Source organism: Chroicocephalus ridibundus, chromosome 8 (assembly GCF_963924245.1).
Source record: "Chroicocephalus ridibundus chromosome 8, bChrRid1.1, whole genome shotgun sequence".
Lineage (NCBI taxonomy): Eukaryota > Metazoa > Chordata > Aves > Charadriiformes > Laridae > Chroicocephalus > Chroicocephalus ridibundus.
In genome coordinates this window covers 30575788-30864145 of record NC_086291.1, presented here as the reverse complement: position 1 = coordinate 30864145, position 288358 = coordinate 30575788, and the positions used below count along the sequence as shown (strand labels likewise).

Genomic DNA, 288358 nt, shown 5'->3' with positions numbered 1-288358 from the left:
TTTCATTTTCAGATGTTTCTGCACTTCTCAGTTCCGACAAGAGCATCAAAGGGTTGAAGGATAATTCCTTTTTTCTTTTTCCTGCAAATATTCTAAGCCATAAGAAGCTGAAAAAATATTACTTCTGTTCACTTCTGCACAGCCAGAACATGTTAGAGGTATGATTCTGCCTCCCATTACGTTACAGTAAATGAGAAGCAGCTCTCTTGGCTTAATAGTAATGTGCTGCAGCAAGTGGGTTTAAGAAGCCACCCACATGGCTTACACCTTTTCAGTAATCATAGGGAAGCTAAACAAATTGAAGTTATTACACTGTCATTTGTGTTTTACCTCTCAGTAAAAAAAAAAAAAAAAAAAATACGAACTGGATACACTGTAGTTGCCATTTTATTTCTAGTGGCAATTCAAGGAATTTAGCATTTTCTAGATAATGACAATGAATTTGAGAATGAAGCAGTCATTTCAAAAAGACTGTACTAAAATATGCTTTTCAATGCTTACGTGATGAAGGAGCAAGTCTTTTGTTTTCAAATTTAAAGTGGTTTTAGAAGCATAAAAATATTAAATGAATGAACAAAATGGAAAGCACCGATTCTAGTATTTTTTGAAGCTTACACACTGCAAAACCATAAAATTCTCTGAGCTATATACAGGTTTTATCTACAGATGTGATGGAACATATTCGTATTATATCTGAGAATGGCAACTACAGATGTTTTTGAGCTCTTATTAAAAGCGTCCCTAGGTTTTTTTTGTATTGCGACGTAAACAAACAATTTTGAAACAATATTAGTTCAATACATACTATCACCAGTGAATAAACATAGAGTCAAACATGCTATATGGACATACCTAAGCAATACTGAGGAAGACTCACAATGTTAATAAAAATAATTTTACTAAGATCCTGCTAATTCTGTGGCATTAGTCCCTGCTGGGTGGTTTGTCAAATGAGAATTGGCAAGGCGGAGTTTGAAATATTGAGCCCCCTTGTGGAAGACTTGCCTCAAACTCATCTGATTCTGAAACTTAGATAGAAATCCTTCTGATGTATGTGTGAAATAGTACAAAACCATCCAGGTCACATCACCATTCATAACTGATTGCAAATAGCTTGCTTATATTTAAAGACTCAGATAGGTAACATTCGGAGAAAATTATTACCGTATTTTTAATCACTTATCTCTATGCTGGTAAGCAGACTATTTTAAGCATTAGCACTGTTATCTCATAAACCAGAATGATATAGAAGCAAGATGAAAACAAAATAATCAACCTTCATTAACTAAATTACTCATTCTTTCTAAGCTTTGAAATAAAAAAGTAGATTATATTTACTTATTTCTATGAGGCACTACACTTTAGAAGTCTGAAAAAAGAAATTAATTGCTAAACCCGAACACTAACAAAAAAGAAGTTCCCATGTTTCCAGCACATTCACATTCTCAGTCAACTCCTGCCTCAGGGGTCTGGGTACTCGGGGAACAACTGGTACTACTAATACAGACGGAGGCAAAGGCGGCAGTAAGTACCTCAGCCTTTTCCTCATCCTTGGTCACTCTGTTTCCATCCCCATCTAATAAAGGATGGAGATTCTCCTTAGTCCTCCTTTCATTACTAAAGTATTTATAGAAACTTTTAAAATTGTCCTTAACATCCAAAGCCAGGTTAAGTTCCAGTTGGGCTTTGGCCCTTCTAATTTTCTCCCTGTATAGCCTGACAACATCTTTGTGGTCTTCACGAGTGGCCTGCCCCTTCTTCCAAATGCCATAAACTCTCCTTTTTTTCCCCTGAGTTGCAACCATATCTCTTTGTTCAGCCAGGCCGGTCTTTTTCCTCGATAGCTCACTTTTCGGTACATGGGGACAGCCTGCTTCTGCACCTTAAAGACTTCCTTCTTGGAAAATATCCAGCCTTCCTGGACTCCTTTGCCCTTCAGGACTGCCTCCCAAGGGACTCTGTCAAGCAAGCTCCTGAAAACCTCAAGTCTGTCCTCTGGAAGTCCATGGTGGCAGTTCTGCTGACCCCCCTCCTTGCTTCTCCAAGAATCGAAAACTCTAGCATTTCATGGTCACTATGCCCAAGACGGCCTCCAACCACCACATCCCCCACAAATCCTTCTCTGTTCACAAACAACAGATCCAGCAAGGCACCTTCCCTGGTTGGCTCCCTCACCAGCTGTGCCAGGAAGTTATCCCCAGCATGCTCCAGGAGCCTCCTAGACTGTTCCCTCTCAGCTGTGTTGTGTTCCCAGCTGATATCTGGTAGGTTGAAGTCCCCCACATGGACAAGGGCCAGCAATATTAAGACTGATTGAGAATTGATTACCAGTATCAATCTTAGGATTTAAGAGTCACTACATGAAACGTGAAGGATATTATACATATTTGACAAAAAAATCTGTGCAACCTCACCAAAATAATTTTGTTGAGAGCATTTAAAAATATTAGCCAAGCTTTACTGCTATTAAGGTTACTATTCAAGTAGTAGTAACTACTTGACAATATTCAACTATTCAAATCCCGTGGGAGAGGCAGAAAGACACTGCTAATTTTCTTTTGCAAAATCTATCCAAAACTGTGTTTATAATCTTAACTCTGATGAGCATCTAAAGAATTGTGTGTCTCAGAAATATGAGTTCCATTACTGCTTGAAAACAATACGTACCAAAGGCAAAATAATTACGAGAATATTTAGATCTATTTGCCAAACTTTGGATATTTTATTATAAAAAAACCAAGAAATTGATGAGATTATAGAATTAAATCTCTGATGTGCTCAGATGCTTTTCCATGCACTTTAATTTTATTAGTGGGTGTTTTCTAATGAATTTCCTTTATGCCATTGATGCTAGCAAAGCTGTTAGATATCTTGGTAGATTTATGATTAACTAGGTGAACTGCTATACAAAACCACCAAAAGAAGAAACATAGCTCATTTGCTTTTCATAAAACATCAATTTAAGTTTCAAGGAAAGCCAAGTAGTAGCTCAGGCAAGGGACAGAAAATTGCAAGCAGTCACGTTAGTGAAATAGGCAACTCAGTTCACCAGATGAAATTGTAGCTGGAAGCAACTCTGGCATAAAATACTTTCATATAAAGTACCTTAAACGTTGGCAAGAATGGTAAACACCTTAAATTTTCATTATGGCAACTGAGCTGACAAGCAGTTGTTCAAATTTGTGTAGCTCCATCACTTGTTGTAATCCACTTACTTATATCTTCAACTCTGCCATAAAGAGCATACAAAGTATTCGGAACAGAATTTGTCTTGGGTTTGGTCGTTTGTTGCTGTTTTTTGGGCTTTTTTTAAGTGGTGCAGAAGCAAACAAATTTTTTGCTCGGATTAAGAATTTCAAGTAGTGTAAACTGGTATAGCACTGCAGAAATCAAGAGAGCTACAAACAAATATATCTGCCTGGTAACTCCCCCATCTTATTCTCATCTCATATTAATTGTAATCAGGGCAATTCCACAGAAGTTATCGTGAAGCAAAATGCAGATCTCTTTGGATGAATGGTTCCTTCTGCTCCTTCATTCCCTCATATAGGATGGAGCTCAAAATTTGCCTGATTCTTTCAATTCTTTTATTCATGTAATAAAAAAAGTCCAACTGTGAGAAAAGTCAGGTCTTCTACAAGTACATCACATTTTTCCACTTTAAAATACCACAGGAGCTTTAAATGCATTGTCTTTAGGTGGAAATAAAGTCAGAAGTACTGAGAAATGTAAGCTCTACGTTCTATAATTTATCAATAGAGTTTCACCCTATCATTGTTTACTAGAATGGGTATTTATGACTTTTTTTTACAACTAAGTTTCTCCCTTACTTGTATCTGAAATAATAGTAGGTAACTAGTGAAGGACATCTCTCACTTTTTAGTTTGGATAAACCTCATGCATAAGTTGAAGTTATTGAGTTATACTTTCAGCTGAAAACTGAAGAAAAAACAATCATTGAAACTGATTATATTCCATTATTCTATGCTATTGTAATGTAAGTTACTATATTTATAGCTATACACCACTTAGGGATTTATTAAGCTGTTATTAGTGTTACAAAGTTACAAAATGCTTATAGAGTGCCAATGGTCATGTTATTCTAATGTAAGCACCATGGGTACGCGTCTTACCTGCACCTCGCTCAGTGCACTTTTACTTCTCTGGGTCAACAGGCTTCTGCTTTGCCTTCACAACAAATAATGGATACTGTTTTTAGAGTAATGTCCGAAACGATCCAAAGGCAGGAGTATATGAAATTAAAAGTGAGCGGAAACCCTTTAATTACTAATAAAGCCTTATTTGTTTGTTTAATAGGTTTCGTTGAAAAGGAAACCGTGAAAAGAAAATTGGAAAATCTTAAAGTTCTCAATAACCTAGCCAAAAAATAAAACCTGGTTTTTTTTTGGCGTGAGTGAGTGGCTAATCTTAATTTGTATTTATTTGAGATACTAGAAGATTGGAATGATAGAGATCAGTCCTTTATGATTTATATGAAGAATGAAACAGAGAAAAAAAATTATTTTGGAGGAACACCTGCTAGTATTACAGACCAAGAAATAAAAAAGAATAGCTGCGCCAAATCAGGTTTCATATTCCAGCCCAAAAAACCCCCACTTTTCTCCTCATCTGAGTCTTTTGAAACAACCTAAAATTTGGAAGCTTACAAATATTAAGAAAGGTTTCACTGTTTGGAGGAAGGAAGCATCGCTTACTGGAGAAGGTGATGGTTATCTAACATAATAAAAAAGTCTCCAGCATTTGAAAAAAGAAAGCAGAAAAATCAAATGGAATGTTGTGTTTGGAATGAAGGATGCAGAGAAGCTGGAAAAAACCAAATGTTTCTTCTTAAGGAGTAGGTCTTAAGGAATATATTAAACGTGTGATCAAAATGCAGTTTTTCCTGAGCTTCAGAAAAAAATAGGGCATGTCCACAGTGAAATTCAGGTTGACACTGTGTTTGATTATGACTTGCTGACACACAACTGAAGTCAGAAAAAATACATCATAGATAAAATATGTGGCATGTTTACCTATTATCTACTGTGATGTGTTCAATCCTTCCATTAGACAAGTACAAGCCACAGAAATTAGGTGAGCAAGTACAGTACACACTACGTTACTTCATACTTCCAACACGTGTTACGTGATCAAATAAGAATACTAATGGTATGTAAACTATGCAGCTTGTCATCAGTAAGGTAATTTTAAATAGTTATGTGTATTACTTACTGGCAGAATTATTTTATCTACGGAGCTTCTTTTCCTCCCAATTTAAACTGCTGCTATTTTCTTTCCTGTCTCTTAAGTTTTATGACCACTATGGTTCATGCTGGACATAACAGCTGAGAAATTTTAATTAGGTGCTACCTTAATGGGAATATATGCTAAATGTTAATCTTATGTTCCAAATCTTATGTTCCAAACCTCAAGAAAAATGAGATCATTAACCTCTTCAAACAGTCTGATGGAGAATGGTCTTTAACATTATAAAGGTTGTTCCAGGCAGAACATTTTAGCTTTCTAGCTACCCTGAAAACAGGTGCTTTATAACATACACGAGCTTAACCCAAGCAGAAATGGTAGCAAGCTGCTACGCCACTTACACACAGAGAAGCCTATGGAGCCAGATGACATCTAGGACAAGGGTACTGAGGGAGCTGGTGGAAGTGCTCACCAAGCCACTTTCAAGTATTTATCAGCAGTTCTGGCCAACCAGGGATGGGGAATATCCAACAGGTCGGGGAATATCCATCCTTAGACATATTCAGAACTCAGCTGGACAAGGCTGTGAGGATGACTGGAAACTAACAACTAGAACAGGTTGCCCAGACAGATTGTGAACTCGCTGTTCTTGGAGATATCTAAACCCTGACTGAGCAAAGTCCTGGAAAATGGAATCAAGTTGATTCTGCTTTTAGCAGGGCGGCTAGTGTTGGCAATCTCTAGATGCCCCTTCCAACCTCAACTATTCTGTGGTTCTGTTATGCCGACATGAATATTGTTTCTGTTGTTGTTGTTGTATAATTTTATTCTTTTCCTACTTCTTTTTCACTCCAGGTTGACCTGCAGGTGCACTTTAGGAGATGTCTTTGGCAGAAAAACACCCTGAGAGATTCATTTCAGAATTATCCAAATTACTGTTTGTCCAGAAGTGAAAGACTTCATAATATTTTTCTATTAAATTTTCACTTACCTTCTTTTAGTGGTTTACATCCCATTCAAATTAGAAGTATTATCCCAAATTGAAATCAAAGTATTTGTAACAGATACTGAACTCAGCTTTTTTTTTTTTTTTTTTTTTTTTTTGAAAGCCTTCTCCTTTTTGGAAGAAATCTTTATTGAATGCTACCTTAATCCATAGGCACCCTCCAGATTGTTGGTTTTGGTTTTGTTGGGTTTTTTTTGTTTCGGTTTTTTTTCAGAAAAAAAAAAATGTATATCTTAAAAAGTGAACACTTGAGTTATAAAAACAGAGCCCAGAATTTAGTGCGAATATTTCTAAAGACTGGATGAGATAATGACTATGTTCTTGCAAACCATATCCTTACAATTTTGACATTATATTGTATCATAAAGTATTACGTTCTTTTACAGCAAGAGACTTGAAGATAGGCCTGCTTAGGCAGACATGATTTAGACACTGGTAATAATGCATATTCAGGACCTGAATCGTTATCTTTCCCTTTTGTCAATGTATTAAAGTTTCCATTGACATTTGTCTTTTAGTTATTTCTATTACATAGCATACATTATAAAAAATGGGAAAGAATTTAGTAAAGAAAAATGCTTCCAGTATATAATAATACAGTTGGCTGTGTTGGGTCAAGCAATCAGTAATATATAATCCTGGCTAGATATAAAATATGCATTAAAGTAATAGAAAAACTAAGTTAAATGCATCTGATATGAAAATGGTTCATTTAGTGAACAATTTCCTAAAATATTAAAGCGGTTGTAATCTGTGCGAGGACATTGAACCATCAATTGATAGCAAGGGTCAAATTTAACTGAGATTTCCTTCAACTGGCGGAGTCCAATTTCAACTTAAATAACTTGCGTGTCATCATGTAAAATGGTAGAAATCTAAAGCTGATATTTTGAGCCAGAACTGAAGAGAGATCTGGAAACCAGAACATAGTTAGCCTTTGGATGTGGAATTTATTAATATGAGCTATCTCCATAACTTTTGAAGCTGTCAAGACACCTAGTTCTATCGGTATTTGGCGACAAAAGTGAAAATGTTCCAAGGAGACTCATAGAAGTAGAGCCCAACAGTTTTTTTTAAACCTCTCCACAGCATCTCTCTAGGTTAGATTCTCCAGGACAAAGACCTGTGCGTTGTTGTAAGCATACCTGTTTAGGTGCTAAACTTATGTCTTCTGGATTTTTCCTGTCTATAAACGTCAATTCTGCTTTTTCACTCTGTATTCTGAATACTTCTGTCAAGGAAAATGGGGTAAAGCAAGAAGGACCATTAACAAAAACCTCTTACTATTTCCAGATAGGTTGTTTGTATTATATTACATTGACTTTTGGTAGGGTCTTGAATTAGAGTCAATACAAATCAGTTTTAAGATATAGCACCCTGCACAGATCTATTAGTAAACGTCTTGAAAACGGTTAGGTAGCTGGTAAGTAATCATACCGCGGAATACATAAACCCCATTTTGTACAGGTCTGCAAAGTCTACCTTTTAGGAATTAAATTTTAATTCAGAAGAAGGTATCTTTCTGAAGTTAAATAAAAGTGAATATACAATTGATTTTTACATCGTGTTCTTAGTTTAGCTTAATTTTAACTTCTAGTCTAGCCAGAAGCAGCAAACTGAAGAAGTGCTGTGCCTCCTACCAGCCAGCTCTCCATTACGTTTTTCCTGGTTTGAGGTAAAACAGAACCAATTTTCTTTTCAGCAATTTTACCTTTCAGTTAAGCCTTTTCTAACTAACTGAAATTAATGGCATATTCTTCAAACAGCGTGCCTTTGTTCAGTGCAAGATTCAGAGTTTTCAGAGACTAAAAAACCCTTCCTGCACCAGACACAGGCATTTGAACTCTGAAGGTGAGCCCTTAGCCCCATTTACGTCGCTCTTCCTCAAACAGGAAATTTCAACAGAACATTTCAGCTTCATTCCACAACAGAACACAAATTATAGTCTCATTGTATGTTTCACACAGGAAAAATGCATAGTTTAAACAATTATGGCATTCAGTATTTTTTTCTGAATATTTTTTCCTGAATATTTTTCCAGCATCCATTTGTAAAAACAAACATTGTTTCCACTTCTTTTTAACTAAGTATTAAGATCACATTACTGCAAACTGATAACACAAATGCAGCTCTCTTATTAGAGATTAATCCAAGTGTGCCATTTCATGGACTTGTCATTAGAAGGCTTTTAATGTACTTAAAAGCTCATTGATTTTTTTTTTTTTCATTAATTGCTAATGCAAGCTTCCTTGAATTTTGAGTCGTTCACATAGTTCTTTAATGGATGAATAAACAGTACGAAGCACGCTGATGGGATGGATATTAGGAAAAATTTTTTCACCGAAAGGGTTGTCAAGCACTGGAACAGGCTGCCCAGGGAAGTGGTTGAGTCACCACCCCTGGAGGGATTTAAAGGACGTGTAAATGTGGTGCTGAGGGACATGGGTTAGTGGTGGGTTTTGTCAGAGTTAGGTTAATGATTGGACTCGATGATCCTAAAGGTCCTTTCCAACCTGGGCAATTCTATGGTTCTAAAAGAAGGCACTGTCTTTAAAGAATGTACTTTGAAGAAAAAAAAAAAAAAAAAAAACCCACACACAACAGAAAGAAGTGATGATTCTACTGACACCAGTACTCTAAAGTCACAATCTTTACACAGGAATGGTTAAAACAGACACATATATGTATTTACATGGTAATGTTTATACATAGATACCCTGATCATTTATTCATTTATATACACATAAAAAAAATTAATGTGTGCACTTCCCTCTTTCGGTCTTGCTAATGTCATTCCTTTATTTACATGATCAAATTGCTCTGTGACCTACTTTTATACTTTTTAATATTTTAGAGGTACTGAACAGCATATTAAAAAGAATATATAGTTGTATCACTAAAGCAGTATTTAGGAAGAATATTATTACATTCATTAGTTTAATAAAACAAAAGTTATTAAACTATAAATTGCAATTATTTATAGACTACATTATACTATAATAAATATAATATAATTGGGATAAATTATATTAAAATCTGAATTTTAAAACTCTTGTTACTATTTCAAGTTATATTCACCGTGCTTTAGTAGAGCTGCAGGACAGAAAAAGCTTGACTTCGGCAGTAAAAAGGTAATTGTAAAAATATATCCCAAGAACTGGCTTTGACAGGAAGTAGATATTTTAGTTCTACCAAGTGAAGAAATTTTTTGGCTCTTTTTTAATTGCTTTACCGTACGCCCTTCACATAGAGTATACAACTAGCCACTGTGCTTGAATGTGTTCCTTATATCTGCTGTTATTAGTATTTTCAGTTGCCAGGGAGCACTGCAACATCAGCTGAACGCGGTGTGGTCCGTATGTTCTTTTTAGAGCTTCTCTTCTCGGTAACTTTACTGATCCGTGCACACATCTGGCATCACTGGCCTCCCAGGATTCCCCACTAAATACACATCGCTTGTGCTACTTTGATTCTTTTTAAATTGTATACGACTTTCTCATGTTATCACCGTAGCTACTAGTGCTGAAAGATTGTCTTTGCTGCAGGATGACAGAAATCTGGCTGTATGGGACTAGAAAGATCCCACCTCTGCTCTTACTGCTCTCTGCGTTCTCTGGGATTTCAAAGGTATTCGAGCACAGTCAAAAATGAGAGAGAACATAACTTGACAAAGGCTCAAATTTCACTTACATGAATTAGTGGAATAGTTCATCGTTTTCTGAATTGATTTGATCACATTCATTTCAATGTAAGTGTCACAAATCTATTAGCATGCACTTCACCTACCTGCAGGAGAAACAGATGGCGAATGTACACTCTAGTTTGTGAAAAATTTGCGATTCTAATAAACAGAAGTAATACTTATGTTATATAGATGTTGCATTAAAGAAACTGCACCTTCCAAATACTCAGTACAGTAAAATATTACATTCCACGGTTTTGGTGGTTTTCCATGCATAAATAATTGTAGTATTTTTTAACATATGACATTCTTATTCAAGTAAATCAAAATTATTTTCAATCAATTGCTCTCAGCCAATTTTTTTTTTACTAAAAAAACCTTACAAAACTAGAAGTGCAATGCTCAAATACAGATGCAAGTCTGCAACCAAAGTTTAGCGCAATCCGCTCCTTTTGCTGGAACATTTAGAGGACATGCTGATTCCACAGAACTGCAGCTCGTGGCCTCATTTTTATCATCATCCCTATTCCCCCAAATCCTTAATTAATACTGAAGTTATTAACAAAAAGAGGCAAGAAAAACTTATGGTTGCAACAGGCTTGTGAACAAATGTTGAATTCACCATGAAAATACTAATTAAGAAAAAAATTTAATTAAAATATACAATAATAGCGAAAGTACATTTTGAGTTGAGTCAGGAGTTAGAGCTCATTAAAAGGGATCTGGTGGAAAACAACCCCACAAGTCAATGGAAACTAAGAACAGAGATAAAGGAGATGGTTGTTTCGTCTGTCCCTCTGTGTTTGTTTTTTTCCAAAAGAGCTGGAGGAATTTATCACAATTGTATAATGTCAGAGATCTGTTCCTAAGGTTTAGTTTTCCACTCTCAGAAACCATACAAAATTCTGAATCTCAGGTCTTTATTGAAGAAAACATAAAGCCTGCAAAGACATAAAAGCCAAGCAGATCCTTTTTTCCTTTCAGTGGGGATTTTATTGTCTTCACTTCTTGAGTTTTTAATTGGTTCAGTGTGAAACCTGATACAAGCCGTGCAATTTCTTCTTAAACTCTAGAGCCACACAGAAGTTTGGATTGGATTTTACCGCCTTCTGGCAATTTTCTCTGTGATTATTCTTACTTCAGCTGGATGGTTCTTTCCACTAAGTGTAGCGTGAGGCAGGGATGTTTGACTGTAGAGCCAATGACACCAAAATTACAGTTTATTCTATCTTCTATATGCTGTTTTCTTCCTCAGGACAAGCTGCAGAACTGCTTTCCCATTTATCTGTTATTAGACTACGTGTACTGACTATTCGGATAGTTGTAAATAGTACTGGGAAACACAACAGGCAGAGTGTCTGCATTAAGCTTCATTTGATTTTGTAGTCTTTTAACTTTTCCCACTTTACATCCGGCAATTACCAATTTGAGAACATGCAGTCTGCCTTCTCGTTTTGACTGAGTACTGATTAAGATATGATTTCAATCATCAGCAATCTTTGAGAAACTTAGAAATTACTTAAAAGGCTTACACTCATTATTAGTTATGAATGAAAGTACATCCTGCCTATATAAACTAAATTTATGCATCGGAGACTGGTTCTCTATTTGCATAAACTTAAATATCTTTGAGTTCAGAAGAATTAGCTCAGTTCGCCCTCACTGGGGTTCAATCCATAAATTTATTGCATAGAAGTGATTTAAGATAGAAGGGTGCCATTGAGTGTATGGGAACAAATCAGTGAGTTTCTGCTAAATAATGACCGGTTTCAGCACTGAAAGAATTTTTTTTTTGTCTGTAATTCTCCTCATCATGCAACAACAGCTGTGCCTTAATTTTGACAGGATGCTCACAGAAAATCAAGTAATCATTTAAGATATGTACACATTGGAATGTAAATACTCGTCTGTTTTGTTCATCTTCTTATTTATGCAATTAGAGTACCAGGCTGACTAGCAAGTTTTGACAGGGAATTACGTAAATTCATTTTATCCATAAACCTCCTGTCCTAAACAAGAAGTCAGGCAATCGTTTTATCAGGCTTTTATATCATTAGAACTTTGGAAGCCCCTTCTTCGGTATGCCCTTTATTTCTTCACTTCTCCATCCTTGAATATTGAAATGTACTTCTGTACTCAGCACCAGTGAGGTGGCACCTTTGTCACAGAATCATAGACTGTGTTGGGTTGGAAGGGACCTCTAAAGGCCATCTAGTCCAACCCCCCTGCAGCGAGCAGGGACATCTTCAACTAGATCAGGTTGCTCAGAGCCTCATCAAGCCTGGCCTTGAACGTCTCCAGGGATGGGGCCTCCACCACCTCTCTGGGCAACCTGGGCCAGTGTCTCACCACCCTCAGTGTAAAGAACTTCTTCCTAATGTCTCATCTAAACCCGCCCTGCTCTAGTTTCAAACCATTGCTCCTCGTCCCATCGCTACATGCCCTTGCAAACAGCCCCTCCCAGCTTTCTTATAGGCCCCCTTCAGTTTTGGGCCCCTCACTTTGGGCTCAAAGATCTTAAAGGACTCTTCCAACCAAAATGATTCTATGAAACCAGCAATAGATTATTCTGCCCTCTAGTCAGCAAATATTCAATATCAAGGACCCGTTCTGCTAGTCCATAGTTACATTCTTACATAATTGATTTTGGCGCACTTCCATTGATGTGAAACCAATATACAAAAAAAATTAACCAAGATTTCCATTTTGACCATTTCACACCTACAGCAGCCTGCCAGAACTTTCCTTTTCAAGTGTGCAACATTCTTTTTTTTATTAAAGAGGCTACAGGGAAAAAAAACCAAACAACCACCACAATCTATTGTAATTTTGCTTCCAAAGTAAAAACTTAAGGTAGAAGTTATGCAAAGTGAAGCTTTTCCAAAGACTGTTCGATGCTGTGGAGCTGCTCTGCAATGTGCGTGGAAGGAGAGCAAGTGGCATTTTACAGCTCCCTGTTGCCAACCTGCCTATTTTCAACATTTTTTTAAGAAGGTTCTAAGCACTCCTTTAACACTTTGCGTATAAAAACAAACTCCAAACAAATCAGTAATAAATGGATCAAAATAAGAATATAAGTCACCTATTTAATGACCTTACTTAAAGATGAAAGACCCCAACTCAAACTACAGTTACAGAGAGCAAGAGAACAGAAAATAAAACTTTTAGAGGGAACACATGGCTGAACCATAAAAAGCTTAGACTAGTGAATGGAAGCAAAATACACGCTCAGATGACAGTGAGCTTTACCTATTAAGGCAGCAGGTAATGAATGTTTTAGGGGAGCGGTTTTGGATTTTGTTTGTTTGGGTTTTATTGGTCTGTGCATGCCCACCCTCAGATGAATTCTTGCCTCTCTTGGTGTTAGAATTTAAATCATAATTTCATAGCAACAATCACAGTAGTAAAACAATGATGTAATAAGAGTATATTTTGAACAAGTGTAACAAAAATACACAAAGTGTATATTTTGAAGTGTATATTCTAAAACTTTGTTTCAGAAAGTTTGTGATCTAAATAACATTAAGCAGGAAAAGTAACTTTCAGCTATGTTTGCTATGTCAGACTTTCTCACACCTCAAGAATGTCAGGCACACCATGAATTGCAACAGTTAATTTTACTGTGGAATGTTTTATATAGCAATAGTTCCCAAGAACATCTGTGTCTTAAAAAGAAGTTTGAAGACATCGAAAATACTGTATCGGCACCTCTAAATTATTTGCTATCTAAGGACTGAACTGTAGTTTAACAGCCTAAAGAAAAGTCATGAACCATTAAAGTGTTCTCAGAGATGTTTAATTATTCTTTAGTCATTAACTCACAACAATTGTTCTATCAAAATAAGTTTTTCACTTACACTGGAATTTGTTTTCCTTTCACTAGTGTAATCACAGAATCACAGAATTGTAGGGATTGGAAGGGACCTTCAGAGATCATCTAGTCCAATATAGTTTCTATTTGGAAATATAGTGAGTTTTTAATATATTTAAATCTGAAAATATTCCCCCCCCCCAAAAAAAAGATACTAAAAATATAATACATTATTAAAACTTATTTAAACAGTAATTTTTTCATGGCCATGTCATCCTAAATGCATGGAGCACCATCTCAATGGGCTATCTAGTGAATTAATGAAGTATATTTCAGACCATCACTTAAATCTCTTCCTGTAGGCACCATGCTCATAACTGTCTGTTTCTCATCACCAGTACCAGGTAACGTGCTAGATTTCTGCTTTTCGCCATTTGTTGTAGAAGTGTATCATCTTTGATGATGATTTACACTGCGTGTAAATGAAGGAAATCATGCACAATAATTTATTTTCATTTGCAAATCTGAGGTCTTTTCTGTCTGCTTTCCAGGCCAATATTCCCTATGGAATAATGATCCACAAAAGCAGGAAACTGTAATAATCAATAAAAGTCAGCCATCTTTTTAGGTTATGTTGATCCCCACAAATATTTCAAATATAATTCAATCATCTTATGCTATAAAATCTTAGTGACCGTGGCAAACAACAAAGCAGATCCCTAGTTGTTGGGGTCACGCTGTATTTAATGACATTGGGCTGGGATGTTGGGTGAATAGCAATTAATTCCTCTTCCTGTCTCAACATTTATTCTACTGAATAGTCTTTACAGTCTGATATAGTAGAATTAGGAATCTCTCTATTGTTCTATTCCACTTATCACAGAAAAATGTGTTTATTTTCTTTGCTCAGATCTACTGATATATTCAGTATGCTTGGTTTAGAATGTGACCAGTATCCTGTCAGATCCTTTTTATTTTGTCCCCCAACTAATAATCTTTCCAACCTTTCTGAATTGTTGTTGTTTTTCCCTACAGACTATCATTGATCTAGTTGACATTTTTGCATTCTGTCTCCTACAGTTTAATGGATTCGGGCCTTTTTCTCGTGTTCTACTTTTCACGAATTCAGATTTAGTTTTCTTTATTGTCAGCTTTAGGTTGGTTTATAATCTTCCATGACATTTTTACCATGTTCTCCCTCTGTTCACCTGGTTTGTCATGATATTTCGTTCTAGAATTTCCACTAACTCCCGCATAGGCTCCATGGTTATCATCTGTTCCTTCAGGCACAGGCATGAGTCCTACGCAAAGTGATGTTACTTCCACTTCACCTACTTTAACGTTTTCACTTCTTCCTTGGAAACATATGGTTTTGTTCATGTCAAACAAAGGTTTGTAGTAGATGGACAATGTGACTTTTCCACACAGCAAGTTCCATTTTTCATGTGTATACAACCAGCACATCAACGGCTGGTTCAGACCAGCCCAAAACTAACTGTTTGTTTCAGCATGATACTAACACTTGTAATTTAAGCAGACAAACAAACCAACCAACGAAACCTATGGAAGAATGGCCCAGATTATTTTTTTTATTATTTTTAAATTTTAGGTCTTTTTAAACCAAACTAAAGTAGATTCTCAGATAGATCTTCAGTTATGAATTATATCTATAGATCACATGCTAATGTAATTGCAAGTGCATAAGCAGAAATACAGGAAAATGGTGCTTTTAAGGTTTTCTACTATTTTGCTTATACTTCCTCTGATTTAGTCTTGATGTATTCTGTTTCCACCAGAATAAGGATCAAAATCCCTCTCTTTCCACACAATAAATAATTTTCCTTTATGTCAAAACTTCAAAGTTTCCTAAATCAGAAGGGAATATTAACCAGCAAATGCCTGCACAGAAGTCCATTAAGACTTGGTTCCACAACAGGATATCCCACAGCTGTATCAATTGCCCTGAGGTTTCTAGTACGGGAAAGGTGTTGGAAATTCAGGCACGATTCACTCAATAAATCAGAAACCCACTTACACAAAAAAAACACAAAGAGCAACAACAACAAAACAAGGTTGAGACCTGTGGATTTGGGCATTTTTGTTTGTTTATTATAATGAATTTACCTTTCCTAATAAAAAAAAGGCATCAGAAAATTTCCAGAAATCTGTGCTCCGTACTCTAGCTAACAATCTCTGACAGAAAATTATTAATATTATTATATCCTACTGTAGTAAGACTGGAGCAGGTGTGTGTTGACATATTCTACAAGCATACAGTTAAAAAAAAAAAAGAAAAAAAAAAGAGACAGATGTTTGGGGAACACCTAAGAATAAACGTCTGATGTTATTACACACAGAACTCTACTGGCCCAAGGCAGAAAACACCTTAAAAAGCTTCTGAGAAGAGTACACTTTAGGTCAGTTAATTGTTATATAGGTCTTTAAAAGCGTCCATCTGATACCAAGTATCTATCTATGTTGAAGAAACAGTTACATTGCAAAAAAAAAAAAAAAAAAAAAAAAAAAATCAGGGCTGGTCCTTTTTTCCTGTTCCAGCAGATTTATTTAATTTTTTTTTGCATTGTAAATGTGAGCTAAATGTGAACATGAGCTAAAGTCTACCACTACCATTGATCTTCAAAGCAGAGTTTAATATAAATAAAGCTCCCTGGTAAATGGATATTGCTGTCTTTTACCTTCCAAGGAAGCGTTAAAAGCTCCTGGAAAACATCAAGCAGTATGCTATATGTTCACTAGTGCAGTTTTACTCTTCTCAATCACTGTGTTACAGATGTTATTTAAGCTTCTTCCCCTCCCCTTGCTGCTCTTACATATCATGCCCCATCTTATGTTTTTCCTCCAGAAAAATAGGTGAATATTTATTTTTTTTAATATTTCACTAGAGTGTTCCAAAGGACCTGGAACTTTTCCAGGTCTTTGTTTTGCTTCTACACTTTTGGCAAAAGAAATATAAAGGGGAAAAATTATGGTGGAACAATGCCAGGATTAGCCCATTCAATCAAAATCACGTCCTGGTGCAGAGACTATTAGTCAGTAATATCCACATTCTATCTAAATAATTAACTTGTAACACAGAAATTCTTAATTACTGGAATATCCTTGAATTGTTCATGGAGTTTGCTGCTCACATTGACTGGAGAAAAACCAAACCTATTTTTAAAAAATTCTAATGACACTGCATCAAAATCTAAAATAGTCTACATAGTGCCTTATCTGGAGATGAAAAAAAATAATTCATTTCAGTTGTGCTAATTTTTCTTCCAAGTACCACTCTGAATAATTCTATATGCAATGCAGTCATGAAAACTGATAAGAACCTCCTCTTTCCTATACAGGAATTGCAAAGACCATAGGATCAATCAATAGAAAATACCCAGCAAATAAGAAATGAAAATAAAAGAATTATCCATCGTAACAAAGGCTTTGATGTCTTACCATCTTCTGATAAGCATGAATGTAGAGAGAATATATAATCTCTAAGGGGCAAGCAGAGGCTAATGTTATAGTCACGCAAATGAGGTATGGAAAAAATTGGCACGTTGTAAAATCTGCAAGATAAGAACAAGGGCTGGCATGCAAGCAGGTAAGGTATCTGACGGAACCAGAAGGGACGCTGCAGAGTAAGCAAGAAAGATGTCTAGCAAAACCAGAACAGTTTCTAATCCTCAAAATAGGAAAAACGATGTTGAGACCAGATGAGATCACCTCTTTCCTTTTTAGAAGGTGGCCAAGCAGCATAAAATAACAATGATGAGAAGGAGAGATGGGGAAGAAAGAAAATGGCCGCTTGGATTCCACCTCCCTTTGACCAAGAGATCTCCAGCCTGATCACTTTGATCTTGGTGATTAAGACCATCGAGGACTATAGCAGTGTTAACAGCATCAGCTCCCTGGTATTGTATGCTCAAAGGTGATTTTGGGTAAGCTTGGTAAGTGTTTCATGTGGTGATAATGAGTAAGAACTAATAGTTTATGATGTGTATACTTAATTAATATGGATTTAGTAAAGTGCTGTTTTGAAGTTTGAAACTGGCCTGGGTTTTTTATTTTTCTAAAAACTCCATGACTGCAGTCTCTAATTCTCCGATACAAAAGAGGCCAACCCCCCAAAAAACCAAACCCACCCCCCACACACACACATATATTATGTACGTGTTTATGTATGTGTATTCAGTTGGAACACAATACTGTGCAGAATATAGTATCATTTCCTGAAAAAAAATAACATTCTGCTAGAAGTGCATTTCCACATTCCCATTTTCATTGCAGCAGAAGAATAAGAGGAGAAAATGGAAAACACATTAAAGGTAACTGTGAGGTCTTTTAAATGTAATGACATCATAAAAGCATTCGACATCAGGGATGTTCAACACACTGTTAACGACAGAGAAGGGGAAATCACCAAAATTAACATTGCCATGTCATTCTATACCTGATACTACTTTCTCTGCAGCAAGTAAGTGAATTCTTCTCTATTATCACTAAAAAATTTACCATACATTACATCAATCTTCACAGAGTTTAATACGGTTCCTTGCATATTTTCATATGCACTTAAACTGTTCTTCAACTCTTAAGTGTTACAAGCAGAACAATTGAGTTGAAGAGTATGTATCACCATATGCTGTCGCCACAGCATGGTAAATGCCTGGTACAAATTCTGTAATAATGCCCGATAAGAGACTCCTAAGTGATTGTTAAATAATAGCAGTTGCAAATGCCTTGTTTAACTATAAGAACTTCTCATTTGTTTTGGAGAACAAACTCTAATTTAATATGATTAAACATTTGTTTCTATTGCAGAATAATCTCCCAAACTGTGAAAATAGAGACATCATGGTTCAAATAGCTCTATAAATTAGAAAGGAAACCAGATTTGCTTCCATATATAAAGAGAGTTTAATTTGTTTTGTTTCGTTTCTTCAACACTATCATTCTAAAACACCCATCAAAGAGCAAGTTGTTCAGATCCCTAACTTATTCAGATATATATCAGCTTCAATTTTATGCATGATCACAATTTTTAGAACTATAGTGCAGATTAAAGAGATATACATTTTAAAAATTATATATGAGTTCTAATGTCAAACTTTATCATTGCTTAATTTCTTAAAACAATATCATTTTAAAAGACCCATCAAAGAGCAAGTCGTTCAGATCCCTAACTTATTCAGATATAGATCTAGTGGAATTTTCTAAGTTATCTTTGCTTCTTGGATACTTATATGTGACAGTTTCAATGTGGATTCCATAAACACTTTTGGTACTCTCGTGGGATTTAAAACTTTTTTTCTTTCTGACATCCAAAGGTTTTTGAACACCTTGTCTATAAATACCATAGCTTTCATAATTTCAAAAGGAAAGTTCTCTGTCATAATTTTAAATTAAGCAGATGATTACTAAATAATTATATATATATAGCTACAACAGGATCCAGGAGCAGCTGTTCCAAGCTGTTTTGTAGGCGGACGCCAATAATCCTTTCTTCTTGCCACAACCCTTGGTGCTGCTCTTTTTTCTCTTCCACGTCTGGCTCCTGCCTCTCCCCCAGACATAGCTTCAATTTTATGCATGATCACAGTTTTTAGAACTAGAGCGCAGATTAAGAAGATGTATATTTTAAAAATTATATATGAGTTCTAATGTTAAACTTTATCATTGCCTAATTTCTAAGGAACAAGCTACACCTGGATAACTGGTGGGTGTCCTCACCTTCAACCTTATGTTGACAATGAATCAACACAAAGCTTTTCAACACACTCAGCTTTCTCATTGTTTACCTGTGATATAGGTCATGCAGAGAGGCACATATCCTCTCCCAGTTTCTAAACATGCAGTTGTTGCTCACTATCTTTTTCATTTTAACCCATGGGTTTTGTTGCTACTCTTTCCCTAAGCTACTCGTCATAAAACAGCAGCTAAATCACAGTCAATCTTGTAACACATTTTCACTGGAACCTATTTCTTTCCAACCAAAAGTTCATACCAAAGCTTCATAATGCTAGCACTCTGGTCTTTCCCTTCTCATGTCCGAGCACAAGGTTTTTTGAACTTCTCCTTACTGTCACACAAGCTCCCAACACAATCAAGCATCCAGTAAACCTTTGCTTATGCCACAGTGATAAGATTATTTCAGTACAGGAATAGATATAAATCATGTAGTCAGTATCATCCCAGAGTCAACACAAGGAATTACATCATTTCACCTATCCAAAAATTTTTAGGATAGCAAAATTATTTTTTACAGTACCAGCACAGAAGGTTTCAGGAGAGGAGAGGAGAGAAGAGGCAAGAAAGGCTGAGGAAAGTCAATAAAGAGGCTGTGGCACAAAGATGACATGAGGAGAGGCCTGAAGATGAAGAAATGGTTTTCCCCCCACCCTACCCTGCCTTCTCCTCTGGAGTCATGTTACTCTCTTAAGCTTCTAGTGTGTAAGACATCCTACCTCTCCTTTTCCACTTCCACAAGCTGGATGTGATCTCAGAGCCGTCCTAGCACTTTCTGCCACAAGTCCACATTAATAAGCTACTAAGAAGATGCAGCTGGAGGGTATTCTCCAAAGCTGCTGCTTAAAGGGATAGTCTCCGAAATAACAACTGTTTCCTGCACGTATCTCAGCCCTTCACTCAATAGCAAACCCACCACCACCAGCAGGACTAAACAATTCAGGCTCAACCATCTCTTCAGCCGCAGGATATGGCCACGTTATTCTCCAGGTAGCTATGTTGGTAAATGCCTATCCATAGGACTTATAGGAAGTCTCCATACAGTGGAACATTTCTTAATGGTACACAAACAAATCAAAATCTAGGTACAGCAAAATCTAGGTTTTGCTTTTGATGATGGAGCAATGCTCCCTCTGTACGTATGCACCATAGGACACAAAACCCTGAAATGGTTCCAGGAAAATAACAGCCCGTGCACCTACCACACACTGTCAGCGGATTTGGCCAGTTTTGCTCTGGGGAATGAAGGAGGCAGTGAGGCAGAGTCCTGAAAACTCAAATTATGTTCTGAGCTTCTGCCAACTACTAATAAAGGTCAAGGTAAAAAAGGCAAGAATGTGACTAAAACAATGTCACTGCATTTTCACTCCTCCTTTACGCACTGAGAAAAAAGGTCTCTTTATAAAAAGGTCTCTTTATAAATCTACCGGTTACTGGAAATCAGGATGAAGATTCCCCAAAATTGTGACATTGTCTTTAAAGTAATACAATTTCTCGTCAAGCTTCCAAACCTTTTAGAATCATACCAGTATTTCTCTTCAATTAGGGGAGTGAAAAGTGCGCTTTTTAAAGGAAAAGCTGAGATTCTCAATTGTCACGCACTCTGGAATTCATGGATTTAAAATATCAGCTAACCTGCCACATTCAAGAGTTCGTACCAGTTTCTGTAGACATGCCATTAGCTGTGATACTCTCAGTAGTTTTCGGAATCATAGTTTTCAGTCACATCTATTTTTGAGTGATATACCAACAACATAGTGCAGCAAAAACCTTTTCATTCTCTCTCAGAGCCTGGGTTCGGCTTGTGTTCTTTCAGATGCTTGCAACATCCCCAAGATGGCACTATGCCATAGAAATATTGAGAGAGCGGGCACTGAAGTTAAAATTAAATTATGGAAAACAAAAAGAACTACAACATTTTGTCATGGTGACAAAAATAGAATTGAATGTGCATATTTAAACCGGGGCATACAATGGTAAAGCATCGGTAATATCATTTAATTAATGTAAATCATCAAAAGGTATTTTTACTTAGATTTATTTTTTTCTGAATATACTGTAGGAAGACTATTTTATTATCATGAATATTGAAACTATAGATCACTTAAAGAAAGGCCCCTGCCAGTGCACCTCACATTTCTCTGGGTCATCATTGTAATAGACTAATCAATGTTAACTACTAATTTGATCAAAAATATATCTTTCTGGACAATTTTCTCCATGTCACATCATGTATGTGCCTACCTGGCCAATTTATTCCGAGTGGATAAATTATATCCTGAAGTTAGTTATGAATTATTTAAAACCTGATTGTGGTCTATATGAAGGCATACTTTCCGTTAAAATTTTTGCTATATGAACTACGTAACGAAAAATGTGTTTATAGGTTTCTGTGATCTATTTTTAGTTTTTGACTGGTCACAAAATGACATGCACGTGAATTAAAACGTGTCTTTCAAAACAGAAAAATGATAAAGATTTTTATAAGTATAACAAAATGATTAATTTCTGCCCTGAATTGTTTATGGTAAGAATTACTGATGAATCTTTAAGCATAGATGCATTTGCAAATGCAGATCATAAAAATGGGTATAAAAATGCAGATGAGCAGAGTAATGACAACCACCTTCTCCATGAAACAAAAGCAGAACGATGTCACTCTGCTTACTCATTACAACCTGGTTCAACGAGCTACTTAAGCGAGCATGCAATTTCATTGCTTTCATCCACAGGAATACCCACCTGTTTCAAATAATATACTGGCGAGGAAAAAATTATTATTTAAACTACGTTTCTTAAACCTCAAGTGCTCTACTTTGCCTAGAACCATCTAGAACTTCCCTAGAAAGCCATAATCAACATTCCTAGAATAAAATATTTTAATATTGAGCAGCTACCTGTAAAAACAGGAAACCAGATCAGATGTTGTTTATATAAAGGCGAGAAGTTCAGAGAAACAGAAGTGGCTATCACACTTTTTAGCTGGTGGGATCCCAGCACACTTTTTGTTTTGTTGTGTCTTTCTTTTCCTGACGTGTCACAATGCCAAGCTTGGTAACAGTACTGCGTGCTATCACTGCTTAGTGCAAGAGGGAAACAAAATCTTTCTGAGCCTTAACAAGAGTTATGAAGCCACTTGTCCTCAGTGCAAGCGCTACCCCTGCAATGAGATCAAATACATCATTTCACGTGAGTTCAGGATACTCTTAAAGAACATAGGTACCATACAAACAAAGGAGCAGCAAGCTGGCACAGTACTGTTGAGATAGTTTCTCCTTTCTGGATTTTACTTGATAAAACGTAGGTAATTATTCACTACTGGCAATGACAAGACGTCACATGGAATTTGAATTACCCACTCAATGAAAGGCTTTGTGATAAAAACAGACAAGCAGAAAAAATATCGGCATGTCACAGTAGACAGCTCAATGGTAATCTATGGTCAGCGATACTCCAGTGATTTGTCCAGAACACATTTTATCTGCTTATTTGGAGGATGAAGGACATAATACCCACACAATACCCATACAATACCCAAATACAGCAACATAGTCTTCTTACATAGTCTAAGTAAAACTGAAAGATGAGGCAAGGGGTTTATGTTAACAGTGTTTTCACCTCCCAGGGTTAGCTAAATTTCGGTTTGGTACTGCCGTGGTTTAGCCCCAGCCAGCAGCTAGGACCACACAGCCGCTTGCACAGTTCTCCTGCTTCCTCCCCAGGAAGGGTTGGGAGAAGAGGGAGAAGAGGGGAAAGGAAAAAACCCCACAACTTGTCAGTTGAGTTAAAGACAGTTTAATAGAACAATAACAGAAAAAGGAGAACAATAACAACAATAATGGTAAAAGAATATACAAGATAAAATAATACAACACAAGTCACTCTCACCACTTGGTGACCATCTGAAAGAATAGTATAAACATCACCTAGCAACAACTAAACCAACATGCGTTATTGACATTCCTTTGATACCAAATTTGAAACACAGCAACCACTAGAAAGAAAATTAACTCTATCCCAGCTGAAACCAGGACAGGTACTGAAATTCACACAAGGAAGGAAAGGCAAAAGAGTCTCTACACCAGTCTAGCTCAAAACCAATATATAGCTAGTCCAGGGCCAAGTAAGAAACCACAGTCTATGCGCCATAGAAAGCACAAGCACGGGTTTTAAGTATATAATTTTTCTTACAAAAACCTCTAACAAGCTTAAGAATACGCATTTTATCTTAATGTTGATTCCTCCTGAAAGAAAAAAAAAAAGTCACTTACCACTCCCTAAATTTACACTGATTATGGAATGTAAAATTTCACATTCAGCATGAGACTTTAATTGTACAGATTTGGCTCAAAAATCTGCAGAGCCGGTTTAAGATCTTTTAGCAGCTTATTACAGTTATGAAAGTCAAACCAAGCTTTTAGCAATGACAGATATTCAGTAGCTTTTATTTTGCTGTATCTGTGAATCATGAACCTGCCCATTGTCAGAACTGTAATAAATATTTTCAAATAGTCTAAAATCTTAGAACATTTCATTCGAGAGTTGCCGAGTTGGTAACAATATTTTTTAATACTATTACAGTATTTTAAATGGCTCCCTTACTAAAATCTGTGGAGAAATAAATTACAAAAGCCCAAAACAGTGTGTAGGTAATATGTTCTAAGAAATACAAAAGCTGGAAATGCATTAGAAGACTAAAAACCCTTTTTCTTCTCTTCGGAAAGTGACAGTGTGCTATAGACTCTAATAAATACTTGATGTTTTGAGGAACACAATTCCTTCATTATTTTGACATCCACCATTTCCTTTTTATATTTTTCCTGTCATAACAATTAAATGGGATGTCGTGGTTTAACTCCAGATGGCAACAAAGAACCATGCGGCTGCTTCCTCCCCCCCCACCCCAGCTGTGGGATGGGAGGGGGAGAACCAGAAAAAAAAGGCAAAACTTGTGGGTCGAGTAAAGGCAGTTTAACAGAACAGCGTGTGTACAACAGTAAGCGTGTAGCATGTACAACAGTACAGGTTTACATCTTGGCCAAACTTTTTTTCCCTTTTTATAAATAAGAGAACAGAAAAAAAAAATTAAACTTCCAACTGAGGAATATTTATTCCTTGTTAAAGCATCTCGTTTTAAAATATTTCTCTTGCTTTGTTTTTATCTTTTGCACAGCCGGCCCGTACAGTACACATACAAACATTAAAAAAAACCCAAAACTAGCAAATAAAGCAGACCTTTCAAAGTTATTTAAGGCAGTAAGGACACAACTGTAGCGATTGTTCTAATTAGCTGGATCCAGGCTCAAGTTCCCAATTTTCATTCGTAATGCAGACTTTAAAAAATCCCAGGCAGTCCCAGGCAAATCCACATTATTTTGAGGATGAGCATCCTTAAGATCACATAGCAGAAGCAACACACCCCTTTACAGCTTCCTGTAATATACCGCAAAGCACTGCCCTCGTGCTTTGCCTTACGATGCCGCCTCATTTTCTCCAGGACTGCGAATTCACCAGCCACCCCAAGCAGATCTTACCCACACACTTTCACCATCTTTGCACACTCCAGAATTAGGCCTCTCTGTCCTGCTCTGCCTGTACCCTTCCCCATCCTCTGTAGATTGCCCTGCACCAATGATGGTCGCATCCTTTCCAACTGTGACTTTTAGAAAGGTATTTCTTTCACATATACCTGTGAGCTATGGCAGTGAGGCGACTGATGTATGAGAAATAGGTTAGTATTTCTTGCACGTCTTTTTTTAAAAAAAGGAAAACACACAAATTCATAAATAATAATAATAATCATAAAAATCCCTAAAACCACTGACAGACACATAAGCATTTAGTCCCACCCTACTGAGTGGTATAGAACTTATAGCAGGTTGAAACTCACCTTCTGTTTTGTGGGAAATCAGTATTTTTACATTTGTTTTGCTTCTGAACTGGCGTCTTTAATTTTATGAAGATGACAGTTAAAAGGATTTCATTTGAGAATGTAAAACTTCATTCAAAATATTATTTGTCATTTTAGTATTTTTCCATTACGGCATGTCAGGTCAGCAATACGAGCACATGAACCGTTTGACACATTTTACCCATCAGTGTCAAAATTTCAAACCTATTTATTACAATCCGCAATCTGCAAAGACAGTTTGAAAAGAAAACAAAAACAACTTTTAAATCAGGAGGGAGAGTCTATTGACTTTACTGATATTCTGGAAGCTCTTTACAAAGAAATTTAAAATAAAATATTTCAACTCACATATTAGGACATATCAGGAGTCGCTCCACATAATGCTGGCACTAACATCATACAAAGTTCTTTAAACGTAGTAGCCTATAAAGATTCTCTAGAATGTAAAACGTTTTAAACTAGCGAAAAAGCCTTTCAACTATTTTCCCTTTTACAATTCCATGAAAGCATGCTGATTTCAATTAAAACAGAAATAAATAGTTCAAGTTAAACCAACTTTTTCCCAGTCAGAAAAAAAATAATCTATTTTTATCAAGATTTTCCCAAGTACTTATATCTATGTGTAGCTGAATGCTTTTCATTTTATAAAGAATATGTACAAGGTTTCCTTTGAAGAGGAAACAGAATCTGTGCGAGTGTGTGGGGAATTGGACCTTCTGGCTATTAACTATAAGAAGGTACTGGGAATCTGCAGGTGTTCATTAACCTTTTGTAAGTGTCTAGAATTGGTGTTTATCTGTTGTATTGCTGATAGTGATCGTGGTTGCATAGTTCCTGCTTGCTGGTTAATGGTATGTTGTTACGAAATCAGTAAACCACTAATCCCGATTTAGCATAAACTACATGAATTGAGTGGCTTTTACCTGGAAGAATGTCAAAGTCTTAACATTGACTGAAATTATGACATAGTTGGCAGGAGAAATTGAGGCAATTCACATGAAAAAGCATTTTTTGTTTAGGTGCAACTAACAGAAAACAAGTGATACAGACGAGGAGGTGCCAGTCCTGTATCACCGTCAGGGGTCTTCCAGCTCTGGCTCCTTTTCTAACACAAGAAACAAAATACTATCAAATCTCCCTGAGCAACCCCCATTCAGTGTTTCTTAAAACATATATTTTTGTCCTGAGGGGAAAAGAAAGTCAAACAGACAAAACAGATTTCCAACACTCAGAAAAAAAATTACGTATATTTAAAACGTCTCCCTAAGTGATGATAGTATATATTTCCCTGCAAGACTTTAAGAAGGATAAAAACATAAACACCTACAGGTAGTCAGGAGAGCCATGACTGACAGTGTTATTATTTGAATTTATCTCGCGTGTAAGAGCTCAATTTATGAATGAAAAATCCAGCGTGGTTTATATACAACAACATCCCGTCATCTATCATCCTATTTTTATTTATTTATTTTAATCACAAAGGAAAAAAAAAAGTCTGTTCAATTTTCTAGATAGGCCTTGCCATCTTGAAAGGAGCCAACAGTCTAAGGTGTCACCCTGTGTAATCCCCATGCGTTTCCTGTGTTCGAAAAATCTGCCTGCTGGGCTTCTCAAAGACCATGGCTCTGCTGTGCTGACTGCACGGGCAAGGATCCACTGAGCTCCATCTTCCTAAATAATCTAGAACTACTGTATTTACTTAGAGAGGATGTAGTCAATAAACGTGTCCCGCTCCGTGAGAGAGGAGAAATCCTGATTCTGATAATGGAGAGATACGTAACTGCTGAGCTCTCAGAGCATCGTTAGGTCACTCATAACTCCTTTTCCCAAAGCATTAACATGCTCCACGTTAGGATTGCAATTTTCTTGCACCAGATTTTTTTTAACTAGAATGTCTCTGCAAAAGCTGCTTCCATAATCCTACAAGGGGTAGAAGATGGAGAAAACTAGAACTTGTTATAAACATTGACATAGGGAAGAGGAATTTGGAATTAGATGCATATCAGTCAGAAATGGAGATACCTCATTCCCTGTTTGTTGTATTTTTACAAGATTAGTTTTGGCTACAATAGAATTTTGAGCTAATTTTAAGAAGAGAGAGACTCTGCTACTGTGACGGAACAAGAAACCTACTCTGTAAAGCTCAGACTACTTAGGATAAAACGACAGTATATTGCGGTGTTGTATAGGAATGCTGAGCTGGATTTATTAGAGCTATTTCAGGTAACAGAAGCAGCTTATGCGTCAAGCATGGAATTCAGAAGATTAATATGCATGTTCTTCTCCATGGGTCTATTAAACTTCCATAGGCACTGGATTATGTATTAAAATTAAAAAAAAAATAGCGAATGAGTTCACACTGAGATCCATGCTCTGAGATAATGCTTGCAAAACCCAGGGGGTAGGCTGTAGTACGCATATGTCCCTATATGCAGAAAGCATCTTAAAATCTTCTTGGGAAGGCAGTTTTCCACATTCAGAATCCTGCTGGTTAACTATTAAACCTTATTGGCTTCATCTCTGTATTTCATAAAGAATTTTCACAAGAACGTAAAACATTTGAGATTATAAGATATTTAGTTTCCCATATTGCAGTATTTTTACCTGTGACAGAACTAACCTGATTTATATTGGGCTCTGAAAAAATTCTGTTGGGATAACCATAAAAATCACAGGGTTAGGATGCTCATCTGTTATCATATCGGAACTTATTGTAATGTGGTGAAGAATACAATTAATTCAAAAGCCTTTGACTGCTTTCTGTGCACTAGAGGCTTGAGTCTATTAAACCTACATAAGAACTGGTCATTTATTAGGAATTAATTTCATAATTGTACAAAGCCATTTTTTAATATAAATAGCAGAAAGCACCAGGCCAGATTAATGACTAAAGGAATTGCCTGCCAAATTTCTTATTTAATTAAAACTTTGTCTTTTTCACTCTAAAAAAAAGAGAAGAAAACTATCAGAAACTAATCAAAAGCTGTTTTCATATTGTGCAAAAATAGTTGCGTTTTAGTAATTCGAACGAATAAAAAAGGTTTTCTGCTTTACGTGTGAACCATTTTAAAAAGTAGGATATCTTGTGCAATAGAATATAAGGCTCAAATTCCATCACAGAAAAATTACTCATTTTCTGATAAATAGAAGGCCTATAAATTATTATTACATTACATTAAAATAAGTAATTTTTTTACACTTATTTGCTTAGGCCTCATGCAGGCCACGATTTCAGTGTTCCAGCAGCTATGCATAAACATCTGAAAATGCAACACTTCCCTAACAATGTTAGGATCTAAATACATGCAAAATTGTAGAAGTAGGATTTTATCCCCATTCTACAGACACCTATTGCACATGTAGCGTCTCAAAGGAGATTTTTGACACCTTTAAAACATCCAGTCTGACACATTGATCTGAAGATCACAGCACACAGTGACAAAGAGCAAGTCCTGATTTTGGACAATACAGATTTCAGAGGAATCACCCCAACATTATGAAGTTTTTCTGGTTTCTTAACATTTTTCCCAAGTCAACACAGTGGAACTAAGGAACTTTAAATAAAAAACAGAACCCTGAAAGTCTGCATTAATGACAAGTGTTTCTTTTGGGGAGCAAATAAAATAACGCAATTCCTTGCTCACTTCTAATCAAGCCTTAGGCTGTTTGGAAGAGCCAAAGGCTCAATCTCCCTTCAATACGAAAAGGTCTTTTTTAACAGGTCTGGCAAGGACTCCAGTATGTCACGCAGTCTAGTCCCTTCCCAAAGGAGTTTCAGGCAGAGCCTCCCTCAGGTGCAGGCAGCTGTTCCGGCCTGAACAATGCTCCATCTGCTACACCATGAGGCATAAGGATGTACAAGAGAACAGCAAGAAGTGACACCTCCCTCAGCAACAGGAGAGGTGGAATCTTCTGATCTCTTCTTCAGTTCCTCTCCCAGCGTACGGTCGAAATCCACCGTGCTAAAACTTACAATTGTTTTTTACAATTCTTCTAATGAACCCTGACACGCTGGTGGTAATCCCAGGCAAGCCACCCCCAGGAAGACGGGTAACAGGGGGTGTTCTTCATTCTTTGAAGTTCAGCATACTTTGACAAGGAAAGTTAAGTATCAATAAGATTCCCTAATGGCAGGAACTCTCCTGCAGGACACCTTCAAAACCATTTCAAATGTAGGACAATTTCACAAGCGCGGAACAGAAAGGGCAGTTTTTCTCACATTTAACGTGATTCCTTTTGGGTTTTGCCCTCCTCCCCAAAATAAAACATTTTGCAAATGTTCAGCTGCACTACAGACGTGCTTCTATAAATGACAGCTTGGGTTTTGTCCTGGTGGACCAGTACAAGGACATTTTTCAGTTCTAAGGGGAACATCACTCAAGGGGAGTCAACGCGTTATAGCTTAGGAATTTGAAGATCAGGTCGTTCTCTTCATGTTAAATCTCTATCCTCAGCTACTTATGAGGTGATCTCAACTTGCCTAAGGACCTGTGAATACACTTTGTTTCTCAGTAAGCCATAATACTACAGGAGCTAAAGCTTTAAAACAGTGTTTCAGTAAAATTAATCTAGCTGGCACGCATGACTTAGCTCATGTTACTATGTGATAAAATTCTCCTTTGTCTCAATGAGCTGCTCAGGTGACAGGTCTCATCTTTCTCAAGAGCTGACCCAGACTTACAACCATGATGAGACCTTCCTTGGTACAAGCTACCTCTATCTCTAATTGTGACAATGCAACAGGTTCAGTGGAGCTTAACGCTGAATTAATTCACTTTTCAGAGACAGTATAGAGTGAGCTGTTTAAAGCGATTAACAGACATTTTCTACAAACTGGATTATTTTTATTCTTTCATCTAAAAAGGTGCAAGACAAGCAGAGGAAATGTATTGGTAAAAATAAAAAAAGTTTTCTGTATATTTCTCCTAAACCTTTATCTTTCCTGACATGGTTTAATAACGTGTTTTTAGCCTGGTGACCTCAGTCTCTGGGTTGTGAGGGACAGCTTGCACTGTTGAAGCATGTTCCTTGTCTCAAAGTCAGTGGCATCCTTGACATCTCAATCAACTACTTATCCCCTACCTCTACTCACTGCCAAGCTTTGACTAGTATTTTTAAGGCTCTCTTATGCCCTTTGATCATCAAATCCCAGATCTTTAGTTTGATTCATTATAAATGAACCTACCAGGTCTCAAGGCAGAAGCATTTCTAACGACATTTGATATTCATCCCATCAGGGAACTTATATCTGCCACCTGCATTTGCCCTCTTACATCTCCTTTGATTTAATTTCAGGCATTTTGGTATATCAGAATGATATATCTGAACATCATACAGATAAACTGAGAGACATACTTACTACACAAAACACTCGTAACGCCTCTGTTCCTAATAGCTTACTTGATGTTGTGATTATTCTATTTCATTAGAGACATGCACCCTTCGCTCCTCCACCTCTCCCTGCCATTTTCAGAAAATCATACAATCACTGGGGTTGGAAGGGACCTCAGAAGGTCCCTAGTGCAGTTCAGACCAAGTTGCTTGTGGCTTTGTCAAATTAGGGCTTGAAAACCCAGGTCAGATTTAAATCTATTTGGGCTTTATCTTTCCTAACCTGATCTCTGGCTGCTTGGACAGTTTCTCTGTATTCCTCCCAGGCTACCCGTCCTGCTTCCACCCTCTGTAGGCTCCCTTTTTGCTTTTGAGTGTGTCCAGGAGCCCCTTGTTCATCCATGCAGGCCTCCTGGCATTTTTACCTGGCTTCCTCTTTGTTGAGATGGGTACGTCCTGAGCTTGGAGGAGGTGATCCTTGAATACTAACCAGCTTCCTCGGCCCCCTCTCCTAGTGCTTTATCCCATGCTACCCTACCAAGCAGATCCCTCAAAAGGCCAAAGTACTGATCTATGTAAAGCCAAGGCAATTCTTTTGTAGACCCAGCCCAACTATTTTAAATTACATTACATGGCACTTTTGAAAAATTCTCTGGCCAAGACAGCCTCAAATTACTGCCTCCTGTCATGTCTGTTTGCATTTCGCCTGTCATTTACTCCTCTACTCAGTATATTTAAGAACAAGCATTGTTAATGGAGAGTGGAGAAATGGTTTTGAAAAACTGATAAAGGCTGAGTAAGCTTCCTATGCCTGTTTGCTCATTCATACATTGGATAATGAATCAGCACCAATTCAATGTGTAGTTGTATGAATTTCACGTGAGATGCAACAAAACATGCATGCTGTACCAGAGATATTTAATTAAACAGCATCTCTGTGTTAGTGAAGTCTTCAGTGATATGCTGCTGATATTTAATTAAGTGGCTTTTCCATCCATTATAAGCTCCACGGATTACTAGTGTTCGACATAAACATTACAGTAGTCAGTATCACAGATACAGAATCATTAATGCAATAACATTTTTTATTGTCACTCTAATACTTTTCAAGAAAGAAGTTCATAACTAAATAATGAGTTAACTTCACTTGGTAATCAGTCTTAGAAGAATTTCAGTATTAATACCTGTACAAATTTTAAATCTGTCTCCTTAAATTTTTAAAATCTTTAAGTCATGTACTTTTGCAGTGGGAAAAAATTAACTTGTTCCTTTCCAGTGACAGACAGTATTTTGTATTTTCCAAGTTATTTTTATGAGTATGAGTGATAAAAGCTGTTCCTGTCAATAATGATTTAACATCCAGAGATGGGTTGAACTCCGTTTTAAATAAGGAAGTCACCCTCACCTCTTCTTCAGGTTTGTGGCAGAATTTTGGTAATACAGGCTCTCATCAGCAAGGCAGTATATGATTTATTGTATGTAGAATACAAGTAAGTACCACACTGTTTTCCAGGTTAGAATATACACTATAATAGCACTGTAAGATTAATAGAGATGGGTGTTTTTTTGAAAACAAGGTACACAAGGAATAACTGCTTGCTGTAAATTTCACAATAACCATATATTTTCCTTTCTAATAAATACTTCTATAAATCATTGCAGTCTTGAAAAGTGAAAACCAGCCTGACGTGTCATTCAGTAACTGGGTTGACTTGTCTGCTAAGAATGTGAATAGTTACGTTAAAGCATATCACACTTAGAAATACTGAGAAAGATAGACCGAAGTTGGACTACATGATCTGAAACAACTTAATTAACTGATACCAATTGATGTACACCTTGTGTAGGGTAGCTCTAAGCAATATCATTCCCTTGCATACCTAATATTTTCAAAAGCAAAAAGGTGTATGAACCTTCACTGAAAAGACAAGCAAAAATGTGAGTCTGTGTGTATTTTTATACACCAGACAAAACAACTTTGTTCGTCTTAGAAGGCTTTGTTTTCAAAAGAATATTGGTTTTCTTTCCCAAACCAAAAAGAAGTCTTTATTCAGGCTCACAGTTCAAAGCCCACCTACATTCAGAAGAGCACATAAGCCCGCACCTAGGCTCATTCACTTTAGGGAAACTTTAAAAAAATGCTGGAAAGATCTCCTGAACTATAGCCTTCATGATTTTTCACCTCTCTTTCTCTCCCTTTAGCAAATTCACTCTTGTGTCACACACCTACTTTCTCTTCTTCTGAGTGATAATTGTTAAGTATTTTATGGACTGAGACATAATAGGACAAATGGGCTCATGCTGAGCAGTTAAAAAAAAAGGACAGAAGTTATAAGAGAAAGTTTCCTCATAGAGAGATTTTAACTGCCAAATAATTTCCCAAGGGAAGTAACAGAATTCCGTTACTGAAGCTATTGGAAACTAGCCATGGCAAACTCCTGGCACACATATCTATCTTTTGGATAGAGATGAGAATTTAACCCATACTGTGGCATTACATTGAAAACGTGAAAAAATAAATTAATAATCATAACAATGTCTCCTGACATTTTTGAGCTTCAAAGTTAGTGTTGCATTGCAGTGAGCAAGATAGTTAACTGTATACATGTTGTGTATATATATATATACTGCGTACTGTACACAAACATACACTGTTTATACACGTATAAAATGTCAGTTTGCCACGCAGCCAGAATCTACTGAAGATGATGAGGACTTGCTCTTACAGAATTCTACATCCTGAAATTTGCCTTTTAAACCTCTTTCTTGAGCCAAATGATTTGTAAAAATCTCTCAGGGTTGGTGCTTTTACCTATACTATCTAATATATATAACAATCATATTTTGGCTTGCGCCAGAAGAGAAAAAAGGACAAACCCCTTTTGCTCCATCAGTTTAAAAAAAAAAAAACCACCACCACAACAAAAACCTCTGGCTGGCTAGAGTTTACACTAAAACTGGGAGGGAAAACTTGTTATATCATTTTGATTTCTGCATTGTTAAGAACTTATTAACCATTATCTCAGCTTTCTCTGAAAACGTGCAGTGGATTAATCTTGGTAAACCTTGTTTAAAATATTAATTCAGATTTTTTTTTAAGACAGGAAAGAAAAGAGGCAGAGGTCTAATTAATCCAAGTGACACCCAGCTTGCGTTTGTGTTTTTACAAGTAGGTAACTGTTTTCACCGAAACAAGAGTAGAAGAGAAGGAATATTTAATCCTAATGACATCCAGGGTGCAGCAATATTTTTCTGGATTGTTGTATCTAACAGAGACAGATAATGTTATTTTACCTACTAATGGAAAACTGCAGAAAGATAAAAGGCAATTGGAAAAAAAAATTCTTTTCAGGAAGTGATGACTTTAACTCTCTTTGAAATATAGATAATTCTCTTAGTAACTCCTTAAGAGGAATGATCATGTTTTTTCTGCTGCACTGACAATGCAAGGTAATCCTGGGGTATTATATTTTAGCAAAACATTAATCACATAGTTCAATATCTTAAACTGCATGGTAAACACAGAAGCTGAGCCAAACAACACAAAACTGTCACTGCTTACTTGCCTTGGAAAGCTGATAGCATTTTTTTCCCCAGGAGAGATTAAAGTTGGGGTTTTTTTCAGATATTAATCGTGAAGCCGTGATATCTGAGATCAATAGCAAACATACAAATTTAAGGGTATTCCAACAGATTTTCCCCAATTCAACTGTGATAAACTGAATCCACATCAAATATGCCTTTCAAGACAAGTGTAGCACATCATTAACAGATAAAAAAGAGTGGGAATATATTTACACCTTTTGTTATAATTAGGGTTTACTTGGCCTATCCCAGTAGTACCTTTAAGTGTTGATAAGTGGATGAAGATCCATAAAATGTCACAGACACAGAAATGAATCTTAATAGAAAAACATTACAAATAAGGAGACAGACTGAGTGAGATGAAATTAAAAGGTGTGTTATATGCCTCAATGACTGTACTGAGATAATTTGTGCTAAAATATAACAAGATGAAATTAGAAATTAATGGCATGATTTAATGTATCTGATGGGAGGCTCAACCGATGCACAGAAAAAAACCCAGGTGCATTACTAATACCTGTTTTCTCAACCTGTGCAACTGTAGGACTGCAATCATGTTGGGATCATGGACACGTGGTGGGATGTCTCCTATGACCTGCGCTTTACAATGGAGAGATACAGGCTCTTTAGGAAGTACAGGATGGGAAGAGGAGAAGGATTTGCCCTTGATGTGAGAGAACAGCTGGAGTGCAGAGAGCTCTGCCTGGGGATGGGTGAGGAACCAACTGAGAGCTTATAGGTTAGGGTTAAAGAGAGGACAGGTAACGGGGACATTGTAGTGGGTGTCTGCTATAAGCTGCCTGACCGGGAAGAAGAGAGGCCCTCTACAGATAGATAGAAGCAGCCTGATGTTTGAAGGCCCCGATCTTCATGCGGGACTTTGACCACCACGACAGCTGCAGGAGGGACAACAGAAGGACATAAGCAATCCAGGATGTTCCTGGAGTGCACTGAAGACAACTTCCTCATCCAAGTGATAGAGGAGACAACAAGGAGACATCCTCTATGGGACCTCATACTGACCAACGAGGGCCTTGCTAGGGATGTGAAGGTCAAAGGCAGCCTTGGCTGCAGTGACCATGAGATGGTGGAGTTCAGGATCCTGAGGAAAGCAGGGAGGGTAAAAAGCAAGATCACAGCTCTGGACTTCATGAGAGCAGATTTTAGTATCTTCAAAAATCTGCTTGGAAGAATCCTGTGTGATAGAGTCCTAGAGAGAAGAGGGGCCTAAAAAAACTGGCTGATATTCAGGGATCACCTAGTTCAAGCTCAAATGCAGTCCATACCACCAGTGAGAGGTGAGAAAAAATGCTAGGAGCCTGCATGGATGAACAAGGATCTCCTGGCCAAACTCAAACACAAAAATAAAGCATACGGAGCGTAGAAGCAAGGACGACTAGCTTGGGAAAAATACAGAGACATTGCCTGATTACCCACTCCCAATGATCTTTTTTTCTTCTACATGCTGAGAGATGACATCCAGAATGAACTGTTCCACCACCTTTCCAGCGATGGAGGTGAGGCTGACTGGCCTGTAGTTTCCTGGGTCCTCCTTCTTGCCCTTTTTGAAGACTAGTGTGACATTAGTTTTCCTCCAGTCCTCAGGCACCTCACCTTTTCTCCATGACCTTTCAAAGATGATGGAGAGCGGCTTTGCAATGACATATGCCAGCTCCAAATGTTGTTGTTGTTATATTTTTAAAGGGAAAAGTAGTTTAAAGATGTAAAATTTTGAGCTGTCGAAACATTCTCTGCGGCATAGAAAAGGTAGATAATGGTGAAATGTAAGCAAAACACAAAAATAGAGAAATAAATCTTTGATGCCTTTAACACTATATCGTCCTCCAAATTGTTAATGATAGCCAAGTACCAGAAACAAAACAAAGTACTAGAGAAATCTCAAGACATTAGAGATGCAATGCAAACAGGCTAGTATGACCTTTTTATAAATCACAAGAAATAAGACACTAGGTGCCTAAATTAGCTACAGCTACTCAGAGCGTTCGCTAATTCCAGTCAGCTGCAGGTGAATCTTAATTTACAGCATATCTAAGTGCAAGCGACAAATTCTTGGAAAACCCTAATGTTTAACTTATTCTTCAATTTTATTTTTGGAAAACCAAGCTCTAAAGTTCATACAGGAGATGACAGCTTACAAAAATCCAAAGTTTAAAATTAAGCATTTTTTATTCCTAGGTCTTCACAATTAATTCATTTTTTCAAGTTCTGTATAATTTATAAGAACAGCAATCAGAAGACGCTGAAATGCAGTTTTGTGATTAGGAAAACAATGATATATTTACAATCCTGCATGTTTATTTATGGCTTTGTTTGTAACAGTCCGACCCACCCCAAAATATGCACCAAAATTAAACATTGGTTTTTTCAAGAGAAAAAAAAAGATAATAAAGTATCATACTGTAGGTAAGGTTTAAAAATGGCAGTCTGCTTCCATTAAACTTTAAGTTTGAAAGAGAATACAGTCATCATTTGAATTTTCTGAATGTAGAAAAAAATGCACCTCCTCTCCATTTGAGTAAGGATTTTTGGTAACACATAAGAGAACACAGTGAGAACTGTGTGCTTTCTTCAGACACTTTTAAAAATGCTCCTGTGTACTTCTTTCACGTCCTATACAATTTTCTTTCGTCTGAGTGCAGAACAAATAGAAACAGTTATGACGAAATCTTTTTATGTAAAGAAAACAAAAGTCAAAATTAGTAACAGATTTCTCTCAGAAACAGCAATACTAGCGATTTCTTCCAGAATTGGTTCAAACATGTCTGAAGTTCACAGCTAACTAGTGATCAGTATTGTTTGATGGATATAGTTTATATAGGCTTTGATGCAGCAAGATGAGGCCAAGAAGCATGACAGCCTGTGAGTTCTGACCTCAGCTACAGCGAATATTCCATACCTTCAGGTGTGACATCTGGCTCCACCTGAATCTCTGCTGATTTGCTTTGGGAATAGAAAACCCAAACCTCCATCCTTTGTTGTGGCCTTGGGTATGGTTCAACTCAAATCGCCAAATTACCCTCAGAGCTAATGTTCTCCTTTCTCTTCCTATTGTTACTATGTCAGGCTCTGGTTTAATTGTGGGTAGCGAAAAGAAGCAATCTGACGTCTGACGTTAGATATAGATGAACAGGAGGTCACTGAAAAATATGTGGATATGACTATTAGATAGAAACTCTTCATGTTTTAGTACTTGAGTACTTTCCTAAAGGATTTCAGAGAGGACATGAAAGGCTGAACAGGCCTAGAAATCCAACAGACCCATTATCCACTAGAAGCAGACTCACTGGCTTAAATTTGAGGCACAGCGTCATGTGTTGCCAGGCTTAGTTTGAGGATGCACTGAATTGCCTCAGGGTCTTTTCTCCTTTTGAGAATATATATAGAGAAGTTCTATAATCAGTTTCTGCTGCATTTGAACCACTTAACAGATGCACAGACTGTGCTGGCTCCAGATCTTATCATCAATTCCCCCTCTCCCCTAAAGAGAGGACAAGCACCTCATTTCAGCCTGCATTAGTGACCATGCCATGGTCATTACTTGTCCCAGTTTGTCAGCAATCCAGATTCCCTTCTGACTTGCTGCTCTTCCCATTTAGTTTTGGATGAGTTTCCTTCACTTTTCTAATTCAGAATGAATTACGCTGACAGTAGTATATATATATGTTAACAAAATAATGCATACGGGAATTAGAGGTAAGCCATATGCCAAATTCTGGCTATAATTCTTCAGTACTGCACACGAGATGACATTCAGTCTCTTCTCCAGCCATTTAATATACTGCTTGATTTACCTTTGTTCACTGTTTTGGATACAGAAAAAAGCATCTTAAAGGGAAGGTGGAGAGAGAGAAAGCAATTTCAAATGTTTTATAACTCTGAAAATGTACTATTCAGCCTCTAACACGTCAGTTACAGTAGGAAAAGATTCATTTCTATTTTGCTTAAGGTAATTTTAGCTCTTGCAGGTGTATTTTCATGTGGTTATATACAGTGTTTTATAAGATGGCATTCATTTAGGGAACACAGGACACGGAAGCTGGAGATGACTGTGCAATGAGGATTCTAGAAGTCATAAAAAGAGAAGGTTTGCTAAAATCACGAATGTGCGCTTTCTGGCAACAATAGACAGATGCCAATGATGAGCAAAACTGCCATATATTGATCTACGAAAGAATATTTGGACCTTACTTCTTTGTGGGAACTAGCAACTGATAAATTTAGCCCCAGACAAGATGAAAATAAATTATCTACTCAACATACAACACTCATGTCCCTTTAATTGGGCCCACTTTTCTGTACAATATTTAAAAAAAAAATCATTGGAGTGGTAGTGCTGCTACTCTAGCTCTGAGTCTTTTTTGGTCACACTCAAAAAGAAAAAGACCTCTGCCAGAGAGAAGAGCTCAATGAGACAAGTGACACCCTAAATGGGTATGGCTCAATTTTAGTTGTTTCCAGCCACAAATACTTAATGGGTGAGTAAAAGGCTCATTCAGGTCTTGCACTGGGAGGGAGAGGACAGAATAAGCAATAAGGAATAAGAAGTCATTGGACCGTTTATTTATTCCCTCTTGCATGGACACAGACACACTTTTAGAGATTTTCCTTATTGACAGTCAGGCAGCAATTCCTTCAATACTTTTAACATGAATATTTGTGTCTATAACCCTGAAACTGAACACCAAATCCATTGAAAGATGTCAAATCTGGATCTAAACTTTCTATCTCAGATATATTATTAGATTAACATGCTCATACTTTAAAATTTCCTTAAAAAAAACCCTTAGGCCGATCTATCTAAAGTAAAGTAATCCAAACAGGATTACCAGGTCTAAAAGGACTGACATACTGCACCACAGGTTGACATATTCTTGTTAAAAAGCAGATACAGTTTTCTCAAAGGAAAATTTATATTTGAAGCAATGGAATAGGGAGACATCATAAAGTTTTTAATAGAATTACTGGATGCCTTGTGATCTGGAGTTACAATGAAAATGACATCTAAAAATAAATCAATATTTTGATCTCTCTGTCATTTTCCATAATCTTTAATATAGCCAGCTGAAATCATAATTTATCTAAAAACTTAGAATAGATAATAAAATATATCTTCCAAGTAGATAAGGGCCTAAGATATAAACCCAACACCTACATTTGGATCTTCACGCAGCTGTTGAAACCTATGCTATTTTCTGTTTTACTTCTGAAGTCAAAATCGGCTATAAGGCCCCAACTATACAAACCATATAAGCACATCTGAGCTGACAAATATGAACAATCTCGTAACTTTAATTGGGCCACTGGTAAGCTGACTGTTAAGCAACAATTAACTATTTACTAGATCAAAGTCTAACTTCAGCGTAAAAGCGTAATCTCAAGTTTGGAAAACGTTAGGATCCATACTTTTGGTCTTGAGCCATTTCTTTTTTAAGAGTTAAAAACTTGATCCAGCAACACCCAGTTCCCATTTTTAGTGGATTCCACCCAAAATACAAGAATAAACAAAGGTTAAAACAAAGTTAAAAAGTGCATGTCCATAATACAAATGCTCACAAAATTGCCTGTGACGCCAATTTCACAATTAGCAGACACAGTGATCATCCTGAGCAAACTAATCTGATTTGCCTTGAAATCTCACAGTCCTCCTAGTTTAATCTTATTACAGGTTTTGGTTTTTTTCAATATTCGTATCTATTGTTTTATGATTATGTTGCTAAGCTACATTTGGGGATTCAGTAAATTATTTCTGTTTAGAACAAGATTAGCATCTCTGCTGTTACTTATTTATTAATGTATTTTTTGATATTGCATCAGTCTCATAATCACTGCATACTTTTGTCTCAGGACTTTTTTCTCAAAGGAAACGATAGCCAAGATATTGAACTGTCTTAGTGACTATTCCCCTTCATCATTATATTGTGGAAGTGGTATCTAGTGAAAACTGTTTCTTAAGCGCAACTTAGGTAGAAAATGTAGACCTTTATAGCATGTCTGAGGGTAAGAAAAGGGGAAAACATTTTAAAAGCATAAATATACCTAAATAAACCTCAGACTAAGGAAGTCCTGGCCAATACATTCCTCAAGAATTCTTCACTAACAAGCTGATGAAGTTTTCCAAAGTGCTTGAATTATTTGGGTGTCTCGTATAAAGGCTTTGGAAGTCATGTTATTTTGTGTACTCAGGGACTTAAATGAAGTTACAAGTACCTACGTTAGCTGTTTGTTTCATTCTCATTTTACTTGTCCTTTCTTGAATTAATTCAACAGTGGAAGTGCATACACTTCTATTCTGAGAGGACTATTTATTGACTGATTGGTCATTTGAGTTGTTAATCTACTTATCAATATCCCATGCACAACAGATATGTAATATTTTTCTTTATCTCTTCTCTCTTTTTTACTCAGTCACTTTTCTTATCTACTTCAAAAACCACCATAGTCTGGAAGTAGAATAAAATTAAAGCTATATTCTTGGCCAGTCCTCAGTATGAAAACACAGCATGAGAACAAACTGTTGCAGAAGTTATTTTTCCTTACTTTATTACCTCTCCTTTGCAATAAGAATCATAGAAACACAGAATAGTTTGGGTTGGAAGGGACCTTTAAAGATCACCTAGTCCAACCCCCCTGCCCTGGGCAGGAACATCTTTCACCAGACCAGGCTGCTCAAAGCCCCATCCAGCCTGGCCTTGAACACCTCCAGGGATGGGGCAGCCACAACTCCTCTGGGAAACCTGTTTCAGTGTCTCACCACTCTCATTGTAAAAAAAAAAGTATTCCTTATATCCAAGCTAAACCCACCCTCTTTCAGTTTAAAACCTTTGCCCCTTGTCCTGTCACAGCAGACCTTGGTAAAAAGTCTCTCTGCATCCTTTCTTATAAAGCCCTTTATGTATCAAAAAGGCCACAGAAAGTGTTCCCTGGAGCCTTCTCTTCTCCAGTCGGAACAACCCCAACCCTTTCTGCCTGTCTTCATAGGAGACGCTTTCCAACTTTCTGATCATTTTAATGGTGTTCCTCTGGACCTGCTCTAACAGTTCCATGTCTTTCTTGTACTGGGGACCCCAGAGCTGGAGGCAGCACTGCAGGTGAGGTCTCACCAGAGTGGAGCAGAGGGGCAGAATCACCTCCCTCAATCAGCCCATGCTTCCTTTTATGCAGCCCAGGATACAATTTGCTTTCTGGGCTGCAAGTGCAGATTGCTGGCTCAGGTCTAATTTTTCATTGGCTAATATCCCCAAGCCCTTCTCCTTAAGACAGTGGGTTAATTAATTCATTTACTAAAGAACAAAATCACAACAAAAATTGGAGTCCTTCAGCGTCAGATGACATATTTCCCAGGTGTTGAGGTGCTGGAGAAGTTGGAAGAAGTTATTTCCTAGCAGGTTTATCAAGTTACTAAGTTAGTACAAAGCAACTGCAGTTACCTTTTCTTTAGGCTTTTGGTATGTCAGTAACACAGCCATTGATATCGTGATAACATCAAACTTCGGTTTGATCCTCAGTACATCACTTGGACAAATCTGCAGTCAGTCCATACTTTAAGAATTAATGTTGGCTCTAATGAGACCAAGTCAAACATGGACAGCTTCCAGGAAAGCTATTTCCTATTTCCATATAGTGGGCATTATTTACAGCTCCAACATGTTATACACAATCAGAATAGTAAATCTGCTTATTCACATAAAGAATAATGGGTGCCAAGTAAATAGGAATACTTATGGCTAAGTATTATAAGAGCATTACTTTTCTTGGAACACTAAGGTTAGGTATTAATAAACATGTTCTAATAAACTGGTTTGCTGAAAAATGAACAGAGGATTAAATGGTAAATCTAGATAAAATGCCTGATTTTCAGCCTGATTGATTTCCCTTGTGTTTTAATTGTTCGTTACTTTCAAAGAATTGAGCAGCAGTAACAGTGGCATACTGTTGCCTTTCATTAACAACACATTTTGGTTGTAGGTATAACTGTTTCCTTTCTTCCTCTCACCCAGTTTTCAACTTTTTTCATTCTTAGAAACACAAAATCATGCAATAGTTGACATTGGAAGGGACCTTTGGAGATTGTCCAGTTCGACTCCCTTGACTAACCAGGTTGCCCAGGGCCATGGCCAATAAGGTTTTGAATGACTCCAAAGGCTGTTTTTCTTGGCAACCTGTTCCAATGTTTGACTGCTTTAGCAGGGGGAAAAAAAAAAAAAAGTATTTCCTTATGTTTAGATGGAATTTCTCATATTTCAGTTTGTGCCCAATATCTATTTTATTTATCTTATCATTACTGATCAAGGTGTATTAATTGATGTAGAAGCTATCCTATGGAAGGTGGCTCCACAGGACAAATATCTTCCTGGGGCAGCTAGATGAAAAGCAAGTGGTCTTTAACACCCATTAAATAAAATGATGGAACTCTTTCATGTCCCACAGTGCTTTTTTAAAGAAGGATATATCTGAAATAAAATAAAAGCAAATTTAAGCTACACAATGATAGGAATTTATAGGGATTTTTCTTCTCTCCTTCTCCTCCCCCCACCCCTTTTTTGCTGGGGGAAGATGTTGAAAATAAGGAGAAAAATGGTAAACACAGTGAGGTCTACACATACTTCAGTACGTGTTACTTCTAGATTTTCCTATTTCACTGTAGCAGCAGGAGAAAAACATCCTACCCAGTTTGGTGAGGAACTTGTCTACAGAATTAAGTGTCATTTGCTTTTTTTTTTTTTTTTGAACTGAAAACAAATTAAGTTTTATATGGTATATTGCTAATACAAGTGAACTTTGTCCTGTCTCTGAGTGAGACTGAAAAGTTTGCAAAAGGCTATGTTAAACACATCTGTCTGCAGCTAACATACTGCAGGTTTTCCAGTTAAGTTTTCAGGCCAGGTAGAAAAATAAAAGTGCTCTGTTGATGCTGTTAAATTATTCTCCCCACCCAGCACTAAAGAAACCTGTTCATTTACACTCAGCCAAAACAGTGGCATTTGGTACAGTAAGTCAGAAGCACACCAATTTTGCCCATAGAGGAGAGGTCCGAGTCCAGTAAATCATGTGTTTCAGATGTTTTCTTGGTGACCCAGAAAGAGTGATAACACCTTTGTCACCAAATACGGTGTTCTTATCAAAGTCAATTTTTCTTCCATATAGTATTTACATGCTATTTCACAGAAAAATAAGACATCGGAATGAAATATCGAAACAGCTATCATTCCTTACTTCTCCTAATCCCCCTCTTCCCTTTTAATTACTATCACTATCATATTAGGAAACATTTCTTCACTGAAAGGGTTATTAAACATTGGAATAGGCTGCCCAGGAAGGTGGTGGATTCACCATCCCTGGCGGTGTTTAAAAAAAGGGTAGATGTGGTACTTAGGGACACAGTTTAGAAGTGGTTTTTGTCAGGGTAGGTTAATGGTTGGACTTGATGATCTTAAAGGTCCCTTCCAACCTCAGCGATTCTATGATTCTGTGATTCTAAGATTAAGTACAACAAAGTTGATTTTCCACAAAAAAAACATGCAGTACATTCATAATATATATTTTGTGACAGGCGAAGCTGTTATCCTTTTTCCTCCAAACATTTCTGAATGTTCTTGCTTAATTTTAACTTTAATAATCAGAGATCCCATAATGACTCTTTTATAGTTTAGAATTACAATTCATTTAAACAAAAGAAAGTCTACCTGCCAACCACCAAGGTTTCTTTTTAACAGACTGTCAAGAAAAAAAAAAAAAAAAAAAGAGAGATTTCTCTAAAACCAGAAAACATTCCACTTTATGCAGTCTTTAAGGAAAGGTTACAAAAATAATTGGCCATCACTAACCAAAGCATAGGTTCAATGCCAAATGACGATCCATCATTTCTGATTAAGTGACTGACTGCTGATGAACCGTAATAGTCTACTGTGCCATTATAGAAAAGCAGATGTAGGAAAGCACAAGATGTCCTTGGGATAAATTCAAAGTTGAAATAAATAATGGTATGAATTGGTCTTCATCTGAAATGAAATAAAACCAACCAACTGTGATCCAATTGTTTGGATGGCTTTACCTTTTCAGTTTAGTTTCAAAAAAAGAAAATCATACTCAGGAGGGCAGCAACTTATGTGTTTTGATGGTGAATCTCCAAAAATGTTTGTTATTTATAATTTTCACAAGGAACAACTCTCTATGGATTTCAGGAGCTATGGTCAGCATTCATGACCACAAAGCCTGTGATTAGCCATTAGCTTCTAGTGTAAAGATAATGTACTTCTCCAGCACCTTTCCCTTGTAAACTTCTGAAGAATAATAAAATGCAACTGTGAAATAAACAACAGATACTCAGGGCTAAAGCTATTTATTTCTGCAGTTATCCAGTATTGTGGCTATTATATCATGTTCCAAGGTGATTTCAGCAAAAGCACTTTGCCACCGGAGATGTGCTGCAGGTAGTCTGAGCTGCCATTGTTAGTACAAATATGTCAAGCATATTTATATAGTACTATTCTAATTCAACAGAAAAACACATTTAAAAAAAAATCAAACTGTAAGTCTGACATAATAGACTTTCAGAAAAACTGATGTAACCAAACTTGGCTGAAAGAAAATCACATTAAAGGTGTAAGAAATGGATCAGGGAGAGATCTCAAGAAATCACCATGCTGAATGCTTGTCCCAAAATAGGATTTGGTTATAAAATACAGTCAACAAATATTTGTCCCAATTTAATATTTAAAAAAAGACAAAGACTCTAATATCAAAAAATTGTTTGAGTAGTTAGAAGACCTAATCAATAGACTGCCACCCTATTGTAGAATGTAACTTTTCATCTATTTAATAATTCAGTGCTATAATATATCAAAAACAAAGTAGAAAAAAATAACCTTAAAACAGTGAGCATAATGACAAAACCGCCAAAACATTAAAAATCCCCAGAGCTTTTTTTGTTCTTTAGAGCACCATCTTATCAAAGGGTGAATAGAAGACCACTTCCAAAAATCTTGCAGAACCATTGATATCTTTTTCCTAACTCATTAGTATGATTTAACTTAATTTTATGGATCTAAAACCATGGGCCTACCTAAACTTCAATAAAATGTCAGCTTCTGATATATTGGAACTATTAGGATGCAAAGTTAAAAACTGGAGAATTTCACAGGCACTAGATGCTGATTTTATTCATCTAAAATGTTTAGCTACAGAGATACCACATCATTCAAAAGAGAGTAGATTTAGACCAGATATAAAGAAGAAATCTTTTAATATGATGCTGGTGAAACACTGGGCCAGGTTGCCCAGAGAGATGGTGGAGGCCCCATCCCTGGAGACATTCAAGGTCAGGTTGGACGAGGCTCTGAGCAACCTGATCTAGTTGAAGGTGTCCCTGCTCACTGCAGGGGGGCTGGACTAGATGGCCTTTAGAGGTCCCTTCCAACTCAAACTATTCTATGATACTATGATTTTATTTACACTGCAATGAGGCTGTCAATGCACATTTAAAAGTGGCTGCTCTCCAAATCTGAAACAGATATAAAACTAAGGAAAAATAGTATAAACAATCTCTTTTGTGTGTTCCATCATCCATCCCTTATCAGGACACTGGATTGACTGTTGTATCTCAATCTCTCCCTACTGATTCAGGTTACTGTTGGAGAAGGTGAATCAGTTACTCATTTTCATTGTGCCTTCTACCTTGGTCCTTCCCCAAATCTTATTTAAATACAAGCACTGACCTGCAGATTCACATACAATCAGTAGTTTTTGTGACCATGGATGTTCAATTAGATATAATTGCCAAACTGTAAACTGTTGTCAGTGTTTGTTTGTTCTTTCTTTTCTTCCTTCCTTCCTCACTACTTTCCTTCTTCAGTCCCGTTCCCCACCCCTTGCTGTCCCTCCCCCCCAATCCCACCACCTGAGAGTCTCATTTTAATGAAACAAAAACCAGTTAAGTTTTCAACAAATAGCAATGTTAGCAAACTGTATCTTCTATCAGGTATCTAGATTAGAAAGTGCATACAAGGGACTAACTTCTAGGGAAAAGATGACTTTGCAAAGTGACATTACAGATGCAGTATTTTTAATCTCTTCTGTTTGCCTGTCACAAGGCAAGCAGAAATGTAAGTTTACATTGTAGTAAATTTCCTTCCATTTAAAAGAAAGTGAACGTCATCTGTAATATTCAAAGCTGACACTTGGATCCTAAACAAAGAGAATAACAGAACTTCTTTCGAGTTTATCTGTCATTATTCAACCAGTAGAAAGATACAGACTTACTGTATTTGGAACTCAATTCTCCACCCACTTCATTCATCTGGAATAACAGCTTTTTACGCATCCCAGTATATTCCTGACAGCTGTAGAGCAGTGAAGTGTGCAAGAAAAAAATCAAGATGTTCCAAGCAAACAAATTGTGAAAGATCTGCCTAATTCCACATAACTTGCCTACAGCACAGCTTTGTTGCAGCTGAATACAACCTCAACAACAACCCATCCTGGGCAAGCTGCTCTAGGTGGCCTCCTTGAAAAGAAGAGGTGGACAACAGGATCTCAAGAGGTCCTTCCAACCTCATCCCTTCTTTGTTTTTGTGAATGAATCCATACATCAGTTAGGGACTTAGAGATCAGTGGGACAGAAGTGTTTATAAGATTGATAAATCAGATCCATTTCAAACTTAAGGATTTTACTAGATTTATGTTCATGAACAACACACATCACCAAGGGCTGGTTCTTACTCTATAATAATCCTTAGCACTACAGACTTAAACAACTGATAACGAGCCTGCTTCTTGCCTTGCTCTGCAAAAGCAAAGGGGATGATATTATTGGCCTGTTCTACATCCTTTGTTTGTATCTTGCAGATTTTACTGCTCGAAGGTGATTTCCTGAACCCCATTTGTGCAACTCCATCCCAAGTCTTTGTTTGACCTCTTGCAAGTGCGTATTATTTATACATCTATGATTGTCTGTGTTACAAAATGCTTGTTAGTGATCATGTTGTTAGTAAAGTTACAATGTTACAAAGTCCTGTCACTGGTCATGCTGGTTTAGTATACTTCCTTTTGGTTCTAAAGCAAGAAAACAGTAATTGCATCTTGTTTATTCTGCTGCCACTTCATGGGTGCTATAGGCCTCTGCTTTTGCTGTAGGCTGATAGTAAGAATTTAACAACTTCTAAAATGATACGCTGGAATATATTATTAACCTTTTCATAGTTGGATGCACGTCCTCTTCTAAGCGAGAGTCTTGCTGTCACTGCGTAAATATCATATTTATAGATCATCTATATCTACGACTCACACATAAAACTCGTGGGGACAGAAGTCAGGTAAAAGTACAAGTCCTCATTTATTTATTTTTTCCTGTAGAAAAAGTGGTTAGTTCCATTGTAGTCTATACGATTTGAGTAAATACCCTGTAAATCTTCAAGGATACATATGCAAACAATGATGGGCCAGACTCTGCTTCCATTAGCATTTTCAAAGGTATATCATTAACTGGGTATTAAATGTGTTAAAATTTATAGCCTACGGTATTCAAGTACAAGTAGAAATCAATTATTGTTTCCTATTAAAGAAGGAGTTATGGACTATTAAGCAATGTCTCAAATGGACCAAGGTTATTACTGAAAAAAATTAATGGAAAACATTCTAACTCAATATGCTCATGAGTTCTCATAGAAAAAGCCTTAATCGTCAGTATTTCAAAATGATGTAGCATTACTAATCAATACAGAGGTAAGAACGACCATCAGATTGTATCAGACCTCTGTGTAATGAAAACTAATGAAGTTTAGAGAGAAGTGACACATGTTCACACACTTGGAGATAGGCTAAAATAAATGAATTTGCTTCACAATAATATGTAATTAACTAGCAAGTCCCAGACTACATAAGACTTTCATTGCACAGCTCAGCTGCTTCGATATGATGCACTTCATATAGGTCTCCAGTGCTCTCTAACAATTGATACAGCTTTCAGAGAAACAGCAGAATTTAGAAATGAAGATGGTCATTTAGCACATTTTCAAACCTCAATACAGTTCACATGAAAGCTAATTTAAATTAAATTTTCAATTAAGATTTTGAGACCCGGTAATACATGTATTGCTAAGATTCAAATATAATAAATATACTACACTTACTCTGTCCACTAATTATGATTTTTTTTTAAATGAAATTAGGTTTGTTCATATAAATCTACCAATGCTGTAATTATTCTTTCAGTTTTAATCCAAATCCCACTTAAGGCAATTGAAAAATTCCCAACGCCTTCGATGGAACAGCATCAGGTTCTTCTGTTTTTCAGTTTAGTTTTGCCTGGGAAAGAACACTGATACCTAGTTAAGTGGAGGCAAAATGAATCACTACTGCTCAATTTTAATATATAAAGCCTTTATCTATGTAAAATATTGTGTAATACAGGTCCATGTACAGATAATTGCAGGGAGATAAGGAAAAGCTAAAATTTTCTTGCAAGATGACAAGTTTAATTGTGTTCAAAGACCTGTCTGTATTAAATACAGTATTAAAAGAATTTGCTATACTGGCTAGTTAAGCAGCCCTCTTACATCCCTTCCACTGATCAATGGAAGACAGGATTCAGAAAAACACATCACCTTTCAGTTCAAAAGGTAAGAAAAAGGTCATGTTATTTTAGTGAGCAAATGAGAAAAAGAAGTTAGGTGAAAGGAATGACAATTATTATGAGGATAGGGTAGTTCTCTTTTAGCCTGTAAACTGCAATATTCTAATACTAGAAAAAGGTAAGCTTGGAAAGACCTGCCTTAAGTTATCTGAAAATTCTGGGAGTAGTTTATTTTTATCCTGAAGTTCAAGTGTTTAATTCAGAGGAGGGACAAATGAATATGCAAATATGCAGAAAGCCCCTCCCCAACACCCTACTAAAAAGTACAGGGTGGCTGTATGGACTCTTGGTGCACTGACACTCATCCTTTCTGACTATTTCAGTCCTCTTTTTCCAAGACCTTCTGTCCTAAGGCACTGTAAAGGACTCTTCAATTGCAGATGTGCACTGCAAAGGCATTGTGAATTGACTTCCTCAATTTTGCCAGGCCTGTAGTATAATAATATTAGATACTCATATAATTAGATACTTATATAATTATATGCTTTTATAAGTACATAATTATAGTGTAATTGTCCACTGCTTTAAGAGTTCTCCTCACTCAAGAGAAAAAGATGATAGGAAACTAGATTTTCAGAACAGTTTAAAGAAATTAGATGTTAACTCCTTCAAATCAAATAAATGGTGCCTCGCAGAAGACCTGTGGGATTTTTCAGACACACGTTCCACATGCTTACTTATATGGAACCCCTCCAACAACACTGGTCAACTGCTTTAAAATTATTTTCCCCCTTTAAATGCAAAGATTATGAGAGGAGAAGGAAACACAGGCATAGTAATGTTTCATGGTGTGGAATAATTATAAGCATACTGGCTGTTTGTTCTACAGGGTTGAAAAAGGTTCTGTCTCATAGGTTCAGCAAAAAGATAAAGTTAAATCCACTTTGCAGTGAAATAATTTTGAACAAAAAAATTTGGTCAATCCTATTACATATTTCAAGGAGAACTAGTCTTTACCATGCTCTCTTGAGGCCTCCATAGGCCTGGCAGCTCAGTGGTATCGGTGGATAATCTTGCAGTTGTTCTCCTGTTACTCAAACACCCAACTAGGTGGATTCAAGTGACAATCAGTTACGTTTTATTGAGAGCAGCAAAATGAAGCAACATGGTTAAATTTGTCAAATGCAGGGGAACCACCCAATTCACAAGCACACACACGCTCACTTTTTTTTTATATATAAATATATATATGTATGTATGTGTGTATATATATATGTATGTATACACACACACACTGGTCCTGGGTGCATGCCAAGCTGAATCCCTGCTGGAAGCAGCTGGGATCAAACACCCCCAGCCCCAATCCATATTACATCCAACATAGACCAGACCTTCAGATGTCACAGAGGTAGCATAGTCCAAGGAAGTCATCCCAGTTCCTATCAGCTGAGTTTATTTCTTAGTAGAAGTGCAAGATCCAGCACGCAAGAATATTACCGTGCATAAGGGGATAAAACAAAGATTACACAAAAAAAGGTAGAAATTGTATACTAATATAGAAGAATCAACTCATGTCCTATCCTCATTTAATCTTATTTAATCTCATATTAAGTAAATAATTCAATGTTGTACCATATTTTAAGATTTCTCTGCATAATAGTTAAAGCTTTCTTACCTAAATGTGCTGTTGTGGGGAAAGGCTGTAAATCAAGATCAGAATTCAAAATGATGTTGATATGTAAAAAAAAAAAAGGTCTAAAAAAACCTCAAATGAAATGCAATTTAACAAGCACATATGCAAAACGCTACACTTACATGCAGACTACAATGCAAATATTAAAAGGAGGATTACTGAAAGGTCTGCAAAGAAGGGTCTGAGGTTTAAAGAGTCTTACAAACACGCATAAATCAATAGTACATTTCTGCTGTAAACAGAAGAAAATGTGCAATATGTGCTAAGGAATACCACATATCAAATACATAAAACAATCCTTCCACACTATTCAGCCCTGCTGCACCAAGGACCAAACACCTTCTCTGGGGTGTTTAACCTCTGAATGATAGCCTGGTGCCAACATGGTAAGTCCTTTGATTATTTCTGTTAATACGTACATTGTAAAACCCTTGTCAGCAAACTGGATGCTAATAGAAGCAAAGGAAAATCCTAACAAAGGCAGATCCATCCAGTGGACTACGCTTAACTTTGGTACGAGCTGAAGATTGAGTTTACTGTTTTGCTAGAAACACAGATGCTAGTGCTTCATCATGAGTCCCTTTTACCCAGGGGTGAGAGAGAGAGTGGGATGATTGTGAATAGCAGCAGATGGCACTTCTGACCATTTTAAAGCAGCAGTATTACAGATGAAACTGAGAAAAACTTTTTTTTTTTATGTGTAATTTTGGAGAGTTTTGTCAGCTGATTTTGCCATATTGTGAGAAACAGTAATTATAATTGTTGGATATTTCTAGCTCTAAGGTGGTCCCTTTGCTGAATTCTGATACTATGAGAAGAGACACAAAGGACAGGCAATTCTGGACTTCTTTAAGGAATGTCTTAAGTTGGCGCAGGGTGTCAAGCAGCCGAGAACAAGGCACACAGTTTCAAATTTCTTCTTTAGCTCCTCCCCCTGACATTCTAAATTTAACATTTCTTAAGGTTTTCACCAGTAAATATCATGTCAAAATGTATGAATCCAACAACTCAGGGTAAACTATGACTACAAGTTTTTCAGAAAATATCTTTTGTAGAGAGGAATTTAGAAAGACAGCCCTACAGTCCATGAAAATGTTAATGCAAAATGGTTTGGGGGTCTTAGCTGGGAAAAGGCCCATAAAAGGCCGAAAAAAGAAAGTGTTAACAAAACATCGTTAAGTTTCTCCTCTAAAAAAAAGAAATAATAATATTTAATAAATATAATATTATTTAATTTCAGATTGGATAAAGCATTTTCATCACAAAGTTCAGCTCACATTATTATTATTTTTGCTGTTCTTATTTTAATCAGTCACCTGGAACGTACTTTGTCCAAGTACAAAGCTACGCTGCCCTAAGATTAGTCCAGGGAATGCGCTAAGGCTTTAAGATTTAGTTGTTCTTGCTTTCTGTCCTGCTTAATTAGGTGTGCAAAGAAGAACCGACAGCTTGTTAATACATGACTAAGAGCATGCTTTTTTCTTCTAGCTTACTCACTTGCACATGCTAGCAAATGCTGTGCCCCAGAAAGCGTAGGTCAGATCACGTAATGTATGTCTGCATATACTTGAGCAAGGGAAAGCAACACAAATAGCTCTCTCAGGAATATAAGCAGGCATTTTATGTTCCAAGAGAAACAGACTTTGATACTACACCTGTACTGACTTATAGCCCATTATACAGAAAAACCTGAGAAACAAATTTGCAGGCATTCACACATCCCTCAAACCACTCAGCTCTGAGGTGCTTTACTCAGCGGTATCTTCCTTCCATTAATCGACAAGTCTACTGAAGGCAAAAGCACATAAGAAATTTAAGGTGCATAGTTGGAAAGTAGGAGGGACGGTTGAAGGTTTTTGGCATCATTATACAGGCATACGGACCCTTGAGCTGTGTGCCAGGGCTCCATACCAATGGGCCCAGAAAGAGTAGCACCGTGCAACAGAGTAGATGCACACAGCCTAGAGCAGTCAATACGAAAGCCCAGAGCTCACATAAAGGACCACGTGATATTTTAACCTGCCGTTCACCACCTCGCCATTGAGCTGAGCCTGACATGCCCATTTCTTCATCCTATTGAGTGAGGCAGATTTTTAGTAGTAAAAAAGGAGTAATGTGTGTTTGTAGCAGCAGTGGTTGTCTTAAGACTTTTATATCTTCAGAAAAAGAAAATCAGGAAATTGAGTGCCACAGAATACTAAAGATTTTTGCATTTGAAATGTTCACATGAAAAAGGGCCTTTGCTCCAACACAGAAATACGGGAATCATAAATCTGAGAATTCATATAAATACCTAGCAGAGAGGCTGCAAGAAATGAGAACCTAATAGATAACCTAACAAATGAAATAGAGAACCCAAGTAAAAGTTCTCACAAACGGAAAGAGTAAAAGTTTTAAAAAGAGCTTAAAAACCCATGGTATCTATTTCCTCACAACTGCTTTTATCTGTAACTGAAACAAATCAGAGCCCACACAATTTGGCAAACAAATTTCAATATTAACCATTTCCTTTTATTATTTTTTCTTTTATTTTAAATTCCTCCCATTTCAATTCTAGATCAGAAAACTATGAAGCATCTTTATGGCTCTCTTGTATTTGTTTATTAATGTCAGTGACTGTTTAAATCTTCTCAGGGGAGTGAGTATTTTGTTATTTTCTGATGTGTAAATGAAGCACAAAATTGGTACATCTGTCCTTTCATATCCTTTTTTGGTCAAAGACAACTAATAGAGTTTAACAGTCTGCAGAGCAAATAAAAGATTGGAATATATCCTTAAAGCTGATATTTATTGCTAGTATTTCTCAGCCTGTCAGTATATAAGGAGATAAACATAGTTTGACATTGCTGCGTTTCCATACAGTTCATGGTTAATCAGGTTATCAGTATCACCAACAAAGCTAAATGCTGCCCTTTTAGCAAGAACCCCAAGGTTTCCAGTAATTACTGCATTTGGGTAAGGACACTAGTCTGCACAGAAGTATGGGTAGAATTGAAATAAACGCTACTTTTCAAAATCTATTGTATCCTTTACTTCAGTACTCTGACATGTTCTGTTGCTCTACAAAATGATGATATAATGATATATTTGAAAGAACAAAGAAAGCAGTAGCTGCATTTTTATCTGGATGCTACATATACTATCTACCTGAAATACTGAGAGCAATTGAAAATTTAAAGATTTCTGAATTAAAACTAGCTATCTCCTGGTCTTCTACAGATGTTAGATCTTCCACTAAAATTTTAAGCTGTCTTGTATACAAGTGCTTGTTGTGTGCTGTCTTTCTTTAGCTCATAATACCAGTCTCCAGAGAAGAATCAATCCAGAAGGCGATGTCTTACTGAACATTTTGCCAGACCAAACTACAGCATGTACATTCAGATCAAGAGAGTCAAGTTTTTCTTCCCTCATAATTTTGCTAAGACAGTAAGTTTTAAAACACAACAGCAGTATTTTCTCTTGTCTCAACCCACACATTTATTTTGTAGAGCCTAAAAAATTCATCCTGAAAAGACTGTGCTGTCTTGAAATTCCTCTGTGTAAGAATTTACAAATTGTAAGTAAACATTTTATCCCAGTCCTTTTCTTCCATGGAGAAACCCATCAGAAAAAAAGAAGCTTCATACCAAATAAGCTTAAAAGTCTCTTGATATAAGGACAGCAAAAGGGCCAAAAGAGAAGTTCCTGACCCAACATTACCTCTAGGTGACCTATTTCCTATAGCAAAACTTGAGAAAGATACGGTTCAGCACTGGTTTATGCCATTGATTGCAGAACTCCAGTCATGTGATTCATCACCCCAAGTGTCAGTCATAGTGATCAGATCATAGCTTTCCAACTGCGCAGCGGCTTCCAGCTCCTCCTCCTGTTCATTACCCAGAAGCAGTCCAGAGCTTCATCTTGACAAAGCAGAGTAGACTACGAGACCCTCCATCCTCCCTCAGACTTTTAGTAACGAGATGCAAATTGAATCTCTATGTAATCAGAAGAAAATGCTATTACTATCTGAAAGGTGACTCAAGGCTATGTCCAACTGAAGGTTAAACTGTACGACATCTCTTGTTATGAATTTTGTTGTGTGCACGTTATTTGGCTACCGGTATTGTCTCACACCTTCTCTGCACTGCAACTGAGCTCTCGGATGTGAGCATGGGCTTTAGCAGGTCTTTGGGTTTTTTTAATCCTGATTCCTCAGTGCCCAGTCAAGGTCAAGACTGTGAAAGAAGCTAGAATAACCATAATTTCTCAGTTGCCTTCTTTCCTCTTACTGTCCAGATGCTTCGTGTTCCGTATTTTAAATATATAAGGATGATACGAGAAACCTGCTTCCTCCATGGCAATGACTGGGTCACAGAAGTTAATGCTATCCAAGATGAACAGGCCTGACGGTCTGTTTTCAATTGTTTGATACAAAGGTGGAAGTTGCTGAAAAGACTGCCAACGATTTTTTGCTTTAAGAGCTGATCCAGATCCAGTAACAATCACACTTTCTGCATCTTGTCTATGTAATAAAGTGAGCTTTTCTGCCTCTAAAATAGAACTGTTGTATTTAGTTTCAATTGAACAGTCACAGCACTGTCTGAGTACCCGTGAATGAATTTCAGAAGGGCACAGAAATAGATCTCTAGTTGCAACTGTATTGAATCGTTCAAATTCTGCTACTGAAAGAATAAGATCAAGCCCCAGCATTTGAGTCTAACACATAAACAATGTTTTACCCAGACGCAACTTTTGTCAGCTTAAAAAAAAGAAAATAAATGTTTGCTTCTTCCCTATTCCAGTTTTCCCACTGCCAAATTTCACATCTCAGTGGGATATGTTACCAATGAAAGAAACACTACTTTGTCTCCTAGTACTGTGTATGTTGGAGACTTCAGGAGGACAGAGGCAGGAGGCATTTGCAATAAACATTTCTAGCAACAGCCTTTCCAAACCTCTGCAGCCTTCCAGTTCTACAGACACAAGCTATAACCCTACTTCTAACTGCTGAGTGGGAATAGAGATGATGCAGTTAGTGGAAGACTTCCCCAGTAACAGCCGAGTATTTATTTTCAGTGGCCACTACAGCTTTGGCAGGGAAAAGTTATTTGCTATTGATTTAGGTAGAAACATAATTTCATCTTTAAAGTGAAGTGAAAATTTGTATGTGTAGTCTAACAACTGAGCGTCCTAATTTTGACCAGCGAGTAGTGCAAATCTTGAGGATTTAGTCTTCATAGTCTGTGTCTCCCTCACCCTGTTAGCATACATTAACATCTATTGATACATAAATAGATCTCACTTATTAGAAGACTGCTTTATGATCTTATGGCATACAGTAGCAGATGGTACTACTTGTTACTGATGCTGATCACATTTGTTTTCTAGTAGAAGATGTAACACTATCGACATAACAATAAATTTAATATGTGAAAATAAAATGAGTTCCTGCATTCCGCATAGGAAGAGACCCAGGAGAACTGGCTTTGTCTGACAAGGTACAACCTCAGATACACTTTTTTTTTTACAGTTATATTGCCCAAAAATGTTTTACCATGGCTTTCGTCTTAAAATCTCAACTTTTCTTTCCCCCACAATTCCTTTGCAAAGGAAGGCTATCAGAGATCAGAGATAATCACTTTGGGAATTCCACCTTTTCTTTCTAATCTTTGTCCCCACCCCATAAGTAATGCATTTATTCTATAAATCCAACAAAGGATCAATCTTTTATTTTTCTGTTTACATGAGCAGTATTTCAAGTGGACCTGAGGCTTCCCACTGCCTTAACCATAGAGATGTCTTTTGTGGGCCATGCCTATATTTAGGTATTTCAAACTTACATAGAAGAAAAAGGTATAAATCAGAATTTCACAGAAGCCAGAAGATAACAATTTACATCCAAGATGGTAGGACAAGTCCAGAGAGTATCAATTTACCTGTAAAAAGTTAAGACGGTTGACAGTACTCCATGGTGCCAGGGATCAGCTGTTGTAGCTTCATCATCTCCTAATTACTACTTCCTCTGCTGCTGGAAGGAGGGTTGTGTTTTGTAGGGGTTGTGCTTCCAGGGACAGTTGTTATGTAAAGAAAAGGGAGAAAAGGGAAAGTGCTGCCCTTCTGCTTCTCTCATCCTGTCTAGAACCTTCTCTCCTATCTCTGCAAAGTTTGCCAACAGAGATGCAGAGCTGAGAGTCAGTTCTGCCCGGATAAACTATAACAGAGGAAACCAGCAATCTAACATTGCTTTCTCTCAAAGTACTCTTTCTTACTGAGAACAGGAAGCTTTTATTCTATCCCTTTTCCTTAATGCCTATTCCACTAGTTACTGATCTTGGATTAGAAATTGTAAGACCTGACAAAAAACCTAAGAAATTACTCCACTTGGAAATTAATTCCTCTTAAAAGGGAGGGCAGATCTCCAACTGTTTCCCTTTCAAGATCTGTAAAATCTCTCCTAAAAAAAAAAAAGTGGATTTTCCCATCAAGATAGTTTTGTTCTGTGCAGCAGTAGCTGCAGAAAAGTAGTCTATAAGAATAATGATGTTCTGCTTTGGGACTATCTCTACGCCATAAATGTTTGCATAGAGGTTCCAGGAGAAGTTTCCTTTTCTATCGCATCTTGTAAAGTTCAATTATTCTTCCCCCATCATCATTATCCCTTTCATTAAGTTTTATTGCAAAAGTATCTTGTAAAACAGGTCCTAAAATTTTTGTTGGGGATGGATTTTACTGTTGAACTGCAGATTAAGTCACACGCATGCTCTGCATCACCAAAGTCAAATCAAATCCATTCCAGAGGAGACCAATCACTTTTTGAACCCATTAGCATGGATAGGTTATCTACAAGAAAAATTTGTTTACTTTCCTGAAGTTCTTTCATGAGCATAACCTGGTTATGATTAGTTAGTTAAGTACTCCTTTCAGTTGATTATCTTTTTTATTTTACAGCACGCAACAGTTATTTGTGCATGTCCTAATTCTGTCCAAATTACTTCAGGCTACTAATCTCTACCTTCATTTAAACTCTTACATGTTTGTTTTTCAATCAGCTGTTATTGTATTTAAATGCCTTGCACTGGCATCTGTCTCTCCCTTTTAGGGTATTTTAGATCCTTGATTTTTCTCCAGGGTCTCAGTTTCCTTTGTGCATACTGACAGAGTATGGTTTTGAATTCCTTATAAAGCATTTCCTTTGTTTCTAATGTTAGTTTAAGTACCCTCTGTCGCAGCTTTTTGATCTTTTCCAGCTTCATATAGTCTTCATATAATATGCTGAAAAGAAAAGCTCAGAATATACCAAATAAGACTTTGTTATTGCCTTAAATGTCAATATTTAACTTCCGATGTATACATCTCACTTCTAGAGACATAACACATTCCAAGACAGGCCAAGACTCTGTTTACCTTCTTGCTCCTACCAGACATTGTGCAGATGGCTAATGCATTACCCTTAATTGCTCTCAGGTCTTGCTACTGCTCTGTTTTGTAGATGAGAATTTTTATTTATGCTGTACAATTTGCATCATGTGGTTCTGGTCTCGATCTCCACTTTTCCTCACACAAGGGATAATCATATCCTATTGAATCAGACTAGAATTTAGGAGCAAGGCATAGGGATGCTTTGCAAGATGGTTGCTTCCTTAGAACTGCAAAAAAGAATTGCAAATGCTGTTTCTGCATTTTATACTCTCTATTTTTTCCCCCCTTTTTTCATTCAGGGAAATAGGATGAGTCACTCCAGTTGATGACTCAGAAATCAAGTGGCTAGAGATGTTTGGGAATGTATTCTATATCCAGTAATATAAAAGATAGATATTTTATAGGTAATAACAGGCCTTATTAGACCAAGTAGTGCCAGACGCCAGAAGTCCACAGTATATTTATAAGCCCAAACACTAGTTGACAGGCTGAGATGCATAAAGAAGCCCCGCTGGAGTGCCTGTGTCTGTGTCCTGTATGGTTTAATATCAAGTTTCTACACACAGGAGCTATCACAACATCTTTGTTCCCCTCCTCATAACGTATTTTCTTACACAGAAGGATATCAAACACGGATTTAAGTAATACTCTGTACAAGCTGAACTCTGAACTTTAGGTCCCTGAATGCTCTCCCTTAAAGAGCCCCGCGAGCAGCCCTGTAGCTGCTGTGGGCATGAGAATTGAGTGACGGTTTGTTATTTGTGTGCCTAAAATAATTCCAAAATTCCAGTTCTCAAACTCATTTGCTTGTCAATGAGGTTTCAGTTCCTCTGACTGAGGGGGTAGGCAGGAAGCAAGAGCAGCTCAAGCACAAAAAGGGAGAATAAGTAAATCTTCCTGTTTAAATGGCAGCCTGCTAATTTGTAGCGCTCTTTCAGAAGCACCAACATCACTAGAAGAAATCTTCATTTCCACTTGAGTTCAGACAGAACAAAACAAACCATTTGGGAACAGCATGTGAATTGGCTGAGCTGTTAGGTCACAAAAAACATCATTGCAAAACATCCATTCAGAAGCTCATTACTCTAAATGAGCTCCACCTGCACTCCATTATCACAGCTATTTTTCGTTTTTTCTTTTTTTTTTTCTTGAGCATAGGAAAATTTCGCCTTATCTAGAATCAAGTCTGTGAAACTGTAGACAACAGTGTTAGATGGGCAAAGTTTAAATTAAGTTTTAGCTTGGTGGATGAAACATGTAATTGAGAGCAAAAAAGCTGTACATAAAATACTGCCTCATTATAAGTAATAGGGTCAGAGGCACATTTGCTGTCTAAGTGTCTTCTGACCTTGCTCAGCTCTCAGGCTATAGAGACTTTTATAAGTGAAATGTATTATTCAAGTTTTTGCCAGGAAACAAAAATACTTTCTCTCTTTAATGAGAAACTGATTCCTTTCCTCTGATTCCTTAAATAAAGGACAGTGAACAGGAACAACAAAGATAGAGACAGGAACCACAAGGGGCAAATACGACACCCTCTTTGAGGAAGTCATTGTTATGCTAGAAATTTTGAAGTATAGAAGGTTGATATTTTGAATTTCAACAAATAGTCCATTAATGAAAATCATCAGCTTTCCTCTCATCCCACCTCATTTACTAAACACTTGTAGAGGAGCTTAAGACAGTGTTGGGAGAGACTGAAAGGATTTTCATTATGCCCTGTCCTCTGATTCTGCGTTTTCCAACCAGCTTTTCTTCCAACAAGCTACCCAGACCCAAAGGACTGTTTTAATGTACTACCTGAAGAATATTCTTGTCTTTCAACTTTCCACTTATTGCTTACCCTCAGGAAGTTTGCCCTTTCAGTAGGCCTTGCTTGTTGCAGTGTTTTGCTCCTACTCATTCATGCCTGTTTACAAATCGGTCATGCTATTTTCATGAAAACAAAGCCAGTCATGACAGTCTCTAAGGTTTCAGAGCAGCACCTACACACTGCAAGGCTTAAGCGTTGCTTCTTCTGGGGAGTTTTTCAATACATTATCCTCTTTTCTTTAAGATTTTCAAGAAATGGCATGTGATATTTTTGTATCCCACTTAAACCACCAGAACCAATTTCAGTTTCGCATCCCATGTCAAAGTCATTCATTCCCTTCAAAAGTTATCCCACATAACCCTCCAAGCTATGCACGAAGCACTATACCCTGAAAAAAAATGGAGATTTCCTGATTTTGTTCATCACTTAAATGAAACCAAGAACTCTTGGGGTGTAAAGGAAAAAGTAACTAGTTGACAGGCTAGTAATCTTGTCACACAGATTACAAATGAGAACCATGTTTCTGTTCTGCCTGATTAAGACTACTGGCTTGAATATAATTTCATACAGCCCTCAATACTATCTGGCTAGCAAGCTATTAGTTATTCTCTGATCATGAAGTCATACAGAGACCCCCTCCAAGATCTTTCATTGTGCAAGTTTAGTCAGAGCCAGTACATTCCCACTGGGACGTTTCAGTCTTGGATAAATAAACATTTTATAGAGGGCAGCATCACCATACCGACAAAGGATTCCTATGCAGCTAACCTGAATGTAATCACATCTGAAGGGCTTGTGTAAGTGAGGGAAAGAGGCTGCTCTCAGAGAAGATGGATAGGCATTGGCTAGTCAGTTTACTGAGGACTTTTGATTATTAGCAAAATTTTTTAAGTTGTTTTCCTTAAACCTGGAGTCATACCTAGTTTTTAGAATCTTTCAGTGCAGGAGAAATTAAATTTTTGTTCATCCAAATACAGCTTTCCCTGTATTTTACTAATAAGATTTTTAACCTAGTCTGTCTGAACCACTTATATTACATATGCAGAAATTCGTTAACACAGGTTCACTTTAAACCTGCCAATCAATGCAAATTATATCAAATTATATATGGTGGTTTATATATTTGGATTACAGCCACCACCAAATGAAAAAACATTCTACTTCAAAGCAGAGGTGACCCATAACAGAATAATACAAAAAGAGCCAAAGGGTTTATTAAATCTGACACCTAAACTTTCCATCAAGCTTGTAAAAATAAGACTGTTCTGCAATAGTGGCCTAGAGCATTAAAGAAGTGCTACTGCAAGTAGCATTCTGAGCCACTGCTGTAAAAATACTGTTCTAATATAAATGGTGAGAAGCTAGTTCTTATTTATTTTGTGATACAATCATGTAGTTATCATGGACCACACTGCAAAGCTGTTGCACTTAGGAAGTCTGGGAAGATGGCTAAAAACATAATTGGAAGGTACTTCAGCTAAAAGCAAGAGGCCAGTGCAGTGGCATTAAGCGTTGTGTCACTGCTTTAAAACATGTAACGATAAAAGATACAACCTTCCAAAGTGCCAGGCTCATTAGCCTCGTAACAGTGGCTCAATTGTTTAATGGCTATACAAAGTGCAAAACAGTACCACATACTCAACTCATCCACTCAAAGGTTCTAGAAATACATTTAACATCAAGAAGGCTCCACGGTTATGGATTCCTCTCTGCAATAATGCAGTCACGGAGAAAAAAAAATGTTACCTAGACCCTGTTACCCTCGAATCAGGATGTCTTTTGTCCCTTCTTGCATGATGAGCCTAATCACAGAAGTTCCTATTGCTTAGCTTGGTTGAATTACTTGACAGAAAGAGGACAAATGCACATTGACTAGGCACTGGTCTGTTCTCCTTTCCAAATGCCTCAGTCACTCTAAGATTCCACTCCAAGAGCAGTCCTAGGCAGCGCGTTCCCATCTTGGAGCTCAGACCGCTGATCAAACCGTAACAATTAAACTTGTACGCAGGGAGAAAAACTCCATGGATAACACTAAGTTCTGGTTTTAGTCACATTAATCTTTTAACTGCCTAATAGCCCAAATTTTCTACTTGCTACAGGAAAACCTCATTAACAACACAATGAAAACTATTATACAGAAAAAGATGTTCCTAGTACTTACTGCTTTGCTTTAGCACTATGCCCAGCCTCTCAATGTTTCTCTGTATCCCAAGGTTGACAGCTCTGGTCTTCCTCAAGGGTTCGGGAACGGGAGGTTCACCATGTGCAATTACCACCCTGAGACATTTTCTGGCAAGATCATAGTGCCTATGTTGAAGGTTTTGTTCTCCTCAGACTTGGGGTATGCCTAAGGCTTTTATTAGTAATGGTAAACATCATATTTATTGGGTTACAAACTGATGAATAAGTTTAACTGCCTAGTTTCAACTCACAACACTTTTACAAAAAGCTGAGCTTTTGCCATACTGTTCAGCACACTGATCCCATGGTATTGTAAATGTTTTAGTGAATTTAAATTGGTGAGGTTTTTAAGATTTTAATTTCGGTACCCCAAGTGGGCCAGATGCTTAGTCAGTTTGATCCATGTACTTCTGTCCAAGTCAATTAATCTGATAGAATACCAGTGCAGGATTGTATCCACTACACTTCTATCAACCTGTGATCAGGGAAAAAACATCAACTATTTTTGCTGAGGATGGAGATAAGACATTCATTTCAAAGGCTTTCTATTTTTAACTGTGGCTCTCTTATTTTCTTCCCTCTTCATGGCTGAATTTTATGAGCTGCTGGATCTGTCAGTGGAAATGACAAACTTCTAACTCAGTCTCTGCTAATTTCTTGAGATAGCTGTATGCATAAAATAATGCATGTAAATACACAAATTACAGATTTAGCAAGTTTGATTGCTATGCTTTTCCTGTTCTAACTTCTTTTTCTACCATTCCTGCAGCATACACGTCCTATATATTAATTTTTATATCCTTGAACAACTATTGTACAACCTTAATGTTGACACCTAATAGAGAATCTGTTTACCTAGGTTCCTTACAAAAGGAACATAGTTTTAATTGACAATTTGCACTCTTCGTCAGTTTACAAATAAACTGGATTTTTTAACTAAACAAACAGCTATTTTTTATGTGAAACCATTGATAGTAGAGATAAGAGCTTAAGTGGCTATGTTCATTGTAGTCAGCAAAAGCATCTTCCTGGTAGTAGCTGAAATCTTTTTCTCCAGTAGAAGGTTGCAACAAAAATACACGTTTGCCTTGATAGCATGAAGAGGCCACATTAATTCTAAAGCAACTACAGTGAAAGGAAAGTCAGGTAAATAAATAGTTGTGCAAATCAAAGATATAGTTGTAGTGCTTGAAACAAAGAATTTGTATATCTTATGTTTCAAATACTTCCTTTGAGAAACTAACATAAATGAAATTATTGCTTTCGTATCCTGTTAATAGGGATATTAACAGGTCTATATGGGTATATGCAGGTCTACCTGGTTTAGAAAAGCAACACAAATTTCAGATCAGAATGGAAATCTGAATAGCTATACTTCTGCTGAAGATGGAGACAAGACACCCATTGCAAAGAAACAATTGTTGTTTGTGACACTTTTACTTGTCTTTTATAGTATGCAGTTCCTATACAGCTGGCTCCCCACAAGAAGCCTCAGTTTCCACTCTGCTGTCCCATTTCCCCTGAACCAACTAATCCTAATGGCCAACCTACTCATGACAGAAATGTTCGGATGAGAAACTTGGGAAAAATTATCCTAAGCTTATTCAGGATAGTAAAATAGTTCTTATAGTGCAGCACAGGGAATACTACAAGATTACTGGAGGGTATTATTTGTCAAGTTATACCAATAAAGGGGAGAAAGAAAATTTGTAATGTTGAAATTGATCCAAACAACTAGTTTGAAGAACATATTTATGTTACAGACAGCACTGTGGCTTTAACCTTATTGAAGTTCAGTGTAATGTAATGTAATGTACAGGCTCCATTACATGTTCTAAACTCTGGGCTATGAAACTGTCCACAGCAAAGCCAAAAGACTGAAGAAAATGGGGAACAGCATGCTTATATGCTTTTACTTAAGCAACAAATCCTTTCTGAATGGAGATGAAGTGGTTAAAACATTTCCATAACTTCCAGAAAATGTGTCTGTGACTAGAAAGATGATATTGCTGTTTAAAAAAAAGTTTTGGAGAACAGTTTTGGAGAACAGATTTATTTAAAAAATACAGAATGTGAAATTAAAGCAATGAGTGTCATGGTAACTCTCCCCTGTCATTTTGGTTTGCTTCTTGGTTTCCCCCCTCCCTACCCCCCCTCAAGAGCCCCAGCCTCCTGACTGTCAATGCTGCTTGCCTGCTGTTCACTGCCTGCTGTTCATTGCCTGCTGCCTTGCAGAAAGAATTCTTTTGCTAAATCTTACCAGAAGGAATCTGGATATGATCGATCCAGGACTGAGCCAGGTGAGTGCAAACTCTAGCAACCCTGTTTCCCACACCCCAGGAAGCCACCGCAAACGCTGTCACAATGACTCTGTACAAGTCTTCCTGCCACATTCCTTTCGCTCACATACTTGCTGAGCATCATGCTATTCAATGTCATTCTCATGAACTGTGGCATTGGCTGCTTATAGTATCAGGTACTCTGAATTGGGAAATCTCAAAATAATAACATGTTATAACCAAAGCTGGGATTTCAAGGAAAGTCTAGATAAAAGCTATGGGCCAAGCAGTCATGGGATGTCAAAGTTTTGGCAGTGCAAATGAGATACTTACTAGGTCCATAAAGACAGGTAAGCAAGACATACTATTAAACTCTCGTCATATTGTTATCTGGAATATCATTGAAACAAAGATTCTAAAAGACCAGGAACTTCTTCCAGAGAGGGGCTGCTTTCTGGATCATGTTTGATCCAGCTCAGTGCAAAACCAGAGTAAAGAACAACAATGATGACCATTTGACTTGCAGGTTTTTCTCTCTGAAGATTTCCTTATATATTGTGTATTATATATGCTCAGTATGACACTGGAAAGCACAAAGTAGATGAACGTGTAGGAACCCTTTCTGTGAATTGCAGCGTTCTCTCAGAGCATCAGACGGTTTCCAGCCATAAGATGTCCATCACTAATACTAGACCTCTTAATGAAACAAGCCTAGTTTTAAGCTTCTTTGCAGAACCCAGCTCAGCACAACTCTGAACAACCCCAACAAAGCCCCTAAGGGTCTGCACCCCTCCATTAAAAATTCTGTATGGTATACTGCTAGTCCTAAGGTAATTGCTCCACATAATCCAAAACCAGAAGTTGGGAAGACAGAATGCCAGCTGCTATACAAGATGGAAAGGTGATAATGACATCATGATTGATTGTGAAAAAGCCAGAGGTAAATCAAGCACGGACAAGACTGACAGCGAACTCTCGGATGTGTCTGTCCATACAGGATTCTTACACGTACAGTGCCTCGAGAAAACATTTTGTAAAGAACAATATACACATAAAGCTATTCTGATGAATATGCATTATTATCCCTGGAGGAAAAAAAACAATATAAAAACCTTAACAGAAGTGTAGAAAACCAAAGATTTGGGAAAAAATAATGAAAGAGATCTGTAGTTGGTTGGCAGCACTTGTTTTATGAACTTGCCAGGGTTCCAAAGGTCAGGTTTCTCTGATCAGTCTGTGCTTACTGTGCCTCCCAGGACTGGAATTTCTCATGGTCAGATGCTCTCAGTTCATACCGCTTTTGCTGACATCTAGATTCAATGAATAGGTGTCGTAACTGCTTTTTATGCTTTAACTAAATAAAACAAGGGGTTAGCATTTGAATTCAAAACAGGAGTGTGCTTTTAGAGTGAGTCTGATCATTATGGCCACTTACTGCATTTTTTCCACTGTCGAGCAATCGTGGACCTCCCAAACTGGAATCTTCATTAATAAAAATCAAACCAAGAGACTCATCATAACTGTGTTGCCTGTCTAAAGTAACCTTATCCCTCTTCCTGAAATATGCACGGTGAGGCTTGCAGGTCCTTAATGCTAACTCTTGCATTCTACAGATCCTCTCTGATTGCACTACACCTTTTGGTAATACAAAGATTAGGACCTTCCAACCCTAAATGGGGCACTAGTTTGGGATTCAGATGACTCCAAACTACAAGTCCAACAATGACTACTCAAGAGATGTCGGAAGACAGATTTGATGCCTTTGCTGACTACGATCTGTCACTCACCAGCGTGATCTTGCTCTATACAACTGAAAACAGTATATGTTGCATCTCCAAATCTTGACTCTGCACTTGAAGCTCAGTAGTTGCCATTTTGTGGCTCTGTTCAGATCCAGATTGCCAGAGAGAATTATGGCCCAGACCCTCAAATGGAGTGAAGCAGCACCACATGCCATTTGAGAGTCAACATACCGAACCAAGCTTGTGTTCTTCTGAGCCTAAACTCTGTGTCAAGACAGAGACCATCTTGTTTTTCCCTTGGACCAACAGTTCCCAAACTACAAATCATACTTCTGGAAGTGTGACTGCAAATGCTGTTATGAATCCAACCACAAAGATATGAAATGTGATATGTTAAAAACATTAATTAATATAGGCACTATTAAAATGGTTCTATACCCCTCAAAGACAGTCCCCTTACTGTAGAGGAAATTTGCAGAGGTCAAGGCATGATTTTCCACTTTGTATTGCTCTGTAATTTTCTCCTCTCTTTTGAGACTTTTATTTGTTGGTAGTGTTTGGGGTTTTTTTAAGTAGGGAGTGGAAGTTACTCTCCAGTCTGAAATTAAAACAGTCTTGACTACCACCTCCCCCAAAGCCCCAGACTACCCAAACTGCTGTGATTTGCATACAAAGGGAAAATATTAGATTTTCATTTCATGTACTCCCAGTGTACCTCCTTCTCTCAAAAGCAGACTCGGAAAGAAACTTGAGCCTGCTTTGTATCTTTTTCAGTACACCATGCTGCAATACATTTCTATTTTTTCCACTGTATCTGCCCTGTGAGTATTTGGTCTTTTATCCTTATAGTAATTGCCTTGTTATTTCCTTGTAGTTTCACTGTACTTAGGCACTGGATAGAAATTATCTTGTGCTCTTATGCTGATCTTTCTTTCAAAAGGATTTCAGAAAAGAGGCAAATTAACAAAGCTGATAAAGTCCTAGTGAAAATTCTATTGTGCCTCCTATAATGAGAGCCGAAGAAGCTGGCATACAAAGAGAAGGACTGCTTCTGTCTTGACTTTGTATTTAGTTCATTGCCTACTTTGACAACTTCTGAAATGTGCTTGCCAATTTTTTTACCCCAATAATATCTTTAAAATAAACTAGAACAGACTCTTTCATTTATGTATAGATTTTGGCCATGGCTCAGGAAAGCACTCAGGCATATTTTTGGATCCATTTCTCTTCAAGACAGCCTATATAAGCACCTGAGCAAAGATAAACACACAGGTAAGTGTTTTGAGAAGCATTACATAAACTCAAAACCTGAACTGAACAAAGGTCTCTCTTCATTAGCTGTCAGTTCATCTGGAAAGTCAATTCCACTTCTGTTTTCCTCTTGCTCTTCCTTCAAAGAAAAGGCATGGACAAAGCTGCCTCTCAGTGACGGTGGTGGTGTCTCTGTGAAAACATATGTAAGAAAGGGCAAAAATGCTGGACAGGCAGAGGAGCGAGTGGAAAAAAGGTATGAGAAACAACCCTGAAGAAACCAAGGTCAGTGAAGAAGGAGTGGGAGGCGGTGCTTTGCCAGAGCAAAGATTCCCTCGCAGCCCATGGAGAAGATTACGGTAGAGCAGAGGAAAAGTGTGAGGAGGATAGAGCGGCAGAGAGGAGCTGTTATGAACTGACCATAACCCCCATTGCCCATCTTGCTGTGCTGCTCAGGGGTGGGGGAAGATGTAGAGAAGATGGGAATGAAAGAGTGAATTTGAGTCTGGAAGAAAGCAGGGGGAGAAGATGCTATTTTAATTTTCTGTCTTTTTTTCTGATTTCCTAATTGCATTTTAACTGGCAATAAATTAATTTCCCCAAGTCAAGTATGTTTGGTCCGGGATGGTAACAGGTAAGTGATCTCCCTGTCCTTATCTCAACCCATGAGCTCTTTCATCTTATTTTGTATATCTTGTTGAGGGGGGGAAGGAGAGAGTGGCCGGGTGGGCATCTGACAGCCAGTCAAGGTCAACCCACCACAAGTACAAATTATTTCTATCACAGGAGGTACATAGAGCACTTTCTGCATGGTTCATGTACAATTTCTACCAGCTTCAATGGTTAAGAGTTAGGTTATCGTGAATATACTTAGAAAGCTTACCTCAATGATGATACATTAGCAAAATAAAGTATTAAAGAAACTTTTCTCAAGCTACTTAGACATTGAAGTTTAAATATTTGTGATTGCTGAGGAAAGGGAGAGCTTATATATTACCTCCAGGAAAGGTTTTCTGTGACCAAAATAAAACTGTATTTAAGACTACCAGAGACATTGGTCATTGTCATGATATGCTTTGAGACAGGATTCCTTAAATAATACTGGAGAGCGTCCAAGTAAGATGAGAGTAACTTTGGGTGGAAGAGTAGATTTTCATGAAGAAGCTAGTAGGATCATTCTGCATGTCCTTTAGTAACTTGAATGAAAAATCCTATAGAAAATTTGTTAGCATAATGGTTTTAATTTTCTAGCACTGCAAGACGTTGCAGGTGATGATACAGTAATTACTGTGCAACAAGCACATTAAGAAACAGCATAATTTAAAATGACTTCGTTGTTCCAATTGCTGATTTGAGAATGGAAAATACTCCCAGTACTATTATAAACAGTGGATACATTGGCAAACTTTGCAAAAGAGTTGTTCTTTGCTGCTTGCCAAACTTACAGCCCTACAGGAAGAGAAATTGTTTAACTAAGCCACTGTAAAACGCACCACAGTTACCTGTGACAAGCATAAAATATTACTTTATTTATTAGGCACCTTTTTATCGACTGTTGCATATGCTACCTTGCAGAATAAGATCATTTACATGCAAACATATGAGATGAACAAAATGTAGTGCTGAAAGAATGGGACGTTAAAAAAATATTGTGTAAAGGAGTATGGAATATTAGTGGTCCCGTTTAAATAAGATTCATTGCTTAGAGTTAATCACTAGTGGAGGGCCACATCGGCATACTATTTATATAGAACTCGCTTCGCATTAATAGCTGAAGTTGCTGAAGCCTTAGGCCACAAGCTGTGAACTTTCATCTAGATAAGTTGAACTTGTTTTGAACTTCCACTTAGTTACATAAAGGAAGGCCTTGAGACATACACAAACTGGGAGATAAAGAAGCTACAACCATCAGTAGAAGCTGTAACCTGGCAAGATAAGAAGAGTTAATGGCCTGCCTAGGGACATAGAAAGAATCCAATGAGGAATAAGACGACCCCAGACCATAAATTACCATTGGACGAAGGGGTGCATGCAAGGTACATGAAGAGCACGTGAAGGGTAGATGCACAGATTGTAGGGGTGTAATTGCCCAGGAATTCCTTTGTTCTAAGTGTCTCTCCAGAGGCATCTGTCTTGGGCCATCCTTGCTGCTGTACTATTTTAGTAAATTATTTTTGGGGGATTTTTGCCTGATACTTTGCTGTGGGAAACCTAGGGCAAAGAAACTTCTTTTTTAACAGTTTGGCACCCCAGATGGGACCCTAGGCTACCACCTTTGGATCCTCTCGTCTCCAATTATCCAACTGCCAGCATTGGGTGAGTTCACCTGGGGCCTCTGGAGCAGGAGGTACCAAAGGTGAGTATTAAAATTCTCTAAGCATATTTGGTGAAAATACTCTTGGGGGGGTTGAGTCTCTCTCAGTATCAGGGTGGGTTTGAGTCTGTCCTCTGCTGCAGCTTGTAACGTGCGTGCAGCCTGACCAGTGTTAGGGCACATAGAAGCAGGTTCAAGTCCCTCTTAGTGATGGAAAATAAACCCAGCACAGAGAAAGGGATGCCACTGGCCCAAGTACTACAAAACTGGGAAAGAATTTATGGTACAGCAAGTCTATCTAAAAAGCACACAGCTACCCTTTGCTGAGAAGGCTGTCCATTCATAACTAGAGATAGAAACCTGGCAGAACGGTGGCCACCGCAAGGGATGCAGACATTTACCTTTTGACATCACCTAGAGGTTAGGTTCCCAGGACAAATGGATTACTGATATGTTCGGGATGACTAGGTATGGGAGAGGAAACACCCAAGTTGGAGGTATGCGATGAAAGAGGCATCACCAAAATAACACTTGCAGTAGCGGAGGCAACTACCCCAGACAAAGCCTCAGACAATGCCTCAATCACGTCTGCTCTACCTTATATACTGCTCCTTCTCTTTCTTCTGATTCTGCTCTGATGGCTGCTGGACTCTATCCTATGGTTCCTAAAGTCATACCCAATCCTGCTGTTATGCAATCAAGAGGGCATGGGTCCCCCTCTTCATTACAAGTGTTCACTAATCACCCTTGTAATTCTCACGACTTAGCTTTATGGGGGAGTGAAATGCCGAGACTGAGGGAGGATGCTGAAAAATGTGCTCAGTTGTTTTCTAATATATGCACAGGGTATAACCCAAGTTGGGGAGATACTCAAATACTTTTTAAGAAAATTGTTTTGGCCAGATGAGCAGGAAAAGATAATTAATAAAGATGCAGAACTAGCACAACAAGCTGGGGGAGGTAGAAACCCCTGACCGGCAAATGATCCAAATTGGGATTATAATAATGTAGGAGAGAGTGCCACTTGCCAAACTGGACTCCAAAATTTATTAGAAGCAATTAGAGCATGCAGAGAATTGGGGATAAATTGGACTAAAGTACAGGAGTGCAGACAAAGGCTAGATGAACATCCTAGTGATTTCTGGGGACAAGTGCAACAAGCCTTGCTGAAATATGGGGGAATGACCACACAAAATTTTAATGACATGCTCGCAATTAGCATCTTTGTGGATCAGGTGGCCCCCCCCAATATGTGGAAATACTTTAAAGAAGACATGCCTGGATGGCAGGAGAAGAATTTGCAAAAAAACTTTGAGTGTTGCTGTGTTTGTATATGATGTATGCAAGGAAAGGCAGAAAGCTGAGCAGATTAAAGCAAGAAAGCAAGCAAAAGAACAGGATGCAAGTTTTCTGGCCTCAGCTTTGGCAAGGAACTTGCAGGAGAGAAACAAGGGTGTAGGGGGAAGACCAGATACAGGATCTGGACTAAAAGCAGAAAGAAGGGATGGAATGATGGAAGAGAGTGTTACTATTGAGGGAACTTAGGATACATGCAGAGGGGATGCCCACTCCAGCTATGGGGATGGACAAGAGGAGGAAACTATCACGATGGAGAACTGCCCTGAGAGGATTTGCAATCACAATAACTGCAGGATTTTGGAGCCCTGTGGATTTTGGGGTGGGGCTGGAAGAATTAGAAGTTTTTACTATGTAGGAAACCCAATTAGACCAGCAGGAACATACTACAGGTAAAATGGAAGGCTGCAAAGTTGAATTCTTGGTGGACATGGGAGCTACGTTATCCCTTTTGAATTTTGCCCTAAACATCTGCTTGTAATAGTAGATCAAGCTACACAGAAGGAGTAGTAGAAGCTTTATTGAAAGAAGTTATACCTAGATATTGGGTTCCAGAGTAAATTGAGTCATCCAGGATGTTCATTTTACAGCAAATAGAATCAACCAACCATACAAATTGCTAGGAATAGCAAGAAACCTACATACACCATTATCATCCACAGTCTTTGGGAGAAGTAGAGAGGATGAACAGAACATTAAGAGAAAAGATAACAAAAGTATATACACACACTCACTTAAAATGGCCAGAAGCACTGAACTTAGTTCTATGGGATGTCTGGAACACTCTGTGACAGTCTGTAGGACTAACACCAGCAGAGATTTCCTTTGGGAGGCACTTAGCTATACCAGGGACTCACATTCCAGCTAAGACCAGCCTGTTGGACAGAGATGAATGGTTGACGCAGTACATTTTGTATATGCAACAAGGGTTTGAAGAGAAAAGGATATATGCTCAACGCTATCAACCTACACCACCTGAGATACAGCAACATGACATACAAACTGGAGATAAAGTGTTAATTAAAGTATTTTCATGAAACTCCGCAACTTAGAACCTAAATGGAGCCATATACTGTCTTACTGTGTTCTTACTTTTTTGTTAAGGTTTTAGAAGAAAATTGGATACACCATTCTCCTGTCAAATGATTGATGGATAGCCAACCAGTTGACAAATGACTGAAAAGGCTGAATAATCCTTACACTGAAAAAAAAATATCAAGTGGAACATCTCACTGCTCTAAAATTGGTGACCATCAGTACATATTGCTGAGTTCATTTCTTCACAGGCTTCTAAAAATGAAAGGGGCTTCTAATAAGAATAAGGCATTTTGGAAAAACTAGAAGATCTAAGTATGGGTTTTTAGTTTAATGGCATGTTTATATTACATGCAGTTAAAACGCAGTCCTTAAAATACATTTATATTTATAATGGAAGCTGCTTGCAAGTTGTCAGAGAAATGCTTGGCAAATTTTGTCAGAAATTGACCTATAAAAAGTGAAGATTAAACAGAGTCAACTTCCTCAGATCTAGAGTGAAATTTTTAGCTAGCAGACTTACTTCAGTTAGCCAGCAATCTGCAAGGCAGAGTACAAAGGATCTGATCCAGCAATAAGTGTCTGCCCCATGTCGTTCACAAAAGAGAAGTATTCAGTAACCTAAATATCCATTGACAACTGAAATGATCTAGTGCCTGATCTATTAGCTACTTTTTGACACAGAAATTGTTCTAATTAAAGCCTTGTATGTTTTGGATTACTTCTAATTTTCAAGCAAATCAGGAACAATTTTACAATCTTCTTTTGCTGACATTATGAAAAAATACGTATTTCCATGGCAGCTTGTTTTTTCACCTGTTTTAATAATTCTTTAAATACAAAACACATAAAATAGTTTGCAAGTTATAAACAGTTGACCTTACAGGTGTAATCAATCTCTATGTGATAGCATTCCACAGATCAGCAGCACGTCCGCCTCTTCTGCCACACTGTCATACTACCATGCAGTATTGGAGTCCTGCAGGGGCCATGTGCGCAAACTTAGAATAAACCAGAATTCTTTAACCAAAAAAGTTCCAGTGTCACTAGAATCAAAGCATAACAAGCAAGCATAAGAGATAAGAGGTTGTAGTGAGGTGGGGATTGGTCTCTTCTCCCAAGTGACAGGCAATAGAACAGCCCCAAGTTGCACCAGGGGAGGTTTAGATGGGATATTAGGAAAGATTTTTTTACACTGAAAGGGCTGTTAAGCATTGGAACAGGCTGCCCAGGGAAGTGGTTGAGTTGCCATCCCTGGATGTATTTAAAAGATGTGTAGATGTAGTTCTGAGTGACTTGTTTTAGTGGTAACTTAACACTGCTACGTTAACAGTTGGACTTGATGATCTTAAGTCTCTTCCAACCAAAATGATTCTATGATCTCCAGAATGGAATTTTTCCGACTTATCAGTTATGTGCCTAAGTGGATGATGAAGCCGCAGTCTATCTACAACCAAAGCAAGCTGGCTTCTGCACAGTCACAGCCACATCACATGGCATATGCATGGGATCCCACAGGCTCTTACTAACAGGTACTAAAGCCTTTTAGGTTCCCAAATAAATCTCCACCTGCCTTATGTAAGGCTTTAGCTTCACTTAAGATGTCAGATACCAATAAATACTAATATCCACCTCCAGCAGGGGCTCTACCTAACCCCTGCTGGGTTCACTGATCCCATACATACTTTACAGCAAAATCACAGAGTAAGATGAGTCCATCAGAGCATCCATGTTTCTGTGAATAGCTTATTTCTGTGTGTATTCAGCCACAAGTAGAGTAGCAAGAAAAATGCAAACCATGTTCAGTTCTCAAGGAACTAAATGACCAAATGAAGTGACAAACACAAACAAAACTCACCTAGTAGAGAAACATGATGGTGATTGACAGCTACTTAGAGAATAAAACATTGCAGCAAAAGACAGCTTAATAAAATTAGTACTATTTTATGAGAATGTTCTCCCACCTTAAGTTTTTGTCCTTATTTTCTATGCTTTCCTACATTTATTAGGACCATAGATAAGTATTCATTTAATAGAATTTGAGATCAGTAAAAAAGGAAAGCTGCATGGAGCTACAGCATTGGGCAGACAAAACCATTCTTTGTTTCAAAAACTACGCAACTGCTGAGGCAAAACAATTTCTCCATTTCCAGAACTGGTCTTGGAGACTGTGGTGAGTTAACTAACTGGGTAGGTAGCTAAGCCTCCACCCAGCCGCTTGCTTGCTCACTCCCTCCCTCCCCACAGCAGGATAGGGGAAGAGAACAGGAAGGGCAAAAGTGAGTTGAGACAAAGCCAGATTAATAAGTGTAAAAAAAGCCCACCCCAAAATAACAACAACAAAACCCACAAAACCAAAAAAAAACCCAACCAATGCCAAAGCAATCACTCACCACCTCCCACCAGCAGACTGATGCCTGCCTGTTAATCAGGCTACCTTGGAAAAACAGCCCTCAGTTTGTTGCCGAGTGTGATTTTATATAGTATGGAGAATCTCGGGTCAATTCAGGTCAGCTGGACCTGGTGTGTCCCCTCCCAAACTCTTGCCCACTCCCAGCCTACTGGCTTTTGGATTCGAGGTGTGTGTGGGGGGACAGCCTTGATGCTGTGTGAGCGCTGCTCAGTAATAGCTAAAACATTGGTGTGTCATCAACGCTGTTTTAGGCACAAATCTAAACCAGCACCGTACAGGCTGCTGTTAAGAATATTAACTCCATCACAGCCAGACCCGGTACAGAAGCCTACAGAAAACTAAATATTCTTAAGCAACAGGTTTGACTATTCTATAACAAACTAAACTACATGATGAGTCAGTATATTTTTCCACATTTTTAGTGAGTAATTTTTTTTTGAAGGTGTGGTAGTAGAGCTTTTTTTGTTATGCTTCATTGACCTTTTTTTTTCTCTTATTGTGAAAGGAAAATTCATATTCGAGAATTCCTTTTATTTTTGTGAGCAGTTAAATATCCTTGTCCTTGCTTTCTCATTTTTAATTATACAGAGAAAATTGGTTTACTCATTCAGAAACCAGAGAATCTGTAAATGTTTTCTTCATGTACTCATAATTGTTTTGGGGTTTTTTTGCTATTTATGCAATTCTTTGCACTAGCATGGCAATAGTGCTGACTACTGAATTTGAAAAAAAAATCATGCTATGCTTATTTCTTAAGAGTAGACAACATATTAACTGTAACTTAGAGTTGTAAAGTATAGATTTATTAACTCCATACCAACCATATTTTGATTAATACACATGTCAGCTTTGAGCTACAAAATTTATTCAGGCTCTAACAGTGCTTAATTGTCTCAAAAAAGCAAGTGCCATTATATTTATATACTGACAATGAATTGTCCAATAAATTCCAGTAGTTGGTTGAGAAGATCTTCTGTTGCCTCTAGACAGTCCAAACAGTGCTCAATGAGAACTTTATCTTAGGGGTTTTATGTTGTGGATTTTTTTTTTACCTAGCCATGTACAATGCACAACTAATGGGGACATCGAGATTATCCTGTTAATATATTTTGTCAGCGTTGCTTTTCATGTCTTTATCTAAAAAAACCAAGAAAACAGATGTCTGAGCTCCTAATGTTCAAAACAGGAACACGACTTAGTGTTCTGCTATGTCAGAGAATTCTGCCAAGAAGTTAATGTTATTTCTAAGGTTGAGCAAAATCAAGGCACAAACAAAAAACTCAAAACTGGATGCACATGCTTTTTGAAACAGGCCCTAAGATTTTATTCATTTTCCCTTCAATGCCATTTAAAGAAGTGCAACTGAAAACATGGCTTTCTGTAAAGATATTTGCACCACCTTAAATGTATAAATCACTGCTGCCCTGTGATTTGGCAAAAGACATCTTAGAGTGTAATCAAAGACATAAAGCCATCCTTGTTTGTTGAAGTTTTTAAGCGCATGCTTAAAACCAAGCAGATTCCAGAGTGCTTCATAAAATACATTTGGGCTTTGTGCTCCACTGCTTTGACAAATGGAGAACGTAATCAAATAAATGATGTAAGAGACAACTTTTTTACTGCCTCTTTTCCTTTGTGACTGAGAACAGAACCTGCCATCTTCCTAGTATTAGTTCCCCGCAAGTCGGGAAGACGTGGAAATGTCACAAGGGTGACAGCTGCTGCTGAGAAGAACACATACCTGTTGTGCACCGTAATGACCCAACCCCAGCTGTCGCAAGACAAGAACTGAAAAAAAAGGGGGGAAAAAAAGAAAAAAAAAAGAGAGACTTTATACATATATTACTTATTTTTCATACCTTTATGTTTGAGTTGGAAATTAGGTAAATGGAGTTCATCCATCCAAATTCTTCATGCTTTTTCTATCTCATTAGCTCCATAGCCCAGGCAAATGATAAATGCTTGTAATATTGCTGTATTTTAAGTGCATGCTAGAGACTGGAAATGCGTTGAATAGACTGTTCAAGAAACCGTATTGTTCTTGTTCATTGTCATTAGTGGCCCATGTATTTTGATTCTTATGAGGTAATGACATATAATAACAAAGGTTATTTTCAAATCTTACTACAGATCTTTTGCTCAGCTCATTTCTATGGGAGATAACCACATCTATTGAGATAATGCACCAGATGTTATTCAGGGAATGACTATCAATTTGAAACAATATCTGTAAAATAATCTATTTTCCAAATGCAAATTGCTTTCTCTACATCCCCTTTTCTTCCCAGCATAACCACCCTGCAAAACTCTGCCTTTCTAGTGTGTAATTCCTTGACACTGCAAAGTGTGAACAGAGAATTTCACTGATACCTGCCTGTTGTTCCCTTTTCGGTCCATGACAAATTTCTTCTATACATTCTGGGAAATATATATTTTACTCCTGCAAACATTCGTACATAGATTCTAATCAGGATCTCTTACACCTTGAATACAGAATTGCTTTTGCTAGAACTCATGGTAAGTCTGTCTTTTGTACCAGGCATGAGGCATAACAGAACTTCATTTGACTCCATCACCCTTCCAAAAACTCATCTTGTATGAAAGTGGGTCTTGCTCTTTTACATGCACCACAGAAAATGCATTGAGGAGTCTTCTATTAATTTCAACATTTCTTCTGTCCTCCATCATTAATTCAAATGCATTTCAGCCTCTGTCCTCTCTGGGACAGAGACTTTCAGTGTTAATACCTTGCCTAGTTTGCAAGGGACTCAATTCTGACCACCCAGAAGTATCAAAACACTAAGAGCTAGATTTTATTTAATCTGTGTAACAATACTAAAATCAGGTGGGGATAGAAGCTCGATAGAAGATGCATGGCTTCTTTATTTAAACAGAAACACATTAAAAACACACCTCCATCCCTCCACAAATCTGCTGAAGTGTTAGGCCGGCACTTCTCACACTGCTTGTGAAGTCAGTGCTTGTGGGATGGAAACCTCCGTTTCCATCATATCAACTACTGGAAGTACATATTGCACTACTTTCATAGGACATTCCTTCTGGTACTGGACTACTACAGACACTGAGAACAAATTTTCCCTAAGAAAAGCAGGCATTTGATGCACAGGACTCTCCACCACAATGCTTCAACATGATTTAAAATGCATCTCCTCCTTTACCTTCTCTATAATTTTCTTTATTTCTTGAAAGCAACAGAGTCTCTTGTGATTTTCTAAAGTCCAGCTAGCAAGAAAAAGGGAATACCTGAATACATCAGAGGTTGTTTTAAAAATGCCGAGCCCATATTTTTGCCCGCATGGACATTGGTCATGGAAACATCGCCAAAATATGCTTTAACTTAAAAAAAAAAAAGAAAAAAAAAGTCAGTAACAGTATTGTAGCACATTATTATTGTAATTGTCCCGTGGCTTTGAAGATAATTACTTCATTTTCTGTGCCCCCTTCAGTTCTAATGTCAAGATTGGGAACACTTTATAGTCATCTGATTTTACCTATCATGCTGTGTGATAGCAGTCATCATTTGCTTTACGTGCTAAGGAGAATTTACAATGGTAAACAGTGCCTATCACAGTACAACCATTTAATCCCTCTGTTCATTCAAAGACAGCTTCTGGTTCAAGCTACTGTGTGTGTTTGCAGTGCAAGGAGACAACCTTGTAGCACCCTACGTAGCACAGATGATAACAGCTGTGAAGACCCTACAGAATAGACTTCAATCTTCCAAGAAAAGGGGGCAGTAGATTGCCAACCCCTAGAGAAGTTCATGCCTCCACATCTCAAGTGCTATTGCATCCCTTCTAGACATGTGTGTCTAGCTATGTCTAGTGAGTTCATGTGAGCTTTCAGATCTTGCAATTAATATCTTCTGAAAGCAGGAGAGAAATACATCTCTTCAAAGAGGCTATCCTATCTCAGAAGACTGGTGTTTTAATGATAGCAAGAGCCTGGAAAAAAAAAATACCCTTTAAGTTTGTCCTCTGCTGCCAAAGGACAGGGCAAGTGAGTACGCAATCATTGGTAATGCTGTATTTCTTTGATCTAGTTTTTTGTGAGAAATTAAAGAAATTCTACAGTACTAGTTCATTCCCTGTAAGTGAAATGGTAGAAAATCCTAAAAATAATCTCCTCTTAAAGAAAAGGTCAGCAGATATAATTTTATTCAACTGAGTCATGTCTCTATTAAAAAGCAAAAATGTATAGGTCGAAATATGTTGTTGGTGGACAACAAGCTGAACATGAGCCAGCAGTGTGCCACTGCAGCAACAAAGGCAAATGGGGTCCTGGGTTGCATCTGCAGGGACTACTAAGAGAGACAGAGATATGATCACCCCATTCTACTCGTTGCTTGTCATGCTGCACCTGGAGTACTGTGTCCAGTTCTGGTCCCTGCAATTCAAGAAAGAAGCAGTTCTTGAAGTTCCTCTTCACAAGGAACTACATGGAGAAGACAAGGGGCAACAGGTACAAGCTGCAGTGGGAGAAGTTTAATCTCAACACAAGAAAGAATTTTTTTTAAAGTAAGAACAATCATTCACTAGAACAACCTCCCAAAAGTCTCCATTGATGGATGTGACTGGACAAGGTGCTAGATAATTTAATCTAGGCTCCCTTCCCCACGAAAGCTTGGACCAACTGATCTTTTGAAGTCCCTTCCAAACCTGGGCTGTTTGGTGATTCCATGTTTCTCTGATATGTGTATAAAGCAAAATTCTAAATACAGCATATTTGTTTCTATAATGAGCAAATACAGGACTTGTTTAGATATGCAGTTCAATTTATGGATGCAAATAGTAACTGGAAACGAAACCCAGAAATATGTGACACGTTGTTTTCAAAGCAAAATATGAACACTGGACATGGGCAATTAAGCATTCCCTATGTTTTCTAGCTGAATATGCAAATTTGAAATTCAAATTGGACTTCTAAAAAAAACTCACAGAAGCAAAAACACTAAGAACATAAGGAGCCCAAAGTTTAAGCCTTTTTGCTCTGACTTTAATTATTTCGCCATAATTTCGGTTAAGGGCAAGGCACTTTAGTAGGTTATCATTTTGCTCCTCCCAACTGCTTCAAAGGTCAAGTACAGTTTCCCCTGACAAAACATGCAGTGAATGGAATTTTTAGATGGAGAATTTACAGCAGAGTAGCATGCAGAGAATTCATTATAACGAGGAGAAGGAAGGCACTTAAGAACGTGACAGTATTGTTTGTATAATAGGTTTGCCTGTTGCAAACTAAGGGTAACTGCTGAACTGACTTAATAAATTACATACATTTTTCAGTAGCTAAAGAGAAGCGTGCAGCAGGTTCTGGAAGAAAAAGGGTCAAAAGGCTGATTATATGAAGTTAAAAAAAAATACGTTATGGGATATGCTGTTAAAATGTGTATTTACCAACACAGATATACACTGCTATTTAATGCAGATTTACAGGACAAAGGAATCTAATGGCCTGTAATTCAGGGCCACAAGGCTTTTAGGATAGGAAGACTTGATGTGCCTCTCCCCTCGCACAGGATGCTGTGCAGCTCCTCAGTTAAGACTGGGTCCCAAGTTTGGATTTAGCATTTTCAGTGGGTGGTATAAGTCTCTGCCCCATTCACGTGCAGTTTGTTCCATTGTTTACAATTTCATTATTCTGCCCTATGATGAGATTTTGTAATATTATATTCTGAGGCCATAGGTTATTAACACTACTGAACAAAAGGCATCATAGTTCTCTACAACACTTTACCTCTGCTGCAGGACTATTTTTAGGACTAAAATGGAACTGTGGTGGCAATTAGGTCTTGGAATTGACCACAGTGGAAGATCTGTGTTGTTACTGCAGGGTAACTCTTTTTAATGTTTAGGTATTGGACATATATACACAAGTGAATAATACCAGAAGATGTTTATTACATTTAAAGTGGGAAAGGACCAGAAAAGGTGATACTAGTTGAGGAAACAAAGTTGTACTGCTCTCTAGATTAAAGAAGTTGGCAGGGTGGGAAAGGGAGCACAGTGAGATAAAGATCAGACTATGTCCACTGCACCTGTGGATGCTATGAAATGAAACTTGAACCTAATTGTGAAGGGTCTGAGCCAAAGCCTAGTGAAGTCAACCTCTTCTCGTTTATTGGGAGGGTCGGGTTGGTCAGACTCAAAATTCTTCTTGTCTGATTTAAGCTACCTTTGGTGTGAAGCAGCCACAGAACAATTTAAGCCTAGGTCACCATTAGGGCTAGCAAGAAACCTAAAGAGAAGAGCAGAAAAACATTAGCTTATCAGCAAATCTCTTTTTGTGTATTCAACACACACAAACACACATAAAGGTACATTGGATCTTGCTAGCATTTGCAGTAAGAAACACTGCTATGAAGATATTGCTGCCCACGTGCACCCTGGCACTGTTGATCTATCCCATCCACACACGCTGTTTCTTTGTCTTTTGTTTTCTCTGGGATTTTATCAGTTCTAGAAAATGGACAGTGCCCTTATTGTCTTGAATCCAAAAGTATATTTGATAGTCATTGCAGGCTTGATGTGCAGCAGTCTTTGTTAAGAAACACAGTGATCTTTACATAAACAGGCTGACCTTTGTAACTGGCAGTTTGTCAGGATGGGCTGAAGGCAGAGGGGAAGAGAAGAGGGGGAGAGGAGCTTGAGCTACTTGTTGCTGGAAGATAAATTGTATTCTGAGGCAAAGAGGCAAGATGGTATGCCTTTCACTTCTATAACTGCATAATGAATCATACATATGCCTACATATTTAAGAACTACTACACTTGAAATGGACACTGCATTTTTTTTCTTTACTAAACATAACATCCTTCCTTCACTCCTTTTCTTCCCTCCTCTCTAAAGAAAAAGACAATAAAAACCAGAGCAGGCTAAATCATTGCTAAGATCAGATCACTCCCTAATTCTTTAGTATAGAAATGATTAAACATGCTGACAGGAACAAACCAATGTGATGCCAGAGGAATCCTGGGTTTCTGCAGTTGCTGAACCTCTTGCAACCAATTGTGAAAACATAAAGCTGCCATACTGGCAAATGTACCTGAACACTTCACACTGGTGCTTAGAGAGACAATTGAGAGAAGACAGAAACCTTCTTGATCAAAAAGCTCAACAGAAATGACAGTCTCTTTTGAGGACTGCGTGTAGCACATTGGAAAAGTGCTGGTGCAATACTGGTGGTCACTCCATATTGTCCAATGTATACATCAGATGGTCTATATGGTCACTGCTTATTGATCCTGGGAAGCATGGTGTGAACACAGCCAGGCTACCTTCCTTGCCTGCAGGGATGCCAAAGCTTCTTGTTGCTCTGCAGGCTGTTCCCTGCCATGGACTGGCTTTCAGTTTACTGGTACCAAATTAGTTATGCCTACCTATACACAGGGAAATACGTTTTTATTAGCCATAAACGTGCGTGTCTGCTTACAGCACATATGTAGGAGCGGGACCAGGAGAGGTGGGGGGGGGTACGACGACACTAAGCTGCATAAATGCTGGCGCTGCCTCCTCCTCCCACACACACCTTGAAATTCAGCACACACTCTGAGCCGCTATGCGAGGACAAGGGATATTTTTCCACCGAGCCCAGGCTCGTGATTTCCATACAGAGAGCTTAGAAGCGCCGGGAAGGGGAGGATGAAGGGGGGATGCTTCGCTTACCGAGAGCAGGGAGGGGGGCACGGGTGATCAGCAGGAACATTTCCGCCCATTCCTCTGCCACCACCCCGCAACTGTTTATCACCGCGATGTCCTCCTCCCCGCCTCGGTCCGAGAAGCCGGTTCCCCGCGCAAGGGCTCTCGACGCCGCCTTTCCCCGCCGGGGACAGTCAGCGAGCCCCGGCCAGGACCGGGGAGGATGAGGGGGCCACGGCCGGGCGAGCAGGCAGGCGCCGGCTGGGAGAGACAGCTCCGGGGAAACCTGTCTGCGCAAAAAAAAAAAAAAAAAAAAAAAAATCTGAAACAAAGGCTTAGCCGCGGGTAGGGGGAGAGGCTGGGAGCGGGGGTCCTCTTACCCGGTCGATACCGCCGCTGTGGCTCGCTGGATTGCGGGTGGAGAAGGAGGAGGAGGAGGAGGAGGAGGAGCGGGTGCCGCGCAATCCAGCAGCCCCCCCCCCCGCCCCCCCTCCGGGTCGTGCCGTGCGCCCCCGGCTGTGTCGCGTACCCCGGCGAAGCCGCCGCCGTCCGCCCCCTGCTTCGCGGCCCCCCGCAGGCGGTTCCCCTCCTCTCCCGCCCTCCTCCAACACCCCACCCCCCCCCCTACCCCCGAGGGAGACTGGCCAAGTCCTGCAAATCCCGAGCCCGGCGCAGGGAGCTCTGTGGAGCGGGCAGCCCCGGGACTCGGCCGGTGTCCCCTCCCCGGAGCCCCGGCCCGCCCCTCCGCCGCGGCTGGTGGGATGAGCGCCTCTCCCGTCCCTCTCCGGACCGCCTCGGCTCGCTACAGCCTCCCACTTCCCGGTGCAGCCTCGTCTCTCCTCCACATGGCTTGGCAAAACCCCTCTCCTGCCGCCCGCTGTTGAGATTCCACAATTTGTTATTCTTTCCTTGAGGATCACTACCATCACCACCAAAAAAACAACCCACCCCAACCTCGGCAAATCCTATCCCTTCCCCGCAACTCCTCTTGCTATTCGGATTTCCTTCCCTCTCTCCTCCTCCTCCCACTCCCCCACCCCCCCATTTCTTTGGGTCTTGAGTCTCTCTCTCCCCTACACACACACACACGCCTTGGCACACACGGTGTGAATGGTTTGTGGTACTTGCTGCTGCGCCACACAGAAACCGCTGATGGTTTTCCAAAGTCCCACCACCACGCAAAGCCCTGCCCTAGCCTGAAGCCGAAGATGCTGGACTATATGCTTGGAGTCGGGATGCATTTTGCTCACAGCCGCTTCGCCTCCTGCAATTTCATCCGGTAAGTGGGTTTTATTTTCACGTTCCGATTGCGTGTTTTCCACAAAAAGGACATTAAAAAAAAAAAACAAACAGAAGAAGAAAAAAGAAAAAGCAACGTCTCAATTGCCTCGCCTTCCTTCTGAACCTTTCAGTAGCCTGCCTGGCTCCACTTTCTGAACTCGAAGAAATTATAAAGCACCGACCCTGCTTGCCCACATCGCTTCCGTACGTTAGTCGCCGCTCTGGGCGCTAAGTTGCAATCCGCACCGCAGTCTCACTCGCGGAGTCTTTACCATTCCACTGCTTATTCATCACGTTTTATTAATGTTTTCGTCAGGCGCTGTACCTGCTACGTTCCCTAGTTTAATCCTTGCAGATACAGCTGCTGGCATGGATGCTGGAAGGGCTGTGTAAGGGCTTCTCCCCGTGTAAGAAGATGGACAGAAATCGCTAGTGGTTAAGGGAGTCGCGAGCGTGTCAAAAGGAGTGTCTGGAAGTCTGTGTGGGGAGATAAGGTGGAAAAGTTCATTACTCTTTCTCATCCCCTGCAGAAGCTTGGATTGGATTGGGGGGGGGGCGGGGGGGGGAGGAGGCGGGGGGGGTAGTAATTCTCCAGAAGGGATAGGAAAGGATTTCCAGATTTCCAGACCCTAATTAAATCTGTCCTGTCGCTTGCGCTGGAAGGTGACATCGCAGCGGGATGCGTGGGCAGGGGATGCGGGGCGGGCTGCGGCCGGCGCGGGGGGAGCAGCCGCCTCTTGCCCGCCCGCCGCCTGCTCTCTCTTCACGCCCTGCCCGCATTCCTGAATCCCATCGCGCCTCCTGATCTTCTTTATTACTATTTGCGGGAATACCTGTGTTTTTAACGGCCTGAGGAATGCAGGGTAGGAGGGAGGTGTCGCCTTCACAAAACGTATGCTTATATATTTATCTACCTGCCGCGTTTTGAAGCGTAGAATATCTTTTCAATCAAGTAGGGGATGTTTTACTTTGAAAGAGAAGAGGACCAAGGGAAATAAACACTTTTTGTTAAAAAAAGGACGAGTGCCTTCAGAGTGCTATTTGTGGCTAATACTTCCAGTATTTCTGTGTCTCTAATTAGCCACAGAGATCAACCCACGTTCAATAGCAGAAGGTAGGGTTGGAACATGTTACTTCTCACGGGGAGGTATTGACTGGGCTCCATTTAACTCTGTCATTTGGTGTGCAGGATGAGTGTGTGTGTGTGCAGTCATGTCTCCAAAGCAGTACGTGCAGAGATCACAAGGAAGGTGTTAAAAGGCTTACAAGCAGGTAGAGATGCCAGTGAGAAATACACGAGATCTGAATTTATTGCCTGGTGGCAAGCAGAGGACAGAAAAGACCAACGTCCCCTTCAATACCATGCTCCTGAGAGTGCTCCCCCCCACCTCTTCCCTCCACCCCCCCACTCCCGCCTCCAAATTGCTGACTGACGTCGGGAAAGGGGGAGTGAAAAAGCCCTTCAAGCGTGGGATCCAAAATTCATCCTTCCTCCAGCTCCTCTCTTCTCTCAGCAGCTCGATTCACCCCCCGACCCACCCCCCCCATGTCTACTTCTCTTCCTTACAGCTAAGCATCTTTCTCCTGGAGTCTGTCCTCTAGGAGGGTTTTCCCATTACCATCATTGCTGACCTGCCTCCTCCTGCCCCGGGACCCTGCATTCGGGACGGGGGTAATTAACCAAATCCCAGCCACTTTTCCTGAATTACCGCCCTCTGACGCTGCTGCGATCCTCCCGCACCGGGCTGCTCAGGAAAGTTTCCGAGCAGTCATACTCCCTTTCCCTTCCTAGGTATAGAGGATTACCTACGTAAGAGCGTTTCAAAAGCTTTACCTGATTTTTAATCCTAAAAAACCAATCAAGCAACCAAAAACACCCAAACCCACCACAAAACAAAAAAACACAACAAAACCCAAAAAACCCTTGGGGAAAAAAAACCCAACAGGAATTCCTGAGGGATTAACTCGCCGTGGGAATAGCTCACCCGGTGAGCATCACCTCACCGTGCTAGTTAAATGATAGTGCTCTGCAGAAGAGATTTATGTGCCCATCAGCAGAATATTTCCCGGATTTAAGAGTACTCTGTAATTCCCTCTGTGCCGACGGAGTGGGAGATGGTAGCACACAGGATGAGGGCAGTGGCGTTGTTTAGTTCACAGTCACTGTGATGGATGGCAGTAAAACGGTGCCTGGGTAGTAAAACTGACACAGGTTGGACCGGGTGGCGTTTCTACACTCAGCAGAAGGCAGGGTGGACAGACACACCAAATCCTTTGCATACCAACATCAAATAAATCAATGCAATTAATGTAAGCTTAATGGGCAATTGCAACAAGAAAGCGGGAGGTATGCTTAATAGAGAAGATTCCCATTAGCCTTGATGGTTCATTTCCAGTGCTCATCTCCCCCCGACCAGAGGATACCCTCTGCTTACATTGGGCTGGATGACTCGGAAAAAACCAGAAATGCCAGGCACTAGCCTGGCGGATTTTTGCTATGCTTTTGTTGGTTCTTTTGCTTTTTGCTATGAAAGGCTGCTAGTGTGTAAATACCTCCCAAGCTCCATGGCCCATTCGTGAGGGAATGGTCCCAAACAGCCCTCTTCCCGTCATCTAGGTGTCCAGCCTCCCTGTCTGTGTCTGGCTTCACTATCAAGGATTACCTCCACCTCCTCTGCTACCTTGATCTACCCTGGAGCTGCGTGGCTTTGGAACTCCCTTTTGACCGGGAGTTAATTCCCTAACTTCAAATATTGGCTGTGGCAGGCGGATACCCAGGGAGGGGGCTCTGGCAGAGGAAACACCTTTAAATATGCATGTCAACGTCCAGCCTGCTGGATCATCCGCCCAGACTTAGCCTTACACCTTGCACCATTCCTTCAAGTTGTGCGTGTCCCCGGGACGAGGTCCCACGGGGAAGGGGCGGAGGGAAGGGGAGAGGCTGGTGGGGGGCTCCCCGCAGCATCAGGAAGGGCTCCGGGCGAAGTGAGCTCCTTCAACTGGTCAGCAACACCGGGCTGCCGGAACCCCCAGCCTCTCACCAGCCTCAGCAGGAGAGGGTAGCTGGCTGCTTCCATCTCCTTGCCTGCCACTTTGTAGGGAAAAAGGAGAAATCAAACCTCCAAGGGAGGGGGCACCTGCTCCACTCCAGCCCAGAAGCCACCCGACTGTGCAGGCTCGCCAAGGCTGCCCGCAGCGGGGAGGAGGAGAGACTCGGCCGTAAAGGGTTAATGGAGGGTTGCAGGGTGCTCTAAGCATGAGTCCTGTGTGTGCCTCATCGATGCACCAGCCAATCCTAGGCAACAGAAGCATGAACTATATGTAGCATGGTGCAAAAAGCGAGGTAAAAAAAATAGGGTGTAAACTGTCACGGTATATCAGAAGACAGGAGACCTGCTTTTTTGGGCTACGGTTTCTGTGCTACTTGCGGAGCACCATGCATTTAAAAAGGTAAGGGCTTTGTTACCAGCAATCTGTATTATGGTTCACTTCCGAATTCAAGTACATTTTCTGTGTACCTTTCCTTAAGGGTTACATTGTGTAGTGCAGAGTGGGAAGAAATTGGAATATGGTATGATTTACTGTTTGGGAATTCTTCTGAAAGATGACATCAGTTTCAAGTTGTAACAATTTCTTGTAGAGATTAACAAGTGTATGCATGTGAACTAAATTAAATTAATGACTGGCAGAAAAATGTAATGTGTGGGATAAGTGAAGGATGTTCTATTATAGAATCAAAATCAGTCATGGATCCATATCAAGTGAAGGCCAGTGTGAGACAGACCTGATTTTGAAAAAAAAACTATAGAGGGTAATTCAGAGACGTGTATCTGACAAGCAAGTCTGAGAGAAGAAACAAAAATAACTTATTTCCTAGAAAAGCCCACGTCTAACTTTATTTAAATATGGCAACACAAGAGAATGCTATAAAAAGAAGTGAAGTCAAAACCTAATAGAGCGTATTTTCAAAGATGAGTGACTCTGACACATTAAGTATACAGAGATAAAGCTATAGTGGCCCTACTTACATTTACAAGATATAAGACATAACTTAGGAGGAGCAATCCATTTAGATATCAGGCTTTACAGACTGCTGTCAATGCTCAACTCCAACCGTACAAGGAGTTACTCATTTTAAATAGGTGCTCTGCCAACTTTACCATAAGACCTAGCTTTCAGAATAGAAACATTTGACTTGTATCTCTTCCTCTCTGTATCCAAGCATAGCAACAGAACCATAGTCTTAGATGCCGTTGCAGTGCTAATTATCAGAGGTCCATAAAGAAACTACCTACAAATTCTGACCTTCAACCATTTTTTTCTTTCTAAAACACATACATGATTTAAGTGGGGGAGGAAAAAAATAAAAAGGTCTGTTGTATTTTCAGTAAGCTGATCCACCTCCAGTGAGAGCCAGCTTTCCCAGCAGACGCTGAGTTCACCAGAGTTACTGTGTTTGGGGTGCTTGTTCATGAAATGCTGAAACACTGTGAGTGAAAACGTTAACTAGGAAACATGAAAACAAGCAGCTGAACATTTTACAGATCTCGCTGCAGAAGGCAGCATTTGGACAACAAGCCAACAAAACAACTTGAGGATCTTTGAGTGATGTAATCACCCCATCCCATCCTTTCCCGTTTTTTTCTACTACTGCCTGAATGCTATTGTGAAGAACTGAAGTCTACTCATTGTTTACACCAATGCGTGTCTGAAAAGTTATTTCTTTAGTCACATAGATTGCAGGGACTTTTCACTCCTCTCAGTCCCAGGTAGAGTCAATGATTTATGGGGCTAAAATAGTTTTATTTCATTTGGATTAATTTGAAACTGGGTGATCATATCTGACTGTAATCAGTCTAAGACATTTCTTGCTTGAGATTTCAACAGGAAAATGCAACACCTATTGAAAACAAAATAAAGCCCTTTTTACCAGCAAGCTTTCTTATTCAGCAATTTTTGAAAATCTAAATGGAAAATTGGAAGATCAATCAATTAACCTAAGTTTTTGCTCAGAAGAAAAAGGGAGTGGTGGGAAGCATTAGATGATACTTTCTGGAAACATTAAGTGTTTTCTAGCTGTCACGTATGCCTAGTGTAGCCCTTTCTTATTCCTCCCAAAGCTTCGTCTCTCCTCAAAATGAGAAGTAGACACTGATCTTTTTATTATTTTTTTTCCATTCCTGAAACACTAGTAACCACATGGGAGTAAAATCACCAGAAATACATTTTTGACAAATAGAGCCAAAATACTCTTTCAGAAAGGTCGCATTAAAGAAAACCACCCTGTTTGACTGCTGCAGGTAGTAACTTACAGCTACTCATTTTATGGGGAAGTTATCTTACTTTTCTTCTTGATCTCATCCTATATCCTCAAAAGAGAGAGCATTTTTTTAAAATAAAATTGCAACCACATTCTCGTCGTAGCATTGTTTTCCTATTGTTCAATATGTCTGCTGTTCAGTGATGGCCTGATCTCGCACAATTAAAGGAGCTCAGAGCATTGCTATTAACTTCAGTGAAAGCAAGATCAATTTCCAAGATAATAACTTGGAATCAAGATTAACTTCAGTATTAGGGGAAAAAAAAAAGTCAGCATCATGAAGTTACATGCTGCATGCTGAGCAATGTAAGGCTTTGCTTATCTTGAGTCAAAGAGCATCAAAATACTAAAGAACTGAAGGATTTTTCACCTGATCTTATGTTGTTCTAGGTCTCAGTATGCTATCATAATTCACAAATCAACATTTTCCTATATGAAGTTCAGCAATATTAAGAGAGCTCCATTTTCTGAAATGCCCCGCTGATCTGCAGGCATTCAGTACTTTGTGACTCAAGTCTTCATACTGCTGAAAGCTAGAATGCGAATCATTTGGCCTTCTAGCTCCGAAAGTAATCATTTATATGTGCCACAGTAAGTGTGCATACATAAACATAGTTTGTATACACACATGCATACACAGATACAAATATGTATGGTATATACTACACATATCCACCCATTCATCCCTCCACACACATGCTACGTACAATTATTCCTTTGCCCTGGATCATACCATGTGATTCATTATTTAGCACAGCCTTTTCCCTGTCTCCTGTTCAAAGTCTCCACTTGTTCTCTGTGCCACAAAATAACGCGCTGACAAGAGGAAAGAAGGACACTTTCTGCCATGTCAAAGCTTTTCATGTTTAAATAATGAACCTCTCACAAAGGCCACAGATTTTCTTCCACCTTCAAAAGAAGATTGACCAGGCAATATATACTGTTAGCTAAATGAAGGCTATTAAACTGTAGTGGTTTCTCTTCTAATGAGGTGAGAACCTCAGGCTCATCAGTTAGATACCTATACCATAGCAGTTACATTAATGGTGATCAGAAAATTCTGCTAATTTGCAGTAACACCTTCACTACCACATCTACCGGCACTTGATTAATGAGAAAAGTGGTTTCTAAGGTATTTATTATACATGGCCAAGTAAAGGATTTAAATCTGGGGAATCAGAGCACTACTTTATACCTTTAATCCCATATTATTCATGGCTACTGAGAACTCTGCAGAGCTAATTTAGCTCTTTCAGTGCTTATAAATCTATTGGAAATAACAAAAAACACCTGGTTAACTGAATATGGATGACCACTCCAAAGTCTAATGGAATTATTAAAATCCATTATAAATACTTTTCTTCTTCATCTTCCCCCCCCTTCTCTACCGAAATTTCAATTTTTAAGGAAGCTTAAGATCACTGGTGAAAAGTACCACTGCATGCTGAAAAATGGCATTGTGGATTGAAGGGTCAGCCCAAAAGTATATTTTTAATTAGCTATTTTTCACCTAAAACATTATTGATCCCTACTCATTAGCAGTTTGGAGGACAGACAGAACAACTATTTATTACAACAAATTTTATCTTCCATAATTTTTTTTTGTTTGCTTTGTACTTAATGTGCAGCCCTAAATGTTAGAATTGCTGAATTTTGAACACGAAGTTTTACATACGTGTAGTTTATAGACATACATGTACTTTAGCATCTTGACAGTGATCATATCAGCCCTTGTATTTACTTACAGGAAAGATTCAAAACAGCGCAATCAGAATGTCAGAACCTTTTGTTCTTCCATCCTGAACTGCCATCTGATCTACAGGGCAGGGCTGATACCCACCTCTGTTCCTTGAGAATGTGTAGATGCTCAGTATTTCTCAGATTAATCACCTTATTCCTTAGTATTGTACCAACATTTCTAATGAAGACGCTTGTTTATGTAAAGCAGCAATGTTTATGCAAGTGGAGACTCATCCTGCTGCCAGCCTCTGGAGACTGAATTTATTTCACATACAGCTATTAGTTGGGGGTGGCCATGAGCTGATGATGTTCTCTTAATCACTGCTCCTGTGGTATATGAATCGGACTCATTGGCTTAAAAAGTAAAAGCTTTACTAACTTACTAAAGTACCCTTTAAGATATGACTTAGCATGCGTTTACTAGATTGATTCACATTAGTTGAAGAGACAGTAGTGCCTTTTTTTGAAAGGTAGTCTTACTTATAAAACAGCTTAATTTCTTCCTACTGTTTTGTTTTGGCTAGGCAATGTCTAGAATATTTTCTTTCCCGCAGTCTTTCTGGAGAAGAAAAAAAGAGGCTATAATAAAGAAAACCTATGTTCCTCATACTTAGAGAGACTGCGGTGATCTGTAATCTCTAATAAATGGACTAGGTGTCTCTCATCCTGCACTGAAAATAGACTAGCTGGAAGTTTAAAGCTTTTCAGCATTAGCTTAGCACCTTTCTATTAAATCAGAATGTGTTTTTCTATGAGTTACAAGAAATAGTGATAATTTTGTAATAACATGGTTTTAGACTGTGATGTAGCTAAATTAAAACAGTAAGGGAGATTGTAATTTGTGATGAAACTCTAAAACACAGACTTTCTCCCCTTGTAACATGATGTTCGCAAGAAAGACATCTTTTAGCAGACAGGGTTTTTGTCTCTCTAATTTAGTAACTTATTCCAAATTTGTCAAAAATCAAGACTTACAAGGAAGCTTTGGTGTTATATTTATAGGACACAGCAGGCTGCCCAGTACACATGACATAATAATTACTTGTACAATCAAGCTTTGTATATTATCCATCCTGAGATGCAATTAGGTCCAGACTGGCTTGCTGAAGCTTGAATCTTTGCTCAGTCAGCCATAAAGTCCCTGCTTTCACTATAAAAAATTAATAGCTATAACATGAACATTTAAGAGGATCTGGCTATTGCCCATATACTTGCTACAGGCTTAGAATGTTGCGGCAAAGGGACTTATGAAAAGTCACGCAACAGTTTACAGTAGGATCAGATGTAGAGCCATGGTCTCCTGAATCCTCTGAGAGTCCTGTCTAGGGAGCTTGCACAACAGATAAGTTGTTTCTCACAGGAGGACAGTGGTGGTGTAAGTTCTTTTTTTTTTTTTTCCTTTTTCTGCTACCATAAATAGGTTTAAGCTTAGGAACCTGAAAGGAGTTTTAACCATCTATATACACCAGCTGAAAACCGGCTACACAATCTGTAATCAACTGTACAATATGATATGAGCTCTGGAGCACCTTAGTCTGAAAGTCATAATAGCAGAGCAAAACAAAAACATTACCCTTCTATTAGATATCAATGTTAAGAAACAAAATATATAAAATAATCCATTCTTATTGTAAAGTATCCAGAAAAGTACACACAAAGAAAAACCTCATGCTATTAGGTCTTTATGGAGATTATTTCTAACTACTGGTCTAAACTGTAACCACTCATTTTCACATGGAAAATAACATCAAGAAGAGTGTAAATCCTTGATCAGATATCACTTAGCTAAAATCCCAGGGCTATGTCCCATGCCTGAGCCAGAGCTCCTAAACTAAGAAATTCATTCTTAAAAATAAAAAGCCTCATTTTTTTTTTGTGATAACATTTTGAAACACAAACACGACTATGGATTAGGTTAGGTAATATCTGAAGGGATGGAGGTCTATGAAACTGGACTGTAAGCTGAATTTTGTATATATGTCCACATTACAGTCGATAGAGTTCATTGCTGCTTCTTAAGACCAGAGAACAGCTACACAGCATTATTTTTTCTCTTCATTATTGTACAAACAATATTAGCACTTCAACAGCTTCAAAGAAACTTCTGTTTTTGCCCGAGACCGACAATTACTTTCCTCTCCACCATTCTCTGAACATTTGTTGCAGAATATCCAGAAACAGAAATTTTAAGCAGCAACAAATATAGTCAGCCACTCTATTAGTAGAGTGAACATCTTCCTTTTTATTTTAGGACATTTTTGTCATCCAATGATTTGAAAGTACTCTAGAAACGTTAGTTGTTCAGGCTCCACAATACCTTCCTTTCCTGATCTTATGAACAGAAACTATAATTAAAGAAGGTTAAGGGACTTGTCAATGGTTATACAGTAAAATCAGAGCTATACTTCAAGGTGTACTCCAAGTACTCTCCTTCTATAAACTGAATCTTCTTCAGTTCAACTAACTGTTGGTGAGCAAAGTTTCCTCCCACCCCATCTCATTTTAGCCTGATAGGAGTCCTTCTGCATTAGAGAATAATCAGTTATATTTGGATTGTTCTTTAGACTTGAAAACCTAGAACCAAAGTCTTAGTGTACAGTCTCTAAGTTGCTGCTTCCTCCCATTCTAGATGGCAACAACTGAAGCACCCCTGGGTTTTAAAACTAGTAGAAGGATGAAATTAAACAGGTAAGAGCTGTTTGTTACTCTGATGTGGTGTACTGGATATAGCTAGCTTACATCTGACTTAGTATGGACACTCTTTCCATAGCCTGCTAATACTTGGCTGACAAATTGGTCCCAAGAACTGTCTGGGGACTAACAGCTATGGGTTAAAAGGAGACATACTACTAGAACTCGTACTTCACAACTTTCCAGTGATAGTTTAATATTTAGTTTTAGGGTGTGCTCTTTGCAAATCCTAAGGACCTACTTAATTGCTATTAACACACACTCAATGAAATTATCATAAGAGAAAATATTGAACATTTTAAAAGTTAAACATTGAGTTTTAAAAAATTCCAGTGAGCTGGAATGTAAGCTTCTAGACATCTGTCTCCTGTTAGGATTTTCTACAAACTCAAATGCTCCAGTATGCAAAGCTGTATGTCACAGTGATACATGTCAGCTTGTACATGATGAAAAACTGGATCAGAAACTCTGCCTATGCTGTTCTTTTCTATTCCTTCCTCTTAGGGATGCACCAATCCTGAGCCTGGAGAAAGTGGTATTTGAATACCAACCAGCTCTCTTGATCCCCTCTACCTTCCAGAGCCCTAGCCCACAGGATCTCTCCAAGCAGTTTCTTGAAGAGGTCAAAGTTAACCCTCCTGAAGTCCAAGGTTGCAATCCCACTTGTTTTGTGCATACTACCCATGATCCTGAACTCCATCTTCTTGTGATCACTACAGCCAAGGCTGCCCCCAACCTGATCGGCTTCCCCATCGGCTTCCCCATCCTGATCAGGCAGCCTGTAATAAACACCCACAACAGTGTCTCTCATATTTGCCTGCCCCTTAATCCTTACGCACAAGCTCTCAACTCTCTCTTCATCCACCCCTAGGGAGAGCTCGAAACATTCCAGATGCTGTCTCACATAAAGAGCAACTCCACCACCACGCCTCGCTGGCCTGTCATTCCTGAAACATAGCCATCCATGATAGTGTTCCAGTCATGTGAGCTATCCCACCACGTCTCAGTAATGGAAATGCGACTGCACACAGATCTCCAGCTCTTTCTGTTTATTCCCCATGCTGCATGCATTGGTGTATAAGCATTTCAGAGCAGGAGCTGTGTGTGTAGTTTTCACCCTGGAGGGGTGGTAGGCCTTCTGGTTCTCAAAAACACTGTCACACTCCCCCACAAGTGCTGAGCTACTACACCCAGGCACCTCACAGGCAGGCCCAGCAGCATCCCCACCCCCTCTTCAAATCTAGTTTAAAGCTCTCTCAACGAGGCCTGATAACTCTTGTCCTAGAACCCTTTTCCCCCTGCAAGCCCGTCATCAGCAGGCCTGGCGTCTTGTAAATCAGGCCATGGTGAAAGAACCCGAAGTCCTGTCAGTAGCACCAGGCTCGGAGCCAGGCATTGATCTGCTGGCTCCTCCTATTTACCCCCTCATCATTCCTCGCAACTGGGGGGATAGAGGAAGACACAACTTGCGCTCCTGATCCCTTGACCAGTCATCCCAAGGTCCTGAAATCTCTCTTCATTTCCCTCGGACTTCTCACTACCTCGTCACTGCCTACCTGAAAGATCAAAACGGGGTAATAATCTGAGGGCCTTACCAGGGAAGGAAGCTTCCTCTTCATGTCCTTGACCTGGGCTCCAGGGAGGCGGCAGACCTCCCTATGTAGCGGGTCTGGTCTGCATGTCGGGCCTTCTGCTCCCTTCAGTAGCGAGTCACCAATGACAGCGACCCGTCTTTTGTTCTTTACCACAGAGGTTTTGATGCGGGGGGTGGTCTGACTAGACCTCGCTGACACCTCCAAGGTGGAAGGACTATCATGCTCTTCATTGTCCAGGTTCTCTTGCAGAGCACTGCACCTGTTACACAGTGGCATCTGGCAAGGTGGGGTAGTCGCTGGGCAGTCACGACTGCGGCGCCTGTTGCGCCGGGCAGGAACTTCTTGCCATTGTCCTCCAAGTTACCACATTCAGTCAGGTGGAGAGAGGACAGGGAGTTGTCTGTAGCAGGGGTTCCGCCTGCCTGGTTTCTATCACAGGAGGCTGTGTGCGACTCCAAGCCGCTATCCCTCTGCCTCATTCCCTGATGGCCCTCAGCCTGCTTGCCTCCTCCCTGAGCTCCATCGCTAAGCGGACGAGATCCTCTACCTGGGCCCATCTCCCACAGGCGTGCCCACCGCTGCCATCCGGCACATAAGAGCAGGGCACACCCCGCAGCGTGATGTCTGTGTGGCAGCGCGTTCCCACAGGAACTCCGTCTGGGAAGCTGCGTCAGAGCTGGTGGGCGCAGAGCTCACAGATGCCATGGTCTTCTTCCGAGTGGATACCCTGACTCCCTGGCCGAGGCGGCAGTCTTTCAGCGCTCTCCCGTGCCAACGGCTGCGACAGGGCCGTTGTGCCGTGCCCTGTTTTTCGCCCGCCCTTTTTGCCCGCCCTTTTTGCCCGGCCTTTTCGTGGCGCTTGCTGGTGACTTCCTGAGCGCGCTCAGTGCTTCTTGTATGAGGGGGGTCAGTGGTCCCGACCCGCCTCGTTCAGGTCTGCCGCCGGGGGTGCTGGCTCCGCCCGCGCCTCCTCAGCTCTCTCCGCCCGCAGGAGCTGCCGGGTACCGGCCCGGCCTTGCCGCTTTTCCCGGCTTCGAAAAGCCTCCCAAAACCGAGCTGCTAGCCGGCTCCTTGTGTGGCTGCTGGATGTTATGTGCTGAGGACTTAGATACCCGACCGCGTTTGAAGATGAGGAGCCCGGTGAGGCCTCCACTGGTGAGGACGCCGTGAAGACTGCGTGAATTTCTCTCTCTTTCTCTGTTATGCGCTTATACAATTCACTTTTGAGGCATCCAGGCACCTCATGTGCTTTCATAAACCACACACTCTGATTTTATGTGGTGAGGGAGCACAGCTCCTCCTGGCTCACAAGCGCAGAATGAGGGCTAAAGCTGCCAGCGCCTGCAGCCAAGCCAGGAGTCGAGCTGTGGCACAGCGGCCTCCAGGTAAAGAGGTGTGTAGCCAGGCCCAAGGCCCAGCTAGGGAGCCCATGAGGGGTCTGGGGCAGTCACACCACACCCAGGCAGGGACTGAAGGTCCAGAAGCCGCTGGTCCGGCCTCAGAGGTGGTTGGAGGCCTCACGTGGTCAGGCCTATCGAGGCCTGTCTGTGCACTCAAGGCCCTCACAGCAAGTTTCTTCTCCTCAGCGTGTTCCTTGTAGGAATAGATTCTCTCATTGAGGGAGGAAAACTGAAATTGCGATGAGTTCATGAGTCCTTTTGCTTTCTTTCTGGAAGTCCAGCTGGGTAAAGTTTATTCTGTGGATTTGGGTATCTTCCTCTGAAGAACAGAATGGATGCGGTGGCTCAGAGCAGAGCAGAGCACAAGTGAGATGCTCTTTTGCTCTCTGCTATACCTTCCTCCTCTGTAGCTGATACTGATTGCAGCACTTTCTGCACTTTTCTTCCACAGCACGTCACCAGCTTCATGGCTGTTTCATTTACACTGGACTGTGTGAGAATTTGAAGGACACATGCCTCCCTAGGTCTTATTCATTTACTGTTGTTAACATGAGAAAAGTGTCTTTTTGAAAAAAAAAAATCACGGATTATAATGAGTTCTTATGAGTAGGTACTATGGTGCTTTACAAAGGTGGACAACATGATCATTACACTTCAGATGAGGAAGTGAAAGCAAAGAGACATAAAGTGATAAATCCAGGGTCTTATAGCAGATAAGAGTAATCTCTGAGACTCAGGCTATTGCTTTATTCTTTATGCAAAATTTCTTCCAATTTTTCAGTGTCCAAATGCCTTTAAAAAAAGCCTTTAAAAAATTTGAAGTCACTGGTAGCATTCCTGAGAATTTTGTGTAATAGTTAGAAAATAAAGGATTTACTTCATTCCTGTTTTCCATGATGTGCAATCTAAAAGAAGTGTCAAGTGTACCCTGTTATACCTACTTTACAAAAAGTAGTAACTTTGAAATCCCTACAGCTTATAAGTGAATGGAGGGATGGAGTACTAAAAACCTCTTAAATGATAAAATTATGATCTTACTGAAATCTAACAACTACCTATGAACAGAATTGGTTGTATTCAGTCCATCTGTTCTTGGATTTTTTCCTTATTTGTTTTTAAAGGGATATATACACACACACATATATACATGTACTTATTAATTATTTTATTAGTTCAAAGAAAACTAGGCTTTGTGTTGTGCATAAAAAAGCGCCATCTTAGAGACATTAAAGTTTCTAACTTGTGGTGAGATGAACAGAGTGTTCCCGATAAGTTATTTATTACTTTCCTTTGAAAGGACATATCTGAGAATAACAATCCTAAATTTTTATTTCACCATTATGGGAAGTTACAGCCAGGAGAATCCCACTTCAGCATAGAGGATTCTCAACTTTTCATGGAGAGCTGGGACTTCTCAGTATTTTTGTGGAATTCTAGCGAGCATAAAAACCAAAGGGCTTCAGAGAGATCCATCCTGGCCACCTGCATTTCAGCTGTCGGAAGGAGATCTCTGTGAGACGCAAAGAGAAAGAGGGGATGATGGAGGCAAGGCTGTGCTCATTTTTGTGACGCTAAAAGAGATTTCAAGGCCGTTTTTCCATGTGTAAGAGAACATCTCAGACCAAGGCCACAGCTCCTCCCAGACTTGCGTAATAGAGAGAAATACTGAACCGTTCCCCCCGATCTTATTAAAAGTATCTGTACATTTAGTGTACAGTTATTTTATTTTGATTCTTGAGAACTGCAGGTGTAGATGTAGCCCAAAAAAGATACTGATGATGCCTAATATCAACTTTATTGACTTTTATATAAAAATTTACTTCACTAGCGAACCAGTAGCAATCTGTTTAGTAGCTATATCTTTACTGTATATTAGCATATCTGTTGTATACATGACTCTCACTTTCTTTTAGAAGAACAAAAAAAAAAAAGGTTACGTGCAATTAGGTTACCATAGATTTCATTTTTTTTTCTTTTTTCCCTGAGAAATTTTTATACTGTTTCCATTTTAAAAAGGATCTAAAGTTATTGATTTGCTGTTTCTGGAACATTCCTGTCCAAACATCTGGGCAGACCCTATATTATTCTGCATATATTAATATTCATGACTTATCAATTAATGTTCTGTAAGCAAGAGAGCTCAACCCACAAATAAAGCAGACACTTCAGTTTGTACTATTTTGGATAGAGTAACTTAGTGAGTTCATAAACTACCCATGGCAGACAACATGGCTTCACTAAGGGCAAATTGCGCCTGACAAATTTGGTGGCCTTCTACAATGGTGTTACAGCATTGGTGGTAAGGGTAGAGCAACAGACATCATCTGCCTGGATTTCAGCAAAGCATTTGACACTGTCCCGCGTGACATCCTTGTCTCTAAATTGGTGAGACGTGGATTTGACAGATGGACCACTCAGTGGATAAGGAATTGGCTGGATGGTTGCACCTGAAGAGATTTAGCTATGGTATTTCCAGAAGATGCTGAGTCAAATTCATTCTGCATTAACACCAGTTATGGTGGAGACAGAGGAGGCAATAGATTTCTAACAGAGAAGTATTTAGCCCTTTATGCTTCTTGAACTCTCTCTAACCTCAGAATTTAGAAAAGGAAGGACTGAAAACTTATTAGAATTTGCAAGTGGTAGCTGGGTGAAACCCTGGGGATAACAGAAAGTAATTCTGCTGAGCATCTATACCTGATAATTGTCTTCTTAAGGTAGCACTTCAAAGAGGGAGCATGTTGACATGACAGTTTTATTTGAAGATGTCTTCTCTACAGAGTGTCTTCTTCACTTTAAAGTACACCAGCTCTCTTACTTAACAGGTGTTCATTTATTTTTCAGTTCTCACATCCCACCCTGAAACCAGCAGGTGCTCTACCACAAATTTAATTCAGATGATTATTCCTCCCTGGAGTTCTGTGATGGCTGTTGTAACTATAACCTTTATATGTTCCACATGCCTACAACAGTATTTGAAAAATACTGTCAGGGCATTTGCATTCATTAGAGAATCTGAGTATTTAAAATTTTGAGATATTTTTCACACTGTAACCTGTAGGCTGGAGTTTTCTAAATTTTCTTTTAATAGGAAATACACATGTTAAATCCCTCTAACAGCTTAAAAAAAAAATCTTAGCCTTGATCTTTTGATGCTTCAGTTCCTTGTTTGTTAAATTGAGGCAAAAGTTTACTTCTGAAGCGTGTTGCGAGAATTACTGCTATGCAGACTGATTCTACAATGACTGGACAATACAGACAAGTGAATAAGTTATCAGTTAGAAATGCACACATTATTTTACTCTCCTTAAGGACAAGCTGTATGTTTGTACTTTTTTTTGGAAAATAACTTCATATATCTTTAAAACAAGGATATTATTTTCTTCTGTAACTACACAGGTTCTCTCAAGGTATTTTGCCAGTGGTTAATTTATGACATGCCATGAGGTGTAGCATTAAAGCAAGCATAGAGCAGGGCACATCACTATTTCTTTTCAAGTGCTCATTTGGTCTAGTTTTGTGAAGATGCTACATATACAGAGTAATTCATTTTTCAATCCTAATGTTAACATTTTGAATTCAAAAGGGACTCAATTAGTCATCATTACAGTTTAATGGCCTGAAACACTTTAGTGTTAATAAGTACCCCAAAAAAATAAGCTCCTACCTCATGTAATTTAAAACATTACATGTTTTTTTTCAATAGAAAATATAGTTTAGGAAAAATAGAACCTTATGTCTTAGCTAGCAGTAGGTATGAAAATTAGAATTCTCATTATGCTCTTTGTAGCTTCATGTAATGTCAAGAAATTATGCCCAGGGTCTTCCTAGTCTACGGAAAGGATGATGGAGGGGAATGAGTACGCTGTGCAATATATTTTTCCCTGATTGGTAATATGGAGAGAGATAGAAAAAATCTGTGGATTTTCACTCTGTTGTGATGCAAAAGCTGATCTTGTCTGGAAGTGACTGACACGTCTTCTTCATTTACAGTGAGCTAATTTTTAAGAGGAAATGGCAACCAAATGACCATCATGGCTTTTATGGGCCAGGAGAGCAATTTATTGATTTTCAGTTTTGCTTCAGATCTGTGCATGCTTTTTCATATGATATGATGAAGGTTACACAATAGTGTAAACTCACATATATGACCTTCAACCTGTGAAAAAAAGAAAGCACCAATCTAGGGAGATGATATTGAAACTTCATACAGCATACACAGATCTGCAGGCTTTTTGCATGTAAGTGTTTGCTCAAGAGTATAAATAAAAGTTAGAGAGATTTTTGTTGTGGACTCCTGGAATCTCATTTCAAAAGGATTTATAAAATTCATGCAGTGTGTGTTTTATGATTGTAAACCACTGCGTCATTTTAACTGTTTGCGGTTACAACTCAGTGCTTTGGCATATGCTCAGCATGAAATATATGAATAGGGTCTTTTTTTTCAGTGAGATTACTTATGCATTTACTGTTTGCAGGATCAGGTCCAAATCATGTTACAAACAGTTACATTTGTGCCTAAGAAGACAAAAACCCTTGACTATTTTTCTGGTTGTATAGACAGATTATTATATTCTCAAACTGTAAATTCGTGTTGGTTCATACGAACTTCCATGCTCTTCTGGAGGCAGTTAACTTCCTGCAGCCGATATGTTTATAATTTATACAAAAGACTCTTCTGAATATTCATACCTCAAATATATGCACAGAGCATATTTATTCAGCTACACCATTTCCATTATAATGGACGGGTGGTACTGAGTGTGTTGTTGCAGAACCGTTCCATTGGAAGCATACTTCATTTAGGGTACACTTACAAATTAAATTATTGATGGTAAAGTAAAATTTCCCACCGAGTAAAAAAAAATCATAGCAAGGGGTCATAGCAAGGGTCACTGTAAAAATGTCATGATGAGTGCTGGTTTGAGTGAATGTGAATTAAAAAATGTTTTTCCCTGTAAATTTATCAGCTAAAAAATGAAAGCTCTCACATTAATTTATTTTAATTAAGTCTGTGCAGTTTTACCACACACAGAAAATTAGAACTGATTGTTTCTATATATTTAGGAATCTACATGACTTTTGTAATTTCAGTATTTCTGAGAACTTCATGCTCTTGCATAGATGTTTTCACAAAATCTGAACAGGATATATTTCCCAGGTATGGGACTGAGTTACAGAGAGAAACTGTGGCTTGTCTTCACTGAGTTCCTACATGAGGCTATGGTTAATACTTGATTTTTGTTTGGGCACCCAAACAATTGTTTAGGCTCCATTTTAATAGTGTTTCTGGGCTAATCCATTGGATTGGAGTGAATTGGACTGAAAGTCAAGTGTTGCTGTTAGGGCTACTCAAAATTGCAGTGTCTGGAGCTTGAATAACGCATTGAACTCATCACTGTGGGTAGTTCCGGTGCTATTGAACAATGCAGTCACTCCGTCCAGCTACGCTAGTTTGAACGGAATAACATGAGTCTGTTAACTACGTTTATAGTGAAGACAAGCCATTAAGTGACTTTTCCAAAGACATAAAAAAAGAAAGCATTCTGAGTCTTCTGAATCTCATCTGTTTTCTGTCCAGTATCTGAACTACGACCTTATGCATAGACATTGCTGAATGATTTTGTACTGATGCTAACAGGCAATAATTCTTGTGTTGCATATTTTTCATTAATGACTAGCATTATTGGAAAAAACCCAACAATCCCTCCCCTGACAATTTGTGAAAGTTTCCCTTCAACAGTAAATATTATCACTGATGATGTTAATGAAGACATTAGTTTCACAGCATTTGAAGTACTGAAACACTCCACTGTTAACTAGCCTAGTGGGGTTTGTGCTAATGTAAAATGTAATAAAGTAGAGGCCACTATCTCTTTAAGCTGAAACAAAGGAAACTTGTTTCTACTTCCAAGGGATGCCTAGTGTATGCTTATCTAATTGACTGTGTATTTTGTCTAGGTGTTGAGGGAAAGCTAAGAGAATGAAGGCTCTAAGTCCCCAGTGGAAGCATGATATGGCGCTGCAGTGCTGGTGCTGAATTGTTCTCTCTGATGGCTCTATGGGAGTGGATAGCACTGAGTCTTCATTGCTGGGTTTTAGCAGTTGCTGCTGTTTCGGATCAGCATGCCACAAGCCCCTTCGACTGGCTCCTCTCTGATAAGGGACCCTTCCATCGCTCACAGGAATACACAGATTTTGTGGACAGAAGTCGACAGGGATTTAGCACAAGATACAAGATTTACAGGTATGAAGCAAAGGGAAAGCAATTACAGAGATATCATCCTTAGAAGTTGTAAATTATCAACAAGGGTTTCTTTAAGGGAAAGTTTCAGATGTGGGAACAAATCCATAGACACAAAATTCATTGCTGAAATATATGCAAGGCCATATATGCACTGTGTACTACAGAAATGCCTGCTTGTGTTGTTTCTATTTTGTTTAAAGAACTTTTGGTAACTGATTATGTTGCTTTGGAAAACGTTGTTTACTAGCTATCTCTACTCTGCCCTAGCGACATACTCAAAAATGTCCTAAGGTATTCAAGCACCATCTTTGATTTCAGAGGGCTAAGATGGAATACCTTTGATCATGCAATGAGGTCCAGTTCAATTGCTTTCAGTGTGGCTCATCATGACATAAGCTGAGACTTTAAGAATGAAATTATGGCTCCACAGATACTGCTGGCAAAACATAGACTTCATTGTACAAATCAGGGCATTTCAAAAGTGACTCAAGAAGTTTAAACTGTTAATTTATACCAGTGATTTGAGAAGCAGTTTTCTTATCCCCGAGGGACTGAGCAATAAGAGCCACTGTGCTCAACAGAAGTTGCAGGTGTTTGATCCGTCACAAAAGTCAGCATTAGGCTGGCCCAAATTCAGACTGAGAAAAAATAAAACGGGGGAAGACTTCAAAAGTATAGGTCTACTTGAGAAGTTGTGTCTTGCTGTAGAATTGCTTTCATGACGCATTTGTAACCTGTCATTTTCCATTCCTATGAGACTGCACTGGTGAAATATCTTCTTAATCATTTGCAAGAAGTATAACTAAAGGGAGAAATGAGGGACCATGAGAGATTAAGGACTGAGAAAACATATCTATAAGCAGAATTTCTTATTGTTATAGATTCCTCCTGGCAGCAAAGAGAAAAGTGTGGCAGCAGGGCAGTACAGCATAGGTTGTTAACTCCCCTAATAACTCTCCATCCTAAAAACATAGACCATCATTGGTATGCAAAGACATGGCTAATTTCATTTAGAACCATGAAACAGTTTTTGCAAATTTCATATGTATTTTAAATTATTATTCCCTAGTGGTATCCAGCTCTTTAGATGAAGGTAAGGTTGATATATGTCTGTATGTATATACCATCCTTTAGTTCAATGTCCAGTGGACGCTGAGAGAACTGCTGGTCTCAGTACGTAAGTATTTTATTTTTAAGGAACTTGCTTTATTTTCCTTTCCTAAATACATGCAGTAGAGGGCACTCTTGCAGGTCAATTTTGCAGCGGGCTGCTTTGCCGTATATAGAGAAATTAAACACATTTTGAAAATAAAGCGTGATTTGGAAATATGGTTGATGAAGTGGCTTGTCTTAACAGAATAGCATTGCCCAATATTTACTGCATTTTAAAAGCCAGCTGTCAGGACCAATAATGTAAAGCCAATAATGCAGAGACTGAGGCAGCATATTTTATTCCTATTATTCTGTATTAGTCAACACTGAACCAAAATTATCTTGCTAAAAACATGAAAGATGGAATTGTATTTCATTTTGGCTCTTTCAGTCAGGTCTTTGAGAATTTTTCTCCTCTCAGCCATCATTACAGAAACATTATTAAGTTTTATAGATCTGTAATAATATCTCTAATACTTATTTGGGTTTGCGCAATAGTTTTCAATTGACTTTTGATTTACACAATCCCACAGAAAGAGTTTCTTGTGTTTATTTCTATCATCTGCCTGTTCCCTTCAAGAAATAAGCTGGGAAGTCAAAAGAGGCACAAGCTACCTGAATCAAAAGAAAAGCTGCATTTTTTGATTTAGTCCTCCAAATACAAACCTTACTGCAAAATTTCCTTGTAAAATATGGTCCCATTAGTAAGTAGTGCAGAACATGGTGACCTTGTTACAAACCACACATTGTAAACTTAATCCCTGTTCCTTTTTTTATGAGCTTTCTCAGGCTAAAGGATCTGGAGTCTAATTGGTCTGTTCATTCCCTCACCTATCTTTTACCTAATGAAAATGATCCCTCAGGGACAGTCCTGATTTGAATGGAGAGGTAAGGAAGGGGAAATCGCCGGCCTGCATTGACTCGGCTGAATCATATTAACAAGAAAGAGAAGTGCCACTTCAAACAGTGCTAACAGGAGGGTTTCTTTTCCCTTTCCTTGTTACTTCAGCCCTTAAAGTCCACACCCGAGACCCGACATTTTAAGAGTAAAGGGGAAGGAAAGTCATCTCCCTTCATTTTAACATCCATGCCAGGTCAGACAGAAAATGACTGAAGACCTCTTCTTTTTTTTTTTCTTTTCTTTTTTCTTTTTTTTTTCTTTTTAAATGGCATAAACGTGTCAAGTAGCTGCAGACTACTTAAAGATGTACCTCTCTTTTGGGGAAGGAGTTGGCTCCAAAAGAACTGATGGGATTGTGACAAATAGCATCTCTCTTTCCATGTCTCCAGAGCAGAGTCATCCAAGCCATAAACAGAAGATGACCCATTGTATCTCTCTGCCAAAACCTGACCATGGGGACTAGCTCAAGACAGCTAACCTAACACTGGGACTAGGTGTTTACAATTAACAGGAATTAAATGCTCTTGATAAAAGTAACACAAAACCAGCAGTGAGTTGCACATAATGCATGTCGTACTTTAAAATGTGTTGGAGGAGTTATCAGCAGGCAACTGCTGTATGACTTTTGTTTTCCAACAATGGAAAAATTATGTAGTGACTAGAATGATATTTTGATTCCCATTATTTTTCCCCTTCTTTGGCCGTCTCAGAAGAGGCAGTAATGATGTAGAAAAAAACAAAATCTTATCATTAACTTCCCAGTTTATTTAGAATTTCAAAATAGCATACCCTGTTATAATCAAGATCATATTAACAAACAGAGAATACATATTATTCTGCTTTTGGTTAAATTGGGTAATGTATATTTATGTAAATACTGAAGTGCCAGAGATGAAGGCCTTTATTCTGCACCATTGTTTGACACTGATTTGAATGGGATCAATGTCACGTACCACAGGCCCATGAAAGATATAGAATGATTAAAATCAAGATAATAGGACAGAGAACTGGAAAAGAACATATTAAAGAGAACAAATAATGTTAAAATGAACATTACTTGAAAGTTGATGGAAACATTGTTATTATTTCTCACCTGTTGAGTAGAACAATGTTGTGCTACTTGTTTAATTCCTGTTCTTTGCATGACAGGAGACAGACTGATTTTAAAGTTTAGTTTCACCTAAACATAGATGCCAGTTGCTTTCCATAATGTCCAGTAGCCTCATTTTTTTCATTTCTTAAATTATATAACCTGCTTGCATTTAAAATAGATGGAGTCCAACTTTTAAACTAAAACACAAGAAAAATTTATCACTGTATGCACTCTGTGCTAGCACTTCTATTTCCCCCCTAACTGTTTGTATGCCAGTGAGGCAAAAAGCAACTGCTTCGTATCCACGCTCCTTGGTCAGTATAAACAAGTGTTCATCTAACCCTGAATCTGTTATAAGTTGTAGAGATGAAGCCAAAGATTGGCACTGAGAAGCATCCGTATTAACTGAGCCCAATTTCTTATGAGAGGTCTTAACTTAAGCATAATATTTTTTTTAAAGATTAAAGTTAAACTTTGCCTTATCTGCCTATCTAGTCTTCAGAGCATAAAACAACCATGTGATAAAACCAACTGATGCAAAAATTATGGGAAGGTAGCAGTAGAAAAAAAATCTACTGTCACCCATATTTTAATCTATACATTAAAGATCAGTTATGTCCATGGACAAACAAGCTGATTCTGTAGTGTGTTTACCTCCCCAAGGAGAGGAGCTTTCAACATGACAGGATAGAACTGGAAGAGACAAATATATATGTAGTGTTTTAATCAGGTATTGCAGAGCACCAAATAGTTGCAAGTGGTGTTATCTATGTTGTTATAAGTTCGGAGTGGTGGGCTGGTTATGTTGGTTATGTGGCAGTGTGGTAGTCCCTGTAATTCTTTGAAGGAAATATCATCCTGCAGGAAATTTAATAATTGCCACAGTTTTTGGTGGCATTCATTGCCACTGATCTATGAAGAAAAATGCCAAGAAAGCACCTGGATGGCTGCTGAAAACCTCTAAATCAGTGGAAATGCTGTGTCAATATTTTATGGAAGGTGGCTCCTGTATTTAGTATCAGTAAATATTTTGGCAAGGAAAACCGAGTTTATAATTTGTTATTTAATACACAATGGGAGTACTGTGCCTCTTATGTAAATCAGCTACCCAGACAAAGGAATTTAAATCCAAACGGAATGAGATGAGAGGTTACCAGGATGGAAAGAGTGATTGTGAAATTATGCAAAGAACCTACATTGTATGAGAAGAGGTAATTTCTACAGAGATATGGAAGTATTCATGCTATCAAATAAGGTCCTGAGGAAATCTCCTCAGGGATACTGTGTAGTTTTGTTCAAGCAAAATGATTTAAAATCTGAAACAGATGTGAAAAATCAGTGGAAGCAAAAGCCTAGCTTTTTCTTTTAAGGCTGAAGTGTTTGGCACATTTAGGGGAAAGAGGAAAAAAAAAGAAAAAGATAGCGCTGAAAGAGGATACAATTCTTGTCAATATACGCACCATTGAGTGAAAGGAACTATATATTGGGTTCCTCTCATGTGTTCTGAATCCTCTGGTGATGGAATGTATAGGGTGAATTGAGCAAGACTGAAGACTGTAGTAAAACACTCACTAATATTTTAACACTTGTGTGTGAAGTTAAGTAGAGACAACATTAAAGTCGATTGTGTTTTTTATTCCCTATCAACGTATTTTAGCCCACAGCTATCATGAGAGTTCTTCACACATGTGTATTCCTGACCGACATTTTAATAAAAAGCCTGGGGTGTTCAGTTGTGGATATACACATCAAGATGCCCTGATTTGCAATTTTCACCCCAGTGTACAGTCTAGAATGGCATTTCCTTGCGCTCTTCTCAATGTTGCTTTGAACTGGTAACTTAGGAATTTTAAGGCATTGAGAAGAATTAATAAAATGTCTTCAATGGTTTCTTCCAATATAAATATTTAGTAAATGGAGGGCTGAAAAGAGATGTCTTCCATCATACCTTTCAAAAGTCTAAGGAAACAATGGTATGGCATTTCTTGGTGCTGTTATTTCTTACATATTTGATCACACTCTAGAAGCCATCATCACTGACAGTTTTTTGGAAGGGCCCATTTGGTACCAGAAGCATCAGAGCTGTTGTCTTCCTTAAATAGGACTGTTACTTGGAAACTAAGACAGGAGCTCATTTCTCAGACATGGACCTCGGCTTCCTTAACACAAAACATCACATCTAAAAGCCACAAAAGGTGAGGGAGGCAGTGACAGTGGAGTGGAACAGGATATATCAAAGAAAGAAATGAGGCAAATTAGTACTGTAGAAGTTGAGCAAAGAAACAGGCTGTAGTCAGCAAGCTGTAACTCTGATGGGTGTGATGGTGAGGTAGCTTTCAACAGGTAGCTTAGCAAACTGGTCAACCTTTGCCTTCAGCTCTTCAGAGCCTTTGCTTCCTTGAGCATCAAATTGCATGCACAGTGTCACTGCTGGGCAACTGGGAACTGGGATTTTAAATGCACCAGAGAGCAAACAAGTTTATCTTCCACAATTGCCATATCAATAGGGAATAAATAGCAGGAACAGTTCTGTCTGACTTTTCCAGAAATTTACGATATCAGTAAATTGCTTCTGGCCTGCATTATAATTGGTCAGCTTGCTTTAGGGAATTTTCCATTCAGCTTGGTGGATAAAAGGTACAGTAATCGGATAGATCATCGTTCTCAGAATGTTTACAGAAGGCTAGACTGCTGGATGCACAAAGTCATCTTTTTAAATCCAGCGGCTCATAGGCTGGGAGCAGAGAAGAGCAGCTCAAAGGGAGTTTCTGGGATTGTGAGTTGATAGATTTCCGCTAAAAAAATAGTATTTGTAGTCCAGTATTGTGGCCTCATTATTACAGGCACTACAGGTACAATGAACAAAAAGATGCTCATTTTGGTCCTGTGGAATCAAACAGCAGTAGTTTCCTACAGTGGAATAATAGTTTAATTAAAGAAAAAAAAACCACAAAAAAAAGCAGGAGTTTTTAAAGAATGTCTGGATCTGAAAAATAGCAATGAGTTTCATTACTGATTGTGATATACATTAAAAGCCTCTCTTAGTCTAGTTAGCTGGGCATAACAAAGACATGACACAAGTTAAATAACTGGCTTTGGTGAAACTCCTTGAATAACTAATACTTGATGAAAATAAAAGCTTTAAATGACTGTATTGCCAGGTCCAGCAATACCTGGAAAATGTTCTCCAAAATCATCTAATTTCCAGCCCTTTTTTTCAAATGCAAATCTCCTTCATAGGAAAGCATTTTTGTTTTATCTTCAGGGCCTAAACACATATCAGGTAGTAATGCTTTACAATTAGCAATTTGTATTATAAAAATTATATTCGTTTCTTGATCTATTTATCCAGGGGGTTCTCCGGAAGGTACATACTTGTGAAAAGGTGGAAAAAAAGGAACAGCTCATTTAAACTGAGAAGCTACATATACATAATAGGACATTTTTAAAAAAAATATGTTTTCAGATTAATTATAACCTGAGACTGGTTTAGTTTACCAGTAATCTCAAGGGGTTGACAAGTACATAGAATGGATGTTTACAAAGGTGGAGTCTTTCACTGATGTTCCTATCACTACCGTGTATGGGCTACCTCCAATGGCACTGGGAGCCTAAGGGTCCCCTCATATGGATACCAGAGATATCAGAGGTGCAGGAAATAAGGACTGGACACGTTTTCAGGTCTGTCTCCACAATCCTAGTTATGCAGGACGTCTGCCCTCGGTAGGAATATGTTCACATGCAATGATAAATGATGTCTCCAAGGACAATGATAAAAGAGTCCAAGCTCTCGTGCAGAATTGTGGCCCAGGAAGAAGGGCAGACAGACAAGAGGGCCTCAGAGTGGGTAGGAAGGACCAAAGGGAGATAGGGAATTCTTATTCCCAAAATGTTCCTCTCTTTCCAGCTCTGTTACATATTTGAGGCAGCGCAGCAGAGAAGTCATCTGCTCTAGGTAAAGGGCTAGCACTTACCACACAAGAGCACAGGAGGAATCAAGCTCACTTCTGGCACTGATCCACAACATCATCCCTCAGTCCGTCTTTGAACCTCTTGGGCAAAGCATAACCAGGCCCTGATGAAACAATGTATTTTTAAGAGATGCTTGCTTCCTACAGATTCTTGCAGAAATCTCAGCCAACAAGAAATTTATAAGTGAGCCTAATCCCACAACATTCAAAAGCCTTTATGTTGTTTTGCCATTGATCAGGGTTAGACCTACCCCATATCCCGTCGCTCCATTTTGTTGGCTCAGTATTATTAAACTACTGGGTTTCAAATGAAGGGTGGAGTTTCTCTTGGTGAGATAAACAAGCGCTAGCACTAGGAAGGATACTAGGGAATGGTGCTGGCTAGGCCAGCAGGATTAGGAGTGTTCTCAGGGGTCAGTTTATTTGACAAGAACACAAGTATGTTTCAGCTTGGCAACAAAAGAGAATATTGATGCCAAGATTGCCTTCTGTATTTTTTTTTTAATAGTGCACTGCAGGAGTCTGTGTCTTGACATTCTCTCTTTGTATTTCTTCTTGTTTGGTGTATTTAATCAAAGATCCTAAGGAAGCTCAAATGGTGAAGAGGAAAGTGAATCTTATTTTTTGTAAACATTACCATAATCCATTTCCAGAATATACCCACTTTCAAAATCTAATATTTTAAGGCTAATTATTACATCAAACCTCCTACTGATATGTTCCCCTAGAACAAAGAACATTTATTTAGAGAATATGATGTGTCATCATTTCAGTTAGTAAGTTCATAAATCATTTAAGTTGCCCTAAAAAAATTAAGATAATAGAGACTGTAACTTAATGGTTTCATACAATCACTGAAGTAGTATAAAAGCTGTTTAACACTAATAATAGATTAATTCTTCAGGCAGCAGGATAGTCTGCCAGGATCTTGGGCATGAAATCGGGTCATTTTCATTAATTCTTTGAATATTTTGGGTTGTTTGGGTCTTTGTTCTTTCTTTGGCCCTTCCTTTTCGTTTTTGCTAGTACTGTCACTAGTACTCAAGATGTAGAGGTTTTCAAATGCTGATGGCTTTCATAAAGGGGAAAAACAATCACCAAGATTTCTTTACTGAAAAAAAAATTATTTTTTTTTAATTACTTGAATCAAGTTCTCTGTGCTTTCATTTTAACCCCTGTATTGTTATTTTTCCTTACTGCTGTTAGGTCAGTAGTTGTCTCCAAACAGAATGACATTCAGGTTGGGTTTTTTTGGTCCATATGTTAAGTCTATATGGGTGGCATGTTGTATCTTACATAGAGAAAATAACTGAACAGCACAGAATCCTTTTCTGTGCAAAAGACAGCAATATTGATTGGAAAGTATGATTCTGTATAGAAGGGTATTTGTGCCTTTTCAGTACAGAAAAAGAACAACTGACATCAAACGTGCTCACTCAAGAATTTTTGTCATTTTGTTCTGCTATCATTGACTTAAGGTCATGGTCAATATCTCAGAATTCAAATCTTAGTTGTCTTTTAGCTCTGATTGATTTATTCTACAGATTTTACGAGTCATTATGCTGGTGATGAGCTATTATTGTGTAGCTCCAGATTCATTCCAACAGAGACCCTTGTGAAGAAAAGCAATACTTCAAAATAATGTCTTGTTGCTTGATTCTCCCTAGAATCCCAATATGATTGTTATGGATAATAGTGTTCTTAAGGTCATTAATGCCTCCATATCTCAATTCATCTTTTGATGCTCTCAATTTCTACTTTATTTATGCAGCTTAAGAAGAGAAGATATTTTTACTCACCAGACAATTTATATACATAGAGCTCTAAGAACTGCACACACAAAGCCCACTAGCAATTTAGAAGTTGTGTATGCAGGTCTCACACGCATAGAAGAGATAGCATCTGTCTTTAAGTAATGAATATTAATTTCTCAAGGGAAAATACATATACAGGTTTTGACTTACATGAGTAACATAATTTAAAATCAAAAGCATAAGACATATTCTACCAAATATTATGAAAGATCAGCAGAATCTGAGACCTGAGGAAATGTAATTGATTAATTTCAAATAAATATTTGTATTTTAACTAATTCTGAACTATATTCTCACAGTTCTTGAAATGTAACAAATAGGGATTTGTAACTTATACCCTGGCTGCTAGTGGTAGAGTTGGATGTTTTACTAGGAACTCAAATACATCAGCTTTGCCTACTGATAAATATGTTTTATTAATAGAAAGTAAACAGACACAACACATTTTTATCCAGTTACATCTAATTGCATTTTATTTAAACCACCTCGCTAGCCATTTACATAAAATACTGGTGATAGGTTATAATAATAAAACTAAACTCTAAGCATCGCACAGCATAAGCAATCTGATAACCCACATTAACAAATAGAATAAAGTCTTTTGTCTACATTTCACATCTTTAACCATGCAAAATAAAATATTTTTTTTTTATTTCAACTGATTAAAAATGAAGGACCTGTAGTGAGGTCTCTTATTACAAAGAAGTGCTCACCGCCATTTTTTTTTCTTTAAAATATCTAATGTTGCTTTTGCTAACAAACCACAAGACTCAATAAATAAGTGAAAAACGTGCAGTCTGTGGTGCTTGTACATTTAATAATTTCTAGGACCCAAATATTTGTGATTACTGTTAGAGTAAATAGGTGTGAATATGAATGCCTGTGCTTTTATATACATTTATGTGTGTGTATATATATATATGTACACATGTATATGTGTGTGTGCATGCGTATATATGTGTGTATATCTACATACACATATATGTATAGGTGGATATGGATGAGTGAAAATAAATGGGTTTATTACTTCACATTTTTGCCGTAAGAGGAATACTATTTCTTAGAAAGAAAAACTTGTATCTTCTGCAGTCAGGTGTCTGAGTAAGAGCCTTTGACAAATATATTAAGGAAGTTTATTATGGACACTTCCCGATGAATCAGAGGTCCAGAAATTCTCCGTCACTCTGGCAATGCCAAAAGATCTTTCCTCATTAGATCCTTGTATTAAAATGCCTCTGTCAGAAGCATTCTCTCAGATCCTTCTGCATTTTCCCATGCTTTTGGTCAACTCTAGATTATGCTACTTACATTAAACTTTAGCTGTGGCTACAATAAAAACCATCTGAGAATCTGTAACTGAAACACATTAACGTGAACCTTCTGTTTCATACAGGGGCTATTATGACTTTGCCCCATTTTTTTTCTGTATCTTTTCATATGATTCTGGATATAGTTAATGAAATTATCCTTGACAGGATATAGTTTTTCTATGTGTGTACAGAAAAAATACATATGCTTGTATGTGGTTACAGAAGCTTTATATTTAACTCCCAGTTTCACACAGATTCCTTGTGTGATAGTGTCATGTGAAATGCATGTACCATAGATTTCCCACCTGTATCTTCACTTGCGGATCCAATGTGTGCTCATGCTTGGACAGTGAACTCTCTGATGGGATGTGTCACTATACCTGTTTGAAAACCATTACAAATTGTGCATAACTCCTAACTTCCAAGGAATCTGAAAGGAGTTTGTGCTGAGTTCGGTGACCTGTGTGCCCAAATTATGAGTAACAGCATGTGAGTACAACACAAAAAGTGGATCCTGATCAGTTCTTTCATATGCCTCTTAAAAGGCTCACTACTCTCTATTTCAGTGTTCATTTCCTCAGGGAAATGAGCTTTCCCACTTAAGACACCTTTGTCTTTTCACTTTCTGTGGTGTCAGGGATTGAATAGTATCTGAAAGATATTTTTATTTGAGTTGCCTCTGCAATTTGCTTTTCCTTTTAGTAAAACTGTTTATCATATGGTTGACTTTGAAGGTTTATCTCTTTAGAATTTTGCCTGAAGAAGTAATGGTTATGTATATATTTACTGCTGTCTCCTTGGCCTGGATGAGCCCGAGCTTGTGTGCTTGTTTCCTGGTGCTGACATTGAAGTTCTGTGTGACTTGGGTATGTACATCCTTGGTACCAAAACCATCAAGGTGTGTTAGATATCAGTACAATATATTAAGAAGTCCCCTGATGCTCAGCCTTTATATTATGAGAGAAAAAAACAAACAAATAATATAAAAAACCCAAACAAACATTTAAAAAAAATAATTTAGCACGATGGTTGTTTTCACAGACAATGAGATTGCTAGAATATGGATAACTTAACTTAAAAAGGATTTTAACCATAGTGATTTATTGGAATTTAAAGACAATTAACAGCAACATTTAAACTTAAAAAGTTTGTGAACTAGGACACTAAAATGAAGCAAAAATAAGTGTGCTTCTACTTTTAAAAAAATGTCTCCGCGTACCTATCCTATATTTATTTGGAGACAAAATTTTATATATGTCACACTTATTTCACTCTGTTTCTCTTGTCTTCACAGTTAGAACGTGAGAATTTCCTGCTCATGGCAGGGAGTTGGAACTAGATGATCTTTAAGGTCCCTTCCAACCCAAACCAGTCTATGCTTCTATGATTCCAAACTGCGAGTGGGTTTGCAAGACTTTATATCATTGTTGACAGCAGTAAACAGTCTTCATTTGGTATTTATGCTAATACAAAGTGAGATTTCTATAAGTTTCTTCACAACAAAACCTGAGGTCACCTGATTCCAGTTTCTAATTCAGTTTGAATCTTTGGAAATTCCTAGATATGGTTGATATGTGTAAGTTGATATTCACCTCTCCCTGAAAAGTACTGGTTCTGTCACAGTAATTGGAATAAAACAGTAGGAAAAGGTAAATTTTAGTTAAGTAAACTTGGTAGCTATATCTCAGAATTCAGCCAGGGAACAGAACTTTTGAGAGAGGGTGTGGGAGGGGACAGAGATAGATCCAGCTATGCATTATTGAAGAGATTTGTGGCTGATGTCTGTGGCTGAAGACAGTATGTACCTAATATGAGGTGGTTTTATCCTTGTGAAATATGCATTTCTGACCTGTGGTGAAAAAAAGGCTTCTGCCTTTCTTCTCTGTTTTGATGTGAGATCATCCTGAAATGTACTAACAAAACCGTAACTTCAGAAGGTGCTAATCTGGCAAGTAACATTCTGTAAAACCAGAAAACAGACGAAAATGATGGTAACAATCCCAGGAGTGGAAACGCCACTGGAGTGATTGCCTGCTAATACTATCTGCTGAGTGCAGAGCAGAAAGTGGCTTGAGCTTAGTACCCACAGGGTAATTACAGGCAACCAGCTGCCCTTTGAATGCTATAATGAATACAGATTGTTTTCCCATAGCTTTGCGTGTTCTGGTTGGTGGCTGGATCTGACTGGAGCTTACCTTGCAGTCAAGGTGTTTAAAAGAAGGTCACTCTTTTGTAGTCACATTCAGCTCTGTGGGATCATTTTCAGGCCTGCCTTTGTGATCGCATCATTTTGTTCACTTACGGTCATAAAATGTGAAAATAGTTTAAAGTGATTTATGGTTTAACACATCTAGAAATTGGTGAAATTTGTTTGAAGTTGGTCAGTGAGTTGAAAAATAATTTGGAAGATATATAGCCATATGTCTGTAACACCCACCCTTAATCTGCTACCACAATGCAGTCTCGTAGCCTCCAATTTTTAAGAAATCGGGCTAAATCAAATCTAGAATCAGCCGAAATGAGAAAGCTTGCATTCTTGACTGATAAGAATCGTTAATGACACTGACTTGAAAATGCAGCAGCTTACTGAGGTGAATAAACCAAGACTAGATGACCTTTAAATGTCCCTTTCAACCCACACATTCTATGAAACAGTATAAACAATGAACACATATGAACACCATACATATGATACGTGTAGTATAAACACTGAATGCATATAAAACACTCTAAAAAGTTCATAGAAGTAGACCACAAAGTACACAGGGTGTAGATGACTGAGACACTGTAACGAAAACAGCTTTATGTTTGGTAAAAGTTTTTTTAAGTTTTGGGCATTGGATATTACATCCAAAATCAATATTATATTTTACTATTTTCTTATGGAAATCATTTCAAGTGTGAAATATTCTTGTATCTCATTCTTAAAGTATAAAGCGTTTCACATTTTCACATCTTTTGCTCTGCTTTGGTTTCATGACAAAATACTAACAAAGGTAGGGGAACAAAGCTGAGTTTCATATTAGTCACTAATAAAAAATGGCCCACATAAATTCTTCTAAATGCTAAACCATCTCTTGCTGTCAATATAGACACAATTCACTGATCAGCAGCAATAAAGGCTCTTTAATTGCATACTTTTGTTACACATATTTCTAAGTAAGCAGCTCCAAAGTATAAAAAGCATAATTAAAATCTATAATTCAACTATCTGGGTCCATTGATAGAAATATAGCCACATTTTAAATAAGCTTTAACAGTTTAACAGCTCTGTGCTTCAAAGAAAAGTAGATTAATACAAATAGCCTGCAGGGAAAGATAAAGGTTCAGATCTCAGCAATCTGAAAAACTTTGCGTTTCTATGGAATCCAATTTCAGGCTACACAAATAAAGTTAAGAGGATGAGTAAACTTGCCGCATAGAATATTTTGTTATCCTCATCATTGTTGCTCATTGAATTGAATTTGATCATTCTGCTGAAGTTCCAATTTTACTTCATTCCTCATGATACAGATACATTCTGTCTTTGATGTTCTCTAAATATCATTGAAGCTAATGCCATATCAATTAAATATGCTGTTTAAGTACCCTTTTTTTCTCACTAGTCAATCTTCATTTAAATTTTCTATATAGCTTAGCATTAGCATTCAGAACCAGATTCTCAAAAGAGCCTCATATTTTCAAAAGACTTTAGTCCTTGGTGTGACATTTGTTTATTTAGGTACCTAAGAAGGGTAAGAGCTGTACTGAAGAAAATGGCTCACCAGTTTTCAAATTGATAACTAGAATGATTCCACTGTCATTAGTAGTCTAGCACTTACATTTAATTTGTGTAAAGTTGGTGTGTTTAACAAGATTATGCCTGCTAGTTTGGATTAGTAGGTTCAGATCCTGATTGCATAAACTTTGGGACAGAGAATGATAGAGAAACAAAATAAATAATGATGTGAGGTTAGAAAAATAAAAGAAAAAAGTTCAGTCGATCAGGAGGAAACCTTGATTGTTTTGTGAGGTAGAGGAGTTTTATACATGGGTATGAGTTACAGGAGGTGATCTAGTGCTATGGATTTGAAAATTAGGGAGCATGAAAGGATTTGCAGAACTGCAGCATTTATATAGAATAGTGAAATTAAGAGGTCTTCAAACAGAATTTGGGGAAAATTTACAGGTGACAAGCTGAGATAAGAAAGATATCATTGAACCAAAAATTATTTTTACTGTATATTTTTGCATAGTATGAAGAGTATTGGTGCATCATTATTTTATATATAGCTTATGTCATCCTGCCTTGAGTAATAGCAGTGTTATAGTAGTGTATAACTCAGCTAAAACTGAAGAAAATTCTTTTATAAGTTTACAACAGGTTACTTTCTGTGTTGCTGTTAGCCACTTTTTGTTATGGAATTGGGAGATGACATTTCCCTCCACCTTTCCTAGGCCTATGAACCATTGGTGTTGGCTTCGGACAATGGCACTGGCAGGGACCTACTTGGTTTACTTGCAAAGAGGTATCTTGACCCAATGTCAGATGTGGAAGAAAGTAGGAGGATTCCTATTCATTCTGGTTCCTAATGGCATACCCCACATTTGAACAGCTAGAATTATAAATTAATCGTTCTTGAAAGATGTGAACTCATAGTTTGTGATGGTCTACCTGAGTAATTACAAAACAAATGTTGGCAACGTGACAGGAAAAAGCAAAACCAAAAGAAATCCGTTTTGGCACTGTAAAGTATCTATACATGACAGCAGATACCACTGCATTAGCCAAGATGACATTATGTGGCTGCGTGGATGGAGTATTCATTGCCCATTTACTTCTCCTATTGGCCTTTTATGAAGAAGTTAATGCTATTGCAAATCCGTGGGTGAGCAGGTCTCTATTAGTAGAACACAGAGCAATCTGTTGAAAACTTTTCTCTGAGATGAAGGAAAAATTACTGAATAGTTGCGAACAGTTCAGTCAACTTATCTTACTGAATAGTTGTGAAAAGTTCAGTCAACTTATCTGCTTTGATTATTATGGGTTTTTTTTATTTTGTAAAAAATACCCAAAACACCTAACAAGCTGTGTGATGGGTTGTTTGGTTGCTTGCTTTCTTTTAGGGACTAGTTTACTTGTCAAATGTTCTGAACACATCAAGAATTTCTGAGAGGAGAGAAACATTTTGGCTGAAATTGTACTGCTATCTACTTAACAAATCTGTGCGTCCTTTAGAAATTACCACATGGGCAAGAGGGATTAAAAAACCCAAGAATAATGACAGCTAAAAGACAGTGTAACAATTTTTCCATTATATGTTGGTGAATATGCATTCAGATGGGGATTGTTTAAGCTTTTAGGTTTTGGCAAGTGGTGTCTAGAGCTGGATTCAGCTGAGTTAGTAATAGATGGGACTGTGGATGGTAATGTCTCTCTTTCCTGTAGCCTGATTGGAGGTCCCACAGTAAAATTTCCCCAGATGGTACATTTTTCTTCTGCTGAAGTCACTGATTAAACGTAATTGTCATTAAAAAGTAGATCTCCATTCCTATACTGAGTGAAAGCGAATTGGGCTATTCTTTGTGTGGATACTCATCTGTAAATCAGATTAGAGCTGAATTCATAGGATAGTTAAATAAATGGATACATTAATGGCAAACTTGTGGATTGACTGACACTGGAGCATAAGCAGATCCAAGGAAACTTATACTACTCTGCACAGGATGTGTCTCATAAATCCAATGTGTGTGATAAAAAAAGGGCTCTGCCAACATGCTATGCCTCATTAACTGAGATAAATCAGTGGAGAAGCCTTAGTTGGCAGGGAGCGAGTGACACTGACCCTGTGCTGTTTCTACACCCCAACCCACTCTTATTCTGCTTTACTCAGGAACGTAACAGCGGGAACCCTGAACTGGTGTAGATCAGGGAAACAGCCTGTGACAAGAGATGAGTGGGTGCAGGTAACCTCAGCCTTGGAGCAAGGCAGGAACCCAGGCACCAATACAAGTCACAGTACGCACCTTCATCTCTTGAAACATCATGCTTACCTGGATACAGGGCAGAAACCCATGAGCCTGATGAACAAGTATGCTCATCAAATCTTGAAAGATTTATCTCGAGCTTTCTGAAACTGAATTTTGCAGATCAGATCCTTCTGGGGAGAGCAGAAATGAGGCCTGCCAGACTTTTGCTAAAAAAATGCCAGGAAAACCAGTAGCCTTGTTGTTTGATTAGTGTGACGTTGGTGCTGTGCTGGGGAGTAACAAGATCAAACAGAAATGTTGGTCAATTCAATCAAGCTTTAGAAGTTTAACTTCATTTTTTCGAGGTACTGCTACTTCTCTGTGCATTGACAGCCTTTCATGATTTTCCCTGCGAGAAGCATACTAACAGCATCCCATTCAGAATATTTTACGATGTACTTGTTCTGAAATTCGTTTGCTGCTTTAATTTGAGTGTATACATGTGTGTGTACCTGCATAATGCTATTTTTCATCATCCTTCCTTTGTAGGATGCTTTAAGTGGGCTTTGGGAACATCCTGACTTCATATTAACTGTTATAGTACCGTTATGTAAATGTAAAAAAGTCCTAGACTTTTCTGAAACGAGCTGCTATTAATGAAATACCCTTGTAATAAGCATGTATGCATATGTTCATATCACCTATTTGTGTGCACAGTTATGTATAAAGAGATGCAATATTACAGGATAGTTTACATGAACTTAGACTAATTGCTTCATGCAATCATTATGATAACATCAACAGCACTGTTAAACAAAACCAGCAGAAATGTGAGCTTACTTTGGGGAAGTTACTGCTCTGGAAGTATTTCAGAAAACAGTGTTCATTCGCATCGGTTTCATCTGTTTTAAAACAGATTGGTAGGACTCTACCTGATGTCATACCAGTAGCATAAGGCTGGAGTTCAGATGTCTCCCTTATCTACAGAGTGAACTGTCAAATTGCAGATTTTCCTGCAGTGGGCTATTCTCAATTTTGCAATGTATAGTCAGTCATTAACCAGACTAAGGAACACTTCAACATTAATTCATAAATATCCTCAGCTACTCTAAAACATTTCCTCCAAAAACATCTACTCCATGCCAGTGTTGCAGCTTTGCTGAAATGCTTTAGGAACTGTCAGGACTGACATTTCCTTTGGAAATCTGAAAAACATAATCAGCTCCCTGACTGCCATCTCTCCCTTTATGGAACAGGCTCTGAGGCTGGAAATGATGTGATTCAGAATGTCAAATATTCAATGCTGATAATTCCAACAGTTAAAGATCTTTCCCCCAGTGTCTTTCTGCCATTTAAAAGTAAAGTTATACTGACAAAAAGCTGAAATAAATGGATTAACATTCCTCTTTAGTTCATTAGGTTAATTTCAAGTAAGAAGTTGAGACTGATAATATGCAGGCAGAAATAATTACAGAAAATCCCAAAGAAACCAAGTTTATGAAAAATGTATTTCTGCTAAAATAGTCAATACGATGTATGCCAAAATCTGCATCATGCAATGGTTTTAGTTCTACTGTAAAGGAAATGGAATAGCTACTAGATAACCCCAGATTCAGAAGTGGTATTGCTGTAAACTGTTATCTTCCCCAAAAATCCCTAGATGTAGGTTCTTCTCTGTAACCACCTGGGTACAGCTTCCTAGAGTTTTTATAAAACATACTTTCACCTAACAGTTGAATTTAAATATAGCCTTTCCGTTGCAGACTTGTGGGATGAGTGTCATTTCACTGTAACAGTTAGCATATGGTGCTGGGTGCCGGGAGAAAGAAAATTGAAGTTGAAGCCAAGTTGTCAGGAAACTACTATCATATCTATAAGATAAACTGTTCAGGATTTCTTCAGTGCTCTGGGCTCCTTTCTCACCTACTAATATCCTGGCATTTATATTTATATTTGACAGTTTTGGAGCAGTCAGAGAGTATCCTTGGAGAGGGAAAAAAAATTCTTCAAAAATCCTGATGCATTGGTATATGTAATTAAAAAGCTGTTCAGGCTATTACTCCAATTAGTAAGCATCTCTTTCAAACTGCAAACCTTGGATGAAAATAGAGTACATTGAGCAGAGGGACCCCTTTGAGTATGGCTCATAGATTTGCTTGCCCATCTGGCCTTTCCCAGTCACATATGTTATGGATCTCACAAACCTCTTAGCAACAACAGGTTAGACCCTAGACAGCCTTCGGTTTTCCATCTATCTTCTTTGCTAGAACAATATTCTTTCCTGTCTGTTTCTTATCACTTGAGTTTCACTACAAAAAATGGCTTTTAGCAGGGAGAGCTTATCCGACAGTTGTTAAGAACGGAGGCCGCTCTTGTATGGACCTCGCCTAGCGTTACTAAATCATTACATTTCTCAACATCTGTTTTGCTGGGTGAAATAAAAACACATTCAGATGCAGCCACTCGCCTCCCTGTCGTTGCATGATAAAGTTCACGGAGAGCCTCTTAACCTGCTTTGATCCTTAAACCTGCTTTGAATGGGGAAATCTGCACTGATAGATGAGATTAAAACATCTCTACAATGTGTCTCTTAGGGCCTAATCGACCAAAACATGCCATTTCCTAACACTGCAACTTGTCCTATCCACAGCTACATAGTATTTACTCATGTTTTTAATTTCAATATGTTTACCTCTCCTGAAAACTAGATTATTGCTTGTAGAACACGTCAGATGAACAGCCTGTAGAAATGCTGGTTTTTGAATATATTCTCAAAACCAGCTGTAGCTCTGGCAATGGCAATGCAAGTTTTGCTGGTCTCATGCCATGTCAAAAAGCAGCAGTTCTGATTCAGCAGTAACCACCAACAAAGATGATATACTGCAGTTTTTAAGCCCTTTTATTAATGATCTAGATTGTGCAGCTAAATAACAGTTCATCATCTGAAACACAGAAGCTCAGTATCATTTAATGTTCACAAGCTTTAATTTTGAAAACACTTAAAAATTATCTCAAAATTATTTTTGGCATTCAAATTTCATTTAGGCACCTGTTTAAATCAGTGAGTTTAAATCAGTGTGGAGGATTAAATACTTCTTCATGATCCAAACATCAATCTGTACTAAGCATTTTTTTCCATAGCTCTTCATGGTAGTTTCTGGAATTATCTACTTCATTATAAAAGCATCAGAATTTGTGAATTTAATATGGTGTAATGACTTGCAAAAGCTAACAGGTATATGAAGGATTTTTTTGTGATTCTGTAGAGATTTAGATTGTGGGAAGTAGTCACAATTGTGATGAAAAAGTAATTAAAATCCTAATTTCAGCTACTCTCTGGAGAGAACAATCATCCACCTGTTTGTTGTAGTTTAGATTTTCATTTTGTAAATCTCCTTATTTGAGAATAAAAAAATCACACCAACCAAATAACCCCTTATATGAACATCTACATAGAAAAGGAAAAAATAACATTCAAGCTCTTCCCTTTTCTTTCTAAACTTCTGTATCAACGCAATATGAAAGTAATCTGAAGTCTTAAATTATGAAAGCTTCCTTCATTTTAAGAAAGCATTTTGCAATTAATTCTTTTTAATGTTGAAATACTAACACACTTTCTCAGACTGTTATTGCGCAAGTCAGTATTAGCACTACTCAATGCTATAATCTTCCCATTGTTACTAGGAATGGGGTAATTATGGTGATATTTGGGAGGAGAAAACTACAAATACTGTGAAAATGATGATTTGATATGAGCTGCACACTCATGTTTCCATTGTTTCTTCATCATCAGTATGACAACAGCATGACATGTTTTCTGACTGCTCCTCATGTGAGTCTGTGATCAAGTCTCTGATCAAGCTTTTGCATGAGATAGTTCTTGAGCTAAAGTTGTTCCCTGCAATCCAGTCACTTATGCAAGGTCTTGGTTCTGGTAAAAGTGGTAACTTTCATGCCGATGAAAATCTCATTTTCACATTGTATAGTTATGCCTAAATTAAGTAAATCATTCTTTGAATATATCCAGAATCCAGAGTAATGGTTTACTTGCGGGGTGACCTCTTTGCTCTCTATAGTTTTCTATGGAGGGCAAGTGGAGAAAGATATGCTGATCTCTTCTCCCGGGTATCCAATGACAGGATGTGTGGGAATGGGTCAAAGCTGTGTCAGGGGAGGTTCAGACTTGACATTAGGAAACATTTCTTTACCAAGAGTGTGGCCAAACACTGGAAAGCTTTCTAGAGAGGTGGTTGGTGCCCCATGCCTGACAGTGGCATTTGGGCAATGCCCTTAATAAGATGCTTTAACTTTTGATCAGCCCCGAAGTGATCAGACAGTTGGACTAGATGATTGTTTTAGGTCCCGTACAGCTGAACTGCTCTGTTCTATTCTAGGCTACCAAAGTTGCTAGATAGATCTAGACTTACTTCCTTCCCCCCTTCCTTTCCTCCCTCCCAATATATATTTTAAATGTTATTTTGCAGAAGTAGACTGTATTCAAATTAGAATTATTAAAAACAAATCAAAGTCATTAAAAAACCCCACAAAATCCTCAAAAGCTCCCAAACAAAACACGAAAAACCCCAAAGAGAGGAGGCTCTACATAGATATTTATAAACAAAACCAAAGTTCTTGCAGATTAGGAAATAAAATCTTGTTGTTTTCAGGGTTTCCTGTCTCTTCAAGAATGCAAATTATAGAGGCCACCCACTAAAATGGACACCATTACAGATGAAAGTTTTATTGCAGCTGTTTTCATTTCAACCATTTACCTTTCAGTAAAGGTAATAAATAAAGTCACAATAAATGAAGATACAAATTAAAAATGTTTGTTCCCAGAAGTCACTGTCTGGGGAATGATTCTTAATGAGTGCAGTTCCTTAAGGTCATAGGAAGGTTTCTTCAAATTGGCTAAATAATGTTGCCAAAAGATTCTCCTTTTTTATGCGCATGTTCTTAGGACAGCAGTCTTGCATGCACTACTGTTAAGTTATCCTCTGCAATAGCTGTTATAATACACATTTAACTTTATTATAGCACTACATTTTAGAAGTGTCTGTAGTAAAATGATTCTTAAAGAAACTGTGACGCTCCCTAAAATGAGATTCTATGCTATCACTTTGACTAACACATGCAATCAAAGGCTTGTCAGAAACATACTTATTTCTGATTATTTTATCTCCTGCTGAAACCCAAATAGTATGCTGAACAACCTGGAAAAGGAATATGTTAATCTCTGTGTTAGGGATTTAGAAGAAATCAAGTGTGCAGAGATATTGCAAAGGTTCCAAATCATGGCTAAGGAATGCTTCTGGTCAGAGTGTCTTTGCTTATATTCCCATAGTTTAACAGAGGGTGCAAAATAGTACTTGTCTATATGGCTTTCCCTATGGGATAACTACTGCTATTGAGAACAGAGTATTTTGTTATGTGTTACTTTTCCATAACATGCTACTATGACTTCCGTAATTTATTTGTCCTCAGTCCTTATGTCTGTAGTGTACCATACTGTCATTTCAATGTTCCTAGCATCTCCCTAGTTGGGGACCGAGGCCCCTATCTGCCTATCCAACTTGCTACCTAGGGAGTTTTGCTGCTTGGTGGGGTCTCAGATGTGGATGTTGTGGAGAGACTGCTGAGGCTTGTATTGAACTATTGACTCTTGCTGCTCATCCACACGGGCGCCAATGTTACTGCTAGAGGTGACTTTAGGTGTATCAATGGTGACTGAAGATCTCTGGGGGCTCAAGGGTGTGGAGGCTCAGATGGTGTTTTCCTCAGTCCCCCCAGTCAAAGGGAAAGGCTGGGGAATGATTGCAGGATCCTGCAGGTCAACGCCTGTACTGACAACAGGGGTTTATTATTGGTTATGGGACCTTCTTTGTGGATCAAGTAGATGGGATCCACTTGACAAAGGAGGATGAGAGTATCTTTTCCAACAGACTGGACAAAGCAGTGAGGAGAGCTTGAAACAGTGAACAGCAGGGGAGGGATATAATGAATCAAAATCAAATGCACAAGTGCAGGACTGGGTTGGAGAAAGAAGAGTGCAATATGGTAGGCACAAGAGCAAAGAGGCACTTGCCTCAAGGACATGTATACAAAAACATGTGGCCTGGGAAATGAAAAGGATGAATTGGAGCTCTAAGAGCAGTCACAGAGCTACAGCATTATTGGAATAATGGAGAGGGTTGGACAGCTCATACAGCTGCAGTGCTCTGATGGATAGATTCAAGCTGTGGTGGGTTAACCTTGGCTAAGGACCAGATGCCCAGCCAGCTGTTCTCTCACTCCCCCAACTCAGCAGGACGGGGGGAGAAAACAGGATGAAAAAAGCCTGTGGCTGAGACAAAGACAGGGAGATCACTTACCAGTTACTGCCACAGGCTTTTTTCATCCTGTTTTCTCCCCGCTCTGCTACTCCTTTCTCTTCACACTTTTTCTCTTCTCCAGTGTGGGCTCTCCATGGACCACAGCTTCCTTCAGGGCACATCCACCTGCTCGGGCATGGGGTCCTCCACAGGCTGCAGATGGATATTTACTCCACCATGGTCTTCCATGGGCTGCAGGGGAACAAACTGCTTCACCGTGATCTTCACCACGGGCTGCATGGAGATTCAAGGGGGAAATGAGCTACCAGTAGAGAATGAGGGTTGAGTCAGGGATTGCATGAGAAAAACTTGACCCATCCAACCCCATGGGACCTAACAGGCATCCACGGTGCTGAGAGGGCTGGATGATGTCCTCATAAGGTCCCTTTCTGCTGATTTTGAAAGATCATGGAGATTGGATGAGATCCATGATGACTAGGGAAGCAAATGTTGCACCCATCTTCAAAAAAGGCCAAAAGAATGATCTGAGAAACTGATCAGCTTTGCTATGGTGCATGGGAAAATCATGGAGTAAGAACTTTAGGAGCCCATTACTGGGGACATGAGGGAGAAGAGAGTGGCTGAGAACAGCATGGACTGACGAAGGATAAATCATGTCTGATGCATGTGGTTACCTTGTAGGGAAGTGACTGGGTTAGTGAATGGGGAGAGTACTGGATGTCATTTACCTCAGCTTTAGTAAGGCTTTTGTTATAGTCTCCCACAATATGCTTGAATACAACTTTTGATATTACAATCTAGATGGGAGGACAATCAGATGGGTAACAAACACAAGTTGAATGACCGGTCTCAGAATCATAGAATCATAGGTTGGAAGGGGCCTTTAAGATCATTGAGTCCAACTATCAACCTTACAGTGCCAAAGCCACCACTAAACCATGTAACCAAAAGAATTCTTCCTATTATTAATTATTTGTATAACGATAATGTCCATAATATTTTCTCAAATATTGAACACATGATCATTAAGCTAACAAGGGGCGCACCTTCTTATTTAACCTTTATATAGGTGTAAGGGGATTGTTTTCTGTATGTGTTTATGTGTATCTCTTCAGCTGAATCCTCTAGAAATGAAAAACATAGTGGGAGGCAGTAATAATGATTATTAATTGAGTTTGTGATTAAGAAATTTCACTTCTGTGAGCACCGATGGAGGGATTTAACTTCTTCAATCATAACTACACGTTGCATGGTTTAGTTATGGGTATTATAGCACTGTTCTGATTTTCAGTGTACTGCAGGTATGTTGTAATGTGTATTGTAGGTTTGATTTCTTGATAAATTCTTGCAGCTGAAGATGATAAAGTACAGGCTCACAGAGGAAATACAAATATCAGAAAAGTCTGATTAGAATTTTCCCTGGACTAACAGCGGGAAGAAGGAAGGTTTATCCCACAAGTTGTAGGCTGAAAGAAACAAAGGATTAGTGTGAATTATGCAATAAACATCGGTTTCCAATGTAACCTAGTCACATAATACATTTAGGATTATGTAGGCATTTATAGGGCTTTGTCACTGTCTTCCATAGCTGTTAGTGCTGCAAGTAAAAATTAGATCCCGAGTGCTTAATTCATGACAGGATGTACTTAAAAGAGAGACTGCTGTTCAGCCGCAGCTCCTGCGGTAGTATCATTCGCTTATGCAGGAAGGAGGACTCTTTCTCTCTAATGGACAAATTCTGAGGCAGAATTCACTGCCCTACACTGTAGTAGGTCAGATCAGATGAACTCAACAGTCTCTTCTGGCCTTAAAACACACGAATGTATGAATCTCTGAAACAAAGGTGCATCTTGTCTATAGCTCATCACCATATCACTAGAAATGAGGGGACAGTCCACACAATGAGAGCATCTGCTGCAGCTTCTACATCTTTTTATACAGTACATTGCATTTACATTTCCTGCAGTATTTACACTGCATTCATCACTAGAAGTACTTGAGCACCATGTAGGGATTATCTGATGCCCATTTTTTTCCCTCTGAATCATTGGAGACAGTTTGAGACAACTGGGAAACTGGGAGCTGCCCTCATCTCTTTTTATTTTTGTGTGTTAAAATGGGAATCAACAAATATATATAAAGCACTATAGCCAAGACAAATTTTAACAATTCACATACAATTCACACCCAGTGCTTTCACTATATTCACCTTTTAAATATTAGTTTGTTATACCCAGACAAGGCGATGACAACAATAATAAAGTCATTCTAGGCTTCAGATACCTTTCTTTGCAAATGCTGGAGTTGCAAGCTGGACTTTGTAGCCTGTTCAGAGGTTAAAAAGTCTTCTTGTATATTACAGAAGAACAAGTGGAAAAGCAACATTGATTTCATTCATTATTCACTGGACAAAGGTGCAACAGGCACAGCTTTTGGGCTATTACCAAAGTTTCTCTCATCGATTTACCTGGACAACAAGGATCAAGATTTTGCAGCACAGGGATTGAACAACTTTGGAGACAGGCACTGAAAGGGAAAAAAATCCTTTGTTTATCTGTTTCCTTGCATTTAGAAGTATCAAATTACTTGCAATATAGATTTGAGAAAAGGTGTTGCTTTTTTTGAAAAAACAGTTGCAAGCATGAGGAGTTATTATGCCTCTAACTTAGAAGTGCATGAGGTGTAAGATAGGAGGGCAGTACCTTAGGAAGGGGGAAAGGGCTGGCAAGTGAGGTTTGTAATTGCTGTCATAATTTGACTATTTCTGCAGCAAACCTAGTAGATGTGCAGAAATGGAGATGGGTAAGAAAATATTCTCCCATGTTAAAAATAGGCTTCAAATACTGGACTGAAGAGTTTAAATATAAAAAAGCATCTGCGAACCAACAATCCAAAGAGGAATTAGTCAGTTCAGCTGAAGATCTGTATTACATTTTTAAAACATTGAATTTTGACTTTTTCACTTCATTACTCACCCCATTTTCCAGATGGCTTAGGAATACGCTGAACAAGAGAGATCCATGTGGGACACAATGATAATCTTCTCTCTTGTGCACAACCCATCATTTTTTCCCTATTTTTGTTTCCTGTATTTTAGTGAGGAGTTAATCCACTAGAGGACCTTCCCTGTTGTCCCATTGCACCATGGCTTCTTTATGAGATTTTGGCTAGGAAACTTCCCTAATGCCTTTGTAAAGCTGAATGCTCTAAGATTAAAGCGAAGCTGTTTCTGTTTGGACAGGGGAAAGAACACTCTCCCTCTGGTAATCCCCTCCAGAAGAGCTGTAATGGGACCGTGCACAGCTAGTGTCATTACTACTGCAAAATCATCAAAGCCTGTCCATTTTTCTTTCCATACTGCAGTGGTACCCTGGGACAAATCCTGCCACAGGCATAGCAAATATTTATACCTCACCAGAGATATTCTACCCTGTATCCACATAGTACTCCCTGCTGCTGTTGATCAGACTCTGTTGCTGTTTTCCCAAAACCTTTCATCATGGCTCACATCCTAAGCAGTAATGAACCTTCATCAGCCAAACCAGCACAACTGAAATTCCTGGGTTTAGATCCTGAACCAAACTGAGGAGTCAGTGCTAGGTAAACACATGTCTTTGCAACCCCCTGTGATCACATCCCTCTCGTGTGATTTGTAGCTGCATAAGATTTAAGTTGTAAATGAAGACTGAAAATTGAATTTCTGGTTTTAGTCGGTAGGCAAGCCAAATTGCCTGTAGGCTTAGTAGCAGATGTATAGTAAAACAGGTCTCGTACCCTTCCAGTCTCGTTTATGGTGCAGGGAAATCCACTTGACCCTTGCAATACCATGACAACAGTGGTACCAACAGTGAATGGAGAAAGAAATCAAAAAATGTACGTAGAAGGCATATCTTCCTTCTCCAGGAAATTTTCTGCAAATAGTCTTTTATAATATGAAGGAACTGCACTGAACAACTACAAGAAAGTATGTTTTAAAACACTAGTATATTTTTATGTGCCCTCTAATTCTGGTTAAAAGCTAGTATGTGGGATTTACACAACATTGTGAAAAAATTGCATTGTGACAGTTTACACAGGCTGTTTATTATAAAGATGGAATTATTTCCATATTTCTATGCCATAGATTTTGAAACCTTCTTTTAAAAATGAGTCAACTAAACCTCAGTTTTGGTGCCAAATTTGTCTTTGGGAAATCATGCATTTTCTCCAAAGCAAAGCACTTGCTTGTGTTGTTATCAAAATGTCAGTTGGTTACTATTTTGCATGTTGTCATCAGTCAGATTATTATTCAGATGGTACACAATGATCTCACTGACTATAAACATATTCCATCTCCTGCATTTATAAATGAAAGTTGTAGTTTTTGCACAAGCTGAGACCTCATGCCCTTTGCCATCTCTGAAGGGATACTTGTAGCATCAAGTTAGCCATGTGTGTAAGGTTTCTCAGAGTCAGGAGGCAAGAAAAGGGAAAGGTAAAGAAGACATGACCCAGTAATTTCTTGTGAGGTCAGTTCTTCATCTGAAAAATAGCAGTGTTCCCCCAAACTGAGAAAGTAATGTCTCTGCCGGGGAGTGGCCTTGTGATATTCTATGTTCTCTGTTTTCTCTGCTTGCCAAAACTGCTGAAACTATTCTGTACAATAACATGTCTGCATAACTCTGAGGCATAGGATAGAACGTAAAAATGAGAAGGAAGACAGGTTTTGCACCCAGCAATGAAGTCATGATTAAAAACATATCCAAATCTGCTTTTACAGAGTACTGTCACAGCTCAGGAACAATTCTCCTCAGTCAAGCAAAGAAATTCATATGATGTTTCCCCCTTTTTTTCAGTAGAAATAGAGAAATGGTGTAAGAGGTTACATTCTTTAATCTCTCTAAGACTTAAAGCTCATTACCACCCTAAATAACTTCATTTTTTCCCCATTATTTTTCCATTCCTTTTATTGCACCTTCTGAGAATTATGCAATAAACGTCCCTCTAAGAGTTTGTTGAACGCTTACCAGATGAAGTTACTGCTCTGCTCTTTTCTGTCTGAGATGTCTGATGCAGGCCTTTGGGAAGGAAAACATACCTAGAAGTTTTACAGGTGGGACACAGTAGAGAAAGGTGAAAAGAGGATCCTTAGCACTCTGACAAGACACTCTGAGCATAGCCATAGCTAAGCAGTCTCATTCATCTGGAATTCCTAAAAGTATTGTTGGACAAAAGCAAAGATCTCTCCTCTTGCAGAACTGACCACAGAGTGGCAAAGGAAGAAAGGTGGTAGATCACCTCATTCCGCAAAAAATTGATCTCATAAGTGAAAACAAGCATTCTGTCTATTTGACAGGCTGGAGAACCTTTGGGCAATTATCAGTATCCTCCCATAAAGAATGGAAATAAATAAACTGATGAATAAGGACATTTGCAGTAGAGGAATTTGAACAGGCTTTCTATTTCTTATCTTCATATCAGATGATTCATTTTCTTTACCTCAAACACGCATATGTAGTTTTTTATTTGACCAGCACATTTTCCTTTTTCTAGCTCTGGTAAACGTAATTGTGAGCTTGTAAAATCCTTCCCCCTTTATCTTTTATGGGGATGCAGCAGTAGTTTGCAGCAGCTCCACACATTTTCATGTCAGTAAAAACGGCACTTATTCTAATGCAATAATCTTAGAAACTACATTTATTTAAGCAGTTAATGACTCTTGCTACAGTAACTTTTCATTAGCTTGTTTTTTATTTTCACTTTATTTTCAATCCTCTCTATTGTACAAAGAATAATGAAGCTTCGTAGCGTGGCAGAAGTTTTTGCTTCACTTGCAAGCAGCAGCATTCTCTGAATCTCCTATTTTGTGAATCTGCTGCACTATGCTGCCTTTTCCATAATACCGTGATACATCCGAGGTTAGCCAGGCACATCCAACATAAAGAATCCAGTAGGCTCACGTGAAGTCACTTGCTTTGCAATTCTCTGGGAGATGATCCAGGTGATGCAGTTCTCTGGCAGATGGTCCAGGTGAGGCCCCACCTGGAGTACTGCATGTAGCTCTGCAGTCCTCAGCACAAGAAGGACATGGACCTATTGGAACGGGTCCAGAGGAGGGCCATGAAGATGATCAGAGGGTTGGGGCCCCTCTGCTGTGAGGACAGGCTGAGAGAGTTGGGGGTGTTCAGCCTGGAGAAGAGAAGGCTCCGGGGAGACCTTAGAGCCCCTTCCAGTACCTAAAGGGGGCTACAGGAAGGATGGGGAGGGACTCTTTGTCAGGGGGTGTAACGATAGGACGAGGGGTAATGGTTTCAAACTGAAAGAGGGGAGATTCAGATTAGATATTAGGAAGAAATTCTTTCCTGTGAGGGTGGTGAGGCACTGGAACAGGTTGCCCAGAGAAGCTGTGGCTGCCCCATCCCTGGAGGTGTTCAAGGCCAGGCTGGATGGGGCTTTGAGCAGCCTGGTCTGGTGGGAGGTGTCCCTGCCCAGGGCAGGGGGGTGGAACTGGGTGATCTTTAAGGTCCCTTCCAATCCAAACCATTCTGTGATTCTGTGACTCTATGATCGCTGTCTGCAATATTCAGGAACTTTGCCCATTGAAGCATGCCCCTTCCCTTCATCCCAAAGTTATTACATTGCAAAGAAAATGTATTATTTTTGTTCTTTTTTATTTAAATTGCTTTAGCTGGAATACTTACAGATTTCAAATGTCTTATGCAAGACTGTTTTTGTGACCTTCCTTTTCAGTCATCTTACACTTGACAGTGGCAGACTGTAAAATCATTCATATTATGGTTAGCTCTACCACCTTTGTTACTAACAATTTCAGATTACCTTAGTGGCATTGATTTGAAAGCATGTTTTTCACCAATAGGTAAAGCAAAGAAATGAAATGCAGCAAATACATAACTAGATAGATGTATGACCATGGTAACAGCTTTTTTTTTGTATGAGGTGTACAGTTCAGCTGACTGTGACTCTTCTGCATCTAGATCACCCTCTACTTCCCCGGAAAAGGATTTCAACCTGTCTTTTTCTACACGAATTGCTCAAAAGTCTCAACAATTACACGATGTCAATTTACACTTTTTAGGCAGGTATAGCTTTAGTTGCTGCTTTTCTATATAAAACCTCATCTACTTCAGGACATTCTGACAGTTCAAAGCTGGGGGTTCTTGATTAAGTACTCTCTGCTTTGGAAGAATCTTCCAAGCCACTTGGATTTTGTGTCTTTCAGAAATGTTTTAGCATTTCTCTATGCCTTTGTGAGGCTCGACAGGCTAGCTGCGGATTGCAGGATATAAATACATAACATTAGACTTTTAAAAACATTTCTTTAGCTTCCAGATGTAAGAGTAAGGTGTAGAGTAAAAGTAGGTGTTTGTTTACGAAATTGGTAATGAACAGTGGGCATAATAAGAAATCAAAGCCTGTTTTCTGCAACTATAGCCAGGAACCATATAAACATATCTCAAGTTGGAAAGTATAATGTGAGATACAGTGCAGGGCCTGACTGTCAATATAAGCCATACTGTGTTTTCTCATTAAAACAAGAAGCGAGAAGTAGGTTGTGAATCAGAGACTGAGCATTTTCTGAATTGACTTCATACTTGGTGCCAGTAATAGAACTGGGTCTTCATTAAACCACTGAGTGTCATGCCTTTTAACATGCCCAGCTAGCCATGTCTTCTTAGGCACTTATGCTATTTGCATCACAGTGGCAGGACATATGGAAAAAGTCCCGGGGCTACACAGCTGCCATTTCTTTAAACTACTGCCACTCAAGCACACTTAAGAAGTTAAACAAAATGTGTTTTAATAACTTCCCTCTGTGTTCATGCCAAAGAATATAAGCTGACACATTGGACCCAAGCACAAAAGACCCCTGTGTACCTGCTGAGATGGAAGCATCTGACACGGAAGAGATGAAGGAAGCATCTGACCACCTGGGCAAAGGGCAGTCACAGCTGCCACCCCTGGGAAGAGTGTACGGCCTGTACGGCCTGTACAGCCCTCGTCTTTCTCATGCCAACAGGGAGAACTAGCTCCCTGAAAGGCAGAGGAAAGAGTTACTATTTTTCGTGGTAAGAAAATTTAGTTCTCTAGTGGGCTAGATGCTCTGAAGAGAACTGGTATCTGACACACCAGAAATGTCTAACAAAGCAATACAATTCAGCATCTCACTCAATATGAGCTGGTGAATGAAGTTACCAATAAGCCAAATTACAGTAGCATATTTGATATAAATCCATAATATTGAACTATCGCTCTAATAGTTGTGAAAACTCAGTTATTTCTTTAGAGAGAAAAAGTGTTTATGTAGTTGAAAAAAATCCATCTATAGATATAATCACCCATGGCTGGGAGACCTACAACCAATAATCTGTCTGAGTGTCTTCACCGAAAGGCCAAGAAGTGTTAAAGGAAAGCAATGTGAGCCCCAAAGCGTGGGTCCCTTTCCATTCATGGAGATTGTTCTCCCTTCAGCTTTAGATGGAGAAGCTATTCTTCAGTTCCTCGCCTGTGCCTGACTGTGCTGCCATGAACTGTTAAACGCCTTTCATATTTCACATCAGCAGTAGTGGATGAAGTGATTTGTCTGTGGAGCCTGTATATACATTAAAGTTTGTCTAAGCTTAATGCTATTTTGGAGTTTAAAAGGCGCTACATAAATGAAAATTGTTATTCCATATTAATCAAAGTCAAAATGCTTACTTACTTTAGTTGCTTTATTCTCAGTGGAGGAAAACAGAAAGTCAAACCGTGAAAGCTCTTAATAGTGTCCTTTCTGAGCCAAAAAAATGGTGGCTGTGTCAAGGTGTTCTCTTTTTTTCTTTTTGTCTCTTTTCTTCACATTTCAATCTACCATTCCATAATTACTTCTTCACTGTCTGTATCATTAAATTAGCTTGAGTCAAAACCAGGCAATCAGCAGGGGACGGTTCCCCCCACCCCCTACGCCCTTCCTAGTAACTGGAACATCAGAAAAAAAAGGAAAAAAAAATTGCTGCTTCTGTTAAAAAATAAAAATGAAAATCATTTTAGTTTATATTATGGATTAACAAAAATAGTAACACATAAGAGGGTTATAAGCTTAAATTGCCCCTGCTACAGGAGAGGAAAAAAGAATGTCTTGATATTTCAAATTAGCAAAGCAGAGAAAGATGTGGTTTTCCTTTTTTTTTTTTTAAAGCACTAGACTGAAGACTTTTTCTCCTTTTCCTTTTTCTTTTCCTTTTCCTTTTAATGTCAACACAGGAGAAAGTGTAGTATCTGGGGTGTTATTATAGTATTTACAGTATATCTTGTAGTATGTGTAGAATATCTTGTTATTCAGCTTAAAGAAGACCGCACACAACAAGAAATGAATGCATAGCAACCAGTAATCTGCTCCGAAACAGGAACTGTGTCAGTTCATATCAAATAAGTACGACAGAAGCTGGAGGACATGAGCTGGCTCTAACTTAATCTCAGTATCTCAGCAGCAATAAAATGAGGCTAATGAGGCTCCTATGGACCACCTCATGCCCCATGCTAAGCCTACCTTAGAGATCAAAGCATTCATTAACAGCAAGGAATAAAACACTTTTTATTGTTATTAATCAAACACGCATTCCATCAGAAAAGAGATCAGATTTATCATTTAGCCAAGTTAATGAAAGAAAATTAGTCCCAGAGGAAGAATAGTGAAAGAGAAGGGAAATAGGTGAGTGCTCTGACTCTTGGTGCCCTGGTAAATGACATGCTGAGCTGCAAAAGTGAGACACTGGGCTCCACCCTGGCTGTGCCAAAAATGTTGATGAAGGATGCTGCATAACCTGCTGAAAGAAATGGTTTTGTCCTACCTTTCTGCTCTGCAGTTCTGTTTCTGCTGCCTCCCCTGTATGATCCGAGCACTTTGGCAATGCCAGAGCCAGCCTGAGCAGGCAGGAGAAGACGAGGCATCCCTTCCTCCCTTTCCATTAGCAAACCAAGCTTGGCCAGCCTAAGCCACTGCAACACCTCACAGTCTTCGTGAAGATTTCTAGAGGTTCTTGCAATGAAAACAAATAAATGTTTACATTTATCAAGTAAGAAAAAGGGTCTATGAACATTTGGTCTGGCTTCCTGAGTAGTACAGTCATTCAGTAATTCCTGAACTGAGCCCTTGGCTATTTCAGATATTTTCAGTGATGCCACATGACGGCATATGTTCAGCCAGCTGTGGATACCACTTTCAATGCCTGAGATTAAGGAATTTACACAAATATTTTGGAATATCTGGTCTTCAATCACCTACCTGAGGATATTCTCAGGAGTTTTTTGTGTGATCCTACAGTATATCAGATAACTTGGGATTTATCTTTAGGCAAATGAGTAACTTTGGCTTATTGACTATAGTTTCAAACAGTTGGTTATTTTCCTTTTTCTAAAAGGAAATTAAATCTGGCACTTCCGAAATTCATTAACACATTTTATATTGACATCAAGACAGCAATATTTTCAATACTTGTTAATATTGATAGGTTTGTTCCTCCTGGTATCATCTGTCTATAACTACCAGCACAGTGCAACTATAGATAGGAGAAAATGTGCATTATTTACTTGAAATAAAACAACATTAGAAGACTGAACTTACAAAAAGTGTACCCAATTTTATTAAAGGACATTGTTGTGCATATTTGTTCAATATTTAGATTCATTCAATCTCATCAAAATAAGAGATCTGTTGTCATGTCAAACTAATACATATCACACATCATTATGAAAACTTTCCCATTTGTTCAATTCAGAGAAAAATTAATTTCAGTGGCAAAGTATTAAACTTAATGTTATTGATCAGCATATATATTTTCCTTCCTGGTTTTGATTTAGAAACTGGTTTTGATTTAGATACCTTAAAAGAAGTAGAAAACACATTTTTTTCTTCCCTATAGTTCCAGTAAAATCACCATGCATTGTATAAGACATTGTATTCTCCTGTAGACGAGTTCTATATCACAAAACCATGTGATTGCAGAGACAGCTCTTTGTAAAAATGAAAATTTTTTTTAGATAAAAGGAGGTTAAAGAAAAGGTATCACATGCTATACAAAACGTATTCCTGGTAATATAAAACAAAAGGTAGAAATTACTGAACAGTGGACAATAGGGATGTAAAATACAAAAACAGGAAGGACTGTTTCGCCTTTTTCATTTAATTGCATTATATTTTTAATTTCTTCACCCTCTGTCAGACTTCAGTTATTTTTATCGTTTATTCTCTCTCCCGATGGTAAATAATGAGTGATATTATTGAACTAGGGTATTTAACAAAAAACCCCCTAGGTTTATTATTTAAAATGTGCTGATAAGAGAAAACAATTTGTTTTGTGATGATACAAATTCAAAGGCTTCTCGTCTTTACGGGTATACGGATATTCTCACTTGGAAAGAGAATTAGCAGTTAGAAAAAAAATATGCAAAATCCACATTATCAGCTAAAGTCAATGTTATTGAAAAGAATTATATTTTAATTATACTGTCCTTAATGAAGTAATTTTTTATTTTCAGAAAAGAAATTATGTTCTTTGAAGAATAATCTTTAATATACAATATTGGTAATACTGCAAAAATAAGTTTTTGACATGTTGCAATAGTCTTTGGGGCTATATCTTTGGATATAAATGTCTTTCCACGGTTTGTGTGACTTCAATAATGAACTCATGGAGCTTAAAGAAGTTCAGAAATCATAGCGGACACCCTTTTATACACCATGTAGCGTAGCTTGTCATTTGCACAGAACGAAAGATAACTCCTTGTTTTGGTACTGAAGATCTTTGAAAATTAGATAGATTATACCCGTGGAAGTGAAAAGCCTGTGCTGGTATTTTTGGACTAATTACAGCAACATATTTCTATTCATGGGAGTTAAGGTATAGTAGAGTACATTAAAAATGGAAATCAATTTGGAAATGCATTGGGGCTTCAGGGAGAGAAGGGCTGGAAGTGGTGACACATGAAGTTCTCTGGTCCCAGAAGTCTGAATCCTTCTTTGTGTTTGCTAATAAATGGCTGAAGCATGTTTGGCTCTCTGCAGTAGAAAGTTATGAAAAACACATCGTAGTTCTCTGTAGCAGCAAAACCTCTCCTGTTGTATCCTATTATGTAGTGTTATAGCGCTATGCATTAAAGTGATTTTTGGTGAACTCATTAGGACGGAGTTCAGTTTCTAGAAGCTGTACTGCAGAAGCAGCCAGATGCCTCAGAATGTGAGCATTTTGCTTGAGTGGATTATACAGGATTTTGCAGGGACTAGAATAAAGCCAGAAACAACTTCATCAGTAAAACCTTCGGTAACAAATACTCTCTTCTTCTGAAACACTGGCCTTTGGTGAGGGAGAATTAATTGATTAATTTTGAAGGGGTTTCTTTCCTTCTGCTTTTGGACTGCTGTCCGAACCCTCCAGCACGGTAATCAGAGACCAGCACTGAGATTTCTTCCTGTGTAGCTCATCACCGCTGCTTCCATTTTTGTGCCCTCAGGTGACAACACAAATTTTAGTGGGATTCTCATTAACAGAAAAGTCCTTCTTGAATGCATATTAAATTTTCCATGAGTTAAACATAGTACTTGCCATCCCATCTAAATTGACAGGACCTTATTCCTATACTTTGTGGTTAGACCTATTAAGCTCCAATATTTCTTGATTAATATTTTTATATTTGAAACAGAGGACTGTGTTATATACTTCTTTGCTACAAATTTGTTTGGTCTGCCTTTAGATTTCCAATTATGTGTTAAACAGATTTTGGATGTTTTATTTTGAAGATTAATTCTGAAGATTTTTTTTAAATTATTTTTGAGATAGATTTCAATGTTTGCTTTTACTAGAGTCTACCATGTTTTATTTTTAAAGTCCAGAGTCCTTAAAGTCATATTGGTGATTCTGGTCAAGAACAATTAAAACTGGTGTTATTTCTAGAAAGAATATTATTAAATCAGTTTCCTACCTACCTTCATTTTTTAATTAGGAATTTTTTTTTCTATATGTGAATACCGTGTTTTATCTTACTGGACCTGTAAGTAGAATGACATTTGGTCTCTTTATAAAAGATAGCCAAGACCAAGCTCTCCTTAATGAATCCTGATGATGAATTTTATTTTGTGTTATTCTCCATGCCCCAGCCCCCCTCTTCGTGTTATGCTTTTACCGAATAAAAAGATGGGCTGAACCCTTAGGAATAAGGAAGGGATTGAGAAAGCTAGGGCAGAGTTGCTTTCAGAGGGAGCAAACAAGTGAGTTATAGTCGGAAACTAGGAGCATGAAGGAGACAGACTGTGGAGGTGAGGGAAATCCATTGAAGGTCCTGGGAAATTTCTGAAGTGATACGGCTCAATGCTTCAGTGCATACCTGTTGAGTTGGTAAAACTGAAGCCAGGAGCAGACAGATAGAAAGCAATGCATAAATTAATTTTTAATTTCTATCTTGCCTTTTCCAGTTGCTTTGAGTTTTGAGTATTTTTTTTTTTTAAAAAAATCATTTATACATTTCTTAAATCTTTATCTGGCTATTAGGAGCAGGACCTTTGGTCTTTTGGGGTAGTTCGTATGAAGTCACGTGAATTCATATGGGGTAGGTCAATGCAGATCAACCTCAAAGCTCTGTTCAGCTTGGGGTCTCATGATCCTCAGCTAATGCCCACACTTGAGGGCTGGCTTGCCTCTGAAGGCAGGTTTGGGCTCAAGCAACTGCTCGGTCTCCTGCTGAAAGATATTATGTCTCAGGATGAATTTGAACATTGCAGGGATTCTGTTTTGTTGGCAAGTGTAGCTAACATCTCTTTCTGAATTTGAACAATATTATAGTGTGCACTTGTGTAGGCTGGGCTGACATGGTATTCTTAATGTTAAAATAATAAGCAGTACAAAGTCGTCCTGTAGGAAATACAATCGGAAGATAGATAAGCACAGTTTAACTACTTCCAAGGTTTTAAAGTAGCACCCAATCTACTTGTGTCATAATGCAATAAAAAGGAGGATTTTCAATGAGCTGACATTAGTCTCTTGTTATTTAAATTCATTATCTTTTTCTGCATATACTTCTCCTGGACTCCAGACAACAGTTTTTCACAAGAAGCATTGATGGCAGCAAGCTTTTATGTCTCTATCAGGCCCTATACTAGCTCCTTATCACTTTTAGCTTACCACTTTTTAGCTTTATCTGTTTTGATAAATTAATAAACACTAGCCTCCCGGTAGCTAATTTTTATGTTTAAGGGAGGTGTCACATGTAACTATAGCTTTGAAGGCAGGTTCATGAAGTTTCTCCCCTTTTCTGTGTCTGTAATTGCACAGTGGTACTTTCCAGTGCTTATCATGAAAAGTCTTAATTATTTCAAGCAATACAAGATCTGTGGACATTTATTGCTGTTTTTAGAGGACATTCCCATGCTTTTTGCTTTCTGCCTCCCTGAACTGTAAATATCCTTATCAGAGCTGAAGCTCTCTCGATCTCTTGTTTCCCCATAGCATTTATTTTTTTTACAGCAGCTGGTCTTTTACAATATACTTTTCATTTTTATAACTTCAACTCATAGTTATCTATTTTCACAAACACTTCCAAGGGTTTTGCTGACCACTTTTCATTGCAAATAATTATTCTTTTTCATTGACTTATTTGGAAAGATTTTCTAACTTTCTATACATTTTTTCACTGGATGTAATTTCAGTTATTAAGATAATGACTCTGGATCTTGTTGAGAGCCAGTTTTGATACTGTTTTGAACACAGTGAGTAGGACCTTGCTTCAGGTATGGCCAACTGAATTCTTTCGATTCATCCTGTGACTGGAAATTTGTCTGTGAGAAATACTTTTCTTTATAGCCTCGCAGTAATTCAGGAGATTAAAGTAGATAAAACTGTTATCTCCATCCTTGATATTTTTCACCACTCAGCTGGAAAAAGCTCTGAGTAGCCCAGCCTGACCTCAGAGCAGCCCCTGCTTTGGGCAGGAGTTTGGACTAGAGATGTCCTGAGGTTCCTGAGGATTCAATCAGTGACTGTTCATAAAAAATGTTGGCTTGTTGTTTTTTTGTTTTTTTTTTTTTTTTTTAATACACTATCTTAGCAGAAAAATGAAATCCTAAATGCTTAGCAAGAGTTTAACACTTTATATTAATTTTCAGCAGTGAAGTCTCTGAATATTTTCACTTTGCTATTTGCTATAATAGCATATGCTATTATATATATGCTATAATAGCATATTTGCTATTACTCATTTTTTGTATTTTTTGTAGGAATATACTTTTTTTCCCCCCCAGTTTTTATTTTCCTGAGATCTTTTCTTCAGTCTTTCATTCATGGATTATCCACAGTACTAGTCACACCTATATAGAAGCAGGGAAGCGTCTCTGATTCACCTATCTGTAATGAATTTTGCATTAAACTTTTGTGACATTTATGTTAGCAGGTGCATAGTTTGCTGATGACCTCCGTTTAGATCTTCATACTCAAAATTGTGCCCAAGTCTTGGAAAATCCTCCCATTGGAAAAATTTGCATTACACAGAGAAATGAAAACTGACTCGATTGCAAAAATAGAAAATTAATTGCAAATATCACTGTAAAGGCAGTGTTGCCATGTGCTGAACTTCTATTCATTTAGAGATTTTGTCATCAGAATATGCCTTGAAGTGCCCCAGCCCCTTGGACAGGGTACTCTCAGGTGGTCTCTGAAGCTTGGGTAAGCTAGTCAGGATTTCTTCTTTCATAGTCTGTCCACGTACAACTGATTGTTTGGGGGTAGGATTCAGAATTAAAGTATAAAATAGCTTTTGTTTTACAAGATTCAGAAGGTTTGTACTGTGGTTATCAATGACTTTTTTTTTTATTAATAGAATTGCTTTTTAAAATTTACTTCTTGTATTTTATGCTTAATATTTTGGGCATATCTTTTTCCATCTGGGGTTCTGAGTGTCTGATTTCTCAGGCTCTCTTGATTCCCATCTCACGAGTGAGTGTTAAGGGTCTGAGCACCTGGCAGCCATGTGGTGTCCTGCTGTTAGAATTGCTTTTGTATCCTGGTTTGAAATGTGTATCTTTCAGTATCATTAAGCATACATGCCATTCATCTCCATGAACTTTTAAAGAAATCTACCTACATCTCCGTTTGCAATTGTGACACTGACATTTCAGGATTTTTATCAGAAGGATACATATGTCTGGGGAAAATTCTTTTTCTCAACTGCCTCTACCATCTTCAATGCTCAAAGCATGCCCACTGTGCAATTTAGAGTCACGAAGCAAGTCCTACCAGATGATGATTTGCTTCCCAACATCTAGTTTAGTTGGACTGTTTTGGTTTTGTGTTTGAACATGTCTGCTTTTCACAACTGGAATACGGAGGAAAACTCCCAACTTATTTACACCCAGTGGAACTCAGATTTAAAGTATGAAAGGCCTGAACTTGGGAAAAGTCATATGTTGAGTTTCTCACTTTGGGATGTGATTCAAACAGAATTAGACTTATGTTCTCAAGCTTTTGCTGTTTGCCTTTTGTTACGGAAGAAAGACTTCAGCAAATAGACAAGCCTTACAATACCATCAAGAGATGGGGGAATGTATATTCTGAATACATTTTCATAAATAAGATAATATTTAAAACACTTGTAGCTAACTAAGTGCAATAGTATAAGAAGTACCAAAGATCACTCACTAGTGGTTGAACCTGCAACGATCATGTCCTAAATATCCTAAAAATCCAATATGATGTGTAGTTATACACACTTCAAACATATCTTGCTGCTTCGCTTCCAAAGGGTCAAATATACCATCCAACACTTTGTTCAAAATCAGGCATCTAGAAAGAAATAGAAAGACTCCAAGTCCTAAGTCATCACTTAGAATTGTTTAAAAACGTTTGAGCACAGTTTTAAAGTATTTCATTCAGGTATTCATTCTAGTATACATTTTTCATTTGAATGGTTTCAGAGTTTATTAATTACAATATTTTTATTTTTTAAACAAAATCAATCAATAAATTATTTTTAAAAATATTTTTTTAAGCCTTAATGGGATTAGGTAACCAATCTTGTAATAATAACAAGCTTACAATAGTTCCAAACTTTATAATATAATGTATAACACAAGTCAAGCTATGAGATAGATTAAATAAAAGACAATGAGAGAAAAATAAAAGAAAGATAAATTCAAGAGAATGGTGCAGCAGGGTCTGGATCACTGCCTTCAGTGTAGCTGTCTGAAGAAGTTCCTGCCCCCATGAAAGACTGAAAAATATTCATGAAACAGCGGATGAGGCTGTTAGTGAGAAACCGTAAGGAGACTGGCCTTGCAGTTTTAGCTGGTCTCTGCTTCTTAATATGTTTCTAGCTGTCATGATATATTCTTTAACCATCATCCCTTGTTCTAATGCAGCAGATAAATACTGTTTTATTATCTCTCAAATGAAAACATTTTTATTTTGGATCCATATTTTACCAAAGCAGCAGATTGCATATTCAGGATTTTATTTAGCTTCAGTTTTATATACTTCCACATATCTGAGGATTTAATATAATGAGATTGAAAGTCTGTTATTATAAACAAATAATTGTCCACAGGATAATGGATGGAAAGTGATGAATTACCAGAACATAAATCTATAACATTCACTCATGGTTAGTAATAACAGAAGAATGGCAAGGTTGATTTATTACTTGCTATGGTATCTATTCCTGTTCAGGATTTTTCCAATTATAGTACATAGACAAATTTAATTCAAGTTATTAAAATGAGGAAACTATTTCCTGTTTTCTATCCTGTAACTACAAAAGTTTTTCATTTTCTCATAAATTTAGTATTAAATGTAACATTAATCAAAGTGTAAAGAACAATGTTAGACATATAGCTTATTTTAAATCTCATATTTCATCAATAGAAAGGATACTGTGTGTCAGGGAGTGCAAGAAGTTTGAGCTTTAGAAAGTCTACCACAGGATGAAATCATCTTTCATAAATATCTGAAATCCTCAAACAGACAAAACAGATTAAATCCATTCAGATGTTAAAATAGTGTATATAATATTGGTGTGATGGTTTTATTTCCAGTTTGAGCCATGCCTCTTCATTACATTGGGGAAATCTCCAATAATAAGTTGGAGGAGATAAATTTCAGAACCTCTGTCTCTGCTGTGCTCTAAACTCTCCCAAACAGCAAGAAAAACAGCAGTGTTAACAGCTGGTCACAGTCCCATAAGTAACCATACCTGAGAGGGAACAAGATGTCAGGAAAAAAAATAAATCAATTTTTATTCTTATTGTCCTGCTGTCAACAGCTTTTTCTGGTTATGAGTGGTTTCTGAGAGCTTAGAAATTACTGGGTGTCTGTCACCTCTTTTCCTGGCTGGAGTCGGGTCCTGACTCACACTTGTGTTACTGATTTTCATAAGGTGTATATACATAGGTGCAGTAGCTATGGTATATATAGTACACTTTCAAATGAAAGAGGAAGAGCCACAGGATGAGGAGACACAGCTGTCTGACGTTGCCGGGTCTTGCACTGATAACTGAATACATTACCTGTAGTACAGAGCCAGGCAGAGGCGTGTCGAAGTACCACAATGATTTCAATTGTGCATAGAAGAAAAAAACCACAGTGAGAGTGGTTAAGCAACAGAGTACGTTGTCTGCAAGGTGAAAATATGAATATCTCCCTTCTTGGGGATCTTCAAAATTTGACTGAACAAAGTGTTCAAAACAGAAAAAGTCCTGAGCAGCCTGAGCTAATGGGACCTGCTTTCATCAGGGAGTTGGACTAAACAACTGCAGAGGTTTCTCTCCATGTAGATTGCTCTGTGAATCTATGAAATAATACAGGCACTTATCATAGAATCACAGAATGGTTTGGGTTGGAAGGGACCTTAAAGATCATCAAGTTCCAATGCCCTGCCCTGGGCAGGGACACCTCCAATTAGATCAGGCTGCTCAAAGCTCCATCCAGCCTGGCCTTGAACACCTCCAGGGATGGGGCAGCCACAGCTTCTCTGGGCAACCTGCTCCAGTGTCTCACCACCCTCATAGTGAACAATTCCCAATATCTGATCTAAATCTACCCTCTTCCAGTTTGAAGCCATTACCTCTTGTCCTATCACTACAAGCCCTTGTTAAAAAGTCCCTCACCAGCTTTCTTATAAGCACCCTTTAGGTACTGGAAAGCTACTATAAGGTCTCCCCAGAGTCATCTCTTCTCCAGGCTGAACAACTCCAACTCTCCCAGCCTGTCTTCATAGGAGAGGTACTCTAACACTCTGATCATCTTCATGCCCCTCCTCTAGACTTGCTCCACCAGGTCCATGTCCTTCTTCTGCTGGGGGCTCCAGAGCTGCACGCAGTACTCCAGGTGGGGTCTCACAAGAGCAGAGTAGAGGGGCAGAATCACATCCCTTGGCCACGCTTCCTTTGATGCAGCCCAGGATTCAGCTGGCTTTCTGGGCTGCGAGTGCACATTGCTGGCTTATGTTGAGCTTCTCGTCCATCAACACCCCCAAGTCCCTCTCCTCAGGGCTGCCCTCAATCCATTCTCTGCCCAGTCTGTATTTGTGCTTGGGATTGCCCCAATCCAACCCTTTTCCAGTCAGTGGGAACTTCACCAAACTGCACCGACTTCTCAAATATGATGGATAGTGGCTTGACAGCTTCATCCAACAGTTCCCTCAGGACCCATGGATGAATCCCATCAGGCCCTATGAACTTGTCCGCTGTCAGGCTCCTCAGCTGGTCTCAAATCTTGTCTTCTCCTACAGTGGGCAGTACTTCACTCTCCCATTCCCTGCCTTTGCCTTCTGCAGCTTGGGCGCTGTGGTTAGAGCCTTTACCAGTGAAGACCGAGCCAAAAATTCATTGAATACCTCGGCCTTCTCCTTGTACTGGGTGACCAAGTCTCCCATTTTCTTCCTGAGTGGGGCCACATTTTCCCTAGTCTTCCGTTTGTCACTGACCTACCTGTAGAAGGCTTTCTTGTTGCCCTTGATGCCCCTGGCCAGATTTAACTTTATCTGGGCTTTAGCTTTCCTAACTTGATCCCTGGCTGCTCAGACAATTTCTCTATATTCCTCCCAGGGTACCTGTCCTTGCTTGAGACTCTTCTTTCAAAAAAACACACGTGGTATTAGAAAAATCCTTTCTTTGATGCTCAAACATGATCCAGATCTGGAGAAGGAAAGATGCATGCAACAAAATATTTCTAAACCTACTGCAATCGCTTTTCTATCAGTGTATCCCAAAAGATTTTAGGAAAAAAGGGGTTTAGAAATGGCTTTCTCCTTCCTTAATGGGTTTTTATTCACTGACACTTTATTTTATTGATTTCTAGCCTTCCAGTAATTTGAATGATTTTTTTTTGCAATGGACCAATATGAAATCTCACTCCAAACTGCAATTATATTTTACTCAGGGAAGGGAAATCTAATTGGCAGTTAGATGAGCTTTCAAAGCCTAAAGTAGAAGACTGGCCAGTTAAGGTTTAGGTTCTGAGATAGCGCCCATCTGTGATTTATTATCCAGAGTTAAACTTCAGCCCAGACTTAGGTAATATTTTACCACTTCAAGAATTTTCAGCTCTACTTAGGTGTTAGAGCTTTTGTTCTTACAGAGGGGATCTTTCTGCTGAGCCAAGGACACAAATCAGACTTTAAATTCAGAGCATTCTCAGGGCTGCATGTCACTCTGAAAGATTTATTAGCTTTTAGTACTACCGGATAGTTAGCCAAACTGCATTGGCAGAGTTACTTGAGGAAATGCAACTCTGCTGGACAGCCTGCATAGAAGAAAAGTAATGAAAAGTTTGATAAATCTGGGTAAGATAAGTGAGCTTAACAGATGAAGCAGGATTCTAACAAGTGATCAAAGGGCATGTTAGCTCATACCTGAAGGAATGCACTTTAACAATTTGCTATATTTCCTGGAAGTGCGTGTTCCCATGGTGTCTGTCCCTTTACTCATTATAATGGGAAATCAGGGTAGTTTCCTTAAAGATACTGTTTTAGCATAGCAGAAGATGAGAATCTGAATCCAGCAGGTAATTTCCCTTGAATCAGTTTTTATTTTGTTTTCTTCTTATTTGCTGTTAGATGTTTCCTATACTTTAACCTTCTTTTGTTCTACACCAAAAATGCTGGTGATAGGGCTATTAAGGCATCTTCCCAGTTCAGAGAAAAAAATACCCTTCACAGAGAGGTAAGGAGAAATAGTTCATATAGGCAGGCAAGAAGAAAAGGGGAAGAAAATGATGTGGGTTGACAACAGTAGAATAAATGCAGAAACAGGGAAAGCAGCTTGGTTGATCCATAGCATTTCTTATCTTATGAAGTTAAGTTTTTGACAAGAATATAGAGGGCACAACTCTGAGAGTTGCATAAAAACTTTACATATTCTGAGAAGGAACATTTACCCATATATACATATAAAAATATGGATATTGAGTTATTTATACATATTAAAATCTATGTATTTAAGTAACTACTGCAGTGTGCTAATATGTGCAAAAGATAGATACTAAAAGCTGCCCATGCTTTTATGAACAAACCAGCGTCTTCTGTAACACACATATACGAGAGCTTAGTAAAAGCTGTATTCAAGGCCATTCCGAAGGCTTTGTAAGCATTTAACGACACGCTGAAGAGTTAACACCGGAGATGGAAATCTGTGTAACTCAGAGAGTATGCTGAGTACTGTGACTACCAGGAAGCAGTAAACATATGAAGATTGCTTTGTTGCAGAGGATTCTTAAAATGCAACTTCCAGACAGATCATTAAAAGATACTTTCCTGAACTCGAGTCTTCAGTCAAGCTCAGAACCGAGCTTGAACCTGGCATTTCCTTAGTTTTTCATATTGTATTGTGTGCACTTCATTGGACGTGATGCTTTATTTCATAAACTATCAGTGTCCAGCAGTGAGAGTAACAATCACTTGCTCTAAAAAAAGATCTTGTACAATGTGCCAGTCAAACAGGTCAGCCAACATGTTATTCTACTCTGGTTTTCAGTACAAATTTCAGTGCAGATTTTTACCAGTCAGTCATACCCGTTGTCATTTCTAAATTGTGAAATTCCTCATTTATTAAGACAAAGCTCCTGCATCTTACTGAGAAGCAAACTTTTTGTCCTGAAGCAAGACATTAATAGATTCATATTAATATTAATTAATATGACTTTATAAACTTACAGCCACGATTTTGCAGCTGTGTTGCATTACTCGAGTCATTTTTTTTCTGTTGCACTTTTTGCATGACATATCTACCAGCATTTGTATCACTGTACAACCAAATATCCCGTCTCTGTGCACACCCAATGCTTACTACAGCAGGACACAGCCTGAGAGCGCTTAGCACCTGAATGGGTAACAGCAAAAAGGGAGTTGGAAAAAGACACATTTATCACCCGTTGCTTAGACGGCTGCAAACAGAGGTCTTTACCAAAGATCATATAAAAGCTCCCTGGGGGACTAAAAGACTGAACTCCCGTAGGCCATATGCTGAATTTAATGCTTTACCAACACAGTTCTTTTTCCTCAACTGAATAAGGAAAACGATAATCTTTAAACCAGTCACATGAATATATGCTGGGCAGGAAACCATATGAACATCTCCAAGCATGATGTATATTTCTGTTAGAAACAGTGCACTGTGGCTTGCGTGCAATCACCTGTTTTAAATATCTTCATTTGAAGAGTATATAAAAAGCGTATTTATATTTCCAAAATGCTCTATATTTTTGCAAGCCATAAAAGAAGTTTTATTCATTTTATTTATTTATCATTCTGTGATTCTGTGATTTGAAGGACTGGTTTGCATCATTTCGTGCTAGGAATAATTCTTCCTTGAATATTTAGGAACTCTTTTTTTGTCATCAGATGATTGGGGAAAATAGTTTGGAGAAATATGATAACAGCAAATGGATATAAATTTGCCTACGTAGGAATGCTGACCAAGCTTTAGCTCAGTATGAATAGCTAAATAAAATTCAGATACTGCAGGTTGCGCACAAGTCGTTCACTACCAACGCAGAGACAGAGAAAATATTTTTTTACCACAATATGAATTCAAAAAATCTGAGCTAAAATAACAACAAAATCAGCAATTCAAGCCTTCAGGTAACCTCAGGAAGGCAGCATGACTTCACACAAATCTGCAATTAAAGTAAAGATAAAAGAGAAAAATCATTCTTTTTGATGTCGTTTCTGTTTCATCGGATTTGTCAGTTTCCAAAGGTAACGAAGGATCGACATGATCTCTTCATAGTCCCAGATGATATACCTGAAAAAGCACACAGACAATGAGTCACAAAGCTTTGTCAGATAGCTGGAGCTTGAATGATGAATCCAAAAGGTCATAAAATAATCTGGGAAAAATGTTTATAAACATTCAGGACACAACTTATCTTTGAAACAAAATCATTGATGCAACTGATTTCCAAAACACCAATGATACCCTCAAAATTGACATGGAAAGGCTGTAATTTTTCCAGAAAGCTTCCTAAAATGAATGGATATAATTATTTTCATTTGAGCAGCTCACATATTTTATGATAAATCTTACAAAATGGGACATGCATAATCCTTTTTTTCTGTGTACCATCCCAGAAATTCCAAGTTCTGTTTTCTGTTTAGAGCTAGATTCTGACACCCTAATTCATAACACATAATTATATATTTCATGAGTATCTCTCCCACCTACAAATACCTACGGTATTTAAGTGGACCTTTCCAGATTGAAAAATGTCCAAATGATAATGAATCGGAGGCAGCAGATTTCATTCACCGCCAGAAGACAAAAATATAGCTGATGGGATGGACAAGGATTATTTTCATGAAATAATTATTTCTTGCCTTGCCTGCAAGAGGCTGTCTGAAAGCTTGGGCAGCGGATTAAGTAAAAGTTAAAGTCTCTCCTCAGTTTTTGATTGTGCTTAATTATTGAATGACTTTTTTGTAAGTTTTGGAACTTTGTTCAGACCCACAGTTATCTGCTGACAATCGAGTAAAAATTTCCACTGCTGCAATCTCAGAACCCAGTTATGGTAATCATTTTATACTTGATTGTTGGTGATGGTGGTCCACTGAGTTAGGGTGAGCTCCAAAGACAACAATATGATTACATATTTTTGCATGTTACAGTTAAATTCAGCTTGGTTCTTGTACTTCACATTTGGCACCTATTCAGTTTAAATTGCTATTTTTGATTGTAAGAATTATGGAATGTGTTGGCTAGACCCATTCTATGTCTCCTCCCGATGCTCCTGTATCAGCATCTGAACATCCGTGATATAAAGTCCATGCTTGAAGAACTCATTGTTTCAGAAACAGATGTCTCCTGAAATCTAAAAAATTTCATCTTGCCATACTTCTAACGAATAGCCAACATGATTTTTCCGACTTACTGCCTCATTCATTTTACAGTCTGTTTGGTTTTTTCTTATTTCTTTACAATTTGGATGACTTTAGAGAGTGATATTTAACAAATAATTTTGTGTTTGGCTTTTTTTATTCAGCATCCCAAATACAATTACCCTGTTAAAAGGGAGAAATATTAGTTCAGGTCTGTATACAGGTGTGGCTGGCTGTTCATACTCTGAAGGTGAGATTTAACAACAAATTCTTTTGAAAAGAAAAAAAATCCTGTAAAAGCAACAGTGTTTTCAAGAGTAGCATATCTTTCTCCATTAAACCCTGTCATCTTATCCCAAGTATATTTCTGAATTTGTCACTTTCCATTCTACTTCTAGTGTCACTAAATTAACCTTCTATACACAGTAGGATCTCAAAATCAAACAGTTGTTAAGACCTTGAAGGTAAAAATCTAAAGAAGGCATGTGTCTTCAGATAATTACTTTTCTGAATAAAGGTGTCTTCCTTTTTTTTTCCTTTTAAAGAAAGGAAAAAGTACATTGTAAAAATTCCAAGCATCACCACCTTATCATTGTTACATTGCAGAACCCAAGTGCTCAGCTCTCATGGAAAACAGATTGTTCTTTCATTAGCAGAAGTGTCATGTTTAGGACTGAGCTCATTTTCATTAACACTTTGAGTTAGCTTAACGGCTGTTAGTCCTGTTTTTACATCTTTGCCTTGTGGTGGGGTATAAAAATGACGAATTAGTCCCTGAAGTTTTGTTTGTGCCCTCCAGCATGCCTCTGCAGCTACTAGCTGCTATACCAACTGACTTAAGGAATGACTGCATAAATTGGTAATAATTTAAAACTAAATGTTCTATTTATGATAGAAATTCAAAATTTGTCCATTACAGCAGTATCTCTGTCTTTAATGCAGTTATTCTCATATCACTTTGGCAAATAGGGTGCTATTAGGAAAGCCTTATAAAGGGATAGGCAGTGGTTGAGTGGCAGCACTAGACATAAATGAAATTTTTTATTGATAAAGTTATCCAAAAAACCAAAAATAAAAATAGAAAAGAACTCCATCTTATAGGGTAACTTAAAGAATATAGAGGACAGTTCTCAAGACAGTTTGAGGAGACAGAGATCAATCACTTTTTTTGGTTTTTATTTCTATTTGAAGTTTGGATTGCCAGGAACTCTATGCCAGAACTGACAGCTTTGGACTTGCATCAGTTTGATTTCTATCACGTCTTCATTCCTATTGCCTTCCACCCTGTAATAGGAACTTTGACACGAACTGTCATGGGGGAATTTAGCATGGGGTAATCACAAGAACAGAACCTCATCACTCAGTGTGACAAAGTTTGAAATTTATCTGCTTAACGCTATTGGAATAGCATGTGGATAACAATTTCTGTTCTCAGATTTCTGTCCTTGGACACTCACGTGTTTCATACTTGTGCCTTCCAAGGCCACAGATCCCCCAGTCCGGTTCTAGTGGTCATCTTGGACCCACGGGGCCAGGACACTCACTCCCACCACTTGATGTGCCTGAGTGCTGGCTGGTGGCCCAGCCCCTAGCTGTAGCAGTGCCACCTTGGGCTTTGACTTCAACACAGTGTTGGATGTTCCTGTACTGAGTTCCCCATGGGTAGACTATTGTTTTCACTGTTTATTGCTTTCTAGATTTGGTTGTCAGTGTAAGCAACCTTGCTTATTAGCTAGCCTCACTAATTACACAGTTCTGGGACAGTTACTTTGTTTTACTTCTTATCTCAAAGCAAGATAGTGACCTGTCACTATTAAAACACAAAGGCTTTGTGCAGAAAGAAAGAAGCATGCAACAACAAATTCGGAAGGACTTAAGGCAACGTTAGCTAAGCTTTGTTAAACCAAAGCATGCTTTATTGCATTTACCACGTATTCTGCAGTCATAGTATGCTGTAAACACAGAGGTTGCTGCCTATGACAGTGTAATTTTTCAGTAACGCGGCATATGCTATTAATCTTGTGCTACTAATGTTACTAATGGTATTAATCTTAATGTCTTTTGCAATAATGTAGTGTCATGGTGCACATTCTTATGAAATCAAGAGGCTATTTCACTATCCAATTAAGTGTACCAGTATGTGAAACTTTAGCATTATGTTAGTATCTGGGAGTAATAACTAGCATATGAACCGCTGATATTGCTGATATGCCTCTCTGAGATCAGTCCACACTGATTTATCAGCTCATTGATAGTACTTCCATCCTTTACTCCCTCATGGATTTGTATTTCTTAGACAGAGGTAAGAGATGACATGATTTAATCTGTTTGTACATTTTCTAGCGTCTCCTATGTTTGTAATGACATGAGCAGTGCCTTGAAGTTTGCGTACCATTTGTTCTTCCTGAATATGGGTCCTGTGTTTTATACATTGTGAATCTGATTGCAAAGCCATGCTCTTGAAAATGTCTGCAGGTGCCCAAAATGGTGGATAACTTTTTTGGTAGAGATTATATAGTTCAAAACTGACATAATAATTGGGAAACAGAAAATGAGAAAATTCGAAGCATTTTTCACCTTGGCATTTCCAGCTAAATGTAATTGTCATTTTGGGTCACTAAATCCAGAAAACAGGGATGAACAAATGTTATTCTAAATCTGTATTTTTAGTCTGTTTCAAACATGGGGCTATACATTGTCATATGCTTACTCAGAGGTGAGGAAAAACAGGAGAGGAACAGGAGATTCATGTCAGGAACCATGTGTATGGAAGGCTGTACATAGGCAAATAACTTTAAAATTCTGCTATTTCTTTTAATATTTGCTTCATAGCTTTTTCTGAAGCATCATAGATTTTGAAAGCTGATGCATAGCCAGAGAGGTAAAGAAAAATTTCTGTAATACATTTGTATAAATTGCCAACCAAAAAAAAAAATAATCTGCCTGCATAAAAAGGGGACATACAATTAATGACTTAATTTAAACACTGTCATTCAGAGAAGGCATACTCAAGGGTAGTGGAGGCACAAGTTTAGAATGACTTCTCTTTAAAAGGGCATTTCAGTGCACAAATCTGTTGTTGATGCTACACTATGATTGAATATTAGCAGTGTACTATTAAAGGACCACCAAAAGGTCTCAGAATTGCTATCGTGTCTCCTGGTGAATACATGTCTTTCAATTTTGGACCTCTTTCAAACAGCTGACTAGTAAACTGGTCACAAAATTTAATGCTATGGCTAAGGCAGAAGTCTGTAGAACTGTGTATCAGAAAGGAAGAATTATGGGTTTTCATGCCCTGTGATATGCACAGGGGATGACACACACAGCAGCAACAGACTTTCTTTCCCCTGCATTTTGTCATCCTTGAATTCCTATAGTGAATCATCAGCACTTGTCATTTCTTCTTCTTCACCTGGGCATCTCCATTCCAGTATTTGGTCCGTCTCCAAAAACACACCCCTCACCTCTTGAAGCTGAAGCTTACTTTTGCAAAAAAATCAATTTATACATTGAGATCTTGAGTCTGTGGTAAAGTCTGGTCACAAGAAAAGGAAGAATCCAATTTCAATACTCGGGTTGGCTGAAGTATTATCCACATTCCTGAGAAGTTGTATAATTCAGTATTGCCTTGCGGTCCAAAGAAAAATCTATAACACTGCAATAGAGAAAGGCCTGTACTCCCCTTTATGCATACCACGGAAATATGGCAAGAGAACTCAAGCTGCAGTTGATCCTGAGTTGTAAGTTTGGAGCAGCGTCGGATCGCGGTATCTTCCGTCATTCCTTTTTCAATACCCCAGGTCCAGGGGCTGCACGCAACTAAGGGGCGACAAGCAGTGACTTCTTGCCAGGTTATGCTGTTTAAGGAAACACTTTTTGCAGCTGAATTTCTTCTGCCTCCAGCTGTAATGGTGTAAGAGAATTGATACAGAACGTAAAAGAAGCTGATCCCAAATATTCTGCTGCTTTATTTTAGTGAAAGAGGCAGGAGACTTTGTTTTAGTCTAATCCTCCCTACCACGCATTTCTGTCAACACCTTCCTCCCCAAAATTCAAAATATTTTTTCATTATTTACAAGTATGATGGAACGCACGTTGTAATTATCAATTTATTTGTTACAGAGTTGAGTTGAAAAGCTGTTTTCATTTACACAGACAGGAACAGTACTAGCCTGTAATGTTTACGGAACAATCTGGTGTATAGAAATGTTCCCAATGTAAACATTTTGCTACAGGAAACACACAAATCAAAACTGTGGACTTCCAAAAGATACGAAAGGCCCTTCACTGTTTCAAGGTAGTTGTTGCAAATCTGTGTGGCCACTTTTTGATACAGGACTAAAAACCGCATTAAAATGAAATATGGTAATTAAGCATTAGTTTCTTCGAATCAAAAATTAACAGCATATTTTTACTGTTGCCACAAAATGCTTCTCTCCTGCACAGTGCAGCATTACTGAATATGCACTTTCAAAATCTGAATGTCATGAATGCAGGCTGAGGTGATGCTTTTGACAGGATAAAAGTGTTTCAGCCCATTTAAAATTGGTTAGTGTGTATATGAGTGCAGAGATACAAATCCGTAGTTTAGGATACAAGAAGGAAGTGTTTCTCTAAAGGGAAAATTTCTTAAGTTCAAAGACTTGTCCAGCTGGCTCAGCCAAGAACAGCTTTTTTTCCTCGTCACTGTGTACCATGTTTTATTCAAGTCACACAGAACTTTCCCAGTATTCCCTTATTGTCTGAGATAATTTACTTTCAGCTTGATCTTGAATAACTGGCCAGAGCTGGTTTTGTTCATCTGTGAAACAGAAGGTATTACATCAGTGCTAAAAAAAAGCTTATGGAATGCAAACTCTGTGGAAATACCATCAAAACGTATACATGCATGAGAGTATTAGTACTTTAATATTAAGCTACTGAAGCAACCTACATGAGCTTTTAAGGTTTTTTGAGCAAGGGTAAGTTCTGCGTACTTCCAAGAAAATTCCCAGATACATACAAATAAGGCAGGGTTGAACTGTATTATGTCAGAATATTTAAGTTGTTGCTATTTTACAGTGAAGGGGAAATTCAAATTGTAACTGCTCAGCAGTGGTAATTTGTGACCAAGGAATGATCTGGCTCAGAGGCCCAGCTGCAGAAGGGGTTAAACTGGTTGGAAGCAGGAATGGTAGAGACAGAAGGATTCCCAGCAAGAGAGTGAAGTTTCCCTTGGTGATGAGATAAGGAAGAGCCTCAGCATTGTCTTGCAGCCATCATGCAATGCTCCGGGACCAGCTTTGGGCAGCAGAGCTGTGCGGGAGATGAAAGCAAGGCCGTGCTGAGGCACCCCATGGCACTGCTCCTGGGATTGCTGCTGCTGCGAGTGTACGTAAGGAGCTGGCTAAAAGTGGTGTATCTTTGCAGACTCCTTGTAGAACCACTTACAGCAGTAGGACTCTGACAAATGTGTTGCTCATTAATTTTTAAAAAATGTATATTTAAGCACAAACGTGTTTAATTTACCTCAAGGGGTACCATAAAAATTCCCCAATAACAGTCATGTTAATTGAATGTGATAAGAGATAAGTGGAAAGGCAGATCTTTATGATGTCAGATTTCTGCTATGGATTTTGATTTTTTTGCATCTAGTGGTCTTGTTCATTTCTACTTCCGCCATCTTCCTTCCTCACTCCCACATCTAAGCTTATTTTATTTCTCAGTAAAAAAAATTTTCTATCTCTACTTCTACTGCCCGTCTTTCTAATATTCATCTGCTTTGGGTCTTATCACCAGAGTCTTCATCTCCAGTGACTCTTCAAAGATTGTGACTTTCTTTGAACTTTGCTTTTGCCTTTGTTTCTAGTAACAGAAGATTTGGGGTTATAGTCATGAAAATGTTGCTGGGGGTGTGGGGCAGAAGCTGATGAGGTTTCTGATCTTCATTGGGAAGAGAAAATGGATTCCCAGTTTTTTAACACACAGAGATATATGTTTGATACAGTTCTATGTAATGCTTGTTTGAAAAAAGGGAGAAAAGACTTCCTGCAACTGAAGCAAGAGAATTTCATATTTAAAACAAATTTCTGTGATGTAATTTTAATCAAATTCTGGCATATTAAAAAAAAAAACCAACAACCAAACCAAAACAACTTATTTGTTTCCCCATAACTTTAGAATTCTGAACAAGATACTTGTCTTGAAAAAGTTTTGGAATGAGATTATTCATAAGCAATATTTCTCTGGACATGCTTAAATGGTCTTCAGCTATAAGATATATAATTCCACTTTAGTACTGCATGTGAATTCATTTCCAGAAATGCAAATACATGTGCATTCAAGCAAGCCATATATGACATTAATGCAGCATATTAGGAGGAAGCATTTCCCTAAGATCCCTTTTCAGAAAAGCAGATCTCACAAACATTGTCCTGTCTCAAGGGCAGTAAAAGATGACAGCTTGGAAGGAACATCAGAATCTTACAATAGCTGAACGGGTTTTCAGTGATAGAGTGGTTGCACTTCTGCTGAATTAGACACGCAAAATACACCGCAGATAAGAATTTAAGGACTACAGGTGTTTGCCATTGAGGGTTACATTGTTTTCGTATCCTATGGGAAGCTGTTGAACAGGAGAGGGGGGTACAAGAGAGTAAGAAACATAACCCTGCAGTCAGGTTTCCAATTAATACAATTAAAGTTTGTCTTGGAGCTAGTTGTGTTCTCTGTACTATCCTTGTGGATTAAAAAACGGTTTTAGTTCTGTTTTTACAGAATAGTTAGCAAACTGGAGTCTTGTCCTACAAGTGACGTTTGCAGACATTGTTCCAATAATGGGACTATGTAATTTAGTAGCACTATGCTAATAGCAAACCTTGACCCATGCAGAAGTAAGGGAGCGGAAGCCTTGCCTTCATCCATATGCATTCTGTGTACTTTTGGGAAACTAATACTTGCAAGTTTGCAAGGAGAGAACTCGACTTTACTCCTCAGTCACTCTAGAGCTTTCTTCTCATGGTTCAAGAAAAAAGCCCTTCCACTTTTGTAGAGTTATATGCAAATCTCAGCCACAATCTGGTCTTGCTTAGTATAAGAATAGGGATTTTTCACTGTTGATTTTCCTCTAAATCCGGGGGCCTTCCACTGAGTTCATCCCTACAGTTAAATTCTAGAAGATACTACGCAAAGGAAATGGTCTCAGCAACCATCCCAAATGGTTTGTAATATGTCTGAATCCAACATGCATCTCACTCACATTATGCCATATGATTTGATGCAGATTTGTCTAACCAGAATGTGTGCAAGCAAATTCACATACACACACACTGTAATAAGGCTTCCTACCCCTCCAGGAGCTTTGAAAAGATGTAGGCTACTTTTCCTATTTTTATTCATTGATCCATCCATCCTTGAAGCAAAAGACATATTATATTTCATAGCTTCAGCCACAAGGACCTCCAGCCTCACTGAGGAATTTTCTGAACCACTGACTCTAATTTCCATATTCTGGGGAGAACGGTAGAATGCATTAGATTAATATCTGAACTTAGTAAAGCATTTGATACCATAGCTCACAAGAATTATTCATGAGAATAATCTATCTTGGCTTGGCTATGACCCTTTGGAGGAATTTGTACTTAAAAATGCTTAAATGTAAATGTCTATGAGGATGTAGTTGATCTAGGGAGCAATCACGTCAACCCCAGACCTCAGAATGAAATAAAATTAATGTCACTTATGTAGTCCCTTATCCTACTCAAGGGATGAAACACATAAGTTTAGAGTCGGAAAAGTGCTTTGCTGTAAGTGACTAGGATATTTTGGCTGACATTCTGGTTTTTAATAGTAATGGTTTTAGACTTACTTGCATATAAATACAAGCTTGGTTATTTTCCCAAGGAGGCCTCTGGGTCCATTTCATCAATTAAAATAATATTTTATAAACCATTAACAATACTCTGCAACAATTGGAAACACTCACTCAATGGCAAGAATAAAATGAAAGCTTCCGTGGTGCCACTAGTGAAAAGCAAATGCCACCCACACCTTTTTATAAGACTTTGTTCCTTCATTAGAATTGCAGAGATGCCGTAGTGATGGGCATCGATGATGTGCTTAGGTAAAATACAAATGCCACAGAGCTGAAAAAGGGAGGAGAAGATTTGTTATAACCAGTTCTGAGGAAGAAGCTTCTGTCATCTCCCGAGATGGTGTGGAAGAAGAATGGCAGGTCATTTGGTTCCAGGAGGTCACCTGGGAAATATTTCTGTATGTCACATGGTAAGAGCAGTCTTAAAGGGTGCCTTGCTGCTGACATGTGCTGTGCTATTTGGGTTATGTCTGGAAACCAGCAACTTTCAGATCCAGTCACCCACTGATCAAGGGAATTGCTGCCAACCAGGAAATCATATCAGAAATTACAGCATTTTTGTCACTAGTGCAGAAACAAACAAGAATAAACTTAGGTTTTTTTCAAACTCTTAAGTAAAAAGATAAAATGATGACGATTCAGAATGATTTAATATACTTAATTTATAATGAGTTGCTTGCTCCTAATTTATGTGCAACTATAGAGATGGATAGAAAGGCATTCATAGCCATTCATTTGACCATTTTCAGGAGTTTCTGATTTCCAAGAATTCCCTATTTCAGGAATCTCCTTTTCCCAAAATCCCCTGTAGCACATCTACTGCTAACATAAGCTGGGGAATTCTGAACTTGAAGCTTCTTAAAAAGAAGGCTGAGCATGAATTTGCCTTTTCTTGGGGCAGTTTGATGCTTTCTAGCCTCCCTGTATGTTTTAGTGACTGGGATAAATTTTGTGTAGCTGATGCCTTGAAAATGATAGGAGCTATCAGTTTAATGAGAAGTTCAGCTTGCTGTAGCTAAAGTGCTTTGCTTATTTTTTTTTTGTGTGCCATGATCAAGTACAGCATCAGGGTCACTAAACTATATCTTTATACTCTAATTACATGTCCACATATGTGATTGACTAAAAAATTGAAAATGTTGACCTCACAGAAAACAAAGAACTTTAAAAAAATGATACATGCCAGATTTTTTGAGAATTGCCTTATTCCCCCTGCAGCAAAACTGTATGCAACCCTGACAGGGAAGAGACAAGGTTAATGGAGATGCTGACATTTAATGCTAATAGTAAACATTTCAGCATGCAGAAAGCTAATTATTTACCGCTTAAGCAGTGAGAAATTACAAAGCTTGTCTTCAGGCCTTGTGGCTTCTGTGATGGTACTTGTATAGGTGATGTGTTCACAAAAGGATTTCTTTACTGCTCTATTTTCTTTACTGTATTCTCTTTAGACACTATTGTGCTGAACTTTCTGCGGGCTAATATCTCACAGAACACAACAAAAAGTGGTTATTTAGAAACACTTCCACAGCTATAATACTTTTTTTTTACCCTCTAATGCACCTTTTTTAATAACTTTCAGCTGAAAGTACTGAGTACCTCATGTTTACTAAATCACCTGTAGGTATTGTCTCACCACAAAGCCAACTTGTAAAGCCATAAGTAAAAGATTATTATTTCAAGTAGCAATTAATGGCAGCAGAGCAGTCCCTTGCACTTATCAGAAGGAGTGATGTAGTATAATGCAAGCTTCTTATTCTTTTAATTAGTAAGTCTTTTTAGAAGTTTCCGTAGGTTTTTCGTGTGAGTGTTATGTACTATAGTATTTTATAAGACCTCCTGTGTTATGTCATTTCACAATTAGGAAATCACATGTTTAAAAATTACATTGCACTCAAGTAATACATTCTTTATAAAATTTGAATTTAAATATTTTTTACCACAAATCAATTATTATTTTGGTTTATTATTAATTATTATTAATTGTTATTATGGATTATTTTAATCCATAATGTCATGTTAAGTACCAAAGATGAGTAAACTAGGAGTTTAGAAAATTAGGTGTGTTAAGTGTTCTCTTAAAAATTATGAGAAACTTATCAGAGATTTCTGATTTTAGAATTATATTTTCCTTATTTCTAGAACTAAAGGAAGCACATAGTCTCCCAGGCCTTTATAACTGAAGGCATGAATTAGAAAAAAATATATCATGTCCTTGTGGCTCTTTGGCTTGACTCTGAGAGCCTTTTTCATTTGGCACTGCAGCTGTGAGAATTTTTGCTGGGATGAACTTTTGCATTGGAATGAGAGCTGGAAGAAAAAAAAAAGGGGGTTGAAAAGAAAATGTTTGTCAATTCAAAGGTGAAAAAACCCGTTTATCCAATCTTAAAATCTTTTCATTCTCTGTTGTAGATTTTGGTAGGGAAAACATTACTTGTGAGGTTAGTGTGGAATTCTTGCTGTGAAGCTGAGCTTTCTCCACTCTGTATTGCACTAATGGAAATTGCCAACGCTCTGAATTTCGTGAGCTTGGCTTTCTTTTTTTTTTTTTTTTTTTCTTCTTTCCCCTCCATCTCTATAGCAGTCTGTACAAGAAAAAGAACACAAAGGTTAAATGACAACAGGAAATGCCAATAAAAAACTTGAATGAGTGAAGCAAGGACATTGTGTGGTTACCATATCTGAGAAATAGGCAACTCAATAAAGGTCACTGAAATACAATGCAAGAAAACATGAATGAGGGGCACTAAAAACTCTTCTAGATAAGAAAGGGGTGTATAAAAAAAGCAGGAAGACTAGGAAAGCCAGGAACTTGGTGGTACTCTTAAATACTCAATGTTAAACTCTCACTATAAAATTCTGGGGGGTTTTGTGTTGTGATGGGTTGACCTTAGGCAGCTTCCAGCTCCCACCCAGCTGCTCTCATGCACCCCCTCCTCAACAAGACAGGGGCTGAGAATAAAATGAAAAAGCTTGTGGGTTGAGATGAAGACAGGGAGACCACTTACCAACCACCATCACAGGCAAAAAAAGCTAATGATGTGGTTCCTCTTCCTATTTATTTGTATGTGGAGTTATAAATCTTTTTATCTCATTTCTTGCTTATGGGATAAATTTTCTTCCCGTGCATTTTTATTCATAGAGGCTCACATTTGATCTTGCTATAAGATTCTCTCCTTTTCATGTTCTCAAAAATTTTAGCTAAAGCAATTTCCATAGGCATGCAATTACGCAACTGCTTAACACTCCTGTCTTTCTTGTTGTGCTTATTCTCCTTCCTAGCGTAATCTCAGTGACAGAGTCACTTAACCACAGAGTCTTCTTCTGTTTTGAAACCTTCAGCCACAGTTCACACTCCCTGCGGTCTGAGCTACGTGCAAAGTGTGCCTTCCCACAGCCGTGCACAACTGTGTCCTCTCGGTGTGCAGTGTGTCTGTCACCATGTATCTGACGGAAAGCAAACCTGTTTCATGCTGCATTTTTAACATCCATGAGACCATAGTATTTTCAGCTGCCACCTAAACAACCACCTGACAAATTGCAAAAATTATTTGCACTGCCTTTGAGGTATGCCCATACACATGCCTGGAAAATCATCGTAAAACACACCCAGTATGGCCTACAGATTGCTTTTCATTTCCTTGCTGTCACAAGCACTTCATTCTGCCATCCTCCATTCAGTTGGCTGAAAAAATGGAAATGTGCTTTCAGATAAATAAAGACGCAACATCACACTCCACCCCCTTCCTCCTCCCTTTGTTTTTTTTTTCCTTTTGAGAGGAAGCTGATGTCTGATCTGTCAAGGTCACGCACTGGAAAGTATGTAATGCGGGTGGTGGAAGTTGTCTAGCAGGCTGGAAACATTTATTTGTGTCACAAACAAATTGTTCATTTAGTCCTCAGACTGTTTAGATCTCTGGCTGCTGACATTTTCAAATGACAGTAGGCAAAATGAATGTAGTAAGTGAAGTGGAGTTGTGGCTGCTGTTTTATGTACTGCTTGAACAAAGAAGAGAATAAATCCCTTTTCTGTGGTATGAGATTACAAAGTAAAGCACAGAAAAAAGCTCGTGGAGGTGGAAAAACACTGAATAACATAAAAATTACAAATCAGTTCCTGAAATGTGATTAGTTTGAAGCGTTTCAGGAAGAGGTCCTGTCTTCTGAGCTAAATTTTATAGTAGTGTATGCTTCCTCCAGTGTTAAGAGAAGGCTGATGCACATCCAAAAGGGACAAGATATGTTAAAGGACACAAAGAAAAGCCATGAGTTGAAGAGGACTGGCTTCAACTCTGCTGTAGAAAATCTTTGACAAAAATCCATGTCTATTCCACCAGAAGAAGTACCGGCCTTCCATTAGAAAAAAAAAAAAAAAATCTACAGTCTTCCTAATTAAAAAATTGCTTGAATGTGGAAAGGAAGAAAAGATCATGGGAGAAAGATTCTCCACTAGCTGTAATACTGATTTTTTTTTTTCAAATAAATCTTTCATTATAAAAGATCCCTGTCACAGATCCAGCTTTACTCTGTGTAACCAATCCCATGGGCTTCCAGGCACCTGCTTCCGTGAATCAGTGGCATAGATATCTGCTGCAAAGAAAAAGTGGTTTCATGAGATTTAAATCAAATTGGAACTGAAACATTTTATTGATGCTAAACAATTAAGTGTTAGGATACGTTCAAGATCAATTATGGTAATATAATGGATAAATCACAGTGCTAGATGCCTTCAAGCAGTAAATATACACCTTTGATTTCTGGGTGTACTTGCACAACTGATCACAAGAGCCCTGTTCTGACCCAAACATGTCCCTGTCCCTCAAGCTCCCCAGTAGTCACAGCAGCACAACAAAGGAGTGTCCCTGGGTGCTGCCCCTGTAGTGTCACCCCACAAGCTCGGTGCTGGCCAAGGGCCAGCCCAGGTGTTGGTTGTGGTGCTGGTGGCACAACATCTGGTTACTGCTTAACCTGACTGACAGCCATCTTCCTCTTCAACATTAACAGTTTTGGGGTAAATGTCCTCTCCGACAGTCCATTTCCACTGTTTACACATGTATTTATCTCTCTCCATTTTGCCTGGAGCAGTTTCATCCTCACCTTGGGAATGGGGGAAGTTCATGTCAGTGGAGAGACAGACTCCAAATGCAAAATGTGAAATAGCATATATAGAAAAGAATGAGTGCTTGGGAGGAAAGTGGACCCAAAATAATCAATAGTAACGTTGCTATTGCTGGATCTGAAGAATAAGAATAAGCCCCCACAATGAAAAAAAAAGTTAAGACAGCAAACCAGAAAGCAGAGAAATCTTAGTATATAATCTTTAATTTTTAAAATAAAACAAAAGCAATCTTTATAATAGAAAATATTTAAAACTTTGGTGAAAAAAGAGCAAACGAGGGGAGAAACTATGTGATTATATGTGTGAAGGGCCAGAGAAATAACATTATTTAAATCATTGTTTAATACCAGATTTAAGCAGGTGTGAGGGCTTGTTTCTCTTAAAAACAAAGTTAAAATAATGCATTTGTAGTAAAATTTGGTACTGTTGCTACAGTAAACACAGATTAATCAAAGTTTGCATATTCTGTTCTTTCTACACATAGAAGAAAAAAAATGCCCCTACTACTCAAACTTCAAAAAAAGCTCAAAATAAAAAGCTCTATTTCTGTTTGATGCTTGGTTTTAATCTCCCTAGGTTTTTTTTCAGTTTGTAAAACCTGTAGCACCTTTCACACAGCTGTAGCACTAAGCTGCTATAAAGTTTGTAAAAGGCTTGAGGAATTCTTGCACCTAGGGAAACTGGGTAGTAATCAGAGAAAAATCAACCTTATATGCAGTCCGCTCAGGTTATGACGCAATTTCAGTGTTTAACTTTAAAAAGCAAAGAGAGCTTAAATTATGATCTTTTCTAAATATGACAAAACGTATGTTTTAAGTTTGCTTTCTTCATGAGAAAACACCAGAAAAATATCAGAAGGTACCATTCGCCTAACATTTTCATTAATGTTGTAAATGACGCAAGCGTTTTCTTAAGGAAAATTTCAAAGCTTTTTCAATGAAATCTCAGTCTATTGAAATTCTGTGGGGACTTTGGGTAGCTAAAACCAGTGGGCTTCGGGATGAAGAGGAGGTTCCCTTCCTCTTTGCTGGCCCGTCATCTGGCTGAGCACCTATTCCAGGGGTGCAGATGCACATGTGTGCACCCACACAGTATGGGCACAGCCAGTCACGCAGACCCCACACAGGCTCCTTTTTTCACAGGAACAATATACACAGGAACAATATACTGAAAGCAAAGGACAGCTTTTCATTCAGACTCTAAATGTAAATCTTTCTTCCTGTTTTCCAAATATATTTCCAAAGTCTCTCTGCTTTTATGTGTTTGTCATGTTTTTTCTGTAATCCACTGCTAAATTAGCTCTGACTGTCCATGACAACCCCCGTTTTTCACCTCCCCTCACCCCTTGCTCAGCCTTGTACTCGACTAAAGTTCAGTATAGATCGCTAGCACAGGAGGCTCACAAAAATGTGTCTCCAAAGGATATAAACCAAAAGTAACTGCCTTTTGCTACGGAAAAAAATCCATGAAGTCAGTAAAATGGTGATCATATTATGTCTAATTTCCATCAGTAGCCATATACAATAAATATGTGACAAATTAATTTAAAACTGAAAAAAAAATCCATCCACTTGTCCTATATAACCTGATTTACATGACAATAATAGCAAAGCACATCATTAGACCATGCAGCTAAATGTGGTATCTCACTGATTCTACAAAAAAAGCCCTACTTCGGTAGGAGCAGAAAAAGCTGGATACACTGTATACCTGAACCTTGTTCTGTCATATCAAGGATGAAGAGTTAATAACCTCAACATGCCCAAACATCTGATCAAAAAGACTCAAACGTACAATTAGTAACCTCACGCAGACTGTACAATGAACAGTTTGAAAACCAGAAATCTAACCTTCAAGATCAGCCCAGAATGGCAAAGGCTTTGAGCTTCTCGACACTGAATTCCCGCAAGGACAGCCTTGGATTAATAAGTTTACTAGAGTTTGCAGATTGTTACCTTTCAGCTGCAATTATTGAGCCATTAGCTTTCGAAAAGTTCCCGTCATCTCAGCTATCTATAGATACCGTTCCTTTGACCTTACAGACACCTGTGTATACTTACCATCTGATCAAGAATAGATGCTGAGCCAGGAGTTTCCTGCAGTCCTCTGCTGTCACCTCAATCCCGCACGCAGAGAACCTGAGCTGGAGACATCCCAGAGACCTTCACCTTGGCATTGGTGCGGGCTGTCAGGGCTACAGATTAGTCTCCCTTGGTATTAAAATATACCTGACATGCCATAGATAATGATCACAGGAGGTTTTGCAATGAGCTGGAGCTTATAACCAGTAACTTCACAAATGCCTAGTACCCTCATATGTGAACATTAGAAATATGCAACTACCACAGCAGCTTTTGCCTAGAATTTTGCCCAGCAACCTAATGAAACTGGAATACCAGTCTCCTGGCAGCCTGTTTCCTTAGACTATCAGATCAATAAGCGTAAACTCTTGAATAACTGAACTGAAAAGACTTCTACTTTAGCTAAAGCATTAAAGCAACGCTGATCCCTTTGTGGAGTCCTGTACCTTGATGCAGAAATAGTGAGCCAAGCCTCACGATGGCTGGTTTTGGTAATATTTCAACAAGCAAAAGGTGTTGAACTGGAGGCTGTACAAAAGAGGTCCAGACCTTTGAAAAACTCCAAATGTGAGTTCTGCTCAGGTGCCTTGTGCCTGGCTGTAAACTCATAAAAAATGAAATACCAAATCCCTAACGTGGGGAACATGGAATTAATACATGAAAGCTGTCCAGATGGTTACCATCTTCCTACCTGTGCTTAGGCCAATTTTTTATCTTTGCATACAACTTTGACAGCTATTACATTCGCTTAGTTTTAACACAGGTTTTGGAATGCATTTAATTTTCATACTAAGTGCCCCAAATCGCTGATGGAATGGAATCCAGAGTTCACTGAACTCAGCAGAAAAAAACCACAGCTTCACTGTATTTTGGAACTAGTAATTAGTACCTGAAACTATCCTATAACTGACATCATACCCTTTAATGAATGTACTACAGCAATGAAAGGAAAGGCGTACCTAGCGCTGCATTGCCACATGCATGATGCTCAGAGGACTGGAGCCCCTCTGCTGTGAGGACAGGCTGAGAGAGTTGGGGTTGTTCAGCCTGGAGAAGAGAAGGCTCCGGGGAGACCTTAGAGCCCCTTCCAGTACCTAAAGGGGGCTACAGGAAGGATGGGGAGGGACTCTGGATCAGGAAGGAGAGCAATGAGACAAGGGGCAACAGTTTTAAACTGAAAGAGGGGAGATTTAGATTGAATATTAGGAAGAAATTCTTTCCTGTGAGGGTGGTGAGACACTGGAACAGGTTGCCCAGAGAAGCTGTGGCTGCCCCATCCCTGGAGGTGTTCAAGGCCAGGCTGGATGGGGCTTTGAGCAGCCTGGTCTGGTGGGAGGTGTCCCTGTCCAGGGCAGGGGGGTTGGAACTGGATGATCTTTAAGGTGTCTTCCAACCCGAACCATTCTATGATTCTATGATTTTTCTCCATTTATTGTCTTGGCTTACTGTGACCAAACATGATTGAATGTGAGGTGGAAGGTATTCTGGTAGGATAACCTGGTTCAGTCAGTTCATCATACCATGCAGTCTGATATCAATATACCGTATAAATAAACAGCTTTGTAAATAGGGGACAACCGCATTTCTAGTTTTTAAGTACTCCAGAGCCTCAAGTGACATGTAGTCAGGCAACACGTTGACTTACTCGGTATGGAGTAATTCATGCTGTGCAGCTATACTGCTTCTCATAACCAGGATAGTTTTTTCAAAAGGTACCCACTACAGCAAAATCTTTGTTTTCACAGACCCAAGAGCTGATAGAAGCTGCTAAGAGTAATTTACAGCATTTTCTGTATTATCATGTTGAAATCTATTCAAGTATTTTATTTTTAATGCTCATGTACAGCATTTGCTTGCTCAGGTTATTTCCACATCATGTTGCAGGCGAGCAGGCAAAGCTCCCGTGCCCTCTTGGCCAAGTGGTGTAAATCAGGTCTCCAAGTCGTGGGTGAGGTGGAACTTGGCGGACTCTGGGCTGAGATACCCAGACAGGCCAGGCTTGGTTTGATTTTCTGTCTAAAATCCGTTTCAGTCAAAAGCTCTGCTGACAGTAACACCATTGTTCAAGCTGGCAAGAGTCATTCCTTGATGACAAAATTTGATTTCTTTGTCACAGTCTTTGAGACTGTATCCTCACAACGTGTTGCAAATTTGCACGCATGCACACACACAAAAAGGGTTATTTAATCCACTGTGGTTATTGCAATTAGTAATAGTGTTCGCAAAAACTGAACAGAATTATAATTGGGCAGACACATTCTCCAAAGTGTCACGCTGTCATTCAGCCACAGCACAGCTGGGAAAGAGTGCTGAAGAAGCTAAGCAAAATAACTGATTTGGGTGATTACAATGAAAATGGTTTATTATTGCCACACAGCAGAAATTACCCACTTCCTCCCCCTTGGTTTTTTGCTGCGAAGTTATAACACAAAACATTTAATTCTTCCTAAGGAGGCACACCAGTCTGAAGTTACGTATCTCTATAAGGAGGTATCTCTGCCTGTGTGCCCCCTGTAGCATGGAAGTCTAAAAATGGCAGCAAAGCCTGTGCCGAAGCTTAAAGGAATAGAGATGGAAGATTGATGGATTTGGGCCTTTGACTAATTCTTGTAGGTTTTTATGACCATTCCTGGAGTATTAATCTCATTACTCTAACTAAATGTTTTGGAAGATCATTTCACGATCATTGATGCCCTTGCTAGTCAGGTTATTTTTACATATGTCCACGGAGCATCCGTATAAAGTGAGCACTCATTTTGATTTCTCTTATCTAGTTGGTGCTTAGGACAGCAAAGTGGGACTAAACAGGCTCTACTGATGCTTCACCTAGCAAATGGAAACTGGACACTCTGCATCCAGTTGTGGGCTCTCCAGGTCAAGAAGGACAGGGAACTGCTGGAGAGGGGACAGCAAAGGGCTACCAAGATGATGAGGGGACTGGAACACCTCTCTCATAAAGAAAGGCTGAGGGATTTGGGTCTTTTTAGTCTGGAAAAAAGATGACGGAGGGGGGGATCTTATCAATGCTTATCAATACTGAAAGGGTGGGTGTCAGGAGGATGGGGCCAGGCTCTTCTCAGTGGTGCCCAGGGACAGGACAAGGGGTAACGGGCACAAACTTGACCATAGGAAATTCCATCTCAACGTGAGGAGGAACTTCTTTCCTTTGAGGGTGGCAGAGCCCTGGCACAGGCTGCCCAGAGAGGTGGTGGAGTCTCCGTCTCTGGAGACATTCCAAGCCTGCCTGGACGCGTTCCTGTGCCACCTGCTCTGGGTGACCCTGCTCTGGCAGGGGCTTGGATGAGATGATCTCCAGAGGTCCTTTCCAACCCCTACCATTCTGTGAGTGTGTGATTTTGTGATTCTGTGAAATAGACCCTACCACTCCAGCTGGCTGGAGGCTTCTGCCATAGTCTTCAGACTAGTGTGGGATGATTTACCTTGTAAAGTAACTCTATTTTCAGTGAATGTTTCACTTCTCGGGCACATGAAGCAGTAAGCAGGGGCAGTGAGAAAATTCATATAACATCTCAGAAGCACCAATTCTATTCTGCTTTCCAGAGCATGTCATTGAAACACCACGAGGATTAGTATGCAGTGTTCAGAACATTTTGAAGAGGAAAATATCTGTTTAGTTATTAATTAATATCATTATATTAATAACTATTCTAGGAAAGTATTTACCTCTATATCAGTTAGTATTTTTATTTAAAAAGATTATTTCTGTTTCTCCCATAACCTTATCTGGAAGTGCAAACTGCCAGCACAGAAAAGGGAAAGACCAATTAAATGGGGAAAAATGTGCACTGGAGTCCAAGCACTGAGTTCTTGTCATCGTTTGGTCTTTGTTACTGCAGCTTCCCTTCTCAGTTTGCATCCCCTCCCTTCTCCCTCCCACCAGTTCAGAGTTTAAGCTTTTTCAGAGTAGCAGAAGCTATTCAAGCTCTGATGGATCAACAACAAACATAAAAATAGGTCACAATCTAGAACATCTCTGAAACATGCACTTCACTTAACAACAATAGTGACACCAAAAATACTAATTTTAAGAATCATATCAGATATCTAAAAGCTTTCTGTTTCTTTGGAGAGTTGCAGAGACTCCAGCTCTTATTCCAAACATTCCAAAAGTTTGAAGGACTCTGAGAATAGACATTCATCTATAAAATAAACACTTCTGTGGACATTATTCTGGGATATTTTCCCTTTTTTATGGCTCTGCAGTTGTTATGGCTGAACAGAACCTGTGCATCCATGTGCATATACGTGCATCTAAATTACAGATACTCCCAAGCCCAGTGGCCTGTAGCCTACCCTGCACTACTGACACAGCCCAAGGAGGCAGAACATCATGCCTAAGTAAATAGCAGTCACATTTTACCATTTACACACCCTTTGTCAGGTATCACGTAAGTATTTAAGCAGTGGGGGGAAAAAAAAAGCCAAAAGAAACTGTTACAGCTCTTTTTGTGTTTCCTCATCACTAGTTTTGCTTCCCTGTCATTCATTATAGGTAGATCAGCAACTGGGGTAGCTCGCATTGTCCCTTCTTTGAATTGATTGTTGGGCCAGTTAGGGAAAGATGTGTCTTGCTAGTCAGTTGGATGATTTTGAACATCTTAACTATGGGTGGCAACTTTAAAATGGGCATAGTGCTTCTCAACTCCTTTGTGAACTGCTCTAAAATGAACTGACGAGGAAGAGTCAGGAAATAGATACACTTGAGATTCAGATACACTTCAACTCTGAATATAATTTCTTTAATGTGTTGTTTTGAGCACTTCTATTATTTTGAGTATTTCTAAACTAACTGCAGATTTTGTTAGAATTGTGATTGAATTTTATGAGGCTTGAAGCCACCTTGTATCTCTCATGGATACATCTGGGATTGGGATACATCTGACGGATTTGGCTGTCTAGTTTGATCAGAGATTCCACAGTGAAGCCGTGCTACGTATGTTCAATGTCTGCTTTTCAGTCCAGCTTTTTCCCAGTAGACATTGTGGAAGCCTCACAGTTAAAAGCAAAATAACCCCACAACAGCTCTCCAAACATGCAGTGCGTATTTGTGTTCTCTAACACTGGAACATATTTTACATATATTCTGTTTTCATTTTTAGTTGTTGAGTCAGCATTGGCAATGGTGGAATTATTAGATGCTCTTCCCAGATATAGTGCTTTTAAGAAGAAGGAAAGAAAGGAGAAGATTTTCCTTATTAGTATGTCCATTTTTATAAAGGCAATCCTTGCTTGAAATATCTTGAGTATCTTGAATATCCTTTCAGTCTACTCCTGAAAAGCATGAGATATTGCTGTTATAAATACTAAATTGATACTCCAATTAAAAAAAAAAAAGAATTTGAGGATGTGAGAAGAAAGTCAGGATTGAAGCTCCCAGTTATGCTTAAGAACAGTATGGTTGTCTAATTTAACACTCACTGATTTGCTAAGTAAGTGAACTTGGAAACACATTTCCTGGTATCCAGTATAACGTTTCTAAAACACGTATGCTAAAGCCATCAGCATCTCATCACTGCAGAAGGAGAGCGTCATAATTATAAGAACATAATTTGTATGAATGAATATATCCCACCTGAATATCTTGAGGTTTTCAGTTCTTGCTTACTTTTCTGGTTATTAAATTCTGCATAATTTCAACGGCACTAGCTTTTCTGCTGCACTATGTCAGCATTTCCATTGAAAACCTCATTTTAATGGGAAGGCTGTTCATCTGCGAAAAGTGTGTTCTAAGCAGAAAACTGGAACATCCAGGATCAAATTCAATCATACCATCAGTTAAAGGAGTATTAGTAATTTTAAAAAGAGTCACTTCCCTCTTTTGGAAAACAAAAGTGTCAAGAATTTCAGTTTAATTTATGAAGATCTGTTAAGTCTTGGCGGCAAATACAAACGCTCCATAAACCACTTCTTAGCAAAATATCTTCTAAAAGGGGAAGGGGGGGCCTGGGGAAAAGTTCTATTAGACCTGTTCAGTGTCATTAACACAAATCAGGAAATAAGTGACAGTCTGAAAAAGCAGGATACTGGGAGGGGAAAAAAAAAAAAAAGTAGTAAAAAGAATGAACACAATTGGCTCTGATCCTAAGATGCCACTGGGAATTTCCAAATGGGACCTGGACGATGTATGAAAAGTGATTTTCAAAGGAAGTAGAGATAGGCCTGTTAGAAATTATATAAGGTCTATAGGGCAAGTTATAAGGTCTGATAAGGCAATTATCTGGCAAAAATACCATCCTTAAATCCAAAGCAATCGAAAAAAGGCAGTAGTAGAAAGCATTGGCAGTGTATGTTGGCCCTTCTCCATCTATTCCTGAGCCCGATGGGAGGAGGAGAGGGGGCCTAGCTGTGAATCTGGTGTACACGATTGTCATAGGCATTAGGGCTTAATTCATTGTGCTGTCATCTACTGATTTCCAGAGCTGCAACAGCCCTAGAAAGAGTGGATATTAAAGTTTTACATGATGGGCTTAACTCTAAACTTTCACTGGCCAAAGGAGTTTAAAGCTGAGGCAGCATCTTCCTTGGTATCACTGGATCTGCGTGATGCCAACCTGTGTGGGCTCCATCTCTGATCATGAGGCCAAGAATCACCTCGTGCACCGAATGTAAATTCATCAGATCACATCAGAGCTTGTTTCTCAACACAAACTTGTTCATACATTAGTTGCAACATTTCCAAAATATTTTTTTCCCTTAGCTACATCCATAAGAGCACAGCCACCCAAAGAACAAGTGTTATGATTGCAAATTTAGTGGTTTCTTCAGCATGAACTTTTCTCTAAAATGTACCCGTTAAGCATCTTTCCTGTGATTTGTAGCAGCTGTTGTGTCACCATGCCAACTGCCTGGTACAACGGGGGAAGGGTACGCTCAAAGTCATTTCTGAGCTGCGCAATATTTTCTGAAGAAAAGCTAGTGATTATAATGAGAAAAGTAATTCCTCAGCGTGAAAGCTGACTGAGAGCAAATGGAGAAAAGTAAGACTTTCAGCCAAAGAAAACCTGAGTAAGATTATCACGCCCCATGAAAAAGGTTGAATTGCTTTAGAGATGAGACCTTCCTCCTCCCCCTTGAGAGCAGCTCCTGGGAAGGACTGAGAATTGGCTATTGTGAGTACGCTGTGTGCCCGTGCTTGTGTGGTGATAAAAGGTACGAGGATTTAAAGTGAATTTCCTTTGGCTTGATAAGGGTTGATAAATCCGAGCCTTTTACCTGTGGAGAACAGTTAATTTTGTCAGAGTTGTGTGTGTAATTACCTCAATGAAGATGGCAAGTGGGGACTGAAGAAATATCACACAGGTCCTAATGGTGAGAGAGAGCAAGAATTTCTGCAATGCCTTCATCAAGGTATACAAATATTTCAGAAATGCAGTAATTAAAAGAGAAGTTACTTGCCAACCTAGAACTATGGTGACAAGATACACAAAGAGAGCAGAACAAACCCCGGGGGAGGACAAGCTAACATTGAAGCAATGACACAGTTGCTGCATATGCAGCAATCTCAGCACTTTCCCAGTTGTGCAGTCGTCGTTATCCCAAACAATACATTTAAGTATTTGCTGCAATGCTATTTCGCCGATGATAATGAAATAGCAGGAAAATATACATGAGAGAAGATGGAAATATCTTGCGCCTCCTTGCAGGGAAGCTATCAAGCATAGAAATAGGGAAGTGATAAACAGAACACTTGGAGGAAGGTGATTGCTATTAGCTACTTCTCCACTGTAAACTGGGCACTGGAGAAAAAAGGCAGAAGTTCTGCTGAAGTGTAACAGAGGGTGATATTTGCCACCACGTGTTAACCGTGCACTCAGGGAATGCAGAGGAATGAACTGCAGGAGACGCTAGTTTTAGAAATTAATCTGTAATGACTTTCTTATGCAGAGGAAAATGGTATAAAAAGAAAATAGTGATGAAGGTAAAAGACAATGCCCCTCTCGTTTCAGCTTCAAACAACCCTAATTATGTGTACATTTTGCTGCTTCGCTCTTCTCTGTAGTCTCTGTGCTGGGTCTGAAATATTGTGTTAATTTAAAATGTGATATCTGCTGACATACCACATCTCATTTACAGTCCTGACCTGGGTATCACTTCAGCATCAGCATTTAGATTACAGTGTAATCTCCTATGTTACATGTAGTGTAGGGTTTGAATTTCTAACTGAAAGAACAGACACAAAGGTAATTGGTCATATCAGATTGTAACACCTGTTGAAAGAATTGCCTGCACAAATGGATTTTTGCTACATTAAGCTCATCCTGAATTTGGTATTCACTTTCTAAGTCGAATTTACAGAATAATAAAAAAGATGTACGCGCAGAACATGCAGGTAATATAAATGTGGTATGAGGTGGACACAATTGAGTGGACTTCACTATTGCCTAGAAGTTACATGAACTTTGCAATTTAAGACTGGTGTATAGAGCTGTGACTAATCCATTTAGTCATCGATACTTCTAATGACAATTTGAAGGGTTTTCTTTTCCCCCCTTTTAATGTCAGAATACAACCTGTAGCATTTTGTCCATTTACATCAAGCTTCGAACAGCCTCTCCTTTACTGCTCAGAAGCTGTTGGCTAGCTTTAACTCAAAAATTACAAGTCAGCAACTTTGTAAGCCCTTCCCTCAAAACAAAACTGTTGTGAATGTCCTGTGTTAGCGTATATGAAAATTAATTGTTCCCTGCAAAATGAAATTAAGCAAAGACTACACGTTCTTACTTTTCCTTGCTAGCAGGCTTGCTCACTGTCAGGGAGCTTCCAGAGGGCACTCTGACAAAAGTCTTCTCACTTTTATCTGCTTATGATACTGCTTAAGAAGAGGTGTGAGTAGTATTGAGAAATACTTCTAACAAACCACAGATCAGACTGCAATGGAGAAACATATAGATTAACTGTCAATGACCTTTCTAAGTCAACACACCTGCACTTTGAACTTCAGGCATTTTTAGTTCTGCCTTTTTGCTTTTGATTCTGACCCAGTACAGCTGGAAATAAATACAGATCTGCTAAGTTAAAACCCACTGTACTTCAAATGTATCTTTCAACTTGCTTGTTAGAAGCCTTAAAAATTACATTGTACACTGATAATCAGTGGGCAATATAAACAGTCACATCTCCACAGATTAATGTAGGATATGGATCATAGAATCATAGAATGGTTCAGGCTGGAAGGGACCTTAAAGATCACCCAGTTCCACCCCCCTGCCCTGGGCAGGGACACCTCCCACCAGACCAGGCTGCTCAAAGCCCCATCCAGCCTGGCCTTGAACACCTCCAGGGATGGGGCAGCCACAGCTTCTCTGGGCAACCTCTTCCAGTGCCTCACCACCCTCACAGGAAAGAATTTCTTTCTAATATCTAACCTAAATCTACCCTCTTTCAGTTTAAAAACGTTACCCTTTGCCCTGTCATTACACTTCCTGATCAAGAGGCCCTCCCCATCTTTCCTGTAGCCCCCTTTGGGTACTGGAAGGGGCTCTAAGGTCTCCCCGGAGCCTTCTCTTCTCCAGGCTGAACACCCCCAACCCTCTCAGCCTGTCCTCACAGCAGAGGGGCTCCAGCTCTCTGGGTATGTTTGTCGCCCTCCGCTGGACTCACTTCAGCAGCTCCATGTCCTTATGTTGGGAGCCCCAGAGCTGGATGCAGTATTCCAGGTGGGGTCCCACGAGAGCAGAGCAGAGGGGCAGAATCACCTCCCTCGATCTACTGGCCACACTTCTTTTGATGCAGCCCAGGATACAGTTGGGTTTCTGGGCTGTGAGCGCGCATTGCCAGCTCATGTTGAACTTTTCATAAACCAACACCCCCAAGTCCTTCTCCTCAGGGCTGCCCTCAATCCATTCTCAGTTTATTCATTCATTTTCATTTGTGAATGTATTTTACTTAACATCAGTAAGCCATTTTTTGGGGGAGGATAATTTCCTATCATTCACAAATACTGCAGATGCATACTGGATCATCACATGTTAGTGGCACATTATTTGTAAAATAATTTACTATTTATAAAGGAAAGTAAAATATTTTACTTTTATTTATTGGTCTATTAATAGAAGACTGCATGAATTTTACTTGCAACTTGCTGCGGCATGTAATTTATATAACAAACATTGTTGATAATGTAGCTTAGGGTACCAGGACACTGCTAAAATATAAATAACAAAGAATTAATCATATCTGAAACCTTCGAGGCTGGTATATTGAGACTGGAATTAAAAGGTCATTAGTTATTCTGCTAAAGTCATCTGAGATTTTGATTGATAAAATAAAAATTGAATATTTCTATTCTGAAACTTGATTACAAGCAGATATACTATTTTCATCACAGAAAATCAAACTGTTGACTAAAATAGAATTTCTTATATACTTTGGATAAAAAAGATCTATAATATCATTTAAGTGGAATAAATGGGAGTCACATCTGTAATGAATGGGGTATGGCTTTGGCTCTTGTCCAGTTCTCCATAAATTTGCATAGATCAACAGGAATAGATATAAGTGAGCCAAAACCAATGAAGCTAATTTTAGTTGGCTGAAATCAACACCATCTGGAAATCTGGCCTCGATAACTTTGTATTGATCCAATTCTTTTAGAACATTTTGATACCAAATGCATAAGCGATTTTTTCAGATTCATAATTTGCAATGGAATGACCTGTTAAGATAACCTCTCCTTTGAGCGTTTCAGATGCTGTAATTTTCTTTTTTTGATTAGAGTGAATAATCCTATTGTTGTGTGTATACCAGGTAAACATTAGTATCTGTTTCTTTGCACAATTTTGAAAATAAATACTTCAATTTGTTCTTTCCCCAAAGCCACAGAAACAATTTGAAATGGACAGATCAGCATGTTCTCATGTGATTCATTTCAGCTATACATCTGCTTATCATTTATGTTAATCCAATCACGGAAGATTCATATAGCAATCACAGTTAACTGGCACTCTGGGTATGGTGTCAAGTAGATACAATGAATTATACCCAGTACAGAATACAAGGAAAATATTCTCACTACATTCAAATATTGAATAAGCTATGAAAAATAATCTGCTAATGGACATGCTGTGAAGCAGAAGAATTCAAATTGATTGGACATTGATTGTGAATAATTTACTCAAATACAGTTTTAAAGCAGTTTTAAGACCAGAAGAATAGAAACATCATTTACAAATCTTTGTGGCTTGTGGATTTATTTTCTGACTGTCTGTTCATTTACTTCAGTGGGCCTTGTATTGAGCTCTTACAGAATAGACTTAGAGTAATCTTTAAACTTAGGGTCCATTTTACCATTTCCTTCTATAATTTTAGGACTTGATATGACAAATGCTTTGCATCTGCTAACTTCTTTCCTTTGTGAAGATCTCTAAATAAAGCAAATCAAATTTTCTAACCTCATGGGATTGCCAGCTTTTCTGACAGTTTTTAGTTTTAGATTTACTCTATAGAGACAGTAAGGTTATCCACAGAGCTCACTAATGGCAATTTGTGCTTAATGTAGGTATTTTGGTGTATTATTAGCGTACATCTCTTAGATATCCTATAGAAAGCCTAAATATAGATATACATTTATTTATATCTTCTACAAATTAATAAATAGGCACTTACAGATTCACTTTAGTGACTGATGTCCATTCAGTACCAAAATGTTTCAGCTGCTGGCATTTCATCACTGTTGGATAACTTTGCCTTTGCATATCCTTATGTAGTGTCACAGCCACATGCTAACAGTACCAGAGGGTCTTGAATTCTGAGGCTCAAAATAATCTTGCGCAATATCAGTGCCCTGAAGTATGTTTATTAGACACTGGATTAGCCCAGAAAGTTGTCTTTCTTTGATGTTTGTAGAAAGAAAAACTTCTGTCTCATTAATGAGGACACCTCCCAGTGCTAGGAGGCCTCCAGTGGCTCACGACAAATTTGCATACCTGCAGCAGGTGCAGAAAAAACGTTATTCACATCTCATTCCCTAGACATTCTTCTGAACTACTTCACACCAATCTTTATTTACTTCATTAGTTGTGCTTCCAAACTTGTATTTAGAACATTACTAGTTTCTTTGAGCTATTGAAAGTATTTAGATCGCTCCTCCATGTAAAGACACCTCAGGGAGAGATTAGATATTCAAATGTCTAAGTATAGATAAAAAGGAAAATGAACATTTGCAATTTTTTTTATACCTATTTTTGATAGTCTTTAATCAATTAAGTCAAAGGCGAGGTGGGAGATAGAAAGGACAAAGAGATTACAGACACAGCATATTTACTCCTTACCGAAGCAGATGCCGAACTTAGAAGACCTGATTCTACCTTAAATTAAAATTATTCTATCTTTAAATTGAATCGTTAAATTCATCTTCTTTGACACTAGCAAAGTTATTCTAGATTTTTGCAAAATCCACTGTTTCCATCTTTTAGTTTTGTATTTTTGGCAAACTTGAAATGTTTAGGATTTCCAGAGGGGGTTATTTCCATAGAACCTCTCTATTCTTTGATTTATCTTGATTAAGGTAAGATAGGGGCAAATTAACCTCCCTCGGGCAAAGGCGAGTTTGTTGCTTTATGATCTTTCATGCAGCTCTGCATCATGTTTCTGTTTTTTACCAGTACTTGTGTTTGCATGTGCGTTATATAGAAAGAGAAGCTAAAGTTATCAAAGAAACCCCTAAAATATACAGCAATTTTTTTCTTATCTTGTCAATAAACTTGTCACAGAAGTGTTCCAGGTTTGGGGCCAACAATCACAAAATGCCAAGCAGTTCTGTTTGCTTTGACATGTATTGAGGTAAAAGACCTGCTGCAATAAAGGGTAGGTAGAAGCCAAAAGGGCTTCAGCAAGCAAAGGGTTATACTGTTGTCTCCTTATTCTCTCTATTTGAAGGATTCTTTTTTTTTGGGGGGGGGGGGGAGGGGAGGATGATTTAGCTACGACAGGTACAGCTGCAGTTTAAAATGATGGTGCATATTATTGTAAAAAGATAACAAAATCAAGCATGACCTCTAACCTCAACTCTGATGTTGTGAAAAACATACTTTTGCTGCTGTCAGCAGTTTGACTGACAGCTTGATGCAGAGGTGTTCAGCCCAACTGATCCATCCACCCATACGCATTTTCACTTTCCCAATCATGTTCAAGGCTTGTACAAGTGAAATAGCCTATTTGCCTATGAAAAGAAACATAATTCAGTCTTGTCCATTTTGACTATTGGCACATTTTTGTTATAATTACATGACTTAGATCATCCTATGACGCCACAGTTATTACCTTGATAGAAAAAAATTATGCTAGCAGGTCTACATTCCTGTCTCATTATCTGCCTGAGCGCAGCTCATAGGTCTGTGTACATCTCAACAGAAATGCAGATAATTGCAACTTGAGCGTCACAAGGAGAACAAGCAAGCTGTGGCTGTTCAGGGCAGCATGAATGCCTAGAGGTAGTGAAGCTCCTCTGCCACATGGAAGTGCAACGAGGCCCCTCAAAAATACAAGGGCAAACACGGAACCTTCCCACTAACTATTCTACAAAGACTATCCCCATCCTCATTTAGAATTATTTTTGCAGAATGAATATGATGTTGGAAGAGGCATTTAAAGTCCCTTCTTAAGCATCCATTTTCTTTCTTCACCCCATCCCCTGTATGTCATTCCCCTCACCACAATACACATAGCCCTTCCCCAAGCATAACCTTCTTTAAGTGCCCTGGGGAAATTCCTAATTCCTCCCACCTGGTTCCAGTCATGTTTCCCGCAACAGATTAGCTCTATGTGTAACTGTCTTCTAAACCAGAGCAAAAGCACTAGCTCTATTCTTGCTGATCCTTGGACAGAGGCTTTGGGTCACCCTGTGGGTCACACTTTGTCATCCCCATTTTGCAGTATAATTGGGGTGAAGGTTATGGAATTTCTATCTCCACAGGTATCGATATCTATCTCTAATAAAGAATGACCATGACTGGCCGAAAAGAGAAGAAAAATATTGGCAACCCCAAAATTGCCTTCAAGGTAGTGAGATGTAAAATCTCACTATCGTGAATTCTAGAGAACACAGAGAGGAAAAAAGGGTGGGCAAATGTGTTCCTCTGCAAATATTCCTAGTTTTCATTTACTAAGTTATGTTTTTCCTGAGCAGTTTCTTATAAAACCCAACTCTTCTTGTATGGAAGAAAGGCATTAATTATATTCCCAGTATAGAAGTTTCTGATTACAGAGTGGCACAGAACTGTGCTTTGAATAATATTTTACAAATAGAACTATTGTGACTTCCATTTATAAGAATAAATGTCTCAATACCTGTCGTTTTCCAGATGGGAAAACTGAGGCTCAAAGAGGTTATTCTCTGCGTTTCAAGAAGTGCAATTTGCAATGGCTATATGACTGAGTTAAAACACATCTTGCTGTTAAAATCTCTAAAGTCTCTTCCCAGATATCATAAGGCCAGGTACATACTGATTAGTCACGTATTTTGTATACCAGAATACTTGCTAGAAAAATGAAAACATTTATTCTGCTACTGCGTAAAGGTATAAGGACATAAAAAAAACTTACAAAGAGTATGGTTAGTCACCATGGAAATGAGATAAGATCCCTTACAGGTCTGGTTTTCAGTACCAGGCTTTGGCCACTGTACAAAACCATTTTCATGCCAGGCTGAACAAATACAGTAGAAAAATATTTTGGTAAAGAATCTTAAGACTATTTAAGATAAGTAGAATCTTAAAATAGAATTTCAGTTATAGTTTCTCAAGATATTGTCATAAAACATCTGAAGTAGGATGTTCCTGTAAACTTCAGCACACATACGATGTTTTCACATTTCATCTTCTGCTGCTAGCGTGTAAGCTTTGTAAATGTTTAATGAAAGATCAGTCTGCTCTGTTTCCAGTGTGACAGCAATCCCGTTAGCAGATCACAATTATCACAGCCAACCTGAACAGTCGGAAACTGCTGTGCTGGTAAAAGCAGAGCAGTGGAAGGACTGTACCTTTCACATGGGTTTTGCTGGAGCTTATCCACGCTCTTTCTTTTGTTTTCCCCGGGCAGCACATTTCAATTATGTCAATGTCCGAACTGGAAGAGCTATTTGTCACCCTGTGTCCAGCTGTCAGGGTAGCTGTCATCTCGGAGTTACGGGCACATTTAAATTACTGACTGTGGGACTGAAAGGGCAGGATATCGCTACAGCTGGAGGTTATTAAAGACCCACAGCTGTTCCGCAAAAAAGTCTAGAAATAGTTTCCTAAGAAGTCATTCTCCTCCAGTTTGAAACAGACATGTTTTCTTTCTTTCTGTTTTCCTTCCCACTGAGGAAATCAGCTTCTAAAGAATCACCTGTTCTCAGAGCATTCACTTGAAATAATCCTTACAGGGTTTTATAATTATTTAAATTTGGTAGGAATTTTTATGACTTGTGCTATTACTAGTCAAGACAGCAGTGTAGTTTGCAGCAGCGATGTAAACCAAATTAGTGCTTTACATGGTCATGCTTCAGCCAGTTACTGAAAAATGTACTAGAAGAATGCAACAACATAACCCAAGGAGGAAAACACTTCACGCAAATCAAGATTTCTGCGGTGAGGTTTCCCTCAAATCACTCGGGAAAAATGACTTTGTAATGCCAAGGCCGTGTGTGAAGGGCAGCATGTCCCTGCTGTCATAGACACAACCTCTTCCTCTGACTTCAAGGAAAAAACAATTTCATGGGTTCTGAGATGAGCAGCAGTTTTTCTTTCTGACTATTGCTCTTTGTGGGAACATGCTTATTTTTTCCTCTCCTCTTCCTGGGTGTGAAATAAAATGATAACTCAGTTATCTAAAAGTATGCCTAGAATCTTAATAATAAAAAAAAATACACATATATGTTTTTTCTTATTTTTAAACCTATGAAGATAAAAATTACATGATATTGCTTTTAATTACACAACTTCTGTGTAATTATAAAGACATCTTATTGGTGTCTCTGAGACAAAACGTATCAGGTTTGGAAAAATGTTACGTCTCAAAAAAATGTTAGTCGATTAAAAAATAATCTTGGAATATTTTTAATGTCACTGAAACAAACCATTTTATCTAAGTATAGTAAATCTACTGAAATACTGAAACAGCTAGTAAATATTTGACATTTTCAGTGAAAACAGTGCTCTTGACTGCATAGCTCTAGACTACAGCTCCGTTCTGGCACTCCAGAATAACGCTCCCTGCATACGGCAACATCCGTTATATGATTAATTCTTTATGAAATATAACAATTATAATTAGTATTTTAAAAAATCTTTTATTTCATATTCTCATATCAACTTGTAGCAAATCCTTACCCTGCATAAAATGTAATTAAACCCCATTCTTTTGCTGACGGTTCCTTATTTTCCTGTAGCGATAATGTTTCTACACTCTTTTCAGGAACTATTGTGTAGAGGTAGCACAATAATTGCTACTATTATTGATTTGTGTACTGGGAATCACTAACAGACCAATACTAGAGTATGTACAGACACTGAAGGTGCCCACCAAATGCTTGCAATGCTGGTGAATGCAATCTAAATCAGAATTAAGGGGTAGTAGATGGGTGTCAGCAGAATGGGAATACAGCAGCATTAGTCAGCACGACAGTTTTACTCACATTTCCAGTACTGGATTCACAGAAATGTAGGGCTGAGACAAAAATCTCTTGTTCGGCCTTCTTTGCCTCAAATAAAGCTTGTTTTCCCTATTTGAGCAACTGTACACCTCCTCTTTCCGAATAACACTTCATATTGGAAGCCTGTTGTCACGTCCTCCAGAAGCTTTTATTCTCTTGAAAAAACAAAATGTCCAACCTTTCCTAATGAGTTTCTTTTACTTTTTTATCTCCTTGTTGCTTTCAAAATGATTTAAACAGATTTGTTTTTTTTTAAATCTTTCTTTGGGCACGCTCTTCTCATTGAGATCTTAGCAGAACGCTGGAAAGAGACATAACTATTTTGTTGTCATACATAAAATGTTTTTGTTTTATGTAAGAATTTGCCATGTTTACAGTGAAATTCCAAGCAGATTTAGGTGTTTATTTATTAAAAAAAAAAAAATCTGTTCTATTTTACCATAGTTCTATTTGCTTAGTTGTTTATTTTGCATGTATTTTTTTTTAAGCATAGTAACTTGCTTTTTGTCACATTCCATCTTTTCAATTTTCAGCCATTTCTGTGGTTTCTATAACTCTTCAACAGCACTTGCCACAGTCCTCAGCTTAGTATTGGCTGCGTACTTTATGAATATACTTTCTTTCCTCCTACTCAATAATAAAAATTTTAAAAAGGACCAGGTTCAGGATAATTTCTGTAAAACCTCACATATAAAAGTCTTCTTACTTGATAATGTGCCACTAACAACATACTTTTTGAAAGGGATCTGGGTCCTACTCCTGCATTCAGGTAAAGGACTGTAATTACTCTTCCTCTGGAAAGATACACAAAAACTTCATAATTTCCTGGGGCTGTAGATGGTTACTAATAGATCAAATTGCAGCACGAGAGACTCCTAGCTGATGCATAGCACATAGTTTTCGCACTTCATGATGATTACTGGGGCTATGGAGTCTCCGTGGAAAAGGAGGAGATTGTGGCAACCTGCAGTTAGGTCTTAAATTGTACTATGCAAAAATATTTTCTCTTTATTTATGTTGCAAAAGTGCCACTTTTATACACAGGATGCTACAAAAAATCCACTACAAAACCAAAATTTGCATGTTCCCTAAGTTTTATGATATAAATTTTTCTCACAGAAGCCAAAATATACTAAACTAGTGACCAGAGAGAGTCATGTATTTAGAGCAGACTATATTTAACACGTAATCTTGATTTATGAGAAACAGCGCACACTGTGGAGGTTCACTGGTGTTTTTTCATGGCAGCACTGCAAAGCTGTCATGTTCTACAATAGAATTGAAATCGTTCTGGCCAAGACATTAATAGCTAAGGTTAAGTTTACTGTGGCCAAAACAGAATCCCCAGTAATGGCCCAGCATTGCTCCTTACCTGAGGAAGCTGGACAAAAATTCCATCATGTCTGCTGGGCATGTGGGTTGGAAAACCAGTTAGTCTTGCTCTCTTTCTAGATCTGTACAACCGTGTTGCATTCTGTTTCTTCCTAAACAACATTTCTAGAAAAATACTGTAACTTTCCTGTAGGCCCTCGTTAGCTTAAGCTTGGTGCACAATAGCAGCCAGAACAATGAGGTCCTAAGCACAATTGCTATACTTTGGCTAATAATCTGAAATTACTGGCTAATCAAGCCTAATTGAAATATAGCCAGAAGACAAATAATCATCTTTTTGCTAATGTGAATTCAATAATTACATGTTCTTCTTTATTGCAACTGGCCTGCGTAGCTTACACTGCCTCCCAAATAGGTTATAACTCCTGTTTCAGGAATAAAGTGGAAAAGGAGAGAAAGGAAGGTTTCTGACCTGGCACTTCACGCAGACTAAGAAGCCACCATTTCTGATGATGCTGCTGTTAGCTCAAGCACAGGGATGACACTGTTAATACAGATACCTTGCTCAACTGTAAAGGCAGAGTAACCCTGAGCATCGCTAAATGTTTGTGAGGATATGCCGTGCATCGCTTCTCTTGGTTGTCTGTAAAATACATCCCTCTTCTGCAGTTCTTGTCCCAGGCTCTGTTGGGTGCATGAAGTCTCACTCCTTCCCAATCTGTGTCAGTATTCATGGTATTATAAATAAAATTTATGGTGCACCTGATAATTAAATGACATCATAAATAATATTTTATCTCCCACTGGTGCTTATATCCCAATTGAATTTTCCTCACTCACTTTTATTTTTCTCTCTCAGACCTATTCTACAAAGGTGCTGTGAGGGATAATGAAATGGATGCAGATGCACAGAAATTTTATAATAATGCGTTCTCTATACATATATTTTACAGTAGTAAAATTCAAAAGAAAACCCCCCTCATTTTTGGACACTGTAGATGGATCAAGTGACTTATTCAGCATTTTTTAATGTAGTCTGAGCTTCAGAATAGATGTAGTTGCATACAAAGTCTCCAACATACATATTGTAAGGTGTATTACAAGGTGACCTACCCAGTTTTATCCAAGTCCTGGAGTCCTGAAAATTTGTTTTCCAGTTTGTTTCCCCACCTTGCATAAAGTCTACGTCCATGTCATTCACGAAGGACTGAAAGTAAAATGAAATGAAACGGCTATATAGACTTCATTCTTTCAGAGAATACAATTAATGCTTAACAGTTTCCGTGGCAGAAATTAGTAATTCAACTCCCATTCAAGACTTTTATTTAGTTAAAAGCATTAGAAAGCTCTGTGTTTGCAATCTGGAATTATATTGACAAGTTTATTGCCCTGATTCTCTGTTCAGCTCACTGTTGTAATTCCTCTGGTTCTTTAGAGATATTTGCAATTTACACCACTGGAAAAAAGAATAGCACCAGGACCATTTTTAATCAACCAAAGCTCCAAATTTAGTTGGAATTGATACAAATAGTTGGTTTAAACAGAAGCACTCTTTGTTGTGGTAGAAAATAAAACTGAAACATTTTTATATGCTGAATAAGAGTCCCTGACTTTATTTTTTGTTTGCAAGTCGAGATGTGAGCATTTCCTGCTACCAGTGAAACAACATTTACATAGGAGGATAACATTTAGATGCAAAGAAGATCGGCAGCACATTCTCCCAAGAGCTAAGCAATAAACAAATAACACACCAAAGTATTTTCAGAAGATATTTTGTTTTACAATTCTACTGAATTTCTACAAACAGCAATAGCAGAGTTGTTATATTTCACAATATCAAAACAGTGTTCAGGGCTGCGTCTGTGAGATTTACACTCATGTAAAGCCAGATTCATCCCAGAGTGTTGGTAGAAACAACTGCTTTTATAAATTCAAGTGGAGGTTAAGTAACTGCCATCTATCGGTGCTGTAAATAGTACTTCTGGCATGCATTCCTCAAGAGTGACGTAGAAGTAAAAGGGAGACAAAAAGTCTCTTATTTGGAAGGATAAACTTATAAACTGTACAGCAAATGAGCCAAATAATCTACACTATAGAAGACTATTTAAGTTTCTACAACATTCTTACTGGAAAAGGAACAATTCTAGACATTATGTATAGCTTGCTAGATAAGTTTTTGTATCAGTATTTGTTTGAGAATATATTTGTGAATATATATTTTGTTTGAAGCCAATCATTTCAGGTACCACTTCCAAGCAGGCAAGGGTAACATAGACCTTTGGTTTGAATAGACGGGAATTTGGCGTCTCCATGGCACCAAGCCTAAACCATTACTGAGCATCAATAACATGCCAGGAAGAAACGAACAAACAGTTTTCAAAGGGTTTAAGAGCTGACATTTTCTGCCATACTAGCCAGGTCATAAAGCTTTTTGGTGTGCTGTAAGTAGGGGACGGAAGGAGGTCATGCCTGCCTACAGTACCCTCTACCCTTAGCCTTACTATGCCTCAATTTTCCAAACAATAAATAGGGTGAATAAGAAGCACTGCCTTTAAATTTTAAATTATTTATCACAGTCTGGTTTTGTCTATATGTTTCTCTGTTGCCCCCTACAACTCACTATTAGTGGGACTGTTCATACAAACGTGTTTCAGTTCAGAAGTGTTTGTATTCTGCCTGTTTTTGCTGTTTATATTTTGTGCAATTTGCAACATATTCCTATTACTATATACTGTTTGGGTGACTCAGCTTCTTCTGAGGCAGGAGGTAAATCAGATGAAGTCATAACGAGCTATTAGTTTTGTTCAAATACCTTTGCATGAATATAGGTACAGCTAAATGTGTGAACAATGAGACTCTGAATGAATGTTCACAAACGTGTTTGGAAGTATATCACAAAGTACAGGTACAAGGCAAACACAAAGCCACAAGGCAAGGCAGAGTAATAATTCCCTCTCAGATTTCATTAGAGGAGGATTTTTTTTTTTTGTACATATATTACAGAGGCTAAATATCTATCAGACATGGAAAAAAGGAAAGTCACCTTTCTTTCTCTTCTGTAATAAACCCTTCTGATGTTCGTGAAAGGTGATATGGTTGAAATCTTTTATGTCACAGTAGCTGGGAAAATAATCTGACTATGAGTAGTCATAAAAAGAAATATATTTGAGTACATTCTAGGTATGTAATGTTTATACTTTTATTAAAATTTGTTCATATATTTCTACGTATTTCATATGCATAATACAAGAAGCTAGTGAAGGCTGATCGTAATGAATTCTAGTTCTGGAAGTAGAATTTCAAGTGCTAGGAAAGTGATAAGATAAAAAAGGCATAGAAAGGCAAAAATATTACTAGGATGTTTCAAAGGAATAATATATTAAGATAAAATCATAACGATAGTACTTATTCATTATAAGGTGAAAATAGCATAAATATAAGCAATAATATGTAAAATATATATGTGTTCAGCAAACATTTCTGTTTTGACTTTGGGAAAATGCCAGAGAATTACAGGGATATAGTTAATGAAGAAATACTTTCAATTTCAGCAATGGGAAATATGTTTAAAAGGAGCTTATTATATCTTTAATTTTTTTCTTTTTAGTCACTACATTTGGATAACTGGCAATTTTGAGACAGAGATAAAATGTATTCTATACATTCTATACAGAAGAAGGCCCTGCTTCTTCTTCCCGTCAAGGGAAGCTGTTATGTTTACTTTGCCCATATTGCAGCGTTTGTCCCTAGTATCATGTTTCTGTACGAAGGTCAATATTTTCAGAAGGCTGCTCAGTCAGTATATGACTAATTCCATTCTTCTTCAACTTGAATAGTAAAAATCAAATGTAACAAACATTTAGTAAAGGTGGTGGCAAATTCTTCATCACTTAACAGGTTCTAATGAGCACTGAAAGTCCTATGGCCTGTGCTGGTAAGGAGAATTTTTTCACCTGACAATTTGTGAGTAGCACACCCTTGGTTATTACCTGATGCTGGTTCTGTCCACATCTGGGTGAATCTTCTCTTTAAAAGCCAATGGTTTTAGTTTTTTCCGCTAGAAATATCACAAATATTTTCCCTGCTTACATGTTGCTGTTGTAGAACTGCTGGTAGGTTGCTGCAAGATAATGGGATATTGCTGCTGTGTTTCATTTTATATCATCTTGGCCTTATTCAAGCTGTGGCCTCAGACATTAAGAAATCTTCAGACTTTTAAAGAAGATGGGTGGATAAAAACACCGTATATTCTCCCATTGAGCTGTTTTACCTACAGATTAACTTGAGCTGTATGGGGAATGCTGGCTTCAGAATCCCACTGTCATCCCAGCCCCTTTGAAAGCAGTCCCCTTCTCGCCATCCCAGGCTGGAGCTGTCTCATTTAGAAGACGTTAAGAGAAAGGAACACAGATATTAAAAATGAAGTGAAGTTTGTTTTCCAAGAGTGCTTTCCAAACTGTGCCACGCTACTATTCATTAGTATTTATGCTTACTGGTACTAATATTGTTTTATAAAACACATAAGTTACTTACAGTGAGGCCTAATGTTGCTGATTTTGCCTGGGCTCGGTTTTGTCTATGGCGTACTTCAGGTGAGACTGTTGTGGTTAAGAAGAATCCATCAGACTCATGGTAAATCTCCTTTAGGTTCTGATTTAATCACCTGCAATAGCAGAGATTATATTCCCATTTCAAATCCTCTACACACTGCAATTTTAGAGTACAATGGCTTTTTTAAAAATTTCCTTCAACTAGATGTTTTGTATAGAACTTTCCCTGTATCTCCCCATACCATATGATTTAAAATGTATTGAAATTAATGCAGTGGTAGAAGAAAATGTATAATTTATATACACATTTGAAAAATAAAACAACTGTGGCTTGAAATTCAAAAGAGACATTGACAGCCTTTGTTGGCCTGCTTCCCTAGAATTACTTTCAGATCCACTTGCAATTTTAAGCTTCTTTCAAGATGAAAACATGTCCATAACTTGTACGATACTCTACCAAGGGGTGTTTCATGGCAGAGTATTACTCTTAGATTAAACATCACTCTGAATATCATAGCAGAAAATAAAAAAAAATAAAGGAAAAAATAAAAGAAGTGGTGTTGAAATAAAAACTGTATTTTGAATTGTGCTTGTTTTTAAACAGAACAAATGGCAGGAGACCCCATTCAGCATACAGAGGCTGTGGCACGCATGCTGTACCGTTAGTCAGAATTGGCACTACTGGGCTTCAGGGCTCTTACGTACGTGTTGGCCAACAAGCAAGGAACCAAATTTTTGGTAGGGCATACAGTTCTGATATGTAGGAAGATGGAGAGAATGCTGCCCGTGGCTTCTTGCACTACTTATGCTAACAGTGCTGTGCCATTACATGCTTCATCCCACGACCCAGAGTGACTTAATTCCTCCCTCTTTTACAAGCCCAGGAACTCAAAAGCCATCATCCTTCTCAACAACAGGCTTCACCCTGAGCATTAAAGAGCTATAGCTAAAATATTGTTCAGACTTGGAAATAGATGGGCAGCACAGGGAGTACCACCTGCTGTTAAATCTTAACTTCTTGATAGCACCATGACAGATGCTAGTTTTGGCACTTACACAGTAGAAGAAGAGGAAGAGGAGGACAGAATAAGCTTCTAATACCTCTAGTGTTTGTATTCAGTTCATAATTGGTTTTCTTGACCAGCAGCCAGCAGTGATGCTATGATATTTTGCAGGAGGTGTTCTTCTTATGAATGGCTCCAGTGACTTTGGAAGGCAGTATTTTCTCTACTGAGAAGACCATTAACTCTGTCAGGTCTGCTAGTCTGCCTTTGGCCGTGGACAGGAACATGATTTCCAAAGGAGAATAATGCACATTTGGTGCAAAAATCATTTGAGGGCTGCAGAGTTTGTGTTAGAGAGAATGACTGCAAGACAAAGAGGTAAATGAAGGTTGTGCTTTACTGTGTGATACTAGAGGGGAGAAGGAAATAAGAGAGTATATACTGCTGCTTGCAAGATGAAAACAAGAGAAGAAAGGGAACTTATGTGTATAGGCAAATATACATATTTATATGTCATATGAAAGGATCACAAGGAACTTCTTCTACTTATAGTGAAATTTCTGAATGAGAAATTAGCTCTAATTTCAGGATAGCAGTTACTAGTGACTCTCATGTACCCAGAAAGAGTTTATGAAAGCCTGTCCTGGTTCTGGCGGGGATAGGGTTAATTTTCCCAAGGATCGGGCACAGGACAGGAGTATCCATCCCAGGTGAGCCATGCCCAGTCTGTAGCTGGGGGCTGGCCAGGAGAGGGGGCAGGAAGTTGGTGCTTGGAGTGAGCTGGGGAGTCCTGCCACTGAGCGGTGGTACCATAATTGAGTATGTACATTCCTCTGTCAGTGTTATTGTTGTTGTTTTCCTCTTTCCTTTGTTGTTCTGTTAAACTGCCTTTGCCTCCTCACTCAACATGCTAGAAATAATGTAGCGGGGACACCCCACCCACAACTCCAGTGCAGGTTTTCCTGCTCCTACACTTTTCTCTCATAAACCCAGTTAATTCTGAAGTCTGAAATTTTTCCTTAAGTTTCCTGTTGGAGAAGCTGCTAGTCACTTCTTGCTTGTCCACATCTACCTGTCACTGCTCCTGCCGCCAGGCAGCTCACTTTTGGTGTCCCGTGTCCCTCTTTTATCTTCAGAGATGAAGCTGCTTCTTGTCTCTCCCAGAGGGTTTAGGTCTTCATCTCTTATATTCCAAAACACTTAAGAAAGACATACCATCTAAAATCATCTAAATAGATGTCTAAATAATACCGTCTAAAAAGAAACGGAAAAGAAGGCAAAAGTTAAGAGAATATTCAGAAAAGAGCTGTAATTAGTTACAAAGAACGTACCTAAAATTTAGAAAACTTCTAATGTGCCTGACATGCATTAAAAGCTCCAAAAATCGTGAACTGCAGTTGGCAATGTTCAAACTGAAAACAAAATGCATTGTCTGTAGTTAAATGCTCCAAGAAATTGTTGAGAAACTCTGAGAAATCTTCAGCATCAGCTTTTAAGTCCAGATGAGATGTTTTTTTGGGAGATGGTTTCTTCTTCAATCATGTACTTGCTGACATAGGCAGCAAGAGCAATTTAGTGATATTCCTTTGACTGCATTAAAAAAGGGGGCAGATGAGGGGGTTATGGTGGTCTTCTCTGTCCTTAAAAACTCTGACAATGAAAATCCAACTAGCTTTTATAAGAATTGTTCTTATAAGAAAAGTAAAGAATTTATAAGAAATTTCTGTTATTCTCGTGTTTGAACCTAACCTTTGATACAATTAGTCAGATTGCAAGTTTAGAAGAAAAAATTTCATCGAGGTATAAAATGAATATTTTACATTATAAAGCTTGTATTTTTTCTTGCTGTCAAAGCAATTCTGTCTTGATGGTACAATTGACCTATATTTTCTGATGTATTGAAATGAAAAAAATGCACTCAAATATGTCCAGAAAGCACAGAATTTAAATAAAAACTGTTTTTATTCTTTTTTCTTTCACTTGAAAAGTACATTTACAGTGCAGGGTAGTTCACTTCTTTTAGTGCCTGCATTAATGTGGTCAATAGGCTCAATGAATATTTTTTAATTTTAGAGACAAAAAATATTTGTATGTAGTTTTTCTCATCTCTTTCTATAAATATGCAGTAGTTCCATAAAGGCTGAAAAAAGAGGTTATTAGTTTTATGACTTTTTAAAAGGAAAGTAGATTTGTGAGAGAAAACTTTAAAAACTAACAACTAAGTTGAAAAAAACCCATACCAATAAAACAGCGATTTCCAAATACTAATTTAGGCACACCGGTGATGTGCAGAGTCTTTAAGAAACTGTGGGGATCTCTATAGTCTCCTGCTCTTGACTGGTAAATTGCATTAAATTTCAGGTAAGTTACATAAAGCTCTTTCTATTATAATTCTTCCAATTTGTTTTTGATAAAAATTGGCATCTGCAAGAATGTGGCTGAGAGAAAAGACGTTTCATAGCAGCTGTATCTAATTGTCACCTATTACGTGGTGTAAATCTAAGCTCTACTGGGGATAAGACAATTCAGCTCTTCAAGAGCAATAGGAGGATGCTGGAAAGTAGAAGGGCTATACACAAATGTGTTTATCTGGGGTTTACTAATAGTTGTGGACTTAAAAGTACTAAAAAATATTAGTGCTCATTACGTATTACATAGCTCATCCTAGTCATGTTATTTGCTTGTTGCATCCTTGGTTTTTGCCTTCTTTGTTAATTTTGTAAATAAATGTTGTACTATATTTAGCTGGGACCTTCAGTAGGATCTGTCAAGTTCTCTCATCTGTTTACTTTCCTACAATCTTATCTGAGGGAAATCTTAATTGACATAGCTATATGAATGACTTTACAAAGTGGTAGCTAAACCACAGTCCGCAGGTTGCCTTGGACTTAATTCTCACAGACTCTGTAACCAAAACAGCTATTGATGTACCTTGCAAAAGCAAAGTTACTGCAAATGCTGTGTGTCTTGCCTAGATTTTAAGGATAATGAGTCCTTCCACTAATAACTCTATCTGCTATCTTAATTGGTAATAAAAGATGTGCTTATTTGCTGTGTTATTGACTTGTTTGTTTTCCCTGCTATCATTGATTTATTTTGGAGAGGGGAAGGGGACAGAAACTGGAAATACAATAGTAAGGTCAAATATGGGGTTTCTCTAAATTGTTCAAATTACCCAGCTATGTACGTAAGTGACTTACCAAAAATCAAAGAAAATAGCCTGTTTCTTGAAATGTTTTTAAAATTTGCCTTGTGCTAATGAAAACATTTGTTGCGTTTCGTCCAAATTCTGGGAGATTATTAATTTCTAGCAAACCTGGTTGTTCTGGGGCTGCATTCACATCAGGGGCTAAACATAAACAATAGGAACAGCAGCATCCTACGTGTCTTATTTTTTATTTATTTTTTTTGTAAGCAATGTTTTTGTAATGGAGTACTGTCTCTGCTTCTAATAAATAACACTCGTTTCTTGTCCTATGCCTGTAACCCATGACAGAGTATCACTGTCAAGGCCTGTTGTAATACCCAGCTAGTCGCCCACAGCTAGTCAACAGAGCAGAGTAGTTTGCAAATGAAGAACATTTGTCTGAGTGACATATTTCTGAATGAGAATTGCTTTGTTTTGCAGAGAGTTTGGCCGCTGGAAAGTGAACAATCTTGCTGTTGAAAGAAGAAATTTCCTTGGCTCCCCACTGCCACTTGCCCCTGAATTCTTCCGTAACATAAGGCTACTTGGACGCCGCCCGACCCTTCAACAGATCACAGAAAACCTTATCAAGAAATATGGGACACATTTCCTACTATCAGCTACCTTGGGAGGTAGGGTTGACGCTTGGAAATACTGTGCATGAGTTTGGCATGACTGAACTAAGAGTGTTGGGCACAACTGATTTCTCTGTAAAACTGGTGGTCCCTTCTCAGAGCAGCGGGGCTGAGAACTCTCCCTGGGATGGACTTTAGAGTATGGGAGCAGCTTTAGTCTACAAGCATCATGGCTCCTTCTCCTTCCCTTCGGGAAGTACAGGCCTGTTGGTCTGACCTTGGTGCCTGGGAAGGTTATGGAACAGATCATCCTGAGTGCCATTATGCGGCACATGAAGGACAACCAGGCAATCAGGCCCAGGCAGCACGGGTTCATGAAAGGCAGGTCCTACTTGACAAACCTGATCTCCCTCTAGGACAAAGTGACCTGCTTAGTGGATGAGGGAAAGGCTGTGGATGTTGTTTACCTGGACTTTATTTAGTAAGGCCTTTGACATAGTTTCCCAAAGCATCATCCTGGAGAAACTGGCTGCCCATGGCTTGGATGTGAGTATTCTTTGCTGGGTTAAAAACTGTCTCAACACAAAAAAGACACTGAGGTGCTGGAGCGGGTACAGAGAAGGGCAACGGAGCTGGTGAGGGGTCTGGAGCACGAGTCCGGTGAGGAGCGGCTGAGGGAGCTGGGGGTGTTCAGCCTGGAGAAAAGGAGGCTGAGGGGAAACCTTCTCGCTCTCTACAGCTCCCTGAAAGGAGGGGGTAGCCAGGGGGGGTCGGTCTCTTCTCCCAAGTAACAGGCGATGGGACAAGAGGAAACGGCCTCAAGTTGCGCCAGGGGAGGTTTAGACTGGATGTTAGGAAAACTTTTTATACTGAAAGGGTTATTAAGCATTGGGACAGGCTGCCCAGGGAAGTGGTTGAGGCAACATCCCTGGAGGTGTTTAAAAGGAGAGTGACATTTTCCTTAATTATTCATTAAGGAGAGTGACATTTTTTTCTGTAAGAGGCCCTTACAACAATTTACATAATAACAGATTACACAAGTATCTGGGTTTATTGCAGTACTGCAGAGATGAAGCAAGAAACCCAGAAACAATTATTTCCAAAAATTCTTTTCATCTTGGAGACTTTTAAACTACTTTGACTGCTGGGAAGCCCCTATATTGTCACTGTACCCTTTTTAGGACTAGTCTTCACTTAACCAGTGGGACTGAAAGTTTCAATGATGAGTGTTTGCCGTGCGATTACTATTAACTTAATGGAATCTGCATCTCTAAATCCCCACAGACTAATTTGGAAAGGGTATCCTGATGTATAATTGGGATCCAGTCACCAAACAGATTGAAGAAATCTAGTGAAGAGGCCTAATGTTCAAGAGAGAGCTTAAATTGTTCCGAATGAAAGATAATTAGTGCCTGCAATTACCCATCTAGGCATTACAAAATGAACTGACATTTTAGAAATGCAGTTTTATCCCTTGGTGGGTGATTATATTAAAGATAATCCTGGTGATTGAGTATCCTTCCAGCAGGACAGTCTTGTCAAAATCCTTTATTCACCTGAGGAATGATTCTCTTTAATACATTTCATAACTGAATTCTAACCATATATTAAGGAAATGACAGCCTTCCTATTCTCTTTTGGCTGATATCTAAGATCTATAAGAACTGAAATGGCTCACAGTAGCTCCATTTTGGAAAAGACCATTCTAGAAACAAGGTGAATTTCTGTTTTACTGAAGTTATTTAAAATAATAAAGTAATTCCTAGTGCTTCTACACCAAATCCATCACCATTAGAATTTTAAGAACAAATTACCTGTGTTGACCAACAATTTGGAATAAAATTCCCAGAGTTTCTTTTAATTACTTAGTATATTTCTTCCGTACAAAAAATGTATTTTTTACGAATGACTGTATATTTTATTGTGTGCACAGCACATCTGAACAGTAAACTTCACTGCAGAAAAACGTTTCTTAAATTATAAAGCATAGTAATAAAGATTTGGCTGCAGCACGTATCCTAATGCAAGGGTTATTCAGTGATAAAAATTATTTTTTGGGATTATTAGCTATTTACTAGTTATTAACTAACATAACTTTCAGTACAAACAGCCATCTGATGAAATTCATTTTCAAGTTGAAATTGGATGCAACAACTCGGGGAAAACCGTCTAACCCAGGCATAGCTCTCTTTAAAAGTACAAAGCACCAGTATCACACTGATCACCAAAGAGCTACAGACTTGACACCTTCTAGAAAGTATGGCCCTAGGTAAAAACTAAAACTTAAGGGTAGTTCTTTTGAAGACATTTGAAAATTGTACCTTAAGCACTCAATATTCTCCCCAAAGCTTCAGGATTTGCTGCAAGGAAGCTGGGCTATGGTGCCCTTTTCTCAGCCCTCTTCAGACCATCTCACAAAGGCCATATAATGCAGAAGCTGCCACAAACTTGCAAAAATTTTCCACTCATGGAGAGACAGCGTTGACTTCTGGGCTCTGTCAACACTCAACGAAGTCAAAGGGAGTTTTTATATTAACTTTGATGGGTTTTGATTTAGGTTCCTAGCCTCGATTTTTAGACATGATTTCAGGCACACCTACTGCCTTCCATTATGATTGGATGGGTGTTAAATACTTTGAAAAATTAGTTCAAGTAAAATAATTACAGGGAATTAGTAATTTCTAAGAATGCTTTCATGAGGTAGCTAATAACCCTATACTTCCCTGTATGTGGTAGTTTTCATTTTTGGGCTAGATTGAATGGGGATTCCCAGAGATGCTTGTCCACACTTTATTAACATGTAATTAGATTTTTTTTTTTCTTTCAGTAATGTACTCGTACTTTCCCTTTAATTATAAATTGTTTTATTCGGAAAGCTTTGTTGCTTTTGTAGCTCCTTAGAAGCAGCAGACCAGACTGAGTGTGCATAGTACTTTTATTTAATGAATACCCAATCATCTGTATTCATGGACATAAAGGAAAGCTTGGCAAACGAGCGATCCTGTGGTAAGATTTGTGTGCCTCTGTGATCATTTGGCTTTCATGAATATCCCTTTTTGACCATAAAGGGAACTCTTGCACATGGTTGTTTGTGATACGTTCCCAAGTCTTTATTCACAAACACAGAAAATACACTCCTCAAGGGCATTTTGAAATGAGAATTTAGGGAAGTTCTATTTTTCTTGCTGCCACGAGATAATGTGGAAAATGACATTTCTCACTGCTTCTATTTCTTATGGACGTTTTACCTTCTTGTGACATAAGCCAAGTGTCCATACTGAGCAACTTCAAGCTGCAGGATAGGATCCTACGTAATCCGCTGTTTGCACAGCAAAACACTGGATTGAGCAGTGGCTTCACGGGTGAGCTCATGTGCCTGTGCACAGGAGTAACTTCTACTTCTGCAGTGACTGTCTGCAGTGTCAAATCAGCAGAGCAAGGAGGGCCGTGACTGCTCATTTTTTTTAATTTTTGTGCACAAGTGGGGATGCTGTGTTGGGCTGGGCCATCGCTAGGAAGTGAGGAGGTTTTCTCTACTCCTCTAGGACAACACATATCCTGTTTGCCTTAGCAAAATTGCAAATTTACATGTCCCAGACAATGCTGACTGGAACAGCTTTAGGGGTAAGGCAAGAGAGGACTCATACAAGGGAACTCCAACCTTGAAAGCAAGAGAAGACTCTACTGGACAAGTCCCTGAGTATCTCATTTAATTAGAGTTGCTTTGAGCAGGGGATTGGACTGGATGACCGCCAGAAGTCCCTTCCAGCCTGAATTGCTTTCTGACTCCATGAAATGTATTTCTAAATTCTTTATCAGCTTTCAACTAGCAGTTCCAAAAGGTAGATTCTCCTTTGAATGGGAGACAATACACAGTATTCCTTTTTCTCCTTTTGTTCTGCATTTATACTTTTCTCTTTTGCTTGCATACAGCGTGATGCAGTGAAGGTCCAGCTTGTTGAATATGCAAGAGCGTTAGCTGCTGTACACTTTAATGGTTTACAAAAGGTAGTGTGCAGCAGTGAGCTTGAGAACTGGAAGTTATTGTGAAGCCTGGGGCACTACTGTGGAGTAAGTGTAGCAGGATGAGAACATTATTGGGTCCCGCTTTAAAAGGCATTCATTTTAATGCTGTTCTTACACTCAGATGTAAAGGCTGCTCAGCAAACCCATAGATTCGGTGATGAGGAAATTACAGATAACTAACATACTGCAATGAAGAGATAGGCCCTTGTTCCAGACATTTGGGTGATGTGAGTCTGGTTCAGGTGCTTTGCAAGATGAAGACAGTGGACTTTGCAAACAAGTCCTCCATGCATCTGGAAACATGGTAGCTGTTCTGAATAAACAAATTTCCAGGAGCTTGCCAAGGCTTCTTATGAAACCGGAACCTTTTTTGGAAATTGGCTAAATGGTAATATCAAGTGTTTGAGATAGATAGATTGATTTATTTTTGCCATTATTGTCTGTCATAATTGCTCAAAGTGTTCATTACCAGGGCATGAATACATTCACCTCTCTGGGTCAGAAAATATCCAATAGCAATGTTGAAGACTTGGAGAATCAGGTTGGACGGGGCTCTGAGCAACCTGATCTAATTGAAGAAGCCCCTAGTCATGGCAGGGGCATTGGAATAGACGGCCTTTCAAGGTCCCTTCCAACCCAAACTATTCTATGATTCCATGATTCTGTGATTCTGTGATTTACGCTAACTGCTGGTACGACCTTTGTTTTGTATAACACTTCTTTCAAGGTAAGATACAAACTATTGGCAAATAAAGGAGGGAAGGACCAGTCCTAAATGACTGATGTGAGAAAGAAACTTGAAAATTTAGTATCAGACTTGCAAACACCCCGCTAGATATGTAAATTTTCCAGCATTTAATATTATGGATGCTAAGGGGAAGGAAAAAATGCAAAAATATATTCTCTTTCTTTTCTCTGGCCGTTTACTCAATTAAGACAGATTTCAAATCCTAAACCAGATGGTATATATAGAATTAACGTGAACTGTTATTCACTCAAACCACAGGAATGATGCCGCATCTGGCCGAGCATTAATTTATATGCTATTTGAACCTGTGCACTTTCATCAGCATCTGCTTGAGTTTGGGAAAATGACTTGATAAAACCCTAATGGTACATTCTGTGATCCATACAATAGATTTTCCACTGGCGCTAAACTATTTTTTATAACAAAGGCATAACAATTTTATTTTTTTAAAATTTTTACTATAATGCATTACAGCTATTGTAGCTGAGGTATTCTATTTAGTCAGAAACTTCTGAGGAGTTCGTAGGCCAAAGACTGTTATGCCTTTGTAAGATACATATATGTGTATGAAGACAGAGCTCTAAATAGGTAAGTGTGGATGATGCTCAGATACATCTGCCTTCGAGTGCTATCCTTTTATTACTGTTTTCTCACTTTCTGACATGAAGTGATGGGAACTGCTTGGATCACTGCCTTTTCCCACCGCTACCCAGGCTACAGATGAAAATATGAAACGTCAAGGCTTATGATCTTGCCATCGTTACAAAGATGTGGATACAGGAAAACAATATCTCAATAATTGAGGCAGAAAATAGCACTAAGTGTTTAAACCATATGAATATGTATTATTATGTATAACAAAATATATTTATTCCTTCAATAGATGGTTATATTTAGTTACAGTTGTTACAGCATTATGCCAATTCTACCATCGCAATGATGATGATTTCCATTTTTTATTTAAATAATTCCTGAAGATATTCATAAGATGCACACAAAATTAATTTCTAATTTCTGAATTATAGAATCATAGAAGGGTTTGAGTTGGAAGGGACCTTAAAGATCCCTTTGTATTTGGAAACCTACCTGATTGCACCCAGTATTAGCATAGTGCCCCAGAATACCAGTGGTGAACTAGGACCCGCTTGTTTGAGATACCGTACAAGCACAATGCAGAGATTTTCGAGGAGAAAGAGCGTCCTTCATGTTTACACCAAAGGCCCCATCGCTTCAGCTGCATGCCTGCGCTCAACCTTGGGAGGTGTAACTTGATGTCATCTGAGTCAAAGTAAACATTCAAATTCATTTCAACCTGGGTGCAGAGCACGAGAAACAAAATGCATCTGTCAGGGAGCGGGGAGGGAGACTGCGGGGCTGGGGATGCGAGGTTTTCCTGCCTGCCAAAACGCACCCTCCAGCAACGGCCACGGCAAGCAGGACTAGGATAATAGGATGATGTGAGAAATGTGACGGGGTTCAAAGGTTATTTTCCTGACATTTTCTAATCAAAACAAAACAATGCAACATACAGTACTGTCCTTTTTCGAGCTGCATTTTTAAAATGTTTTTTTTTATTGCAGTTCTACTCTCCACCCCCTGGAGAACAAACATTTTTGATGGGAGAAAAATAAACTCTGTTTTAGTAATGAAACTTAACAGAATTCTGTTGAAATAGAAGCAGTCCCATTGTCTCTACTAATAAATAATAGAGATCAATCAAAAGCGTTTACACCAGAGCAAGGTGGGGTGGTGTACTGGTTAATGAAACATTTGTGTTTCAACCTCAAAATTTTTTTTTCTATACTTTCCAGAGATTTCCTGCAACATCAAGAGCTTATTGTCTTTTACTTTACAATGCATTATAAGATATTTTCAGTGGAAAGATGGTCGAGCTTGCAAAAGTCACTTTAATCTAAATATACTAGCTAAGACCTCTGGAAAAAGAGAAAAAAATCGAGACAAATCTCCTGGTGAAATTTTTGCGGGCCGCAACCAGTAACTGATAGAATATTTACCCCTGTGAGTTCTGATGTTGTCTGCTCTGATATGAGTGTGTCTTTATAGCTCCACAAACAGCTGCACAAAGCCCAGCCCCCTGGCTCAAACCTCAGCCCACTGCCTTGCTTTTCATTTCAGAAACATCTTTCATACCAGCTGGAGTCACAACGCAGGCTTTGAAAAGGCAGGTTTTATTGCGCAGGCATAGTTGAACATCAACGATGCTGGAACCTAGGCTGGGTTTTGGTCGCAAATTTATCTTGAAGTACAATCATTAGACTTTGCAGTTCTCTACTGCTGGCAGTGGTCGTGGATGTAGTATGGTGTGAATGATGGCCTACCTGGCCACAGGATCGGCACCACCTCGCACCAGGGGACACAAATTTGAACACAAACGGGCGCAAACTTGACCATAGAGAGTTCCATCTCAACATGAGGAGGAACTTCTTTCCTTTGAGGGTGGCAGAGCCCTGGCACAGGCTGCCCAGAGAGGTGCTGGAGTCTCCGTCTCTGGAGACATTCCAAACCCACCTGGACGCGTTCTGTGCCACCTGCTCTGGGTGACCCTGCTCTGGCAGGGGCTTGGACTAGATGATCTCCAGAGGTCCTTTCCAACCCTTGCCATTCTGTGTGTCTGTGAAACAGGTCTGCACTAATGCGATGTGCTCGCGCCTGCCCTGCCAAGCAACCCTAGTCTGCTTTGCAGGAGGTTTTGACAGAAGTTAAATAAAATGTGAACCTATGTCTACTTATTACAGCAGAAAGATTTAGGTAACTGGATGGGGAAATCCTATTACTTACAGAAGCAGCTTTAATTCCTTGCTCTTCCTAGTTCAGGCAACTAATCCCTGCCTTGATGACTGCATGTACACAAAAAAGATGACCCACTACAAAACTGTAGGAGGAGAAGCATAAATATAGTGGTGAAAACTGAGGTGGGCTCCAGCTGGAATAGCCGGCTGCCCTGGGCTGCAACTGTCCCTTCCAGGACAAAATGAACATATTGGACAAGCCCGACAAGTCTAATTAGATAAGAGGCTCCTGGATAATGGCAGTTTTGCCTGTGTGAGGTCTGAAAAGCCGGATTGTCCTCTGAATGTGTGAGAGATTGGAAGGCACTGTAAGGTACTTTGACTAACATGAATGCACTCCTCTCTCCGAACACAAATGAATTTTGCAAGCTGAGGTAGCTGTGTGTCAGATTTGTCAAGAGAAGTGGTCTCCCTCACCGAGGCATGCTTTCTTCCTTTAGCATTGCTCGCCACCAAGATTTTCTCCCTTTAAAGATGATGTCATGTTTTCATCCTACATTTCATCCTACATACAATAGCCTCTACAGCTATATTTTTTGGCATGTAAACCCAGCCAAAGCTGGCATCCCATCCTCCAAACAGGCAAAATGCCACTGGAGCAGATGGGCGAGCAATGAAACTAGCACAAGTGGCAAGTCAGGCTGGATCAGGGGAGCTTCCTTTCCAGGAACAAGGAAACCCCATTCAGTGCAGTTGTTCAGCACCTAAAATACAGGTGTAATGATATTACTCGTTGATTCTTGAGATTAACGTTGAAGAATGCGAGTAGTAAAACGCAGGCTCAGAAAGTGAGAAAAGTATTTTTGTAGTTACTTCAGACATAAGTTGCACAGAAGAAAATACTAAATTTAAATTGCTTTTCTAATTCATTTTCTGAAGTAAAGAGTTTTGCTTAAACACATTACTAAATGAGTGAATTCTTGATTAGCCGGAATGGCAGGAAAAACATATCCATGAAATAAACAATAAATATGGAAAATTCCTTACAAATTTAACAGTATCAGTATGTCTGATATGGAATGCTTCTTAAGTGCTCGCTCAGTCAAACAAATGAGATTTTGTTTTGGTTTTGTTTTCAATAACCCTACAGGAATTAAAATTTCTAAATTCAAGAGTATTTCTCCATGTCTTTTTAAAGAGAAAGGAAGTGAGAAAACCACGACATAAGATGCTGGAGCTTCTCTTTGCTTTTACAAAAGCACCTTTACTTTGAAAGTTCAGAAAGTGTTATTTATGTTTCCCTTTTTTAAAAGAAACTGATTATCGTTCTTTTTTTTTTTTTAAAAAGGAAACAAAAAAAGAAAAGTCACAAACATTACTCTGGTTTCATTTTCTTTTATTCTAACATTAAATACTAAAAAATGAGTTTATTAAGCAACCTTGGAAATGAACACATTTTATACACAATTTAAATTGAATATCTACAGAGTATCTCTGTATTGTTGGTAAATAGGAGTTAATGTAGCAAAATTATTCCCAGTGTCATTGCATTCTAGGCATAAATGCGTCCTATTTTATAGTTGTTATTCATACAAGGCACCAAAAAAAAAAATATATTCCCAGAATAATATCTGTTGTCCATGTGCTTAGGCACTGAAGTATCTGCATCTGCCACCAGGGAAGGATATCTAAACATTAGGCAACGGCTAGGGAAAACTTCAGCTTGCCACCTTGTTTCTGGCAAAATGAGACTTGCAGGTGATGTCTCCAATGACTGCTGTGGTTTCTGTTTCCCTGCTCAGGAGAGGAGTCACTCACAATTTTTGTGGACAAACGGAAGCTGAGCAAGAGGTCAGAAGGAAGCGATCCCAGCACGAACAGCTCTGCGGTGACTCTGGAGACCCTGCACCAGCTTGCAGCCTCCTACTTCATTGACAGGGACAGCACGCTGCGCAGGCTCCACCACATCCAGATTGCCTCCACTGCCATAAAGGTAGGGGAAGTCCTCTAGGACCAACCTGCAGATGTGGTTCCAGATTCACTAGCTGCTTCTCAGCAGGAATGGGGTTTGATTAGTAAAAAAAGATTTGTTAGCAAAACAATATCTGTTGTTCATAATTTTTTCACCTGAATCAACGCATTACATTAATAATGGAGATTCTAGCTTAGAAGAGGGTCTGACACACTAAAGATATTACGCTTGATGAGCAATACATAATTTGAATGATATAGGTGGCCCTCATAGAAGCGTCCAGTCATTGACACAATCTCCTCTACATGTGTGCCCAGCAACTGCATTTATAGGTAGACTATATCTGTGTTCAGGTGCATACAGTTCCCTCCTACTTAATTTCTTTTTTCTTTTTCTTGTTCTTCTTTTTTTTTTTCCTCAAACATGTTTTTTTGTATGCCTGTGTTTGAAACATTTTTTATTTTTTTATTTTTAACTGACCTTTGGAGCAATTTGGAGCTCTTGGTTGTGCTGTTTTGCAGAGGCACATGTTATTTTCTGTTAGAAACTTCTTCTAGGACAGTTTGGCAGTCAAAGCATCCTGCCTACTGAATGCTGTAGGTCACACATAGCCCTGGAGGATGCTTGGCTAAGATCCATGCCTCGGCAGGCAACATATATAAACAACATGTATAAAGCGACAACTGTTATTTTGAGCAGCTCTCTAGCCTTGTGTTGTTTATTTGAAATAACATCTCTCAGTCCATTTCCAGTATTGAAGAGCAAATAAAATTTAAGTTGCAGTTGAATATGCATTCAGTTCTGGGCTCCCTGGTTCAAGAAGGACAGGGAACTGCTGGAGACGGGACAGCAAAGGGCTACCAAGATGATGAGGGGACTGGAACACCTCTCTCATGAAGAAAGGCTGAGGGATTTGGGTCTTTTTAGTCTGGAAAAAAGACGACTAAGGGGGGATCTTATCAATGCTTATCAATACTGAAAGGGTGGGTGTCAGGAGGATGGGGCCAGGCTCTTCTCAGTGGTGCCCAGGGACAGGACAAGGGGTAACGGGCACAAACTTGACCATAGGAAGTTCCATCTCAACGTGAGGAGGAACTTCTTTCCTTTGAGGGTGGCAGAGCCCTGGCACAGGCTGCCCAGAGAGGTGCTGGAGTCTCCGTCTCTGGAGACATTCCAAACCCGCCTGGACGCGTTCCTGTGCCACCTGCTCTGGGTGACCCTGCTCTGGCAGGGGGTTGGACTAGATGATCTCCAGAGGTCCCTTCCAACCCCCACCATTCTGTGATTCTGTGTAATTACGAAGCTTTTAATGTAATATGTGATTTATAATCCATTCCGCTGATTGGATCTTTCCACTGGTAACTAAGGTCTTCATTAAAAACCATGTGAAGCCAATCTGCAGTTTCCAGCTGCCTTAGCTGTTGCTCAAGTAAATATAGATTTACCTCCTTGGGAGTGGCAAGGCCTTTATAGTGAGAAGGATACAACTGCAATTTGTGGCTCGGCAGCACCCGTTCTCTTTAGTTGCTGGTGTACGGAGAATATTCCTCCTGTTTCATCCATCATGGGCTGCTAATCCCAGCTCAGAGATGCTCATCTGCAGGTGCAGGATAATATTTGGCTGTTCAGGCAGCACAGCCGAAAATGCATCAGAACCACCACAGAGTCCGATTTCATCTGAGGGCAGCCCATTGGAACACACAGTCTTGCTGCAGACAATCGTAGTAGCCATCCCTCTGATCTGATTTATCTCCATAATCTCATTGTTTAATATGTAGATGTACAGCAGCCTTTAAAACTAGGCTTCTTCCATCAAGGCACATGCAAAACTTTCCATCTATATTAAGAGAATTTATGGCTGAAACCCATGGTAACTGAAGTGATAGAACACAGAAATGTAGAGACAAAAAAGTGGCTGAAAGAAATGTCTGCTTTCTATTCACTGGTTATTTTTTAAAACAAATTTGCATCGTAATGCAAAATTCAACCCTTCTTGCTAACAATTTACATCATGAACCTTTTGCATGTCCAAGGTGTTTTCCAAACACCACAAAATGACTGTTTTCTCTCCACCTTCTCACTGTTCAGGAGATGGATACAAATGCAAGCTGTGGTCCATCAGCAAATCTGATTTGGTTAATTGACTGTAGCGATCTCTAAAAAACGGTTCTCACCTCAGATGCAACAGTGCTGATACATGAAACCCCTGCTTTTTAGCTTGCTTTCATTGAGAGATTAGGAGCATTTGCATTACAAATTTCTATTGTCAGAACACTTAACTGAACAAAAGAACTGTTTCTGTTGAAAACTAGGAACACAAAAGCAGCTAGGGAAGGCATTTTTTTTGTTCTCTCCCCATGCAGATTTTTGAAACACTGATGGTTTTTGAATTGGAAAATCGTTAAATGAAGTTATATCTCAAGATATAAAGAATAGAGCATATTTCAAATTATTTATTAAAACATATGTACTGACATCTGAGTTAGACCACAGGCCTTCCGTAGAGCTGCAGAGCCAGATCTCTGTGTTCCAGCAGATAGAACAGCTTGAGGGCTGATTCAGGAGAAGTGACACCCTGGGGGACCTGAGGACCAACCTGCCACCAGCCAGCTCTGTGCCTTCCCCTCCTGGTCTGCTCTGGGGAAAAGAGTGTGGGGGGTTTTGTGCTGTAAACTACTGCACAGGTTTTGAAGTCACAGCACCCTCTGTGTCTGGCTTTACTCACCACTGCTGTGCTCAAAGCCGCCTTCTGCAGGAGAGATCAAACTGGGGATTTGCAAAGGGAGTCCAAGAAAAGGTCTCGCAGCTTACCATAACTCCCTTCGGACCAGCATCAAAGAAATCCAATTTAAAGGTGTTGGAAGAAGTTTAGAAATCCCCAAAATTCTGAATTTATATTAAAGTTTTCCAAGTGATACACAGTCATTTCTTGATTGCTGACTAGTTAACAACAACAACAAAAAAATCATTTCATAATCTGTTTAGTATTTAATACTATATATTTTTTTATTCACTCTCAGATAGCAATTTTTTGTCTTAAAACACAATTTGCATGTACATATAACTTCATTTCATTGAAAACAAAAAAACCAAAAAGGCTAGTTATTGAATAGTTGGTTTTCCCTTCCTTTTTTGTCAGTCAATTTTATTTACATTTTGGATGGCTTTTTAATATGCGGTATACTAGGCTCTACCATACTAGCAAAGCTGTTTATATTTTAGGGAGAACTGAGAGTATTAATAAACTTTCATGTAACTCATACTCCTATTAGGAAGAACGTAAGTATCCTTTGGGGAATGCGTATCTGAATAAAATAAAAAAATATATTATTTGGAACAGGCAAGACTTAAAGCACAAATCAAAAGACATGATATTCGCAGATAAATCCTAGCACTTCAGCGCACAGATTATCTCTGCCACAAAGGTGTTCCTGGAGTTTTGGACTTGGAAGCAAACAGGAGTCGTTTGATAATGGTTGCTTCTTGGCTTATTTGTTTTTCACATTTCCTGTGACTATGGGCAATCTGAAACTGCAGCAGTAGTTAGAAACAACTTTGCACAACTCTTCACACAACCAGGTATTTGCCGTCTGTAGTGTTCTGAGATGGCTATCTTAATGGCTCTAACACCCCTAAAAATATTATTTGAGAAGAGAGATTAAAAATACACTTTCCTTCCTTCAGAAGCATAAGCAAACAAAGCCAGTATTTTTCATTCCTTTTAGTTCCAAAATCAGTATAAGCCTTCATTTGCAGGTTAGACTAGATCACTCCTCACACCTCTTTTTTCCTACAGTTTTACCTGCAAAAAGTGCATCTTTTCTCTTAAAAAGCAAAAGGATGATACTTATAAACAACATGACGTGTCTCCTAAACAAGTTACTGTATTAATTCTGTACTCTTTCTTGTGATTTTTCTCTTCTCATGACTTATCTGTCTTTCAGGCTATCTGGTTTAGGGAGGGAGAAATTTTCTTTTTGGATGCATTGTAAATTGGTAACACATCACCAAGGTTCCATGATCATTTAGCAACAAAAACATAATAATAACATTATGGGAAGAAATATTTTCTTGCTTACAGGAGCATGAAACAGTAAGAAAAAACCTTAACATGCAGTAGTAGAGAGGGTCTTGAAACTACGTGAGAGGCATCACCGAGAATGCTACAGGAAAGAGGATGAGCATTTAGCAGATCTATAGCAGTGCTCAGTAATATGCTGGGATAGCAGTTACTCCATCCTAGCACCTCACTCATTCACAAACTACCCATGTCTAGGTCTGGCCATTCGGTTCCTGATGCTTCCAGATTCTTCCTCTAGTGCCTCCTTCATAGAGTAAGGTGTTTACAGATGGGACATGAAGAGGGATTCCTTAAGTCTCTTGAGTTACAGAGCCAAATCAACACTTGGTCGAGTATTAGGTGAGAATGATCAAGCTCAATCAGTCTTCTGGGGAAAAAAATTACCAGGAAGAAATCTGTTTTCCAAAATCCTAAGAATTTCTCTTTGGAAAGCAACACGTAATGAAACATTTTTCTCCTGTATGTAATTAAAGCATTTAACAGTTCTTACATTAAGGAAAACAAGTAAAAATTCTTATATTCTTCATTCAAATTCCTTGAGATATGTGATAGCTGAATTTTTTTTCTTACAGGTCTTGATACATTATTTTGTGGGACTGATGCAGGAAGATAATATTTTGATAAGTTTTATATTTAAGCTTTTCTACCAAAACCCTAAGTTGTGTCCCAGAGAAGGGAAAGCATTAGGAAGGGAGAAGTGAGAATTAACATTAAAGTCTTTATGTTTAATTCTTATTTATCTAGTGAAGAACAATACCATTCAGAGCAAGATCTGTTAATGTGCAACATGAGGAAAGGAGTGGAAGAGATGAATTTGATTAATCAAGTTTGTTAATCAATTTTTTTTTGTAATCAAATTTGTTAGTTGTGACATAATTATCCTTAAAAATAACACGAGCACAACTGATGGAGGCTTTGAATAAATCACGTAGATGATACATTGTTTATTCCACATTAAAAAATGTAAAATCACCATGTCACAACATTTTCCAACTGAAAATCAAATGTCCGTGGGATCTACCCAGAGCCTATATCAATATTTAACTTATTTAAAAGTCCTTGATACGTACATTCTTTCAATATTGCTTTAATGCATGCATTTTAGTGTAAGTGGTTAGGCTCATATGCTAAATCAACAGTTTGTAGCCTCAAGGGCCTCATTGGAAACTCACCAAGCGCCTGAGGGCTACATCCAATTTGCATATACATTTACATGAATATACATCCTGTTGTGTTTGAGATATTACAGATACAACATTACTTCCTTTGCATGCTCATTTTAGAAGCTTTTTCCTATGAAAATTTTTCTTCAGATGCGATGGTGGCTGTTAGCTCTGCCTGTTAACGTCCCTATTAGGATGATGGGGTATGCCGTCCTCTTGTTTAATAAAAGCACGTATTGTGGAATTGTGGAATTGTGGAAGCAGGATACAAATAAAGTCAGCAAATGTTTTTCTTTCCCTGTGGGGTATCTTTAAGGAGCAATATTCTCAACTCTTCCAACTTGGCATTGTTCTCGCTCCTGTACAGCCGTGCTAATGTGCACCTGTTTAAGATCTAACCATAGCTGGAGGCCCAGGGGAAGGTGAAATGACCAGAGACCTAGGACTGCGCAATGACCCTAATCCATATGACCGATCTCTTTCCTTTGCTGATTGAGGGATGGTGTAAACAAGACATGAAGGTCACGAGTTACTGTAGTATCTACTGTGATTCTGGCAACGTGTCCTGTCGTTGCCCACTGGAAGAATACATTGGTGCCCTACCCTGAGACCATGCAGCGGTACTCCTAACAACTAATTAGGAGACTTTTTCAATGGTGGGTAGATGGGAGAGGGCTGCACATAGTACATTGTTTTCAGTCTGCTTTCTGAGTCTAATGCAGTTGGGAGACAGTGTATGTTCCTGCTTAAATGACCCCAGTTCCTGTTCGCTAGAAGCCGTAATTCCACCACTGTCACTAGTGAACTTCTGCACTAAGTCCAAACAACTGTGCAGAACACATAAGGAACACATTGTTCACATGGTAAATTAAATATTATTGAATACTCTCATTGCATTCTGCAAAACACAGTTATGTTAGGCAAGTATAACATTGCTGGTTAATAAAGTGAGGTTGTTACAGTAGTTATCTTTTGGAGGATATCTTCTTCCATTCCAGAACACGTTGTCTTTCAAGGGAGCTGGGGCAGGTGAATACAGTGTAGGTGTTATCTGAGGGTCCAGACAGCTGTGGGACAGCCACAGTGCAACAAAAGAACAGGAGGCAACCGAAGAGCAGATGCATAAATTGAATTTTCCACCAGCTATTTACAGCCAGATTACAGCCCATTTATTCCATCTGAGTGAGAAAGAATAAACATCCTTGAAAATGTGCCCTCTAATTTCAATTACATTTTATTGTGCAATTTGCTTTTTTCTTCCCAGAAAACACTTTTCTTGCTATGGGAGATTTAAGCACTTTTGTTGTCTCTGAAAACTTTAGATTAAAATAGTTTGTAAGAACAGGGCTCTATTGTGATGGTAAATATATCTGATTGTCTATAATTAACCCATGAATGACTCATGGTGAGCTGTTACAGAGGAAATTTAAGCGTAATGAAATTAGTTTCTCACTCAAAAACTCAGACTGAAAACCAGACCATTTTTTTTGTTTCTTTGTTTTGTCTTAAAAGGCTTCCTTGGTTCATTTTTTTTCCTTTCATACCTTATACTTGAATGTGTTTTTCTGTGAATTCAAGTAATTGCTGTAATCAAAAGTAGAAATGCTGAAATACTAGAAAGCCTTGTAGTTTTGTCAAACTTCAGGCAAATTCTAAATGTAGATAGTTTTCACAGTTTTGTATAAACAGCCAAATTTTTGAAGCTTTTGAAATCCAGATCTTGAACCCTTTCTTTTTGTCCTGATTTTCCCCATTCAGTTTGTGGACAGGATTTAAGACTGTAGAGCTGAGAAACCTTGTAAATGACCAAAACTTGGGAAGCTCAAAATATTGTGCCCAGCAAGAGCTTTAAGTTGTAAAATCACAGGTATTTGTTGACTCCATTGAAGAAATTAAGTAGTAAATGTAATTTTAATTAAACAAACCTGGGGAACTAAAAGCCAGAAATGGCTTCCCCATTGTGTAGGTATGGTGACTTAAGGATGCCATGGAAAAGCCAGAGTACGGGTTTTCAAGGATAAGTATTGTTCAGGTCCGTTATGAAATGGAAATGCCAGAAAACCAAGCAATGTGCACTTACAGGCCAGAAAGCCAACCACATGCTGGGCTGCATCAAAAGAAGCGATGCCAGCAGGGCGAGGGAGGTGATTCTGCCCCTCTACTCTGCTCTCGTGGGACCCCACCTGGAGTACTGCATCCAGCTCTGGGGTCCCCAACATAAGAAGGACATGGACCTGTTGGAGCGGGTCCAGCCGAGGGCCACGAAGATGCTCAGAGAGCTGGAGCCCCTCTGCTGTGAGGACAGGCTGAGAGGGTTGGGGTTGTTCAGCCTGGAGAAGAGAAGGCTCCGGGGAGACCTTAGAGCCCCTTCCAGTCCCTAAAGGGGGCTACAGGAAGGATGGGGAGGGACTCTGGATCAGGGAGTGGAGTGATAGGACAAGGGGTAAAGGTTTTAAACTGAAAGAGGAGAGAAGTAGATTAGATATTAGGAAGAAGTTCTTTCCTGTGAGGGTGGTGAGCCCCTGGCCCAGGTTGCCCAGGGAGGTTGTGGCTCCCAAATCTTTGTCTCGATGTGGTAAACTCCCATGAAATTTTTGTAAGAACCGAATACTTTTGCAGGTTACTTTGAATATCTCACTCATTATTAAAAGCTTCACAAAATCAGCTCATTACCTATATGGCTAGGTATGGATTTTTAAATGCATATTTTGATTATTATCTGATCTTACCAGAGGAACTGGGACCTGCAGTTAGGTATCTGGCTTCTATTACATTTTGGGCATCACCTAGCTCCTAAGAGTCTTTCAGTAATCTGAATTTAATTGTGGATTTGGATAGGCAGGTTTGGAGAGCTGGAATCAAAATGCTGACATTTTGGAGTTTGAGCCTGGCGAAACCATGCCATAAAGCACGGCGCGGAGGCCATGTGCTAGTATATGGTGTGCTAACATCAATAAAATGTGGAACACAGGACATGATCTGAAAGCTGTACCGCAGTGCTGTGGCCCAGATAAATACAATATGATTCTCAACAGGGTTTATTTGGTCAGGAGCAGCCCTGCACTTCTGCAGCTATATCCCTTCTTTTTCTGAAGCTAGACCAATCTCAGGGAGCTGTGTTCATGCTCCACCATGTTCTACTGCACAGCACAGGATTTTTATTTGTCTCATTATAAAATTGAAATACATGAGGTTTTATGCATTTGTGTCCGGGAGCTGTTGGAGGTCTTGGGATCAAATTCGCCATATAGATATAATGAAATCTTGTGACTGCTATGTGTGGACCATTAACTAGTTCTAAGAATGCACCAAGTGTAAGGGTTAGGGACTTATTTCCATATTTTATTCAAGAATTTAAGTTGATGATATTAAAAACAACCTTAATTCATTTGGACAGTTGAGTTTTAATTAAATTGAAACTCCGGGGCTGCTTTCCCTAAAAGGTAATGTAGAGGTCAGCTCTTCAGTTGGTGTAAAACAGCAGTTCATTTGAGAATCCGGCCCTCGCTATTTCAGAGAGTGAGAGGAAAGGCGGGGGGCGGGAAAGGACCAGCAAGTTAATGCAATAACATGTTTTACTAACCACTCTGAGAATGCGTACTCAGCAACATAATTGACACAATACATCACAGCAGCTGCAGCATGACACTCGTAAAAGGATGTGTTTCAGCCGCCTCTGATACAGACTACACTGGCTCATTATATTTACAGCAATGTGCATAGCGTAGTAATGAGTGCAAGAAGTTATAACATCGCCAGCTAGTTGGTAGCGCAGCATGAGATGCTTTCAAAGCAACAAAATAACACATAATAGAGATGCTAAGGTATGCATTTCGGAAAGACTTTAAATAACTATTCTTCACTTAAAAAACCCCCACCAAACAAACAAAAAAAAACAACAAAAAAGGATAGACCATACGACATGATAGATCATAACAAATTGAAGGACTTTGTTATATCAGTTATGTAGTTTAGACAAGAAAGAAGGGTAAAAAAAACTCCAAGAAAATAAAGACTGCCAAACCCTAAGCAGGTTTTAAGTGTACATATGTAGGTAAGAGACCTTAGCAGCACTCCCAGAACACTTGCCATCACAGTTGTCAAAAACCTATTTACAATTCATACTATAGTTCCTTAAATGTTTTGAATTCTTTTTTTTTTTTCTCCTTAAAAAGTGAAACTAAAGTAAATAAACTCAGAAAATGGAGAAGGTTTTTAATATTGAGAGATCCACAATGAACATATTGAACAGTGCAGGCAGAGCAAGGCATTCCAGCACTAATTTGGAGGCACTCAGATTTGTATGGATTTTAATTTGTTCTTTATTCTGGCTGTGCAGCGGTTTGTGTATGGGTTGAGAAACTTACTTCAGCACTCTCAGTGTCCTCCACTCTCTAATTGACAGCTGTGGCCTGTCAGCAGGTCAGAAAAAGTCAAGCAAGGACTATAAAATTCACAGAACATTTCCGTGCCTCTGAACCCTAAGAAATATGAGATAGCATGTATCAACAACATGTAACAACACAAAGGTCAGATTAGGAAGAATATCTCAGGTTAATAGAGGCTCAGAGTCAGAAGAAATAGGCTTAGAGAATAATAAAAGGCTGTTTCAAGGTTTCAGCGTTCGTATTCTTTTTTCTGTAGAATTTATACCCATAATACATTTTCACATGTTTTGTTGTTATAGATTATGACTCAAACTGCAATCATCCTCTTCAATCTATTAATTTAATGGTACAAAACACCCCTGAAAATGTCCTTTTATTAGAATCCTTTAGGAGTAACCGATTCCGAGAGCTACATCATTGCCGCCTTCTGCAGCTCACTGTTATTTCTACCTGTAGGGCTTCACACGGTACTTAGGCAGGATTTGCATTTCTGACAGCAAAACTATAATGTAATCTCTAACAAGATAATGCTTATAATGCCTCTATATGCTGTGGCAGAAGCTGGGTTTAAGGAAGGTTCCATTATTTATCCAGGAGACTTTTTATAGTATTGAGTGATTACTGTAGTGTTTTCAGATCTTTAATGTCTGAAGGGCTGGTAGTTTCATCACTGTTCTACAGACTTTATTGCTGAACCAAGTATCCAAAATCAAAAGTGTTTCTATTTTTGCATTGTGAGATTCTGACCTTATACAATGAATGAACTCCACTGAAATCAAAGAAGTTTCTTCACACGCATGTTGATATCATTGAGATCAGGGTTTTCTCCATTCAACTGCAGCCATCATCTTTCTAATTTATCAAACTATTACTCATTAGCTTTCCCTAGATTACTCAAATTAATTCTGTCATTCCCAAGGAATGATATTTGGGGTCCCTGCAGTATTTTTCCTTTGATTTTTGTTAAAATTAAAACAAAAATAATAAAAAAAAAGTTAAAAGAATCATAGAATGGTTAGAGTTGGAAGGGACCTCGAAGATCATCTTGATCCAACCCCCTGCTCTGAGCAGGGACACCCCCCACTGGGCCAGGTTCCACTGGGTCATTTTTTCAAAAATTATGTCAATGCAAGATCCATAATAAGACACATTCACATATGCCCTAATGGTATTTGATAGGTCTTTCAATTCCCACGAATCAGGATGATTTGAACAATTTTCCAGCTATACATAACAGTCTTTCTGGATAACATTGCTCCTGGAGCCTAGTTCTAGGAGCAGGCTTCTGTACATGAAAAATTCTCATTTTGTCTAGTTCATGAAATGAGAATATTGAGAATTGCTCAGTTATTAGCAAAAACTTTCCAAAGAGCGGTCAGTTTGTTCATTCATGACTCTTTATAGATGGTGAATGAGTTAAGGTCTGACAGCAGAGTTTGGTGAAAAGTGCTCAACGCCATGTGCTGCAGGGATCTTCACCTGTCAAAAACATGGAAACCCCCATGGTACAAATCCACAATGTTCCACTAAATTCAGTGTTGGTTTACACTGGGGAGGATCTGGTCTTGATGAGAATATAAGATCATGGTGCGTCTATAGGAATTTTCCATCCAGCTGTAATTGTTACCTCTCAAGATGGCTTTTTCATTTGAATTCTGTGTCTTTCAACTTTGTAATGGTCTTTATTACTGTAAATTTACAGAAATACTTGGTTATAATTTGATATGTTTGCAGTTAGGAGTATTTTTATTGTTTAATCAAATTCAGTAAACTTATGAATCCAGTTTCACTTTTGTTCTTCTAAGTAAAACATTGAACTCTGATTGACGTTTCCACCTCCTAATGTGATGTGCAGTTTTGGACAGAGAGGTACTCTTCCTTTTCTTCCCTATCCCTTTTTATGTGTTCATTAAAGCTTTAAGGGATATAATGAAAATATAGTTTGGTACCTACATCTTCCCAGTTCTCATTCACTAAAGGCAGTTCTACTCTTTTGAGTATTTGACGTTAAAAGTTTCTATATTTAAGGGTGGGTATTATTAAAACCATCTCAGCCCTTATGCTACAGGGTTCTTCACTTGACTTGTGTGTATTTCACAGGACTTAAGTGTAAAAGAAATGGTCTTTTTTCAATTTATATTAAGGGACCGAAACTGAAAGATCAGACTGTGTACAGAACACAACTACCAGCTCTCATTTCCAATATATTTTGACTGAAATGAGAAACCTGGATTCAATGCTCCTTTCTGATCTACAGCAGAAAGGCAATAGAATTATCTGGAATAATCTGTGATTCTGTGATTCTGTGAATAGAACTGGTCTCTGAGGGAATGAAAAGGGGAATTTATTCTGTTTTGGTAGAGTTAGGAGCTTATGGCTTATTTTTAACCAAACATTTTTCTTTCATATGGTTCTTCATTTGCAAATGTGTTTCTTTTGTCTTGCCTTGCTTTTCCCAGTCTTTTTTTTTTTAATCTAGAATAGTGCTTATTATCACAGCAGCAAGTTTTCTGTAAAAATTGCTACGTGAAAAGTAATTTACATACATATAATTAATTATTAAAATAATTGTTTGGTTCATAGTAGAGAGTTCTAGGTAGAACTGTGTGAATATTTGTATCTTAATCAAATATACCCTCAGGTTTGATGTATTTACCGTCACCTCATGCTTGCAGAGGTTGACCTAACACAGAAAGCTAATATCCTAAATAAACTGCCTCCTTTCCTACTCACTGGGTGCTTCTTCAACTGCTTCTGTCTGACCCCAGCCTGCAAACGTCGATGGTTCTGCACTCCAGACTAGCAGCTGGAATAGAAATAGGGAGAAGCTGGGAGACTTTTTTTTTCTATGAGTAAGTACCCTATGAAGATTAAGCATGGTTAAATGAGGAACAGTTTTATTCTTTTCTGACCACTGGGTTTTAAAGTGTTGTAGACAAGCTATGAAATGTTCCCTTACCATTCAGCACTAGAATGAATTCAGAAATAGTCTGGACGACAGTGAGCCAAAATGCTACTAAGATCCCCTACATCTTGTGAGAATCTCACAAGTCAAGTCCTCAAAACTGCTTGGATGATATAAAAGCCATGGTTCATTTTTCAAGGTAAGCACCCAGCACTCTCAAATCTTGCAGTGAGTTCCTGAGTGCTTACATTTCATTATGAGCACTGCTCCTTTAACTCACTTAAATGATTTAGAAAGCATCAGTAAACATGGATGCTTCAGAACAGATTCAACACTAAGTCCTTTGTGGTTTACTGTTCTTTAGCTAATTTGGTATTAGTCCTTGATTGGAGTTTCAAGTGCAATTGCAGATAAATATTTGAAGATGCTTTTTCCTACCACATAGTGTTTAACAAGCAACATATACATTTAGTTTTAAAAGCTAATTACCAGTGATTTTATTTCTGAGCCCTAAGTCTGTTATAATTTATATGGTGAACAAGTTTGCCATTCCTATTGGCCTGTTCTGATTAAGAATCATATAATCTGCAACCGTGCACTGTGCATGATATACATATTTATTGAAGCAAAATCTGGAATTAGATTCCAGTCCCAGGTGTTCTTACGACGTCTTTTCTCAAGTTCGGGGAATTTAAAGGCTGAAGATTTGCTTTTACCACAGATGAAACTACACAATAGTGATGGAACAGCATAATCAATCAAAGTTATAGAGCAATATATCTAAACTAGTCATCTCACGCTGAGGAGGCATCCATATGAAATAAAGTTTAGAGCTTCAGTATAAAGTTGCTTTTTCTTTTCTAAAACAGATTTAGCCAAGCGTTACCCCTTAGTTTGAACACCTGATAAGGTTTTAATGATTAAATTGTTAATTCTGTCATTTTTAATTCTGTAGGTAGGCCTTCCAATATGCAGGAAAACATGCAAAAACCAGTAGCATGGAAATAAGAGTTTTGCAAAACAATTAATTGAGAGTCGGCAGCACCAATGAGACAGAGAGGGCAAATGTGTTACAATCATTTACCAGAGGGAATAAATTGGTGGGAAGTAATGAGGATACAACCTAAAAATAAATCCCTAAAAACATATATGTGAGCCAGGCAGAGAGCGAGGCAGCAGACACGCACGTTATGGACAGTAATGTGATTTCTTTTGAGAGGTTAGAATGACAACCCCATAAGGGGTGGTTTGAATGGAGTGTGGCAAAATCAAGTGGACGTGCAAAATGTTCTGCTGCAGATGTCACAGTCAGTGTGGTGCGGAGGGTTAGGAATTGGAGTGCTATGGAGAGCAAACATAAATCCTGAGTTGACATGAATTCCAGGGGAGGAAATATAAGATCTGGCAATAGCTTAAATTATTACATTTTTAGAGCTATTACCAAAGAGAATATTGCAATTAAGTGTTAGAATTGCACAGAAATATATAATCATAGGTAGGATCTGCATGGAAATCTGGTTCTTAATTAACCTGCCCTTATCACTTTGATTTTTGAGCTTGAAGACTTTAAATCCTTTTTATATTATTTTTAGGTCCTAATGTTAGCCTTTAACTCTTTTTTTTTTAGCATAAGTTATTATTTTTATCTTAAAATATAATATATATATATGTATAAGTTTTAAAACTGACCACATTAAAGGTAAAATGTTTCCAAATTATCCAAAGATAATTTTTATATTGACCTAGACTTTCTTTTTCCTGTCGCTTCACAAAGAAAAGTAACTTCTTAACTATTTATTCTGATTCAGGAAGGACTATATTTTTTTATTCACACTTTCCCAACCTAAGAAAATTATTTTCCATTCAACTGCAGTATTATTATGACTAATAATATCTATGAGTTTTATAAATAGCCAGATCATGCTGTCTTCTTGAAACTAATGGGGACATGGTGAAAAATCCCAGTAGCCTCAGCATTGCATATTGGAACTGAGCCATGAAGATATAAATCCTATTCCTAATGCTCTTGGGAAGTCCTTGCCTGGGATTTTACAGTTGGGTTAAATGTAGGCAGATGGTGTCCCTTTAAGCATGTACCCCAAGTTTTCTTTGGAGCTTTTTGTCCTTTATGTGGTAATGGAGTTATGTTTGGAAAAGAATGGAGGGTTAAGAATCGGGCTTTACTTCAGCAAGTTTCTTTGCTTTTGCTTTCTGCAGATACCTTGAGATTTTTATGAACGTGAAATATTATTTTAATTTGTATCTGTGCTGTCCTCTTTCTTTCTAATTTTATCTTTCAAACAAAATATATAGATTTCATTTATTGCTTGTTGCTCAACTGTCTCTTTAGGCAATAATAGTTGTGAAAAAATAACATTAGTATTCATTTAAGTATGATGTGAGCAAGCAGAAATATCTAAATGTAAACTGAAACAAAATATTCAGTTTATATTACGTTTTTGCTCAGTCTGTTACTTCTTCCTAAGAGAACTTCACTCTCATCTATTCTTCAAGATTAATTAAAATAGATAGCTTGTTCTTTCTGAGAGAATGCCTGTCCTTGTTCTCTGGATAAGGCTGATGCACCCTTCATTTCTGAAAGTGGACGAAATAAAGGCTCTGGTACCACTGCCCTGACTGGTTTGCCGACAAAGATTTCCTGCAGACTTGCTTGTTGTTTTACGTAAGGATGTATGGGAACGTGGCATCGGACATGCAGTGGATTTACAATGTCCTTGAGAAGGGAAAATTGTGGCTCCGATGCCAGAACTGTCAACGCTGCCGGGGATTTCAGCTGGGGTAAATCCTCACTTTCAATTTCCATAACCCCGGGAGTGTTGCGCAGTCTGCAGAATCGGCGTTACAGAACAGCACAAGGACTAATCACTTTCTCCTCCCTTTCTGACCCCTATCTCAGGTGTCTGTAGAAGGTAGTTCAACCTGTATATGTTTCCTAGCTGAGAGCCGCAGCGTTCCTGGCAGTCTTGCTTTCTTGTCTCATTTTCCTATGGCACAGCATAGATTTAAAGACTCGTCTCGATGTTCTTGTGGGTTCTCTCAGAACGTACAGATAATAAATTGCTGTCTGAGATAGTGGGGAGCAGGCTTGAACGGACAGGTCATTGCTCCCTATCAGATTAATCTAAACAGCCCTAAAAAATCATAATCTTTTTAAAGAATGTAACAACAGAGCAGAATTTTAATAGTCAGTTCATTTCCAATTCCTAGAATATTCTGATTTCTGAGGTATTTTGATTTCTGAGGTATTTTATGCTTTATGTGGGGATAGTACATTTCAAGTTCAGTGCTGTTGTAATGTAGTAGTCTAGTTCACATAAATTCCAGAGAGTGTAGAAACAAAGGAGAGGGAATGGAGGGATTACACTGATCTCTTGGGAAGATTTATTGCTGCAGTCAGTGAAAATGAAAGGCATCTCCTTGCCCAAAAAGCTTGAAAGAACTCCTTATTCCACTTCTAATGAAGTTAATGGAAATTTCGCAAGTTATTTCCTTTGCAGAAAGATCAAGTTTACTGTTTCTCTTCCATTTTACAACAACAGATCATAGAAAAAATATGATGGGAGAGATTCCAGGTCTCCTGACTTAGTGGGCTCTTCAAATTAAAAAGTCAGTCCTATGCTATCAATACTGCTGCTAGAAAATGTGTTGAAAATGTTACATGCCTATAACGTATTGCTTTAAAAATTAAAAAAAAAATAAAATTAAAATTTAAAAAACCCAAACAAACCAGGAATCAAAAAACATTAATCCAACTCCCGACGTGGTGAGTGCTGTTGGTTTGTCTATACCTCCTTCAGAAACGTTCATCTAGCTGGTAGCATGACAAGTGCCAGTGCTTGGAACGTTCAGAAGATTTGATTTATTTTAATTACATGCTAATTAATGGGAGTCTTTTAATATGCTCAATGACACAAGTAGGACAGCAGAGTAGCAACTATTGTGTGGTAAAGGAAAGTGCTGAAAGAAAGGTGTTTTTGTGAAAAACTGTTGAGCCTGGGGGGAAAAAAATAAATAAGGAAAGTTGGCAGGAGAGCCACTTCTAAATAGAAAGTACATTTAGTTCCTATTCATTTGATCAACTTTTTTTTAGGTGAAATGAGCACTGACTGCAGAATGTACAGGGATGACAATGTGTGGGGACATGGGCTGGAAGACGAGTCCTGAAGGTGAGGTTGATAGGAGAGTCACACAAGAGAATCCTAAAGACTTCAGGCTTCCCCTCCCTCCATACTTTTGCCCATTCTTCTGTATGCGCCAGTCGTTCTTCCATGAGTGGTCATGTATATGTGATGAGTTTGCTTTAAATCATTATTTTAATGTTTAAAATATTAAAGAGGTTTATATGAATATGAATGCAGCTTCCTATTTTGGAGCGACTAGCATTGTCTCATTCTCCTTTGTGTTGGCTTAGTTAGCTTCCTTAGAAGCCAAATTAATTTTTAAAGAGTCTTGCTGAAGAGGATAGTCCTTTATGCAGGGCGGCACACTAGCTCCGCATGGCCATGTAGTTAGGAATATTAGCTATGTGCATTTAAAAGGACGCACCAGGAACAAAATCTCTGCAGAAATATATTTCCCTTTTATTAGGAAAGACTTCTATAGGCTTAATTATCATGGACAAAAAAGCACGGTTTCCCAGGGAAATACTACCCACTGATATCACAAGAATTCAGCCCTGCTTAAGTGCTAGGAGGTATGTTCTCGGTGCACTTATAATCGGGTTGTTATCACCATGGTTATGAGATTTAACTGACTGAAAACTGTAGGCATTTGTCTCATTAATGCCAAATGTTATAGTTTATTTCTGGGAACTGAAAACCCTGCTGCCCAGGGAAACCTGTTCTGTGATAATCTTTGAAAACAAGCCACTTGAGAATAGCCTGCCTGCTTCATGTCAGATGGTTTCACACCTATTTTGTTACTGGTTCTTAGGGGGTTTTGTTTATTAAATAACTTTGTTTTGTGGCATTTTGCTTTGTGAGTTAGCATTCTTTATGGACTGCAGGCCTAGCTCTTACAAAACAAGCATGGCTTATATGAAATCACTTCTGGACTATGCTGGCATCTTAGCATACTCTTTGCATTTACATTTTACCTTTCCCTCTTCCTGTTTTTGGTTTATCTGTTATTGCATGCTTTCAGACAAAACACTTTTCAGCTGTTATCTTGGAACTGTACATAGTCACACTTCTCTGCTTGGAAGATAATTAAAGAAATGCCATTGCCTCTCCAATTTTGTTTCTGTTGTTCCTGAAACAGAAAATGTACCAAACAGAATTAATTGGATGTTTTGGTCCAATTTTGGACCAAATTTGGACCAAAGACCAAAATTGGACCAAACAGAATTAATACACTTGGACCTTTTTTTTTCCCCCTCTATAGTCTGATTTGTTACCCAAATCATAGAATCATAGAATGGTTCGGGTTGGAAGGGACCTTAAAGATCATCTAGTTCCAACCTCCAATGAGTTACCCAAAAATAAAATCCTTGCATTTGATCAGAACATTTGACAGAAATTTTAGGGTTTTATTTATCAGCTACTAAAATTTTTCTTCTGTTTTATAATCTTTTTTGAGTAGGATTTATACAGAGTATGAAAAACCGTATGTAACTATATCACTTGACTTCTGACTAGAAGTGTCATCCATGGAAAGTTGAAGTTGGGATGATTTTTGTCAGCTTTTGTCTTTTTTTGTTGTATATTGGGACTATGTATTTTGACTTTCTTCTTGCAATGTATTTTGTATGCAGAAGCTAAGAGTACCAGAGCAAAGGAGTTGACAGAGGAAGGCTAGGGTACTTGGAAAAGTAGAAGAATGAACAATACAAATCCATAGATTTTAGTGAAAACATAATGTTTGGAAAAGGTCCTTATTTATTGCTCTATTTATCGAGTATTATTTATTATTGTTATTATTAGAACAATATTTTATTGCTTTCCTATACCAATCATCAGCGTCTGTAAGTCACCTCAAAATCTGAGCGCGCTCAGTTTTTTTCATGTATCTTTCTTTTGGATCAGTGGATTTATATAACTGGTTTCTAATAAAGAAGTCATAAAAGTCTAAAAAAGAAGTCAAAGTCATCATTTAACGATGACTTTTCCCCATTCTGCCTCTTGGCACACCTAAATACACCAAGTGCTATCACTCCCATAATCAAACCAGCGGTATCTCTACCTATGTCTGCACGATCCAAGTGAAGAATGAAGATGCATGAACAAAAAGGGACACAGTAATTATAAAACTGCTTACTAATCTTCCTTACTTTGTGATTTCAGGAGGCATAAGGATAATAAGGACCATTAGGAATTGTAAAATTGGCTTTATAATTTCTACATTTCATATAACTTTATGAAGCTGCATTGCCTTATACACAAATAGTTGAAAAGAATAATAATGATATACAAAAAAACCCCAACACTAAAATAAATGGATCTTTAAATAAAGGATTGCAGAGATAAATGCTGAGCATAATCTTTCAGAACTAGGATAAGTCTCGTAACAACATTCAGCCCTCTTTTATTGCCTTCTGGCTTTTTAATGTATTTAATGCAGGTGACTGTCTTTGTTATTGTATAAACAGATTAAGATTCTGTATACGGACTGGGGGTACTGCACAAAAATGAGATTTTAGAATGGAATTTTATGTCACTTTTCGGGAGAGGGAGAGGACTGGAGGATCACAGGTAAATCAAAATTGCCATTCCAGCCGTGTCCAAGCCAAATCTGATGCCTGTGCAAGAGTCTTTGTGCTGATTCAGGATGATTAAGCAAAAAACACGGTAAATCTGTCCCTGTCCTAAATATTAAAAACTGCCAAGTGTGTGCAGGGAAGAGACATCCTGACTCCGTCTCATCTCCTTGCGCAGCTGGCACTCTGCTAACAGGTTTGGCTGAAGCCAGTTTTGTGTGTCCTCTCCACGGGCCGCTGGCACTGCAAAGGGTCTCCTTCTCCACTCTCAGGAACACTAGTTCAAAGTGACAGAAAGGTGCCAAGAGCTTGGAATAACCTAAGATTTTCTATTTACTTTTCAAAAATGCAAGAGATTTTGGAAAATATGATATCTCCACGGTTTCAAGAATAGCATGATCCAGTTGCAGCCACCCACAAGTGCTGGTGGTAGCACAGACTGTAAGGGAGCCAGGCAATCGTAAGCAACATGAACATTCATGGATTATTTTAGCAAACCTTCATATTTCTTTCAAAATAGCAGGCTTCCTTCTGTTCGTATTAGTTGTCTGTTTGCACGTCGGTCCGAGGCACGGTGGAGGTGTGTATTTTTGAAATGAGCTCCTTGACCCCATACTTTAGGCTTATTCTTCAGGAGATCCAGAGCAAAATACTCTACCTGAAGTAACAGAAAATAGAAGTGGTTGTACTCAAAACTGAGGCAGATCACTAAATGAGGGTCAATATGGACACAACCTCTGAGATAGTGAAAGGAAGAGAGCTAAGAAGTTCCAGGACTGCGGCTGGGAGCAGTTTGGGTGGGAGTGTGACAGAGGAATTGCTTATACTTTGGCTGTAAAGGAGACTGGGACAATATCCCATGGCCAGCATTTCCTGTTATGGCTCTGTTTGTATTTTTATTACACTTTTATTGTACTTTTATTCCACTTTTGCTTTTTTCTTTCTGCCTAGTCTTGGTATAAAGGAGAAGGAACCACAAACCCATTAATTTTCCACAGCACCCAATCCAGTTAAAAAAAGTGAGATCGTGGTATACCCGTCCATACTAAGGTTTTGGAATTTTTCCATGATTCCCTACACAGACAACGAAAAAACCCCAAACCTGAGGTGCTGCCTAGTGCTTCAAAAGCTGCAGTGCTTCACTGGTGAGAAAGTGCATTAGACCACATAGCCCCACCCCCCTTCTGTTTTTCATAGGAAAACATTAAAAAAAGAAATTAGCCTTTATAATTATTTTGTTGACACTGAGAATTATCTATACTACTCCATTGTCATCTCTTTTTTTTATTATTTATTAATTTACTCATGTAAACAACTGCCCGTTGTCAAGCCCAATCCCCAACTGTTAAGCCAGACTTCTATGAGCTCTCCTTGTGGTGATGCTGTTTTGATTGATTTAGCTGTATTTTGATTCTGTGGTCATGGAGTCAGTGATTAGAATAGGCAGAATGTCTAGAGTTTTATGTCTAATCTTCTCTTAGGATTTTTTCTGATTAAAAAGATCCCACCGCTACCACCATTATAAATACAGCTCATAAAACGTTTTCGCTTCTGAATCTCTGTGTTACATGAGAAAAGTCAAAGTTTTCCATGGCTTCGACAAGGAGTTGCCATGTGCACAAGTTTCATCAGTGAAAATCGGAGTCGTCGTTTTTATGAACCGCTTTTATTAAACCCATTCTAATTCCCATAGCTAAAGAAATAGTCTTTAGACCGTTGGTTGGCTAAAGTATTTACAAGGATTCTGTGCAATGGAAATAGCACTCCCCGAAGGCTGTGGTACTTGGTAAAACATTTGCCGTCATACTTTTCATAATTAAAATGAGCTGTTTCACCTTAATTAAGTCTGAAATGTACCGCTGGCTGAATTAAAGGGAAACTTTATGAAACGGGCTTCTGAACTCCTCAGTCTGTTTTGAATAATACAGCAAATGCTTTTCCATTCCCTTACCATCAGGTGACAGAAACGCGGACTGGTCCTCTTGGCTGCAGTAACTATGACAACCTAGATTCTGTCAGCTCTGTTCTGGTTCAGAGTCCTGAAAATAAGATTCAGTTGCAAGGTATGTAGGTGCAATTTCATTAATTTGTTTTGGAACAGGATGGCATTTATCACACTATCTGTTTTTCTTTCTTCCACCTCATAAAAGGTCATTTTCGTAATTTTTTTTTTTCTGTGTGCAGTAAGTACATTCTAGACAAAGTGAGGGAAATGTCAGTAACTCGTGTTGCCTTTGAAATGGAAACAATTTCTGTGCGCATCAGAAAATAATTTGAATAATGCTGTTAACATTTTACAGCCCTATTTAGCAACCACTTGCACACCTTTTAAACAGCCTGAATTCACAGAGGTTGCACCAAGCAGGGAATGACATTTCTGTGCTCAGCCGGCTTTGCACGTACTCAGGAGTAGCTTACGCCTCATGCAGGCGTCCCACTGAAATGAATGGAGTTACCGGAGGAGCAACATATAGATTTTCTAAGATTCTAAATAATGAAGAGTCCAAAGGCTCCTCTTGGGAATTTTAAGATAACCTGGAAGGTTAGGCATCTCACTTATTAGGAAAATCATAGTAATTATATATTTAAAAAAAGAAAAAAAGAGAGAGAAAGGCAAAGGCAAAAGGAGGAAGGAATAAAAAAGACGTTCGTTTTTTTGATAATTCCAGTAGATGCATTTCCCAACCTGCATATCAGGTACATAAACATTTTTGAAAAGTCACCTTCTAGGGTGCTTTTTTCAGTTACACCAATGTAGCGTGAACAACTTAGTATTACTGTGAAAACTGACTAAATTCTCTTTATTTTATGTACTTCTGTATACCTCTGTGTATATACAACAGGAGAAGAACACGGTTCTTAATTTGCAGTTATGGGTAGCTACACAATTATTTCCAGTTTTTAAAATTTCCCATATTGGCTCATAAATCAGTTGGATATATAGTGTGAAGCTGTTGCTGATTATTAAGAATGGCTGTCACGGAAAGATTATCCTCCTGTTTAAAACATCCATGTGGTTTTTTTTCCCTTTCCTTTCTCTCTCGTAGAATAGCTTAAAAGCCATACAATCATACGAGGATTTCAGAGACAGTGTATATTTTTTTTAAAAAGAACTTGTCATTTCCACTGGGACGCAATGAAATGTTTCCAGAAGTAATTTGCATGGTTTGTCAGTTAAAATTTGGAAAATAATCTTTGTGTACCTCAGACAGTGGTTTGACACGTGCCATTTTATTGTCATTATGAGAAATATATTTATATCCGTAAACTATTTCATACTTACCGTGGAAGAACTGAAGAAGACTCAAGGTTGCTCATCTGGGATTTCTTTTCCTTTCACAATTTCAAAGCTTTTCACAAGTATGCAAGTACATTGAAAAGTTTGCTCAGACAACAACGGAGTTTTACAAATTTTGACATGAGGTAGAAGGCAACACAGACAGATCTGGTTTTATCAATCGATATGACTTTTGACTGGGAAGAGTTATGAAATTACTTTTACAGCTATCATTTTTATGTACCTAAAAATAAGGGATAAATCTCTATGAAATTGTCCAAGTGCCTACGTAGAAGAAACCTGCATCACAAGTAACCAATCCATATGCTGAGAAATTACTTCACCCCCAAATAAGCTCCACTGCTTCCAGAGAGATTATTCTTTCCACAGAAAATAGCAACAAATAATAAATAAAAATTTATAATGTACCTTGCTGTGGCTTTTTTGGTTTGCTGATTACTAATGTAGCTAGTTAGTTAAAATGCTTGTATATAAAATACTCACATACTCATTCCCATCATTGGGATCATGTAAACAATGGTCAAAATTTTCAGATGAGTAGTCTAAATATCTGGTCATGAATATTCTGAATTTTTGATTCACCTGCTCTGTGGTTCTCCTACAGCAATGAGATATGCTTTTGCAAGACCTCTCATACCAACGCAGGGTAAAGTGTGAAAACACTTTGCAAAAAGATTTGCGACATAGCAGGAATTTTTTGAAACACCACGGGAGATAGACTTTGCACCCTTTCTCCATGCTAAACATTTAGTAGATTTAAGAAAGAATTTTCTTTCTCAAGGTTTTGTAGCCCTACCTATCACATCCAATTGACAGCCCCTTAGCAATTAAATAGCGGTTATCAGAAATGAAATATTAGATGCATTTTATTTTTCTAAAATTTCCTCCAACTCAACTTTCCTATTCTTCTTAGTTTGTCTCTACAGAATCATGAAGAGAGAACTGGTGTTATTTAGACCAGCTATATTTTGTTGTGTCAAAGGCAACATGGAAAACAAGTCCAATACAGAATGGAAATGTTTACCTTCACACCTCTTTTTCTGATTATACTGTCTCTTTACTCGGTTTTCAGGGCTGCTTTCTCTTCATCAGCACTCTCCAAATTTGTATTAGCTGCTAGTACCAAGATTATAATTCAGCTGCATGCTTCCCTATTGCAAAGCTCTTACTACCGAGGCTCTTCATTCAGCAATTCTTTTCAAGGAGAAGCTGATGTAATCCTTTCTTCCTGTTTCTGACGATCCCCCAGAAAGAAATGACACTGGTAAATGCTCTATCTGAGCAGGTTACTGGTTAGTGGAATGGATGTTCCATGCTGAGAGGAAAATCTGAGGAATATAGCTGAAATTGACTCTTAAGAAAGGGAATATATGACTTAGTGCAAATGTTAAACAGATGTGTAAATTGTCCTAAAAAAGCCACATAGTTTCCTTATTCATAGTTCATTTGTTTATTTGTTAAGTAGGTTGGGGAAGTTGCTTAGCTCGCGCATTTCTTTGCCTTTAATAACATAAAACTTACTCTGTTCCCTTCAGGTCTTCAGGTCATCCTGCCTGAGTATCTGCAAGAACATTTTGTCCAGGCAGCTCTGAGCTATATTGCCTGCAATTCAGAGGGGGAGTTCATCTGCAAGGACAATGACTGCTGGTGTCAGTGTGGTCCCAAATTCCCGGAATGCAACTGTCCGTACATGGACATTCAAGCCATGGAAGAAAATCTGCTCCGAATAAGTGAGACTTGGAATGCATACAATAGTGAATTTGAAGAATCTGGTGAGATGCTTTATAAAATTTTTGTTTGTTTGGCTGTATCCACAAAAAGTATTTATACAACAGGCTCCATCTGAATCTCCAGAACGGTTCATACACCTAAAGCTAAACATACTTAAACACATCCTGGATCTTAGTCTTAATTATTATAAAATTCTGGTAGGAAGTGTTGTCCTTACCTTGTGATGATCAGCAGTCTGTGTAATTTCATTAGGATTTAGGCAGCTGTGTTTGAGTATTCATCTGCTATACTTTGGGGAGTCCAGAGCTGAAGAGACTTGGTTCCTGTTGGAGCAAGTAGTGTAGGGGTGGATGCAGAAAGCAGAACAAATGAGGAACAAAGTCAGGTTATGCACTTTATATGGGTATTCTGCATTTTTGTTCCGAAATGCAGCTGAAACAGGTGCTTCATTTCACATCCATTTTTCAGTGCTGGGTCAAAGTTTCTCCTGTAGTTCCCCTTTATCCTGTCCCTCCAGCAATACCATGAAGCTGACATGGAGACTGTAGCCAGCCCTTGATTTACCAAGTAGGTAATAGTTCATCCCATCATAGTTGGCAACTTGCTTCTTCGTGTGATTTCTGTTTAAACTGGACCTATCCATATTGTCTCTACAACGCATTTGTGCCACATCATTGGTTTTCTTTAAAGCATCAAGGTTTGTTTCATACATCATTTCACCTGTCCTGATCATCAGAACTTCCAGTCCCATAGAGAATGGGAACCGCAGGTAAAATCAGCTTCTGAACAACTGTTTTCACAACTCACTCACCCAGTGATATCAGTAACAGCTGTCTAGCCAGATGGTGGGAAAAGTAAGGAGAGCTCAGCAGACCTGGGAAAAATAGCTGAGAAAAAAAAAGAAATGAGGGAGGTAAGGAAGAAACAGAAAAAAGCAAAAATCACAGTTTTTAATATGTTGGAGAAAGAGAATGAGTCAGTAAAAGAGAGGAGGAAGAAGACTACTCAGTGTGGGAGAGAAGAAATATCAGTACAATAGTTAATTGTGAACAGTACATTGTATACAGTCATTTTTTATATTTGCTGTTTTATTTTTAAAGACTGGTTGAGAATTTCAAAAGATCCTGTATCATTTAAAATTTCAGTTGTTGTAACTTTTAGTGAGACCTGCTGCCTAAATCTGAGTCTGTTTGGAAGATCTCAGGCCCTTTTCCCAGCCCCAGTCTCACTCTTAGCATGAGGACACCAGAACTTACAATATTTCTCGTTGGAGGAGACTTCTCACATCCCACAGACTTCCCTGGTTCTAAAAGCACGAATTTATGCTTCATTTTTGTATACATAAAAATGCATTTTCCCAATGACTATTTTGACACCTTTAAGCATTTAGGGGTCATGCTGTCATTTACTACTTTGCAAACTAGGACACGCGTATTGACTCTACAGAAGGGCACGGGTTTTTAACCATATTTTGTCCTATTTGAATGGGATGTGTTATTGTTCAGTGCCTGTAGAATGTCATTTGATGGCGCATACTTAACAGCAATTTTAGTAAAGCTGGTATCTGAATCTGTGGAGGATTCTTATAGTAAGCTGTATAGGGGCTTCAAATTACTCACAGTTTGGATAGTTGTCAGCTACAGGTATAGTCCTGTGTTCAGGACTGAGTCATGAATGTCAGAGGAAAAATGGGTAAGAGTTAAATTCTGTGCTTTTAAAAAAGGCTCTTTAGCTATGCTGTGTGAATCACTGAAATGGCAAATTCACATACATCTGTCAATTAGGCAACTGCTAGTAGGAGTGGTTACTGAAAAATGTGAAATATAGATTATTAACATCATTAAGATGTATGTCACACCCACTCTTTAGCCCTTGAAATATTTAAATCATTTTTAATCTAATAAGTATTCCACATCTCATAGGTAGCTTAGAAAAATCTGTGCTTTTAACTTATAAACTGTTTTGCATAAAGATGTTCATGGAAAGATGAGGTGGGTAACCTTGTATGTGTATGGGTCGGTTGAAAAAAAGTGGGCACGTGAACTTTTGTTAGATAGCTTAGTCATTGCCCATTCGGCCTCCCAGTATAAATCATATATTACCATCTGAGCAGCTCTTCTAGTAGTCACACATGGTCTGTAAGCATTTCTAGCCACAGTGATTGCTGAGACATATTCTGAAAAATTAGAGCTTGTGCAACCTTTAAACTAGGAAAAACACTATTAACAAATATCAGCATGATCTGATTCATGTTAACAGCATCTTCTGAGAACAAAAGTGCCCTTTATCAAACAAAACCTAATGTTTTAAATAGGTATTTTATAGCTTTGATGTGGGATGTATATCATTCAGTCTTTGTCTAAATCGGTGGAAGTCAGCTTTTGAGATAAGAGTATGTTGTTTTATTTTAATCAATTTATAATAAAAATAAATTATCTGGAAAAGAGTAGGGTGAAAGAAGGCCAGATTATTTAGTAATTTAGAGTCTGAGTAGACAAGTGTCGGGGTAATCCAGACCACTAACTACTGGTCCATATAGTCTACTACTAACTGCAGAGGAATGAATGAATGAATTCCATTCTTTGACGCTATGAACTCCAGATTCAAGTAAAGTCAAATACGAGTGTATTAATATTAATTTCTACCTTTTTTGCCTTCCAAAGCCTTCCTTACTTTACATATAACAAAATAGTCCTCTGAATCCAGAAACAAATGTTGTCCCCTAATACAGACCTGTAAAACTTCCTAGGTTCACTTGAGGTCATGGGCATTATCTGTGGATAGAATTTAGCCTAGAAAGGAAAAGGAAAATATTCTATTTAAGATTGTTTGTTTACTGTCAGTGTTATCTCTCCTTCTGTCTGTTTAAGATAAAACAAATGAGGAATAGATTTTTTTAAAGAAAAAAATGACAGTTCTTCAGTGCCTAAATCCCATTTTAACTCAATGGGTAGCTAAATTTAGTTTGTGTCTTTGAAACTCTCCATCTGAATTTCTAGTAATAAAGAAAAGGGGAAAAAAAAGCATGAGGACTGTTTTCTTTACAGCCTACTGCTCTCTTCCAAATTAGGCAATTTACGTCATTATTTTACCTTTTAAATCATGAGATGTGAAAGAAACGTGTACCTAGTTAAAAGTCAAAGGTCCTGAACACTACAATTACAGCTGCAAAAAGGCAATAATTTAGTATGACCACTCTATGCACACATGTAGAAGTGCAATGAGCAATCATGTTAGATGAACAGAATGTTGGGTGAAATGAAAGCATGTACCACATCAGGAGCCTCATGAAGGTCAACAAGGAGAAATCCTGCACCTGGGGAGTCCTGCAGCAGGCACGAGGACATGCTGGGGACCATCCGGCTGGAATGCAGCATGGCAGAAAAGGCCCTAGGGGTCCTGGTGGACACTAGGTTGACTGTGAGCCAGTGACGTGCCCTTGCAGCAAAGAAGGCTGATGGTATCCTGGGCTGCATTAGGAGTGCTGCCAGCAGGTCGAGTGAGAGGATCTGTCCCTTCTCCTCAGCACTGGTGAGGCCACACCTGGAGTACTCTGTCCAGGCCTGGGCTCCTCAGTACAAGAGACACATGAACATATTGGAGGGAGTCCTTGAAGACGATGAAGGGTCTGGAGCACCTCTCTTATGTGAAAGGCCGAGAGAGCTGGGACTTTTCAGCCTGGAGAAGAGAAGGCTCAGGGGATCTTAACAATAAATTCCTGAAGGGAGGGTGTGAAGAAGGTGGAACTAGGCTTTTTCAGTGGTGCCCAGTGACAGGACCAGAGGCAATGGACACAAACTGAAATACAGGAGATTCCCTCTGAACATCAGGAAATGCTTTTTCACTGTGAGAGTGACTGAGCACCGGCACAGTTTGCCCAGAGAGGTTGTGGAGTCTTCCTCCTTGGAGATATTCAAAGGCTGGCTGGCCATGGTCCTGGGCAGCTGGGTCTAGGTGGCCCTTCTTGAGCAGGGGTTTGCATCCCACCTCAAGCATTCTGTTACTCTGTGGTCAGAGAATTTTCACATAGGAGGACTCTGGTCTGCAGTTTCGGCTTGCTGGTTGTGACAATTCTCTGTGATTATCGTAGATTAGATGACCAAACATACTCCAGTTTAGAATATGTTGTCCATCGTTATGTGCAGTTTTCATTTCATTCAGGCCCTTCTGGCACCTTTTAACTATGCGAATCTCATTTTGGAGGACGTGGAGCAGTATATTATTTATCTCTCAGTAAATTTGGCTGCCTTTTTCATCTCTCCAGCTGCCCTCCAGCAATACATACTTGATCACTATTAGCTCAATGAGCTGCATATAACCTCTTAATACCAGAGTATGTACTAAGTTCTCAAAGAAATTACAAGAGCTACTTTAAATTGTTTACTCTGAACCATCTGCTTATTCTTTATCATATCTTGTGGCCTCCAGACTCAGCTACTACCCTTGCAAATGAGCAGCTGTTTCTTTATCAAAATTCCCTACTAAAACTGTTCAACCTTTATTAACAAATTTAATTAGTTTCTTGAGGCTTTTGGCTGAATTAATGTGTAAGCAAAGTTCTGTCTGAGAACATCGTTCCAAGAAGCTATGTTCTTATCATCTAACACATGGCCTAAAAATATCACCTCTAATGGAATCAAGCAGTGTTTCATTTACCCTTTCTTAAAGTGCATGAAACTAGCCTTTCACAGGAATATGTAGCCTAAAAGGGCAACTAGATAATCCGGTTGACCTGCTGTTATCACAAGCCACTAAGTTTCATTGAGATTCCACCTCCATTGGAGTCCACCTGTGTTAGTTAGATTAAAGCACTGCAATCTTCACTAGTACGCTCGTAGCCTGCCCTGCCATTTTGATGCATTGTTCTTTTAATATTGCCAATTTTCCTGTACCCCTTCTGCCCCTAATGCTAGGAGCATGTACTTGTCCCCCTCCTCCTCCTACCTCATCATCTCACTAAACTTTACCTTTTCATTTCAGGAAAAAGCTTTAATCTAGGCACTCAAGTGCTAGTTAGTTTCCCACAGTGAAGAGCATCAAAAGATTCCTTGAAAAAATTCTCAAAATTTGGAAGTATGGAGGACTTGCATAGCTTACAGTTACAGCAGTGTTGAAGATGGTGTTAGTGAATATGTTGTCTTGTTACGCATCATTTTGGAAGTTTTTGGGACTCTCTTGGCAAGACTCATGTACAAAGAAGCAAATTCTAACATGCAGCTCTGTCAATAACTGACTGGCAATTTAGCATTTTACAGAGATTATGACCCATTGCTCTAAAACATGTAAAACAAATATGACCATAAAAACATCCATAGGCTCTAGATTCTGACAGCAAGGATAAGAATATGATCATGCATTGTCTGTACCGTAATTCTGGTGTGGTTGGCTGCTGAGTGCCTTTGGAAATCCAGCTACTTCATTTAAACAATTTAAATGACATCAATTTTCTTTTAAGGAGTCTGCTCAAAGACATCTAGAAGAAATTTGTAGCCGTCCATGTTGCAACTTAATTTCATTTTTCTAAATTAAAAAGGTTGTTAAAATAAAGATATGGGTGATAAGGTTGCTCAAACAATAGAAGATGGCAAAAGTGCATTTTCATAATTTCTTTTTTTATTGCTAGCATTTATGAGACCTCCTGGAAACATGAAAGTAAAATCTTCCATCCAAGCATTTATTTTCACATAGCTGACATGCAATGGCAGCTTGCCTTGCATATTTTCCAAGTGCTGAGCAGTTGATTTTTTGGGTTTGTTTTTTTCCCCCCCCCTTGAAGACACCAAAATCTCTTTTGGAATATTGCCTTGAAAGACATGGGATAAGGAGAGGGGCAACAAATACTATGAGGTATATTTTCAAAGTAACTTTGAAATCAAAAACTTACTCTTTCAAACAATGTCCTGGTTTGAGGTAAAACAGAACCAATTTTCTGTTTTGTAATTTTACTTTTTAGCTGGGCCTCATAGTTTAAATACAAAATGCTATGGAAGAAAATAGCACGCATACAACAAATTGGACAGAAATTTTACTGCCACAGTTCAGCTTAAAAGTGATTCAGTGGAGCACTGAACTATGTGCTTATTTTAATCATTTGTAGTCCATTAACTTGATAGATCTGACTTGTGTGCTTAAATTTTCAGCATCAGCTTAAATACATCAGAGCCAGGGCCATCTAGGACCTTGAAGAACTTGGCCCACTGAAAATAAAACTGTTTATGCTGCCAGACGTACGGCATCACAGGTGTAATTAAATATCAAAAGTCACCAAATATTTTGACATCTATCCTTCTATATCTTTAAAAGACAAACTTCTCAAAATGTGGAGTTTGATTTTTTCAGTCACTTCTGTATCTCTTTTATAGAGATATTTCAAAAGGTAAATTTCAGTATCACAGAAAGTGCAAGTGGTGTAAGTACAGCCAAAGTAAATTGATATTAACTTTCTCATTAATATCTGCTGAAACTGTTTTTCATTGCGCATCCATCCTCCATCATTGCTTGGATTGCAAAGTACTAGCTGAAGTGAATTGCTGTGGCACGCTATTTCTTCTTAAATCTCCGGATTCACTGGATTTGGATTTCAAGTCTAATGTATTTCATAATTCCTTAATAACTCCGGGATTTCTTGCTATTGAGCATTGGTTACTCTTTACATGTACTGACTTAACATCATCTGAAAAAATCCAGGGTTTTGAAAGGTTCACCTAAAAATTAGATCTGAATCCTCAGTTAATGTATAGCACTACATGGAAAGTTATGTTTTCTTGTTTGCATCAGCATAGATTGCTTTTGAGACTTTAGAGTCCTGCTTCCTCAGTTCAATTATATTTTTCCATTTTTTTATAGTAGTTGAATTAATGATGTTCCCAAAATCTCTTGAATAAAAGGATTGAATTTAAAAGTTTGAAGAAAGCAGGTTCTAATACAGGAGGTGATAAGCTTATTATTGAATTAAATATCAGCAATACTGAAGATGAGGGAGCTCAGGCATCCCATTCTTTTCTGGGGGGTAGAATTTGCATTGTATATAATTACTTTTATGTATAATGTACAGAAAGTAATAGGAGAGATCATCTCCACCATTCCTTAATCTTCAGTGAGATTTAGAGAATTATCCATTTAATAGAGTCATGAATTTATATCTCCATCTTCAAAACTGCAAAGTTTCATAGTAGTGGAAACCCACCATATTTTGATGATACAGTTTCAGAACTGTCGCCCTTCTCCTTCCGTTCATATTTTCCCATATGAAATATGAGCATACTGTAAAATGCCAACTTGGAAACAAGAAAGGCTCTTTCCACTAAGCACACGTACATCCCAGATCGGCAAATCTGTCTTATTAAAACCAAGCACAACAGAAGCCCACAGCTGGTCCTGGAAAAAGTGAAGAATTAATGTCCTCTCACTCTTGGAGTTAATCAAGTTAATCTAGACCTTAATCAGTTGAAACTCATATGCAAACTGGCCAATATTTTTACTATTGAATACTACTAAAAGACGGAATATGTTTCAGTTCACAGTTTGCATTTGGGGATTGGTGGTGATCTTGCTGTATAGATATCTGAGTTATCTGAGTCACCACATCTTAACAGATTGGCTACACATTTGCAGTCACACTACATGTCTTTATAAAATAGCGCTGTATGCTGACTCCAGGCTTCCAAACTGCTCTGCTGTTTCTTCTAAAGGATGAAGATCCCTCTTCTCACAGTGAAGGTGGTTTCCAATACCTAGGCTGCAAAACATGGTATAATACAGTAAAATCAAGATTGGAAATTACAATTGGCACTGACGGGAGAATTCTTAACACCCTCTGCTAGCCTTATGAATCTGCTACAGATGGGCAGCATTGCCTTTATGATTATTGAGGCTGTAAAGAAACTGTAAAGGAGGAATTCTAAGATTGTTCCAAAGTCAGAGACTGGATATGACAGTCACACACTCAATCAGTACATACATCCATAGCAAGTGATCGTATTTGATCTCAAAATCTACGCAAATCTCTTAGTATTTCTCAAGAAAGAAAAATTTACAGTCATGATTCTTGCATGTGGAGACTCTTTGATGCTGAGCACATAGTAATACATCTGTTGAGTTTTTTTTCTTTCAGTCAGTTTGCGTAACAATTAAAAAATAGCAGATGTAGCCAGAGTAATCTGCTAAAAAAAATTTTATGCTTAAATAAAGCAGACACAAAACCAGTCAGATAAACAAAATGTAACTTTAACTTAGATTTAAATAGATTAAATTTAAAATTAAAATAAAAATAAATTAAATAATGTAAATAGATTTAAATATATTGTCCAGGGCTGAAGACAGAAATCTGAGACGTCTGGTTGACAGACTGCATTATGATGAGAGCCAATGGCAAATCCAAATCTTCAAGATCAAATGTGAATCGCCGTGTAAAAAAACATGGGGGGAAGAGGTTTGCATCATCAGATACAAGCTTTTTCATAATTGCATACACTGTTGTCAGCTGAAGTTCTGGAATCATCTTAATTATGAATTATATTAATATCTCCCAGCAATGCATTAAGGAATGCAACCACTGTCCCGCTGTGGTTCATTCTTTCTCCTCCTCTCTATCAGGCAAATATTTTAAAATATTGCTGTAATTACAGTGTGTCAGGTTCTTTCTGATGGATGGCTCCAACAAAACTACAGCAAGTGTGCGTTTAGGCTGTGATGTTTAATCTTAACAATTCCTCTATTTAGTCAGAAAAATATAATATAACTTTGTTTGCCATCCCAATAAGTCACAGATTTTTGCTATTCCTCTGGCGTGAATTACATCTAAAAAAAATGCTTTAGCAAAAGTGGGCACCATGGGATTCCTTTTTATTGCCTCTCACTGTCTTCAAAGTCACCTAGCTGACAAGTAAAAAGGTAATTTTTCCCAGCTGCTGAGCCTACAGATTGACTACATCGTGTAGACATCAACCTGGATTCTAGCCTTCTCCCTGGTTACCAGCAGTAATGACAACCCGAAGAACCTAAACAATGCCCTCAGTAACTCTTGTGTAAACTACGGTGATGTTGTTTTAAAAATTTTCAGACTGCCTTTTAATCACTAGGTAAAAATTGCCTTGATGTTTGTAGGGTTCCCTATGATCCTTCTAGTACAGGAAAAAAAAAAAAGAAGGAGAAACTGCATTCTAAGATAGACTTTTTAAAACATAGTTAAGCTACCAAATGTCTCATTTACACCTGTTGCTAATTACTAAAAGTCTGTAAAAGGGCAGAAGGCAACTGCAGGTTTAATTTGGAAATGTCATTTTAAACGTAGATATTGCTGTATGTCTGCTCTGATCGGAAGAAACTTCTTGCAATCTTAATGAAAGAAAAGTGTCTAGACTGACTTTCAGAGTCCATGTTGAGATTCCAAGTCTTAGATAATGTTGCCAGATGACTAGGTTTGATTTGGCATCACAGATAGGCTGTAAATTCACTGCCATTTGCAGTGAAGGCAGTTTCCACTTGAAGTTCTCTCCTACCACAGCCCAGTGACATATTACTGCTTTTCCAGTTACTCTGTTTCAATTCAAATGCATGTGGCATAAGCTTTAAAATGAAATCTGGAGCTAAAACTGAATACTGGGGGATTTCTTCCAATTCATAAAATCATCAAATTTAGCCTTGCTGTCTAATAAAGCTTTGTTTTCATTGATTCAGAAGGATGAGAGAACGTGGTCATCAAAGGGCCCTTGCAAACCCATCGTACGCAGAACACACCAGGCATGATTGCACGGGTCATTCAGGTAGCACCGTCTGTCTCTCCGTTGACCAGAAAAGACCGATTGCGATGCAAAGTGAGTCTTATTTGAAATCTTAATTGAAAGACTCCTTGTGAAAAGTCTGAACAGACTCACTGGCAGTTGAAGGTGCTTTTTAATCACTGAGATTAAAGACTTCAATCAATACGGTTCAAACTATTTGCCCCTGAGCAGTAGAGCCGTGGTTTTCTTTAAAACGGTGCTTACAGCTTCAGGCGCAAGGCCAAGAAAACTTAGCCCCCTGAGTTCTTAATATAATTATTGTTTTCTCTATTATCTTGCAAGGGTGTTAATTTGCCTCCCAGTAATTAACTTCCCTATGTGGTTGTCAGGAAGTTTAATCAATAGCATGAACAGATACACCAACTGTCATCCCTTCTGTGACCAGTACTCCCCTCCCCACCTCTCCCACCCCTGTGGAGGTGTCACTCTTCTAATAAAATGACAGGTGGGGTTTGCATAATTTCTTCAGAGAGTCAGCGTCTAAATTGTTCATCTCCTACCCCAAAAATGAAGGTACAGCCGATCAGGTCCTATCAATATAATTACCTCTAGTCCAAAACTAAAAGCATTGTGTGACTCCTCCTAAAGCAGCACCTGGCAAATCAACTTATTAAAGTTTTACACAGCATGGCATTGTCAGACACTTTAAACATTGTGATGACATTGTAATAAGAGGAGGAGCAGAAGGCTTGATCTAATTTAATTCTACTTATGTCCACCCTGTACAGGACATAATGTAATTCCGTTCAAAGCTAGTGACAAAATTCTTGGTGGAATTCCAATCCGCCTTGGCAGCTCTGGACTTTCTTTATTAAGAAGGATGTCACTCTGTGGCCTCTCTTTTCTTCTAGGGCAGCGTTGTCTGTTCTGATTCATAGCTTCTTAAATCTTCCCTTGTAACAGCTTAACACTGGTTATTTACTTCAATATGTTTTCCAAGAACACTTTTCAGTTTCACTCATTTCTTCCCTGAACTATCCTTCTGTAATCCATTACATGTTTATTTACCTTACTGTTTTCAAACTGCAGGAGTTTCCAGCATGACCAAGAACAAGTCGGGTAACTTCAGGGGTGACAGAAGTTATTTCTAATTCTAAATTTTAAACAACTAATTAGAATTTTAAATTTCTAATTCTACGCATAAGAATTATGTCCTATGCATTATGTGCATTTATAGTGCCATAGAAAGATAATAGCTAGCATTAGATAGAAATCGGAGCATCCGTGCTGCAGGAATACTTGTAAACGGTGTTGAAAAGATCCAAGTGTTTACAAAAAAATTCAAAATAGCCCATAAAGAAATTTTTGAGAAATTTTTATTGAAAGCTTGCAATGAATTCCAAGGGGCATCCATTTAAAGGGTAGTGATACGAACATTTTTGAAAGAGTAATGAACCAAAATCACACCCAAAAGAAAAACTGACAGGATGAAGGGAATGTCCTTCAAATGTTGGGATTTACAAAGACAGCTGTTGTAGTCTGGCTTTTTGGTTTGTGAAAAGTGCACTTGCTGTCAAGGTCGTGTTTAGATTGAGAATAAGAAACAGGTCACTTCTTGATTGTAAGAAACGTGAGTCCATTCGGCTTGCAGCAGAGCCTAGGGAACGTTGTTACCTTCTGCCTAGTAAAACTCCAGAATTAATCCATGATTTGCAAGATGATATTCCATCTTTACTGCCAATTTTGACTCTGCAATTTTTTCTTCTTTATCTGGGCACCAAGAGAGTCCCAAGGCTTGTGAGGGGAGGATCTGCGGTTTGCTGTTCCTGTAATAGGTCGACATTACTTGCATTAACTGTATATATATAACATATAAATATATACATGCCTATATATATAAACATATGTAACATACATGTAAAATCATTTGTATTGTAACATTTGCATAAGGTTCCTCAGAAACTATATATTAATGAACAATCAGAAGATATCCTTTCCCCACCAATTCCACATTCACCTGCGCTGATACTTAGCCCTGTTCTTTCCTCCTTAGAGGAGCTAGCCCTGCAGAATTCCTCACTTCAAAAAAGAAAGCCAACAGAAAAAAAAAAACCACAAACCTACCCCACTGCAAGAATCATACAAATCTGCTTCCCCTGGGGCATACAAAGCAGCTAGATTGTACCAGTTCAAATAGCCTGTGCAATATTGTGTTGAGTTTCTCTCGTCCTTCACGTGCAGTCCATCTCTTCCAGAGCACCTACATTTCCTTCCTTCTCTTTGTCCTTCAGAAAGTTTAAAGGAGAAGTCATTTGCTTGGAGAAACAAATGTTTTAATTATGAGGAGAGATGAATGATTTAATGTAGATGGGCGCGGGGCTGGGGGAGAGGGGAGAAAAATTCTTCTTTGCTATCTTTTCTGTGAAGAAATAAGGTTGTTTCAAGCTGCAGTCTTACGCTTCCTTGAATAGGATTATATTCAAACATGTATTTGTTGGAACACAGCTGCTGCTTCTTTGACAAATTAAGTACTGCATCATGAACAGCTCAAATTCATTGCAACACAAAAACAAATATATGTTCATCTTAGTACTTTGTTTTCTCCAGGCTTTTGAATCATGGTGGGATATTTAAAAAAACATATATATTTTTAAAAGCTCTTTATTGGTACCTACACAATATTGAGGCAGCACTTTATTGAAGAGCAATCAAATCGAACCATTTGAAATGTAGGTCCTATTGCTTTTTGTTCTCTCAGACCACTGGCTTTGTGGTTTGAGGTTCCAATTTACAGCTGACATTGGTATTTGACTTGCTGGCATATTTATTGCCCTCATTACAATTGAAAGCATTGTTACGGGAAAGGAATGATAATGCCACGGTCACGTTGTTACAGTAGGTTTTTCACATACAGTGCAGTTATGCAAAAAGTGTGACAAACTGTTGGGGATTATGAGATCTTTCCTACCAGAACTCTTGCTCCTCTCACTAATGGCAGCTACCAAGGAGGATGCAGTTGCCTGGAGCCATAAGCGAATTTATTATTATTATTTGTAATACATGGCAACAATTAAATTTGGGGTCTATTGTGCTAACTCTGCTATAAAGATAAAATAAGAGACAGGCTCTTCTCTGAAGAACTTGCAGTCTAAGCAGAACAGATAGTTGAAGTGTAGCAGAGATAAAGATTTATCTACAGAATATTACAAAATATTGAGGCAGCATTTTTGAAAAAAAAACAACCAAGGAATAATCTTTCAATAATTGCAAAGTGATGCTTTTTTTGATGGAATATAGTAAAGTGCTTTGACCTTCATTTTGAAGTGATTATTCATTTTGTCATCTCTTACTTTATAACTTTTATGTTATAATACAGAATTAAAGGTTGATATCAAAATGTAAAATTTCTGTTCTGTCAAGGTGAAGTATTTTGGCTGATTCACAGCAAAGTAAAACAAGAAAAGCTTGCAGTGTTCCTTTTAGAAGATTTCAGAGAAATTAGAAACGTTTGGGGAATTTTAGAGAATTTCAAAGGATTTAGGTTGCATTCTAATTTTGGAATGCTAAAAATCCTTTCACAAAATGGATTTTCTATGCTTCGCACAGTTCTACTTAAGAGCCGCCTTTGTTGTGAAATGAATAGCTTTAGCAGCTTTCCTTAGCTTTTGTGTGAAATTAATTGGTGGTCTTCGTTCTAGCTTCTAACCTGTAACAAAAATAAAGCGGTATTTGTATTAAATAGTAGGCTTATTTACAGCATCAGCAGATAAGGTCAACACTGAAATGGGCACAGAGGTTAAGCAAATTGGCAGAGCAGGGTTGGATGGTTTGCTTCGCTGCTGTGTGTCATCTTTTCTGTAAGTAAATAGATTGCTGGAATCACTAGAGATATTTCCGTAGTGCTTTTATATGAAAGCTTTTGGTCGGAATATTTCTTGTTGGCTCTGACTGTTGCTCGTTTTCCTTAACGCAATACTATCTGTTTATTTTGGCTTGCTATTAGAATGCATTGTGCCAAAGGAGGGCTGGAGTCATACTAAAACCAGGTGTAGACAAATGATTAGCATGGAGAAGGAGACAGGTTATTTTGAAAAAAAATCACACCCCAACAGAACTAAAAGTGCAGCTGAAATTTCTCATTTAATATAAAGTTTCAAGTTCCTAAAGTAGTTTTTCCTCTGACAGGCAGGAATCGGGAGAGGCATTATTACAGGCACCTACCTCTGGAACATGTTCTCTTGAATCGCTCCTCGGAGGGAGAATAGCATTCCCTCTGCAAAGCACTGGGGAAGATTAAAAAAGGAGGTAGAATCTTCACAGAGACCCTGCAGAGCCAAGCGTCTGAACCCTCAGCGGCACATGATGGGCAAAAGCAGACTGTCAAGATGGGGAACAGGATGCTTGTGACTTCTGGCACCAGGAAGAGAGCTCCTTTTCCACCTGTAGATCTGTGACTGCAGAATAGGTTCAGTGTCCTGGGCAGCCATCAGAGCCGGCCAAGCCTGACACACATGCAGGCACTAAAAAGCAGTGTTTGAAGATGGTGGTCCTCCTCTGCCAACCTGACCTGCTTTCTGGGGAGGTTTTAAGGGGACTTTGATCTGGGAAATTGAGGAGAGACTCATTTCACTCATCTTAGGCTATTATCCCTTGCTGCCAGAGGAGAGCTGGAGTGTATCAGGAGTGACTACATGGCTTAGGCCCACGTGGTGTGTTCTTGTTCCTACTAAGTAAATGGTCAATCTTTCTTAGGAATACATAGTGCAGGGTGACAGTAACAAGAGTAATGGTAAAACAGGGCAAATGGAAATCCACCTCCAGTAAGCCTACTCAAATGCACTCGACCTATGAAACCAGTAGAATGAACCAGAACTCTGCATGAGGTGACAAAGGTGCAACACTGTTAGGACAGCAGAGACAGGGTGGGACAGCTCACCTGACTGGATACAAGTTCATCAGGAAAGACAGGCCGTGATGATGAGGGGGGTAGTTGCCCTCTATGTTAGAGAGTAGCTTGGATGTATGAAACACTGCTGGGGGATGGACAACAGGGATGAGAACTTGTGGGTCAGGGTCAGATGAGAGGCCAGTAAGGGTGACATTGAGGTGGGAGTGTGTTACAGACCACCGGGTCAAAGTGAGGAGGTAGATGAAGCGTTCTTTAAGCAACTCAAAGATCACACCTAGATTGCAGACCCTGCTTCTCGTTGGGAAGTTAAGTTCTCTGACATCTGCTGAAAAGCCAACATGGTGGGACATAAGCAGTCAAGGAGATTTTTGGAGGGTGTCAGGAATAACATCTTGGTACAAATACTGGATGGATCAACAGGAGTAACACAGAGCTGGATTGGCTATTCCCTAACAAGGAAGTGCTGTTTGGGCATGGAATAATCAATGGCAACCTTGGCTGTAGAGGACGTGAAATAGTGGTGTCTGGGATCTGGAAAGGAGTGGGTAAGGAGAGCAGCAGAATGTAGACCTGGGCTTCACAGAAGCAGTCTTCACCTAATTCTGAGAACTGGCAGGTGATATTCCCTCTGAGGCAGCCCTGAAGACAAAGGAGCTCTGGAAAGCTGGCCAGGTTTTAAGGACAGCATCCTCCAAGCATAAGAACTCTCCATCCTGACAACCAGGAAAATACCTAGATATACTGAGGAATCAACTTTGCTAAGCAGGGAATATAGGATAGAGCTCCGAAGCAAAAAGACAACATACAGGAGGTGCAAACAGGGATGGGCTACCAAGGAAAAATTCAGAAACATCCATCCAGATCACTGTGTCTTATCTTGAATACCAGAATGTTGTGGGAGACAGAGCGTAGGGTTAGTAGGTCACGTATCCTACCTGAAGACCAGTGTCAAGTGGATTACAGCAAGGGTCTATTCCAGGAATTGCTCTGTTTACCTTCTTTAGCAATGACCTGGAGGAAGCAATGAAGTGCATTCTCATCAAGTTTGCATACAATACCAATTTGAGGGACGGGAGGTAGGTGATGTACTCAAGAACAGGGCTGCTATCCAGGGGCACTTGGACAGGCTGGTGGAATGGGACAACAGTGACCTGATGAAGTTCAGCAAGGACAAATGCAAAACCCTGCTGTGGGCAGGCAAAGCCCCAGCTGCGATCCAAGCTGGACCTACCTGACCAGGAGCAGTTCTGCAGGAAGGAAAGTTTCTGGAGCCTGTTGGCAGTGGGTGGAGGGGAGCACATAGTGGCCTGACAACACCAAACGCAGCAGCATCCTGGGTGGTGTGAACAAGGGCATGACCAGGAGATCAAGGAGGGGATTAGCCTCAGTACTTGTTAAACCACATTCATATACTGCATCCAGTTTTGGGTTCCACAGTACAGGAAAAGTGTTGGCAGACTGCAGCGTGGTCAGTGATGTCCCCAGAGCTGTTGGGGGTGGAGCATCTGCCCTGGGAGGAGAGGCCATGGGAGGAAGCCTTGCTTGGTCATCCTTGGGCATGGAGACTTCGGGGCACTCAAAGCAGCCACCTTATCTTCAGGGAGAGGAATGGAGAAGACAGACCCAGGCTCTATATGGTGAGAGGCAACAGGCATAAACTGAAACAACAGAAGTTCAGACTGGAGGTAGAGAGAAACTTTTTCTCCATGAGGGTAGTTGAGTCTTGGTTACCCAGAGACGTTTTGCTGTCTCCATCCACAGCAGTTTCCAAGACCTGAAAGGACCAAACGTTGAGCAACCTGGTCTAACATCAGAGGTGACCTACTTGGAGCAAGAGGGTGAACTAGAGATCGCCCAAGGTCACATCAAGCCTGAATTAACATCTCATCCTACCATTATGGTTTAAGAAGGGAGACAGCTCCCCAAAGTAGTAGTGGTCTATAAAGAGTAGTGCTCATTTGCAAGTAATTCTCATTCTAAGAATGAGAAAAGATGAAATGCAATGTAGAACATGAATGCACTTCAGCTAATTTTGAAATTGTGCAAAACGCTCTCATTTGAACTGGCATGTCAGACTACATCATTTTTTGTTCAAAAATATATTATCACACCCTTACTTGTTAAGTCGATTTTTGTCAATTTGCCTTAAGCCCACTGTAACATTTCGTTAGAGCCAAAGCAGAACGGTTTTTACATGAGGCATTATACACTTCTAGATTGTGATGGCAGAATTTTAATGCCTTTAGAGCAAGTTAAGGAGCTTGATAGAAAAAGAGGCCGTATGTACAAATGACAGGTGCATAGATTTTACAGACAATGCTGAAGTGTCCCAAATGCTGTCAATCAAAGTAATGAACATACACAATTTTGTTCACTACAAAGTTTGTCAAAGATTTTTTATTGTTATTCTTAGATAAATAAGGGAGAAAAATATTTCATTAGAGCATCGTTTAGAGAAATGACAAAGCAGAACATTTGAATTGCTGTCTAACGGTAGATTTTGACATGATAATATGATGTAAAAAGGAGTTTTCTCCTACAGACATACTTCCACTGAGCTTCATTAAATGGAAAACTGCTACAGTCCAAATTCTTATTCATTTTAGAAAATACATAGGCTATATATAAGCCTATTGTCAATAGTATATTTCAGTCAATAGAGGATTCTTCTGGCCAGGCAAAATACTTTTTCAGTTATTGTCAGGCTGCTTTTGCTCAGAAAATATAATTGCTTTTTCCATATGTGAATATTGGTAAAAAAATTTAAGTTTAGATTAAACTATGTAATCCACAATTAGGGTTGTATATTTACTGAAACATTATGTTGTAATTTCCAATACTAAAAGTTTTTGATTAAATGATTTCATTTTAGGTGAAAGGGCTCATCAGAGTATGACATTAAATTAAATGACACAACTTGATGGAACACCAGCTCTTCAGAAACAGCCATTTCTAGAAACTAAGAGAAGGTGGCTGAAATTTCCTTGAAATTTATTGTGTTGTGAAACAATTTTTTTCTTAACATATCACCAAATGCAGGTTATTTTCACTGTGTTTTGCTTTACATTCTCCTAAACTGCATGTAGAATGTCCCCTCACTTAATTTCTTCACATCTACACATTTGCTGCTTCATTTCAGCCATAATACAGAGCTAACAGAAAAAAAAAAAGAAAAAGAAAGAAAAAAAGAACTATGTGCATTTTTTTCTTTGTTAGAAATCCATGTCAAATTTTAATTTACCTATTTACCAAGGGACTCAGGAATTTTGCTCTTCCATGAAGTACACTACTGAGACCTCCCTAGACACAAGCAATGGCTTAAAGGAGTTACTGTTTTATCCTCCTGCTCATGTTACCCTGAGCGCAGAAGCTGAGATTGTCCTGTGCCTTTACACAGTGTGTGTCTTGGGCTGTGAGGAGGAAATTCCTCTGAACACCCATAGTCTGGAAATAACCTCTGTTATGCTGTTTGCAGAAACAGTGGCTATACAATTTCAAAGAAAATTTTAGGAACGGCAGTTTGAAACCTCATTCGTGGACTTGCTCTGTTTGATCTAAGGAAAATAGAAGAAAGTGCAGTGGTATTATGCAGCGTGTCAGTGTTGCCAGCATTACATTGCACAGTCAGTTGTTAGCCTGTGTTCCCTTTACTAACCTGGTGTTCTGAATCCCCAAGCTGGTCTAAATCTGTTGACTTCCAAGATGCTTCCAAAGATCCTCCAAAAGGGATCTTAGGAAACAAGCTAACACGAGACATTTTGATAGCCTGGAAAAGTTCCAAAAAACACTCAGATGAAAAAAAAAACAGAAACGTGCCGTGGTCTTGTGGTTGTGATGATCTTGTACAGATCTTGTAATTCAAAATATCAGGGACATCCATAATATTCATAGCAGAGAAATCAGGGGTCCAATACAGAGCACGCACCCTTTTTCCTTGTAGCAGAGCACTGTGAAATCCTTTGATGAAGCTTACTGCATTCTCCTGGTCTTCGCTAGCTCTGTATGCAGAATATTAATCATTGTATTCAGCATTGAGCCCTGCTCTGGTACTGAATAGCACTGAGAATCCAAGTTACAAGTAGCTCTAGGTATTGCTTACAGCCTAAATATGTCTGATATTCATCTGATTTCAGCAACAGTGTTTGCTCCCATTGTGATATTTTTCATTTATTCTTTGCCACTGAAATACGATATGCCATTTCAATCTCTAGACACTGTTATTGCAAGGAAGATTTACCTTGCAGAAAGGGAGAAGTGAAAAAAAGACATGACTGGCCATAAAATGAAAGTTAAATAAACTTGTTTGATCAACTACTGCATATAATGTTTTACATTCCCCCCATTATTTGCAATTAGATAAGAATATGAAAAAATGGTATTGCGTGTGCTAGCATGTGAAAATAAACGAGGAAGTGCTGAGATCATATCGTATGTGATATCAAGTATCGTGGTTTAAAAGCATTGATTTCCATGGCCCCCAGCACTGTAATACTGGCTGTTAATCCTCAGGAATGGCTGGTACAATGTGTTGATTAGGGTGTAATAGTTTAATCATCTCTCAGTGATAGGAGTTCATGTTGTAGTTTCACAGATCATGAAATGTGTCTGTTTAAGATATGAGCACATTATCTTTTCTTCTCCCCCTTTTTCTTTTTTTTTTGGCAGAAGGCACTATGTAATCATGCTCGTTTTATCTCTGTCTCTCTTTTACCTGCATCATGGTGCTCATTAGTATGATCGTACAGGGCACAGGGATAGTCAAAGATGATGTTTATTACAGGGAGAAGAAGAGGCATTTTCTTATGGAAAATGCTTTCGCATTGCGAGTTAACGAGTGTAACCCCTCCTTATCACTTCTAAACACTGCATCCGATTAGTTGTTAGCTGTAGAGCTTATTGGCATTGTGCAAAGGACAGCAAATTGACAATGTTTCTTAAATAAGTTATTACAGCAATATGAAAACTGAAAAGGCATCTTCTGAGTATATTCTCTCCTCAGGGATTTGGGTTTATTTTTGGCTTCGTGAAACTGAGTTTAAGTAGATAAACCAGTGTCTCAGAAGAACAGAAGGGACATGAGAAGTTAGGAATTAAAAGAGGGTAGGAGGAACGCGGCTTTTGGCTCGGATCCTCCCTAGGTGTGTTAGTGCACTCCTCTGAAGTCAGGAGGGCTCGGCTTAATTCATTTGTACCCAGGGACAGCAGAGGGGAGGCGGGGCTGTCCTCAAGGGGACAATAGTGGACGAGGGGACAACTAATACCCAAAGAGGCAGGCATGAGGAGAAAATGAATAACACATTGCCAAAGACCTCCCCGGTGAATTATTAAAACCACTTTATTAACTATAAAATCATCATCTTTGCCCCTTGCCTTTCATTTTTTACTTTCCAGAAGACCTTTCAATGCCTTTTGTCTTCTGATGAATCTTCATCCATTGCAGCAAATACGATGCCAAAATAGGGCTGTTTGATTTCATCATGGCCCCGTGTCCCCCAGGGTGTGAACAAGGGTCACTCTAGCTCATTTAGAAAAGATCTTTCTTCTCCACCTGTAAAAAAGAAAATATTTTTGCCTTCTTTGTGTAAAAATGTTTTTAAAAAAGCTAAAGTAGAGCTAAAGTTAAAACCAAAAGACTTATGAACAGTGATGGAAACGGAGTATTATTTTTTGTAAGCAGACATTTTGCCCAGTCAACCCTCTCCCACAGTCAACCTAAAACTACAGCAAAGTTAAATACTATCATTAACTCTAGTTTTTAGCAGGAAGCTACTTCAGTCGGTTGGATCATTGCGTTCGCATAGTCTGTTGAAGCGTAGAGTACCCAAAAGAAGCAGCTGGCAGGGGGAAAGCCAAACTGTAGGATAAGTGACTTCACTGCAGGAACAAGCTGAAAGAAAAAATGGATTGTGGAGGGTGAGAGGATAGCAGCAGGCAGGAGGGCAGGCAGGAAAATGTACTGATGTATGGGAACAAGAAAGAAAGAATAAACATGTGCGTTCAAGGATGCTACTCATTTTCCCCCCAGTAATTAGAGCCCTTTTAAATGGAATTTTAAGTTCAAAATTTATAAATCAACTCGTAAATTATCCTACTTATGCAAATAGGCTCACTGATTAATAAAATTCTGTTAATAAGATTCAGGCTATGTATCTTGTGAGGACTGAGCTACCAGAGCAAATCCCACAGCATAGGATGTTCGCAGTAACAGTGATACTGTGATTTAGGAACTCCTTTTTGCCACTCTAGAGTTGGGGACATGAGGCAATAAGAAGTTCTGGGGGACATGTTTTTAAGTGTCTAAGTATCGTAAAATGCTTTGAAAGGCTTCCTTTCAATTCTAACTACTTTCAAAAGCCTGATCCTTAATGGCTTCTCTGAGGCGAAATAAGACATCTAAAAGACAGCTGGCCTCTAAGAGCACATTTACTTGCATTTCCTAAGTATTGGAATATACTCCTTTTAAGACAGTTTCCTATCTTTTCTGATGAGTCAATATACATTTATCTTCAAATGTGTATTTACTTTCAGATCTACTTTTGAAGGCAAGAAACTCTGATTCGTACTTAATCTTCGTATTATCCAGGTTGAGAAATAAGACAGTGCTTGTATTTGTTTTAACATCAATTTAAAAACTATCTAAATATTGAATTTTGCTGGTTTTATTACCACTAAAAGTGTAGTTACCTTTCTACTTGGAAAGAGTTAAAATGTTCAATTCTAAAATTGCAAAAGTTCAAGTTTAAAAAAATAGAAGGTCAAGAAAAACAAAATTAGAATTAAGTTTTGCTGCAGCAATAGCCATAACTACATAATTAAAGAGGTGTTGGTTTGGTTTTTTTTCAGATGAATTCAAATTATTTATGAAAAGGCTGCCCATGAATTATTTCCTGAACACATCTTCTGTAATGCATTTGTGGACAATGGATTCTAATTTTCAACGTCGCTATGAGCAACTAGAAAACAGCATGAAGCAACTCTTCCTCAAGGCACAGAAAACTGTTCACAAGCTCTTTGGCCTTAGTAAGAGATGCCATAAACAGCCACTCATCCGCATGCCAAAGCAGAGGTAAGAAAGCTTATGACAACCTGAGAAACTCAAGCTGCTATCTTGACACTAAAATCTCCTTAAGGGGTCTCCTTAAAATGTGGGAATGTGTGCAGCATGTAATCCATGCACAGTATACAATCTTTATACTTGTAGGAGTTGAACAATCCTAGCTTTCAATATTGCTCCGTTCGTGTTTTCCTAAGTATGATGGGAAAGGTCAAAAGAAAACTTGATTTTCATATGACTATGTATTATGCGAGGCAACTTAAAAATAACACGAGCCTACAGATTCATCCCAATTTGGTCTGCCTCTTTCACAGAACCGTATTTTCAGTGGAACTTGGCCAAATGTAATAGTGCCAAATAATTGTATACCGAATACTGAATACCTGTTCTGAAGCAAGGACAGCTATTTTAAGAACTTTCCAGGTCATTATACAGTATATACTACATACTATCGATTTCTTGTCTCATTTGTCAGATGTGAATTAGATTTGAAAGGATGTCTAAGGAAAGAAAATGGAAGTGTTTTAGTCCTTTGTAGAAACAGAGAGATCCTCAAAGCTAGCTAGTCAAATCTGTATTAACATAAAGCGGTTAAAGCTGATTGCTGATCGAAAGTTGCTTTATTGAAATTAGTGGAATGACACCAGCGTAAATCTGAAATGAATGAGCTTTTACGGACATTATTCTTCTAAGCGCAAACACTGTGGGACTAGTACAGTGACTCCTGCACTTAGCACGTGTCTCCGTCAATTTTAAAGAAATCTAGTTTAGGCTCAGTGTTCCAGAACTGCCGGGGTACTTTACTCTGCCCTGCTTTCAGCTCTCCTATTGCAAGCTGAGGCTCCAACAATTCCTCTTTGCCTTTGGTGGCACTTAACTAACCCTTCTGCTTGTTCTTTCAGGAGACAGCTGATACGGCTCTCATGCCCCCCTTTTCTAGATATTGTGCTTTGCTTTGTGATCTGCTAGTTAAAACAAAAAAATGTTTTTTTCACTTGTGGCGTCATTTCATAATTAGAAAACATCCCGCTAACAAAGGTTGTACAGTCACTGCAGTGCTTTAACATCATCTCCTGTGTTTCTTGGGCCTGACCTGAGTGAGCATTCTGCCAAAGAGATGATGCAACATGAAAGAATTCAGCAGGAACCCAGAGCTTTTTTTTTTTTAAAAAAAAGAAACAAAATCCAACCTCACTTTTATTTTCCCCCAACCAAAACATAAAATAGTCAGGTCTTCCAAAATAACCACTATAGGGTTTTGAGGTAACCTTTGGTTGCCATCAGTAATGGCAATGATAGAGTACTGGTGAACTGAGGCCAGTTGAAATGATTGATCAAAACACACCTTTCTTGTTATATGAGGAATAGTTTGGGTTTGTTTTTTTCAAATGCAGAACTTGTGACTTCACGATTTATTTGTTAATAATGAATTTTACCAGCAATGAGTTTGCCTGTTTTACAGGGAGCTGTACTAAACTTTCATAACGGTTTGATTTTGCAATGCATCTCTGACTTAGGAATATCATAATTTAGTTTAAGATAGTTAGGTCCCATTTTAGTGGATGCTCTAAATTTTTTTCTAGTCGGTTCAGAGGGAGATCGGACATATGATAACATAATGATGATCAATAGATGACTCGAAGATCAGTGCTAAAGGCAGGTTTGGGAATACTTAGCCAGTGGGATGCATTTGCTAAAAGACAGCATTTTCAAAGGCTGGATTCCATCTGACTATCTGGGAAAATTGCCTTCTGACATCAAGGCTGTATGGATGATAAAAAGAGCTTAAAATGGAGAAGTGAGGGGAAAAGGTCAAAAGAAACTGGTTTAATTTCCAAACCTGGTGCAAAAAAATCTGATAGACCAAGATACAGGAATGGATAAAGGAGTATCAGTGGTGAAAAGACAGATAGCGAGGAGAAAGAAAACACAGGTATTGATAGAATCGTATTCAGGTACTTCTCACGATGAGACTATACCTAATCCAAACGAGGTACTGAGTTTTTCGCTACAGGAGGACTAACAGGTAAGCACGCAAATGAATAGCAGGTAATGCACAGGAGAATGAATACCCGAGTAAAGCAATGGAGGAGTATGCATTATTGCTCAGGCTGTAAAAACAGACATTTCAGCAGAAAGTGAGTGGAATAAAAGAACCCAAACCAAGTATTTAAATTCCTTGTGTTTAAGGGAAGACAGAAATAAAAGTAAAAATCACAGCTTCATGAGCCAGTGATATTCCAGGCTCCAAAGAAACAAGAAGGGGTAATTGGAACAAACTGTAACCCTTTCCAAAGGCTTTCCAAAGAACTCCTTCAGGTTAGTGTTTGGGCTCTACTATTGATAGTTAAGGGTAAATTTTATTATGGAAAAATAAATTAGAGTTAATGGAGATATAAATACTATTTTAAATTGTGTTTTATGGGCACCAGTCTTTTCAGATACAGATTAAAGAGCCAATGCTTCAGTTTTTAATCAAGGTCATGAGGCTGGCAGTGAGTAAAACAAAGTAACTCTGCTAATGTTTAATTTTACTCTGTATTTCACAAGTCAATAGAAGATATATACAAAGGATTTTTAAAGGAATATGTCAAAAATGAGACCAGGTTTTCTCTTTCATGAAGCTGGGAGGTATGTCCTAAAAGTTTAATGTAATTCATGGAAACTTTCTATGAGACTGAGTTTTATGGGGATTTATCTATGTAGTCTGCCAGAAATTGTTTCGTCACACTTGAAGGAGCTCCTACATACGGTCAAGGTTATAATTCATTACTGAAAATACCTGTCTCTTTTCTCTAGCCTCAAAATTTTGTTACTGAACATGAAACAAATTGTTGCTTGATTGTTTTTAAATGGGATTCAATTAATCAGTCAGACAGAATTGCTTGCAACTTTTTCCATATTTCCTGAAGAACCAGGCCACTTAATAATCTTTAAATTAAATTTATATTTTAATTTTCTAATCCTTGAACCAAAATACCATTGAATCCTCTCCTAATGTCATTGTTCGTAGCAGAAAAGAGTCAATTAACTTGCAAGTTAAAGAAACTACAGTCCTGCGTCTCCTTTTTAAACAGAGTTTATATTCTTCAGCTAGAATCATGTATAAATAGTTTTCTTTCAGCCTGCACTAGCCATCAGAACAATGTCTTATTTACTGCAGCACTTTGGTATACACTGGGGATAGGAAGGGGATTGCTATTTTTATTTTATTCTGTTCATTGCAAATCTTTTCAGGTTCCAGATGTTCTTCCCAGATTTTAAGCTTTCTTTCATTAACATGAAACATATCGTTGTTCCTTTTCCTGAAAATCAAATCATGCCAAGATACATCAAAAGTCCATAGATTTCCATTATAAGCTGTTATGGTACTGCTGAGCATAACTTTTAAAATTCACCTGAATTAATCAATACACTTTCTGTAATCAGTGAAGTATTTACCGCTTGTATGAGTTCAAAGGAAAATACCGACTGAAAATTCAAAACCAACAATTAGCACAGAAATTGCTATGTAGATAATCTCTTCCCATGTTGTATATAGGGATAGAATTAGAAAACATTCAATTTCAAGAGGTAAAGAGAAAAACAAGATTTAAAAAAATGCAGTCTGAAAAGGAAACTTGACATTCTGTGAATTAATGCTACCAGGTGAGCTACTGCCTCCATGAATTTGAGGCTCTGTTGCTTCAAAAGGCTCAAGTGATGATTACTATTATGTTCTCATTGCATTGACACATCAGCCTCAAAACCTTGCAGTATCATATGCTCATTCATTGTGTTTGCTTGGCCGGAGTCCACCGCATGCAGCAATTGTTATTCCACTAGATGGCCAGCTCTTGCTGCTGTTTTTCTACAGGCAGGTTGTTGAAACACCACTAGCGGCACAATACATTTTGTTTTGCAGGAATCAGTAGGTGTTGTAAAATGTGTATAGGAGAGTTGTTGAAACTTTGCTAGAAGCACAATACAGTTTGCTTTGTAGGAATCAAGATGAGGTGTAAAACCGTATGTCTTCCCTAAGCTCGTCATGCGTATTTCTGTATTAGGACCATGAAGTGTGAGGAACGATTGTTAATCTTTGGAAGCATTTTGCATACGGTACCTGTGGTCTAGTATATCTGCTCTGAGAAAAGGACTGACGTAGTCATTAAATTAGTCCAAGCTCTCAATTCCAGCAGCATCTTTTTCAAATGAGGTGAGAAAGCGATGCCCTGTTACAGGGAGCAAAGGGCTTCCTCGCAGCTTAGGCTGAGCGTTGTGACTCACACCCGCACTCAAAGGTGAGATCTGTGCCTGCATAGTTTTCAAAGACAAAATAAGTGGAGGGAATAAAGAAATATCCATTTCGCTCAATGGGAAGGGGTAAAGCAGCAGGCAAAGTTGTGGTTTTACCTGTGTCGCTGTGTTATGGGGAGGGAAAGTTGGTTTCTGTTTTAGTTAACACACCAGTAAGACTTCTTTTCCAATGTAATGGCTATATGCTGAGAAGCTGAAAAGCGCAGGAACAAAAGGCCTGCTCCTACCCGTGAATTGCAGTGAAAATTGTCAGTGAATTGTCAGTGAAACATCTGACGTGAACCAGAGCAGGGGGTAAGCAGGCACTTGTGTCCCCCCAGATTATGGAACCAAACTAAGAAAACTGGAATATCTATGCTTAAGAGGATAAAAGAAATGGAAACACTGTTGGCAGAGAAGACGATGCTTCACTTTCCCAAATATTTTTCAGTAAGAATGACAATGATTTCCTGTGATAGGATTTAATATCCAAACACTACTGAAAGGCATTGAAGGCGGAGAAAAACTTTTATTTCTTCCTTCAGAAGTGCAATTTTAGCACTTGATTTCATTCTTTTCAATGTCATTCAAGTTTGTTCCTTGGCTGGTGTTATCCATTTGAGTGAATGCACTCAGTACAGTATATTCCTATAGGTACAGACCTTATTTGTATGCAGTTTAAATCACTCGGTAATGAAAAAGCATCACTTGAGGCCAAATTTAACTAGCACAATTTGTGATTTAATAAAGACATAAACAAAAATATTAAAAGGAGAAACATAATGTAAATACAGCAATAAGCCAGTGGAAAAAAATTACATCTTCCTTGGCATAATAACAAAATGGAAATCTGCTGCAACAAACCGCAACTGAAGATGATGAGCAACTCCAGTAAATAAAAATTTTAATTTTAAAAGACCAAGGTACAACACATGCACACAAAAGCATGTAATCTTGAATAAAATGTCAGTATTTGAGTTTTTGAAAGGACTGGATGTTTAATCTTACCATATAATTTACAGTGAAGGTGTTGGTTATACCAACAGCCTAGGCAGTTTTTTAAAGGATCTTATTCTGGTAACGCAAGCTGGCAAATATAGACAGAACTACTTAATAAATTAAAAAAAAAGTTAATTAACATATAAAAATCCTTATTTCTGGAAGAAAACCGATTCTCAGCAGCATTATGTTTGAAGCATGTCCTTATCTTCGTAAAGGATATTTTTTTAAGACGCATACGCGGAAGCTAATGTAGACTTAGGAGGAGTTCATCACCAGAGGCAGTGAATGGCTGCATCAAACGAAGAGCTGCAGAAAGAAATCTGTTTTTTTCAGAAGAAGAATTTATTCTGTACTTTCCCACAGAATGCACCACAGGCAGCGATAAAAGGAGGAATTTGCATTTTCTAATTTTTCTCTTCTTTTTGAGTCTCACAGAGCAAAATCTTCATATGCCCTAGGAGCACAACAGGGCCTGAATACTGTAAAAACACTTCAGAGAAGGGACTTGTATCTTAGTCTTCTCTTCAGTCCACATGCAGAAGAAAAGATTTAAGATATCTGACTTTTTTATAGTATTTATAACAGTCCATCAGAGTACTGAGGCCTTCAAACCTGTTTTCTTCAGAATGCTTCGGAATGAAATACACACATAAAAAAGATGGTGTAGATTAATCCCATGCCCTCAGGATGTTACACAGGATTTGTTTCTTACATCTCAAAGTTGGTTATCAGCTACTTTGGATTGCTTTGCTGTAAGTATAATTAATTCATGGCCATAAAATCACTAAGGAATAAAGTCTTCCACCAAGGAAGCCACAAAGTTCAATACATGGAAGTTTCACACACAGATTTTTCTTCTCAAAGGAAATTTGTGGCACTGGATGCAAAGGAAAAAAACCTAATTATACATCACTTAGCAGACTGCTAGAATGAAGGTGAACAGTCAGTCTAGGTGAAAATTGTGTTATGAAAAGATAGTATAAGACAGCAAAAGCACAGCTGAATGGACTGTGTCTAATCTATATGATGCTTCTGAACAAGAGATGCTAAAGAAGCAACATTCTGTCTGGTTTTAGAACACCTTCTCCTTTTAATAGAGTACGGCAGATCAGAGAGGTTTCTAAATAAAAATAATTCCAAGAAAGGACAAAGAAAAATGTACTTGGATTACACATCTTTTTATATTATAAAAAATAGCAGATTTTCATTTGATCTGCTTCAAATAAGATATTGCATGTGGGAGTTAAAAAGGGAGTTGCAAGTTTCAATGTAAAGGAGTGCTTCTCCAGTGGAAACTTTTATTTGATCTAACATACCAGGTGCACATCTGAAAGTTGTGTGCCATAGAAAAGGAAGGTGATAAGATGAAAGTACCTGAGCTAAAATGAAGGTCAGTTTGGCAGTAGTTGCTTTACTAAACCAAATAATAAGTCCGCATCTTTTCTCAAAGGAAATAAAACGATCCACTTTGAGGTGACACCTTTAATTGGATTGGGGATTAGAGCTATTTAAAACTAATGTGACAGACATAAAAATATACGGGCCTGCAAATAATTGGTCTGATAACAATAACAAGCTAAGATAAACTCTTGTGTATATGCTTGTTTTCACACATATTTTAATAACTGTATATACATAGGGGCAGACTGTTCTTATCATCTGTCCTTGTAATATGTTTTCTCTCAAGGAGATTTGGGTTTCTAAAGTTGCAGCACTTCATTACATACCCATAGAGGCTCTTCTTGATCACATGCTATACATGAAAATTTTTCCGGCATCTCTGCAACTCCACTTTTGATGAACAGCAACATTAGAATGAAGTCATTTCACCACAGCATAAAGTGCTGTGAAAATAGTAGACAGGTTATATTAATGTCACAGGGTGGGAGTATGCCTGCTTCCATGCTCTGGAAATACCATCTGTGCAATATGTGTAAAGAAGTCACATGTCTCATGCCAGTGTTTTGTTCTTTTAAAGTGTGGAGTACTTTTCAGTGCTGCTGTACCCTGATAGTGGTGCTTCAGCAATTGTATTTTACGTTTTGTCACATGATGCAAAATGTTAAAACAAGAAAATCAGCTTAGCAGTGATGATCTAACATGAAAGGAGTTATGTGCCCCTCTGCTCTGCTCTGGTGAGACCCCACCTGGAGTACTGCGTGTAGCTCTGCAGTCCTCAGCACAAGAAGGACATGGACGTGTTGGAACGGGTCCAGAGGAGGCCACGAAGATGCTCAGAGGGCTGGAGCCCCTCTGCTGTGAGGACAGGCTGAGAGAGTTGGGGGTGTTCAGCCTGGAGAAGAGAAGGCTCCGGGGAGACCTTAGCACCCCTTCCAGTACCCAAAGGGGGCTACAGGAAGGATGGGGAGGGACTCTGGATCAAGGAATGTAGTGATAGGACAAGGGGTAACGGTTTTAAACTGAAAGAGGGGAGATTTAGATTAGGTATTGGGAAGAAATTCTTTCCTGTGAGGGCGGCGAGGCACTGGAACAGGTTGCCCAGGGAAGCTGTGGCTGCCCCATCCCTGGAGGTGTCCAAGGCCAGGCTGGATGGGGCTTTGAGCAGCCTGGTCTGGTGGGAGGTGTCCCTGCCCAGGGCAGGGGATGGGACTGGGTGATCTTTAAGGTCCCTTCCAACCTGAACCATTCTGTGATTCTGTGATACCAGTATACTATTATATGATATGGAATTAATATAATATTGCATGGTGTTCTATTACACCTTGTTCTGAGACTTGCAGTACCAAGATATGACTACTGAATCACTAGCCATTCTTAGAGTACTGTTGCACTGGCAAATAGTCTATACTTTAAAAGGACAAAACATTGGCATGAGATGTGACCACATTCCGTGTATTGCCCATATATTATATAATGCAGCTGAATATTCATCCAACACCTCAAAGGTGATGGTATTCCAAAGTGCAGCAGCAGAAGATGACTCAAGGAAATAGTTTCACTCAAGAAGAATGATTACTTTAGTGTCCATCTGTTTCTTGTGGGCTCTCTTCTAAGAGTGCGAGTGATAGGAATGGAAATCTTTTGGAAGACCAATTTCCTCTATACTGTCCAGTTCTGAGAAGTGGAAAGCTGGGCTAAATTTCCCCTTCTCCCTTATGAAACTGTATCTAGAGTATCTATTTTTTTCAGATTTGCTAACATTCATTCCAGTACAAATTGCCTCTGTCCCTTCCAGCTACCAAAACCCCTTGCTGTTTCCAACCCAAATATCAAAACTTCCTCTTTTTTCCCAGGCAAATTTTGTAATTCAGTTGGTGCTATCAGTACCGGAGCCTGATAATTTGGAGACAGTAAAACACAGGCAGCTTACAATAGCATTTTATTTTATAGACATGTGGTATTAAAAAAAGAAAAGCTCATATTAAGAAAAAGCTGCTGCAGGATTTTGGCTGTAAAGATACAGTATTCAGCACATTTATTCCCCAATGTAGACCTACAATAATAAGGGACTTGCTTTTGGCCTTTTGGTTTTTACTGTGACCAAACTGCTGTAAAGGACTTTCCCTCAGGCCAGATTTAAAGGTATCTTAATCGTGCATCCACATGAATCACTTGTAGAAACAACATCAGAGCCAACACTGTGGTGACTCACAAGGCTTGCAAGCCTACACTTTAAAATGATTACTTGATATGTGGATAGATCCTGGCACACGTACGTCTCTGGGCTTGGCAGCTTCTGTTTGCTCCTAGCCTGATGGCCATCTGTCTTTGTAGCCATGACATGTGATGTAATGGCCATGATCCTCTCTAGGTAGCAGCCCCCCACCTTCAAGGTTCATGATAATGTACACCACAAATACAGCCGGAGGTCAGGCAAGGACACCAGCATGAGAGATTGGATCTTGGTGCACCCTGGGCTTCAGACTGTCCCTGAGTCCACAAAGTTGCCATATCTTCCAGATTCCACCTGTAAAATAAGAGCAGCCTTGAGCATTGCTTTATTTGTTCCAGAAGAGGATAAAATGTACCATAAAGACATGTCTTTGATCATCTATGAGTTATTAACACAGAAGAATATTTAGAAAGAATGATATTCAGTCTCTAGCATCAGGCTTCCTCTGCAGAGTCACCAATGTCCCTCTGTCTGTGCCCACCATACTGCAAAAGGGCTGACAATAGGCTGATAATATCACATCTCCCTGGCTCTCTTTTATCTATTGTATTTCTTTCGAGTGATACACAGACTGACTCGCCATGTGTTTGTACAGCAAATGTCACAGTGGGGCCGCAGTCTCAGCTCAGGCTGGGATGAATTGCTGTAGCATAAATGCTTTTCTGGTCTGTGCTATTTAAAGGAAAAATATGTCTCCTTTGCGGGAAGGTGGTATTAATATAAAGCACAAGAATGCTTTGACGTGAGTGCAGATTAAAAGGGAAGATGAAGGTTGGACTTGTAGGGGGTAGAGGGATATTGCCATGTTTATCCATATTTCAGGGAAATCCTTTCATCCCTCTGGTGCTTCACTTTGTCAAAGAGGTCTCTGGTGGTCAGGTCACATCCATCAGCACTCTGGAAACAAGCTTTTCAGGCTCTGAATCAGAAAAACTTCTCTAATCAAACAAGTCAAAGAACGGTGAGATATGCATTGACATAGAAATGGACCCATACAAGAATTTTATATTTCTCATATGTGTTGTCATATGCATTTTACCCTGTTAGCTCACTCAGAAGGAGAGATACCAGCTCTCCAAGGGGACATCAAATACCAGACAACTTCAGGGCTGTGCCTCAGGTCATCTTAGCTAAAGGCTATTATAGCTAAGGCATATAATAGCCTTGACTTTAGATAAATTTGAAGACTGGAGAGTTCCTGCCCTGCAGATGGTGGGTTTTCAAGCTTGTGATTTTAAAAAATGCTTTGAAAAACATTGTAAGCCTGTGTCTGAATTGTTTGCATTGTCTCCTGTTCCTTTTTTTTTTTTTTTTTTTTAAAATCCTTTGCTTCCACCATGCAGAATGCACCAATCCCATTGTGTCTTAAGTGCTTCCAAATGACGTAGTTCTGGGAACAAGTTTCCTATCTGGCCAATATGTGCAGATACGATCATGAAAAGATGTATTCAAAGTTTGATATAGCTGTTTCATACTATGTCATTCTGCCATTTGCAACACAAAGAAAGAAATAACTCTAATGTATCAGCTCCCAGGTAATTCAACGTTGGTCGTTCTTTCTTATTTACAGTCTATTATGTCTTTTATGAACCGAAAATACATTAATTTTTGGTGTAATACGTTCTCTGTATTTTCTTGTATGCTCTTGATAAGAGCAAAATAAATGAATAGAAAGAATATGGTGCATATTGAAGGGCAAAGGGTAGGGAGACATTTAATTTTTCTGAAATCGAACTGCTAGATAAGAATTCAGTTTGTGCATAGTTGCTATGAATACTGTCAAGGGTAATTTAAGGACAGAAACAGTAGGAAGAAAATTATATACAACAGTAGTTAACTTTTGAAAACATTAAAAAAAAACCTCTGAAAAATTAAAAATTTAAAATTATTACTTCCATACTGGTATCTAATGCATGTAGCCATATACAGACTGGTAAAGAAAACGTACAGTTCATTTAGTCCAAAAAATACCAAGTAGCAAGCTCAGCATCTCTACTGGCAGTGATGGTATGACAAGCTAGAAATTGTCCTTGCCCGCTCCCCTTGTCTTTCTCTCTTCCTGCCTTCCCCAGTTTCTGACTGAATTTAGCACTCCAGAGAGGTGCCAGGCAGAGAGCGCGGAAGCATCCAGCCCTCTGAGGTGCTCCCAGAGAGATGGGATCGGTAGCAGGCCCAGGCTCGCACTGTCTTGCCAACACATCTCAATTTTCACTGGCAGGGATTGTAGCTGGAGGGTGTGAAAGCAAGTTCATGATAAACATAAACTCCATAGTGTTTTATTCCTTGGCTTCTTGGCTGAGACCATCGGCAAGGGCACCAGTTGTGGTGGTGATGTGTGCTTTGTGGGCAGATGTCACCCAGGGAAAAGCTTTGTTGTTGAGGTGTTCATCTCATCCTTGGTGGTGTCAGAACATTTACATTCCCGACACATTTCTTATAAACTTAATGTAGCTCGAGGGCTGCACTCGGAGACCCCAGCTAACAGTAGCTCCAGAGGTTTCAGTTCAGCTCATGTCTGGTGTGTGGCAATATCTTTCACATATTGAAACCCACATATGATAAGTGTAAAATAAAGGACTTATGTATTGCAAGGAGCAGAAGCAATAAAAGTTGTTGGCACTCCAGACAGAAGGTGACACTTGCTAATTTTCTAACATAGTTTTATTTTATCATCTTTAATGACTGACTTCTCTCAATTGTCAAGATATTAAGGTAAGGAGGTGACCCAAACCAAACGACAATAAAACCTTCTCTGAATTCTACCTAGAATCACCTTTTCATTGCTTACTTTTCAATACTAAATGAAGACTCAAGAAATGATGAAAATAAATGCGATCTCTGCAGAGAGTGAAGCTTTTTTCCCCATCATGAAGCTGCTGCCATAAAAATTTATTTTCTCCAGGTTTTAGTTAAAAAAAATCAACAAAGTTTTTTATTTTTAATTTTATTTGGATTATCTGGCTTTTTGGTTGTTCAGATTCTTAGATAAGAATTTATTCTTAGATAGTTGCTGTTCTACCCATATGACAGAAATGACTTCAATATGCATTCAAACCAATCCTCTTCATGAAAGTGCAGCAAATATCAGGATTTTTTGCATAAATTAAAATTAATGTATAAGTCTTTGTATTAAAAAAGAAATTTTGAAAGAAATTAACTTTTCGAAATGCATACCCTTCTAAAAAATAGCGGTTAGAAATCTTTCTTAACATTGCTTAGACTGTGTTCGTTATAGTTCCTAGGTCTCTCCTTCCTTATTTTAAAAAGTGGCATTTCCAATAGAATCTGAAATGAGGATCATTATCTTAAACTTTTATTAGTTTTTATTATTTTTAACCTTCCAAATTTAAGAAACTTCTGGTTGATGGTTAAGAAGAAATCCCAAAAAATTATTCAATCGACCTTAGAAGAACCCAAAGGCATCATGCCCTTGAAACTGTGCATATATTATTCTACACATTTTTGGACAAAGTTGCCTTAACTTTTGGAAAAAAAATGGGAACAATAACTGATGATTTTTTTAATGTAAGTTGAAAGCTTACCATCTGTGTAGATTGCTTCATCAGTGTATTATCTGCAGCAAGCACTACTGGGTTAGATAATTCCTGGAGTGATGGCTAAGATACAGTATAAATATAAATGAGATTGTTGGCAAATATGTCCAAGATGCGAGCAAGGTGCTGTGAAATGGAGAGGTAAGCTGCTGACTGTGTTGTCCCTAATGTTTCTCTACAAAACTCCAGTTAAATAAGCTCGGAGTGGAGACCAACGTAGCAAATCCCCAGACAGTAACCAGACTTTCTGTTTCATCAATTTAGCCCTCAATGCAGTGCAAAACACTTGGGTAGTATTTTCTGTCTTGCTGAGTCCAGTCCGCAGTTTAATGAATCTTGCCACTGGTATGAGGTTGTTCAACATTAAGTGATTTTTTATTTCTTCTGCTGACCATCTGCTGCGTATGTAGACTACTTCTCTATGTACATCCACATTCGGATATAATGTCAACGGCGTTGGAGAGGAAATATTTTACTTGGGGATTAAGAGATGAGCAGAAGTTCATAAAAGCCAGGATCTTCGTCTTTGAATGATAGAAGTAGAGAAACAGTTCCCATCCATGAATATTTAAAAGGAAGTCTATACAGAATATCTGCATCTGCGCTTCTAAGTGTTGCTGCAACTTGGGGTTGGATTGACTTCAAAGATTAAAATAGACCCTCTGTCTCTGAGAGGCAAAATTTCCCCGTACTGAATAGAGACTAGTGTCCTGACAGAGAGGAGTGAAGCTTTATAAAGGAGTTTTCTACAGGAGGCACCTGTGAATCTTGGCAAATAATGATTCCAGAGCCTGTTTCTTCTTTTTGCTGAATAGCAGACAGTCATCTGGTTATAGAGCTCTATAGACAAATTCAGATGAACGGTGGCATGCAGTTGTGAAATCGATGACATTGCAAGTCTCACATTCTGTTGGATCACACGTCTCACCCAAACCTGCAAATATATTTACAAAAAGCCTCTTTTAATCTATTTCATCTTTGAAGTTCTCAAGAGCATTCACTGTATCTTTTCCCCCCTTCCTGTGAAGGTGACAGTGAAATGGAACCAATTTTCTCTGTGTGAAATTCACGTAATTTTTATGTAATGCTTAGTTTTAATGTCTAGCCTTGATAGCAGAAATACCTTGCAATGTTTGCAGATCATAATCCCTAATCATTGATATAAAATATACAACTCTGCACACACAAAATCATGTTCACACATTTACAGGAATTTAATAAATAAAATTAAGGAGAACATTTGCAGAATTCTCTCCTCAACAAAACTGTACAACTTTCCTTCAAACTTGCCAAGTAGAAATTTCTTGTGCATACAAGTTAAAATGCACAAAACGTTGCCTCTTAAAAATCAATGATCAATTGGTTTCTTAAATCCACCAGCAGGAATTTTATAAAGCCGTCTTGACCTGTGTTTTCTGCTCTCGCACTCAGAGAAGCTTTGTTTTGGGAGAGTACATCACAGATTAATCCCTCCGAGTCGTAGAGGGACTTTCCACGCTTTGGAAGAAAAGGTTCTATTTCACAACATTTCCTTGGTTCCAGTTGCCTTGTGTGCAACTATTATTGCCTTGATGATTATGTAGAAAACGGGAGTTTCTGACTATGAGATAAGAAGTAGTAACTAGTTACGGTAGTTTCTTCTCTTCCTGACCTTATGACATATCCCTTTTTAGATCTGAACTCAGCTGCTTGATCCCAATTCAAATCCAACATCACATCAATGCTATCAGCTCCAGGAAAGAAGTGAGCAGTTCCAAGTATTTACTTGTTTGCACTCTGTAAGCTTCGCCACATATTAATAAAATTTTTCCTTTCTTTATTGGCAACATCAGTCTAGCATGCATTCATTCTTTTGAACCCCGAATTATCTAATCCCATCTCCCCACAATGGTGTAGGTTAGCCGTTTACTGTTATTTGTGCCCAGTATTCTCAGGGAAAAATACAGCTGCTAAATCAGTTCAGATACTCTGTAAATACACAGAATCTTTTTTTTTTTTTTTTTAAATGTGGTTAACACTTTATCGTCAAGTATGGAAGCTGGTGTGCTTGTGAGGTTTAATTTGCATGCCTAGATTTCTAGGCTGTTCTGCAGACGTTGCTGACATCAGAAGGTGCTGAATTAACATTTCCACTGGAGGAAAGGAAAAGACCGAGTGCTTAATTTCTTGAGAAGATAGCTTTTAAAATGCAGTTAAGGTGCGCAACTGCCAGTATTAAGGAACTTGAATAGCAGTAACACTTTGCATACTTTTAAGCTGTAAAGTAAAACTGAGTATGATTAATGGGATGGCTTTACACATAACAGCACAGCTGGGGATTATGTTATTCCGTATTCGCCTTCCAAACTCCCATAAAAGTAGATTATTGTAGCATAGCACTTCTGAATAGTTACGTGGTGATTGGAGTCTGTGCAGCTCCCATGTTTTTACAAAAGGAAATAGACTACACAGAAACTCAGTTTTCCTCTGCGGAATTCACCCTTCAAGGAGGATGAGGAATATGAAACACTGGAAGGGTGTTTAGGGGACACTGGGGTCATTATATAAATATTGGAAGAGATGTAAATATTTGGTTGAGCATAGGAGTACCTGAACAGAACATTTGCTTCACTTCCGTGGCACAGGTGGGCTCAGGAGAGGTTAAAGGCATCCCTGGGGCTGGGGCCAAGCTGGCTGCTGGGCGCTGGTGTTCTGAGTCCCAGCATTGTAGTTTTCTACTGTACTTCACGGTGAAGGAATTAGCCACAAAACCATGACTAAATTGTGAAGGAAGTGCCTATGTTAGGTACATTCTTTCAGTATCACATCTGAGCCTGAAGAGATGCCCAGAGCGTCTGTGGTGCTGGTAGAGCACCCATGGTGGGACCTGTACACAAGCACCTGAACAGCAACAGAGAGGTGATAGTGTACTGACAACTCTGAACAGAAAGGCTGTTTGACTTACAGTTGTTATTGCCCGCTAATTAAAAGACAAAAACTTGCCATCATCTAAATGCCGCTGAAATTTAGCTGGGATTAGAGTTGCTGCTATGTGTCGTGTGAAACCTCACTCACAGACAAAGTTCATTTAATGGGTTGCTGGCGTGAGCTGGAAGATATCCACTGATCTCACGACGTAAGAAGGAGTTCTCCTTTATAATCACTATCCAAATTAAGATATTTTTTATAACAAGTGAAATTTTCCTTGATTAATAGTCTTTTTCTCAAAGATGCTATTACTTATGACCAGCTGAGTCACAAGAAGAGAAATTTCTTATTGCTTAGCTTCTCTCCCATTCTTTTTTCTGCTATTAGTAAGACACTACAAGTTTACCATTAATGAGATATTAACACTTTATTTTCATTAATTTGCATTGTATCCATAGTGAATAGGATTCAGTTTGATTTCTGGAGCAGTAATCATACCGAATAACTTGCTCTCAATCTGGCAGGTGTGAAACAGATATAGGGACAAATAAAATTAACAATAAAGAAATGAAAATTTTCTGAAGTTCCCTTTGACAAATAATATTTCCTGAGTAGGATTTTAGCTTTTTTTTTCTTCCTTTTAAATAGAATAGTAATACTAATTAAACACAAATTTCAGAAGTCCGTGTTCTTCAGTATGTATGTTGAGGAGCAAACAAGCTATTGACGTGGGCTCAGATACTACTTTCCTGTAATCATTTCTAATTATTTGTCATAGATATGTTAAGCTTTCAGTGAATGAATATGGGAATAAGACAAAATGCTAAATGTATTTTAAAACCTGTAATTTTCTATAGAAAATTAATTTTATTCAGCTCTTTATTTGTAACCGTATGGTATTGTACTTTAACTAAAGCTCAGTACTGAAGACTGTTAGTATTTTCAATATATTACTGCAGTGTCACTTTTATGTTCCTCAATTTCTTACAAGGATAGATCCCGCTAGGAGAAACTTAAATTTAGTAAGAAATACTTTCACAAGTCAGAAGGAAATGAATAATAACAGGTAATGTATTGCTTTACCTGACACATAAGAATAATGCAATTATACTAATCTTAGCAAAACCATCTTCATGATAAATAATGCAAACACATCTTAACAAACCGTGTTCTGTGTTTAAAAATTACTTTTGTGCTTTTAAAAAATATGTCTAAATAATAGTTTTCACTCCAGTTCTCAAACCCTGACACACTGCTTTAGAGAACCACCTTTGACTATGAAAACAAGGATATTTTTAAAGACTATGTCCCCTTGAAATGGTTCAGCTTTGCATATTGATTTGTAGTTGTGAGTTTGACTGTCGTCTTTGGCACCCTGTGGTAAATAGAGGTGTGCAGTACTGGTGGGTTTCTGAACATACCAAGTGTTGGTTACACTACACTGAAAAGCAAGCAAGCTATTGACGTGAGCAATGAGCAGTGTTTTCCTGTGTTCATTTTTCATTTGTCATAAACACATTAATCTGGGAGAAAGGTGAATCATCGTAATGATGTCAGAGAGACAGGTTTTGGCTTTTGACTGACTTCAGTGTTCATAACAGATCTGTTAAAGATGTGACTTCTACAAAAAGGCAATTTAAAATACATCAGGCTTCTACCAGGCTGTTTCCTTTTTTATTCTTTTTCTTCTTCAGGAATCTTTCTATTTTTTAAGCAGTTGTTGCCTAAAAAAAAGATGATTCAAAAAGAAAATAGTTCTGTAAGTGCTGTTTCCCTATTAATTGACCTCTCATTGTTGAATTCCCATGTGAATTCCTGGAATATCTGGGCTCACACTGCAACTTAGTAGGATCTCCATCTTATGCACCATCTTGTTTTCATAAGATGTGGAGGAACTCAATGTTTTTGATATTTCTGCCCCTTTGGCAAATTTTGTAGGTATTAGCTGAACACTTCCAAAACCTGTTGACAGAAATAATGAAGGAATGGTAGACAGAACCGAGAGACAATACTGTTAAACCAGCTTTGTTTTCTTCAGAATCCAAGTTGGAAAACATGCAACATGAAAACAAAACAAACAAGACTGGTTCCTTTAGAGTCCCAAATGAGAAAACTTAAATGATAATGAGGTCCCAGCACCAGAAACAAAATTATGAGGTTTTTTTCCTTAATGAGTATCTCATCTCCCAATTAGATTTGTGCATCCATATTTGAGAAATTCTCTATATTCATCTATGACCATGACTTTTTCCTAAAACTCCCTTCTTGTTAAATTATATATGAAGCAGAACATCTACTCACCGCTTCTTCCTTTTTCTTTGAGATCTCTGCTAATTATCAGTACCGTCCTTGTGGACAGATTTTCATATTATCTTTTTCAGCATCCAAAGAGCATCAAGGAGATTTAAGTTTGACAAGCATTTATGTAGAGATTTAGGAATAAAACAAAGAAAGAAACAGAAAACTTACCTCCACATGGGTACATAGTAACTATAACAATGCTCCAGAAAACCTACTTTTGCCTCCGCAGATTCTTGGGTATTTAAAGGTTTGGGCCACCAAAACCAGACAGATAAGCAAAAAATGCAACAGACCGCTTTTAAGTTGAATAAAAACCAAGCTTTAGAAATGATAACATATCAAAATAAATAGACGGTAAGTTTGAAGAGAGAGATGAAATTGGGAATAATTTTTTTCTAACCGACAAATCCCTTCACAATGTAGATAATGTAGGAACAGAATCTTAGCCTTTTGTTGTTCTTTGTTTGTTTTTTAAATCAAAGCATCAGGGTAGGGTTTGCTAAGTCAAAGTGGAACATCATTTTGCCTGTCTCTAGTAAGTTCTCTAAAGTAGCAAACAAACAACTGTATACACATAGTGATCTTGTGGAAAATTGCAAATTTAGCAACAGATGGCAGGAAATGGAATTTGCTGTCTTGTCAGGGCAATAAAGCAGAAAACAGTTGGGGTAAATTTGTTACAAAGGAAAAAAAAAACAACCTTGAAAAAGAAAATAGAACAGATACTCTAGTTCACATTTATAGGTTCTATTAAGGACAATCTGGCTTTACTTGGAAAGGGCTTCCTGAGCCTGTAAATGTAGTATGTGTGCTCATCTGAAAAAGTATTTGCAAGTTATTGTCATGCTGAAGACAACAGGTGCTGCTCATGCACTAAATGAGATTCACTGCTCGGAGCCTACACAACTCTAGCAGCAAAACAGGAGAGTCGCGAGTAGTGTGTGAAACATCATCTTCACAAATCATGTTGTAGTGGATCTGGAGCAGAGAAGCTGCATATTTCTACAGCTGATTTCAATCACTGTTGTATCAAAGGTTCTCCAAACTTATTATACAGATGACTAATATATTCAACGTGGCTCAACGCAGACTGGAACGGTCTGAAATTCTCTCTAAAACAGTGAGACATGGGAAACTCATGAGCCATTTTTAGTGCAAATGATTGAAGGAAAAGGCAAATAAATAAAAGATTACTCCCACTGAATGCATACAATGCATCCTAAGTTTAGGGGCTATCCAAATGTTTGCACTTCTAAATTTTGGATGATTTATTCTGTTTGGTTTGTTGTTGTTGTTGCTGTTTTATTTTAAGGTTGGTATTTGATGAGGAAAGGGGATCAAAGATGTAATGCAGTGATAGTTCTGAGTTCACTGAGTTCACTTCTACCCTTAGAAGTAGCTTTGGGTCTCTTTGTCCTTGGTAGAGTATACTTTAAGGGCAGAAAGTTTTATCCGTCAGTCATTTCTGAGAAAGATCTCTGCTTAAGGAGAAAAAGAACTGCGGCTATGTCCAATGTCTGAACCAGTCATTGGCAAAAGAAGAAAAAAAATCGTCTTTTATTCACCCCTTTCTATCTGATGTGTGGACAACATGCCGTTTCCACCCTTCCCTCAAATAAGAAAGTTATTCCATAACTGCTCTGGTTCTAGAACTAGAATAAGATATTTCTCAGCACAATGTAAGTCATATATTTTCCTCAATATTTGCCAAGTTTTCCTGGAAAAAAAATTGTGGACCATCTTGGTAATCAATGTCCCAGTGATATTTAGAGGAAAATCCAGTTACCATTATGTGTAAGATGTTCATAATTAGCACTGTGTTCATATAAGAGAACGTAACTCTGTACTCCAAAGGAATCATACATAAATGAATAACAAACAGAAATTTAAAAGTAGTGAAGAAGAAAATAAAAAATAAATTAAAAATAAAAAAAATACTTTCAACATTACAAAAATGGTAATTTTCTGCAGAACAGTATGAGAGCTGAGAAAAGATGATTTTTCTTTTTGATGCAACACGGCTAAAGCTGGGCTTCTGCAGAGGGCTTTTACTTTTTTGTTCATCTGTTCTCCACCTTGATTCCATTTTGTCTGAAGTCCAGTGACCCTGCTCCTAAACTGAAGTTCCCCGACTCTAAGTCGTGATTCGTGCTTTAGCAAAGGGCACGGGAATTAGCTACCCGAGTCATCCTGTCAGGATTCAGCCAGTCTTACTGCTTTCTGCCTTCTGTTCATGCACTTGAGAACTATACTTGACTTTAGGATTACCTGAAGGATAAGTACCTTGACTTGGGGGTGGGAGATTATGTCTTGGCATTACAGACGTTGCTTTTAAACTCCTTCTAGTGGGTTTATGTTTTACATGCTTAACAGCATTAGCTGAATACAAGAGGGCTAAAAAGCGTAGTCATTTATTCATGGTGCAAATTGTAAAAGATCCAAATATAAACTATATTAAACAGTTTAAAATTTAAAGGGTCTATAAAACAACCTCCTTGACATCCATGGTCAACATCAGTAGGAGATTTTAAGTAACGTCAGTAGAAAGAATCAATCAGATTGCAGATCAGTATGTACCAAAAGCAATAAACCCCTTGGCAAGCAAAAAAGACTTTCTCCCACAGCAACTTAGATGAATAACCCTTTCCTCTTCTCTTTATAATGGTTACTTTTACCCTAATACCTTCTTCATATAGAAGTTAGGAAATTGTTGCGAACCTCAACCTGCAGGATATAGTAGGGTGCATTAGAGATTATGCCATGACACTTCAGGTTTTCTCAACCATCTCAATTATTTGATCCTGGGAAATGAAATGGTCTTATAGTACCCAACAAATTCTTTATTTCTGGAGCTAAGCGTATAGATAATTCATTTAAGAGTTCGAGTACCCATACATGGACAGGTAGTCTATGCAGCAGTTCAGCCTATGTGAAAAATAGTAATTGAAATGGTTTCAACAGAAGCTAAAAACAGCCAGTGGGAACTGCTAGATAGTAAATAGTTAAAATAATTCAGTCAAGTTATATTTGAATAACTAAGGATCATTTGCAACATACGAGGACATGTTTGCAAGGACGGGTGATATTCTTCTTAAATATTTTAAAAATTAAATAATTGAGCTGCAGCTTCTAGTCGGCGTGTGGTTTCTCACAGGGCTACAGGTTAAAATATTAATTAAAATATTAGGACTGTGTAAGTGGTTGATCATGAATGCTTTGAAGCTAAAGAGGTCCTTTTTACTGATGCCATCATTTTTTTGGAGTGTGTTCATATCGAGGTAAATTAAAAAGATTCAGATAATAGTAATGTTTGACAGAACGCAAGAAGCGGCGCTGATTTTAGAACTCCTGCTGGATAGAAAGCTAGCATTAGTTTGCACTCGTTTTATCACATGCAGTTTGGTTTTCTGTGAATGAGTGTTTGGCTGTTAAGAGATAACTTCAAAATCAAACAAACAGAAAACATCTGAGCAGGGTCAATTTTTCTTTAACTTTCTGGGAGCGTCAATTCCAGTTGTAAGCAGCCTTGTGAAAAACACCGGATTATGTGTGGATTTGGGCTTCTGAGTCTGTTTGCCAGCAAAGACTGATTGTGTTGTAGAGGCAATGTAATTACTCATCAAGGTGAGAGTGCTTGTGTTGGAGCCCTGCTTACTTTCCCAGTGACAAGCCTGCTTGCCTTTGCTGTCAATCAAAAGCGCCACAAAATGGTAGCAGCGAGAGACGAGGGAAAAGTCATTAATGCATTGACTGAAAGTGCCGTAGTAAGCAGGCTGGACAAGATTCCACCAAAATCTCTCTGCACCTGTCAATGCTCCTTTAATATAAATGCTAAGTCACCTTATCCACCAAAATGCATGTAAAAGATGCCTCCAAAACCCATGTAGACAGATTGTGTATTGAATAAACAGGAGAAATAATGGATGATATATTTGCCTGAGGACATTAGGGTTGGTTTTGTGGCTGTTCCTTGTTATTCAGCGGTATTCCCTGTGCACAGTAGGAAATCCTCTGCAGGCCACAGGGAATACTAAAGATCCAGGCTTGTACTTTAGGTCGTGGCTCTGCCGTTACCCACCCCCAGTCATCGTCATCCCCTCACTACATCTCTAAAACCTTTGTGAGCACATTCTACATCCTATTTGTATTCCTTTTGAGTGTTTTGCACTTAGATTGGAAACTCTTCAAGTCAAAGGCTCTTGAGGCTGATTGGCATTTTCCATATAGGTGATGTCTTCAGGCTTTTTCTGTCGTCACTGTTATTATAAAAATAATATTATAAATAGAAAGTACAATTGCATTTGTAGAGTACTGAGAAGAATGGATGGAATCCGTTTGGGGACACCTTGGTAGTGTTGGTACTCTGAGTAATTAACTATTTTAAAACTATCACTGTGAAATTCTTCATGTTTCATGACCTGATTCACAATCTTAAAGTTTAGCCATCCTTACTGAGTGAACTAATTAAAAGTGCGAAGATACCGAACTACAGGAGTTGTACAATTTTGTAGGAGGTAAAAAAAATGTGCTATTTACTCTGTATCTAGGTTTCAGAATGAATATCTATGACATTCAAATACATCATGCAAAAGACAGCAAGTTGCTGTACCTGGAATTTCATTCTGCCGTAACTAAGGACAGCGTTGCAAATTTCTGCAGCTTGTGCGTCGATCTCTCTTCAGGTAACGCTCCAGAAATAAGCAAGCTGCTTGAATTTCAACACAAATTTCATATCAGAAACCCCATTTAACAGAAGTACATTTTAACAGCTCGACATAAGCATATAGTACACATGGTGTCTCTGAAGTTTTGAGCTGTGACCAGCAAGTAACACTACGATGATTCAGCATAGCTTTTTTTTTTTCAGTCCCAAATAAAAAATTGAAATTTATCTCACTTTAGCATTCGTTTCCATTAATTAGAATCATCATCATTCCCCTAATGCCATCGTGAACCTTGTTCCCTTGGGTCAGTTGCAGCCCCTGAGACTGCATTTGCGGGAGGACTTTTTTCAGGGGGTTTTGTAGCTTTTTTTTTTCTTTTCTTCAGGTGAGAGCATCTGGCCTTTCTGGAAGGGACAGATAGATCTTTCAGGGAGTGCCTAGGATATTAAGGAGGAGTATGTTTTTTTTATATATAGATACATATAGATATATAAAGAAAGCATACTAGAGACCTTGTTAATGGTAGAGTTCTTCCAGAGTCTTTAGTATCCCAAAGTGCTTATAATCGGAGATATTTAAAATAGCTGTTTTAAGAATGCTAAATATGTCATAAGATTTATGCTGTTGTAGGCTCTGAAATGTTATAAGGCTCTGAAATGTTATAAGTAAGAATATATTCTTTAACGGACCTTTTTTTTTTTTCTCATGAGGAAATCTTGTTTGCTCCAATCCACTGGTGGTTATTAATGTTAACTTCCAGAAATTATTTGTGAAAAATTCCTTCCAGTAGCAGCATGTTAGTTTCACTAATTTAAAAGGGACAAAAATCTTTGTGGGTATGTTTTTTGTTTTGTTTTGTTTTTTTTTTAAAGTACACTCCCTTAAATAAAAATCCCAAGGTATTAAGGAAACTGTTCAGCATGGGGAGATTTTCTTTCTACCCTTTAGTATTATCACATATAAAAACACGTAATAAGGAGGAGGGGATCAATTTAACAGAATGAGATTTAATATCTAGATAATTAGTGTATCCGAAGTAATATGTACTTTCTCTGCAACAAGAGTTGTCACTTCTTCAGGGCATGATTTATTGTTGGTTACCCTTCACACACACTTCTTTGCACGCAGTCCCACTGCTACACTCCGGCATCGATGATTTACTTTAACAGCTAAAATGCTGATGCAGAAATTAAACTATGGACAAATCAAATTGCCCCAACCTTGTTTTCTAAAGCAAATAAAATGTCCAGAAAAAAAAAATTAAAGAAAATTGTATGTTATGTACATGTAACATCTGCTCGTTTATATTAGTACTTCCCTTATTTATGACCGTTAACACAAGTGACATCTTATTACAAGAATTATACATTATTGAGTGAAATACATGCTGGTTTTAAAAACAGCACAGCACAACTTTTCTAGACAGCCTTTAATTTTCCTTCAGAAATGTAAGGGTGTCCTTACAATTTATTCAAACATATCATGGCAGAAAAACAAACCTCTCTTTTCCTGTAAAGTATTTTGTGCCCACATTAAAACTTTGAGGGTTTGCTCAAAATTGTAGTTATTTTAAGTTATTTCCAGTTATTATAATGTGAGAGAAAAAAAGCACACTGAGCTCAGAATCTTATTTTATTTTATTTTTTACATCATCCTAAGTGAGGAAAGAATACAGAACTGAGTTTCATGTTCTTTAATTAAAACCATTACTCTTTACTGGGAGATTCTTGCTTTGGTGTAACGCTTCTGATTCTACACAATGGAAGAAAATGACAGATTGTTGCTATTTATACTCGTCGTGGTTTGACCCCAGCTGGCAACTAGGGCCACGCAGCCGCCTGCTCACTCCCTTCACCCCAGTGGGGCAGGGAGAAGAGGGAGAAAAAGAGTGGAAAGGGAAAAAACAACTTGTGGCTTGAGATAAAGACAGCGCAATAGAACAGTAACAGAAGAGGAAAATAATAATAATAATAATAATAATAATAATAATAATAATAATAATAATGGTCAAAGAATATGCAAAATAAATTGATGCAATAGAAGTTGCTCTCGCCACCGGATGATCGGTTGCCCAGCCTGTCCTGAGCAGTGATTGCGGATCCCTGCGTCCCGGCCAACCCTCATTTATACCCTGAGCATGATGCCTGTGGTATGGAATATCCCCCTGGCCAGCTTGTTGTGTCTGTGCTCCCTCTCAGCTTCTAGGGGAAGCTGAAGAAGTCCTTGACTAATATAAATGCTACCTAGCAACAACTAAAAGAATGTGCGTTATCAACATTCCTCAACATTCTTCTCATACCACATCCAAAACACAGCAGAAAATTAACTCTACCCCAGCTGAAATGAGGACAATACTATAGTAGCATCTAGAGGCAACCAAATTTATAATACAACTATGCAAACAGTGGGAAAAAAATTAAGTTCATTAACAAAGGAAAAGAGCAACTGACTTGTCCATAGTCATGGTCATACAGAAAGACTGTGAAAGATCCAGGAACAGAATCCAAATTTTCTCTACCACCGTAAATTTTGCAGGAACAGAAAAAGATTTTTTTTTATTATTATTATTTCAGTTATTTCTGTCTAGGAATAAGGATGCCTAAAATAGGAATAGAGGTCCTGTTTCAAAACCAGTGGGAAAATAGGAAACTATAATGGTCTTGTATCCGTTTCACAGCTGTAATCATGGACTTGCCTTTCTGCTACGGGCTGTTAATGAGGCTCTGGTTATACCTGTAGGAACAAGGTTTAATTCCAGAAAGCCATACAATTTATGGCTGATTTTTCTGGCACTAAGTCTCTTTCCGTATCCAAATTTACATTTACGATTAAAACTTGGTATGCTCATCCACACGGGGTTTTGTTTTTTGGCCTTTTTTTTGCATTTTTGTATGGTTTAGAGCCACCCTCCCCTTTCACATGATATTTAATCATCCTACAAAATATTTGAAATCTTCCAGCTCAGAAATTGTCTGCAGTCACTGAACTTTCTATTTTACTCCTCTTTTAGATAAAATACTCCAAGAACATTGATCTGCTTCCTCCTATCCTAAATACAACATAAAAACATGGAATAATCTGTATACATTTTTTAATAGCGCTTGCGATCTGCTGCATTACATATGAAGACCTTTCAGTCAAGGCTACTTTTTATATTAATTTGAGAACTTCCATTGCAAACTAGAGCTGCTGGTGCATTTTGTTATTGTTGCAAATGTACTTTACAGCTACATCTTAGACTGTCTTTGAACCTGTGCAATTGGCCTCAGGATGTGAATTGACAAGGGAATCCGGCTGGTCTTAGTAGCCCCTACTGGCTCGCTTCCTCTGACAGATTAAGTATTCAAATTAGGTTTATGCCAGCATGTATACAAGCAACCTGATGAAGCCTTGTCCTCATAATTATACTACAGTTGCTTCACAGCAATATGTATTTTAAGATCCAAAGACGCTCCTATTTTTACACTTCTATCTTACATTTTTCAGTGGAAGATATTTTCATTTCAAAATCCCATTGAATTTTTCTCCTTTTTCTAAGCTAGAGTGTTCCTTCCCTTCAGGACATTCATTGTTACACCTACGTTATGGGCACAGAGAGAAGAGTTTCAAGGGGCCATTGCTCAAGCTATTTTAATGTGAACCTCTTTCAAAGCTAATAAATCCAGCTGGGAGGGAAAGGCTGGCAATAGTGCAAGGAAACTAGTGCAAGGAAAGGGAGAACTTTGTAGAGTGGAGTTGATGGTTGGACTCGATGATCCCAAGGGTCTTTTCCAACCTCAATGATTCTATGATTCTATGAAACAACCAGAGCAGTCCCCAACATCATTACAGACTGGGGGGAAAAGGAACTGGGAGCAGCCCTGCAGAGAAGGACTTGGAGGTGGCAAATTGGACATGAGCCGGCAATGCACGTGTGCAGCCCAGAAAGCCAACCGCATGCTGGGCTGCATCAAACGAAGCGTGGCCAGCAGGGCAAGGGAGGTGATGCTGCCCCTCTGCTCCACTCTGGTGAGACCCCACCTGCAGTGCTGCATCTGGCTCTGGGGCCCCCAGCATAAGACAGACACGGACCTGTTAGAGCCAGTCCAGAGGAGGGCCACAGAAGTGATCAGAGGGCTGGAACACCTCTGCTATGAAGAAGGGCCGGTGTTCAGCCTGGAGAACAGAAGGCACCTGGAAGACCTTATTGCATCCTTTCAATATATAAAGGGCGCTTATAAGAAAGGTGGAGGGAGACTTTTTAGCAAAGCCTGTAGTGACAGAACGATGTGCAATGGTTTTGAAGTGAAAGAGGGTAGGTTTAGACTGGACATAAGGAAGAATCTTTTTTTTAGGATGAGGGTGGTGAGACAGTGGAACAAGTTGCCTGGGGAAGGGGCTGCCCCATCATTGAATGTGTTCAAGGTCAGGTTGGACTTGGCTTTGAGCAACCTGATCTAGTGGAAGGTGTCCCTGTTCATGGTGGGGTGGTTGGACCAGGTGATCTTTAAAGGTCCCTTCCCATCTAAACCATTTTATGATTGCTTATAGTTATGTATGTGGCATTATCTTATTTTACCTGTCTCTGCAGAAGTAGAGGGGTGGGGAGGGTCTGCTTTCAATTTGTCCAATTTTGTGATACTTCCCTGGTTTTCCTTCACATAAAAAACATTGATTATGTTATAGTAAGCTTGCTTGTTATTTTTCTAATGTCTTAAAGGGGCGTATTAATCTGACTATCACTGGAGCATCTAGATTAGCTTTTTATTTTTTTTTTTTATGATTACACGTTAATATACATCTTGGAAAGGCCACATAAAATCCCACTGTATTGATAGATAATTTATGGCCCAAGATGAGTTTCACGCTCATCTAACACTACAAACACAAGTACACACATACATAGACACACAACGGATGAGTGCCTTCGAGAGACGTGCGTGGGGTTTTTTTGATTGGTTGTGTTTGTGGGGTTTTTTGTTTGTTTATTTCTCTCTGTGTGTGGCATATTTCTTCCCCCCGTACATGAAAACTCTTATTTTTCCTAACACCTCTGATCCTTTCATTCTGCTTTTGACACCATTAGTTAATTTGACTTTGTCCCTGCTGTGCTACGGCTCATTATTTAGTAAAAGCTCTCAAAGTCTGTCTCCGATTTAAACCTCTCTAAATAAATAGCTGGTGCTCCAAAGCACTTAGATTCCTATTTCAATATAGCACAATGGTCATTATGATTATAGCTGTATCAAAAAATTGTGCGTATGTTATCTTAATTTTATTTTTTTTTATAACCATTCTTTGGTGCATGTGGCAGAAACATTTCATACTTGAAAAACTTTGCTATGAGAATTAAACGGGTGCAACATTAACATAGTTGAAGCCACAAATCTTTGTAAATAAATTCAGAACAGGCTAACTAGAAATATCCTCTGAAATATTAAATATTTTAATTTTGAAATATTGTTTAGTCTGGAATATCATGTAAATCATGGCAGTTTTGTTCTATGACGTGCGATAGGTTTATATCATTAAATATAGGGGCTTAAATCCTCTACTTCTCATAATACCAAGACTATCTGGAATTTAAAAGTGACGTGCATTATTGGTTTTAAAATCTAGAGTACCACCCTTAAGAAAGGGGGTTGGAGTGGGAAACAGCTGCAAAATGGTGACACAAGGGCTGGAGGATCTAAATGTGATTAATAGGGCAGAACAAGGTATTTACTTCCGTAAACCAATGCAAATTCAGTTCAGATTGCTATTAATCGCAGAAACATAATCCCAGAATCAACCTCCAAGTTCACGCAGTCCCTCTCCTGTAGCACAGCCACCATAAAGGAGTCTCACACCAAGCTGCATTTCTTTAGCTCCCCAATCCACTTCTGTACTGGAAACACAGAAGCAGCATTGCTGGAAACAATTTTTGCTCACGGAAATAACATTTCCATAAAAATTTCATAGCTAATTAATACCCTTTCTGTGTATGCTAGCTATGCATATGCCAAAAGGATTTTAGCAAAGGCAACCTTCTAGGCAGAGGCTTTTCTTTCCTTCACGTACATTTAGAAATTTATCCTACTCCTAGTCGTCTTAACTTGTTTTCACCACGGGCCGTATAGCTAGCCCAGCCCTTTAGATCAGCTGTCAAGTACCTGGCTCAGGTGGAGCCGGCTGTGAAATCATTAGATGTGAACTCACAACAGCTGCACCGCTCCTGTTTACCGTTTTTTGAGCAGGATTTGCAGCTGTCATTGAGCATCTCAGTGACATACCTGTAACATGAGCCATAGTAAAATAATTTCGGGCATGTTTATTTGAGCGGCGGTTATAGCACTGCTTTAATTTTGTGGGGCTGAATAAACCAAAACCATTCATTCTTCTAATCACTCGCTGGCCTTCCGGTGACTATACAGGGCTGTTTTACCCTGACTCCCCGAAGGAAAGTGCACTCACATGAAGACCGTTACCAAATTTAGTAGCAATTAATGTTCTCGTTACAAATCACAGCACAGAAACAAAGCACTTGGAGTCTTACTTGTGCTTCCCAAGAGGTTGTCCTACAAGATCAAGAGGAGGACATTTTAGAGATGCCTGTAAGTGCATTTGGTGTTGCTGTCTTACAGATTTATACTGGACTCAGCCTCCAAAGGAGGGAAATATAGGTGGTGGGTATTTTACTGCCTATATACTTCTTGTTAAATTGTCGTCAATTTTTTACTTAGCATCTGCCTCACTGAGTACTCATCATCTGCTACTGAGCCATCTGATGTACAACAGATGTTAAGCACTTAGTGAGGCAGAGAAGGAGGTAAAAGTGTCATATCATGATTAAATACTCGCTACAGCTATTATATAGGGTGACCATACTGCTTTGTTCTTACATTTAATGTTACAGTGTATTGAACAAGAGTAAGCACACGTTTTGGAGTAAACTTGCAACTGCTATTGTTCAAATAAATTAATGAATTTTTTTTTTAAATTAAAGCTATTTCATAGCAAAAAAAAATAATTTTAAAATATTTTAAATACACTTAAGGATTCGAGAGCATTTCATAAAGAGGTAATGCAGTGCAACTTTACATAGAAGTGGTTCACCTACTGAAACACTTTAAATTTATATTTCTTATTAAGACAATTCTTGTCAAAAACTTGGCTGATGTTAACTGATACATTGACTTCCATAGGATTATCCTATTTCTTATCATGCTTGTGTAAATGTGAGATTATAGGGCAGGCTTTCTTCACCCCGGAAGTATTCTAGCTGAAATCATGGTAGTGCTTTGCAACAAAGACTCTTGTCATCCAGCAACAACAGCCTGATCTTGTAGGACAGTAGGAAAAGGTTTGAATGTAAGAAGGTGGAGCTGCAGCTTATTAAACCATAATTAATTAATTATCTGTTTCCCAGTAAATTTTAAGAATTGAGAAAATTTGTGGAATATTGTCATACACTGTATAATATTGTCATACATTGTATATTAATAGAATCACAGAATGGTTCAGGTTGGAAGGGACCTTAAAGACCATCCAGTTCCACCCCCCTGCCCTGGGCAGGGACACCTCCCACCAGACCAGGCTGCTCAAAGCCCCATCCAGCCTGGCCTTGAACACCTCCAGGGATGGGGCAGCCACAGCTTCTCTGGGCAACCTGTCCCAGTGCCTCACCACCCTCACAGGAAAGAATTTCTTCCTGATATCCAATCTAAATCTCCCCTCCTTCAGTTTGAAACCGTTACCCCTTGCCCTATCACTATATGCCCTTGTAAAAATTCCCTCTCCAGCCTTTTTTTCAGGCCCCCTGCAGATACTGGAAAGCCACTATAAGGTCTCCCTGGAGCCCTCGCTTCTCCAGGCTGAACACCCCCAACTCTCTCAGCCCGTCCTCACAGCAGAGGGGCTCCAGCCCTCTGAGCATCTTCGTGGCCTCCTCTGGACCTGTTCCAACAGGTCCGCGTCCTTCTTGTGTTGAGGACTGCAAATCTGGGACATGTTCATCCACACAAGAGATGTGGTTCATGTGACTAGAATCTCTTTGCAGTCAAAGGTGAGACTGAAACCTCAGGATAGTGGAGAGACAGTTTAGGGGCCTTCATTTAAGGGGAGGAGGATGTGCTTTGTGAGGGTCGTGTGGCTCAGTATTCCACTCTGCGTAAGGCAGAGCAGAGGCTTGGTGGTCTATTGCCTATAAAGACAACAGGTATTCAACTAACAGGATGTTCAATAATATTTATGTTTTTATAGAAATTCCATCCTGGACTCGGCACTTCTTTTGTAACATTGTGCTACTTTTAAAGGTTGATTTCAATGACTCAATACTAATAAACAAAAGAAGACATAAAAAAAATCTAAAGAATTTAGTGGAGCTCTAATTCATTATATAATTTGATAAGAAGTATCCTATACTTACCAAGTATCTTATTTCATTAAATTAAATATTACTTTATTTCTAAGGTAAAGTTGTGATTTCAAGTGTATGATACACCAAAAATAGTCTTTGATTAGAGCTTATCACGTAATCTTGCGTGATGGTGAAGGCAGAGATATTTCAGGCAGGCCGTTTTGATTTGAAGCTCACTGAAGTAAATAGGAAGACTCTTGGTGGTTTCACCAGGTTTGGAAGTCAAAAGTTCTGTATCTCAGTGTTTGGAAAACTAACACATAGGGTCAGTAAATAGAATTTTCCAAATCAAATAATAATGTTTGCAGTGTCATGAAAAGAATAATTGGGAAGCTTTTTCAACCCTCCCTCAGAAGCTTAATTGTCTTAATTTATTTATCAGCTTCTATAAACAAGAAGCACCTGCTCAAGATAAGCAGCCTTTGTCACTAGTGCCCATTAAAACAATGAGAATATAAATGATTAAATAAAACTGATTAAAGGTAAGAGAACACTGGGAATGTGTACAGAACAATGTGGTGAGGAGTGAAGTACCAAGAATTTATTACGCCTGCAGAAGAATAAAAGTATACTAAATTTTGTGCAAAGCCTCTTACTAACTTCAATCTGGACTCGAGGAGCCTAAAGTCAGAGATTCAGATTCTGTCCCTATCAAAGGAAGCAGGAGTTTTTCCTCGTGACTTCTGTAGACTTCACATACCAACTCAATTTTGAAAAAAATGAAATAGTGGGAAAATACAATGAAGTCCTACGAAAGAGTTAATAAGCATTTTTCTTTCTGGCATCAGACTAAGGGGTAGATCTTGAATATGTCAAATGGTGAATAATGAAAGAAAGGAATTAGGAATGGCACGCTCAAGTTTGCACAGAGCACGTAGACAACCAAGCACTAGTTCAGCCATCTAACTTAGAAAATTAAAGAATAATTAGTCCTAATACAGTAGAAAAAGGAAATCTAATGGATAGTGCCAAGCAATAAATGACACTACCTGAATCTTATGTGAAGAAAATCATTACCTGGAAGAAAAGTGAGATTTTGTTTGTCTCACGCTAAGCTCACTGAGCTTCAAAAAAAATGTTCCTACACTCTGATAATTTTGCCATTGTTTCCAGACAATGGCAAAGAGAAAAAACTGTATCCCCTTAAAATCAAAAAAGCTATTTGACAGATGTTTTGATTTTCCATGAACAGTTTTTCATTTTAATGATGTGTTCAGAACTACATGGCATAATACAGGAGTAATTACTGAATTGGAATGTCAGTCATTTGTGTGAAGTTTTCTGTCAACCTGTGGCTGAGGTCCTTGTGGAGGATATTATACAGCTCGGTGGTCTTGATCGGTCTAGGCTGGTCTTGTATAATGAGCTCGGGAAAAGTAGCAAAATCTTGGATGGCTTTCAAGTCAGCCTCCTGCTGTGCCTGCTCAACTTTACACGCATCCAAATGAACTACTGTGCTCTAAGGACATGGTTCTTGAAGACCAACCACGGGACCTGGGCTGTTTTACCCTTTAGGGCAGCCTCAGTTGGTACCCAACCAACTAATTCTCTGATCGAGATAAAGGCTAGTCTCCTGAAGACCACGATAACTATTCTGTTACTTGCCTCCCTCACTTCCTTTGGGATTTTTGGTTTGACCATCCTGCAGTCAGTGCAGCCAAGGCTGCCATCAGCTTTCACATCCTCAACCAGTTCTTTTCTATTTATGAGTAGCTCCAGCAGACCATCTTCCCTATTCAGCTCCTTCAACACCTGCAAAAAAAATTATCCTTGGTGCATTTCGTTACTCTCCTAGATTGTTTGTGTCCTGTCATGTTGCCCCGCCACCCACATTACTGCTGGGATGGTTGAAGTACCCCGTGAAGGTCAGGAACTGTGGTCACGCTGCTTCCTCTGGGTGGTTAAGGAAGGCTCTCCTCTCATCCCAGCCCTTAAGATCCTGGCCAGTTCATTGTTCGTTCAGTAGTTTTAGTTCAAAGTGCTCCTTTGTGTGGAGTGCAGCTATCCCCCCCGCCCGTCTGTTCTCACTGAAGGATCTCTGTTCATCCATCACAAGCACCCCGGGCTAATCCCACCACATCGCTCTGATCCCAGTGAAGTCATAGCATTGCAACTGCGTCCATGTCTTCTGCCTGTTTACCACACTGTTTGCATCCATGTCTAGGCACTTGAGATGCATCCCTAGTTGTACCACTTTCTGGTGGGAGTCTTTTTCCCGGATGCTTTTTCCCTAGTCCCAAGCTAACGTTGCTTGAAGCCCTTCTCACAGGGTCCACAAGTCTGTTGCCTGAGATGTCACCCGTTATTTTCTGTTAGATCCTACGTCTCCCCAGCTGCCATCCGTCCTCAAAGAGGATCCAGGGCTGTGAAAGGCCAAGCCCTGCCTATCTGAGCGCAGCAGCTGTTCAGCCAGGTGGGGACCTGCAGGAGGCATCTGCTTCTAACCAAGCCTTTCCCCTTAACTGCGGAGTCCAGAGTTTTAAATGATCTTCTATTTCTAGGAGAAAAAGTAAGCTTTCAGAATGACATTCCAATGCGAATTTATCTAATTAAGGATGAGTGGCTTAAATAAAATAAGTATTGCTGACATTTTATGTACTTTCACTTAATTAACTTAATTTACTTGAGTGGAAGCAATAAATTTACAAAGAGTAACAGTACTCCTTAATGACAACTTTGAAAAAAAAAAAAGCGGTTTGAGTAAGGCAGATGACTTTATTTTTTAAAAAAGAATTTATGTTTGTAAACATCAAAGATAAAATCAAAGACAAACAAGCATAAGTAGAATTTCTTGAAATCTCTCTGGTTAAAATCAGGTTTAAAAAAATCAAAATAAGGTAAAAAGTACTAGAAGGTTATTGTTTTGAACTTTATTTGGAATAAGGAGAAAACCTCCTTCCCTCTAAAGTTCTTTGTCTCCTTGCAACCACTAATGATCAAAAAAAATAGTTGTTTTAATAAGCTAAATTCTAAGTTATAAACTGATAACGAAGTTTTAGAAAGTAAACTTACTTAATTGTGTAGCTATGTAATTTCATGAAGACTTTTAGACTGCTTCTTCTATCCCTTAACAAAAAAAGAAGGAAGGTAGGCTCATTAAAAATAAAAAGAACAAAAAAGTGACACTAAAGATTTTGTTTCTCATAGTAACGGAAACATCAGATTATCTCACTAATGAGGAAAAAAATAAATGTTTTAATGACTGTGTGGCTGGAGAAGTGAGTAACCCGAACCCTTGCCAGTAAATTAATTTTAATTTATTCCAACAATAGAAAATTCTCCTCTTCCTCACCAGGTCTCCCTCTTCCCATCACCTTTGTGGACCAAGAGAATTCCTTCCTGCTTTCCCAGTTCCCTTCTCTTCATCAATCTGCAGTAAGGCCACAGTCTTCCTTCCTTTGCCTGGTGCCCCCTGCGCTCCAGATACTTGTCCTGTCTAACCACGCTCAGGTGTATCCACACGAGGAGTAATCCCCTTCTTTTTCCAAAAATTCTTCTATATGAAAAAATTAACGCACAGAATATTCTTTGACTTATTTCAATGCTAAATAATAAGCGGAATAGTAAGTAGTAATACAATATATAAACCCCTCATAATCCTATCCACTAGAGCCAAGAAGAAGAAAGGGTAGATGAAACATAACAGGGATCATCTTCAAGCTGCAAATTATCTCCCTTGCCTGAGGAGGTGGGTTGACCGAGCCTGGCTGCCAGCGGTCCACCCACCCAGCCGCTCGCTCTCTCACCTTCTTCGGCGGGAGGGGAGCAGGAAATAAGATAAAAAGCTTGTGGGTCAAGATAGGAACAGCTTGCTGGAACCAGCTGTGCCTGGTGTGTGACAGCCCCTGGCCCCTTCTCACAGAGGGTACTCCTGTGGCCACCACCCCCACTGTCAAAACCTTGCCAGTGACACCCAATACACATCAATAAAGCGATGTTCTAAAATTCACTCATTAAAATCCTTAACCTCCAAGCCATACAGGAATTTCTTATCCATACCAGCACAAAGCCAAATTCAGGCTACTAATCTCTGCTGGAACACTAATGTAGTTGTGTGGGTGTCTCTGACTTTGGAGCTCAGGCACAGCTAGCTTTCTTCTGACTAAAACGTATCATGCAAAACGTACCATTAGATGCTACAAACTACATAGCACAGTTGATCGTTTTGTGTGAGTGAGGCAAGCAGATTTAATCTCTAGGGTTGACATTGTGATAGATGGAAAACCTTTACGGTAAGTCTTCAAATGGTTATCCTCTACTGAGAAGAATTCAAAACCACAGCTGTAAGCTCAGCGGCCATCTAAGCACGATGAGGTGTTCTGGAAATGTACTAATATATAACAAAACTTTTCAAAGTCATGGCTTTCTGTTAGCAAGAGAAGTGGAAGAGGGTGCTAAAATTCGCATTTAAAAACTTGATCAATATCAGCTGTTGAATGCACTTAAACTTGATACTGTAGTCGTGTGGTACCAGCTGGTAGTAACAGTACAAGCAGAAAAATTGGAGATTAAAAAGCAAATGGACTTATTCTTGTAATCTGCCCAGTTATCTGTCCAAGGTAACAACGTTATAGAGACTATTGTGAAGCAAATGGTGTAACCCAAAGATTTAAAGGAAAGGAAAACCCCCAGACTTCTATATCTTATCTCCAGCAGCTTTTGAAACTCGGCATCAGCTCTTATGTAGCGCAGAGAGCCATAAAGAGTTAGGGAAAAGCTGTAAGGAGGGACCTTTGAAATGTTCGTTTCACTCCTCTGGACAAGGATGGCCTGTGTTTTGGTCGCTGTGATGTATGGTGGGGCGGGCAGCGGTGGGACAGCCCCTGTGATACCCAGCCTGGGGACCGGGGTCCAAGCACACCTGAACTGCCAGTGCTGTGCGCTGCCGGGGCAAGCCTAGAAGGCAGAGATTGCTGTCAGAACAACCCGGAAAAAGTACACAGGAACTTCCACCTGGGAGAGCCACAGCTTTAATGTTCTACTCATTTTTGGAGTCACTTTTATATTGTGAGGTTGGCCTTGCTCGTAGAACAGACATTACAATTTTTAACCAGGAAATGAAGGAATAAATTTGCCAAACTGTTTTTGCTTAATGCTGACTTTCAAAGCACAAAGAAGAATGGTGCTTAGCTATTCATGTCATGGGAGTTGTTATATCTACTTGCGCTTCTAGAAAATACTAACAGACTATAGGTATATAAAAAAAACCAAGCCCAAACAACCAAGATTCCCACCCTCAACCAATAAGAGTCACCAGAGTATGCAATGATGTGATTTTACTGATTTTTATTTTCATGTTTCTAAAGAATCAGCTTTGAGATGCCATAGATTTTTAGTTTTAGCATTTATTTTATAGCCAGGAAAAAAACCAACAACAACAAAAAGATTACTGAACTATTCAACGCTTGAGACAAATTCAGATGAGACTTAAAAAGTCAGCAATAAATAAGGCTTTTGCATTCATTTTCTCTTTGAAAGAATGCAATGAAAAGGGGAGAAACCTTACAGCCATCGTCATTCATGTGGCAACAATAAATCTGACTCTGCAGCAGCCCAAATAAGTTCTTTAAACTGCACATTGCTAGGATTAATAAGAACTGAAAAATGCAGACAAAGAAAGAAGATAATTTTTCTTTTGACTATTTCCATGTAACGCTGTTGTTCCCATTGTCTTTGTTCCGGCGACTGTGCCTCATCAGCCTGAGCGCTTTCAGTGTCTGTTTTCCCAGTGTGATGTAGGACATTAACTGTTGCCTCTAGTGAAACCAAAATGAGATGACATGAAGAACATTAAAGTGTTCTTTTAATTCCATCCCCAAAGATGAAAAGTAAACACAGCATGCTCGTGCGTGGCTTCCTGTAGGGATGTGGTTGTGCTGGAAGTCGTTTGAAGAATTAAGACCGAATTAATTTTAGTGGGGTGTGGGGTCCTATTTGCTCTTCCAGGAGAGCGCTTTGGATCATTGTCTGTAAACTGAAGCAGCTCCAGCCAGTAACAAGAAAGCTTGCGAATTTACAGAAATCTTCATAATGAAATAGAGAGATTGTACAGTTTCACACGCTTAGATACATACAAAACACCTCCCTGATCAAATAGTATGAGGAAGAATTATCTCAGCTGCATGGGATTTCAAAATCTTAATCTGAAGACAGTTACAGAAAAGTGGCTCTTTGGCAGGCTGCTTTGACAGAGACAGAGAAAGCAAATACACAAACCAAATGTTTCTGTTGTGTCTGTGCATTTATAAGGAAACTTTTCTTTTGTGATGTTGCATTATTAAAAGGCAATTTATACACATATTTATCTGACAGCAGATGCTGTCATCCGACTTTAGTGCCTTAATCTTCAACTAAAAACAGATTTCCTTTTCTTTCTCCAGTGAAAAACAACAAGGTTGTATTTATTGTGTGCAGGTCTCTCTCTGTGTTAAAATAAGTTGTTTTAACGTTGCAGATCCTCCAACTATTGGCTCAACCGCATCCAGTCCTTTCTCTACTGCAACGAAAATGGCCTCCTGGGAAGCTTTTCGGAAGAGACTCACACGTGCACCTGCCCTAATGACCAGGTTGCCTGCCATGGCTTCCTCCCCTGCACGGTCGGAGACGGCTCCGCGTGCTTGAGCTGTGCTCCTGACAACCGCACGCGCTGCGGGAGCTGCAATGCTGGCTACATGCTGAGCCAGGGGCTCTGCAAGCCCGAAGTGGCGGAATCAACAGAGCACTACATCGGGTTCGAGACTGACCTTCAGGACCTGGAAATGAAGTATTTATTGCAGAAGACAGACCGGAGAATTGAGGTCCATGCCATTTTCATCAGCAATGACATGCGCCTCAACAGCTGGTTTGACCCTTCTTGGCGCAAACGGATGCTCCTTACTCTTAAGAGTAACAAGTACAAGTCCAGCCTGGTCCATATGATACTGGGCCTTTCCCTTCAAATTTGCCTAACGAAAAACAGCACCTTAGAGCCCGTTCTTGCTGTTTACGTCAACCCTTTTGGGGGCAGCCACTCCGAGAGCTGGTTTATGCCTGTGAATGAAAATAATTTCCCAGACTGGGAGCGGACTAAACTGGACTTACCCCTTCAGTGTTATAACTGGACCCTGACACTGGGCAACAAGTGGAAGACATTTTTTGAAACTGTGCACATCTATTTGAGGAGTCGAATAAAGTCAAACGGTCTGAATGGCAACGAGAGCATCTACTATGAGCCCCTGGAATTTATTGATCCCTCAAGAAATCTGGGCTACATGAAAATCAATAACATCCAAGTGTTTGGCTACAGCATGCACTTTGACCCAGAAGCAATTCGAGACTTGATTTTGCAGCTGGACTACCCCTATACTCAGGGATCACAGGACTCGGCACTTTTGCAGTTGTTAGAGATCCGGGATCGTGTAAATAAACTCTCTCCACCTGGTCAACGTCGTCTAGACCTCTTCTCTTGCTTGCTCCGTCACAGACTCAAGCTGTCTACCAGTGAAGTGGTGAGGATCCAATCTGCTTTGCAGGCCTTTAATGCCAAATTGCCAAACACAGTGGATTATGACACAACCAAATTATGTAGTTAACCATAAATGTGAAGCACAACACAAAACTTTGAAGGAGTTTTTACAGTGCTCTTGTGGAACAGTTTATGTTTGGAAGAGTAAATTTAAATTGTCTTTTCAATATCTGTCTTATATCAGTCAATACTGTTGGATGGCAATTTACACACATGAACTTGCTGACAATGAATATATTATACCTGCGGTTTTGGTTTATGAATGAAATAAATACTGACACCAGTCTAGAAGACATTCTACTTTTTACAATAAATTTCATTTGTAATTTTATATGTTCTGTGGCAATGCTTTTGTGCATTACATCCTCTAGAGGGAACATAGAAGGATACCAATAAAATTTTGTAGCTGAACAGTTATTAAAAAGAAATGCTGTGGGATTCTTTTTTTTTTTTTTTCCACAAAAGTAGTAACTTTGATACACTTTTGTGTGTGGTGAACACAGGAGCTGTAGGTAGAGAGAAGAGAGGGACTCAAGATTTTAACAGAAACTGCAGAGAAGTCAAAGCCATAGCCATAGTGCCAACTGTCATGATGCTTTACTGGCTACACCTGAGACTTCCCTAAGGTGCGCCCTTTTTCAAGGTGCTCAACGTGACATCCAGGCTGCAGCGCAGTGAGTGGGTCCGGGTGGAGAGGAGGCAGGAGGTCGGTGTTGCGAGGGGCACGGTGACCAAAGGTTGCCTTAGCTCAAGAGCAGACAGGTGAGAGACTGTCTTTGCGACTGATATTACTCACCTTACAAAAGAAACAACCTTCTCCAGCCAAAGCACGTTTTGAAAGTCTCTATAATCCATTATTCGCATATTTATAGAATTAAGCACGTATATACATTACCTCCTCCAAAATACACACATTATAATAATTATCTATAATTATCTGTTTTGAACTATTTACCTAAATACCATCCATGCGGATTAGATTCAAATTCATTAAAAACATTTTCCTGACAATGCAACTGTTTAGTATGTGGATATTATTTTCACTGGTACAGATAATATCCTTTCAGCGCAAGATGTTGCATTTTTAAAAAAACATACCCTTATACAGATACATGACAGCTATTGAAATCTAGTTTGTAAAGCTGAAGGTGCAATAAATATGTCATTTATCAATTAATGAAATTAATTAAATGTGCACAACTGTGGATCAGAATTTGGTTCTTTGGTATCGTACACGTTCCAGCAGAAAAAATACACTTAAGACAGCAGAACTTGGGACTCTCGGGAAGGTTTTGGTGCCTGTTGCAAGAGAGAGTACAAACGGCTGGGCTGCCGGAAGGAAGCTGTAAGGAAATACAGATAAAACGCAGGAAATTGTGGCAAAGTCTTTTAGTAGCACCTCGTTACGTTAAGTCTGACTCTGTGCCATTGATGTAAAAGCAAACTTGTTCTTTTACAATGGGAAAGAATTACATATAAAACTACCATTCTAAGGGCAAGCACAGAAAGAATAAAAGCCATATTTAATTCATGTACAATTTTAATTCAAGTAGACTTCAATTAATTTCAGTTACATTCAATTTTATTAATTTCAATGTAGTTATATCACAATTTAATTCTGAATTGTAGCCTAATCTGAATTTAAGGTCCACTGCTTACTTTTCTAGCTAGACCACAGCAGCACCAGAAATGCAATGCTTCATCAATATATGTAAGCAAAACAAAATGCAAGGCAAGAAACGCTTCAAAAAGCCTAATGACAAACACAATCTTCTTTTCTTTAGTGATTCCTGTCTCTCCTGATTTCACCAAATATTTATAAGGATTACTATTTTGCCACCACACATTCAGATAATTCCTCAGACCTTCTATACTAGGAAGCCCCCTAGAACTAAAATTAGCATTTTTTCTCTTGTAACCAACCTCTAGATGAATTCCTGTTTGGTTTCTCCTCACAGCTTACTTTTGCTGATAGATCACGTATCTTCTATGTGTCAAAATTTTGGCTTGCTCTTGCATTGGTAAGACCTTCTCAGGTACGATTCCCACTACTCCCGTTTTCATCTCCAAGTCTTTCCTTTGGTATGTCCTTGGCAACTATAATAAACTGTAGAATTAGATAGTTTGATTTGACTAGTCAGGACCTTGTGCAGTCTTTTTAAATAAACAAAAGACTATGCTGTTATAAAATGAACAAAAATCAAAAAAATCCTCTTCTGTCCGTAGAAAGTAAAACTTACAATAGAAACGTGGGGTAATGATAAATAAAGCAATTGCTTAAGTGATCTCTTCACTAGGGAAAAATATGAATATGTCGTGGTAAACGACCTGAGTCGTCTTTCCCCTTCTCTCATGCTCCTTCTTAAAATAGTTCCTCAATGACTATTTTTTCTTTCTGTTTTTTTCTGGGGGGTTGGTTTGGTTTGTTTTTTTTTAAAACGCCTTTCTCTACCAAGATGTAAAGTTCTTTGCTATGCCCAAATACACAATAGGATGTACAAATAAGAAGCCCAAAGAGGCTTCAGTCAGGAGTCATTTAATTATTATACATCACATTAAGTGTATTTGACTGGACCAGTGGAAACCCCCTGTCATTACTGTATCCTTGTGCCAAATTAAAAGTCTGATACAACTTTCTTAGCCTACTAGTCATGGACTAGTTTGGGATTTTGGAAGCTGTGGGATCTCGGAATAGTGAAGGTTTCTAGTTTACCATAAAGATAATCATTAGAGATTCCATAAAGATAATCATTAAAGGAAAAAAGAAAAAGCCAATAATGAAAAGAAAACATCACAGGATTTATCTGGTTCTCAAGTTAGAAACAGGCGTCACCAGTATTTCTCTTTTTCCTGGTTGAAACCTTTCTATGCTCTCAAAAAGAACGTCAGGTTGTGTTTAAAAAAAAAAAAAAAAAGAAGCCTGGATAAGTCAAAACAGTCAAGGATGTGATCCATAAGATCCATAAGAAAATTTTGTAATAAGATATGAACACTTATGGGGAACAAGAACTGTGGCTACGTGTATGTCTGCTCATTTCCAGCTGGACATCCTCTTTCTCCTACTTAGATTCTGACACAGGGGTTTTTCGCTATCCGTTTTGCTTTGCATTCACCAATGCTGTTACTACCTGCCGTTATAAACTGAAAAGAACACCCAAGGAAATTATAGTAATAATAACTGTACCACGACAACTATGACAACCTA

General features: G+C 38.5%; 2 protein-coding genes across 5 annotated transcripts; one reads left to right on the top strand and one right to left on the bottom strand.

The window, feature by feature from the left end:
- Window positions 1-78757: 78757 nt before the first annotated feature.
- LOC134519635 (uncharacterized) lies at window positions 78758-95183 on the bottom strand. The gene is made up of 5 exons (XM_063344062.1): window positions 94886-95183; window positions 84990-85086; window positions 82380-82601; window positions 82027-82289; window positions 78758-80599 (listed from the first exon to the last, which is right to left on the bottom strand). Exons 1-5 carry the CDS (start codon window positions 95181-95183, stop codon window positions 80571-80573), a joined length of 909 nt encoding a protein of 302 aa, XP_063200132.1. The 3' UTR covers window positions 78758-80570.
- Window positions 82690-287782, top strand: BRINP3 (BMP/retinoic acid inducible neural specific 3). 4 transcript variants are annotated; one of them, XM_063344804.1, is made up of 9 exons: window positions 82690-83278; window positions 92970-93028; window positions 101988-102273; window positions 191340-191530; window positions 200800-200990; window positions 222179-222284; window positions 225055-225291; window positions 246725-246947; window positions 284104-287782. In XM_063344804.1, the coding sequence occupies exons 3-9, from the start codon at window positions 102038-102040 to the stop codon at window positions 285218-285220; spliced, it is 2301 nt and encodes a 766-aa protein (XP_063200874.1). In that variant the 5' UTR covers window positions 82690-83278; window positions 92970-93028; window positions 101988-102037; the 3' UTR covers window positions 285221-287782. The 4 variants fall into 4 exon arrangements, with proteins under 4 accessions (XP_063200874.1, XP_063200873.1, XP_063200875.1 ...); XM_063344805.1 differs by lacking the exon at window positions 82690-83278 and adding an exon at window positions 86604-86730; XM_063344803.1 differs by lacking the exon at window positions 92970-93028 and having other exon boundaries at window positions 82691-83278; window positions 284104-287781.
- The last annotated feature ends 576 nt before the right edge of the window (window positions 287783-288358 follow it).

What these genes read in the sequence shown, in the direction of transcription:
- BRINP3 (XM_063344804.1), top strand. Translation starts at nt 102,038, where the DNA reads ATGATATGGCGCTGCAGTGCTGGTGCTGAATTGTTCTCTCTGATGGCT. An exon ending in ACTATCAGCTACCTTGGGAG is followed by an intron (nt 191,531 to 200,799) that starts GTAGGGTTGACG and finishes TTCCCTGCTCAG; the next exon opens with GAGAGGAGTCACTCACAATT. An exon ending in AAATAAGATTCAGTTGCAAG is followed by an intron (nt 222,285 to 225,054) that starts GTATGTAGGTGC and finishes TGTTCCCTTCAG; the next exon opens with GTCTTCAGGTCATCCTGCCT.
- LOC134519635 (XM_063344062.1), bottom strand. Translation starts at nt 95,183, where the DNA reads ATGGGCCCAGGTAGAGGATCTCGTCCGCTTAGCGATGGAGCTCAGGGA. An exon ending in ACAGCGGCGGTATCGACCGG is followed by an intron (nt 82,290 to 82,379) that starts GTAAGAGGACCC and finishes TTTTTTGCGCAG; the next exon opens with ACAGGTTTCCCCGGAGCTGT. An exon ending in TGCCCCCCTCCCTGCTCTCG is followed by an intron (nt 80,600 to 82,026) that starts GTAAGCGAAGCA and finishes TCTTCTCTTTAG; the next exon opens with GTTTCTTGCTAGCCCTAATG.